We start from the raw sequence: 270,529 nt of genomic DNA, 5'->3' as shown, positions 1-270,529 counted from the left end.
TTCACAGAGCAGCTCGGATCCCAAGTTGCTGTGGCTGTGGCATAGGTCACTCCGATTCAGCTTCTAGCTTGGGAACTTCTGTATGCTATGGCTGTGGCCCTAAAAAGGCAAAAAAAAAAAAAAGGTAAATAAATAAAAATAAAATTAAAATCTAGATGCCAGACCAGCCCCAGGTTTGCAGATTCAGAACCTCTAGGAAGGGGCCATCCAGGCCTGGGAACCACTGCTGTGGGGGCCCAGAAGTGAGTTCATACCCACCCCGGCCCTCAGGACACACCCAGGGACCGTCAGGTTGTCTGCTGGCGATGGACCATGTGCCCAGCTAGGCTGTCACATGTCCCACTCCTGGCTAGGGAGCTGAGAGCAGGAGCAGGGTGCTCCCAGTAGTTTGTGGAAAGAGGGTGGGCATTGAGCAGGCAAACTGTCCACCTCTGTCAGCTGTCCCCAAGTTTAGCATCCCGGGCGGCTCCAGCACCATCACATATGGGACATCGCTCCCATACCTCTAAAAAGGCACCTCTTCGGTCAAGGACTGACCCTCCCCCAGCAGCACTGAGCATCTGGTCCCATCCTCCCAGCAATACCCAAGTCTGAGCTGCTTTTCTGTCACTTACAATCAAAGAGTTATAACAAATACTCATGTTATACATCAGTTTATCCAAAAGCAAGATAAGTAGGAGCCCAAGGAAATGCTCAGGCCAAGTCCTTGCCCAAAGCCAACAGATATCACCTACTCATGATCTATTTGTCAGCCAAATCCAGGTCAGTCATTGGAGAAATTCCATCAGAGAAGTCTGGTAAATCAAGATATGCTTCCCAGAGGAGGCGAGTTTAGGGCCAGAGTTTGAAAGGAGAGGCCACAGTGTGCTCTCAAAGCAACAATGTGGGCTGACAAGCTCTTTATTCCAGAAAGGGCTGTAAATGCTCCTGGCTCCATGGCCAGCTCTTCAGAGGTACACATACTGTACTCTCGCTATTCTTAGCTGCCTGCCATAGCTCAGAAAGGGCTCCGGATCTCTGCATTGCACGTCCGTCCGGGGGAAAGATGAGCTCGGCCTCAGCTGTGCTGCCCGCTCGGCCTGTGGGCTTAGCAGACTGAACTTGACACCCGCTGCAGTAGGGATGAGAGTCAAGGGGCTCCAGGAGGCCTCTCCTGCCAGTGCCTGTGTGAAAAGCACATCCCATAGGCAAGGCTTGCAGAGCCTCCAGCATGGATCTGATGCAGCCTGACAGCTTGGAGAGACCCCTGCCCCTGGCAGATCAACACAACCAGTTAATCTCATCACACCAAACTTAATCCTGTACTCTTTGCTCTTCTAGCCTGGGCTCCAGACCCACAAAGATTCTCAAATGTCTCTGCTGAAAGCTCTAGGAATTACAGGGTGACAGAGCACTCCATAAGGGAGGTGCTCCAGAGTGGCAAGTTTTCTCCTAAAACATTCATATGCATTTTTAACAGCTTCGTTAAGATATATATCCCATATAATTTACAGGATAGCTTTTATTGATTGTGCAACCATCACCACAATCAATTTTAGAACATTGTCATCATTCCCGAAAGCAACCTCTCACCTTTCAATTTATTATCCCACCAGCTGTCCCATCCCATTAGCCCTGAATTATTTTCTGTCTCTATAGGTTTGACTATTCTAGACATTTCATACAAATGGAATCATACAATGCATTTCTTTTTGTGACTGACTTCTTTCACTGAGAATGTTTTCAAGGTTCATCCATGTTGTACCATGAATCAGTACATTCGTATGCTGATGATATTCCATTGTATGAATATACCACTTTTGCTTTATCCATTCATCCATTGATGGATATTTGGGTTGTTTTGTTGCCAAAACTCAGCCTCTACCTACTGCTCCTTCATAGAAACACAGAGGCAGAGTTTTGCAAAGGAGAAATGAGTAGCTTTCACTGCTGTGCCAGGCAAAGCAGTCCACGGCAGGCTAGCACCTTAAAGACTGTGCCATCCTTTGGGAGAGAATAGGAGGTGGTCTTATAGTTTGGGAGTGGTAAATAGGACCACAGATAAGGATCAGGGTAGATGCAAGCTTGCATTCTTCTTCAGAGGTGGTGTCAGGCAGTCCTGGGGCGAGTTCTGGTGGTCCTTGGGATTAGCAAACTGTGACTTTCTTTCTCAGTGAAGAATGCTTCATCAAGTGGTTAATATCTTCTGCTTGCTGGGTGTTTTAGTTCTGCAGAAAAGTCAAAGGTATTGTTATGTATATCCCCTGAGGGGAAACCAGGACCCCCGCTCCAAGGCTACACTACTCTTTCTTGTCTCCCCCTCCCCAGTCTCGGCATCCCCTCCCTTCCCTGATCAGCAACTGTTTGAACCTGCCCTTTGGCACCCAGGGAAGGTCATGGAGGCTGAATGAAGCTTATTTCCTATAGACAAGAAATGGGGGACACAGAAAGGCTTTTGTGCCCAGGAGCCCATAGGCCCTGCTTGGTTTCAGTTTCTGCTTTGTAGCTATTATGAATAATGCTGCTCTGAACATTCACATAAAAGTCTTATCTGGATGTGAAACCAAAACACCTCTGACCCAAATGCAGCCTAAACCCAGATTGGGACTTGAACCCACAGTTTTTAAATTAGAATTACTCAACTGGTGTCTGGACTTTATGAAGCTCGGGTTCTTTGTTTCTCAGTGCAGAAGGAATTCAGCAAGAGACAAAATGATAGGCAAGAAATAGACTTATTAAGATAGGATGTGGAGTTCCTGTCGTGGCACAATGGAAACGAATCCAACTAGGAACCATGAGGTTGAGGGTTCAATCCCTGGCCTCGCTCATGGATCCAGCGTTGCCGTGAGTTGTGGTGTAGGTCACAGTTGTGACTTAGATCTGGTGTTGCTATGGCTCTGGTGTAGACCAGAAGCTGTAGCTCTGATTGGGGATTGGGTGGGCTACATTTTTGTAATCCAAGGAAAGTGGTGAGGGAGGAAAGACCACCTTCTTCCTTGTTGTTTGTCTAGTAGATGTCAGGCTTACATCACTAGCTCCTCCGTCGTATCCGGTAAGAGAGTATTTGACCCTATGAGGTCAAACTAGGACTGTCCTCCTGCTTATTCAGATCATCAGAAGGGTGGTAACATATGCTAAAATGTGCTGAATCATCTCAGGTTTCTGCATAATGAGGGTCTCCTATTTTGGAATCTCATCCTTCCTTTAAATTCCTGTCCTTAGTCCTGAGGATCATTATCATGCTGAACTTGATAGCAAGCCTCATTTTATCTTTCACTCAATGACCTGAGGCCTATCTCATGCTTTTATTTATGGTTTTTATAATTAAACAAGCCTGCTTTGTTCCATGATGTTCTGATGGCTTTCTTGAGTGATTATTAACTTACAGTGGTCTCCCAAAGTCCCCTAGGTTTCACTCTCTATCTATGGTCCTCTCCTGGGACTTCTTCAACTTCTTGTGTAACTATCTTACTCCTTCCCTATCAGATTTATGTTTTCATTTCTCTTGGATATATGCCTAGGAATGAAATTTGCTGAGTAAAACAGTAATCCAGTTGACTCTCCCAGGAATTATTATTATGAGCAGATTTAGCATCAAAGAATCCAGTAAGGTCCATGCAACAGGCATTATTTGTTTTTATGCCCAGTGCTGCTTCCATTCCTCCAAGGAAACATCTCTGAAGGGTCCACCCTTCCCCACCCCTCTCAGCCTCAGTGATTAGTTCAGAGAGGAGGCAGCCGTCTTGCATGCCCACCAGCAGTGTGTAAGTATCCCAATTTCTCCACATCTTCACCACACTGGGTATTATCTGTCTTTTTCATTATAACCATCCTAGCAGATATGAAGTGGTATCTCTTGGTGGTTTTGATTTGCAGTTCTCTGGTCACTAATGATGTTGACTATCTTTTCATGTGCTATTTGTCTACTTGATTATCTTCTTTGAAGAAATATCTATTCAGTTTCTTTATCCATTTTTCATTGGGCCATTTGTCTTTTTATTACTGAGTTGTAAGTCTTTCTATAATTCTCAAAACAAGTCCCTTGTGAGATACATAACTTTCAAGTACGTTCCCTATTCTGTCTGTTAGGCTTTACTTTCAAAGTGCCCTTTAAAGTACAAAAGTGTTTATTTATTTGTTTATTTATTTATTTATTTATTTATTATTTATTGGTCATACCTATGGCATTTTGAAGTTCCAGGCCATGGACTGAACTTGTGCCACTGAAGTGACAACACCAGATCCATAGCCCACTCCACCAGAGGAGAACTCCCTAAAGTGTTTAATTTTGCTGAAGTTCAATTTACTTACTTTTATTTTGTTTCTTGTGCTTTTGATGTCATACTTAAGAAAATATTATCAAATCCAGAGTTATAAAGGCCACCCCTATATTTTCTCCTGAAATTTGCATAGCATTACCTCTTACTTTAATCTTTAATCTATTTTGGGTTAAATTTTACACATAGTTCGAGGTAGGGATCCACCTTTTTTTCCTCCCTGTACCCCTATTTTATTTATCATTTTAATTATTGGCATCTCCTCTCTTCTTTCTTTGTCAGAGTAGTTTGATCTGTTCATTCTGATGATCTTTTTAAAGGACTAAATTTTGGATTTATTGATTTCTCTCTATTTTTCTGTTATCTATTTCACTGGCATTCATTTTAATATTTACTATACTCTTCCTTTTGCTTGCTTTAAGTTTAATTTATTCTTTTTCTAGCATCTTAAAGTGGAAGGTAAAGCTACTGATTTTTTCTTGTTTTTTGTTCATTTGTTTGTTTTTTCTTTTTACAGCCACACCTTTGGCCTGGGCCAGGGGTTGAATCAGAGCTGTAGCTGCAGGTCCACACCACAGCCATGGCAATACCAGATCTAAGCTGCATCTGTGGCCTACGCCACTGCTTGTGGAAATGCTGGATTCTTTTTTTTTTTTTTTTTTTTTCCATTTCTTGGGCTGCTCCCGTGGCATATGGAGGTTCCCAGGCTAGGGGTCGAATTGGAGCTGTAGCCACTGGCCTATGCCAGAGCCACAGCAACGCGGGATCCGAGCCGCGTCTGCAACCTACACTACAGCTCACAGCAACGCCGGATCCTTAACCCACTGAGCAAGGGCAGGGACCGAACCCGCAACCTCATGGTTCCTAGTCGGATTCGTTAACCACTGCGCCACGATGGGAACTCCAAATACTGGATTCTTAACCCACTGAGGAAGGCATGGATTGAACCCGAATCCTCATGGAGACAATGCTAGGTCCTTAACCTGCTGAGCCACAATGGGAACTCCAAGATTTTTCTTGTTTTTTAGCATAGATACTAAAGTCAATTTCTCCTAAACTCTGTTTTAGATGAATACTGTAACTTTGGCATATTATATCTTTTCTTTTATCTCAAAATTATTTTCTAATTTCCTTTGTGATGTCTTGTGTATTTAGAAGTATGTTGTTAATTTTCATATATTTGTGAGTTTCTCAAATTTCTGTTATTGATTTGTAATTTTATACCATGGTTGTCATAAAATATACTTTATATTGTTTCAATCTTTAAAATTTATTCACATTGAATAATAAAAAATAAATAATAAATAAATAAATAAATAAAATTTATTTAGCTTTGTTTTATGGCCTAGCACATGGTCTATTCTTCAGAATGTTACTTAAGAAGAATGTATATGCTACTGTGACTGTGTGGAAGTTCTATAGATATCTGTTAGTTCCAGTTGGTTTATAGCAACATTCAACTCTTCTATTTGTTGATTTTCTTATGTAGTTCTGTCCAGTATTGAAGATGACATATAAAGTCTCCAAATACTACTGTTGAATTGTCAATTCCTTCCTCTAAAAATATCATGCTTCATGTATTTGGAGGCTCTGCTGTTGCTTATACAGGGAAATCTTAATTTCTTCTTCATTCTTGAAGGATAGTTTTGCTGGATGTAGAATTCTTGAGTTCCCATTTTGGCTCAGAGGAAACAAACCTAACTAGCATCCATGAGGATGCAGGTTCAATCCCTGGCCCCGCTCAGTGAGGATCTATCATTGTTGCAAGCTGTGGTGTATGTGGCTAGCATTTCTGTGGCTGTGGTGTAGGCCAGCAGCTGTAGCTCTGATATGACCCCTAGCCTGGGAACTCCATACACTGCCGGTGTGGCACCCACCCCCCAAAAATGAATTCTTATCTTTGGGGTTTTTTTTTCATTACTTTAAATATATCGTCCCACTGCCTCCTGGACTCCCTTGTTTCTAATGGGGAATCAGCTTTTAATCTTACTGAGGATCACCACACCTGATGAATCACTTCTCTCTTATCACTTTCAAGATCCTGTCTTTGTTTTTTGAGAATATGATTATAATAGTCTAGGTGTGGATCTCTTTGAACTTACCCTACTTGATGTTTTTGTGGACTTGGAAGTTTGTTAGGCATATATGACTAAACAAACCAAATAAATTTTGGAAGTTTTCGTCCAGTATATCCTAAATATTTTTTCAGCCCCTTTCTCTCTCTCCCCACAGTCTAAGACTCCCATTATGCATATTCTGGCACATGTAATGATGGCTATAGGTCTCTGAGGCTCTGTTAATTTTTCTTTACTCTTTTTTCTTTCTGCTTAATTTCTTAATCTGCTTCTCAGAGTGGATAATCTCAATTGAGCTATCTTCAAATTCATTGACTTTTTTTTCTGTCTTCTCAAATATGCTGCTGAGCCCTTCTGATTAAATTTTCATATTAGTTATTATACACACACACACACACATACAATGCATATATATCTCCAAGCCATACTAAAGGAAAGCATGAGAGTAATGTCATAACAAATAGAGAACATCAATAAAGAAATATAAATTACATATAACTAATACACATGTTTTCTTTTAGTATGACATGGTTTTCTTTAGTTCTTTTAAAATATTTAAAATAGTTAATTTAGGAGTTCCCATCATGGCTTAGCAGAAGTGAATCTGACTTGCATCCATGAGGAGGCAGCTTCGATCCCTGGCCTTGCTCAGTGGGTTAAGAAGCCAGTGTTGCCATGAAATGTGGTGTAGGTTGCAGATGAAGCTGGGATCCCATGTTGCTGTGGCTGTGGCGTAAGCCAGCAGCTACAGCTCCACTTGGAACCCCAGCCTGGGAACTTCCATATGCTACAGGTGTGGCCCTAAAAAGACAAAATAATAATAATAACAATAATAGCTAATTTAAAGTTTTTGTCAGAAGTTCATTTGAGGCACAGCAGGTTAAAGATCTAGTGTTGCCACAGCTGTGGCACTAGCCACAACTGCAGTGTGAGTTCAATCCCTAGCCCAGGAACTCCCACATGCTATGGGCATGGACAAAAACTTTTTCAAAATTAAAAAAAATTAAAAATAGTCTTTGTCTAGTAAGTCCAGCAACTAAGTTTCCTCAGGGACAGTTTTCATTGAATGCGTTTCTCCTGTGAATGGGTTGTACTTTCTTATTTCTTTTCATGTCTCATAATTTTTTAATCAAAACTGGACATTTCAGATAATATGCTGCAGCAATTCTGAAAAACATGTTCTCCCTTTCCCCAGGGTTTGTTGTTTCTTCTGCATGTTGTAATTGGGTTTTTGTCTTGTTTGTTTAGTGCCTTTTTTGAACTAGTTATGCATAATAGGTATTCTTTACCATATATGGTCTCTGAAGTTTCTGCTCAGTTATCCTAGTGATCATTTAATGATTGGACAGATATTTCTTTAAACACCTGGAATTAATAAGTGTGCTGAGGGGCTGTGTGTGTGTGTGTGTGTGTGTGTGTGTGTGTTGGATATGTCTTCACACTTACAGCCTTTACTTCCTGCTTTCACTGGCCCTCAAGGTCAGCCAGAGGCAAGAGCTTAGAGCTTTCTCAGATTCTTCTTGAGTCTGCATTCAACCCTGAGCAGTTTCACAGCTGTACACATGAGTGTGCCCTTCTAGATTCCCAGGAATATTTTAGAGCTTTTCAATACCCCTAAAGGACATCTCATTACCCAGCATTTCTTCTTAAGCTTTTTGGTTAGGCTATTATTTAATCCAACTATTATCAATTGCCTATAATTATTTTCAGCAAATATCTCTTGGGAAAAGGCTTTTCACATCATGTGTGCTCAGAGTCTGGTCAAATAAAGACAGCCTTGTAAGAAGGGTCTTCCAAGGAACCACCAGTATCTCAATCAATAACTGTTCTCTGGTAAGGGAGGCTTTGAAAGAACTCCAGGCCAGTTCTGTTCTCTTAGGTGGCTGCCAGGCTGCTGATGTTCACTGCAAATGATGCTGTTATTTTTCAAGGCTATCATAGGGGATAAGACTGGGACTGAACAAAGTGCCATAAACTCCCTATTCTTACCAAGAGTCAGCCATTCAGCCATTTTTTCTTGAATAAGCATTTCCCAGACTTTTGCAAGCCTGTGGTTAATTTCCAGAGTTCTGAAAAAGTTGATTCTGGCATTTTTGCCAGTTTTCTCCTATTTTGGGGTTGGGGGGGGGTTGTTCTCAGGGGCAGCATATGAAAGTTCCCAGGCTAGGGATCTAATTAGAGCTATAGCTGTTGGCCCACACCAATGCGGGATCCAAGCCGTGCCTATGACCTACACCACAGCTCATGGCAACATCAGATCCTTAACCCACTGAGTGAGTCCAGAGATCAAACATGAATCCTCATGGATACTAGTCAGGTTCGTAACCCGCTGAGCCACAACAGGAATTCCCTTTGCCAGTTTTCTCATTGCTTTTATAGACAGAAATTTCACAAGTCCTACTCCACAATTTTCACTAATATCCACTTCATATTTTGTGTTCTACTCCATAATATATCCAAGTGGGTTTTTTCCCACACGTGTTTTTATTATATTTAATTATAAACTATTTAATTTTAAATTATTTCCTGTGGAATGAAATCAACTCTCTAGAAAGACACCCTGAGTCTATTCTGGGACTTCACACCCACCAGCACCTCCTAAGAAGTAAGCTCATCATAACATTCTAATTATGTATTGTCTCCTCCACCAGATTGTAACCTGCCTATGCAGAACCAAGTAGCCTTCATTTCTGTCAGCTGTGCCTAGCACAGAACTTAAAATAGGGTGACTGCACATGTGGAGCCCAAATGAATGGTCTGAGCCCTTATTTATCTGATTGTCCCAGCATTGGGACAAACCCCATTAGACGGAGCTCACGCTTATTCCAAGCTCTGACATAAACCTTGGTCATTCTCAAACTATGTATTCTCTTCAGTGGGTATGAAGAGCTTTCCCGGTGAGCATCACTATCTTGAAATCCAAGGTTAGAACTTCCGATGCCACCAGAAGATACATTTCTTTCAAAATGAATAAAATCAAGTAGATTTTTTTTTTTTTTTGCTTTTTAGGGCTGTACCCGCAGCATATGGAGTTTCCCATGCTAGGAGTCAAATCAGAGCTACAGCTGCTGGCCACAGCCACAGCCACAGAAATGCAGGACCTGAGCCACGTCTGCGACCTACACCACAACTCACAGCAACACCAGATCGTTAACCCACTGAGTGAGGCCAGGGATCAAACCCACAACTTCATGGTTCCTAGTCAGATTTGTTTCCACTGTGCCTCGACGGGAACTCCAAAATCAAGCAGATTTGAGAGTGACTGTTTCCACGGGTACTTCTACCACAGGTTCTTTCTCTGAACTCAGATAGCAAGAGCTCAAAAGAACAATATAAACAGTGAGCTCCAGGAATTCCCATTGTGGCACAGTGGGTTAATCTGACTGTGGGTCGCTATGGAGGGTTCGATACCAGGCCTGATGCAGTGGACTAAGGATCTGGCATTGCCACAATCCAGCAAACACTTGTGTTTTTAATAGATTATGATGCATTCCCGTCGTGGCTCAGCAGTAATGAACCCAACTAGTATCCACGAGGACTCAGATTGGATCCCTGGCCTCCCTCAGTGGATTAAGGACCCAGTGTTGCCGTGAGCAGTGGTATAGGTCAAAGACACAGCTGGGATCCCGAGTTGCTGTGGCTGTGGCATAGGCTGGCATCTGTAGTTCTGATTCAACTCCTAGCCTGGGGACTTCCACTTGTGGAGGACATGGCCCTAAAAATTAAAAAAAAGAATAAAAGACTATGAAGAGTAAAAATAATCTTTTATGTTCAGCTCTGAACAGTGTATATATTATGCACTATGTTATAACATGTATAGTAAATGCATTATATATGCTATATGTAATCATCAACAACATAGATACATAAACATACAGAGTTCTTTAACCAGTCATTTAAACTGGTTAAAATACCACAGTTTCCTGGCCATGGCAGAGGACACCAGCTTTTTGGCATTACCCAGCCCCAGGAGTGTTCTTTCTGTCTGGTGGGGGCCAGGCTCTGCCTCCCACTATGTTGAGGCAGAAGCCAAGCCTTGTCCTCCTCACTCCCTGGTAGCCAAGGGAGGTGACACAACTCAGGATTGGCTTAGCAGGTGTTTCTGCCAGAGTCACCAAGCCTATGAGACTATCTCTGCCAGCAGAGGAACTGAGGACCAGGGAAGGCAGCAGTGGGTGTCCATTGGCAGGGGTGCTAGGGAAATGCCCCTCCAGATGACTTCTGGGTCCAGGCCTGAGCAGTGAATGGGCCAGCTTTGTTCCTGCCCTGTTCTATCCATGTGGTCGGCAGTGCTCTCCAAACACACCCCTGCTCTACACCCACTCGGACTTTGGCTGGTCCCCATTTGTATCATAAATGGAACTGTACATTTTCTTTCTTTTTTTATTTTTAAAAAATGTCTTTTGTCTTTTTAGGGCTGCACCCTCAGCATATGGAAGTTCCCTGGCTGGGGTTGAATTGGAGCTGCAGATGCCAGCCTACACCACAGCTACCACCAGGGAATCTGAGCTGTGTCTGTGATCTACAGCTCACAGCAAGGGCTGGATCCTTTACCCACTGATTGAGGCCAGGGGTCAAACCCGCATCCTCATGGATACTAGTCAGGTTCATTACCGCTGAACCACAACAGGAACTCCCAGCACATTTTCTTAATGACTGGGAATCAAGGGCCCACAGTGTAGGATTGGTGACCCCAAGTTTCAGCCAGAGATTTTCAAGCTTCTGCATGTGCTCAATACACACATGCGCCCTAAGGATCTGAAAACTTCCTCAGGAACCCCAGGTGCTGGGTGACCGGCTCCTGCCTGTATTCACTGCCTATGGCTCTGGGTCCTCCTGCACAGCTCAGGTCTGGAAGTCCCGCCCACGGAGGCCTCGCAAACATAACCGCATCCATCCATGTGACAGTCCTGGTGCAGCTAAGGGGCTGGGAGGCTGGCGTGGAGGGATACGTGGTGGGTGGGAGGGCTCTGGATTGGGGCTGTTTTCCTGGGTAAAAGAAGCAGCAGCTCCCTGAGACCTGAGGGCTGGCCATGTGTCCATGAGTGGAAAGGAGCTGGTCACTGAACAGGTAAGGTGCCTGCTGCCCAGCCCCATCCCCAGGGTCCTGTCCAGGACTGAGCCAGGACTGGGCAAGAGTCTGGGAGCTGTGAGTTCTTGGAGGCCTTGCTGGGAACTGGGGGGACTCCCCCAAAAAAAACTGCTCCTGTGGAAGGAGGTTGGGAGGCTTTGGTCTTGGAGCAAAGGGTAAGCAACAGAGCCCAGGAGAGCTGGCTGTCCCCAAGTCCCCAGGTGGAGGGGCACATCCCTGCATATCCAGTGTCTTGGGGGCTCTCGGCCTCGACCCCTCGGCCTGGACAGCCTGCCCATGGGAACTTCCATATGCTGTGGGTGTGGCCCTAAAAAGAAAAAAAAGAAAAAGAATTTTATTTTATTTATTTATTTTGTTTGTTTGTCTTTTTACATTTTCTGGGGCCATTCCCGTGGCATATGGAGGTTCCCAGGCTAGGGGTCTAATAAGAGCTGTAGCTGCAGGCGTACACCACAGCCACAGCAACTCAGGATCCGAGCCACATCTGCAACCTACACCACAGCTCATGGCAACGCCAGATCCTTAACCCACTGAACAAGGCCAGGGATCAAACCCGCAACCTCCTGGTTCCTAGTCGGATTCGTTAACCACTGAGCCATGACGGGAACTCCAAAAAAGAATTTTAAAGAAAGATTATCCCTGATGAATCAGTAAAAAATACTAAGTATAAGGAACTCGGGCTGGCTAGGGCTCTTCTACAGCATAACCCAGGCCGATGATGCCCGGAGGGAACACCTATAGGGCTGTTTGCGGTGTGAGTTTTTTTCACAAAATAACGTTTTTACTTGAAAGAATGAAATCTCATTTAACTTAAAAGAATGACTGACAAACAAACAATGGATATTCAGACTTGAGTATCTGACAGACATTTCTTCGAAAAGGAACAAAGTGAGCTTGTTGTTTCAAGGGAAACAATGACTGTATTTGATACCAATGAAATAATCCAGCATTCAAGTAAAAATTAGAAATTTATAAAACTCTTCTCTGCCATCCTGAGCCTGACAGCCTCCAAATATTTGAGGAATTTTCTGTAAGATGGGAGGCAACGTCCTCAAATTTGTTTTTTTAAATATTGCAATGATGAAAAGTGTCAACATTGGGGAGCACTGCATAACTTGGTGAATCTTTGTGACATTATATGCATGAGTCAAAGACCTGTCCAAAGTGCAGTTTAGACCAGCGGTTTAAAGACAAACGGAGGATTAATAGTTTCAGATTCTGCGTTGAAATTAACCTTTAAGAAAACACTACCTGTCACTTTCTGGTGAGGCCAACAAGAAAGCAGGTGTACAACTGACAGAAAAGGCTATGAAAGGACGTATGCTCCTTATTCCAGATACTCATTTCTTCAAAGTCTTCAGCCCCAACAACCTAGGGCCACCCAGTGATGGCAGAGGCTGCAGGAAGACCCAGCCATCCTCCCTCAAGCCAGATACCAAAGAGATGCGCAGAAATGCAGACCGCCCCTCCTCACTGAACTGATTTTTTTTTTTTTGGCTTTTTGTCTTTTCAGGGCTGCACCTGCAGCAAATGGAGGTTCCCAGGCTAGGGGTCTAATCGGAGCTGTAGCCGCCAGCCTATACCACAGCCACACAATGCCAGATCCAAGCCACGTCTGTGAGCTACACCACAGCTCACAGCAATGCCGGATCCTTAACGGCCTGAGCAAGGCCAGGGATTGAACCCACCACCTCATGGTTCCTCGTTGGATTCGTTTCCACTGCGCCATGATGGGGACTCCTGAACTGATTTTTGAAATATATATTCTCTACCAAAAATATGTTGTCTATGTTTACATAGAATGGCCTTAGTTATAAATGAGTTAATAAAGATTTTAAACTTCCTCGGTTTCAAACAGGGAGAATAGGAAGATGTTTAATCCACATAAACAGAAGCTCCTTGGTCCTCAATAATGCTGAAGACTGAAAAGAGATCCTGAGACCAAATCTTGGAGCCTTGCAGCTTCAGTGCAAACCTAAATCCATCAAGGAGGGGTGAGGCCTGTCCAGCCCTCGCACACATCCTGCCCCCAGGTAGGCACTTGGCTCCTTTGCTCCGGGGCCGCAGGTCAAGTGCCAAGCCTGGCACCAGTTCTGCATATCCACTTAGTCTCGGTGGTGGGAGGGCACAGCCCCACAGACAGGAAACAGTGGTGCTAAGCTGTGGGGTTCTGGACACCAACAGTCCTCAAGTCTCACTTCCTGGGGTCCCTACACTCTCCCAGTGGAGGTGGGGGAGTCATTTTAAAGGCCTAGAAGCAGAAGAGGAGAAGCAGCTCCAAAGGGCAGAAAGAGTCCAGAAAGCTGTAGTCTAAGGACCTCAACAATCACTCCCACAGGTGGTAGAGTGTCCTTTCTAGTGTCACATGGCTAGAAAAGCAGACAGGGAGAGGAGTATTTGTATGAGCATGCATCCTCTTCTGATCAGGTTTTTCCTGGCAGCTATGGGGCTGGCAGTCATTTACACTTTAGTGAGACTCACTCAGGTGAATTCTTTTCAGCTATTTCTCACCGAGACCAGCTACATTTTGTTGCATGTACACATTCTTAGGCAGGTGAAGAGTCCTAAAGCCTGCAGCTTCTGGGAGGAGAAGTGACCAATAGCAGTGGACACACTTAAAAGCAGCAGAGGATTCTAAGGGCCAGAGAATAAAAGCACGATGTCTGAAGTTTGTCACTTGTAGACAGCATATATATGGGTCCTATTTCTGTGTCCACTCAGCCAGTCTGTGTCTTTTGGTTGGAGTATTTAATTTATTTACATTTAAGGTCATTATTAATATGTATGTTCTTATTACCATTTTGTTAATTGTTTTGGATTTGGTTTTGCAGTTCTTTTTTTTTTTTCCCCTTTCCTCTCTTGTTCTCTTCCTTTGTGATTTGATGGCTCTTTAGGGTTGGGTTGGGATTCCTTTTTCTTTTGGGTGTGTATCTATTATAGATTTTCAGTTTGTGGTTACCATGAGGTTTTGGTATAGCTCCCACTCTCTCTCTCTGTATATATATGTGTGTATGTATATGTATATATACACACACATGACTGTTTTCAGTTGATGATCACTCAGTGAAAGGAATGAATGTTTTTAAATTTTCTGTTTTCATTTCTAAGATGCTAAATATCTGTAGATGCAGTCCACATCAGCTAAAGGTTTTCTGGGCCTTTTAGAATCCTCAAGAGTTGACTGAGCTCCTGAGACTGAAAAGTTAGAGAATCAGTCCTCTGTGGCAGTGGCCAGGCAGGCAACCTTCAGTGTCACTTCAGCCCTGGGGTTACTCATCAGCTTCACCTTGAGCATGTGTGGAATGGAGGGCTGACACTCCCAGGTTCCAGCAGAGTTATCTGTCTGCCCCAGGAGTCTATCAGGGCCAGGCCCCCTGAGACATGGATGCAGACAAGGTTGTTACTGAATTCCCTCCTGGTGTGGCCCTGACACGTGGTGGGCAAAAGTGGGTGGTGGTGCGTTTGCAAAGAAATTAAGACTGGGGAGCTCCTGTTGTGGATCAGCCAAAATGAATCAAACTAGGATCCATGAGGACACAGGTTTGATCCCTGGCCTCACTTAGTGGAATAAAGATCTGGCATTACCTATAGTGGTGTAGGTTGCAGACATGGCTCAGATCTGGCATTGCCTTGGCTGTGGTGTAGGCCAGCAACTATAGCTCCGCCTCAACCCATAGCCTGGGAACATCCATATGCTGTGGGTACGGCCCTAAAATGACAAAAGAAAAGAAGAGAAAAGAAAAGAAAAAGGAAGAAGAAGAAATTAGGACTGTGCTGCAAAAGAAAGAAAGGTAACCAGCTGCCCCACATCCCTGGCTATATTTTAATTTTTTTTTGCTTTTTTTTTTAGGGCCGCACCCATGGAATATGGAGGGTCCCAGGCTAGGGGCCAGAACTATAGCCGCCAGCCTACACCACAGCCACAGCAGCACAGGATCTGAGCTGCATCTGTGGCCTATACTACAGCTCACGACAGCACGGGATCCTTAACCCACTGAGCAAAGCCAGGGATCGAACCTGCAACCTCATGGCTCCTAGTCGGGTTCGTTTCTGCTGCACCATAATGGGAATTCCCTCCCTGGCCATATTTTAGATAAAGGAATAACCCCCCGAAATAACCCTGCCTCAGGGCACAGAAGAAAAGGGCCCACCAGGAGGCATGGGCCTACAACTAACAGCTTCGCCCTAGAGAACGCAAAGGTGGCCCCTTCTCCCCTCACTCAGAGAGGAGACCAGCACAGGTCAGTTGGGGCACCTGAAGGGCTGTGGGATGGACCAGGTGCCACCAAATCCCCTTCTTAGTCAGTGCCAGGTGAAGACCCAATTCATTTGAATGAATTTCCGGAAGTTCTGTGCTGGCTGGGTGCAGGCCTGAGTGTATCTGTGTATCCTTTTTTTTTTTCCTAGAACTGTGTGTGTGTCTTCTTCTCCTGTGCAGCAAGGTCAGACTTAGCCAGGGTCTGCACTCAAATGTCACAAGTTCAGGAAATCAGGCTTGGTCTCGTATGTGATTGGGAAGGACTGACCAGGACAGGCTGGAGGGATGGAAATTCAGAGACTCCTTTCAGAGGTCACTGAAGGTGTAGGCAGCGACACAGGGTGGGTGGGGGTTGGGGGGCTAACTTCCCAAGGGCCCGCCTGTTCTCCACTGAGGCACCAGCTGTTGTAACACAGCCCCATGGCTGGGGAAATGGTGGGGTAGCTGCCCCTTAGAGGTTTCCACTCCAGCTGGCATCCACGTGTGCTAAATGGAAGTTTCTCTTTCCAGCAAAACAGCAGCTCCTCACCGCCCCTCCCGTGCAGCCAGCTGGAGCCTGGATTCTGGAACAGTGGGCCTCAGGCCAGCTCTGTGCCCTGCTTCCCCCATCTTCTCCACAAGGAAAATCTGCCTCCAAACCCCCTCTCCAGAGCTCCTGCTCCCTGCTTCCTTTAAGCAGGGGCAGTGCTCACCCTCAACGCTGACCACCAGCTTACACCTCAGCTCTTTGATACGGAAACAGACTTTCTCAGTGCTCTGCCCCAGCGACCATTTGCTCTAAGAATCACCCTCCCAGGCCTTTTGCCGGACTCCTGGGGGCAGCTGTGGGCAGTGCCCACGGTCAGAAGGTCCCAGGCACAAGTCTGGCGTCAGGCCAGCACAGAGCTGGGCCCCAGGGACTGTGCCTTCCATGAATCCACCCTGTGATGGTGGGCCAGACCCAGCCTGTCTGCAGGAACAGCCCACCTCCTCCCTCCAAGCCCAGGATGCCTCTCAGAGCAGGGGAAGGAAGGGGAATCTTTTAAACATGAGGCATCCTAATGTTTTCACTCCTGGCCATGAGACCTCCCTGGGGATTTTTCAAGGGTTTTGTTTTTATTTTTGGTTTGTTTGTTTTGTTTTTGTTTTTGTTTTTTTGTCTTTTCTGGGACTGCATCCATGGCATATGGAAGTTCCCAGGATAGGGATCTAATCAGAGCTGTAGCCGCCGGCCTACACAAGAGCCACAGCAATGTGGGGTCCGAGCTGCGTCTGTGATCTACACCACAGCTCGCTACAATGCCGGATCCCCAACCCACTGGGCAAGGCCAGGGATCAAACCCGCAACCTCATGGTTCCTAGCCAGATTTGTTTCCACTGCGCCACAATGGGAACTCCAGATTTTTCAAGTTTTAAGGCAGATACATTTTCCCTTCCTTTCTTTTCTTAAAAAGTAAAACCACAAGGAACAGCCTCATGGTCACATCAGGGACTGGCCTTGCTCTTAGGAAAGGTGTGTGCAGTGATGGGAGAAGTGTCCTGTCTGCAACTGACCTTGACAAGGCCCACCCACACACGCAAACATGTGCATACACATGCACACCTATGCGCACACAAGAAAAAGACAAGCAGGTGTGGCCACATGTCAAGTAGTGACCTAGGTGAGGTTGAAATGGATGTTTCTTGTAATGCTTTTTCAACTCTTTCATAAGTCTGAAATTTTTCAAAATTAAGTTTACAGGGAAAAAGCCCTAAAACTTAACCCCACACTTCCAAGATTATCTCCGTGGACCCCTCCCAGAAGCTGGTTTAGGGTCTGTCCTCCAGTGTCTTATTGGGCAGCCATCACCTTTCACTGCTCCAGCTTCTGAGAAACCAGAATGTAAGCTGGAAGCCAGGGAACCTCCAAGTCCCCTCAGGCTCCAGTGGTTTCCAAACACTAACTCCTCCCGGAGCTTCGGCGGCCTAAGGGGTTCTCCTGGTCCGGCCTGCCGCCCACTTCCAGGATAACTGGATCCAGCAGCTAGGGCCATACTGGGCGCGGCTCTCCAGTGCAGCCTGGGCGGGCGGCCGGCAGCGCCACCTCGTGGTAGGATGCGAATGTGCGCCTCCCAGGTCGGCGCCCACCTCTCCATCCCTGCCTGCCTCCCGCCTGACCTGCTGGGCAACAGTTTAGAAGCAACAGGCAGTGCAGAAAGTGTTGGCCTCTGGGGCAGACGGCGCACAGTAGAAGCTCTGCGAACCCCGGAACCTGAGAATCATCATCACTATGACGCCTGAGCGAGCAAAGCCACGTCTCTGAATCTCTGGTTTCTTATCTGAAGAGTCAGGTCAGAAGAGCAGCAGAGGCTGTGGTGGTGGTTGAGAGAGGAAAGCAAAGGAAGGCAAAGGTCCTGGGAAATCCTGTCCTCAACGGGTGCAGCCAGAAATGCCAGCAGGCATTCAAGGAGAAAGCTGTCAGGGGACCAAGAGACAGGATGGTGGGAAGTACCCAGCTGCCGAGACTCAAGGTGAGCGGACAGATGGGCTCAGGGTGGGGGAGGGGCCTCCTCCCCGATTCTACACCAACACCCCCAGAGGCTGCATGGGGCAGACCTGGGGCAGGGATGCAGAGGGTTTCAGGAGAGCAGAGCCAGAGAACTGTCTACAGGCACAAGTGCACCCCGTTCGTGGAGTATCTTCTTTAACCCCCACCCCTAACAATTCTGTGTGGGTGTGATTCCCCCCATTTCACAGAAGAGGAAATAGTGGCTCAGGAGGGCTGGTAACTGGCCAGATGGAGCTTGAGGCCTCGTGAAGATGGTTTTCCCCAGAGTTTTTCCCCCAGAGAAGAAAATACATTCATACAGACATATAACACCAAAGAAAAAAATATGTAATACATACAGTTTTTAAATATATTTAGGAGTTTCCCTTGTGGCGCAGTGGAAATGAATCTGGCTAGGAACCATGAGGTTGCGAGTTAAATCCCTGGCATTGCTCTATTGCTCAGTGGGTTAAGTGAGCTGTGGTGTAGGTCTCAGATGTAACTCAAATGTGGTGTTGCTGTGGCTGTGGCGTAGGCTGGCAGCTGTAGCTCCGATTAGACCCCTAGCCTGTGGACCTCCATATACCACAGGTGAAGCCCTAAAAAGCAAAAAAAAAAATTAAATATATAAAAAATTAAATATATAACTATACATATATAAACGTGTACCTGTGCTGTCCAAGATGGCAGAGGTGACTGAGCCCTTGGGTTGTGGCTGGTCCACACTGGCATGTGCCGAAGCACAAAACAGACACCAGGTCTGAACATTTGAAAAAAATGTAAAATATCACAGTAATAATTTTTATATTGGTTACATACTGAAATGGTAATAGTTTGGGTATACTGAGTTTAAAAAAATACATTATTTAAATTCATTTGGCCTGCTTCTCTTCACTTTTTCAGTGTGACAGCGAGAAAATTTTAAATTGCCCATGTGATTCACACTTTCTTTCCACTTGACAGCACTGTTTTGTTTTGGGAGGTTTTGTTTGTTTGGTTGGGGTTTTTTTTGTTTGTTTTTTTTTTTTTTTGGCTGCACTCACAGCATATGGAAGTTCCCGGGCCAGGAATCATATCTGAGCTACAGCTGCAACCTGAGCCACAGCTGTAGCAATGCCAGATCCTTAACCCACTGTACCACAGTGGGAACTCCATGTTCTGAAGCTTTATACACTCTCCCTCCTCACGAACTCTCACATAGTAGGTACTTCATAGGAGACATTGCTTTTGAGACAAACGGTGCTCCACCTCTTGATTTCTGAATACATTTGATCCAGGCTCTTCAGGCTCAGAGCCAGTGTCCTGCAGGCCAGGTTGTGTGCCAGAGCCTGAGCACACTGGGAAGAAGTTGACAAAAGGAGGAGAGAAGAGCAGACTCCCTTGGGAGGAAAGTGTGATGTCGCCCAAATGAAAACTGCCTCACCTGGTGCCTTATCCAGCTTCCCTCCCCTGAAGCAGCAGACGCACCCCCACAGGGGGTGGGGGGTGGGGGCATGGCTCCCAGAGCCCCGGTGAAGGCCAGTGCAGAGCTGTAGCAAAAGATGAAGGTTAGGGGTCAAGGTTCACATCCTGTGATCCCCCCTTTATGGTCTATCCCACCCCATCCCCCACTTAGAAGGGTGACCCCTGAACGGAGGCTTGCCACCAACCTGTGACCTTGCCTGAGGGAGAAAATAAGTCTGCCCTGCCCAGTGGGGAAGTTCAGAAGAGTGCAATGGGAGAGGGGGCGCCAATGTGGAGCTGAGTAACAGAGACTGACTGGCCTTCATCCCTGGTTCCTAGAATTCCAGAAAGCCCTTGGAATTTCCTGAGCTTCTCCATGACGGGTCCCCTGGACCATACCTGGTGGTCAGTGCTAACAAGGCCGTCACAAGCATGTGATGACAGTGTTGGGACTTGATATCAGCCTGACCTGGGGGTCAGAGTTGGGGATGGAGATGGAGTCACCTGGGCACCAGTTTAACTATCCTGACTACTTGAGGAAACCCAACAAGAAGTCTTCACGGAGGCCGGGGGAGATGCCCTGGGCGGCCGCACTGTGTTTATCACCTGAGAACATCTGGGGAGATACTGCGTCCTGGGACCTCACTCTAATGTCCCTCTCCTCTGACTCTGATTTGTGTCCCTGTGTCAATAAACTACAACTATCAGGACAGGGTTTCCTGAGTCCTGTTTGTAATCCCAGCAAACAGCCACACCCAAGGGACGAGGAGAGCCCACTTCGGTAGCAAGCTGGTTAGAAGTGAGGCTGCCAGGGACTCAGAGCTCTATCTGGTGCTGAGTGAGGACACTTGTGACCCATGAAGTACAATGTGGCTCAACTCTGGGTGGCTGGCCTCAGAAGGCACTGCGGCAGCGTTTGCTGGTTTCCAGCATGTAAGTACTGCCATGGCTGGTTTCAGAGGTAGCTTAAAACATTTGACCAGCTCCTGTGAGCTGGGTGGGGCAAATTAGCTCCTGGGCGTGACCAGAAATGCAGCCCCCTCAGAGTCTCCTTGGAGGGATGCCTGGCGGGCAGTGGCAGCATCAGAACAGAGGGGAGAGGGGTGCAGCGGAGGTGCTGCAGCTCAGGACCTGCCAGTCAAGGGAGGTCCTACAGTAGAGAAAAGATGCAGGGGGGGGGGGGGGTGGCAGGGAGAAGGAGTAAGGCAGACCCAGGAGCTGTGATAACACATTTATAACTTTCCCATGTACCAGACAGCAGCAGAGAACAGCTCCAGCAGGTCAGTGCTGTACCAGCTGGGGAGCCCAGGCCGGGGATCCTGTCACTCACATAGTTCTGCAGCTTGGCAGCAGGGCAGAGGCCAGACACCCAGCCCAAGCCCAACACTCGAGTGGTTTCCAGCACCACCACTGGATCTCATTTCCCATCTGGACCATGACTATGTGATGGCTCAGTCCCTGGGGACCACCCTTAATGATGCACACGCTTCCTGTCCTCAGCCCCTGTGCCCGCCTGAACTGGGACTCAGAACTCAGACTGCTTCGCACCTCATGTGCAATTAGCTGCAAATTGTATGGAGCAGGGATTTTGTGAGACCTCTTTGTTAAGCAGTGTGGGAAAGACACACAGAGTTAGCCTTTACTGCGTCCCAGCTCTGCGCCAAATGCTGTGTGAACATGATCTTATTTAATCCTTATCTGGCAAAGTAGTAATTCCTATCCCTGGTATGGATGGCAAGGTCAAGCACTGGGCAGCCCTGAGGTCTGGGCGGACCCAAGCCCACCTCAAATGGGTGGTGCCTCGGGGCCTTACTTCCCACCCCAGGAGCCTTGGGCAGGATGAGGATGGGAGCAGGGCTAGAGAACATGCATCTGGCAGATTAGGACACAGGTGAGAGGGGACTGGAGCAGATGCCACCTATTCCCCAGACGGTCACCTTCTTGGGCTCCCCACAGCCTCCCTCCCTGAGGCGGCCTTGTTTGTTCCGGGAGCCCTGTGCTTCTCCTTGGGAATTATCTATCTAAGGAAATGTTTTCACACCCTGGAGAAGGCGTTACTTCTCTCCATCTCTACCAAAAGCCAAAACACTGTTTCATTTCCTTTTTAAAAATATCGTTTTAAATGAAAAGTGTTCTGGCCCTACTTTCACACAGAAGGCAATTTCAAACACCCAGGAGGTAACATCACATCCCAGCAGGGGCCCCCTGAATGCTGCCTCTCTAGCCCCACTGAGGATCTGGGGAACCAGGAGGACCTCTGCAAACAATGCTGCCATCCCCTGAGGCTATAATTTAAAATCCACGTGTGGGAGCGTTAATAGAACCACACGCCTGACATTTTAAAATCCACGCTGGTACCAGGAGCACTCATGATTTTACCAGCCTCACAAAGTAACCTGCCCCAAGGGCCAGCACCCATCCCACTCTGCTCAGACTTCTGCTCCCTCTGTCCTATCCCACTGGATGGCCAAAGCAGAGCCAAATCCTCATAGTCCAAGGATGGAACAAACCAGAGAGTTCTAGAGACAGTTTCTATGATGCAAGAGCTCAGCAAGAGCCTTGATATAACACATGCATCAGGCCGTGATCACAGTCTTCCTCCCCTTCTAGGCCATCCCTTTAACAGGGCTGTCCTGTGTGACAGCAACCTTAGGACCCATCAAGGTCAAATTCATAGCCTCATTTTTTAGCCCTGTCTGTTCTAAAAGTTGCCCCATGCAGGAGAGTGGACTTGTCCTCATCTCCTCCTCCATCTTTATTTGTGGATCAAGGAAGAATACAATGCAGAGAGACCCAAACAAAAAGGGCCTAGGGATAAAGATAGAATGATTCTTTCAGGAGGGAAGGTAGGGGCTTCCGCATGTAAAGTGAAAACCCTGCTAGGCAATATCTAGAAATGCTTCATTCTAGAGGAGAGACCACTTCTGTAGCTCTTTCAGCTTCTAGAGGCCACCTGCATCCCTTGGCTCACATGGCCAGCAGCGTTGCCTCTCTCTGACCACTTTCTATGGTCACATCTCTATCTCTTCTGCCTCCCTTTCCACTTCTAAGGATCCTATGACCCCTTCTATCAGGCCCACCCAGATAGTGAGCAGCCTCAAGTCCCCCTTTGCCATAGAACCTAGTGTACTCCCAGGATGTGGAGAAAAGTCTACGAAAGAGTCTGTAGAAGATTGTCTTAAAATGTGCCTGTGACGGTATGTATAGGCTTTTGGCCTCATGCGCTGACTGTCCAGAAACCCGCTGCTGAGAAACAAGAAAATAGCATCTCTGTGCTATGAACACCCTCTGGGTATCAGGCAAAAGCAACTGTTGACTGCCTTTGTTGGAACCACTCAATCTGGGCTGCAGAGTCCTACAGCCAAAGCCCTACCCATGGCGACACACAGCCCAGACCCAAAAACAAGTGAGGAACAAGCTGTTGTGAGTGAGAGCCACAGGAGACAGTGAGCTGCTGAACCAGAATCTCAAGAGGTGTGATAAGAGAACAGGCAGATCCGAGTTGTAAAGAAATTACACTTCAGAAGATCCAAGAATAAAGGAAGGGATCAGCATGAGAAAGGAGCAAGGTACTATAAAAATATGTTACTAGGCATGCTCAAAAATGAGCCAGGAGTTCCCTTCATGGATCAGCAGTTAACAAATCCAACTAGGATCCTTAAGGATGTGGGTTCGATCTCTGACCTCGCTCAGAGGTTTAAGGATCCAGCGTTGCCATGAGCTGTGGTGTAGGTCCCAGCTGCAGCTCAGATCCCGCGTTGCTGTGGCTGTGGTGAAGGCTGGCAGCTGTAGTTCTAATTCGACCCCTAGCCTAGGAATCTCCATATGCCACAGGTTCGGCCCTAAAATAGCAAAAAAAAAAAAAAAAAAAAAAAGCCAAATAGTGGAGTTCCTTGGTGGCTCAGCAGATTAAGGATCCTGCATTGTCACTGCTCTGGCTCGGGTTCAATCCCTGGCCTACAAACTTCCACATGCTGTAGGTGTGGTCAAAAAAAAAAATCACACACGCAAACAAATAGCATTTATAGGATGGTTATTGAAATGGAAAACACAATGGGCAAGTCAGCTGCAGAGAGCAATAGTGAACTGGAAAATAAATCTGAAGAAATTCCCAAGAGTATCATTCAGGAGAGATGGAATTAGACATTTTACAAGAAACGACAAATATATTTAAAACAAATATACTAAAACAAATATATTTCTTGTTATACCACACAACCCAGCCCACACTCTGGTCATTGTGGCTGTTTGGACCTGGAAAGCAGACTGGGAGGTCCAGCTTCTGTTTAATAGAAGTTCCCGAAGGAGTGTGTGGAAAGAAGAAGAGAAATACTTTCAAGGAGGCAAAGGCTGAGAATTTTCCATAATTTATGAAGGACATGAATCTTCCAGTTTAGGGACTATACTAAGTTGTTAGTAAGAAAAATAAAAATAATGAAATTGGAGCACTCCAAGGGCAAAGATAGCCAGAAACACAAGATAAATTGCCACAAAGTATGAATAGACTGATTTCAGACTTCTCAATAGAAGTAACCAAATCAAAGCCTAAAGAAAACAGAATATTTTCAAAACGCTGAGAGAAAATAACCATCAACAGTTTTAGTTGTGAGATCTAGCTACCAATATACAGGAAAAACAGGGGCTAGAAGAACAGGTGAACTGACACCACAGGATGAGCTCAGAAGCACTCAGATTGTGAGGAATTACACAGGACAAACACCTTGGTTTCTTCAACAGATAAATTTCAAGGAAATGTTTAAAAAGGAAGAAGAGGAGGAAGAAAAAAAGAACCGTCAAAGGTACTTAAGAGACAAATCAGTCAGTTTCAATGACCGGATCTCATTTGAATGGATTCGAACTTTTTTTTTTTTTTTTTTTTTGGCCACACCCGTGGCATGTGGAAGCTCCCAGACCAGGACAGAACCCATGCCACAGCAGCAACCCGAGCTACTGCAGTGATAATGCCAGATCCTTTAATCCACTGAGCCACCAGAGAACTCCTGGGTTCCAACTATTTTTATTTGTATTTACTTTTTTATGTGGATATCATTTTATTTATTTTTGAAGATATTAAGTATTGCTTTATTTATTTTTGAGGTATAGTTGATGTACAATATTGTATGTTTCAGCTCTACATCATAGTGATTCACAATTTTTAAAACAAATATATTTCTTGTTATACCACACAACCCAGCCCACACTCTGCTCTTTGTGGGTCAGCTCCTCACCTGTTCATCAGGTTTGTAAAGAAGGAAAAAAGTAGTGGTTTGTCAGCATGCTTTTTGGCTAGAGATGAAAGAGAAGCATCTTAAATAATAAGGAAAATGTTGTTGTTAGGAGGAAAATGCTGCACCCATTTCTGTCACAAATGCCAGTATTTCGAGATTCAAACTATTTTTATTTTTGTTTTTATTTTTGTCTTTTGAAGGCTGCACCCACAGCATATGGAGGTTCCCAGGCAAGGGGTCAAATCGGAGCTACAGCTGCCAGCCTACACCACAGCCACAGCAACTTGGGATCCAAGCCACATCTGTGACCTACACCACAGCTCACAACAACACCAGATCCTTAACCCACTGAGTGAGGCCAGGGATCGAACCTGAGTCCTCATGGATACTAGCTGGGTTCATTAACTGCTGAGACAGGAACTCCAAACTATTTTTAAATTTATATTCATGAAACAACTGGAAGTTTGAACACTGACTGCATATTTAATGATAATAATGAGTCATTGCAAATTTTTAGGTGTTATTATGATATTTGGGGTTTTTTTTTTAATAATCATTATGACCTGTCAACACATGTAGTGACGTGTTGGGTTTTGTTTCAAAATAGCCTAGTGAGTGGAGACATGCTTACAATCAGATTGACTATAAGCTGACAGTTGGATACATCAGAGTTCATTGTGGTTGTTTGAAATTTTTACAGTAAATGTACAATAATAATCATTATAATACAATAGATTAGCTGAAATTCTTCTTCCAAGAAAACAGATAAATTGTGCTGTATTAATATAATGAAATACTATAAAGAGTTAAAATGAAGGAAAGAGCTACACATAACCCCCAAAAAAATATATTGAGAAAGCTCAGTGATAACCCATCATGTCTCAGTTTTAACGAACCCAACTAGGATCCATGAGGATGCAGGTTCCCTCCCTGGTCTCACTCAGTGGGTTAAGGTTCCAGCATTGCCATGAGCTGTGGTGTAGATTGCAGACATGGCTCAGATTTGGCTGTGGTGTAGGCCAGCAGCTGTAGCTCCAATTAGACTGACCCCTAGCCTGGGAACCTCCATATGCCTCAAGTGTAGCCCTAAAAGCAAAAACAAACAAACAAACAAATAACAACAACAACAAAAAAAACCCACAGGTTAAAGAATGATGTAGTGTGCACAATTTATATAGAGTTTGAAAACCTAACAAAAAATTAGCACAAAAAAAAGACATTTCCAGGCAATAGTTAAGTTTACCATCAAGAGATTTTTATTGCTAGAACTTCTAAGTGATGCACTTCAGGAAGGCAGAAACTGAAACCAGAAGAAAGAGCTGAGATGAAAGAAATAAATGAGTATTTACTATATAAAACCATAACTACAGGGAGGTTCCTGCTGTGAAACAGGTTAAGAATGCGACGGCACTGGCTCTGGTCTTGCGACAGCACTGGCTCTGGTCTCAGCAAAGGTGTGAGTTCCACCTCTGGCCCAGTACAGTGGGTTAAAGGAGCCAGTGTTGCTGCAGGTGTGGCTCAGATTTAATCCCTGGCCCAGGAACTTCCATATGCCATGGGTGCAACCATTCAAAAAAATAATAAAATTTTAAAAATAAAACATAAGAAGACATTGTGATTGAAAGTAAAAGATTGCAGGGAGAAGAGAATTAATAGGAATAGAAATGCCAGGCAAATAAAATGAAGTTGGGATAGCTAAGTCACTGTCAGATACAAATAGACTTTAGGGCCAAAGTACCTGGAGGCATCAGAGATGGTAAATAGAGTAGTTCACCAGGAGGACGTGATGGTGCTCAGAGCACCTAGTAATATGAACTCAAGCATATGGAGCAAAGACTGACAAAACCATAATTAGAGTGGAAACTCCTTGTTTTTTGTGGGTTTTGTTTTTTGTTGTTGTTGTTTGTTTTGTTTTGTTTTGTTTGTCTTTTTAGGGCTGCACTTGCAGCATTTGGAGGTCTCCAGGCAAGGTGTCGAATCCGAGCCATAGCCACTGGCCTATGCCACAGCCACAGCAACACTAGATCCAAGGTGCATCTTCAACCTACACCACAGCTCATGCCACACTGGATCCTTAACCCACTGGGCAAAGCCAGGGATTGAAGCTACATACTCATGGATACTAGTCAGGTTCTTTACTGCTGAGCCACAACAGGAACTCCTAGAGTGGGAATTTTTAAGACACCATCCTCAGTAATTGATAGGCAAGCCTTTGGAAGTATACAAGTGTTTTCAACAGCACAATAGCAAGTCTGGTACAATAAGAAAGATAGATGTGAGCCATGCACTCAGCAAACATTGTAAATTAACCCTGCATGAGGCCACAGAGTAAGATCATAGTACAATTAAATTAGCTCTTTGTGTATTTATTTTAATTTTTTTATGGCCATATCCGGGCAGGGATTGAATCCAAGCCTCCACAGTGACCCAAGCAGCTGCAGTTGGATCTTTACCCACTGCACCATGGCAGGAACTCCATCAATTTATTTATTTTTTATTTTTTGGCCGCACCCCCACAGGCATATGGAAATTCCCAGGCCAGAGAAGGAACCCAAACCAGAGCAGTGACAATGTCCTTAACCCCTGAGCCACCAGGGAGCTCCCTGAATAAGAATTTTGTGTAACTAGAAGACATGATGACAGGAGGCCCCCAGGCTGTCAGGACCTGCCCCCACAAGCCCACCCACATCCAGGAAGGCACAGGGCTCACCTGCCCCACGCTGCCCCTGGTCTGAAGCAGCCAGAGAGACCAGGTGTGGCCTCCACTTCAGCTGCTGGCACCCAGCATGGCCAGTCCTGTCCACGGTGTCAGCTCAGAGCCCTCCCCAGCTCCTAGGGCAGGGGCGGTGACCAAGGGACCAGGACCTCCACCTGGACTCTGTCTTATCAGGCAAGACTGTGAGGAGCAGTGGGTGGCAGAGGCCCCCAGTTCCACCCCCCCACTCCCACTCCCACCCCCACCGACTGAGGGGGGCCTCTGGAGCCACTCAGAGGGAGCTTGATCCTCTGTCCTGGAGCCGGTGGGGTCAGGAGACCAGAGCCAGATCAGGCCTAAAGAGTCCCCACCAGGACTGGACACACAGGGCGGGGACAACAGGAAGTCAGGAGGGATTAGATTCTGGCCACAGGAGAGCTGGGAGGGGTCAAGGGACCCAGGCAGAGACATGGACCCCAGGGGCCCAGGGATGAGAGACAGTCACGAAGCTGCATGGAGATGAGGCACTGTGGCCGGAGTCCTGGGTTTATTAAACCAGGGGAGGGCAGGTCAGTGCTCACACCTGCCCAGGTGCCCAGACCCAACAGCCAGAAGCCAGGTCCCTGCCTGACACGGGAGCCTTCCTGCCCTCCTCCTCCTGACCAGTCTCACAGGAGCCAGGCAGCCTGGGAACAGGGACAAGAGACAAGACAGAGAAGAGAGAGGGCGCCCATCACTCCCCCCACCCACCAGGCTCCTAGCAAAACAGCCCAGAGATGGGGACAGAGGTGCCAACTCTATGTGAAGTCCTGGGATGTTTGTTTGGACCGAGCTGGATGTTTTCACCAGTGATCGAGAGTGAGTAACTGGAGGTTTTTGAGGTTTTTCCTTTTCTGGAAGTGATCCAAGACTATTGCAGAGTTCCCTGGCAGTGCAGTGGGTTAAGGATCTAGAATTTTTACTGCTGTGGTGCAGGTTCAATCCCTAGCCCAGGAATTTCCACATGCCATGAGTGTAGCCAAAAAAAACCCAAACAAAGAAAATGATTGGAAACTGCCCAAGCTTTCAATAGGCTGGAAGTGACCACAGCACAGGATTGCAGGAACAGATTAGAGGATGGCCGTTTTCAGTCTCACCCTGGGAACTCGACATAGCCAGGAGCTGGGATGCTGGCTGGCTGGCAGCCCAGGTTTGGGGCATCCCCCCACCCCTTCCTGCAATGGTCAGGGAACCTGTCAACCATAAGCCAAGCCAGTCAAACGCCAGTCACCTTGGGGAAGGTGCCCCCCCCCCCCCAGCTGGGACACTGGTTACTCAGAGATCCAATGGCCACCCAGGCCTTGGATGTTCCTTCCTGGTTCCTGGCAGCTCAGCTCTTCCTTTGGTTTGGTGGCTGCCCACTGCCCCCACCCAGTCTATCTGTTGCCCATGCCCCACAGGCCCCATGGACATAGCTCCTTGGCCTCAGGAACTGAGGAGCAGCAGCCTGCTGGGAGTGTGCCAGGCCAGCTCTCACAGCAGGTACCCCACACCTTTTCTGTCAGCCCCGGGCCAGTGCTGACCCCTCCTGTTTGACAGCACATTTTCAGAAATGGAGTGTGAAAACCTCTAGCAGGGAGCACAGCCTGCAGGCCCCACCACTCCCTACTGTCTCCCACCTAGGGTTTTACCCACTCCTCCCCTCCTTGGAGACAGCGCCTCCCTGCTCCTCCTTTCCCTCCTGATGCCCCGATTTTTCCCCTGCCTTGGCTTCTCAGCTGCAAAGGCCAGCTGACCCCTAGCCTTCCAGAGCCACCCAAACCCAGCACACTGTAATTTAGTTAAATCAATAGTTTCCAACAATTATTGAAAGAGAAGGTAGCACTCCCTAAAGAAACTAATTTATGGTCAGTTTTGCTGGTTTGTAAACAGTATGAAAAAACAAAGGAACCATGAGAGTCTCACAGCATATGGAAGTTCTTAGGCTAGGGGTCGAATTGGAGCTGCAGCTACAGGCCTTCACCACAGCCACAGCAACACCAGGTCTGAGCCACATCTGCACATTTTGACAATGCCAGATCCTTAATCCACTGAGCAAGGGATCAAACCCGCATTCTCATGGATACTAGTCAGGTTCTTAGTCTGCTGAACACAAATGGAACTCTCAGCCTTTGGCTTTTGAAGACACTTTTTTATTACGGAAACATTCTCATGTACACAAAGCAGAGAGCAGGTGAACCCTCCATGGACTGTCACCAGCTCCCAGCTGTTAACATCCAGCTGGTCCTGATTCACATACCCAACACATACACATAACTAGCCCCCCATGGCAAGCTGGTTATCTTAAAGCAAATCCAAGATGTTGTAACATATTATCCATAAACATTACATATTTATATCTTTAAGGAATACCTCCAAGAGATAGAGTTCTTGTCATAGTGCAGCGGAAATGAATCTGACTAGGAACCATGAAGTTGTGGGTTTGATCCCTGGCCTTGCTTAACTCAGTGAGTTAAAGATCCAGCATTGCCGTGAGCTGTAGTGTAGGTTGCAGACAAGGCTCAGATCTGGCATTGCTGTGGCTGTGGCTATGGCCAACAGCTGTAGCTCCAATTAGACCCCTAGCCTGGGAACCTCCGCATGCTATAGGTGTGGCCCTTAAAAATTAAAAAGGTTTAAAAAAAAAAGGAATACCTCCAAGAGGTAAGATCACTTTTGTTAATGTGACAATATGTAACAATATTTCCTTAATGTAATCAAATACAAATTGTTCTAATTTCCCTAATTATCCTTTAAATCTCTTAACCTATGGCAGTTCCCCCTTTCTCTTCCCCCCACCCCCACCCCCACTCACATGGCACATGGAAGTTCCTTGCCAGGGATCAAGTCCGAACCACAGCTGCATCAACTCCAGATCCTTAACCCAATGTGCCACAGTGGGAACCCCCTTTTTCTTGTCACTTTCTTGTTGAAAAACAAATTATTTGTCCCGTAGACTTTGCTATACTCTGGATTTTGCTAATGGCATCCACATGGAATTTTAACATGTCCCCCATATCCTGTATTCCTATAAACGGGCAGTTGATGTACAGACTTAACCAATTGGATTTCAATTTCTTTGGCAGTATTGGTCTGGCTGCCTCTCTTTCTATCCATGGAGACTGAGGGGTGGGCCCAGGGGTGACCCCCCACTGTGCCCATCCATGAGAAGGGCCGTACCTCACTAGAGGGTCACCTTGTAGAATAAGAGGTTCACCTCAAGTTGCTTGGTTTGTCTAGATTTTTTTTAATTTTAAAATATATATATATTTTATTACTCAATGAATTGATTACATTTATAATTGTACAATGATCAACACAACCCAATTTTATAACATTCCATCCTAAATGCCCAGCATCCCACCACCCCTCAAACTCTCCCCTTAGGAAACCATAAGTTTTTCAAAGTCTGTGGGTCAGTATCTATTCTGCAAAGAAGTTCATTCTGTCCTTTTTTCAGATTCTACATGTAAGTGATAGCATTTGACGTTGGTATCTCATTGTCTGACTGACTTCACTTAGCATGATAGTTTCTAGGTCCATCCATGTTGCTAAAAATGCTAGTATTTCATTCCTTTTAATGGCTGAGTAATATTTCACTATGTATATGTACCACACCTTCTTCATCCATTCCTCTGTCGATAGACATTTAGGTTGTTTCCATGCCTTGGCTATTGGAAAGAGTGCTGCAGTGAACATTGCAGTATATGTGTCTTTTTGAGTCATGATTTACTCTGGATAGATGCCCAGGAGTGGGATTGCTGGATCAAATGGTAGTTCTATTTTTAGTTTTCTGAGGAATCTCCATACTGTTTTCCACAGTGGCTGTACCAATTTACAATCCCATCAACAGTGTAATAGGGTTCCTTCTTCTCCACACCCTCTCCAGAACTTATTGTTTGTAGACTTTTTGATGGTGACTATTCTGACTGGTATAAGGTGGTACCTCATAGTGGTTTTGATTTGCATTTCTCTAATGATGAGTGATTTTGAACATCTTTTCATGTGTTTTTTGGCCATCCATATGTCTTCTTTGGAGAATTGTCTGTTTACATCTTTTGCACATTTTTTGTTGCGGTTGTTTGTTTTTTGGTATTGAGCTGCAGATGTTTATATATTTTGGAGATTAATCCCTTGTCAGTTGCATCATCTGCAAAGATTTTCTCCCATTCTATGGGTTGCCTTTTCGTTTTGTTTAGGGTTTCCTTTGCTGTGCAAAAACTTTTCAGTTTAATTAGGTCCCATTTGTTTATTTTTGTTTTTACGGTTGTTACTCTAAGAGGTGGATTGCAGAAGATGATGCTGTTGTTTATGGCAGAGAGTGTTTGGCCTATATTTTCCTCTAAGAGTTTTATAGTATCTGGTCTTATATCTAGGTCTTTAATCCATTTTGAGTGTATTTTTGTGTATGGTGTTAGGAAGTGTTCTAATTTCATTCTTTTACATGTGGCTGTCCACTTTTCCCAGCACCATCTACTGAAGGGGCTGTCTTTACTCCATTGTATATTCTTACCTCCTTTGTCATAGATGAGTTGACTGTAGGTGCGTGGGTTTAATTCTGGGCTTTCTATCCTGTTCCACTGATCTATATTTCTGTCTTTGTACCAGTACCATTTGGTTTTGATGACTGTTGCTTTGTAGTATAGTCTGAAGTCAGGGAGCCTGACTCCTCCAGCTCCAGTTTTCTTTTTCAGCATGTCTTTGGCTATTCTGGGTCTTTTGTGCTTCCAAACAAATTTTAAAATGTTTTCTTTGAGTTCTATGAAAAATGTCCTTGGTAATTTGATAGGGATTGCATTGTATCTGTAGATTTCCTTTGGTAGTATAGTCATTTTGATAAATATTGACTCTTCCAATCCCATCTATTTGTGTCATCTTTGATTTCTTTCATCAGCATCCTATAGTTTTTTCAGACTACAGGTCTTTTGTCCCTTTAGGTGGGTTTACTCCTAGGTATTTTATCCTTTTGGATGTGATGGTAAACAGGATTGCTTCCCTAATTTCTCTTTCTGATCTTTCATTGTTAGTATATAGAAACGCAGTCAATTTCTGTGTGTTAATTTTGTATCCTGCGACTTTGCCATATTCATGGATGAGCTCTAAGAGTTTTCTGGTAGAGTCTTTAGGATTCTCTAGGAATAGAATAGAATAGAATGTCATCTGCAAATAGTGATAGTTTTACTTCTTCCTTTCCAATTTGGATTCCTTTTATCTCTTTTTCTTCTCTGATTGTTGTGGCTAGGACTTCCAGAACTATGTTGAAGAGTAGTGGCGAGAGCAGACATCCTTGTCTTGTTCCTGATCTCAGCGGGAATTCTTTCAGCTTTTCACCATTGAGAATGATGTTCGCTGTGGGTTTGTCATAGATGGCCTTTACCATGTTGAGGTAGGTTCCCGTCATGCCCACTTTCTGAAGGGTTTTTATCAGAAATGGGTGTTGGATTTTGTCAAAGGCTTTTTCCGCGTCTATTGAGAGGATCATATGGTTTTTATTCTTCAGTTGGTTAATGTGGTGTATCACACTGATGGATTTGCAGATATTGAAGAACCCTTGCATCCCTGGGATAAATCCCACTTGAACATGATATACAACCCTTTTAATATATGGTTGGATGTGGTTTGCTCGTATTTTGTTGAGGATTTTTGCATCGATGCTCATCAGTGAGATTGGCCTGTAGTTTTCTTTTTTTTGTGGAATCTTTGTCTGGTTTTGGTACCAGGGTGATGGTGGCCTCATAGAATGAGTTTGGGAGTATCCCTTCCTCTGCCATTTTTCAGAATAATTTCAGAAGGAGAGGTGTTAGCTCTTCTCTAAATGTTTGATGGAATTCTCCTGTGAAGCCATCTGGTCCTGGACTTTTGTTTGTTGGAAGTTTTTTAATCACAGTTTCAATTTCAGTTCTTGTGATGGGTCCATTCATCTTTTCTATTTCATCTTGGTTTAGTCTCGGAAGCTTGTACTTTTCTAAGAATTTGTCCATTTCTTCTAGGTTTTCCATTTTATTGGCATATAGTTGCATATAGTGGTCTCTTATGATACTTTGTATTTCTGTGATGTCCGTTGTTACTTCTCCTTTTTCATTTCTAATTTTATTGATTTGAGTCCTCTCTCTTTTTTGCTTGATAAGTCTGGCTAAGGGTTTATCCATTTTGTTGACCTTTTCAAAGAACAGGCATTTCCTTTCATTGATCTTTTCTATGGTTTTCTTCATTTCTGTTTCATTGATTTCTGTTCTCATCTTTATGATTTCTTTCCTTCTACTAACTTTAGGTCTTGTCTGTTCTTCTTTCTCGAGTTGCTTTAAATGTAAGGTTAGCCTGTTTATTTGAGCTTTTTCTTGTTTCCTGAGGTTGGCTTGTATTGCTGTAAACTTCCCTCTTAGAATGGCTTTTGCTGCATCCCATAGGTTTTGGAGTGTCATATCTTTGTTGTCATTTGCTTCTAGGTATTTATTAATTTCCTCTTTGATATCTTCAGTGATCCATTGGTTGTTTAGTAGCATATTGTTGAGTCTCCACGTGTTTGTGTTTTTTGCAGTTTTTTTCTTGTTGTTGATTTCCAGTCGTATAGCATTGTGGTCAGAAAAAATTCTTGATATGATTTCAGTTTTCTTAAAGTTACTGAGGCTTGATTTGTAGCCCAGGATGTAGTCAGTCTTAGAGAATGTTCCATATGCACTTGAGAAGAATGTGTATTCTGTTGCTTTTGGATGGAATGTCCTATAAATATCTATTAAGTCCATCTGGTGTACTGCTTCATTCAGGGCCTGTGTTTCCTTACTGATTGTCTGTCTGGATGATCTGTCCATTGCTGTAAGTGGGGTGTTAAAGTCCCCGACTACTATTGTGTTATTATTGATTTCTCCTTTTAAAGTTGTTAGCAGTTGCCTTATATGTTGTGGTGATCCTATGTTGGGTGTGTAGATATTTAAAATTGTCATATCTTCTTCTTGGATTGATCCTTTGATCATTATGTAGCGACCTTCCTTGTCTCTTAAAATATTCTTCAATTTAAGGTCTATTTTGTCTGATATGAGTATTGCTACTCCAGATTTTTTTTGATTCCCATTTGCATGGAATATTTTGTTCCATCCTCTTACTTTCAATTTGTATGTGTCCCTAGAAGTGAAGTGGGTCTCTTGAAGAGAGCATATATATCTGGGTCTTATTTTTGTATCCATTCAGCCAGTCTATGTCTTTTGGTTGGTTCATTTAGTCCATTAAAATTTAAGGTAATTATTGATATGTATGTTCTTATTGCCAATTTATTAATTGCTTTAGATTTGTTTTTGTTGCTCTTTTTTCTTCCCTTCTTCTCTTGTTCTCTCCTCTTGTGGTTTGATGACTATCTTTACTGTTGTATTTGAGTTGATTTTTTCTTATTTGTTTTTGTATCAATTGTTGATTTTTGGTTTGTAGTTTTTAAATGAGTCTATATATATATATATATAGATATGAGATTTTTTTAAGTTGTTGGTTTCTTAATTGCAAGTGCATCTCCATTGTCCTGAATTTGTACCCTCCTCTTCTCACAATTTCTGATTTTGGTGGCATAATTGTGCATGGATGATTTCATATCTTTACTGTAGATATACCTTTACTGGTGAGCCTTGTCATTTGTGGTATTGTTGTTTCCTGTTGTAGCCCTTTCTTTCCTGCCTAGAGAAGTTCCTTTAGTATTGTTGTAAAGCTGGTTTAGTGTTGCTGAATTCTCTTAGCTTTTGTTTCTCTGTGAAGCTTTTGATTTCTCCTTCAAATCTGAATGAGAGCCTTGCTGGGTAAAGTAATCTTGGTTGGAGGTTTTTTCCTTTCATCATGTTAAGTACATGATGCCGCTCCCTTCTGGCCTGCAGTGTTTCTGCTGAAAAATCTGCTGATAACCTTATTGGGGTTCCCTTGTATGATCTTTGTTTCTTTTCCCTAGCTGCTTTCAATATTTTCTCTGTGTCTTTAATTTTGGTTAGTTTGATAAATATGTGTCTCGGGGTGTTCCTCCTTGGATTCATTTTATATGGTACTCATTGCACTCCCTGGATTTGAGTGAGTGGTTGCTTTCACATGTTAGGGAAGTTTTTGGCTATTATCTCTTCGAATATTTTTTCTGTCCCTTTCTCTCTCTCTTCTCCTTTTGGCACCCCTATAATATGGATGTTGGTGTGTTTCACGTTGTCCAAGAGTTCTTGGAGACTCTCTTCATTTGTTTTCAATCTTTTTTCTCTTTTCTGTTCCACATCCATGATTTCCACTAATCTGTCCTCCACCTCGCTTATTCATTCTGCCTCCTGTATTCTGCTGTCGACTGCTTCTAATGAATTTTTTATTTCAGTTATTGTATTTTACATCTCTTCTTGCTTAAGTTTTATATCTTGTATTTCTTTGATCAGTGTTTCCTGTAAATTATCCATCTTTGCCTCTAGTTTATTGCCAATGTCTTGCATCATCTTCAGCATTAACAGTCTAAAGTCTTTTTCCTGGAGACTGAGAATCTCCTGATCACTTAGCTGTTTTTCTGTTCTTTTTTTTTTTTTCCTTTCTCCCTTATCTGAGTTATAGTTCTCTGTCTTTTCACTTTTATAGGTTTTTGGCATGGTGACCTTTTTACAGATAATAGAGTTGTAGCCTCTCTTACTTCTGGTGTCTGCCCCCCTTGTGGCTGAAGTTGGTATGAGGGCTTGGTGTAGGCTTCCTGATGGGAGGGACTGATGACTGAGCACTGGTAGGTGGAACTGATTCCTATACATCTGGTGGGTGGGGCTTTGTCTATGGGTGTGATTAGAAGCAGCTGCGTGCCTGGGGGGACTTTAGGCAGCCTGTTTACTGAGGGGCGGGGCTGTGATCCCACCTGGATTTCTGTTTGCCCTGGGGCTTCTCAGGTTGACTTACGGGTGGGGCCAGATTTTCCCAAAATGGCCACCTCCAGAGAAAGGCATGCTGATGAATATTCCCAAGAGTTTTGCCTCCAATGTCCTTCTCCCACAACAAGCCTCATTCACCCCTGTTTTCCCATGAGGTCCTCCAAGAACTGCAGTCAGGTTTAACCCAGATTCCTATGGAGACTTTGCTTTGCCCTGGGAGCTAGTGCACATGAAAGTCTGTGTGTGCCTTTTAGGAATGGGGTCTCCATTTCCCCCAGTCTCATGGAGCTCCTGTGCACAAGCCCCACTGGCCTTCAATGCCAGATGCTCTGGGGGCTCTTGCACCCAATGCCAGATCCCCGGTGTGGGGACTTTATGTGGGACTTAGAACCCTCACTCCTGTAGGTGAGTCTCTGTGAACCAGTTATTTTCCAGTCCGTGGGGCTTCCCACCTGGGATGTATGGGGTTGCTTATATTGTGTAATCTCCCCTCCTACCTCTTGATGTGACCTCCTCTTTTTCTTCTGGAGTAGGATATCTTTTTGAAAGTTTCCAGTCCATTTGATTGAAGATTGCTCAGCATTTGGTTGTGATGTTGTTGTTTTAGGAGAGAAGTTGAACTCCAGTCCTCTATACCATCATCTTAGTCTTGTCTCAGAAATGCAATATATTTGTAACATACTCATGTCCTGGCTTCTGGTGTTCTTCAGGAGTCTGCCATTTCACTCTTGCTTCAGAAGCAGATTAGAGCACTAGATGCTGCAGCAAACACCTTTCTCGATTTTTTAAAATTTCTGTCTCAAGCAAAAGAAAATTTTATCTAGTTTATAAAAGTTAGTATAGGAGTTTCCATTGTGGCTCAGGAGGCTAAGAACCCAACTAGTATCCATGAGGACACAGGTTCGATCCCTGGCCTCCTCAGTGGGTTAATGATACAGTGTTACAGCAAGCTGGGGTATAGGTCGCAGGCATAGCACAGATCCCAAATTGCTGTGGCTGTGGTGTAGGCCAGCAGCTACAGCTCTGATTCAACCCCTAGCCTGAAACTTCCATATGCTGTAGGTGTGGCTCTAAAAGCATTTTTTTTTTTATTTTTTAAGAAGTTAAAAAACAAAGTGAGTATAGATACTGCAACCTCAAAGTGATCCAACATTTTGTCAGATAACATGACACAATTTCATATGAGAGCTAACATCACACAGATTTCAATATTATTAATACTTGAACAGAATGGGTATGTGAAATAGATATTATTTACACTTTAAGGATTACTTTGCAGAATGACTAACTAAAGAGGGGAAGAAAGATTTGTAGTATATGTATTAATAGGAAAGTGATCTGTGGGTAAAGATTATGTAAAGAAGACTATGGAACCAGGAATAAGAGGTCTCAAGTATGATAGTACAGAGAGAATATTATAAAATCATGTTTTTTATTGGTGGTCAGTAAGTAGCATGAACAGCAACAGGACAAAAACACTTGGGTGCCCGAGGCATCCAGTCAGAGCCTTGTGTGGTCACCAATGGTCACATTTCCAGTTCAGATGTTTAAAATAAAACTATGAAGATAAAAGTATTATTTTTTTATCTATAGATGCCCACTTGGGTATTTATTTTTCCTTGAAATAAAAATGTTCTGGAGTTCCCATTGTGGCACAGCAGAAACAAATCTCACTAGGAACCATGAGGTTTCAGGTTCAATCCCTGGCCTTGCTCAGTGGGTTAAGGATCTGGCCTTGCCATGAGCTGTAGTGTACGTTGCAGATGCGGCTTGGATCCTGCGTAGCTGTAGCTGTAGTGTAGGCTTGCAGCTGCAGCTCCGATTAGCCCCCTAGCCTCCTAGCCCCCTAGGCTTCCATATGCCTCGGATGCAGCCCTAAAAAAAAAAAAACAAAAAAAACAAGAAGTTGGAACTAAATCCTGACATGGAGTCAGGATGTCACATTGCAGAAGGTGTATTAAAGCCCTGGATTTATAAGTACACCACACCTCCTGTGGCAAATGCATAGGAGATGGCAGGGAGCTGAATATTGAGTCCAAGGGTGAGACAGCATGTGAGGCATGAAAATTCCACGCCACTGGCTTCCAAACAGCTGTTTCTTCAAAGGAAAGGCAACTCAGGTGGGCAAAAGTGAAAATCTTCTCACATTACTCTGAATCAAGATTTCACAATATGAAATGCTATAAAATTGGGTTGTGATGATTGTTGTACAACTATAAATGTAATAAAATTCATTGAGTAATGAAAAAAAAGATTTCAAAGTATGGAGTTCTCTGGTGGCACAACGGGTTAAGGATCTGTCATCACTGCTGGCTCATGTCACTGCTGCAGCACTGGTTCTATTCCTGGCCCAGAAAATTTCACATTTTGCATGTTCAGCAAAAAAATAATAAATAAATAAATAAATACTTACATACATACAGGCACCCACGGAAGTGTCTTGAAAAAGAAAAAAAAAAAAAGGATTTCAATGTCTGCCAGAGCCCGAGAGGCTGGTTTATGAGCAAGAAAGCCTCAGAAGGGATCCTCTTCCTCGCCCGCTGCCACCAGGTCTGCATCAGTCCACTGATAGGTGAAAACTTCAGGCTACTTCCTGCTGATGAAACGCACATGGATGGGCTCCCCTGGCATCAGAAGCATGAATGGTTTTAGTCTAAGGAGATGTTTTGATCTCAAAATGTTGAAGCAACTAAGAAGAGAGAGAAGGGCTTCAAAATTGGGAGGCAGGAAATTGACAGTCCTGCCTGGGTCCCTGTCCTCCTCCCCCTAGGCCCTGGCCACAGGGAGCCAGGGAAACGAGATGTGGGCATTTGCTGCCCACGGAACCACTGTGTTAGCCAGAAACAGCTGGCAGGTCTGCTGAGCAACTGTGAGTCCCAGGGGACAAAGACGTGCAGGCAGAATGTTCACATGCTGACATTTTATCAGCTGGTTCAAATTTCTAACCCTACTGCTTCCACTGTAGGTCTAAATGAAGAAGGAATCAAAGGAGCAATGGAAAAGAGAGACATTCCAGGGCTCCCATTGGTTCGGAACCTTCAGCCACTGCCCTCAGGGTGCAGACATGGGGGCAGGGGGGTGGGTGTCAAAAGGTGGGGGCAAAGCATCCCACAGGCTTCATTTAATTTAACATTCTTAGTTTAAACATTCTTCATTCTACAGTTCTAAGGGAGGAGCAGCCAACCTCTGACAGTGAAAGTGGAAAGTACTGTGAATGAACAATGTCACTACCTAGCAGTAAACCAAGGATGTTGCAGCCATCAAGCCATCACATTACAGCCATCCCAGCAGTGAGCCCTGAGGGAACTCAGGATGGAGGCAGGAAGCCCACCATCACCTGCTGCACCTGCCCTGACAGTGCACCCAAAGGGACTCAGGATGAGAAAGCACAGGATGCTGGCCCCAGAGAGCTGACATGCACGTCAAAGGGGCGATTTCATTGAACCCAGATTCCTGCATATCCCATACACAGCAAAGCACTGAATTCCTTAACTTGAGATGTCTGGTTTTCTTTAATGAACAGTAATCTTTTGATGTTCCAACTACCTGGTCTTTGTCACTAAAGTTCCTACATATCCTGGCTCCTCCCTGGCCTCTTGGAAGCAGTTCCTCCAAGTGACCTGAGAGTCCTGACTCCTGGGCTTGACAGGGATGGAGGAGGCACAGGTAGCTAGGTCCCAATAAGGGACCATAGAGAGGGAAACCTAGGGAAATTTGGGAGATCACGGTAAGTTAATAACTGCTCGAGAGGACCATCAGAACGAGGCAGGCTTGCTAGACCGGTGGAGGCAAGAGATAGGCCTCAAGTCATTGGACGGGGGATGGGGTGAGGCCTGCATTCAGGTTCAGACCAAGGGCAGGAGTTTGGGGACCGCCCTTCTGCTGATTTGAATACACTCCTTACCGGATACTAAGGAGGAGCTACTACTACTCGAAGAAAGAGGAATAGGCGGTCTTTTCTGACCCCCACTCCCCGTGGATGATAAAACTGTAGCCCACCAGATCCTGGGGGCAGAGCCTCCCTGCCTGCCAGCTTGCATCTCTCACAAGGGTCCTATCTTAATAAATCTATTTATTGCCTATCACTTGCCTCTCACAGAATTCCTTCTGTGAAGAGGCATAAAGAAAAAGAACCTCAGTGATTCCAGATGCTGGGTGAGTGATTCTAATTTAAAATTCTGGGTTCAAGTCCCAATCTGGGTTTAGGCTGGGTTTGAGTCCTGGCACATGGGTTCAAGGCCCAGTCTGTGTTCTGACCAGGTTTAGGCTATTAGTGTTGTCAGTTTCAGGATTAAGTCCTCAGAATGTCTGCCAAATAAAACATAATTATCAACTTTTATGTTGTGCATTTTTTCAGTCATAGTACCAAAATGACCAGTTATTAAGAACCTCTAAGTACCAACCAGCCTAAAGCACTAACTTCTCCACCAACTGGCCATGGCCTGATGTTCAAAGTCATCTCTAGGTTTAGGGAATAAAAGGCAACCTGCTCTAAAGACCCCTGTCACAACCATGTAAGCTCCTGGGGGGAGGCGGGGCACAGAGCAGGCTGGCTGACCAGCCACTCTTCCCTCCCCTGCTCCAGCCTGCAAGAGAGCCAGTGCTGAACAGCATGTGGTGTCACAGGTCAGACAGCTTCCCCGTCCCAACTCCAGCCTGTCTCCCGGGCTGGACCCATGGATAAGTCTTCTGCTGAGTTGGGGCTCTGGGGTGGGGGGCAGGCGGGGGCAGGGCTCAGTGAAGCCCCGGGCTGAAGGCGTTACTTTGGCACTGTCAGAGAGCCAAGCTGAACAGCCTGTACTTAGGCAGCCCTATAACACTGTGGCATGGAGACACCATCACCTCAATGTCTAACCTCTGACCCTCTGCTCTTACCTCACAGGACTATTTGCACATCCCCACGTGGCAGAAGGAGGCTTCACGTGGGGGTCGTCCTGAAGCAGGGAACAGGTGGGTCCCAGGCTGAACAACTATAATCTGTTCCCAGTGGACAGATAACTTCAAGATAAAAGATGCATCCTGATTGGATAAAAGATAGAGTCAAAGAGACCTCCAGAACTACACATGCTCAGAAAGTTTCTCAGGGGTCAGAGAAAGGCGGGGCACCAGACCATATTACACCCTGTCAACTTCCCAGAGACTCTGGTGCTAAAATCCATCCTGGCTGAAGGATGCGAACAAGGGAGGCCCTGAGTCAGGCCAAAGCCAGAAGAAGCAAGATGATTGGGCAGGGGAAGCCTGGAAGGACTGGACACAAGTGATTTGAACCACCCCCAAGTGCATGGCGCTCTGTGTGTCTGTGTGTCTGTGTGTCTGTCCATCTCTCTGAGCCTGCTCAGGCTGTCTCCTTACATATCTTTTCTCCTAATAAACACTATACTTTCCTCACTACTCTCGGTCTCTTTGCAGAATTTTTTCTCCAAAGGGACAAGAATTGGGATCCTACATGAAGCCTGCTAGCCCTGATGGTCTAGTGGTCAGGGTTTAGCGCTCTTGCCTCTCAGCCACCCAAGAACACCCCCACTCCAAGGTCAACATCCCATATGGCCTTTTTACCTTTCTGAGTGGCAGTGTGTACTCACTGAAAATGTGAAACTATTCAGGAGACAAAAAAAAAAAAGCTCCTTCCCATGGGTAGGGGCGTCTCCTTCTCCTCCTTCCTCTTCCTCTTCTTCCTCCTCTTCCTCTCCTCCTCCTTCTTGTCCTTTTAGGGCCACACCCACAGCATATGCAGTTTCCCAGGCTAGGGATGGAATCAGAGCTACAGCTGCCGGCCTACACCACAACCACAGCAACTCAGGATCCAAGCTGCATCTGCAAACTACACCATAGCTTATGGCAACACCGGATCCTTAACCCAGTGAGCAAGGCCAGGGGTCGAACCTGCATCCTCATGGATACTAGTCGGGTTCATTTCTGCTGCGCCATGATGGGAACTCCTGGTAGGGGCATCTTCTAAACATTCTCTCTGCAGTATGAAGGTCTCGTTCCTGATTTTAAGGAAACACATTACTACTGCACCATCAAAGCCATCCCGTCCTTCCAGGAGGCCATGGGCATGCTTGCTGCACTGCTGGGACCAATGCTCTCTATTTGGCCAAGGAAGGCCCTCCCACATGGTTATGCTAAAAGACTTGCTTCATGAATGCGTGCTGAGTTTTAGCGATCATTTTGGGAGGTGGTCATATAATTTTTCTCTAATTTGTCATTGTGGTGAATTTGATCTTGAGGTGAATCCTTGCATTCCTGACCACACCTGATATGGTAACAGTGCATTTCTGTTTAATATGTTGCTGGATTTGTCCTGCCACTTTTTCATTTAAAGTATTTTTCATCTTTGTTAATAAGTCAGATCTGCCTGTGGTTTTCCTTTCTTTTTTTATCCATTCCAGGTCATGACTGTCATGGTTATACAAGTCTCATGAAAATGATGGTTATCCATTGAATTGGTATTTTGATAAAACTTGCCGATGAAACTCTCTAGGTTGGAAATATTTGGGGGGTAGATCTTTTTACTACTGAATCAAGGTATTTAATATTTGAGGTCTATATCTTCACACTGAGTCAGTTTGGGTAATGTACATTTTTCCTAGCAAATTGTCCATTTTATCTGTCTTAAAATTCATTGGTTACAAAGTTGTTTGCAGTGTTTTTTTGATTTAAAAAAAAAAAATCACCTGCTGCATTTATAGGTATGTCTCCTTTCTCATTCCTAGTACTGTTTATTTGTGCCTTCTCCTTTCTCTTTTCTCCTGGTAATTTCAAATGATGATATTCCCTTTCTATCCTTGCACAAGTAGAAATTAGGACTCATGGAGCAAGAATTTCATTTGCATGTTAATAGCAGCAAGCAAATAAAACCACCTTCACCACCACCCAGCATCTGGTTTCTGACCCCCTTCCCACCATCTGGGCTCTGGTAGAACGAGGGCTCTGCATGTTGGGCCGTGGCTTCGGGACACACAGCAGCACTTAATGGACCAGCACCTTCCTGAGCACGGTCGCTGTGAGCAGACAGAGCAGGTGTTCTCACTGCTCACACATCCCAGGGGTGTGTATTTGGCCCATCCTGTGGATGAGGCTCAGGGTGGCTTGGAGGCCATGAACTGGCACAGCCTGGAGCTGTCATCCTTTACACACCAAGCTGCCTCTCACCTCAGGCACCAGTGGGTCTGGCCAGTGTCTGCAGGGCCCACTTCTGCCAGCTTCAGCCACCCTAGAAGTGACACCACTCAGCCACCACGTGCCCAGAGGCTGGATGGCCACATGGTAGGCCACCCCCCTCACCCTGGCTGTGCCCCTCAACTTCTTTCCCTCCCAGCCTTCCCCCACGCTGACCATCCACAGCCCCCTGCAGGCCCCCTTATGTTCTCTGATGCCCTCAGCGCCCAGCCCCGGCTCTGCCAACCTGCAGGAGGGACTCCTGACATGTGGGAGGTTGGGACACCTGCCACACTGCAACCTGGCAAGTGCCTCCAACTCTCAGCCTCAGCTTCCTCATCAGTCAAAAGGGACACGGTTGCCAGGTCATCCTTCCTGCTTCCAAAGCAGCTCCCGATCCTGGGGCCAAGGTTCCCATGGCCAACAGGTCATGACAGGCTTCCCAAATCCACAGGGAAGGCTAAGGGGTGGAACGTCTTTTCTACACTAGGCGTTGCTTTCATAAAACTTCCTTCAGACACTGCTCAGTTCCTGCTGCAGCCTGAACTCAGATACTGTATAAGCAGAAAAGTCAATGCTTTGTGATAGGCGTGTAAGTATTCTCTAACAAAACCGAGCCTCCCAGTGTTTGAAAACCCAACCATGTAAAAGTCTGGTTCACATAAAAGGAGGTGCTGAGGGGGTCTAAGACAGCAGTTGTCACTTCCTCCATGGTAACCTGGTGACAGCACTGAGGGGGGACACCTGGGAGGCCAGGACTCAAAGCAGATGCAGCCGCCAGTTGGGTGGAGGCACTCCACACTTTCTTACACTTTCTGCATTTCTTACACCAAATGCAGCCCACAAACCACTGCTCTAGAATCTCCCAGAGCCCCAGAGTTCCCATCGTGGCGCAGTGGAAACGAATCCAACTTAGAACCATGAGGTTGCCAGTTCAACCCCTGGCCTCGCTCAGTGGGTTAACGATCTGGCATTGCCATTTGCTGTGGTGTAGGTTGCAGACTCGGCTCAGATCCCACATCACTGTGGCTGTGGCATAGGCCAGCAGCTGTAGCTGCAATTCAACCCCTAGCCTGGGAACCTCCATATGCCTTGGGTGAGGCCTTAAAAGGCAAAAAAAAAAAAAAAAAAAAAAAGAATCTCCCAGAGCCCAGCCCAGTCCCACAAAGTTACTCTCTCTGTGGCCAGGGCTCAGGAATCTGCATTCCAGGAGCTCTTAGTGATAGGAAGATCCATAATATTTGAGATCCACTCCCTGGATACTCCAACTCACCTCTTTGTAAGGCTCCCGTGTGAGTGCCTGGGTTCAAGAACCCCCCAACTACACACACACACACACACACACACACACACCAGTTCTGCCCACAGACTTCCAAGAGGAAAGAAACCAAGCAGGTGGCCATGGGGCTAAAGATGGCTATTTGGGGGAAGGGAAGGTATTTTAACATATAAAAGGGGGAGTTCCCCAGATGTGGCACAGTAAAAAGGAATCCAACTAATATCCATGAGGATGTGAGTTTGACCCCTGGTCTTGCTCATTGATTTAAGGATCTGGTGTTTGCCCTGAGCTGCGGTTTTGGTTGAAGACGAGGCTCCAACCTGACTTGCTATGGCTGTGGTGTAGGCCAGCAGCTGTAGTTCTGATTTGACCCCTAGCCTGGGAACTTCCATATGCCGTGGGTGCAGCCATGAAAAAAGCAAAAATAAAATAAATTTTAAAGTATATATATATAGAATTTATATAAATTTATGCATAAAATTTATATTTAAATATATATATATATATGGGATTTAATGTGAAGCTCTTATTTAAAGTTTTCAAAGTCATTTTTTCCCTTCTTTCTCCCCCCACCAAATGCATATAGAAGTTCCCAGGCCAGGGATGAACATCTGCTGCTGCAGTGAAAACGCTGCATCCTCAACCCATTGTGCCCCCAGAGAACTCCTCAGTCTGGATGCAGAGGAGCCCAGTAACCCAAACCACACCTGTAGGCTCACCTGGCCCCCTGCCCTACCTGGATCATGACCAGGTGGATCTCCAGTTCTGCAGTCCTCTGCTGGATGCAGCTTCGAGCCCCAGAGCCAAAGGGGATGGACCCAAAATTGCCCACCCTGTCACAGGTTTCCTACCCAAAGCCAGTGTTCAGACCGGAACTCCTTGGCCTGAGGGAAGGTTTCATTCATCCTAGAAGGACGTGGCACAGTGGCAGAGGGCCAGTTGGATCTGAGCAAGCTATTTCATCAGAAGGGAACAGAGAGCAGAATCAAGGGACACAGGGCAGAGGCCAGAGCCCCAGCTCCAGAGACACTTCAGGCCAGGGAGCCGTGTAAGGGCCCAAGAGGCCCCCAGACCCTGTGCGGCAGGGCCCCTTCAATTCACATCCTATCCTGAATGAACATCAATGCAGTCACAGAGAAGGCAACTCAGGTCCTTCAGAAATGCTTCCCCCAGGGACCTGAAGCTTCCAGGGGGCCTGGGGTGAGGACGGGGAAGAGGCCTGTGTGCTACAGAAACACCTGGCTTTGCTTTTGCCAGAGAAGTCACAAATACACCACTCCTTGCTCCTAAAGCCTCACCCTCATAAAAAAAAAAAAAAAAAAAAACATGCACGAGAAAAGGAGAAAAGGAAACCTATAGATACCCGCTTAGAGACAAGGATGTCCTAACCATGGAAGCAAATTTCCAATCCAGCCCCCCTGCTCAGCCCTGCCTGGCCAGGTCAGCCACACTCACGCTTCTGGGAATCAGATACCCGCCAACAAGCAGGTCCTCCTGGGTGACCTGGCCATTCCCTGGCAGCACTGGAAACAGCCTGGAAAAGTCAACTGGGACAGGAAGGGAGTAGTGACTTTCAAAATACTTTACTACATTGAAAACTGTGTATGGAATGGATGAGCAAGGAGGTCCTGCTCTACAGCACAGGGAACTCTATCCAGTCTCTTGGGATGGAACATGATGGAAGATAATATGAAAAAAGAATGTATAAACAGAACAAAGGGTGGGAAAAAAGTGTATACATGTAAGAATAACTTGATCCCCATGCTGTACAGCGGGAAAAAAATTAAAAAAATATCAAATAGAATGTATATATATTTATGACTGGGTCACTATGCTGTATGGCAGAAATTGACACAACATTGTAAATCAACTATACTTTAATTTAAAAAAAAAGAAAAGTCTGTATGTACTGACATTTTCATTTTCTAGAAAGAGTTTCAACCAGGAAATCTCCAAGGACCTCCATGGCTCCTTAGATTAGCCCAGTGCATATTCTGGGGAATGTGAAAAGAGGTTTCAGAGTCAAAAAAGTTTACAGAACATAAAGCAAACATGCTATTGTGCTCCCAAGAGGAATCATTACAAATTTATGCCATAAATTATGAAATTTATCAAGGACTAGTTCCTAGGACTTGGGCTCCAGGAAATACATTCTGAGAAAGCCGACTTCAATTTTGGATTGTGCTACAAAGACACTGAATATAACTTTGACAAATGCCAGTTAACACATAGCCGGCTTTTTTTCCTTTACTTTTTTTCTTTTTTTGAGTTTAAACAGCATGCTGAAGACTGAGGATGCAACACAACTTGCAATATCATTATCAAGTCAGGTTTCAAAGAATCTTTTTAGCGGGTACTCTGAATAAACTTTGCTGCTTGTCATGGAATTTCCCACAGAGGCTGCTACATTCAGGACCCTCAAGAGAGGAGGAAACTTCACTGCTCATCTAACCCCACCTCCCCCCTCAACCCTGCCCCAGACCACCTCTACCCCCAGGCCCCAGGTTCTCAGGGCCAGGATGCCCCATCCAGAAGAGCATGAGCCTCCCTACTTGGTATCTCTAGCACAACTAGGAGATTCACACTAGGACCACAGTGTTTTGTAAGCACGTCTGGTAACCAGCCAAACAGCTCAAAACAGTCTTAATCTGCTTTGTCTGCAGAGGAGCCCACTGAGAGAGACACTGGGTGATCCAAATGTCTGGAGTGGGTGCAAAGTTCAAGGGTGGCTCTGAAGGTCTTGATGAAGAAATTCGTGTTTCCAACCATAAAACAGAATAGCCTTTCTGCCACCCTGATGAGGCCAAGAGGAAATAAAGATGGTTATGAACACCTCCCTCCTAAAGCATGTGCTTAGGACCCATTTTTAGGTCAAAGCACGATCGTTACAATAAAGAATCAGAGTCACGGTCTGGGCATGAATTTCCATGAGACTTTTACTTCAAGTTCTCCTTAAGCAGAACTTGGATCAAAGGGACTTTAGAGACGTCTGCGGCTGTGGGGACCTGCCTTTCCCCCAGATTCTTCACTATCTCCTGATACACCGTCTGCTGCACATCCCGGTATCTTGCAAGGAGATACACCGCCCAGGCCAATGTCTGATAAAGCAACCGGCAGACATGGCACGTGGCGAGGAAAGCCAAGGATTGAGGTTGAGGCATAGGTAAGTCAGAAGCCAGGAGGTTGTGCCTAGAACTTTCTGTGACCCTCTTCCCAAGGGTCCCCTGGACCTTGTTAGAAAAGGTCTGAGACTTCATTCTGTGGCCCTGTGGCTGGTCTCAGACCACTCTGGCTGCGCTAATTAGCAGAGGTGGGGGAGTCAGGGGCACAGTACCAATGGTGAGCCAGTCATTGCTCTGTGAGCATTTCAAGCAAAGCAGCACGTAGCATTTGCACAAAGCAGAACCATCATTTATACCATTTCTTAGATTGAAGAATTACATTTCTGGTTATGGTGGCTAATTCTATATTACATCCTAAGTTCCATGACTTTCACTAAAAAATACTGTTACCTATACGACCATATTTTACTCTCTTGTAAACAAGGAAATTCCACAGTATCAATGCCCTTTCTTTCGTCTAAAAAAAAAAAATCTAACTTGGGAGTTCCCTGGTGGCCTAGTGGTTAAGGATCCAGCATTGTCACTGCTGTGGTGAGAGTTTGCTCTCTGGCCCAGGAATTTCTGCATGCTGGGGCATGCAGCCATAAATAAATAAATAAATCTAACTTAGGTTGGCCATATTGATATTATTTCCCTCTAAAAGATACTATGTATTTTCAGAGGGCAAGTGCTCCTTTACTATAATGGGCAGGTTCTTCCTTATAAATGATAAGTAAATACTTTAGATGTTTCTTATTAAGAGAACAGAACATTTCTGTTAAAATCACATTTTCATGGTAAAACCTGATGTGGTATATCCACACAATGGAATACTATCTAGTAACAAAAAAGAATAAACTATTTTTATACACAACAACATCCATGAATTTCAAAACCATTTTGCTGAGAGAAGGAAGCCAGACACAAAATACACACAAAATACATAGGGTTCTATTTATACAAAATTCTATAAAAATGCAAAACCAATGTACAGTGTCAGAAAGCAGATGAGTGGTGGCCGGGGGATGGGGGAAGGGGCTGAAATGAAGGGTGAGGAACTTGCAGAGATGGTAGAAATGTGGTGTTGATTTCAACATCCAGGTTAATTTTAATTATTTCACTCAGCTAACTTTTTTCCACCAAACATTGAAAGCCTGGCCCTGCTTTTTCCTAATTCACTATCTTTTAGCAAATATAAAAATTGCTCTGTGGAAGTCCCATTGTGGCTCAGCAGTAATGAGCCCAGCTAGTACCCATGAGGATGCAGTTTCAATCCCTGGCCTCGATCAGTGGGTTAAGGATCCGGTGTTGCCATGAGCTATAGTGCAGGTCACAGAACTAGCTTTGATCCCGTGTTGCTATGGTTCCCATGTTCTCGTACCACCCCTGCTCTGGCCCAGAAAACCATGTCAACCATTCAGGCTGCAAGGCTCCATACTCTCCTCCACACCCAGCAATCACTCAGACACATGTGCTCATGGTCTTGGGGGTTGTGGGGGGGGGGTTGTTTTGCTAATGGGAACACAGGATGTATGCTTTTATCACACTGCATTTTCATTTCTCATGTGGCAATAGGGTATGGAATTCCCTCAAAATCATCTGGCAGTGCTTCATTTTTATTCTGATACTGAGCCCTCCTTGGTCCAAGTACATTATTCACCCACTACACTAATTAAATCTATTCACCAGGAAGAGTTTATTTAAAATTGATACATATACATAAGTCAAAATTCTTTATTACTCAATGAATGTATTACATTTATAGTTGTACAATGATCATCACAATCCAATTTTATAGGATTTCCATCCCACAACCCCAGTGCATCCCCCCACCCCCTGAACTGTCTCTTTTGGAAACCATAAATTTTTCAATGTCTGTGAGTCAGCATCTGTTCTGCAAAGTTCAGTCTGTCCTTTTTTCAGATTCCACATGTCAGTGAAAGAATTTGATGTTGGTGTCTCATTGTCTGACTACTTCACTTAGCATGATAATTTCTAGGTCCACCCATGTTGCTAAAAATGCTGATATTTCATTCATTTTAATGGCTGAGTAATATTCCATTGTCTATATGTACCACATCTTCTTGATCCACTCCTCTGACAATGGACACAGGTTATTTCCAGGTCTTGGCTATTGTATATAGTGCTGCAATGAACATTGGAGTACATGTGTCTTTTTGAGCATAAGTCAAACTTCTTGTTAAACTTTTATTTATGCTTTCTTTAGCAGGTTTTGGCTTTAAGTCATTTATAAAATGTACTGGGAGGGAATTCCTGTTGTGGCTCAACATAAATGAACCCGACTAGTATCCATGAGGACTCGGGTTCAATCCCTGGCCTCGCTAAGTGGGTCAGGAATCCAGCGTTGCTGTGAGCTGTGGTATAGGTTGCAGGCATAGCTTGGATCCCCCATTGCTATGGCTGTGGTTAGGCCAGCAGCTGCAGCTCCAATTCAACCTCTAGACTGGGAACTTCCATATGCCATGGGTGCGGCCCCTAGAAAAAGCAAATAAAGAAATAACAAAAAAATAAAATAAAATACTGGGGTGTTCTCCATGGCCTGGAATCTTTGTTCTTTTTACAGCCACACCTGAGGTATACAGAAGTTACTGGGCCAGGGGTTGAATCGGAGCTGCAGTTGCTAGCCTACAGCACAGCCACAGCAATACCAGATCCTTAATCCATGGAGCTAGGCCAGGGGTCAAGCCCTCATCCTCACAGATACTATGTTGGGTTCTTAGCCCACTGAGCCCACTGAGGACCTCCTGGCCTGGAATATTTTAAATGGTAAGTAAGAGTGTTTTTAATGACTGTGCCCTCTACATTTCTGATATTATTAAACAATTGAGAAACGTTTGCAAATCTGGAATGACTTTAAACTTGAAAGTGTATTGTTACTTTGTGCACGTGATAGTGGAATTGGTTTATGCTGTTTACAGAATTCCCTGTGCCCCTTAGGTTTACATCTCAAACACACACACACACACACACATACACACACACGTATTTGCCATGCCCAAGGCATGTGGAAGTTCCCTGGCCAGGGAGTGAACCTGCACCACAACAGCAACCCAAGCCGCTGCAGTGACGAGGCTGGATCCTTAACCACTAGGCCACCAGGGAGCTCCTATATATATTTTATAAAGAAAAAAGGTCAAATCTTTTCCTGGACACCTTTAGCAGTGAAGCAGGTGTTCTGCTAGTATAAACACATGTGGTCCTCTTAAAGTATCTGTCACGCATTGGATTCCTCGGAAAGGTCATCAACTATAATTGCGCTCCGTTTATTAAGAAAAAGGCAACCCACAGCTCAACCCCAGGTCAATGCTGGCCAGCAGCATCTCGGTCATGTTAGCGTAGATCTCCTCCCGCATCAGCTCCTAGCTGAGGAAGAGGCATGTGAGAAGCCCAGCTCCAACTCTCTGCCCCTGGTCAGGCTGGCACAGTATGTCCCCCAGCCTGCTGTCAACATGAATTTGGCCTGTTGAGACATTGTTTCTTTGGAAAGAATTTTTGGTAAAGAATCATCTCTTCAGAAATGTGAATCAAAACTACAAGGTACCACCTCACAGGAGTCAAAATGGCCATCATTAATAAGTCTACAAATAACAAGTGATGGAAAGGGTGTGAGAAAAAGGGAACCGTCCTACACTGTTAGTGGGAATGTATATTAGTACAACCACAATAGAAAGTAGTATGGACATTCCTCAGAAAACTAAATACAGAACTAATATATGATCCAGCAGTCCCTCTCCTGGGCAAATATCCAGACCAAACTGCAGTTTGAAAAGATACATACACCCATATGTTTGTAATAGCACTTGGCTATTAACAATAGCCAAGACATGGAAACAACCTAAATGTCCATTGACAGATGAATGGATTAAGAAGACATGGTACATATATGCACAATGGAATACTACTCAGTCATAAAAAAGAACAAAATAATGGCATTTGCAACTACATGAATGCAACTAGAGATTCTCATATTAAGTGAATTAAGTCAGAAAGAGAAAGACAAATACCATATATATCACTTATATGCAGAATCTAAAATATGGTACAAATGAACTTATCTACAGAATAGAAACAGATTCTCAGATATAGAGAACAGACTGTGGTTACCAAAAAGAAAGAGAAAAAAAAAGAATCATGTCTTCAGCCTTCCAGCAACCCCATGTGTGGCAGGTTCAGAGGCTAAACAGGCCTCCGTTGATTTACTGTTGACGCTGGAACCTCATTCTTACATTTGTCTGTGTGAATGAAATGAAAGTAGGGAGCAACCTCCTACTTGCCAGGTGGGATGCTGCTGATTCACGAATCATTGAATAAAACCAACTGGATCCTCAAATTTACTCCCCACCAAAAGTTACACACAAGCTAAATATCTCTTCCTTTTGAAGAATAATCTATAGGATATTTGCAAATGTTTGCTTTACTAATGAAATAGCCAAAAAACACTTTGGAGTTACATGAATACAGATCCTTTTTTTTTTCCTACTGTGCTTCTAGAGGGGAAAATGAATTGAGGGAAAAGGCCATGTCACTACAAAAAAAAAAATTGCTAGTAAAGGGAGTTCCCATCGTGGCTCAGCAGTGATGAATCCAACTAGTATCCATGAGGATGTAGGTTTGATCCCTGGACTCACTTAGTGGGTTAAGGATCCAGTGTTGCTGTGGCTATGGCATAGGCCGGTGGCAACAGCTCCAATAGATTCCTAGCCTGGGAACCTCCATGTGCCATGGGTGCAGCCCTAAAGAAAAAAGACTAAAAGACAAAAAAAAAAAGTTGACCCCAAATAACATGTAACCCCATCAGGCATCTCCTGAAGGACATCCCTGTCTGCACGGGCATTCAGCACACAACTAGCATCAGACTCCATCTGCTCTTACTGAATTTGAAGAGTCCATCCCAGGACCTGCAGAACATCCCGGAGCCACTTGGGGATGGTGCCCGTGTACATGGAGGTCTTGAACAGGCTGAACAGAAGCCCCAGGGCCTCAAGGTAGTCCAGCGTGGGCTGCAGGCAGCATAGATGACTCTCATACAGGATGGTGGCCATTCCTGCATGGGAACACCAGATCCTTAACCCACTGAGTGAGGCCAGGGATCGAACCCTCAACCTCATGGATTCTAGTCAGATTTGTTTCCACTGAGCCACAACGGGAACTCCCTCATTTATTATTTTAGGTAGACATTGTGACTATTTCCTGATGGAGATATCTCTATACACAGATGACACAATCTTGCATATAGAAAACTCTAAGAATCAGCTAAAAAACTATCAGAACTAGAGTTCCTGTCATGGCTCAGTGGTTAACGAATTTGACTAGGAACCATGAGGTTGCGGGTTCGATTCCTGGCCTTGCGCAGTGGGTTAAGGATCCAGCGTTGCCATGAGCTATAGGTCGCAGACGCAGCTCAGATCCCAAGTTGCTGTGGCTCTGGTGTAGACCGGCAGCTGCAGCTCCTGGGAACCTCCATATACCACGGGTGCGGCCCTAAAAGGACAAAAAAAAAAAAATACTATCAGAACTAGTAAACATGTTCAATAAGCTTGCAGGATATAAGATCAATTTCCATACACTAGCAATGAACAATCCAAAAATAAAATTAAGAAAACAATTCCATTACAATAGCATAAAAAGGATGAAATATTTGGGAATACATTTAACAAAAGCAGTGAAAAATTTTTCTTTTTTTCTTTCTTCTTTTTTTTTTTTTAATGGCCATACCTGCGGCATGTGGAAGTTCCCAGGCTAGGGGCAGAATGAGAGCTACAGCTGCAGGCCTACACCACAGCCATGGCTATGTCAGATCCTTAACCCACTGAGCAAGGCCAGGGATTGAACCCCCATCCTCACAGAGACAATATCAGGTCCTTAACCCAGTTAGCCACAACAGCAGCTCCAAGAAGTGCAAAATTTACCCTCTGAAAACTAAAAGAGATCACTGAAAGAAACTAAAGACCTGAAAGACAACCCATGTTCATGGAACAGAAGACTTAATATTAAGATGGTGATACTCCTCAAACTGATCCATAGATGCAACATAATCTCTATCAGAATACCAGCAACTAAGAATAGCAAACACAACCTGGGATTTCACGAGGTAGCTCAGTGGTTAACAAATCTGACTGGCATCCATGAGGACAAAGGTTCAATCCCTGGCCTTGCTCAGTGTGTGAAGGATCTGGCATTGCTGTGGGCTGTGGCGTAGGTCCCAGATGCAGCTTGGATCCTGTGTTGCCGTGGCTGTGGCATAGGCTGGCAGCTACAGCTGCAACCTGACCCCTAGCCTAGGAACCTCCATATGCAGTGAGTGTGACCCAAAAAAAAGAATAGCAAATACAACCTTAAAAAAGGACTTGCCAAAAAAAAAAAAAATGAAGGACTTAACACTTCCCTATTTCAAAGGTTACTATATAGTAATGACAACAGCGTGGTGCTGGCATAAGGATGACATCTACATCATTGGAACAGAACTGAGAGCCCAGAAATAAACCCACACATCTATGGTCAACTGATTTTCAACAAGGTGCCACAAGAATTAAATGAAAAGTAATAGTCTCCTAAGAAATGGTGCTGGGAAAACTGGATAGCCACAAACAAAAAATAAATTTGTACCCTTACCTCACACTATATACAAAAATTACCTCAAATTGGACCAAAGACATGAATGTAACAGCTAAAAGCATAAAACTCTTAGAAGAAAACAGAGGTAAATCTTCATGACCTTGGGTTTGGTGATGGTGTCTTAAGATATGATACCGAAAGTACATCTTTTGTATGATAACAAAAGAAAAAATGGACTGGACGTCATCAAAATTTTAAAATGTGCTTCAAAGGACATTACCAAGAAAGTGAAAGACAATCCCTAGAATGGAGAAAGTATTTGCAAAGTACATATTTTATGAGAGATTTATATCTAGAATATATTTAAAAACTATTATAACACAAGAGTAAAAAAAAAATTTTTAATGGGGAAGGAGTTCCCCACTGTGGCACAGGGGGTTAAGGATCCAGCATTGCCACAGCTGTGCCATAGGTCACAGCTGTGATTTGGATTCAGTCCTCAGCCTGGAAACTTTCATATGCTGTGGGTTTGGCCAAAAACAAATAATAACAACAACAACTGGGCAATTTTTGAATGGACATTTCTCTAAAGAAGATATCCAAATGTCTAATAAGTACATGAAAAGAAGCCTAACATCATTAGTCATTAGAGAAATGCAAATCAAAACCACAATGAGGAATTCCTGTAGTGGCTCAGCGGAAACGAACCCAACTAGTATCCATGAGGACGCAGGTTCGATCCCTGGCCTCACTTAGTGGGTTAAGGATCCAGGGTTGCCATGAGCTGTGGTGATGGTCACAGATGTGTCTCTGATTACGTGTTGCTGTGGCTGTGGCATAGGCTGGCAGCTGCAGCTGCTATTTGACCCCTAGCCTGGGAACCTCCATATGCCAAGAGTGCAGCCCTAAAAAAACAAAACAACAAAAAAACCACAACAAGCTATCATTTCACATGCACTCAAGTGCTAACACTCATAAGAATAGGTAACAACAAGTATTGGGGAGGATGTGGAGAAACCAAAACCCTTTTGCAGTGCTGGGGGAATATAAAATAATGCTACCACTTTAAAACAGTCTAGCAGTTTCTCAAAAGGCTAAACACAGAATTGCAATTCCACTCCTGGATATATATCCAAAAGAAATGCAAACCTATATCTACACGAAAACTTACACTAAATATTCATAGCAGCATTATTCATAACAGCCAAAAGGTGGAAAGAATTCAGACGTCTAGCAACTGAAGGCGTGAGCAAAATGCAGTCAATCCGTACCCAGGAATATTACTTGTCCATAAACAGGAATGAGGCAATGATACACTTTATGACATGAGTGAACCTTGAAAACGTGATACTCGGTGAATGAAGCCAGATACAAAAGGCCACATAATATATGATTCCATTTATATGAAATGTCTAGAATAGGCCAATCTATAAAGACAGAAAGTTAATTATTACTGGTTACTTAAGGCTGGGGAAAGGGGAGGTCTGGGGAGTGACAGCTATAGGATAAAATATGTGGTTTCTCTTTAAGGTTATGAAAATGTTCTGAAGTTGATTGTGGGAGTTCCCAACCTTGGCTCAGTGGTATTGAACCCAACTAGTATCCATGAGGACTCCGGTTAGATCCCTGGCCTCGCTCAGTGGGTTAAGGATCTGGCATTGCCATGAGCTATAGTGTAGGTCACGGATGCAGCTCAGATCGGGCATTGCTGTGGCTGTGGTGTAGGCCAGCAGCTACAGTTCTGATTCAACCCCTAGCCTGGGAACTTCCATACACTGTGGGTACAGACCTAAAAAGACAACAAAATAAAAAATAAAGTTGATTGTGGTGATGGTTGTATACTGTGAGTGGGAGAACTGTGTGGCATGTGAATTATATCTCAATGAAGTTGTTACCAAAAAAAGAAATCACAATAAATGCAAATGGGTTAAACTGTCCAGTTAAATAATTAAGGTAGGAAGAAAGGAAAGTGCCATCCAGCATGACATAGGCAAGGTTGAATGTAGAGAAAATGACTATATCTCACTGTGGCATCTGCCAACATTTCTCATCACCCAGACTCCCACCCTGGGAAACAGCAGGTAAGGGTCTTTCTTCATTTCTGCCCTCAGGTGGAAGCTGTTGGCTTCTTTATGGACCTGATTGAAGTCCAGGAGATGAAGACACTCAGACTCAACTGGAATGTGTCTGGTACAAAGGGATCACTCTACCCAACAAAGAGGCAGCTCTAAAAGGGTGTTTCTCCAGGTGTCTGATAGGATGACAGTTACAGGAACTTCTGGGAGATGGGCCGCTCCTCAAATGGGCAGGAGCAGCACAAGGGAGCAACTAACCCAGGGGCAGAAAGAATGAGAGGAACGCACAGGTAGTTTATGGCCTTTTTGGGAGGTGGGCAGTGGAATGACAGTCAGCCACAAACTCAAGAGTTTGTCTAGACAGCCAGAGCCCAGGCTCTTGAGTGTGAATCTCAGTTTACTAGCTAGGTGACCCTGGGAAATTAGGTCCTGCTGTGCCTCAGTTACCTCATCTGCAAAATGGAGAAATAATAGAAATTTCCATGCCCAGCACTGCAGGGCAACAGGAGATCCTGGAAGAAGGATGGTGCAGCATAATAAAACACACAAGACTCTTTTACATCTAGAAAGTGGGGGACCAGGAGGCACTCTATTCTGCAGGACAAAGGCCCCTAGGCTTTAGCCCTCATGACCTTCATTAAGGAAGGTGATGTAGGTTAATGAGCAAAATCAGGTGCAGGTAATGATAAAGCTATCTCTTAGTGGTTGTGCTTTTGCACGTGTGCCAAATTTGTTTACTGCATCATTCAACAGTTTCGATGGTCTCCAACAAGAAATAACCTCATGAGGAGGAGTTAGAACTGTGTCTGGCACACAAAAGAGTTCTAGAAATGTTTCTTATTACCTTTTGGTTATTATCACAGCTTACAAAGCCCTTCCACAGCTCTGACTTCACAGCCTCACAATAACCCATGAGGTGGATTTGGGGTAGCTAGGCTTCTGCACAGAGGGGGAAACCAAGAGAGACTGACCAATTAGCCAGGACTCTGCAGGTACTTGTGGGGGCAGCTGCAGCTCTGATTCAACCCCTAATCTAGGAGTTCCTGTCGAAGCACAGCAGAAACAAATCTGACCAGGAACCATGAGGTTGCATGTTAGATCCCTGGCTTTGCTCAGGGGGTTATGGATCCAGTGTTGCCATGAGCTGTGGTGTAGGTCACAGATGCGGCTCAGATCTGGTGTTGCTTTGGTGTAGGCCGGCAGCTGTAGCTCCGATTAGACCCCTTGCCTGAGAACCTCCATATGCCTCGGGTGCAGCCCCCCAAAAAGCAAAAAAAAAAAACCAAAAACAAAAACCTAGTCTAGACCCTCCCGCTCTGTCATATCTGGACCCTGATCAGTGTCTGCTCTGCCACTAACCAGCTATGTGACAGCAGCAGGTCACTTGGCCAATGCTGTGGGCCTTTTCCACGTTTGCAGTGAAGGTCTGAATCCTGTAGGGGGGCGCTGTGACTCTTCTGAGCTAACACTCTGCAATTACATGTCCCAGAAAGTGAACCGGATTTGGGGTAACAGATTAATTCTCTTCTTCCCAGAAATGCCCCAGGGGTGACCTGGAGAGCATGGCAAGTGGGTTTTACTAGAACCTTATACAGTCCAGAGTGACCTGAGGACATGGGCGTCCAGGCCCTGGCGAGGTTCACTTAAGGCCATAAAGCACTGCCTGGGGTTCCTCAGAGGGCTTGGAGGAGAACGAGTGCTCTTACACACCTAGTACCATCTGGAGAGTAAAAGGGAAGCCAGAGGGGAATAAAAGGGACACTGGGCCTTCTGCTCTGTGGTGAGAAAGCACCGCAGGACTCCCGGGGCCAGTCAGAGCTGAGCTAGGCCGGTCAGGGTGGTGCAGGGAACACCCACCTGATGAGACAGGTCCTGAGGTGGCGGAGGTGGCAGTGGTCAGCCTCTCAGAGAACCCATGCTGGGGAACAAATAGGGCTTACGGTGTGAGGAGAAAAGCAGGTTGGTACACAATTATACCTCAAAAACAAACAGGCTAACAAACTCATAGCAAAAGAGAGTGGATTTGTGTTTACCAGAGGTGGATGGGGAGGGGAAATTGGAGGAGGTACAAAGTTCCAGTTATAAACCAATATATACTATGGATGTAATGCACAACATGATAAATATAATCAACACTGCTGAATGTTACATATGAAAGCTATTAAGAGTAAATCCTGAGTTCTCGTCACATTTTTCTATTTCTTTACTTTGTACCTATATGAGATGGATGTTCACTAACCATTGTGATAATCACTTCATGAGGTATGCAAATCAAATCATTACATTGCACACCATAAACTTAATGCAGTGCTGTCAATTATATCTCAATAAAACTGGGAGAAAAAAACAAAAATAGAAGCAGATGGATGTAGAGGTGGATAAAAGCAAAACAAAAACAAAAAATTACAGCGTATTGAACTTGTCAACAAATAACTACGTGTGTGTATATATATATGTACATATTTAACCATATTTGAAAACTATCATCCTTATAGCTTCTGTTCAGATTCTACATGGAACAGAATGTCATTTTGACCCCTAGAAACATGTCTGGGAAGAAATTGTGTAGTGTTCAGGTAGAGGATAGAAGGAGGGGGCCAAATGAAATTTTAGTCAAATTAAAACTGCTCCTCTTAGAGTATCCATTGTGGCTCATCACATGGAAGGACCTCACAGTTGTCTCTGTGAGAATGTGGGTTCCATCCCTGGCCTTGCTCAGTAGATTAAGGATCCAGTATGCAGTATGCTGTAGGCCGGCAGCTACAGCTGTTTCTTTTTTTGTTTGTTTGTTTCCCACTTAAACTTTTTTTTTTTCACATCTGTAGTTGTTTAATGATCATCACAATCCAATTTCACAGGATTTCCATCCCATAACCCAAGCACATCCTCCCACACCCCAAACTGTCTCCTCTGGAGACCATAAGTTTTTCAACGTCTGTGAGTCAGCATCTGTTCTGCAAAGTTCAGTCTGTCCTTTTTTCAGATTCCACATGTCAGTGAAAGAATTTGATGTTGGTGTCTCATTGTCTGACTGACTTCACTTAGCATGATAGTTTCTAGGTCCATCCATGTTGCTAAAAATGCTAGTATTTCATTCACTTTAATGGTTAATATTCCATTGTGTATATGTACAACATCTTCTTGATCCACTCCTCTGACAATGGACATTTAGGTTGTTTCCATGTCTTGGCTATTGTAAATAGTGCTGCAATGAACATCGGAGTACATGTGTCTTTTCGAGTCATAGTTTTCTCTAGATAGATGCCCTGGAGTGGGATTCCTGGATCAAATGGGAGTTCTATTTTTAGTGTTCTGAGGAATCTCCATACTGTTTTCCACAGTGGTTGCACCAATTTACAATCCCACCAACAGTGTAATAGGGTTCCTTTTTCTCCACACCCTTTCCAGCACTTATTGTTTGTAGACTTTTTGATGATGGCCATTCTGGCTGGTATAAGGTAGTACCTCATAGTGCTTTTGATTTGCATTTCTCTAGTAATGAGTGATGTTGAACATCTTTTCATGTGTTTTTTGGCCATCTGTATGTCTTCTTTGGAGAACTGTCTGTTTAGATCTTCTGCCCATTTTTTTATGGGGCTGTTTGTTTATTTGGTATGGAGCTAGCTGCAGCTGTTTCAACCCCTAGTCTGAGAACTTCCATATGCCGCAGGTGTGGCCCTAAAAAGAAAAAAAAAAAAACAAAACGGTTCCTCTTGTATGTAGAAATATGGTAAATTACTAGCTGTTTATTAAATAATCTACTAAATATACTAAATATACTAAATTACTAGCTGTTTATTAAATAATCTACCTTCAAAATGCACACACATACACACACACAAAACTGCTCCTCTTGCTCCACTGGGTTCTTTTTAAAATATATATTAATATGTATATTTTAAATATGGCCTTACCAGAGGCATATGGAAGTTCCCAGGCTAGGGACTGAATCCCAACCACAGCTGCCTCAACCCGGATCCTTTAACCCACTAGAACCTGTACCTCCACAACAACCCAAGTTGTTGCAGTTGGATCCTTAACCCACTGGGCCACAGCAGAAACTCCTTCCACTTTGTTTTCTATCAATAAAGTTTCTGCTTCTCCAACTGCAGCTGGCACCATGGTGTAGGTTAAGGGTTAGGGAAAGAATGAATGGCCTTAACTCAGGTGAGTGGTCAGAAAGGCATCCTGGGAGAAGAGCCCTGTAAGTGGAAGGGTAAGCTTTGAAGAAAAGGAAGTGAGCAGTGGGGAAGGAGGGTGTTCTTGCAGGAGGTCAAAGGGCCCATATTCCAGCCACATGTGCTGGGGGGGACTCAGACCAGGGGGACACAGCTGCTGCCGCAGCCAGGGAGCCACAGTGGGCTTGAGGATGCTTAAAGGTGTGGGTCACCTGGCAATGAAAGACGAGATTTGAGGTGGGCACAGAAGGGCAACACCTGACAGTGAGCTGGTTCCCTGACACTCCGGCCCTGCCCAGACGTGGCCCGACACTGAGGTTCACACATGTAGGTTCGTCCTGGCTCGTCTTCCCATCACTTAGAGGTTATATAACCCCGAGCCTCCCAACCTCCATTACTATTTTTGTTTCTTGTTTTTAATTATAAAACACAAACAAGGACACCTTCTCAAGACGGCGGAATAGAAGGACTAGAGCTCAACTTCTCTTCTAAAAACAACAAAATTCACAACAAAAGGCTGAGCAATTTCCACCCAAATGGACCGGAAACCTTAAAAAAAATACCCTACTCCAGAAGAAAAAGAGGAGGCCACATCAAGAGGTAGGAGGGGCGATTTCATGATATAAACAACCCTATACCTCCTGGGTGGGAAGCTCCACAGACTGAAAACTAACTGGTTCACAGAGACTCACCTACAGGAGTGAGAGTTCTGAGCCCCACATCAAACCCTCATGTGCAGGGATCTGGCACAGGGAGAAAGAGCCCCTGGAGCATCTGGCATTGAAGGCCAGTGGGGCTTGTGCACAGGAGCTCCACAGGACTGGGGGAAATGGAGCCCACATTCTTAAAAGGCACACACAGACTTTCACGTGCACTGAGTCCCAGGGCAAAGCAAAGTCTCCAAGGGAATCTGGGTCAAACCTGACTGCAGTTCTTGGAGGACATCCTGGGAAAAGAGGGGTGAATGTGGCTTGTTGTGAGGGAGGGACATTGAAGGCAAAGCTCTGGGGAATATTCAGCAGCAGTGCCTTTCTCTGGAGGTGGCCATTTTGGGAAAATCTGGCCCCACCCGTAAGTCAACCTGAGAAGCCCCAGGACAAACAACAATCCAGGTGGGAGCACAGCCCCGCCCCTCAGTAAACAGGCTACCTAAAGACCCCTCAGGCACACAGCTGCCTCTAATCCCATCCAAAGACTAAGCCCCACCCACAAGAGGGATTAGAATCAGCTCCTCCTACCAGGGGACAGGCACCAGCCCCTCCCATCAGGAAGCCTACAGCAAGCCCCCATACTGACTTCAGCCACAGGGGGGCAGACACCAGAAATAACAGAGGCTACAACTCTATTATCTGTAAAAAGGTCACCATGCCAAAAACCTATAAAAATGAAAAGACAGAGAACTACAACTCAGATGAGGGAGAAGGGGAAAAAACCCAGAAAATCAGCTAAGCAGTAAGGAGATTCTTAGCCTCCAGGAAAAAGACTTTAGACTGTTGATGCTGAAGATGATGCAAGACATTGGAAATAAACTGGAGGCAAAGATGGATAACTTACAGGAAACACTGAGCAAAGATATACAAGATATAAAACAAACAAGAAGAGATGCAAAATACAATAACTGAAATAAAAATTCACTAGAAGCAGCTAACAGCAGAATATAGGAGGCAGAAGAATGAATAAGCGAGGTGGAGGACAGATTAGTGGAAATTACAGATGCAGAACAGAAAAGAGAAAAAAGATTGAAAACAAATTAAGAGAGTCTCAGAGAACTCTGGGACAATATTAAACACACCAACATCCATATTATAGGGGTGCCAGAAGGAGAAGAGAGAGAAGGGGACAGAAAAAATGTTCCAAGAGATAATAGCCGAAAACTTCCCTAACACGGGGAAAGGAATCACTCACTCAAATCCAGGAAGCACAATGAGTACCATATAAAATAAACCCAAGGAGGAATACACTGAGACATATATTAATCAAACTGATCAAAATTAAAGACAAAGAGAAAATCTTGAAAGCAGCTAGGGAAAAGAAACAAAGAACATACAAGGGAACCCCAATAAGGTTATCAGCAGACTTTTCAGCAGAAACTCTGCAGGCTAGAAGGGAGTGGCATAACATACTTAACGTGATGAAAGGAAAAAACCTCCAGCCAAGATTATTTTACCCAGCAAGGCTCTTATTCAGATTTGAAGGAGAAATCAAAACCTTCACAGATAAGCAAAAGCTGAGAGAATTCAGCAACACTAAACCAGCCTTATGACAAATACTAAAGGAACTTCTCTATGCAGAAAAGAAAAGAGAGCAACAGGAAACAAAAATTCCACAAATTACAGGGCTCACCAGTAAAGGTATATATACAGTAAAGATACGAAATCATCCATGCACAATTATACAACCAAAATCAGAAATCATGAGAAGAGGTGGGTACAAATGCAGGACACTGGAGATGAACTTGCAATTAAGAGAGCAACAACTTAAAACAATCTCATATACATATAGACTCTTATATCAAAACTTCAGAATAACTGCAAACCAAAAATCTACAATTGATACACAAACAAGGAATCTCTGGAGAAGAAACATATCTCATAGAAAATAAGTGCACAATCCAGCATGAAGGGGGTCATTTGACATCATTCTTGGAAGGCTGAAGTCTTCTTAGATCTGATTCTGATTTCCTCTCCATCAAAGAATTTATGATAATTATAATTAAATAATGCAACTATACAAGTAAATAATACAGTTCTACAATTGTATTATTAATAACCATTTCTCTCCATGGTACAATGTAAGGTCTATAATGTCTTGTTTATCACATCACCTAGAATGGTGTAATGCCTATATTGAAGAATCAATAAGATGTAACAAATTGTGAGTATAGTTACACTGTTTTTTAACCAATTTATGCACTTTATATTTTACTTATTTTCAGAGTTTGTATTATTTTTGTTATTCTTAGCAGTTGTTAATCTTTTTATTATGCTATATAAAATATTTAATGGTATATACAGCTTTCTTTATAAATTTTAGTTGCATAATATACACAATTTTAGCATAATGCTAATTTTTAAAGAACAATTGAAATGCAATAGATAATACTAAATAGTAAAGATGAAAGCCATACAAAATGGGATAAAGTATAGAATAAATTTCCTATTTGTCAGCATATTTTCCATTCCACTTCCCCAGAGGGAGTCACTTAATCTGTTTCTTAAGATCCATGATATAATAATTTGTGTGAATGTAATTGTGTTTAAATATATGTATTTTATTCTGTAAAAAAAGGTAGAAAAAAATATATATGCAAAAAAAAAAAAAACACAAACAAAAAGGACTAGAAACATACCACGTCTGCGGCCACATAAAGATCCACAGGGTCCTCTCCTCGCCCACCACCCGCAGAGGCACTTCTCTCTGGCTTCCCTCCCACCGCCCGTATTTTGCAGGCCCGCGAGGCGAAGCGCAAGGAGCGGAGGCCCAGCAGCTCCGGGGAGCCCCCACGGTGACCCTCTCCCCGCTCCCCTCCTCTGGTCGCTCTGAGCCCTGTTCCCGGCGCACCCTCCACGTATCTCCCTCCCCAGAATTCTCTCCCCGGGCCCCCTTCCTGGCGTGCCCTCCCTGGGACCCTCTCCCGAGCCTGGTACCCGTCGCCCTCTTGCCCGAGCGAGCCCGCTCGCCTTCCTGGCACCTTCGCGCCGCTACCTGGATCTCCTAGACCCGGCTGAAGCCGTCCTCCCAGAACTCCACCAGGTTGGCGAGGGTCCCGGCATGGCGGCGAGGCTCCTGTGCCCCTCTGCCCAAGCCCTGGCCCGCTGTGCCCCCAGCCGCCCGGATCCTCTGTCCAGATTCCGCGCCCCCGTCGGAAGCCCCCCACCTAGGGCCACCGTCTCAGACCCGTTTTCAGGATCCCCGCCAGCAGGGTCATTGCGATCCTTTGCGTTGGTTGATTTGAACAGTTTTTTTGCTTCGAGGGCTGCCATTTGAGGTTGCTCCTCGCTTCGTTTTAACGTGTAGGAGCAGCGCTCCTTTGAACTCCTATGGCCTGGCAAACAGCTTACACAGACCGAACACTCCCTCCTCCAAGGCTGGGGAAACGGAGTGGTCTGTGATGAGACTCCAAGAGAAATGAGGCAATTATTATTTCTTCTTCACATCAGATTAGTTCAGCGTTGAGACCACAGAGTTTTAAGGTCAACCCCACTTCCAACCATGACCCCCGCCAAAAAAAGTCTCCTGGGGTTTTTAATTATTTCCTTCCTTGAAAATTACTATAGAGACTTATACTGGAGGAAGCTAATTTGCCCTTTTTGTATTTTAAAAAGAGTTCTTCGTGGTTTCAAGTAATACCATTCAATCACAAAAATGTGAATAAAAATGTAAAAAAAAAAAAAGGTAGTTGATCTTGCAGTAGTTCACAGTACTGTAAAATAACCACAGTATTATTTTAGCACAAGTTTCCATAATGAAAGTGATGCTGTCTCTACTGATGGTTTTTAATGGGTCTCCATTTTATCCCAGCACAAAGTAAGTACACTCTGGAAGTGCTAGTGAGGACATATGATGAGGGGTGAGTGACTTTTCTTTGAACGTTTGGCCTTTTTCTGGTTTCCTATGAGGCCTGGGCTTGCTGCACAGCGCTTACAGAAATGAACATACCTCCATGTGAAGGTGAGAAGAAAGGACTTTGCCAACACAGGTTCCCATCTCAGCGCCCAGCTCCAGAAGGAAAGTGGGCCACAAAGGGGGAACTTGGCATGGGAAGGGCAAGAAGTGTGTCATCTGGTTTCAGGAAGGAAGCCCAGATTCTGAGCTAGTAATTCAATCATTTACTCTGAAAACTGAGAACACTGTTGAAAGATTTCATGCAGTTTGTACTCCTGTATCTAAAAGTTAAAAAAGGAGTTCCCACTATGCACAACAGGTTAAGGATCCGGTGTTGTCTCTAGAGTGACTGAGATTCCATCTCTGGCTGGGGAACTTTTTTCCAGCAGGTGTGGCAGGAAAACAAACAAACAAACAACACCTCCTTATGCAGGTGCAACACATGGAAGTTTCCAGGCCAGGCATCGGATCCCAGTTGCAACCTACACCACAGGTATGCCAACACCAGATCCTTTAACCCACTGTGCCTGGCCAGTGACCAAACCTGTGTCCCTATGCTGGAGATACTGCCAACCCCATTTCTCCACAGCAGGAACTCCCTATTACTTTTTTTTTGATTAGTAGTTTATACCTTTATAACTCTGTTAAATGTACATGGCATTTCATTGAAATAATTCTACATATGTAAGTAAAGCAAAGAAGACCATAGTTATTCAATTTCTAAAATATGATTAATAAGTATTTCACAACTCTTATTTATAAGGCACTATAGCTGCAAAGGACTCAAGAGTAAGATATCAAACCAGGTTTTAAGAAGCTTGTAACCCATAAGAAGAATAAAACAGTATATGAATACAATGGATTAAGATGCGGTACATACACACAATGGAATACTACTCAGCCATAAAAAGAACAAAATAATGCCATTTGCAAGCAACATGGATGCAACTAGAAATTCTCATATTAAGTGAAGTCAGTCAGAAAGAGAAAGACAAATACAAATACGTGAAATCTAAAATATCACACAAATGAACCTATCTACAGAACAGAACATGGAGAGCAGACTTGTGGTTGCTAAGGAGGAAAGGTGAGGGGGTGGGATGGAGGGGGAGTTTGGGGTTGGTAGATGCAAACTATTCCATTTAGAATGGATAAGCAATGAGGTCCTACTGTACAGCACAGTGTCACTTTGCTATGCAGCAAAAATTGGCATATTTTAAGATAACTATATATATATTTTTTTAATTTTCTTTTTTCTTTTTCTTTTTTTTTTTGCTTCTCAGGGCCACACCCACAGCATATGGAGATTCCCAGGCTAGGGGTCTAATCAGAGATACAGCTGCCAGCCTATACCACAAACACAGCAATGCAGATCCAAACCGCGTGTGCAACCTACACCACAGCTCACGGCAATGCTGGATCCTTAACCCACTAAGCAAGGCCAGGGATTGAACCTGAAATCTTATGGTTCCTAGTTGGATTCATTTCTGCTGAGCCATGACAGGAATCCCAGGATAACTATATATTTTTTTTTTAAAGTATATGAATACAAACCAGATGAGCCTAAGTGCCAGGAAGTTGGTACAGAATACAACTGGAATTTGTGGGAAGGAGCAGTCACCCCTGATGGGGCGGGAGGGTGGTGGAGGAGAGAGTCCTCTTGAGGGAAGAAGCCTTTTGGGCAGAGTTTGAAGAGAGGACTCAGCTTCAGTTGGCAGAAGTGGGTGCAAAAAATGGCACTATAATACTGTTCCTAGAGATTTTTCTGAAGTATTCCTGATGGTTACTGTTCCTCAGGAACAAAGAATTCATTAGAGAACCATACCTGTAAAATGCAATCCAGTCCACTGTGGACAAGGAATGTTAACAACAGATTTACATACATAATGATTTAAAACGCAGCTACTTCTCTATTAGGGTTAGTTAAGATGAAGATGGTAGTAAAGAGAGTGAGAGGCTCTGAAGAAAGGTAACGGTAGAGACACAGATTTTCACAGAGGAGCCCTGTTCACACGTCTTCTAGAGCTGATTTCAAAACTGTGGATACAAATAAAGTTAGCTGTTCTTGATATTTGCCTCAAGCTTTATTGAAATTAAATTGGAGGCTATTTTGGCGTCTGGTATAAATTATCTGCCTAAAATTCTGCAATGGAATGTTATACTGCTAATTATTATTAATGGAAAACATACGAACACAGATATAGAATAAATCATTCAGATTGGAAGAATTTGTGTGTTAAAAAAAATTATAAAAGTAACAGTTACTTTGGTCTATCCAGGCTTTTCTTTTTTTTTTTTTTTTTTTTTTGGTCTTTTTAGGGCTGCACCAGGCCACACCTGTGGCATATAGAAGTGACCAGGCTAGGGGTCCAATCGGAGCTACAGCTACTGGCCTACAGGGGATCCGAGCTGCATCTGCGACCTATTCCACAGCTCAAAGCAGTGCCACATCCTTAACCCACTTAAATGAGGCCAGGGATCTAACCCGAAACCTCGTGGATCCTAGTCCGGTTCATTACCACTGAGCCACAATGGGAACTCCTATCCAGTATTTCTAATGAATAGTGCTTTATATTTTTTTAAAAAGGTTATTTAAAACAAATGATTCTCATAGTTGTGGGGAAGTCTAGTGGGGAGGAAATAAAGGATGGAATGTTTTAAGAATCTGAAATATAAGTGAAAAGTTAACTAAAATTTTTTTTTTCCAAAACAGGGAAATGATATCCATGTGTTTGCTCCCTTCTCCCCCAGGGAGCAAGACGAATGAGACTCTGACTTCAAGGAGACAAAAGAGCACCCTCTATCTCCATGTGACCTGAAACCAGACTTTGTACAGATGTTTCCCCTCAAGAAAGCCAGTGTGCTGGCAGAGCTCAGCAAAGCAGTGAGCCGCCCTTACCCGACAAAAAGGCAAATAAGATTTCTCTCAAAGCCAGATGAATAAACTTCCCTCAAATAACCAGTCATGTATGGACAGAAAACCAAGTAATCCTGGTTTAACATCTCTCCCTCAGACATATCTCAGGATGCGGAACTAGAACACGGGGCTGTTAGGTAAGCAGAGCTCAGTGACCAGAATGGGTGAGCAAGCTGGAGCTCAGGAAAAAAGAACTGTGTGCAAGCCACTCTAGGAAGCAAGGCTCTGAATCCCCAAAGCCAAAGCTACTGGTCATGGTGGGGCCAGAATAATTTACCAAGCTTCCTGGTCTGGGTGAAGTACCCCTCACCCATGCCAGCTTCCTGTGCTCTGACTCCTTGCCACCGATTGGCTTCATTTTCCATTTGAAGAATTAATGACGTTTGTTTAAAAAAGAATCAATCGGAGTTCCCGCTGTGATGCAATGTTAAGAATTCGGCTGCAGTGGCTCGGGTCACTGCAGAGATGCAGGTTCAAGATGCAATAACCTGCACCACAGCAGTGACCACATCCCATTCCTCACAGGTTGCCCTAGTGTTTTGTGAAGCAATGTGGTGTGGCTGGAAAAGAAACAACTGCAGGCATCTTCTAATGTCCCAGATCTTGGACCAGACCTTTGTTTTGGCCAGGCATGTACCTCACAATTTTACCTTGGGAACTCCCCAAACCTCTTTTACCTCCATCATGTATATGTGCATCTCATTTACTAGCAATAACATAAGATGGTCCTAATAACCTATTTAAATTCTAAAATGAGATCCTAGTATATATCTGGGAAAACCTGTAAGATGAGAAATTTGCAAGGGAGAAGTATTTATTCTTAATGAAGACCCATTGTGGAAATACTTAGCATCAACATATTACTTTCCTAGGAAACGCTTCACCTTGGACTCCCCAGGCCCCTGGATAGGAGGCAGGGACAGTGCAGGACCCACCGCAGATGGCAGTGAATGTTGCGAGTGTTCAATCAACAACAGCTGCTGATGGAAAAGCAGAGACGGCCACACGGTGAATGTGCTGTCTCAGAGTGGAAGGGGCATGGTGCTGGGAGGCACGGCCCCAAAGTCACTGCTACTGCAGAGAAAATCTATTCTAACTCGCCAAGCCCTACAGTCTCTCCCTGGCCTCTTCCCTTGTAGGCTATGTCCAGGAAAGGGGGTGGGGGTGGTGGCTACCTTTGGAGACAACCAAATGGGCTCAAATCCTCAGTTTTCTAGTTACCAGTCATGGGATCTGACAAGTCAGTCACACTCTCTAGGTTTCAATTTCCTTATCTGAAAAGTGGAGATGATAATAATCAGGTGCCTATAGAAGGCACTCCTTAAAACAATGGTTTCATATTTAATGAAGAAAGACTACAGCTTTTCTTTATAGTATCAAAAACAAGACAAGGACATCTGCCTTTGCTGTTTCTAGTCAACACTGTACTGGAGGTTCTAGTCAGAGCAATTAGACAAGAAAAAGAAATAAAAAGCATCCATATTGGAAAGAAAGTAAAACTAGCTCTGCTTACAAATGACATGATCTTATATATGGAAAAGTGTAAGAAAATCCTGCACACACAGGACAACTATTTACATTAATAAATAATGCAGCAAGGGGAGTTCCCGTCGTGGCGCAGTGGTTAACGAATCTGACTAGGAACCATGAGGTTGCGGGTTCGGTCCCTGCCCTTGCTCAGTGGGTTAACGATCCGGCGTTGCCGTGAGCTGTGGTGTAGGTTGCAGAAGCGGCTCGGATCCCGCGTTGCTGTGGCTCTGGTGTAGGCCGGTAGCTACAGCTCCGATTCAACCCCTAGCCCGGGAACCTCCATATGCCACGGGAGCGGCCCAAGAAATGGCAAGAAGACAAAAATAAATAAATAAATAAATAATGCAGCAAGGTTGCAGGATACAAGGTTAGTATACAAAATTGGTTGTGCTTCTACATATTAGCAGTGAAATATCCAAATACGAAATTTAAGAAAAAAATTCCACTTAAAATAGCATCAAATTAAATAAAATGCTTCAGAATTAATTTAACAAAAGAAGTATAAAACTTAGACACTGAAAACTATAAAACATTACTGAAAGATATTTTTAAAGACTTAAACAAATGGAAAAACATCCGTATATATGAGTTGGAAGACACTATTATTAAGATGACAATAATCCCCAAATTAATCTGATTCCATGTAATCCCTATCAATACCTCAGCTGTCTTTTTTTTTTTTTTTGCAGAAATTGGTAACATAAAGCTAAAATTTGTGTGTAAATGCAAGAAAAGCAAAGACAATCTTGAAAAGCAACAAAGTTGAACTCGCATTTCCTCATTTCAAAACTTACGTAGTTAAGATTAGTGTCATCAGGATGACGTAGTACTGGCATAATAATAGACATCTGCACCAATGGAACAGAATTGAGAGTCCAGAAATAAGCCCATTCATCTACAGTCAATTTGCTTTTTGTAAGAGTGCCAACACAGTTAAATAGGGAGCAAACAGTCCTTTCAACAAATGCTGCTGGACAACTGGATATTCACATGCAAAAGAATGAAGGTGCACTCCTACCGCACGCCATGTACAAAAATTAACTCAAAACAGACCAAACAGGAGTTCCCATTACGGCTCAGCAGTTAAAGATCTGACTAGCATCCATGAGGATCCCTGGCCTTGCTTCGTGGGTTAAGGATCCCGCATTGCCGTTAGCTGTGGTGTAGGTTGCACACATTGCTCGGATCCTGCGTTGCTGTGGCTGTGGTGTAGGCCAGCAGCTGCAGTTCCCATTCCACCCCTAGCCTGGGAACCTCCATATGCTGTGGGTGAGGCCCTAAAAAGCAAAAAACAAAAAACAGAAACAAAACAAAACAAAAAAGACCAAAACATCTAAACGTAATGTACTGTAACAGTAAGTTTTGTTTTGGAATGTGGTAAGTTACTTGCAAAGTTGCATTCTTTTGGGACTTGCTTCAAATTTTGTTAGGACTCATGCAACATTAGTTTAGGTCTAACCCAGGACTGAAGCAAAACCTTGCTCTGAACTGAGGATTTTCATTCTGCCTGGTGGGAAAAGGAACCATCCAGGCCCTTGGTGAGCTCCCCCAACCCTTTCATGCGGCTCCTTGCCAGTCTTGGGTAACTTTTTCATGTGCATATGCTGACCAGTGCTCAGTGGAAGCCTAAGCACATCTTTCTACATCTCTGTGCAGCTCTCCTATTTAGTATGAGAGCTTCCATACCATCCACTATGGGGTGTGAGGTCTGGCTCAGGGAAAAGACAGGAGGAAGGGAGAATAGGTAGATGGTTACCAGGGAGCAGTTCACTCACAACTTCCCTCCAGATGCAAGCAGGCAGTATTATTGTGTACCATTTAAGTCCATACTTTGAAAAGAGTCCAATTCAGTAGTAGCTCACTGGGTACCTGTGTCTGCTAGATACTGGGGTACAGAGAGATCAAACAGGATACAAATGCAAAAACCAAAAATGAAAAAAAAAAAAAAAAGTTCATGCTGTGGCACAGTGGGTTTAGAATCTGACTACAGCAGCTTGGGTGGCTATGGAGGCGCAGGTCCAATCCCTAGCCCAGGAACTTCCATATGCTGCAGGTGTGGCCATTAAAAAAGAAAAGAAAAAAAAGGGGGGTGGGGGACAACACAAAGGACACAGCACAGGAGAGGGAATACTGCTGCCAGCAGGAGCAAGAGCTAGGCTTCCTAGAGATGGTATCTCAGCTTACTTTCAGAGAATAAACAGGAATTTGTTACATGGTATCGAAAAACTAACACAGACTTAGTAAGGAGACTTTATTTGAAAGGGATACTGCAAAGGGGGGCACTGTTACACCAGGAGGACAGAGAAAAGTCTTCCTTTCATGGGGAGGAGGAAACCAGGAGGACCTGAGGACTGGGCGAATGGGAGTGGCCTGGTCGGACGGTGCATCAGACAGGGTCTGACTCTGCCCCTGCCTGTTCTCAGGGGGCTGCCAGCTGTGGGTGGGCCAAGATCGTAGGGTCTGTAGAAGGAGACAGTCTTCACCAGGATTTCGTTAACAAACATTTTGTAACTGATCCATGGGGACAAGCCATTGGGCTACTTGTGTGAGGCAAAGAGAGGGAGTTTGGAAGGGCTGTATCTGGCTTGTCACTGGCCAACAAGAAGGGTGCCTGTGAGTCCTCCCTAACATGTGGGGAAAGGTGGGTCTTTGCAGTAAGCACTTTCCAGAACACAAAAGATGAGGGATTTCTCTAACAGACCCTGCTTTCCAGGACCAACAGGCTTGGGTAAAATTTAGCCACTATCCATAGACAGGTAGAGAACAAGAAAACAGTGAGCAGAAGGACAGACATGAAAATACAGCAAGTGTTTGGTATTGCTTGAGTATTACAAAGCTCTGACAGTATACAGATCTGGAAATAATAATGGTTCTATCAAGTTTGAAACATCCAGATGCCACCCTGGGTGGGTGACGGGCAGGTCTGCAGGAGACTGCAGCACGGATGTGTCCAAGCACAGGCCTTGGGTCTGGCTGCCCAGGACCACTTCCAGGGTCTGCGAGACAGCAGCACCAACTGCTGGCTAGACTGTGACAGTGCACATCCCCAAAAGGCCAGCTCAGGGAAGGGGAATTCATGGAAGGAGGCTCTTGCCCTAAAACATCTGGACAAAATGAACATGGTCCTCTGCCCACTGGTGGGTGGCAGCCTCGAGAGTGGCACTGCTAACCTGGACTGACCTGGAATGCTGCTGTTGAGCTGCAGGCATGAGTGGCTCCAGGGTCAGGGGCCTCTGTCTCCTGAAAATAACAGGTGCCTCTCTGTGACCTACGACTCCTTGGCACTTGCCTTGTATGTCTTTTCTGTAACCACTTTTCTTTCATACCAGGAACAAGAGAAAAAAATCCCAGACATCTTTCAGAATAAAGGAGCCAACTGTCAAAATCCAAGGGTACTAAATTGCTGCTGGAAGAGGACGCTGGCCTCCCAGCAACATCAACAATGTTCTTGGGAAAGAAATAAGAGATCGTTGTCTCTCAGAAGATCAACCCCCAGGAGCTTGTGCACTGTGGCTCCCTAAGAAGGTGATGCCTTCAGGTCACTGAGGGGACCTGCAGTTGTGGGTACCTTCCACCGAGCCCTCCAGACAGCACTGCAAACTGCTGAGCTCCTTGCTCACCCCACCCAGCCACTCAGCCGCCCAGTTCCCCAGGGCCTGGCAACATTTCACACCTGAAGGCAAGTCTCTTCTCCTCTCTCTGCTCCCCACAGATGGCCCATCCTCCTCCTCTGGGCCTGCGCCAAACAGGACCTTGATGCCGTCCTCTAGCACCCTGTGACAAGGCAGAAGGACATCCATATGGAGGTTGGTTAAATGTCCGACTGCTGTTTATTCAGGAGAACATCAAGAAAAATACACTTAAGTATTACAAATTTTTATATACAGGAATGACCTCCCCAACAATTTTGAAAAGTAGTCTTAAAAAAACCCCCAAAAAAAAATATATATATATATAGTCCCACCAACTTCCACTTTTAAATCTAGATGACCCGTGAAGACAGACTCAAGCTCTTGATGCATTTTCTTCAACAGTCCATAGATACTGAGTCTAGACTGGTTAGCTGATGCTACTGACAGAGCCGAACGTCTAGCACATGACCCTGTGGGCGTCACTTCCTGAAGCGCTTGAAAAGCGGGTGCACGTGCTTGGTGGCTGCCTTGCTCCGGGCTGAGTGGTACTCCATGTACACCGTGTCATCGGCCCCAGACATGGAACTCATGGTGCCAAAGCGCCGAGAAACCTGCAGGGGACACAGCCCAGCATTAGTGTCCATGGGGAAAGACTCTCCCAAAACATTTATAATCACAGTATGTTTCATAAATGCATAAGCTTCATAGCTTTTATTGTTTTTACAGTAACATTTACTGACCACTTACTATGTCTCAGGCAGTGTTCTAAGCAGCTTATCCTTGTTTACATGTCTTAACTTACCAAGTCCTCCCAAGCATTATAATCTCCGTCTTACAGAGGAAGAAACTGAGGCACAGAGAAATTAAATAACTTGCCCAAGGTCACACAATTCTTAAAAAGACAGGACTTGAACCCAGGCTCTCAGCTCCAGCTTCCCTGTACACAGACAGCCCTGAAGCAGCACCTCACACAGCCTGACCTCAGGTGACCTATTGGAGGTGGAACTGATCACACATCACCTTGGGACACACTCAGAAAAAGCTTTCCCTGGGGCTCCTATGGAGACTGCCTGGGAGAGGCAGCCCCCAGGTTTGGGGACAGAAAGGTCTCACTGCAGCCTGAAGCTGCAGGGAGGGTGGCACCTCCCTGCTGACGCTACCTCTCTCTTGCCTGTTCCAGCCATTGCTCACCTTGTGCCTTTAAAATCAGCTCAGTTTCAAAAGCATCTGATTAAACTGTACTCTCTGGAGTTCCCATCGTGGCACAGCGGAAACAAATCTGACTAGGAACCATGAGGTTGCAGGTTCGATCCCTGGCCTCGCTCAGTGGGTTAAGGATCCAGCATTGCTGTATGCTGTGGTGTAGGCCACAGACATGGCTCAGATCTGGCATTGCTGTGGCTGTGGTGTAGGCTGGCGACTAGAGCTCTGATTGGACCCCTAGCTTGGGAACCTCTATATGCTGCTAGTGCGCCCCTAAAAAGACAAAAATAAATAAATAAATAAACTCTACTCTCCTTAGAGAGGCCTGGTAAGAATTCTTCATCAGTTACACTGTGTTACATTCGCCTGGCACAACAGCAGGCAACTAATCAGTATTTGCAGAATAGCTGAAGAGTTGAGCACTTTTAGAGAAGTCTAAATTTTTCAAAGTATGTGCTGAAACTACAACATGAACTGTCTCAGACCCATCCCGCAGGCAAGAAGGTGCAGTTTCATCACTGAGGAGGAAGTCAGAGATTAGGGGACTCGCCCAAGGCCAAGAGTGGCAGCCCTAGGTGCGTCACGCTCCTTCCCGCTAATACCCTAGCAAGTCTGGGTCACCTCTGGTACCCTGGGTTCTAACGTCAAAGTGCCAAACACTACGCCAGACTGTTGTGAATAAAGCACGGACTGACTACAGCCACCGCGGGGCTCACACACCTAAAGCCAGACAGACGCACAAAACAGCAACAGGTAGTTCCTACTATTCTCCGTGTTTTCCAGGTTATTAAAAATACCATACAGACGAAAATACACACACACACACGCAAACTGTGCATGTGTATGTGTGTCTATGTCCTTCGGGAGAAATGCCATCAAGAGCCTCACCCGCTCACTCACCTGGCTGGATCTGGAGCCAAATTCCCCTGCCACCACTTCCTCCTCAGCATCCAGGTCAGTGGCTGCCAGCACCTTCTGTAAGAGCTGCTGCTGCTCCTCTTTTGTCGAGAATGCCAACTCCTCCTCCTCCATGCCTGCAAGCTTTGTGATCACCTGCAGGCAGAACCCTCTTGTTCTCTCCCTCGGCCCTATCCCACCTTCTCCTAGGTTGACCTGGTCTGGTCACTTCCCTCCCAGGCCCAGTAGAGCAGGTGGTAACAATGGAGGCTCCTCTTTGGCAGTGCAGAGACAGCCCCAGGAGCTGCCACTAACCAGGGGCTCAACTAAGGACTGCATGGCAGGAGACTTAGGAATTCTAAAGAAATCTGCTCCCCATACAGCAAGATAACCACTGCTTACAGAAGAGCAAAAACAGGCACCTTGGCAACCTCAAGCCCACCATTTTGGCTGTTCCCCATCTTGCACAGGTAAAGGAGGGGACCTAGGCAAAGACAAGGCTTGCTGTCCCACAACGCCTTCACTTCCAGGCCTGACACCCAAGGCTTCCAGCAGGACAGAGCACTGACAAATGACAGCATCCTGAGAATGGATTTCAAAGATTTTTTTCCTAAAAGAACAAGTTAATAGCACAGTGGAGAGAGATTAGGTTTTCATTTCTTTGGAGATAACTTACTACAAGGCCTACCCATCCCTGAAGAAAGCTTGGATTGATTATGTAAAGGGAACGCTTTCTCTCGTTCTTCTCACCATTTTAATTAAAAGAAAGTCCTAAGAAGGAAGGATCCAAGCCCTTCAGGTGGCCACTGACGTGGACCAGACATGGGACAGCCTTGCCTTGGCTTCATCACCACTCCTGGAACTCCAAGGTGGTGACTCGGGGAACTCTAAGCTGGTGCTCCCAGCCAGGGGGGCCCGACTAGAACAGAAAGCCATGGGCTCAGGCACCCAGAGCACCTTCGGATCTGCTGCTTCTCTTACCCAGACAACTCTCCCAGGAATTGGAAGCTATGAATGCTGTTATCAGCACAGCATTTCACAGATGGACAGAAAGGTCACAATGAAAATCCTCCAAAAAACTGTCCCAAGTGTCCTGAGCTAGAGCTCACTCAGCACAAGAAGTCTGGAAAGCGTCACTGCCCCTGTTTTCTCCCTAAGGCTAATAAAGGGAACTCTATCAGCTCCCTAAACCGATGTGGAAAAGACACAATCTAAAGTATCCGAAAAGGCAGCCTATGATCCTTCACAAATCAAGAACCTGGGAACCTCCACGCTCTAAGATGTCCAGGTAGTCCCCTGTTTCCAACATCTCTGCACACCCCCACTAATAAAAACCTTCTGAGACATTGAATCCTGACATAATAAATAAATCCTATCTGTGTCAACAAAAGAAAGCAAATGGCTCAGCCAATGGAAGTTGGCCAGAGCTTCAGAATTTCCTGGTTGCTGGAAGACCAGACATATATACATGGTTCTGATGTTGGCAGCCCCCTGGGGCCAGGCTCAGCAGACAACTAAACGCAGAGCTCTGCCAGCTACCTGGAAGGGTTCCCCAAGAAAGTAAAACCCCAGGGCTCAGACTAGCACAGTGATGGCTACAGTACCTTGGCATCCCAAATCCTAGGCCAGCACATTTTCCCACCAACATCTAATGTTCTTTTTATAAGGCAACCATAAAGAGTTAACGACCTGATCTTGCATCAGAGGCCCCCTCCTCCACCTATCCACTGGGAGAAGCTGGAGGCAGGAGAGAGCAGCAGAAGGCCCCACGACTCACGCATTGACAGAGGGAGTCTGAGCAGGGCTGCTGGACCCCAGCTGCTGTGTGCCTGCCTGAGACTATTCTATGTTTATGATGACATGGCTCCTACTTCTCCAGAGGACTGGGTACAAAAAAAGCCGAGGTCCTACTCTGACCAGAGACCAACGGATACGTACCTTAAAGCTGTAACCTTGATCTACCAAGAACCTCTGGCGCTTGGTTGAGTAAGCCATCTCCTGTGTGTCCTGGGAGACCAGCGAGTAGAAGAAGGCATTGTACTCCTCTGCAACCATCCCTGGGGGAGGCAGGGAGGACAAACCAGCTTAGAATGCCAGGGACAAGGGCCAGAAAGCAACCACGCAGTGGGAGAGCTCTGCAATCAGAGGGTCACTGCCCTGATTCATCAAAATTAAAAACTTTTGTGTTTCAAAGGACATCATCAAGGAAGTGAAAAGACAACCCACAGAATTAGGTAAAATGTTTACAAAGCATATATCTGATAAGGGGTTTGTATTTAGGCCATGTAAAAAACTATTACAACCCAATATGAAAAAACAAGCCAATTATAAAAAGGATGAAGGCTCTGAAGAGACATTTCTCCTAACAAGATACAAAAAGTAGATTCACGTGCCAATGAGCACATGAAAAAAGCTCAATAACATTAGTCATCAGGTAAATGCAAATCAAAACCAGGACAAGGAGTTCCTATTGTGGGCTCTGAGGTAATGAACCCTACTAATAGCCATGAGGATGCAGGTTCAATCCCTACACTTGCTCAGTGGGTTAAGGATCTGGCATTACAGTGACCTGTGGTGTAGATCACAGATGCGGATCAGATCTGGTGTTGCTCTGGTGTAGGCCGGCAGCTATGGCTCCAATTCAACCCCTAGCCTGGGAACTTCCATATGATGTAGGTGTGGCCCTAAAAACACAAACAAACAAACAGAAAAACAACCCAGGACAAAGTACTACCTGGCACACACTAGGATGGCTAGAACCAAAGAAGATGGTTACATTGCTGGGGAGAACCGAAATCCTCTGTGGAAACAGTCTGGCAGTTTATTAAGATGTTAAACAGAGTTTACTGTAACAGAGTTTACTATAACAATTCCACTCCAATATACACCCAAGAAAATTAAAAACATATATTCAGGAGTTCCCGTCGTGGCTCAGTGGTTAACGAATCCAACTAGGAACCATGAGGTTGCGGGTTTGGTCCCTGCCCTTGCTCAGTGGGTTAACTATCCGGCGTTGCCGTTGCCGTGAGCTGTGGTGTAGGTTGCAGACGCGGCTCAGATCCCGCGTTGCTGTGGCTCTGGCATAGGCCGGTGGCTACAGCTCCGATTCAACCTCTAGCCTGAGAACCTCCATATGCCGAGGGAGCGGCCCAAGAAATAGCAACAACAACAACAACAAAAAAAGACAAAAGACAAAAAAAAACAAAAAACAAAAACATATATTCACACAAAATTTGCACATGAATTTCATAATAGCATTATTCTAAGAGCCAAAAAGTGGAAACAACCCAAATGTCCATAGTCAGACAAATGGATTTGAAAAAGTGGCATGCTGGAGATCCCACAGTGGTGCACAGGATTGGTGGTGTCTTGGGAGCCCTGGGACAGGGGTTTTAATCCCTGGCCCAGCACAGTCAGTTAAGAATCCAGTTTAGGTTTCGACTTCTGCTCGATCTGATCCCTGGCCCAGGAGCTCCATATGCCTCACAGCAGCCAAAAATAAAAAAAATAAAAATAAAAAGTCACATGCCCATACAGTGGGATATTATCCAGCAATACAAAAGGAAAAAGTACTAAAAGGATAAAACCCTTTTGAAAACATTATGTTAAAGATACTTAAAAAAAAAAAAAATAAAAAAAACGCTGAGAAAAAAAACCCGGTAACTAGAAAATTACCATTGAAACTAGGACAGAAAATATTGCAGCCTATAAAACCTGATCCTTAGGAAAATCTAAATATTTTTGCTTCACAGTAAGTATTTGTGTGCTACCTCTGAATTCAGTTGTTTCCTTGTCTAAAAAGAGCTCTTACATCAAGTATTTTCTCTTTCTTCTTCCTTTCAATTATACTGAGATAAAACTGATATATAGTGCCATCTAAGTTTAAGGTACACAGAATACCGATTTGTCTCACACATACTATGAAATGATTACCTCAGTAAGTCTAGTTAACATCCATCACTCCATATGAATACCCTATGGTGAGACTCTCCCAGACGTACTCTGAGCAAATGAGTCCACCCAACGGTGTTCCCTGCAGTCCTGTTGTACTCCCACCCCAGCACATTGCACCTTCCACTGCAAGTCTATACCTGATGAACACCTTTGCCCAACGCCTCCACTCCCAATGCCCCCATCCCTGGTAACCACAAATTTGTTACCTTTTTCTATTAGGTTATTGTTGTTGTTGTTGTTTTTTTTTGGTAGATTCCACATGAAAGCGCAATCATGACTTATCTGTCTCTCTCTGTCTCATAATGCCCTTAAGGTCCATCCATGCCGTCACCAATGGCAGGATGTCCTTTATGGCTGAGTATCACATAGAAACACATGTGCATGCATACCACACATTCTTCATTCACCTGCTGACAAGCACTCAGACTGCTACTGTGTCCTGGCTATTGTAGCACTGCCATCAACATGGGACATGGCCCTTTGGCATAGTGACTCCATTTCTGTCAGACACCCAGAAGTGGGATTGCTGGATCTTTTTTTTTTTTTTTTTTTGCTTTTTAGGGCCACACTCATGGCCTATGGAAGTTCCCAGGCTAGGGGTCGAATCAGAGCTGTAGCTACCAGCCTACACCACAGCCACAGCAATGCAGGATCCTTAACCCACTGAGCAAGGCCAGGGATTGAACCTGCATCCTCATGGATACTAGTCAGATTCATTTCTGCTGAGCCACAAAAGGAACTCCCATATGGCAATTCTATGTTTAATTTTTTGAGGCACCTCCATACTGTTTTCCACAGTGGCTGCAGCAATTTACCTTCCCACCAGAAGTACACAAGGGTACCTTTTCCTGCACATCCTTGCAGGCATTAGTTACCTAGACTTTTTGATAATAACCATTCTAATGGTGTGAAGTGATCTCACTGTGGTTCTGATTTGCATTTCTCTAATAATTAGTGATGTTAAGCACCTTTTCATGTACCTGTTGGCTACCTGTATATCTTCAGGTTTTTTGTTTTTCTGTTTAGCTGCACCTGAGGCATGCAGAAGTTTTGGGGCCAGGGATCTAACTGCACCGGAGCTGTAAGCGCAGCGACAACACCAGATCCTTAACCTGCTGAGCCACCAGCAAACTACTTGTATATCTTCTTTGGGAAAATGTCTGTTCAAGTCCTTTGCCCAGTTTTTAATTGGACTGTTTGTTTTTTTGTTACTGAGTGGTATATGAGGTCTTTATAAATTTTCGGTATTAACCAGATATAGGATTTGCAAATATTTTCTCCCATTCCATACGTTGCTTTTTCATTCTGTCAATCATTTCTTTTGCTGTGAAGCTTTTTAGCTTGATGTAGTCCACTTACCGTTTATTTTGTTGCTTATGGTTTAGGTTTAATATCCAAAAAAACATTGCCAAGATCCATGTCAAGGAGCACTTTTCCTATGCTTTCCTTTAGGAGTTTTTTTTAAGGTTTCCAGTCTTGCATTTAAGTCTATAACCCACTTTGGGTTAATTTTTGTAAGCGGTTTAAGATAGGGGTCTATTTTCCTTCTTTTACACGTGTGGATGTCCAGTTTTCCCAGCACCATTTATTAAAGAGACTGTCTTTTCTCCACTGGGTATTCTTGGCTTTCTTGTCAAATACTAGTTGACCTTACAAGCAGGGGTTTATCTCTGGGCTCTGGATTCTGTTCCATTGTTCTATGTCTGTTTGAATGCTGGTAACATACTTTTTGATGACCAGTTTAAAAATGCAACTTAGAAGTATGACACCTCTCTCTTTGCTGTTTCTCAGAATTGCTTTGGGCTATACGGGATCTTTCGCAGTTCCATATAAATTTTAGGACTATTATTTTTACTCCTCTAAAAAATGCCATTGTAGTCTTGATATGGACTGCCTTGAATCTATAGATGGCTTTGGGAAGTATGGATATTTTAAATATTAATTCTTCCAATCCACAAACACAGGATATTTCCCATTTGTGTCTTCAGTTCCTTTCAACAGTCTTATAGTTTTCAGTGTAGAGTGCTTTTACCTCCTTGGTTAAATTTATTCCTAAGTATTTTATAGCTTTTGATGCTACTACAAATGGGATCATTTTATTTCTTTTTTTAAAAGATAATTTGTTGTTAGCATATAGAAATACTACTGATTTTTGTATGTTAATTTCGTATCCTAGAACTTTATTGAATTCACTGAATATATATATGTTTTTCTGTGAAGTCTTTAGGATTTTCTTTGTATAAACTCATGTCATCTACAAATAGAGAAATTTTTACTTCTTTCCTAATTCTTTTTTTTTTTTTGTCTTTTTGCCATTTCTTGGGCTGCTCCCGCAGCATATGGGGGTTCCCAGGCTAGGGGAACAATCAGAGATGTAGCCACCGGCCTACGCCAGAGCCACAGCAACGCGGGATCCGAGCTGCGTCTGCAACCTACACCACAGCTCACGGCAACGCCGGATCGTTAACCCACTGAGCAAGGGCCGGGACCGAACCCGCAACCTCATGGTTCCTAGTGGGATTCGTTAACCACTGCGCCACGACAGGAACTGCAACCTCATGGTTCCTAGTCGGATTTGTTAACCACTGCACCACGACGGGAACTCCCTCTTTCCTAATTCTGATGCCTTTTATCTTCTTACCTACCTGCTTTTGTTAGGATCTCTAGTACCATGTTGAATAGAAGTGGTAAGAGTGATCTTAGGGGACGTGCTTTCAATTTCACCATTAAATATGATGGGCATGAAGTCTTTCTGTGTGTGTGTGTGTTTTTAGGGCCACACCCTTGTCATAGGGAGTTCCCAGGCTAGGGGTTGAATCTAAGCTACAGCCGCCAGCCTATGCCACAGCCACAGCAACACCATACCCGAGCCGCATCTGCAACCCACACTGAAGCTCACAGGTCCTTAACCCACTGAGCAAAGGTAGGGTTTGAACCTTCATCCTCATGGATACTAGTCGGTTTCGTTACCGCTGAGCCACAGCGGGAACTCCAAGGTCTTTATCTTATTTTATTCTTTTCATTTTTGGCCACCCTGCAGCATATGGAGTTCCTGAGCCAGGGATCAGATCTGAACCACAGGCATGAACTAAGCTGCAGCTGTAGCAATGCCAGATCCTTAATCCACCGTGCCAGGCCAGGGAGCAGACCTGTGACCCAGCACTCCCAAGACACCGCCAATCCCACTGAACTCCCGTATAAGGTCTTTATTACGTTGAGGCACATTCCTTCTATATCTAATTTTTAAATCTTTTGTTCTGCTTTTTAGGGCCATATCTGCGGCATATGGAAGTTCCTAGGCTAGAGATCAAATGAGAGCAGCAGCTGCCGGCCTACGCCACAGCTACAGCAACATGGGATCCAAGGTGTGTCTGCGACCTACACTATAGCTCACGTTGGATCCTTAACTCATGGAGTAAGGCCAGGAATTCGAACCCACATGCTCATGGATACTAGTCACAAGAGGAACTGAGCCATACCTAATTTTTAAAGAGTTTTTATCATGAACAGATGTTGGATTTTGTTAAATGCTTTTTCTGCATCTATTAAAATGACCATAAGATTTTTTTCTTTAATTATATCAATGTGATGTATCACATTTATTGATTTGCATGTGCTGAACCACCCTTGCATCCCAGGGATAAATCTCACTTGATCACGATGAATGATCCTTTTAATGTCCTATTAAATGTGGTTTGCTAGTATTTCATGGGGGATTTTTGCATCTGTAGTCATTGGATATTGCCCTGTCATTTTCTTCTCTGCAGAAAACTTTTCTGACTCTGGTATCAGGGTAATACTAGCCTTGTAAGATGAGTCAAATAGTATTTTAAGAAATAAAATTCCAATCAAATTCAAAGGAGTTTTCAAATTAGGTTTGGTTTTCCTGTGTGTGATGAAGAATAAAGATAAGCAATGGATCACTTCTACACACACCAGTCAGCTCTATCCAGCAGCCTACCATACTCTGTTAGGTAGTCTCATTCCTCAAAATTGTCCAGCAAGATAAGGACTGTCACTATGACTCTGGATAGGAAACTGAGGCTTAAAGGGCAGATTATGTGCCCAAAGTTGCAGCACTGAGCTGCAGCCCAAGTCCATGTTTGCTATTCCTACTAACTTGCCCTGTCTCCATTTTAAACACAATCAATTAGCTGCTTCCTAAACATTCTCTCATACAGTATAATTCTCACTCGTACCTACTAACCTCATCATCTTCAAACATCCTAGCAGTCCAGGTTCTTCCTACGTTAAGTGACTTTCCTGAGGACAGGAGGGTGTGTGTTCTGGTCCCCAGAGGACATCTCTTAGCAGCAACATCACCCCTGCTCTCACCACAGTTAACAAGCAGGGACCCCTGCCTCCCGCTTCCTTACTCACTGAGCTCCTGATGCCCCTGCTCCCCCTGAGGTGACCACCCCTCCAGACTGAGTGGGTTGAGCACCTGTGGCTGCCCAAGCTGCTCCTGAACTCCTGCTGGAGCCTAAGTTCTGCTCTTCCTCCCAGGTCTACACTACTAAGCACAGCTTCCCTGGCCCCTCTACCTCCCAACACAAGCACGCAGCTTAGAGTGTGAGTTCCTGACAGCTGCCCTGGAGTACACCTGCATGCCGATCCGCAGTGCAGGTAGAGACCTTGGGCCTTGCTCCTCCCTTCAGAGCGCAGGAGCCCACGAGCCCCAGCTTGCCCTCCTGGACACAGGCAGCTTGGCCAGACCCTCTTCCTGACCAAGGTGGTTGGAAAGAAGAGGCTTTGGGAGCAGAAGGTACCTTTCTTTGCCCGGAGCACCCGCCCAAGCCTCTGGGCCTCTTGCCGCCGGGAGCCACCATGAGACGAGATCTGAATGAGGACATTTGCCTCTGGCAGATCAAATGATGTGTCACCCACCTGCAGAAATGAAACAGCTGTGACTTTGGGAAGGGTTTTATTTATTTATTTATTTATTTATTGGCCTCACCCATGGCATGCAGAAGTTCCCAGGTCAGGGACTGAACCTGTGCCACAGCTATAACCAGAGCCACAGCAGTGACAACACAAGACCCTTAACCCACTGAGCCACCAGGGAACTCCGGGAAGGTTTTTATGTAATGAGACAAAAAGGATGAAAAAAAAAAACTGGCCTCAAATTTAAACATGCTCTTTAGGTAAGTTAGACAAACAATCACTATCCTCCTCGGCATGTACCAGGGTCCTTCAGATGCAGGCAGGCCCCTAGGATCTGGTGCTCTCCTGAGAGCTGTCCTGAAGCGTCCCAACCCCCATTTCTGCCACAGGCCTGATGGGTCCCTGGGGGCCCAGACAAGAAAGCCTTGGCAACAAAGACTCTGGGAGTAAGTCTTAGTTTCTGCTGCAGAAACAGGTCTGCACAAACCCAACCATAATCTTATCTGGAGGCACTGAGGCCAATAGCACATGTCAGACATGTGACCAGTTTGGGGCCACTGCCTGCACAGGCTAGATTCTGACTCAGGGCGGCTTCCTGAGCTTGGGGGTGGGAACGACCCATTAAGGTTTCCACACACAGACATCAAAGCTTGGTACTTACTGACCCAGCCATGATTACTTTATAGGCAAATCTCATTTCTCTAGGGCTTTGGGTCTTTTCTAATCTGAATGACTACCCTGAACTGCTGGGCCACCACCTCTAACTGCAAATTAAAGCCATCACAAGCTAGGCCTGCATAAGCATGCATTGTGCCAACATTCACCACCCATAATGAAGCACACTGGGAGCCAGGACAAAGGCTGCCCACGACCCCCAGGAATCAGTAATGCCCCAAGGAGAACCTCACCAAGGTGCCCAGCTTTGCAAGAGCAGGTAAAAAAAATACAACCTAAAATTCCTGTATCCCAGAAAGACATGGGAAAACTCAAGTCAAGCAAGATGACTACAGATCACATACTCCCTGAGATAGGGGCAAAGATAAGCTACATTTAAGCCCTAAACCTGCTTCTCCTGAGCTATCCAAGGCAACACTCCTGCCCCCAGAGCCTGGACACATGGGAATGAAAAGTGACACAGGACATTCCTTCAACAAACAGTGGTTCACAGCATAGAAATCATGAGAGCCCCAGGCTCTGGGCTGCCACTGCCCCACAGACCTTGGATATGAAGATGGTGTTGATTTTGGGGTTGTGCTTGAAATTCTGGAGAATCTGCATCCTTTCTCCCTGGGATGTAGGACCATAGATGTAGGGCCTAGAGAGGAACAAAGTTGTGTTAGAAGACCACAGACTCTCCCAAGCTACCCTGAAAGCATGTCAGAGGGAAAGGGACCCTGCCAGACGTCTATCCTAGGAAGGCTCCATCGTGCAGAAACACTACGGAGAGACCCATACAAAGGAGCGGCAACAGACCCTCACCATGACCTCACACGTCCAAACAACCCAGAGTCTGTTCTGCAAGGTATTATAGTGACCCTGTTCCCTTCTTATTAAGGTCAAGACTGACCAGAAGCTCAGCGACTTCCCGCCACACACTAGGGCCACTTTACAAAAGGGAGCACATGGAGTTTCCATCACAGCTCAACAAAAATAAATCTGATTAGCATCCATGAGGTCGCAGGTTCCATCCCTGGCCTCGCCTAGTGGCTTAAGGATCCAGCATTGCCATGAGCTGTGGTATAGGTTGCAGACGTGACTCAGATCTGGTGTTGATGTGGCTGTGGGTGTAGGCCATCAGCTACAACTCCGATTCGACCCCTAGCCTGGAAACTTCCATGTGCCACAGGTACAGCCCTAAAAAGACAAACAAACAAAGGCTTTCGGGCTCCTGGATCATGGTCTGAAGGGCCAGGTGCATGAGCTCTCCATTGGGTGCCCATGAGCCAGTGAGACTAGACTCAGCACAGAGGACAAGAAACAAACAGGGAAGGAAGAACAGTTTACTGGTCACTAATTCAGAGCCAGCAACAGCATCCTGCGAAAGACCATCCCGACTTTGTTACATGTGGACAGGACTGCAAGGGAACATGGGAAACTGAACATAATTGACAGAGACAAGACTCCAGAGTAGAAGGACTCAAGATCACCTCCTCTAACAAAAACACCAAAATTACAACTAACTGTTGAACAACCATCAACAAAATAGACTGGAAGCTACCAAAAAAGATATCCTATATCCAAAGACAAAGACGAAGTCACATCAAGAAGGTAGGAGAGGAGTTCCCGTCGTGGCGCAGCGGTTAACGAATCCAACTAGGAACCATGAGATTGCAGGTTCAATCCCTGCCCTTGCTCAGTGGGTCAAGGTTCCGGCATTGCCGTGAGCTATGGTGTAGGTCGCAGATGCGGCTCAGATCCTGCGTTGCTGTGGCTCTGGCGTAGGCTGGCAGCTACAGCTCCTATTTGACCCCTAGCCCGGGAACCTCCATATGCCACAGGAGCGGCCCAAGAAATGGCAAAAAGACAAAAAAAAAAAAAAGAAGAAGAAGGAAGGAGGGGTGCTTTCATGATATAAGCAATCCCATAACTGCCCGGTAGGTGACCCACAGACTGAAAAATAACTACATTGCAGAGGCTCTCCCACAGGAGTGAGAGTTTGGAGCTCCACATTGGGTTCCCACGCCTGGGGGTCTGGCATTGGGAGGAGGACCCCCCGGATCATTTGCAATGAAGGCCAGGGAGGCTTAAGCACAGGCTCCACAGGACCCAGGGAGACAGAGACTTCACTCTAGGAGGGTACACAGAGTTTCATGTGCACTGGATCACAGGGCAAAGCAGGGACCCTATAAGAATCTGGATCAAGCCCACTGGGAGGTCTTGGAGGGTCTCCTAGGACAGCAGGGGTGGCCATGGCTCACTGTGGGGACAGGACATTGCAGGAGGGAGTCCTGGGAATAATCATCTGTGTGACCTCCCCTGAGGCTGCCATTTTGGAAAAGCCCATCAGGGCTGAGAAGCCCCAGGACAGACAACAAACAGGGCGGGAACACAGCTCCACACATCAGCAAATAGGCTGCCCCTAATCACACCCAGAGACAAAGCCCCACCCACCAGAGAGATAAGAATCAGCTCCACCTACCAGTGGGCAGGCACCAGTCCCTCCCACCAGGAAGCCCCTATATCAATCAACTTCACCCACAAAGAGGCATACACCAGAAGAAAGAGAGGCTACAACCCTCTAATCTGCAGAAAGGAGACCACACAAAAAGTTCTACAAAATGAAAAGTCAGAGAAACATGAGCCAGATGAAGGAACAAGACAAAACCTCAGAAGAAAAGCTAAGTGAAGTGGAGATAGGAAACCGGTCTGAAAAATACTTTAGAGTAATGCTAGTAAGGATGATACAAGATTTTGGGGAAAAAATAGAGGCAAGGATTGATGAATTAGAAGAAACGTTTAACAAAGGAATAGAAGATTTAAAGATTCAACAAGCAGAGATGATCAACACAATAGCTGAAATAAAAAATTCACTAAAAGAAAACAATAGCATAATACAGGAGGCAGAAGAACAAAAAAGCCAGGTGGAAGACAGACTGGTGGAAATCACTGATGTGGAACAAAATAAAGAAAAAAGAATGAAAAGAATTGAGGACAGTCTAAAAGAACTCTGGGACAACTTTAAACGCCCCAACATTTGCATTATAGGGGTGCCAGAAGGAGAAGAGAGAGAGAGAAAGGGCCAGAGGAAATATTTGAAGAACTAATAGCTGTAAACTTCCCTAACAGAGGAAAGGAATCACTCACTCAAATCCAAGAAACACAACGAATACCATATAGAATAAACCCAAGGAGAAACACACCAAGACATGTATTAATCAAATTGACCAACGTTAAAGTCAAAGAGCAAATATTGAAAGCAGCTAGGGAAAAGCAACAAATAACATACAAGGAAATCCCAGTAAGGTTATCAGCTGATTTTTCAGCAGAAACTCTGCGGGCCATAAGGGAGTGACATGATATATTTAAAGTGATGAAAGGAAAAAAAATGCAACCAAGATTACTCTACCCAGCAAGGCTTTCTTGAAGGAGAAGTCAAAACCTTTATAGACAAGCAAAAGCTAAGAGAATTCAGAGCCACCAAACCAGCTTTACAACAAATATTAAAGGAACTTCTCTAGGCAGAAAGAAAAGGCCACAACTAGAAAGAAGAAAATTACAAATGAGGAGGCTCACCAGTAAAGGCAAACATCAGTAAAGGTAGGAAATCATCCTCACACAAATATGCCACCAAAAGCAGCAATTGTGAGAAGAGGAGGGTACAAATGCAGGATCCTGGAAAGGCATTTGCAATTAAGAGACCAGCAACTTAAAGCAATCTTGTGTGTATATATAGACTCCTATATCAAAGCCTCATGGTTACCATAAATCAAAAATCTACAATAGATGCAATTCAAACACAACACTAAAGATAGTCATCAAACCACAAGAGAAGAGAACAAAAGGGAAGAAAAAAGGCCAAGAGATAAAGGGCCAGAGAAAATCAACAAAAACAAATCCAAAACAATTAACAAAAGGGCAATAAGAACATACATATCAATAATTACCTTAAATGTAAATGGACTAAATGCTCCAACCAAAAGACACAGACTGGCTGAATGGATACAAAAACAAGACCCATATATATGCTGTATAAAGAAGATGTGGTATACACGCACACCCACAATGGAACATTACTCAGCCATAAAGAGGAATAAAATAATGCCATCTGCAGCAACATGGATGGGACCTAGAGATACTAAGTGAAGTTAGACAGTGAAAAACAAACATCACATGATATTACTTATATGTGGAATCTAAAAAAAGGATACATAATTATTGCATCATTTAAGAGAAAAAAAAACATGTGAACTGAAAATAGAAATACAAATATATGAGTAAAGTTAACTTTTGTTTCCCTCTTTATTGTTTTTCCCTGATTAATCTGTCCTTTAATAAATTTATGTCTCTCTTTTCTGCTAAGGAGAGGTACACTGACAATCTACTCAATAAAGAAAAATCTTAATACAAAAAAAATAAAAAATAAAAAAAGGATACAAATGAACTTAATGCAGAACAGAAACAGACTCACAGACTTTAAACAAACTTATGGTTACCAAAAGAGACAGGTGGGGTGGGGGAAAGGGTGAACTGGGGATTTGAGATTGGCACAGGCACACTGTATATTGAATGCCTGGCCAATGGGGACCTGCTGTACAGCACAGGGAACTCTATGCAATCAATATTCTGTGATAATCTATATGGGAAAAGAATCTGGAAAAGAATGGATGTGTGTATATGTGTAGCTGAATCCCTTTGTCATACAGGAGAAATGATCATAACTTGTAAATCAACTCTATTTCAATAAAATTTTTTAGCATGGGGGAAAAACAAAACAAAACAAACAAACAAAACAACCAGAAAGGAGCACAGCCCAAAGGCCACAGGATCATTTTAAAGCAAGAAGATAAGACAGACAACAACACTCCATTCATTTAAAGGCCAAGGAAAGAAAATAGTAAGTAAAAGCTGTAATTATCATTCCGATACCCATGAGAATACACAGCCTGCTGCCCTTCACTGTGCAGACCGGTTCAGTGCAGGCAAATGAACGCCCCTGCTGAGGAAGCTCCAGGGAGAATGTGGACAGAGTGCTGGAGTGGGGACAGGAAGAGGAGGGAAGACGGCTCTTAACTGTGACACATTAAAGAAAGGCAGTGCCTTGTTGCCCCCTCAGACACTGATGTGACAGGAAGGATGAAAAACACCATGCCAGAAGGGCAAAGAGAACAGGAGAGTGTCAGCAGAACAGTGGAAGCTGACAAGCAGGCACATACAGACTTGGTAAATGAATGCAGACCAAAGAAAGCAGAAGCCCAAACCAGCAGGAAGGAAAGCCAAATAAAACAAGCCAATTTGCTATGCAGAACACAGAAGCTTTGGGATCTAATCACCAGATGCCTCTGGAGGCGGGTGGTGGGGCAGGACTACAGACAGAAAGACAGACAGTACACGTGAGGAACAGAGTCAGACCCCATCCCCAGCAATCAGGCATGCCCCCGCCCACCTGCAGAAAACTGGAGGCTTACTTTCTAGATTCTCAACGGGAGGATCTACACTTAGGAACCTCAGGCAGAGCTGAAGGCAAAGCAAGACTAAAAGAGAAGAATGAAGGGGAATCCCTTTTCCCTCCCCGCCACATGCTGGTATCTGGGAGACCAGAAGATTCCTCTCTGGAGAAACCTTCCAGCACAAGAGAAAAGATTCAGATTATGGGCATCTGGCAATCTCTCAACAAGCTAGCCTGGTCTCTGCCTGAACATGCTATGGAGAGGCCCACAGGTCAGCTAAAAAGGCCAATTCGCTTTTTAGTGATTGACTCTTAAATAAATAAACAAAGACTACCAAAAATCAGAAGACAGGCTCTAATGACAGGTGAAATAATCAAAACACTTGAAGAAAGGAGAGTGCAGGGAATAAAAGAAAGTCTCAGAGAAGACAATGTACTTACTCAAAAAACAAGAACAGTCTGCAATAAAGAAACCTTGGGAATGAACAAAAGTTTCTTTCAACAAAAGTTGAAAGACACAGGGATTAAAAAATAAGAGAAAAAAGATAGGAAAGTTGGAGAAGCTGTGGAGAAAATTGGAGAAGATCTACCATCTGACCAGCAGGAATTCAAAAGAGAACAGAGAAGGTGAGTACCAAAGAAAAAATAGAAAGTCTCAGAATTGATGGGCAGGGGTTTGCAGACTGAGTGTCTATCACGATGAAAGAAAATAGTTCACGCTAGACATACTGCTTTGGAATTTCAAAAAAAGAGGAGTTCTCGTTGTGGCTCAGTGGTTAACAAACCTGACTAGTATTCATGAGGATTCGGGTTCAATCCCTGCCCTCAATGGGTTAAGGATCTGGCATTGCCATGAGCTGTGGTGTAAGTCGCAGACGTGGCTCGGATCCCACGTTGCTGTGGCTGTGGCACAGGCTGGTGGCTATAGCTCTGATTTGACCCCTAGCCTGGGAACCGCCATATGTCTCGGATGCATCCCTAAAAAGACAAAGAAAGAAAGAGAGAGAGAGGGAGGGAGGGAGGGAGGGAGGGGAAGGAAGGAAGGAAGGAAGGAAGGAAAGAAGGAGAGAGAGAGAAGGAAGGAAGGAAGGAAAGAGAGAGAGAGAAGGAAGGAAGGAAGGAAGGAAAAGGAAAGGAAAGGAAGAAAAAGAAAGAAAAGAAAGAAAGAAAGAAAGAAAGAAAAAGAAAGAAAGAAATTTCCAAAAATGAAAATAACAGCCCTGCCTGTGACATTCTGAGGCCCAGCTAAACACTAGCCAACAGTGAGACTGACTAATGACATCTGCAAGCAAAGTCTTAAAGTGTCTCCTTCATACCTTCTCTCAGGAACCTGTGAAGACAAGCTCCACCACAATGAGAGACCAAGAAAGGAGATTCGAAGTTCCTGTTGTGGCTCAGCGATAATGAACCTGACTAGTATCCCCAAGGATGTGGGTTCAATCCCAGGCCTTGTTCAGTGGGTTAAGGATCCCCCATTGCTGTGGCTGTGGTGTAGGCTGGCAGCTGCAGCTCTGATTCGGCCCCTAGCCTGAGAACTTCCATATGTCTCAAGTGCGGCCCTAAAAAAAAGACAGAAAAAAAAAAGAAAGATTTGGCGACAGGGCTCCAACACAGGAAAACACAGGCACTTCACAGGTGATGTCACAGGGCCCAGGGGTGACACAGGCAGCATCTCTAGTCATATAAACAGGGCAGGAGAAGGTGCTGGAAAGGCACCAGGGAACGTGACAAGGAACCAAAGATTGCCTGATGGAACTGACCCTTTTGAGTGGGAGTTTATGACTGCATGAAAAGTCTGAAAAGGAATAATTATCAAATACATGGAAAACCAATAAAAGTAATGACAAGGCAATTATTACCTCCAGGAAAACAAACATTAACGAAAAAGAAAATGTAATCATAGCATAATACATGCCTTGGCTTGAACGATATTATACAGTCAAAATAGTGTAACACTGAATATTAACTTAACCCCAAACACACTGGGAGATGGAGTGGGGAGGGGAGGGGAGGGACACGGTGCATTGCTGTTAGGAAACCAGCAATTCCTTGCACCTAAATTCCTACCCACAATTCCTCTTCCCCAAAGATAGCCACTTTCAATTTTGTTCTCTGTTTACTTTTGTATTTCTTTCTCTCTCTCTCTCTTTTTTTTTTTTTTTGGTCTTTTCTAGGGCTGCACCCGAAGCACATGGAGGTTCACAAGCTAGGGGTCCAAACAGAGCTGTAGCCACCAGCCTACACCAGAGCCACAGCAACATGGGATCCGAGCCACGTCTGCAACCTATACCACAGCTCACAGCAACGCCAGATCCTTAACCCACTAGCAAGGCCAGGGATCGAACCCGCATCCTCATGGTTCCTGGTCGGACTCGCCAACCACTGAGCCACGATGGGAACTCCCCTAGCTTCATATTTCTAACTTATAATCTGTATAACCACTTCTTGATTACATATTTTTTTAGGGCCACATCAGTGGCATATGGAAATTCCTGGGCTAGGGGGTGTATCAGAGCTGCAGTTGCTGACCTACACCATAGCCACCTCAATGCCAGGCCCTAAACCCACTAGGTGAGGTTAGGGATCAAACCCACATCCTCATGGAGACTATGTCAGCTTCTTAACCCGCTGAGCCACACTGGGAACTCCCTAAGAAGCCCTTCCTAGACGCCAGACCACAGCTGGGATCTGTGTCCCTGTCCACTTTGCCTTCCTGATCCCTATGGTCTGATGGCCTACCCGGCCAGAGCACCCACCCAGCCTAGAGCTCCAGAAGCCAACTTGTGCCCACCTTTGTAGACCAGCTGCAGAGCAGCACCCCTCCAGCCCCTGCTCTTGTCTCACCTGGTCCCTGGGGCTCCAAAACTAGGTCTCTAGATCCTAAGAAGTCCCTGGGAGCTTCAAGAAAAAAACAGGCACCTTCTGCAGGCTCACACAGGGAAGATAAACTGGCTTTGGAGGCAACGCTAACTTTTCAGTTCTTACTTGTTCAGTCGAATGGCATATTCCTTCAGAGCAAACACATTGTCAGCAAAGACAATAATCTTGTCGTTCCTCCTCTCATGAAACTTGATCAGAAACTGGCACGCTCTGAATTTGTTGGGGTTCATGGTGTACAGCAAGATTCGTTTCTTGGTTTTGATTGCCACATATTCCCGGTAAAACTCAGGAGACATCGGGCACCAAACCTGGAGTACAGTAAGAGTCAGGGTCAACGTGCAAGTCTAAGGATCAGACGACAGGAAACCTGAGCAAATTAGCTTTAAAACAATCAGGGCAAAACCAACAGTATATGAATTATATCTCAGTAATGCTGTGAACACACACACCAAAGAACAAAACCTAATAGCCAATGTTGAACATAGATACTCTCACATGTTAATTATTTAACAAAGATTTTAAAATGTATTGATATCCAGGGAATTATTTTCATACCAGAGCCAAGTGAGGAAAACCAGATTCCCAATCAGAGGTGCAAGCAAACCCTCCTCCCTACTGAGATCACAGCTGCACACACAGCCCATGCAGCACCACTAGACACACAGTCTGCACAGTCTGTGTGCCAGTGCTGTCTGTGGGCTTAGCCTAGCAATGCCATCCCAGGAGAACGGAACACATCCAGCACCCAGACCTAAGTTTTTAAGTTACATTCTCTACTAAAACGGCTCCATGGAGAAATGGCCGAGCCAGGGCCAGGGCAGGGAAAGTATCAGATGAGCCAAAAACCAAGGAAGCATTCAAACAATGGTGGGAACATGTCAAATGGTCATCCCTGACCCAATCTGAGCATCCAAATAAGAGTGACAGTAACACCCCAAGAGCCCTCCATGCCAAGCCCTGTGCTTGGGCTGCTTACAAACCACAGGAAGCTCGGGTAGGAGTTTTAAAGGTCTCAAGTCTATGTACAGATAAAAACGTCCCTCCAGGAGCTGTGCTGAACAAGCCACACTGCCCACTGGCAGACTAAGCTTTTGGTTGTGACCAGTGCCGCCTCTTTGTGACCATCACAGACCACTTCTTTCTGCTGCCACCACTGCAGAACTCTGCCATCGCTATGTGCCAAACTCTGCTCAGCTCATCCATATGTCGTGCTGCTGCTGCTGTTTTCTGGTCCTCTCTGGGACATACCTTGTTATGACTAGTTCATTACAGCCAAAACAATTCTTTTTTCAGAATAAAATCTTTTTTTTCTTTTTAGGGCCACACCTGCTGCATACGGAAGTTCCTAGGCTAGAAGTCAAATTGGAGCTGCAGGTGCCGGCCTATGCCACAGCCACGGCAATACTGGATCTGAGCCGCGTCTGTAACCTATGCTGCAGTTTGCAGTAACACTGGATCCTTAACCCACTGAACCAGGGACTGAACCTGCATCCTCATGGGTACTACTCAGATTCTTAACCCGGTGAGCCATGAATAAGATCTCCCACAGTAAAATCGTTCCAATCCTGCATTTCACAGAATATGAGACACAAATGGCCAATAAACATATGAAAAGATACTTAACATCATTAAGTAAACAGGAAAATACAAACTAAAGCCACAAAAAAAATACCATTTCACACCTGTCAGGTTGACAAAAATTAAAAGAAAAAATTTCCATCCTAAGTGTTAAAGATGTGGAGCAAGCACACTACCCATGATGAGAGTGTTAATCAGTACAGCCACTGTGGAGAACAGGGTTTTCCAGGACATGACTAGTAAAGTGAGCATCTGGGAAGCCTTCACCGAGCAATGCTATTTCTCGGTGCACAAGCAAGAGCAGTGGCCTTCAAACTTGGATCACTTTGTCATAAACTAAACATTCCCACACACGGCCTTAGGAAATAAGATACACCCTTAACAGACACGTAATCTGGTGGATTCTAGTCTATCCTGGCTGTGACCGTGATGGCACCACCTACCAGGTCACAGTCCACAGTGTGAACAATACTACTATAGAAAAATCTTTGACACAAGGGACCAGGAAACAGGTACAAAATGTATCTGCGGCAATACTGTCATACAGCAAAAAAACTAAGCAACAAACTTACAGACAGAAGAGAAACAAGTGCTGCCTAGGGCTGGGAGCAGACATTGCAAATGGCCACAGAGGAAATTTTGTGAGGTGGGAGAAATGTTTAAAACTGGATTGGGGGCATAGCTGCACAAATCTTACATTTACTGAAATCACAAAATTTACTTACAACAGATGGATGTTATAGAACATAAATTAGATCTTGATAAAGCTGTTAAAAAACTTAGTAATCCAGGCAGTTCCCGTTGTAGTGCAATGGTTAACGAATCCGACTAGGAACCATGAGGTTGTGGGTTCGATCCCTGGCCTTGCTCAGTGGGTTAAGGATCCGGCGCTGCCGTGAGTTGTGGTGTAGGCTGCAGACGTGGCTTGGATCCCGAGTTGCTGTGGCTCTGGCGTAGGCTGGTGGCTACAGCTCCGATTGGACCCCTAGCCTGGGAACATCCATATGCTGTGGGAGTGGCCCAAGAAAATGGCAAAAAGACCAAAAAAAAAAAAACCTTAGTAATCCAATGTCTGTCAATATTAGAAAAGGTTTTGTTTTTACTGCTGCATTATATTCCACTAGCTACCAAATTGTGTTTTATCTGTACAGTGGAATGCTACACATGAAGTCAAAGGAATGAACTATAGCCACATGCATCATCAAAAAATAACATTATGCAAGGAATAAAAATACTAAGCAAAAGACAGAAGTCATACAAGAACTATACAGCATGGTTCTATTTGCACATTGCACAAACATTTTTTACCAGGTAAAGCTAAACAACAAATGTTTAGGGAATTATATGTAGGAAGTGAAATAATAAAGAAAAGCAAGAAAATGACAAAGACGGAGGTTGCCTTGGTGGGAGGAGGGGAGGTGTAGCTAGAGAGCAACAGATGCCTCAGAGGCTCTGGCAACATTATTCACAGGTGGATGCTGGTTATGAGGTTGCCGCTCAAGGATAAGGAAGTTCTTAACAGAGCACTGACATCACATCCTCACACTTGCCTTTACCCAAGACACCCATTCAGAATAGAGCCCACTCTACCCTAGCCACTGGGTGAGAGTCATTTTAAGGTGCCAGAAAGGATTTCTGCTGCTGTTCCTTCTGAGAAGACATACCTTTGAACATGTTTTTTTTAAATGTAGCTGTGCAGGTATTTATTTTAGAGCAATACTAGGAAAACGTGTTCTTAGATATAAAATGATCAAGGCCACATGTGCCTTCTGGAAGCATCAAATCGATAGGCTTTGGAAGGTCCCTGGTGGCTCAGCAGGTTAAGGATATGGCATTGTCTCTGCTGTGGCTCTGGTCATTGTTGCGGCACAGGTTCAACCCCTGGCCCAGGAACTTCTGCATGCTGTGAAGGTTTGGGGAAAAAAATAGAAAAAAGCAAACCCAACAGTGCTTTGGCACTGGGGGTGGCCTGAGGGCTGCCCATACAGGGTCACTGAAGACTCCTGCAGGGGTGAGAGTAGGCAGAAATAACCTGAGGTGCGCACTTGCAGAAAGGAGGGAGAGGCGTGGGCTTTGGCACCAAGCCAGCCTGGACCAGCCTCCTGACTTCAGTTTTCCTGTGCGCCCCTGGAACTCATCTTATGCACACACCTGTGCCATGGCAGAACCTGCCCACCCCACAGGGGCTGAGGGTGCCGCTCACGTCAGTAGCATGTCTGCACAGGTCCTAACTGTATATCTGCCCACAAGGAATGGACCTGATCCATCCCTTCACTCAGGGACGGAGCCAGGAAGGGCAGCTACCTCGGCACACTGGACCTTGGCGATGTAGCCGTTGTTCTGCAGCTCCATCCAGTTGGCCTCATAGAGCTTGGGCCCGATCAGAAAGTTCAAGTCGACGATCTTGTCATCTTCCCGGACAAGGGTTGCAGTCAAACCCAGTTTGCAGTGGGCCTGCACGATGGTGAGCACTCGTCGGAACATCTTGGCTGGGGAGACAAGCGCACTTGTGCTGTCACTTCTTACATGCTCAGAGTACCACGGTCACGGCCCTGACACAACACGCACTAAGTCCTGGTTTCTGGATCCCAGGGCTTTGGCTCTAAACAAGAACTGGTGGGAACTCCTGACCACCACTTTCAGTTCTGTTCAAGAAAAGGGTGAACAGGAGAACAAAAGGGAGAGGGGGCTTGGAGGGAGCCCCAAGCTAGGAAATTCCAGCACCCTCCTCACAATGGCTCCACTCTTGCCACAAACATAAACGGCAGTTAAAACCCACCACTGAGCTCTGAACTATGAAAGGAACTTGTCCCTGAAGCCTTTTACCTTGGTTTCCAGGAGTATGGCTGGGCAGCTGGAGAATCAGAGGAAAGGAAGGAGCCAGATATGCTCCATTCCCCCATCCTCCCAGAGACCAGAAATGAAACGTCCTTCTCCACACTCTTCTAGCCATATTCATCCTGCTTAGCCAGCAACTCCCTTTGCCTTCGCTTCATTTGAACATTTTAATTCTTTGCGATGTATCAAAAATTAAACATATAAATGTGTATGAGATACTCATTTTAAAAAACTCAATTTAGGAGTTCTCCTGTGGCACAGCAGGTTAAAAGATGGGGTGTTGTCATTGCAAAAAAACAAAAAACAAACCCAACAAACCAAAACTTCCTATAGCTTCACTTTTTAAAATTCTAATACTTTAAAGGAAGGTGGAAATGTTTGTCATGCTTATCTTATGTAAAATTAAAGACAAAGGTGAATGATACTTCAGAGATAGACATAACAATACAAGGGAAAAGAAGGTAGATTTCATCAAAACTCAAACCAAAAATAGGGAACAGTGGAGTTCCTATAGCACAACAGGATCAGCCTTATCTCTGCAAACCAGGATGCAGGTTCAGATAGCAGCCCAGCACAGTAGGTTAAAGATCTGGCATAGAGGAGTTCCCGTCGTGGCTCAGTGGTTAACGAATCTAACTAGGAACCATGAGGTTGTGGGTTTGATCCCTGCCCTTGCTCACTGGGCTAAGGATCCGGCGTTGCCGTGAGCTGTGGTGTAGGTCGCAGACATGGCTCGAATCCCGAGTTGCTGTGGCTCTGGCGTAGGCCGGTGACTACAGTTTCGATTGGACCCCTAGCCTGGGAACCTCCATATGCCGCAGGAGCAGCTCAAGAAAAAGCAAAAAGACAAAAAAAAAAAAAAAAGATCTGGCATAGGTTCAACTGCAGCTCAGATCTGATCCCTGGCCTGGGAACTCCATATGCCTGGAGGTGGCCAAAAAAGAAAAAATATATATACTACCATCTGAAATAACAAAGGGCTGTCTAACCCCAAACATCCATGTCTTCTAGAGCTTCTCACACTGAAGCCTAACATGGCTACACACACACTTGGAAAAAAAACAGGGGGAGTTCTCTGATGGCCTAGAGGGTTGAGGCTCCTGCGTTCTCACCACCGTGGCTCTGGTTGCTGCTGTGCGGCGTAGGTTCAATTCCTGGCCCAGGAATTCCCACATACTGCCTGTGTGGCAAAAAAGAAAAAAAAAACAAAAAAAAACAAGAGAGAACCTGAAATAAACGTTGCAACTCTCATTTTAAAAAAAGCAACGACAACAACAAAAAAAAAAACAGGGCTAGGGTTATCTCCAAGGACTGTGCCAGCTCCAAAAAAGGGCAGCCCAGGACCCCAGCCCAGGTTCCCACATCAGAAAGACATGGCAGCCCAGGCAACGGAGACACCAAACTAATGTGGGCTCCAGGGAGGTGGCACTGGGGGATTTTACCCACCAGGAAGGCAGGACCTGACTGTAGGCTCTGCAGTAAGAAAGCAGCCCTCCCTGAAGTATCTATACAACAGCCCCATCCTGCTGCTGCATCCTTACAGCTCTAACGGCTGACACAGGGAAGGATGCACGTACTAAGCAAACCAGACCCCAAAAGCTCCCAGGTTCTCCCTTACAGGCAACACCCCCCCAGCCCACCCCCAGCCCCCTGACCTGTTGTCATCACTATAGTTCTGCCTTTTCAACGTTAGACCAAAGGAGTCACCCTGTAACCACTCAGGCCTGCCTGCCGTAATACAGCACCCACACCGCAGGCAGCAGGGCATCCCTTTTCCGGCAGAGCAGCATCCCAGTGGACAGTGCCCCAGCTGCCCCACCAGCCTCTCACTGACAGGAGTTTCCCTTGTTTCTAGGTTCTGGAGATTATGACCAGAACTACTTTAAACACTCATGCACAGCTTTTTGTGTGACCCTGTTTTCACATCTCTGGGAGAGACACCCAGGCTAGAACCACCCAGTCACGTGGTACTTTTCTAATGAAGCCCCAGTGACTGTATTTTCCAATTCCTCTGGCCTCATCTGATAGGTTCATTTGCTCTGCACTCTTCTCAGTACCTGTACAGTCAATACTTTTATTTCTGCCACTCCAACAGGTATGCAGTGGCAATCTACCAAGGGGACCAAAGTAGCTGTACACCTTTCAAATGCTCACTGACATCTGTATACTCTCTTGGGTGACAAGTCTACTCAGGTCTTTTGCCCATTTTCTAATATTTTGGCCACTGCCTGATGGTCTAACAGGCAATCAAATAAACGTGTCTAAAACATGACTCCTGATCATGTTTCTCCAGAGGAGAAGGCTTCCCCATCCCCATGAACGTCTACTCCTTCCAACGGCTCCAGCCCAAACCTTATGGCAGCCTTGCCCTCTCCCTCCTTCAGAGCCACATCCAGCCTGTCAGCTTAGCCTTCACCACAGAATCAGAATCAGACTGATTCGAGCCTTGGGCTGGGCTTCCACAAGCTCAACTGCCTGGCTGCTTTCCACCCACTTCCTGGGTCTCTTCCCAACCCAGAAGCCATTAACTCAGATCACCCTCTGCTCAAACCCCTCAAGCAGCCTCTCACCCAGAGTCCAAGCCAAACGCCTGCTTTCAGGTCCTACAGGAAGTCCAACACTCTCAACCTCAGCATGACTACTGCCCTTGTTCCTCTAGCTCCAGAGCTGTACTATTACCCCTGCAGGACCACTTCCTTCTACCTGAAAGATCTCCCTACCGGGTGTACCAGCACCTCCGGGTCTCTGCAGACACCCACAGTTCCAGGAGGAGCTCTTGTTTCACAAGAAAAAACAGATGGAAAGGCCATTTTGACCATATTTTGAATGCTCTATGTGAAAATGCCTCCGATTTCACTGAATTCAGAGTAAACTCTAATTTACACTGCTTAATTGATCAGGGCTACCCCTTAATTTGTTATGCCTGGAATATCATTTAGTAATAAAAGGAACACATTACAATGTGGACAAACAATTATGTGAAGCCAGGTACAGGAAAATACCTATTATATGATTCTGTTAGTATGTTTCCAGAAAAGGCATGTCTCTACAAAGAGAAAGCAATTCACCAGTTGCCTGGGGCTAAGGATGATAACACTGCAAGTAAGTGAGTATGAGGAAGATGCTCTAAAACTGGATCATGGTGATGGCCGCACAAACTCCATCCCACTAAAACTCTTAGATTGTATACTTATAATGGGTGGATTTTATAAATTATATCAATATGGCTGTTTAAAAGAAGGATCACCTGCAATATTGGACAAGTAAGGCTTCTATAACATATTAAGGATCAATGCTTTAGTCTTCAAATAAAACAAGCAGTACTGTAAGTACCTTCTTCTCCTAGTCTGGTTTTTTCTGGACCATTAAAAAAAAGGGCAGGGGGTTAAGGGTAAGTTGAAACAGAAGAAGGAAGAAAATTTCACTTTCTAAATGACTACTCTGGGGCCAGTGGTTAAGGAAGGAAGTGTTCAGTGTGCACCCCCCACCCCGTGCTTATGACTTATTCAGAAGCCTCATTTCGCAAGTATTTCCAGCAAGATGGATGCATTGCACAGCCAATCCTCCCTCAACCCAAGAACTGGAAATCAGTCTGTCCACACGCTGAGTGGGCATCTCTGCTCTCAGCCTGCTCACCAGGTATGGTGTGGACTTCATCCAGGATCATGAGGCCCCACTCTTGAGTCTTCAGCCATTCCATCACCCGCTCAGCCTCCCAGGACCTTTTGGTGGTGTGGCCCAGCATGGAGTAAGTGCTGATGGCGATGGAACAGCCTATGGGCTTGTCCTTGGCATCGGAGGTGAAGCGGCAGATCTGGCTGTCATCAATGGTGGACCACATCTTGAACTGGGCTTTCCACTGCTCCACAGATACAGCTGAGTTGCCCAGGACCAGACAGCGTTTTCTGACAGTGCACGCAGCTGTCACTCCAACCAGGGATTTCCCAGCGCCTAGGAGAAACCAAAGGGCAATCCTACCCAAGGCCCAGTCAAGATGAAGGGGAAGGACAGAGAGGACTCAGCACATGCATCTGGCCAAAATTATTTGTAATCATCCTAACAGCTAGCACTGCTGAGGTGCTTGCTGCTCTGAACCTGTTTCCTTCTTTAGAAAAAGGAGATATGTCTTTTCACACACAGATGTGAGCATTAGGAGAGACAAGTACCAGGCAGGCCCTACTAGAGCACTGTACATGCATCTTGTTTAAATACTGAAACACACCATTTGTCAAAACCAACCACAGGTGAAAGGCCATCTGAGACATGGGAAGACAGCAGCCAAGGTGTCACGTGCCCCAGGCCCGGGAAGGGTGCTGCTGGGGTACAGTGCACCCAGGAGACCACCTCAGGGGGGACTTGGTAAAGATGCCTATGAGGACTGAGCAGTTGACTGGGCCAAGCACCCGGGAATGTGGGAGCAGGCAGCTGATGGCAAAGACAGAAGAAGGAGAGTCCAGGGCTTCCCAGGCTACTGCTATCTACCACTGGAAGATCAAGATTAAAGTTCTTCTGAAAGCTCCCTTTGTGGCTCAGTGGTAATGAACCTGACTAGCATCCATGAGGACGCAGGTTCGTTCCCTGGCCTCCGCTCAGTGGGGATTAAAGATCCAGCATTGCCATGAGCTGTGGCTCGGATCCCATGTTGCTGTGGCATAGGCTGGTGATTATAGTTCTGATTCGACCCCAGCCTGTGAACTTCCATATGCCATGGGTGCACCCTTAAAAAGACAGGGGAAAAAAAAAAGCTACTCCTTTAAATAGCAATCATTCCTTTACTGGGGATGTGCCTCGAAACAGCCCACAGAGCTTTAAAAAAAAAAATCTGAAGATGTAGGCCCCTTCGCTAGAGTCTGCCTTCTTGAGTATGGGGTAGGGTCCCAGCAGAGTCTGCTGTGACCTCTGGCCAAGAATCTAGGCCAGACCTGACATGACCAAGAAAAATGGTAGCAGTCAGGTGCCAGCAGGCTGCTACTGCCCTTTCTTGGAAAAATGGTAGCAGTCAGGTGCCAGGGGGCTGCTACTGCCCTTTCGTGCTACTGCCCTGTAATAAGCAGTCCAGGAACAAAGTTGCTGGGCTCGGAAGCCTGCAAATACACATAACTCAAAAGAGAGACTGCAAAGAATATGACCCTAACCCCAGTATATAACATCCCACAACACCTGGTTCCTCTCAGTCCAAGGTCTCATACTGTTTGGGTGACACATCGCATCTGTCCCAACCCTACCACATGAGCTTCCCGAAGCCAGGGGTATTGCTCCACCCCGATCACATCCCAAGCTGAGGCCAGGGCCCTGCAGAATAAGCTCTCAAATACCTGTCTAGTCATGGCCTTAACTGTTCCCTGACCAGGTATGATTTAGAGAAAGGCGCCTGGGTGGGGGGGGAGCCTAAAGCAAATTCAGACTGAGCAGCCTAGCCATCTCCTTCACCCAGGCATGACTTACCACAGGGCAGAACAATGACCCCTGAACGGGCACGGCCATTCCCAAACATCTTCCGCAAGCTCTTCTCCTGGTAAGGTCTAAGCACAGCGGTGGGTTTCAGGTCAATGTTGATATCAGGGTTGACAGTGTCATTCCGGAAGTCATATTCTGCCAACAGAGGGTACTCCAGATGGATGCAACGTTTCTGGAGTTCCTCAATCATTTCCTAGAGTGAGTATGAAGGAGGTTTGATAATCTTAACTCCAAAGCGTGCTCACAAAAGGCAGGACATATTCTAAGAAGCCTAATGATAAAAAATAAATAAATAAGTAAACAAAAATTTACCTAGACTCAATTTCAGATCCTGCTTCATAAGACCAGGGTTAAAGCACAGAAATGCACCCCAAAGTAAAGGACATGGACAAAATTAAATCTAATCAGACACCAAAAATGCCCTGCAGGCACTGTTTCTGACATCTCCCCAGGAACCTGTGAACACTGGTCCAGCAGCCTGAGGAACAGGACACTATGGGGAAGAGTGGTGCTGCAGTGCCCAGACACCAAAAGACAGGGACATGTGGGGCTTCCCTTCTCTCACAACACTAGCTGTCCATGCAGCACCGGCTTCTGACACAGCGCAAAGAGCCTACTAGGAGGGCATCTGTTCCTAACCTGTTTGACTTCAAAAGATACTGTCTGTGTCTCTTCTTCCTCCTCCTCATCCTTGTCCATTTGCTCGTAAAAGTCAAACAGGTCCGTAGGGATATCTGATTTACCCTGTGGATCTGTCACCCGGGAGGTAGAGGGCCCACCACTGCCCTCAGCAGTCTTAGCAATCTGAAAGAGAAAGGCAAGACCTGGCCTTGCACAAAACACTTAACCTTATTGTTAGCAAGCAACAAAGTCCGAGAAAACTGCAGGACTGCTAGGTTGCAGCTGTCAGACTCAAAGCACCTGAGGGAACTCAAGTCCTTAACGTGCCCACCCCTGACCCAACCCAGCCCCAGGGCCAGAGCCCACATACAGCTGACTTGCTCGTGAAGGTCTCTGTGATGAGCTCGGTGGCCTCCCCCTCGGAGTTCCTCAGGCGGCATTCTCGGATGACCGGGTCCTGTAGAAGATGCTGGATGACATCAGGGTGAGAGCTTTCAACGAAGTACCTGTATGAGGGGGGGAAGGAGGGCCCGTGCTCATGTAACAAGGTGGCTGGACATAGTGGCCTCGCACCTTTCTCCCCCTCGCTCTCCACAGCCCTCTGCCAAATCCAAACTCTGTGCTACGGGCCATGATATAATGCATGAGAGGTATAGGCAAAGCCCCACTGTGACGACAAACTGGCAGTGATCTGAACCCCAGCTCCACTGCTCAGGGGAATACAGGGGGACACAGCAGTCAGCGAATGAATTTACAGTTTTGATCATGTCACTTTGCTTACTCCTTTTACCCTCTAACTCAGGGAAAGGTGCTAGTGCAAAGCACAGTCCACAAAACATTAGCTCCCTGCCACTGGACATGCAGAGAGTGAAAGTGCCTTGGATGGGCCGTCACAGAACCCCTTACCTGTTGTGCTTCAAGACCAGCTTGACTTTTCCATAGCTGACAGTACACAACTGCAAGGAGCAATGACATATACAGGTGAAATAGCAAAATGCAGCTCACTCAGAACACATTCCTCACTGGGCCCATCTTACTACCTATCAACTATGTAGAGAGTTCCTTTTACTTTCAGAAAACACAATGTACAATCCTAAAGGGGTAAGATCTTCTAAATTGAGCTTTTCCTACTAGCTTCTTTTTGAGAGCAAAATCTTCTTCTTGCCTGGCTAATTCTTTTTTTCTCCTCCAGTGAGAGCAGGTTTATTTTGAGGTACACACTCCAGAGTGTGGGTGATAAACATTTTAGAGACAGAATACAGACCATCTCAAAAGACTCTCTCACCTTTGAGACAGTCTGCATTCTATGGAATGTGTATCTATAAAATGCTGGTTAAAATCTTTCTTTGATTTTTCCCTTTCTCTCTCTTCACCACACACACAGGCCCCATCTATATCCAGAGTTCATCCTCCCAGCACAAAGATGGCACACGTGTGTGTTCATTAGTTGTTTGCTGTGTAAATTAAATGCAGAGCCTCTGGCCTCCTCATCAATGTTCCTAATTTCCCCAACTACAAGTAGTCCTTTTTTTTTTTTTCTTTTTATGGCCACATGTACAGCATATGGAAGTTCCCAGGCTAGGGGCTGAATTGGAGCTACAGCTGCCAGCCCATGCCACAGCCACAACAACACGAGATCCAAGCCACATCTGCGAACTTCGCCACTGCTTGCACCCACACCAGATCCTTTAAACCACTGAGCAAGGTCACTGATCAAACCCACATCCTCAGAGAGACAATGTCAGGCCCTTAACTGGCTGAGCTACAACAGGAACTCCATACACGTAAACTTCTTGATGGTAGAAAATCTTTAGGATGGAATGCAACAGAGGTTTGGAAGTGGCCAAGAACATTTGCAACTCAGATCCTGGGCTGCTGCCTGTCTCTATTGCTGCCCTTCTGGATCCACCAAGCCACATTCATGCAGGCAGCTCCCAGCCAAGCCTGAGAACAGCCAGGGTACTAAAGCAGGCTCACTTCAGCAAAGTGCCCGCCCTTCTCCCTGGGTACTCTCTCATATCACAAGAAGAGAACTCTCTCCAGAGCTCCCACCAGCCTCCTGAGATTGGATTCAGGACGACTGGACACCTGGGGCACTCATCTTCTACCACTCCAGGTGTGGGAGTCTGAATCCAATTCCCTAAAGACCAGAGGAGGACAACAAAAGCCACTGCCCGTCTCTTTTGAATGCTACTATCTCTCAGAACAAACCCAGGCAAAATCAAGTGCTCCTCCCAGAAAACCCTATCCACTTCAACACCTAAAGTCCTTTTTGACTTTTCCTAATGAAAGCTGTTGACTATTAGTCTCATGCAGGTATTCAGATTCAGATGGAGTTTACAATGTGTACCAGTCTGCTCAGGCTGCCAGATAGAACACCACAAACTTGAGTTGTTTAACAAAAGAAACTGATCTCTAGGAGTCCACGATCATGATGCCAGCAATTTCGTTCCAGTAAAGGTTCTCTTCCTGGCTGGTAGATGACTGACTACCTTCTCGCTTTGTGCTCACTTACCTCTTCCTTGAGCAAACGCAGAGAAAGAGCGAATACAAGCCTTCTACTATCTTGTCTTTTAAGGACTCTAAGCCTACTGGCCCCACTCTTATAACCACATTGAATTTTAATTATTCCCTACAAATACAATCACATGAGGGGTTAGGTCCCCAACACATGAATCCGGGAGGGGGCACAATTCAGTCCACAACACCATTCCCTTTGGGCTGAATTCCTACATTACCTAGAGCAGAAGGGGCCTGAATTAGTAACCGCACTGTGTCAGTACCACTGGCTAAGAGCCGCTCATGGGAAGTGTGGCCTCAGTAAGACACCGTGTTAAACCTGGAGCACAGCAGCTGAGCAGTCAGTTATCATGCTGCCCACATTGGATCTGACCACATGGGCTAACAACATACAGCTCCTGCCCCCCTACTTCCACACTAAGGGGGAGGGCAAAAGAGACAGCTACAGCCCCCACTTGCCTTAATAAACTGAATGATCCCCTCGGGGACGCCCGTCTTGCTGAGCTTCCTGAGGTACTCAGTAATGTCACTGGTTTGCAGACCCACGCTGACGGCCGCATACAGCGAGTAGGCAGTCAGCTTGTACTCGTGCACATGGGTAGGTCGGCACACCGGCTCTGCAATGGCCACCAGGAAGTCTTGGGCATATTTGTAAACTGGAGAAAAGGCTTCTAAGAAGATGTGCCCATCAGGAGCCTGAAAAATACCAAATGGACACAAAAGACAAACTATGAGTGGCAGAGACAATCAGACTCTTTCCCACATCATTATCTAGAAAGGATAAGTTGCCCAGAAAGCGATGTCTTTTTTTTTCTTTTCTTTTCTTTTTTTTGGCTTTTTAGGGCTGTACATGGCATATGGAAGTTCTCAGACTAGGGGTCAAATTGGCGCTAAAGCTGCCAGCCACAGCCACAGCCACAGCAACCTGGGAGCCAAGCTATGTCTGCAACCTACAACACAGCTCACGGCAATGCCAGATCCCCAACTCACTGAGCAAGACCAAGGATCAAACCTGGATCCTCGGATACTAGTGGGATTCGTTTCCACTGCGCACAATGGGAACTCCAGAAAGTGATCTTTACACTAGCCAATACCAGAGTATTTCTGTAAGCACGCTGCCAGCCAGCTATAGGGCCAGTTACTTTAACCAGATACAACAGGAATAAAGAGAAGAGAAGAAAAGGTTTCCAAAGTCACTATTCTTCAAAGGAAAAGCTCACCTTATTGGCTATCTTTCTGGCTAGATTTAAAATTAATGGAGAACATTAATCACTTCAAGCTAACCAAAAAAGCTGCCTAGCAAATATGTCTCATTAATTTTTTAAGATGAATTAAAATATTAGATAATAACTGACACTTATTCTTTAGATAAAAGTTACTTTCAAACATGTGGCTGAATTAGAGGGGAAGGGAGGGTAAAACGAAGGGGTTAGAGAGGCAGGAAGCTCAAGACTAGCCAAGTGTGGCCAACACACGAGTGCGAACACGCTTGTTCCCTGGGCTGTTTCAGATGGTATCTGTGAAAGCTCACAGTCGGATCTGGGCTCCACCAAGCCTCAAGTCCCACCCACCCTGGCTGAGGGCGCACTTACCACCCAGAGGGGCCTGGAGGCGTGGTCGTCCTTCAGCGGCATCTGCAGCCGGTAGTCCTTGGCTCCATACTCATCCACTTTGGTGCCAGACTCATCAACCTGTTTCCCGGCCGCCGATGGAACCGCTTCCTGAGAGTCGTTCCCAGGGGCGTCTTCTTCATCATCTTCCTCATCCTCGTAGTGCCGCTTCTTAGACTTCTTCTTATCTGCAGGTACGGACATGGACACACAAGTGAGCCCGCAGGAGCCCTGGGTTCCCCCGCACTGACCCGCCGCACTTTGGGGGCACCTAGCTGCAGCCCGCGGCAGCCCAGAAGTCAGGGTCGCCCCCACCTAGCCCGGGGCACCCAGAGGTCAGGGTCGTCCCCTACCCAGCGCGGGACGCCCGGAGGTCAAGGTCGCCCCCCAGCCTGGGCGCCGGGAAGTCAGTGTCGCCCCCAACCAGAGGCCTGTGTGCCTGCGGCGAGGGACTGCGGACTCGACCGCTGTCAAGAAGCCATGCGCAGCTCACACGGGACGACGGGACTGCGGGTGCAGGCAGCCCCACCCGCGCCCGCGCACGACTCACCTCGGTCTCCCCGGTCTCTTTTGCCCATGGCGATAAACACAGCACCTGCCCGTGGGCCTCCGCGGTAGCAGCTCTCTACAGCGTTTCCGGTCCACACCGGAAGTTATTTCTGAACTGCACCGGAAGTCCCGCCTCCTAGGCGCTGGGTAGCTGTGCGGGTGGTGAAGGCCAGCGCGGAGTCGGGGCTTTTTCTCAGTGCTGCTGCGGCAGCTTCTCCGCATTTTTTTCCTCCTGATCATTGAAATCCTTTTTGAGTTATGGCCGTCCTTTTGTCATCGTTCAGGCACTGTTGTTTTAACTGCTGGTGCAGGATAGTGAACAAAGGCCTTGCGTATATATCCAAAGGAAATGAAAACAAGGTCTCAAAGAAATGTCTGTACTCCCCTGTTTTTTGTTTGTTGTTTTGGTCTGCAAGATAGACATCTGCACTCCCATTCTTTTTTTTTTTTTTTTTTTTTTTTTTTTTGCCTAGGGCCGCACCTAAGGTATATGGAGATTCGCAGGCTAGGGGTTGAATCAGAGTTGTAAGCTGCCGGCCTATGCCAAGCCACAGCAATGCTAGAAATGAGCCATATGTGCAATCTACACCACAGCTCACAGGCAAGGCCAGATCCTTAACCCACTGAGCAAGGCCAGGAATCAAACCAGCATCCTCATGGGTACTAGTCGAGTTTATCAACCACTGAGACATGACTGGAGTTGCTGCACACCCATGTTTATTGCAGCATTATTCACTATAGGCAACCTGTGGAAACGACCTCAGTATCTGTCAATGGGCCAATGGATAAGGATATTTGATGATATTCTGATGTATATATATATATAATATATATAATATTATTCAGCCACAAAAAAAAAATCTTGTACTCCCATTTATGTGTGTGTGTATATATATATATATACACATACACACACATATGTATATATATAAATCTTTGCACTCCCATTTTTTTTAGGGCTGCACCCAAGGCATACATAATATATATAATATATTTATTATATACATAATATGTATAAATTATATGTATGTAATATTATTCAAACACAAGAAAAAAGGAAATCTTGTCATTTATGACAAATACTGTATGATATTACATATAGAATCTAAAAAAAACTCTGAACTCAGAGTTCCCTGGTGGCCTAGTGGTTAAGGATTCCACATTGTCACTATTGTGGTGCAGGTTGGATTTTTGGCCCAGGAGCTAAATAAAACTATGAACTCATAGAAACAGACAGTAGAATGGTGGTTACCAGAGGCTGGGGAATGAGAAAAATGGAAAGATGTTGGTCAAAGAGTAAAACTTCCAGTTAGAAGATGACTAAGTTTTGGGGATCCTATGGACAGGATGGTGATTATAGGTTTTTTTTGTTTTTGTTTTTTTCTTTTTGCTATTTCTAGGGCCACTCCCGCAGCATATGGAGGTTCCCAGGCTAGGGGTCTAATTGGAGCTGTAGCTGGTGGCCTACGCCAGAGCCACAGCAAAGCCAAATCCGAGCCACATCTCAACCTACACCACAGCTCATGGCAATGCTGGATCCTTAACCCACTGAGCAAGGCCAGGGATTGAACCCGCAACCTCATGGTTCCTAGTCGGATTTGTTAACCACTGAGCCACGACGGGAACTCCTGATTATAGTTATTAACACTGTATTAAATACATAAAAGTTGCTAAGAGGGTAGATCATAATCTCCTCAGCACAAGAAAGAAACAGTAATTATGTGGTGGATAATGCTGTGGTAGTTATTGCAATATGTAATTATATCAAATCAACACTATACATTTGAAACTTATACAATGTTTCATGTTTACTATATCTCAATAAATCTGAGGGAAAGAAAGGATTGTGTACAAAGCAAAAACATTTATCATAAGAATTTTTTAAATTACAAATGAGCAAAATTAATAACCACATCTTGAGTGACATATATACTCTCCCAATGTTTTTTCTATTTTTAAACAAAAAATGGGATTATTTATACATCTCATGTAACTTGCTTTTGTGAAATAAAATTCATATTTTATGGCAAGATGAGAAAAATTTACATATGAAAATCCCTTCCTGCCCTTTAGCCTCCTCTCTCCCCCACTGTGCATGTGTATCTGCATTTTGCATAGACCAGACCTCCCCCATCGGCAGGAACACCTGCTCTGCCATAAAAAGCAACATTCTCCCAGCAGCAAGTCAACTCCTTAAAGATCACACTCCATCTTGATCTTGTAAGTAGGGTCACATGACCCACATAATGGCACTTAGATCTGGATTACATAAACTGTCAATAGTATGTCATTTAATGTACAGCACTCTGTCTCAAAAAGCTTATATAAGCTGTGTCTTGACTCCTAATGGGCAGAACAGTTCTCACAACTTTCTGAGATGGTCTTCCTGGGTTATCATTTTCAAATTTGGCTCAAAATTTTCCAATTATTTCTTAGATCAACTGATTTTTTGTCGACAATTTCTTTCAGTCAATAATACATGACCGAGAGTTCCATTGTATGGATATACTACAATTTATTCGCTCATTCCCCGTTGTGGTTAATATTATGTGTCAGTTAGCAAGGCTATAGCGTCCAGTCGTTTGGTCAAACATGGTCTAGATATTGCTGCTGAAGTATTTTTTAGATATAATTAACATTTACACTCAGTAGACTAAGTAAAGCAGGATTCCCTCAGTGTGGACAGGCCTCATCCAATCAGTAGAAGGCCTTAAGAGCACAGGCAATTTGCAAAGGATAAAGGAATTCTGGGAGTTCCCATCGTGGCTCAGCTGAACGAATCTGGCCTCGCTCAGCAGGTTAAGGATCTGGCGTTGCCACGAGCTGTGGTATATAGGTTGCACACACAGCTCAAATCCCGTGTTGCTGTGGCTGTGGTATAGGCCGTCGGCTATAGTTCCAATTCAACCCCTAGCCTGGGAACCTCCATATCCTGTAAGTGCAGCCCTAAAAATACAAAAAAAAAAAAAAAAATTCTGCTTCCAGACTGCCACACAGAAGTTCTGCCTCTCTGCAGAACCCTGGCTGGTAGAGAGTGCTGTAACAAATACTGCAAAATGTGGAAGTTTTTTTGAAATTGGGTGATGAGTAGAGGCTGGAAAAATTTTGCCATGAGTGATAGAGAAAGCCTAGTTTACCTTGAGGAGACTGTTGGTAGAAACATGGACATTAAAGGTGATTGTGCTGAGTGCTCAGATGGAAATTCCAATGTAATTGGAAACTAGAGGAAAGATGATCCTTGTTATAAAACAGCAGAGAATTTGGCTGAACTGTTTCTGTTGGGTGGAAAGTGGAACTTGCAAGTGATGAACTTGAATATTTAGAAGATTTGTAAGCAAAGGTTGATGGTGTGGCCTGGTATCTCCTTGTTGCTAATAATAACACGTGAGAGGAAAGAGATAAATCAAAGAAGGAATTTTTAAGCAAAAAGGAGCCAGAATTTGAAGACTTGCAAAGTTCGCAGCCTATCCATATTGCAAATAACTAGAAAATATGCTCTGTTTGGTTTTGTTTTGTCTTGGGGCCACACCTGGGACATGCAGAAATTCCCGGGCTAGGGATGGAAGGAACCTCCTTAACCCTTCCTGCTGGGTGACTGCACCCAGAGGGAACTCCTAGAAAGTATGCTCTGGAGAAAACACCAAGGGTGTGGCTGGACAGCCAAGATAAATAGATTAGGCTTGTCATCTGTGGATCCAATCAACTGTCTCAGCAGAGAGCCTGACAGCTCGGGAGGGACAGAGATGGGACAAAATAAAGAAAGGCTGGTAGAAGTCAGGTAGCCTACAGGCAGGAAAAGAACTGATAGAGCTTTTCAGCTGCAAATGTGTTATCCTTCAAGCGAAGGGAAGAACAGCTTGAGGGCAATTCAGATGCCAGCAGGGCTGCTGCCAGGGCTACCTGCCTGGAAGAGGCCCAGGTACAGGTCTGCTGACATAGGGCCACCTTGGTTCTGAGGGTACAGTGTAACTACCGCAGTGGGCTCTTTAGGACAGGGCATGGAGCCAATGAAGAATATTCTGAAATTTTAAAGTATAATGCAATGTGCTCTGCTAGATTTCAGATCTGCTTGGGACTCATGCCCTTTCCCCTCCTGATCCTCCCTCCTCCTACCCCACCTTTGTACTTTGGAAGCTGGTAACCAGTCTGGTTTTACAGGTTCACAGGTGGAAAGGAATTCTGCTCCAGCATGAATCATACCTCTTACTCATAATTGATTTGGATCATTTAAATGATGAGATCTGAGTTGATGATGTTTAGATATTTTGATGCTGCAATGATTCAGACTTTGGCAAAGTTGGGATGGGGTGAAAGTTTTTTGTATATGGGAAATTATGAATTTTTTAGAGGCCATGTGGCAGACTGGAATGAATTCGTGTTCCCTACAAAAAGATATTTTAGTTAAAAAAATTTTTTTTTGTCTTTCCTAGTACAGCACCCACAGCATGTGGAGGTTCCCAAGCTAGGGGTCTAATCAGAGCTATAGCCACCAGCCTACCCCACAACTCACAGCAATGCCGGAGCCTTAACCCACTGAGTGAGGCCAGGGATTGAACCGGCAACCTCATGGTTCCCAGTCGGATTTGTAACCACTGAGCCATGATGGGAACTCCCAAAAAGATATTTTGAAGTCCTAACCCCCAGTACCTCAGAATGTGAATTTCTTTGGAAATACAGCAGTAATGGTTGAAATGAGGTCATTAGGGTGGGCCCTAACCCAATGACTGGTGTCCTTATAAAAAAGGGAAGGAAACACACAGAGGAAGACCCCCACCTGTAGATGGGAGGCAGAGGGTGGAATTAGAGCCATGTGCCAAGGAATGCCTGTGGCAACCAGAAAAGGAAAAGGCAGGGAAAGACCCTCTCTAGGCTTCAGAAGGAGCACAGTCCTGGTGACACCTTCATTTTTGTCCTGTAGCCTCTAGAGCTGAGACAAGTCCTGGTTTGTATTATTCTGTCACAATACCCCCATTGAGTGACACATAGAACCTCAATTTGGGGCTTTTATGGCTATATTTTGGCACATCTGCAATCATACACCTGCATGCAAAACTGTTGGGTCTGAGGTTTTTGATTTGCATTGCTAAGGGAGCACCCATCCCTTACCCTCTGACAGTAAGTTTTTTGTTGTTAATCATTGTTAATTTGTGATTTGGGTAATCAAAGTGTCCAGAGAAATCTGCCAAAGCATGCTGGGAACACGATGGACTTACATCCTGGAAGATTTAGTAGCAATGTTTCTAGTTGGTCTGTTTGTTGTGGGTCTCCTTGAAAGTGGACAACTCAGGCAAAGGACAAACAATTGAGCACGCGTGACCAAGAACATGTGGACACAGCCATCACAGTGGAAATAAATATCAGCTTTATTAACGCTCAAAGTGCCATTCATTTATATTCATTCCATAGTCCAGAAGGTTACTCAGAGTAAGCCTTTGCACCACAATCTTTCAAAAAATGAACATGTAAGAAAAAGCAGTTTTTGTTGTGCTAATTATTGCAGGCCTTCATGCACGATAAATCTAAACAGAGATGTGTGCCAACAATATACAAATTTCCATATAAACAAAGTCATTGGTCACTAACAAAATATAAACATGGTCTCTTTCACATTGGTTTAAAAAAAAAAGCTATTTACCAGCAAGAAAAAACAAGTACATAAAAACTTGTAAAACTCAGAAATTTTATACATTTTTACAAGCACAATTGTGAAAGAACACAAAGTCAAAATGTGCATGAAATGTGGCACATACCACACTGTATCTGGCTTCTGGTAGGTTTTTCTAATCATACCGCCTCCTTATAACACAATAAGCTTAGTGACATTCGACTTCAACAGTGGACTTTATTCCTAACATTAAGTCATTTCACGTGGTACCGCATATTAAAAACAAAAGATTTTTCTTATTTTTTTCTCACATTGTCTGACTGGAAATTTAATTCCCAATTCTTTTTCTGCCAGTTACTTAAAACACACAGTACAGTATAAAGACACAACAATGTATGTTTGGACATTTTTAAACTGATTTATAGTCAATTACAGAGAATCACAATATGTCGATATATTTTATAAATGAGGTATGGCCTTGCCCAGTGAGAGAACTAAATGTTGAAATCTTTGGGGTAGAATAAAGGAAATATTAAAAAACAACGTAGGACAGGCCAACAGCAACTGGTGATATAAAAACCTTGACATCTCTTCAAGATAATTTAATTTCTCATTTTTTCATAGCTCTGAGAATTCAAAGGCTGTTTTAGTGAACAGTGTTTTTGCTTCTGCTTAAAACCTTTTTTCCCCTCTTAATTTGCATTTTGCAGAATTCTCAAAGAGAATTCAATGTTCTTCTTTGCAAGAGTGTTTTTATTGGTAGATATTTAAGTAAATCTGCATCCAATTGTGGAAATACAAATACATTTTGAATGGTTAAAAACAAAATTAAAAAAATACTTTTGATCAGCCAGCTGAAAATATATTCATATAGTAAATAATCTCTCAGAAAGCTTTATATATATTTAATTATTCTAACTAAACAGTACCTTTATAAAACAAGTTCATAAAAATGTAGAAATGAAAATAAGAAATTACTGGGATATATACATGTGCCTACAGACAGAAAAAGACATTTCCACACACACACATCCCCTGACACACAGAGTACAAGCATACTTTCAACTTAGTCATGGATTTTAGAAAGCATACAAAATCAGAAAGTGATGTTGAACTCCTGAGTTCTTCAACAAAGATAGAACCATAGATAAGTATACTTTGTAAAAGCAAGAGTGTCCATTTAAGTCAGTAATAGCAGTGCAGTTACTGACGGTTACATCTTAAAAGAAGTTTAAACACAGAGACAGACAGTAGTTCAATGCACGCATCCGCATTCACGATGCTCACACACCCATCAACGATGACTGTCAGAGTAGTAAATCAGTGTACAAATAAACATTTCCAAAAATGTGCAAAAAAGTCAACCTGGATAGGAAAAGAACACCTTTGTACATAATTATAAACTGCCCAGCATTCAAATGAGATTAAAAACGTTTACAGAGAGAAACTAACAGATTAAATATAGAGAATTTAATGGCTACATTAAAAATGTACATTAGGTCAAAGGGTAAATTTACAAATTGATAATCATAGTTTGCAACATTAAAAGTTTATTCTCAGATTTATCCAAGTTTACTTTTATTTACAGTGATGTTTGAATAAAAAGAACCATGTGAAATGTAAGAGATGTCAGACATTAAAAGTATTTTTTGGTATTAACTTTTATAATATTTCAGAATGTAGGGTAGCAAATTTTAAAACCAATAGCAATAGAAAAAATGTAAACCTTTACTTACTAATTAAGATTGTATTAAAACCACTTGTTTTTAAAGAAGTATTCTTATTCTCAGACACTGTACTTTAACTTGAACAGGGTATATTGCAAGGGTTTGGCCTATTTTCTTTTGCCCATAAATCTTTCCAGCTCAAATGTTTCCACCAGTTTTTTCTTATTCCAGGTGGAAAAAAATCTTTGGAAAAAATGAGAATATGACAAGTCCATTTTGGAGCCTAAGGATCTAATAGAGTTAAGATATAATTTTGTTACTTATCTCTCCTCTCCAAGTAATACTAATGCTAAAATCACCAATAGTTATGTAAGAGAACACAAAAGTGCTTTTCAGTATAGTCACAAACTTTACTGGCTTTAAAAGGACTCAGAAATCCTAATGGGGAACAAATTCTGTACTCTTCCTTATGTTCCAAAATTTCTATGGTACAAAAAAATCCATAACCTACTTTTCTTCACAGCTTTCCTGAAGTGACCCTCAAGTCAAACACAAGTTCATAAATGTTAAGACACCAGGAAGAAAGACTGCCACCAACCTGAGGCATGCCATGTGGATGTATATGTGTATGCCTCTGTGGTCAAGTGGCATTAGTAAGATTGGCACATGTACAAGCTCAAGTTTGCAATGTCCACATAGTTCCATAATAGTCGAAGTAAATTCTGCATGTCTTAATGCAAACACTGAGCACCTGTCCTTTAACTTGAAGGCTAGACTGATACACAAATTCTACTAGTACCTGCTTTATCATTTTTATACTACTAGCTTACAGGTGGGCAGAAGTAACAGTGCTAATCATTTTGGCTATGTGTGCAGACAATATAAAGCTTTGGTTTAAGGTGATTCTGATAATACAAATTGTAAATACAAACAAGACATCATCAGGCATAGAGAATAATAGTACTCATTGATTTAATGCCTTTGCTGTTAACAAAAATATCATTACTGTCAATTAAAATGCACAGTTATGAAAAACATGAGGAATTACATAAGAGACTGTATACAGGCAACAGATAACATTTATTCTTTTCTTGACTATAGCTCTGACTCCTCCCTCCACTCTCTGAAACTGGACCATGTCCTCACTATAACCAAGAAGATTCTCTGGACCCACCTGAGGGCTCACTGTGCCCTCAGCTCTGACAGATGAGTGCAGAGAGATGGTTGGCCCAGGTACTTCCATACCTGCCACAGCATCCTGTCCAGACTGTGGCAGAAGTCAAAGCAGAGCTAAAGACGACTGTAAAGGAGGAACACTGGCTTCACAGCACGCCTTCCCTAGCCAACAAAAAGAGGTATGAAACAATTTCCTTTTAAACGCCTGTTAAGCTAAGGAAGCTTATTTTGATAATGTCTGGCAGAATTTCTATTCCAAAAGAGCTCATGAAGAACTATGCAAAACCAATTACTTTCTATTTAAGAATTATATATAAGCTATTATACACACATACAAATTCAACTTTAATCTACTTTAGCAACCAAGAGCTTGGCAATTTACAACAAATACCTTTACTGAACAATCGTCTGTACTAGCTATTTGTGGAAAATGTGCTGGTGCTCCTACCTGAGGACGATTACACTCGCCTGTCACCAGGAGGTCACCTATTTTTGAGTTGTTCTTCCAAGAGCAGACTAATCTAACTGGACAGTCATACCTTTCCTTCCTTCCCACCCCTGCCCCAACTCCACATACACACACTTCACAGAAAAGGAAACTAGGTTTTAGTCAAAATGTTAGTTAAAAGTAAGGATTAGAATTTGCTATCCCTGGATTTCTTGCTCATTGCCCTAGGTCTCATTGCCTTAACATTTGTAAACCATTCAAACGGGACCTCTTTAGGGCAAAACCCACCATTCTTGCTCTGCTTTGAAAATTATAACTGAATCATGATATATACTTTATATATACATAATATATAAAGAATTTGGACAGTGCCAATGTGATTGAAAATCAAGTAATCAACCTGGAAAACAATTCACTACGTCACATTAGAATTAGAATACCTCTTTCTCTCCTTGTCTTAGGAATTCGCATCAAGTAAAACTGCAGTGTGACTATCACAGACTAATGCTAATGTTTCTAACATATTAAAAAAAAAAAAAAAAGAGGTAGAAAGGGGTAGGTGGAAGAAGCAGGCATTAAGAAATGTTTAAGGGCCAAAACACAGTCTAAGGCTAAATGACTCTTGAAGCCTACTGATTTTGGAAAAACCTTCATTTCGGTGGGTAACTTGAATTATTATTGATATAAAACAAAATTAAGGCATACAGAGAAAAAGGCACTACCAAAAATTAACAATTAAATTGCTTTTCATTGACATTTTAACCAATCTTAAAATCCAAATAAATATGAACATTACATTTGTAACAAAGGCCAAACTTCATATAAAGTAGTAAGGTCTCAAGATATTTTCCTGATCTTAGTATAAATAATACTGTTGAAAGAATTCAATTTCTATCAAATGTTTTGGGTATTTTAACAACTTAGCCCGAAAGAAAAAACAAGAAAAAATATTACGTTATGGAATAAATGCTCCCCATCACTGGAACTACTTGAGCACAGGCTGGGTTTTGAAGAGGGGTCCTGAGAGAGAGGCTGCCTGACCTATGGGGATCCCTCCAATTTGGGGATATTTTCAATCTCTGTTGTTCATGATATTTTAGTTTACAATAGCCAATGGTTACCCAACATTGTTTTCCTCTCTCTTCATAAGAAATAACATTTTAAAATATTATGGCTGAACTTTCAAGGTTAGAATGTGCCATAAAAACAAGTTAACTATCTGTTTGCCCATTTTTCCTCCTAGATTGTGATATCATTAAGGATAAGTTAATTTAGAAATGGACACAGTAAGCCACAATATTGAATGAGCAAATGAAAAAAATTCATCTTATTAAAAAAAAATTGATAGATCCCTATACTTGGTTAACACCAGGTGATTTTATATCAAGCTCTTGGTCACTAGACCCCAAATGAAATCATTGACAAAGAACTCTGCTGTAGGCCAAGGAGTTTGCATCTGGTGAACATGTTTGGCTTTGGCACTCAAGCTTGGTCATTCCTATAAATGATTCAGATTTGACTTTCTTAGTGATTTCATGTATCTTAGAACTACAAACCAACCTGATATACCTAAGAGCTGAAGTAGCAAAGAAAGCTACTCTAAAGAAATAATTTCACCTTTTTAATGTAGCTCTATTAAGAATAAGACTCCCTCAAGTGAAAGCCAATTCAATTTACTATGAAATAAGTTTTAATTTTTCTTTTACAGTTCAGCCTGTGCACTAACATTTCAATCTCTATTTATATAAATTATGTAAGATGGACTGTGCCTTTGAAAACTTTCTAAGGCAGTGGTCTTTAACCATTTTTCAGGTTAGAAACATGTTTTGTAAATGAGGAAAATTGAAAAAACCTTCAAGATAGTCATACTGAAAATTTCAAAGTCTGTATACTTTTAAATGCATCTTAAAGAATTACCATCGAAATTTCCATTAGTCAATATGATGGTATCTTTCAACCCTTTTATTCAACATACCATGTCTGCAATGTTAAAAGATCTTAAATTTGGTCCAAGCCTAAGTCATGCCATTTTGAATCTCTCAAGGCCTAAGTAGAAAGCTATTTCCTGAAAAGCACATAAGACTGCTAGTGAATCTTCTCCAGCACCAAAAAGTCTGCCACTATCAAAGCAGAATGCATTTTAAAGGCACAAAGTTAGCAGTCTGGCCATTTTTCAGCCTCGGCAAAGAAACATTACAATATAGAAGAATCAGTTGTGCATTTAAAAAACAAAACACATTTAGAGTCATCTTAAAAAGTTCAAATTTCTTTTGTTGATCCACACATTAGGAAGAAAAAATTGGAGTGTTACATTTAACTGCCCCTGATAGAGGTGTTTCCTTTCAAATTTTTCTTTTAAATTTACTTTTGGTCTTCCATACCTCACCTCACTTTAAGCTTTTTTGTTCTAGTAGTTTATATATATATACATATATATATATGTATATAAACTTTTATTGTGGTTTTTGGTACCTTTATAACTTGTCTGAAATAAATTCACATCACATTTTTATATAACTCTATAAACTATTAGTCTATTTTTAAATCTTTACAGAAAGAAATACTTTCCCATAGCTAATAATATTTTTCTTATAAAACAGAGGTCTTGCGCAGCAGTGTTAAAGTAGTAGTTTCCTTTCAGGTGATTTTATTTTCTTTATCATTTTGAAAAGAAAAAAAAGACTGAAAAGAGCAAACGATTTTGCTTTGGGTTTCACAGCCTCCCAAGATTTCTCTCTAAAGAGCATCTGTCTCATATTCTGCACTGCTGATTACCCTGACAGACCAAAAATGAGCCAAAAGGAAATCACAACCACACAATACAAGGGAACAAAGGGAAAGCCCACTGGTCCAGATACCATGATCTTGCTCAAGTAGAAGAGATGCCTTCACTCATAAAAGATCAAGAAATTATAATAGATCCACATCCTTGGGGACTATGTTTACAACACAAGATCTGGCAGTTGATTTTCCAGGGGGAGGAGGCCATTAATTCATATTCTTACTGGCAAGCTGCTCCTTTCATTACAAGGGTATGAGAGAAGCTGTACAAGTCTATTGTGCTTTCACTTCTTCTCTGATATTCTTGCAGGAAATGCCAGATAGGACGTTGATACAGTAAGCCAAGATCTACCTAACTTCAGAAACAAGATATTTTTAAAAAGTTCCTAAACAAGCATAACTTTTGGCAGAAAATAAAACATCCGCGTCCCTTATGAATTTCATAAAAGGCATCACATTTACGGCCTCCAGTTAGAGTATTACTTTCTAGATCTTTAAAATTAAAGTACTCAGCACTTGCTGTAATACAATGAAAAAATTGCAAGAGGCCAAATTACTGTTATCAGTCATATTTTTTCTGCTTAATGTCTTTGCTCTTGGTGGACACATTATATTAGAAATACCCGCTATTTTTAACCTCTTATAAAGTAGTTAATACTTTGTTTTGATATGCTTTTCTTTTCCCATAATTATGAATTGACTTTCGAGGAAAGAATACATACAGATGGCTGAGTTCAATAGGCTCCATGTTGAAGTTCCTTTTGCTTCTAAAATGGAAGTTACTGATTTGGGTGCAATATGCAGCTGGTAAGGAAAGGATTGCTACTTGCTGTCTGTGGAGATAACTCACCCTTGACTTCAAGTAGTGGTATCTGCTCCCGTAAAGCCCTCATTATGCATTGTATCACTTTCACTCTGAAATTTATCTTGCAAGGGACCTGCTTTGTAAATGGGTGTTTTTTCAGATTATAACTGGGAATGGTATTTATATCAGGGTTTCTCAACCTTGACACTTTTAACATTTGGGGCAGGATCATTCTTTGTTGTGGGGGGGAGAGGTGCTATCCTTGTACATTGCAGTTTGTTCAGCAGCATCCCTGGCCTCTACCCACTAGATGCCTCTAGCAGCCTCCTAGCTGTGACAACCAAAAAATGCCTCCAGGCCTTGTCAAACGCCAAGCAAAATTATCTGCAAGTGGTAACCGTTTTTTGAGGTGCTTCAGTATTCTGCGATCCCAAGAACAAGGGTTTTATCTCATGACACTAGCTTTAACACATGGATACTCCAGGTAAAACTCTTAGTTCCTAAAGAACATTGCCTATGGGAAATCAGGAGCTAGAAACAGGAAGATATAGTATACATGATTTTGACTATTTCTCCTTTCCTTTACTTTTGAGACTTCCCCTTCAGGTAAAAAGCATAGTTTAAAATATACTAAAAACAACATTTAGTTCTTCTTTTCATTATTTCTGTTGACTGGCAAATGTGGTCTCTTCTACTACTAAAACATTTAATTAGAGCAATCTTCTTTTGTCTTTTAATTTGGATTTGCTTACTGACTTCCCATATCTGCTTTAAAATAAAACACAGTATCTTTTTTTTTTTTTTTAAAGCAGAAAGCTATCCCTCAAGGTTTATAGATTCCAGTAACATGGATCTATTATAGTGTATTTGCTTATTATACTGGTTAGGATTAACAAATAAACACACCTCCTAGAGATTCATATTTTCTATCAAGATTCCTACTGAGCAAAAAGTCTGGTAGACAGAGGTTAGGATCTAAAGAATACAGACATAGAAGGAACCTATATTCTTTAAGTTGAGTACCTATCCTAAACTCAAGTTTAGGGCTCAACCCCACAAACAAGAATCTATTTTAAATACTATCACTAAAAACTACAAATTATACATCACTTTCTTCTCCTTGTTTTCCATGTCTCCCCATTACCACCAATCTGTCAGTGACACAGGGAAAGACTCTACAATCTTTAGATATTCTGAATGATTTTTTGTACTAAAAAGAGTGACTATGTACTAAAGTGCTTTTATCTCTCTGAACCACATCAGTACATTATAAAAATTAAAAAAAAAAAGAAGTTTCAAGTTCTTGTAAGGGAAAAAAAAGATTAAATATAAAAAATTTAGGTTAACCAGGAATCAAGAGAAACACTTTCCCTCTTGTCTTTTTTTTTCCCCATCTCTCTTTTTTGTAAAAAAAGAAAAGTGCAGTCAGAGAGAAGGTGAATGAATAGATGGGAGCTGGGTAGAGGCACAGGAAGGTTACTGGCTGCTAGTGATAGTGCACAAACATGTGCCTTAGAAGTTCATCAGCTGAGGGTCTCAGTTTGGCCTCTACAAAGATCCGTTTGAGGAAATCTCGAGTATAGTCTGAGACGTGAGGTGGCAGCTTTGGGTTCGTTGGCTGAGTGGCAATTTTAAAGATGGCAGCCATTGCTTCAAATTCTGCCCAAGGAGGTTTTTCAGTTAGCATTTCCACCACAGTGCAGCCCACGCTCCTGAGAAGAAATAAAATAAACCTTACACAAATGGTATCACTGTGAAAGAAAGTCAGTTAACTAACTGCAGAATAGAAACAGGTGTGAAGTCCATGTATATCTAAATAAGACTTGATTTCAAAGGTAAAGTTTCATTACAAAGCTTCTGCTGCTTGGCTTTGCAACTTTCTGCTGCATCCTGGGCAGCCCTGCAAAGGTGCAAACTCAAGGCAGGGGCTGTGGCTGCACCATAATGGGTTGGAAGCCTCCCTGGTCTGCGGACATTGAAGGCGACCTGACAGTAGGGGCTGAAGAAATGAGGTTTTCTGAATTGGAGGAGACATTTTGAAGTGAATTCATTTATTCTTAAGGAAAAGTGCTATTTTCCATACCTGATAGGATATCATCCCCCAACCTGAAAAGTGAGGAAAAGCTGTTTTAAAGATGCCACTGTCGATACTGAGCCCCCAATAGCTACAGGGGAGCATCTTACATAGGCATTCTTAAAGAAAAAGCTATGTTTAGATTCTAAATCTGAATGACTTCTGACAGTTGTAAAAATAGAAAACACTCAAATATTCCTCTTTTGTTGCACCAAAAGGTTAATTTGTGGTACATGAAATGAATATTGTTTTATAACATAACTTATTTTTTTGCATTTTAGGGCCACACCCACGGCATATGGAGGTTCCCAGGCTAGAGGTCCAATTGGAGCTACAGCCACCGGGCCCACCAAAGCAGCGAAAGCAACACCAGATCCGAGCTGCATCTGCAACCTACACCACAGCTCACAGCAGTGCTGGATCTTTAACCCACTGAGCAAACTCATGGTTCCTAGTTGGATTCGTTTCTGCTGAGCCACGACAAGAACTCCTATAACATAACTTTTATTAATAAAATGCCTTTTTTTTTTTTAAGGGCCACACCTGTAGCATATGCAAGTTTCCAGGATAGGGGTTGAATTGGAGCAACAGCTGCTGGCCTAACAGCTACAGCAATAGCAATGCAGGATCTGAGCCACGTCTGTGACCTACCCCACAGCTCACGGCAACACTAGATCCCCAACCCACTGAGTGAGGCCAGGGATCGAACCTGCATCCTCACGGATACTGCTCGGATTGTTTCTGCTGTGCCACAACAGGGACTCCTTGCCTAACCTTCAATATTTGACGTTTGTTAAGCTCAACTTTGGGCAATAAAATATGGACAAAAAAATGAGAATGAATAGGTGCTTCTCTCCTCCTTTTCCCAGGATAAGAGGAAAGAAATTTATTATATTTCTTTTTTTAACTTTTTGCTTTCAAATTGCTTTGAAGGCATGGTTTTTATTGCTCATTACTTTAGACTTGTAGTTCTCAACAATGACATCAGAAATCTCTGCCTGGGCCTCACTCCTGAGTGACTGTCATATAACTATTCTGAGATGGGCTTTGTTTATGACTAATTTTGAAGTACCAAACGTCCTCTTTCCCTCCATTCCTCAAATGTGTGGACATATTTGAGAACCACTAGACCAACAGTAGTTTTTCCTGTTTAAAGGAAATAGGAGGAATTCCTGTTGTGGCTCAGTGGTAAACAAATCTGGCTAGCATCCATGAGGACGCAGGTTTACTCTCTGGCCTTGCTCAGTGGGTTAAGGATCTGGCATTGCCATGAGTTGTGGTGTAGCTTGCAGAGGTAGCTCAGACCCTGCACAGCTGTGGCTGTGGCACAGGCCAGCAGCTGTAGCTAAGATCTGACCCCTCGCCTGGGAACCTCCATATGCCACAGATGCGGCCCTAAAAAGCAAAAACACAAAAAAAAGGAAATAGGAAATAACCAATTTGAGCTGAAGTAATGCCTTCTAATTAGTTTTGTCTTAATTTTGATCTGTTGATGGCTTTGTTACAACTAAATTACTGTGTTATTACTACTTCATTGTTAAATAAATAAAGCAGTTTGTGTTGAGTAAAAAAAAAAAGGAGTTCGTCCCCATTGTGGCTCAGCAGTTAGGAACTGGACTAGTATCCATGAGGATGCAGGTTTGATCCCTGGCCCCGCTCAGTGAGTTAAGGATCTGGTGTTGCTGTGAACTGCAGTATAGGTGGCAGATGTGGCTTGGATCTAGTGTTGCTATGGCTATAGGGTAGGCCGGTAGCCGCAGGTCCAATTCGATCCCTACCCTGGGAACTTCCATATGCCTTCCACAGAGCGGGTGTGGACTTAATAAGAAAAAAAAAAGAAAAAACTTTCCTTAGTAGGAAGTAGTAAATGGCCACTTTATGTTCTAACTTAAAATTATTAAGCAATTAGGAGTTCCCGTCGTGGCGCAGTGGTTAACGAATCCGACTACGAACCATGAGGTTGCGGGTTCGGTCCCTGCCCTTGCTCAGTGGGTTAACGATCCGGCGTTGCCATGAGCTGTGGTGTAGGTTGCAGACACGGCTCGGATCCTGCATTGCTGTGGCTCTGGCGTAGGCCGGTGGCTACAGCTCTGATTAGACCCCTAGCCTGGGAACCTCCATATGCCGCGGGAGCGGCCCAAGAAATAGCAAAAAGACAAAAAAAATAAAAATAAAAATAAATAAATAAAATTATTAAGCAATTAAAGATTAGCTGAAACAGGAGTTCCCATCGTGGCTCAGAGGAAATAAAACTGACTAGTATCCATGAGGACAAGGTTCAATCCCTGGCCTCGCTCAGTGGGTTGGGGATCCGGCATTGCCATGACCTGTGGTGTAGGTCGCAGACACAGCTTGGATCTGGTGTTGCTGTGGTGTAGGCCAGCGGCTACAGCTCTGGTTCGATCCCTAGCCTGGGAACTTCCATTATGCCTCCGGTACAGCCCTACAAAGACAAAAAAAAAAAAAAAAAAGATTAGCTGAATTATAAGACTAATAATAAAGATCAATTTCTTTTAAAGTTTTCAGGGAAATAAATAAAGATAGCTTTCTAATGCTGAAATTTGCTTAAGATTAAATTCTTCCTAAAGAATGAATGGAAGACAGACAGGTTCAAGAGCTCTATTTAGTAAATTACTAAGCCTCAAAGAGGCATAATTAAAATGATATTAATCCTTGTAATCCTGATACCCTATTTAAAAAGTACAAAAGACAATTTAAATCCAGCTCAGTAATGTCCATCCTGGGTGGAAATACATAAGAAGTCATGTGTTTTCAGACAAATCCCCAATCAAAACCTACCAGATATCTGCTTTTCTGCCATAACCTTCTCCACTAATCACTTCAGGGCTCATCCAATATGGTGTGCCTGTGACAGACTTCATTCCTGTCCCCGAAAGACAGATGGTTTGAAGCCGTTTGCTGGCCCCAAAATCTCCTAGTTTGACGTTGCCTGTTGAATCTCGCAGAATATTTGCGCCTACAACAAGAAATATCTTCTTTTCATTATTTTTACTGGCAGTTTGGAATGTAACATAAAAGAACAATGGCAGAGAAATACTTAGTAGACTGTGTAGAATTCACTTAGTAATCTGTTTCTAAAATCAGACTGCTTTTCATCTTCCAAGCAGTACCTGGCATAATGCCAGTCAGTCAGTGTGCATTAATGACATCATATAAACCCTGAATATTAGTCACCTGTGTGTGCTTCAGGACCTAAGAAGGTCCTCCCACTGAACAGAACTGGTCCAAGTGGGAGGTTAAGATGAAAAAGAAAAGGGGAAAAGGACTAAGAATGAGAAGTTCAGAGAAAATGAATAAACAGCAGGCTCTTGGCCCGTTTCTCTGTCATAAAGCAAGCAGGCCCATGTTTAAAGATTATTTCCCTGAGAACCTAGCATCTCCTCAGGTACTTCCAAGGGAAATTCTCAATAAAATTCTTCATTCTTCATCTTCTTGTCTATATGGTACTTGTTGGTTTTTTTTTTTTCTTCAGGGCCGCACTTGCAGCATATGCAAGTTCCCGGGCCAGGGGTTGAACTGGAGCCACTTCCTCTTCCCCTCTCATATTATTTGAATCAAATTAAAGATATGATCAATCATTTAGTACATATCCCACAGCTTTAAAAATGCTCTCAACATAAAGTACGTCATGATTGTAACTAACTTTTGAGTGCTTTCTAGATACCAGGCATGGTATTAAGCATACTATATGCATTAACTCATTTAATTTTTTTTTTTTTAAGGCTGTACCTGCGGCATATGGAAATTCCTGGGCTAAGGGTTAAATCGGAGTTGCAGCTGCCAGCCTACACCACAGACACAGCCACAGAGCCTCATCTGCAACCTATGTCACAGCCTGCGGCAAGGCCAGATCCTTAACCCACTGAGTGAGGCCAGGGATTTAACCCTCATTATCACAGACACTATGTCAAGAAGTCCTTAACCTGCTGAGCCACAACGGGAACTCCAACTCATTTAATTCTTACAGGAATCCTCTGAGCTGTACACTGTTATTTCCCTCCTTAAAAATGAGGAACTGAGGCACAGAAGATGTCTCACAGTTAGGGAGAGATAAAGCCTGAATTTAAACCAGGCTATGTGGTATCAGAGACCCTACTTTTTTTTCTCCCCATTTTTGGCTGCCCTGTGGCATATGGAGCTCTCAGGCCAGGTCTGAGTCACAGCTGTGACCCAAACCACAGCTACAGAAATGCCAGATCCTTAACCCACTGTGCCGGACCCAGAGCTCCCAAGATGCCTCCAATCCCACTGTGCCACAGCAGGAGCTCCTCAGGGGCCCTATTCTTAAGCATTATATGCTAATACCTGTGCTCTCTGGATCAAAACATGTCTCTTTGTTATCATCATTTGAACTTTACTAAACCTGTGAACCCCACATGGAAGTTTCCCTCCTGTGGAACCCTGATCATCAGGACTAGTTGGAACTGTCTTCCTACAGTATTTTAAAGGTAGATGTATTAATTCAAATGTCCAATTTCTTAACCATGTTTCATTAAAAAAAAAAAAAAAAGAGGGAGTTCCCTTCGTGGCTCAGAGTTTAACAAAGCCGACTAGGATCCATGAGGACATAGGTTTGATCCCTAGCCTCACTCAGTGGGCTAAGGATCCCGCACTGCTGTGAGCCGTGGTATCAATCGCACACGTGGCTTGGATCCCGCATTGCTATGGCTGTGGTGTAGGCTGGCAGCTGCAGCTCCAATTCAACCCCTAGCCTGAGAACTCCCATATGCTACAGGTGCAGCACTAAAAAAGCAAAAAAAAAAAAAAAAGAGAGAGAGAGCGAGCTGCTGGAGTTCCCTCCAGCAGCTCAAGGATCCAGTATTGTCTTTATGGATTTGATCCCCAACCTGGCGCAGTGGGTTAAGTATCTGGTGTAGTCATAGCTGTGGTGTAGGGCACAGCTGTGGCTCAGATATAATCCCTGGCCCAAGAATTTCCATATGCTGTGGATGCAGCCATTTTAAAAAAAGAGAGAGATAGAGAATGCTGTATATTTTTTAAAAAATAGCTCATTAAAAAAAATAGTTCATTACTTACCTTTTATATCTCTATGAACAATCATATTACTGTGCAAATAATGGACACCCTCCAGAATCTGACGGGTGTATTTCCTAGTCACGTTCTCAGTAAGAGCTCCATATGCCTTTAATTGGTCCTTAATTGAACCCTGGATAAAAGAAAACAAAAAACTATAGTATGGTTTGAAATGAAAACTACCAGTAAATTTTTATTTTTAAAGACTTGTGTGTGTTTATTTATTTCTCTCACTGACTAAATAAACTTATGCCACAGCTGGGCAATGCTGGATCCGTAACCCACTGTGACGGGCTGGGGACTGAACCTGTGCTGCCACAGAGATAATGCCGGGCCCTTAACCCACCACACCACAGTAGGAGCTATTTTATTTATTTGTTTATTTATTTACTTATTTTTGTCTTTTTGCCTTTTCTAGGGCTGCACCTGTGGAATATGGAGGTTCCCCAGCTAGGGGTTTAATCGGAGCTGTAGCTGCCAGCCACAGCCACAGCCACAGCCACAGCCACAGCCACAGCCACACAGGATCCGAGCTGCGTCTGCAACCTACACCACAGCTCACAGCAATGCCAGATACTTAACCCACTGAGCAAGACCAGGGATCGAACCGCAACCTCATGGCTCCTAGTCGGATTCACTAGCCACTGAGCCATGACGGGAACTCCCTATTTTATTTATTTTTAATTGAAGTTTAGTTGACGTACAATGTCATGTCAGTTTCAGGTGTATACCAGTCATATGACATTTAAATACATTACACAATTATCACCATGATGAGTCTAATAACCTCCTACCTCTGTACAAATTTATTACAGTATTTTTTATTATATTCATTATGGTGTATGTTACACTCTCATGATTTATTTTATAATTAGACATTTTAATTTGGGGAATCCTAGTTCATGACTGGGAGGCTTTAGCTGGACAGCACAGGAACTCTTAGTAAAGAAATGACATGCATTAATTTAACATAAAACCCTACTATAATCCCTGACTAGAACTGCAGAAGAGTAGAGCTGGAGGAAGCCTTTAAAATTATTTTTTGGGAGCTTCATGGTGGCTCAGTGGGTTAAGAATCTGGAATTGTCACTGCTGTGGCCTGGTTTCAATCCCTGAAATTCCACATACTATGGGCATGGCCAAAAATTATTATTTTTTGACTGACACTCTGTTGTTTCTATGACTACGTCAGCTCTATCTTCTCTTCCTTGCAACATATTTTTAAAAATCTCCAGTACTTTTGTCTTACTCTTTTTTGCCCTACTTGCTATTCTATGTATGACCTACTTTATTTTTTGGGGGGGGGGGGGGTTGTCTTTTTGCCCTTTCTTGGGCCGCTCCCTCGGCATATGGAGGTTCCCAGGCTAGGGGTCGAATTGGAGCTGTAGCCGCCGGCCTATGCAAGAGCCACAGCAATGAGGGATTCCAGCCGCGTCTACGACCTACACCATAGCTCACGGCAACACCAGATCCTTAGCCCACTGAGCAAGGCCAGGGATCAAACCCGCAACCTCATGGTTCCTAGTCGGATTTGTTAACCGCAGCACCACAACGGGGACTCCTGTATGACCTACTTTAATTTTATTTGTTTTGTTCTGTTTTTTTAAAGCACTGTTTTATTGATATTTACAAACTTCTCAGGAGAAAGAGTGGGTATGATTAAAAGATCAGAACACGTGAGATTTTTAAGTTTTTCTTTTATACTCACCATTCTAGTTCAAACCATGAGAAAATATATGAAAAAGGAATTTCTAATTTTCTTTTCTTGCCTTTTTTTTTAGGGCCACACTCAAGATATATGGAAGTTCCCAGGCTAGGGGTCGAATCAGGGCCACAGCTGCCAGCCTACATCACAGCCACAGCAACGTGGGATCCAAGCCGTGTCTGCGACTTACACCACAGCTCATGGCAATGCTGGATCCTTAACCCACTGAGCAAGGCCAGGGATTGAACCAAAAACCTCATAGATCCTAGTCAGATTCGTTAACCACTGAGCCATGACGGGAACTCCCTCTAATTTTCTTGAGTACTTTTCTAAGGCAGGATAAGGTGCCAGGTCTGAGAAAAGGGAAACAGTCTGATACACAGGTCTTTGAATTTTGAAACAGCTTCCTTGCTGATTCCAATGTGCAAATTTAATACATAACCACTACTTTATTTTTGTTTATTTAATGGCTGCACCCATGGCGTATGGAAGTTTCTGGGCTAGGTAATGAATCCTCTAGATCCTTTAAGTCCCTGTGTCAGGCCAGGGATTGAACTGTGCCCTTTCAGTAACTGGACCCGCTGTGGTCGGATTCTTAATCCGATCACTGTGGCCACTGCGCCAGAGCAGGTACTTCAATAATCACTGCTATAAAAGATAAAAATAAATGCTTCTTGAGGGACAAAAAAATCCCTCCTTTTTTTCTTTTAGACTGGTGCAACACAAGGCCAAAGAATGGAGAAGCGGGAACCTAGTTGGCAAATCAACTTGTCTCATAATCTTTGTTTAAAGAGCTAATATACATCCAAGTGTTCCTGCCTTTCCCTGAATTTTAGTAAACTGTGTACTTCGTCATATAAAAGTGGATCCTTGGACTTTAGAGATTTAACCATTTGCTGTTTCTACTGTTCATGATCAATCCCTGAATGGACAGCAAGATGCAATTCTGCTGACTCAAACTTGCAAATATGTGTGGAAAGCCTTAGGCAGTAAGTGAACCCAGACAACCATGCATACTTTTAACTCAATGTGGCTTATTCCTTCAGTCAACTTATTGTGTTTCTACTTGAAGTAATGAAGCCAAAACTGAGCTTTCCAAACAATAAGTGCCAAAGACTTACAGGCTGCAAATGAGTGACAGACTTATGGATCCTCTGGGCCATGGCACCTGGGCCAGTGGCTTAGGATGCTAACAGCTCCATCAGTGTAGTATGTTTTCTGCTGTGCACCATGAAAATATTATTTTCTTCTGTATGAACAAGTGGAATGGGTTAGAAAGTACTGTGTCAGATAAAAGCAGAGTGTGTGTGTATATAATAGCAACAGAAAGAAATAAACTGTGCTGTACTGAAAATAAAAGGTTCTAGTCTGAAAGTAGTTCTAGATAAACTAAAGAATGGAATGCTATGTCTGGGAAAACTGAAGAATAGAATGACAATTCTGGTAAAGCTTGAATCTATAGCATAAAGGTGTATCTCCTGATAAATCTAATGAGAGAAATTATATAGCATCATTCAGACTTGGAGGTTCAGGATAGTCTAGGAACATCTATATCTAACCCATATAAGCCATGGGCTTGCCATATGTGTAATTCATTCAGATCGTCAGTGAACTATTATTAATTTAGTAACATGCTTTACAAATTCAAGGTGTGATAATCTATATTCTGAAGAGATAGCTGCCTTTATAAAGGTAATGAGAACAGTGCTCTAACACCTCTTTCTGAATAGTCCTAGTTTAGTCTTTTTTTTTTTTTTTTTTTTTTTGGTCTTTTAGGGCCATACCTGCAGCATATGGATGTTTCCAGGCTAGGGGTAGAATTGGAGCTGTAGCTGTTGGCCTATACCAGAGCCACAGCAATGCAGGATCAGAGCCACATCTGTGACCTACACCACAGCTCACGGCAACATCAGATCTTTAACTAGGGATTAAAGAGCAAAGCCAGGGATCGAATGCACAGCCTCATGGTTACTAGTCAGATTCGATTCCACTATGCCACAACGGGGACTCCCAGTTTAATCTTAAGATTGCTAAACATATACAGAATACCATGTCTCTATTTGTGATGTGAATTGGTTCTATCCAATGAACCATTTTAATTAATTTTATCTCTAACAATGTGGGTCTCTATTCACATTTATTCAGAATTATTTTTTATTCCTTTTTTTTTTGTCTTTTTGCCTTTTCTAGGGCCACACCCACGGCACATGGAGGTTCCCAGGCTAGGGGTCTAATCGGATCTATAGCTGCCGGCCTATGCCAGAGCCACAGCAAGGCAGGATCCGAGCCGAGTCAGCAACCTACACAACAGGTCACAGCAATGCCGGATTCTTAACCCACTGAGCAAGGCCAGGGATCAAACCTGCATCCTCATGGTTCCTAGTCAGATTTGTTAACCACTGAGCCATGATGGGAACTCCTATTTTTTATTCTTAATTTAAATATTTATTCCACAAACAGTAATGGAAATCTGAATAAGAGAAAAATCAATTATAATCCCAAAATAATTCATTTTCATTTTTCTAAATTTCTGTTCTTTTCCAAAGAGATACTTTAAAATATAGCTATTAGAAAGCATTTTATTTAAAAATTTTTATTATAGTTGATTTACAGTGTTCTGTCAAATTCTGCTGTACAGCAAAGTGACCTAGCCATAAACACATACGTTCTTCTTCTCATATTATCTTCTGTCATGGTCTATCACAAGCCACGTGATTAGATATAGGTCTCTGTGCTTAAAAAGCATTTTATATTCTTTTCTCTCTCTTATTATAAGTACTTTCTCCAACTTTGCTATATGCCTTCACAACTTTTTTAATATATATTCTCTTGGATAATGCCATCATAATTTACTTCCACCGGGGGCACTGATATTTCCACTTTTTCCACCACAGATAATCCTAAAATAAAGGAAAACAGTTTTTTCCTTCTTCTGGATTACTTTTATAGACTAAATTTCTGTAAGATTATTAGGTCAAAAGCTTTCAATACATACTACCATTAATACATACTACCATTTTATTTTCCAAAGGGGATTTTTAAAAAACTCAATTTACACTGCCAATGGAATCTTTGAAAACAAAAAAGTAGCAATGATGAGTAACAATGATGTCACTATAAACAATTATCCATGAGGATAAAAGACAAAGTACAGTTTGGTGTTACTCTCCTAAGACTAAGAAAATTGGTCATTAAAATCATTTAAAAATCATTAAAATTGGCCCTCTGTGTTTGCCAGTTCCACATCCTTAGATTCAACCAAGTGCTGATTGAAAATACTTGAAAAAAAAATTCCAAGAAGTTCCAAAAAGCACAACATGAATTTGCTGTATCGGCAACAATTTACATAGCATTTACATTGTAGTTACAACTATTTACATAGCATTTATAGCGTATTAGGTATTATAAGGAATCTAGAGATGACAACATACACGAGAGCATATGAGCAGGTAATACGCAAATATTGTATCATTATGTAAGGGATTTGAGCATCTTCAGATTTTGATATCTGTGGGAGGTCCTAGAACCAATTCCCTGGAGATACTGAGGGACAACTGCACTATCAGATACTGATCCACGGTTTTATTGATCCAGAAGCTTAATCTGCATCCTGTACATTCTACATACAATTCTAGTAAGCTGTTCTCTTAACGACCCATAAGTTAAACGTTTTTTAACGTATATACGGCCTATTATGACAATGAATAAGGTTTTTTATTGGCTACACCTCCGGCAGGTGGAAGTTCCCAGGCCAGGTATCAAACCAGAGCTGCAGCTGTGACAAAGCTGGATCCTTAACCTGTGTCACAAGTGAACTTCCAAGAGTGAATGTATTTTTAAGTGAATAAATATACCACTGTCTTGAAAAACATTTAGTATTAGAATGTATTCTACAAGACTAAAAATAAGAAGGAATGACAGTTTTGAACAAATCACATTTTTAATCTCCTAATGAAATTAATGACTCAGGCAACAGTTATTAATCCGTGTTAAGAACGTGAAGTGGATGGCTGAAAAAGACCCAGATATTCCCATGTGCCACTGCTGTAGTTCAGATTACTTTCTGGTCTTCAGGAAAAACAAAACTTTACAATGGAGGAATCAGGATGTCAATCACCTCAATCTAACAGTCAATCTTAGCATTACCACTAGTGGAACAACCAGAAACTGTATGTCTCCTAATGAGATGCAACATGAAGTGGACAGCATCATTTAGGATGCAGCTAATAAATGCTAAATTTGAATCTAATTTAGATTTTAGATCTAACTTGGAGTTTACAGGAAATCTGGGGATAAAGGAATAAACCAAACACCACCACAAGGATGCAGTGAGAGAAATCTATGAGATAAGGCTCTCAACAGAACAACTAGCCTGATCTCTTTGTCAAATATGTGTCACCTACAAATTGTTCTAGATTTTTTTTTGGCCACACCCATGGCATGTGGAAGTTCTTGGGCTAAGGACTGAACCACAGCAACGCCACATCACAGCCACAGCAACGCCAGATCCTTAACCTGCTGAACCAAAAGAGAATTCCCCAAATTATTCTAGATTAAAAGAGGAGTAAGAGACAAACAAAATATAATGTGTGGTTCTGGACTGAATCCTGGTGTGGATGAACTAGCTATTACTACAGCATTTAGGAAAATCTGAGTATAGACTGCTATGAGGTCTGTAAATGATTTTAGTATTCTTTAGCATTAAAAAAAAAAGAGTTAAAAAATATAAAGATCAATGAAGAAGATAGAAAATAAAAGTATATTACCCAGCTTTAATTTAAAACTTCCAAAATGTCCTTAACATTTTATAATCAAAAATTGCTGTTTTTCCTTCTTCCGCCAAGACTTTAAACAGAGTATCTCTTGGGTCTGACATTGCTGTGGCTGTGATGTAGGCTGGCAGCTGCAGCTCCAATTCGACCCCCTAGCCCCCTAGTCTGGAAAATTGCATATGCTACAGGTATAGCCCTAAAAAGCAAAAAAACAAAACAAAACAAAACAAACAAAACAAAACAAAAAACCTCCATTTGCAAAGGATATACTAACTTACCCCTGGCATATATTCCATAAATATGGAAAGTGTTTTTTCTTGGGGATCCCTCAAACAGCCATAATACTGAACAATTCGCTCATGCAGCAAGTTTTTCAACAACTGAATTTCACACTCAAGTGCGTTTACTTCCTGAAAGACAGAACTCACCGTTAAGTCTTTACAGTATTGCTAGTAAAAGCAAAAACAATTCAAACTTCATAAACCATCAAGGTGATTTCATCCTGAAATTTTCACTTTCCAAGGAATAAATATTTTTAAGTCTCTACACAATAGCTTTTGTAACAGTCCTTGATGGTTAGCTAACACTAGATCACATTAAGAAGCATAACTGAGTACTAAAAGAGAAAAATCCATAGTATGAAGTAAATAAACATATCTATCTGTTTTAATAATCTGTATTAAGAAAAAATCTATTTTGTGCTGCATTTATTTTAGTAAAAATCCTTCTTTTTTAAAAAAAAATCATGTGACAGAGTAGCTTGTTTACTGATTCTTACCTTGCTGGTTTCAGGGCTATCTGGGTCAAACTGAACTTGCTTAACAGCCAATTCTCTTCCTGTATCAACATCATAACAGAGGTAGACTCTGCCAAAAGCTCCCTGGCCAAGCAGTTTGCCCAATCTCCAGTTGGTTGGAGCACGAGGTGCTAAAAAAGGAATATTTTTAAAGATGGAATAGCCAGGTGGCACCCAATGGTTAGGGACTAAATGAGTATACTGCATTAATGACATCTTTAACTGAATATGCTTGGATATTAAGGGAAATTCATGATCACCCAAATTCATAATGATCATCGTCTTTGAAATTTTTTCACTTTAGTCATATAAGAATTCTAAACCAAACAAGTTTCACAGCCCTATGACTCATTTTTTCTAATGAGATTATTTTTTTTTACCTGATTACAAATGTAATAGCATCTTTCACTCAATTTAAGATGTATAAGACACACTATTTCTAATCTTTATTGCAGTAATATTTGTGATTAGTTTTCTATCTGCCTATCATGTAGGGAACTGGGAAGACAATCACTCTCAGACCAACAAGAGGAAAACCTGAACGCAGTCAGAGGGAAAAAAGCACACTAAAGACAGAGGAACAAAGATAAGAAATACAGTAGATAAAAACACAGTACTTCTCAGGAGGTACACAAGCCAGAAGACAATGGAGAGACAACTTTAAAGTGCTGAAAGAAAAAAACTGCTCAGAAATGTATGCCCAGAAAAAAAAAGAATCTTTCAAAAAATAAAAGAGAAATAGTTTTTCAAACAAATAAGAGCTCAAAGAATTTATTACCAGTAGATCTGTATTACAAGAAAAGGTCAAAAACAATTCTTCGGGCAAAAGGAATTTGATATTTGACAGAATCTTGGATCTATAGAAATAAAAATCTACAGAAATAGATAAACTAGAGGTATATATAAAAGACATTCTTCTCTTATTTTAAATCACTATATAGTTGTCTAAAGCAAAAATAGCAATGTTGTGAAAGTCATAGATGTAAAAATAAAATAAGACAACAGCACAAAAGGGAGGAATTCAGAGTATTGCTGCAGCAAATGTCTTTGAGCATGAATCTTTGAATATACACTACTTACAAAATCCAAATACTTCACAATCTGCCCTTAGTTTCCATCCTAGTCCTACATCTATTGTTTCAAGTGAGATAGCCTTCACTTCAGCTGAATATAAACTATTCCCCATTTTCAGAATATGTCCTTGGCCTCTTGCACGTGAAACCTCCTTCCTTAGCTAGTGAATTCCTATTCACATTAAAGATCTAGATTAAATGCTATTATTTTACAACACAGCATTCTTTCCATTAGACTAGATCTTAGAGGTCACGTTTGAAATCTCAGAGTTAAGCACTCAACTAGATTATGTGAAATGAATGAATGGCTAATTGGTAACAATTTTTCCAATAAAAGCAAAGGACGGAATCACTTAAAGTAATGAGCAGTAATGTTATATTTATACCTGACCTTACAACCACTTTTACAAATAACCATTTTCATCTGTTTCTGAGAAGTTGGTTTCAGTCTGAGGACTGGCTTAGTATGTATTCCTTCTAATCCTATCAAAGTCTGCAAAAGTTCTGCTATACATTTCACTCTGACAATTTCTATTACTTACAGCGGCTGGGTGGGCTGATGTCCATGACAGTCAGAGTAGGATTGTCTATATCACTTCCCCTTCTTCTTAATCGATTCTCATCATACTCTGGGGTAAAGATGCTGCTTCCACTACTAGTGCTTAAGGAGTGGTCAGTAGGACTGAAACTCACAGGAGACCGGAAGCTGGTTCCCTGGGTCCTTCTAGCTCTTGGGAAAGTTTTACGCCCTACAAAATGAAAACAGAATTACTTTGCAACTTTTTATTAATATATTGGAACTGAAAGTATTTAAAAATTATAACATAAGGAATAGAAATTTGTTCTGTGACTATGCTAAGAAATGGAAAGAGCAATGATTATTTGATTATATGTTTTAAATTTATGAATAGTTGAATAGTATTTTTTTTCCTTTTTTGTTTTTTTAGGGATGGGGTCTAATTGGAGCTACAGCTGGCGGCCTACACCACAGCCACAGCAATGCAGGATCCGAGCTGCATCTCCGACCTATACCACAGCTCACAGCAATGCCAAATCCTTAACCCACTACTCAAGGCCAGGGACCAAACCCTCATCCTCATGGTTACTAGTCAGGCTCATTACTACTGAGCTACAATGGGAGCTTCCCTGAACAGTATTTTTTAAAAGTTCAAGGACATACCCTTATTAATAGTGAATCATAGTCAAAAATCAAAAACAAAGAGAAAGGTGAAGGAAGAAATGAAAAGTGGGGCAAAAAAACCAGAATCTGAATACAAATTCAAATAACCTCTTATGTTACACACACATTCATAAAAGCATAGACTAGAACTCCCTCATTTGTGGATAAAAAGGAAAAAAATATATTTCAGCCTCATTTCCAATAATGATTTAAAATATAAAACAAAAATTGGAAAGTTTATAGGTAGTAATATTTTTTTTTTCTTAGAAGGACAATGCAAGCTGAATGAATTTCATCATCAAGGAGTAATTTTCTAATGAATGCTATTTTTTTTGGCTGTGCCCATGGCATATGGAAGGAAGTTCTCAGGCCAAGGATCAAACCTGAACCACAGCAGTAACCAGAGCCATAACAGTGACAATACCAGATTCTTAACCCACTGAGTCATCTGAGAACTTTTTATTTTTTCCCCTAATTAATACCATTTTTAACTACCCCTTTTCTTCTAAGGGAAAGATAAGTATTATAAGGTAAGTTGGCATGAAGCTAAGATGTTATTACAGTTTCGTTAAGATCCAAATTCTTTCTCTTTAGGATGAGCTTACAGCATATGCAAGTTCCTGTACCATGGATAGAATCTGCACCACAGCAGTGACCTGAGCCACAGAAGTGACAATGTTGGATCCTTAACTGCTAGGCCACAAGGGAACTTCTCTTTAAATAACTTTTTAAGCAGAAAACTAAGTGGTATAGGAACAAATTTATTTTTATTATTTTTGAGATTTTTAATAAACTTTTTTTATCTAATTGCCAAAAACTTACCATCATTATAGTCTTGATGGTGATATGAAACATGATACCTTCTTGGATATGTTCCTCCTTTTCCAAATTTCTCAAAGATAGGGTTATCGTAGTCTATTAAGACACATAAAAAACTTATGTTATTTTAAAAAGTCAGATTATTTCTAATGATGTAAGATACATTTACCCATTTTTATTTGATTTTTCTAAAAAAAATTTTTCCCTCTCCCTCCCAGCCAAAATGTTATTTAATGACGTAAACATTTAGAATGTGGACAGTCTAACCTGAAAATTCCTGATGATTATCTGGGTAGCTCTGTGCCCTAGGCATTCGTGATTTTGGATAGCTCTCTCTGAAAGTAAAACATGTCTCATTAAATTAAGAGAAAATATTTAAGATATTTTAGAAAATCTTTATGCAATATCAATTTCAGTATGTATGTGTGGATATATGTACAAACATATATAAATTATATATATTAAAATTTTAAAAACAAATAAAAGTGCTCACTCTCAAGTGTTAACTAAAAAAGGGAAATCTCTTTTTAAACACTTATTTGACACATGAATGCCCTGGGCTTTTAATATCAACCTGCAGGAGTTCCTGTCGTGGCTCAGCGGAAACAAATCTGACTAGCATCCATGAGGACGCAGGTTTGATCCCTGGCCCTGCTCAGTGAGTTAAGGATCTGATTATGCCATGAGTTGTGGTGTAAGTTGCAGATGTGGCTTGGATCCCATGTTGCTGTGGCATAGGCCAGCAACTACAGCTACGATCTGACCCCTAGCCTGGGAACCTCCATATGCCGCAGGTGCGGCCCTAAAAAGACAAAAAAAAAAAAAAAACCATTAAAATCAACCTGCAGAATACAGTAGTAAAAACAATACATTTTGGAATTATAGATGCACAGAAACACTTGTGTTTCAATCCTAGCTCTGCCACTTAAACTAGCTATTGCAACTTTGGCAAATCATCTTTCTGAGACTATGCCCACATCTATAACAAGGAGATAATGATATCTAACTCACTAATTTTATACCTATCTACCTCAGGAAGCATCTTTCAAATATTAAATACTCAATGCACAGCATTTACATTACTATCTCCCTGAATTCCTTAAATATTTTAGATACCTATCTTGAGGTAAATGTGGGCACTGACAAAGTGAACCATGTATATGGGTAACAGAAAATTCAATGTGTATTTCCATACAATATTAGTTATATTTTCAGAATTTGCTTTCATAAAGCAATCCCAGAGATTAAACAGGTAACAATCTTAACAAAGATACTAGCTTTTTTTTGCATGCTACAGGTAAACACTATCCTACTGAGAAGAGGAGAAAGGGAGCACTTATAACAAAAAAATTAACAGATGCAACTTGACCCAGCTTATATTCCTCAACAGCTATCTTACGAAACCAAAAAAGTACTTAACATTTAAATGACAACCAACATACTGGGACATAATTACCGAGAATGTACGTTATTTATAATTTGGTGCCAGAATGAACATAATCCCAAAAGGTGAAACAACCTTAAGAATCTCCAAAACCAAACCTATTATGAAAAATTTGATTGCAGCTTCACCAACACAGGTTTAAAAGTAAACATACATATATTCTAAGTTCACATTTATTTTCACATATAACTTCAGCAAGCAGGAAACTCAAAATACTATAATCAGATATAATTTTAACTAATAAAGACACTGAGCACCATGAGGTAAAGGGGTTTGCCCAAAATGTGAAAACAATCAATATACTGTAAGAACAGGTCAGTATTAACTATATTCCTCTGAATGGAGCACAAAAGAGTTGATAATTCAACATGCTACATGTATGCATATTTACCCACATATACTAAAAAACAAAAACCACAATCAACATTACCCATCCAAAGGGCTATCAAGTGATGGACAACTTCCTGAGCCAGAATTTTCAGGGCTGCTTAAAGATAATGGGTCCAACATCTAGAAAAATATGGAGTCCACACTCAGTCGACATGATTATAACCAGAGTTGCCATTTAAAAAAAAAAAAAAAGCTTTATTAAGATGTAACTCATGTGTCATAAACTTCACCCGTTTAAAGCATTCAATGGTTGCTTTAAATCAGGTGGTTGATACTGAGCATGCACAACTCTCACCATAATCTCAGAACACTTTCAGTACCCAAAAAAGAAACTCCCTATCTAACAGCAATCATCCCCAGAGTTACTCATTTTTAAATGTTTTAGAAGTACTTGTCCCCCGTAGGTAGGCTACAATTTCAAAATTCCCAATAGAAAAATACTCTTTCTCTCTGGATTATTAGGTAAATAATTAAAAGCTAAAAGACTTCACATAATTTTCTTTACTGAACACTGAACAATGGCCCCATCCAAACTGAAACTAACGACACCATGACAGATACATTATTAGAAAATATAAACTCTAATGATGTAAGCATCCAAGGTAATGCTAAGGAAACAACAGCAACTCAATGAAAATACTTTAATATTACAAAACTTTCAAAAACATTTAAAAAAGATTTTGAAAGTAGACAAACCTCAGCTTCATAAAGTTAAATATTTGTAGTTTTACTGTATCCTTCAAACGTCAATTTAAAAAACCTGAATGTTAATCCCAGGATTATAAACAAATGCATTCATTCATTTATGGATGAGCAACATAAGAAAATCAGCCTTATTCTTTCTTTATATATGAATGCCCACAGGCATATGTAAATTAGTGGGTATTTCCCTACACCTTTACTATTTTGTTCACTTAAAAAGGAAGAGATGTGATTGGAGAAGATGTAAAATAAATACCATACACCTGCCAGACTATGTTATCCCCTGACTACATCCCTTTACATGAAATTAAAAACTACAACCAAATTTTGCTTACTTGGTCCATGCTCTCTGGAATGAACTCTCCTTCACTGTTGATACTGGTGAACGACCCATTCCGGGCAACCTGGTGCAATTCATCTGGAATGTATCCAGGGGGAGGGGAGCTTCTATCTCTACTAGTGGGACCTCAAAGGAGAAAAATCATTTGATTTTATAAATTCCATCAGGGAACCAATTCTTGTTTTAAGTAAATATACACTCAATTTCTGGACTATGGTACTGATGCTTTTAGCAACTGAAACCTAGTTTTATAAAAACTTAACCAAGCATTCATGTCTCTAAAACTTCCAATGTTTTTATTCCTTTCTAAACTTCCACCCTACTGTAATTATTAACCTTATTGCAATATCCATTTATACTTATTAGGTGGTATTCTTCTAACTGCTGACAACCACATTGTGAGGCTAACAAAACAACACAGTATTTTAGATAAACGCAGTGCTTCTGCACTTTCAAAGGTCACTTCTGCCCTGATATGTGTTACCCCGTAAAGTAATTTATGGAAAGCATCATTATGGAGTGGAAAGATGGGCTTTATAGTCCAACCTCAGTTTAAATTCTAGTTCTAGTTCTTTACCTCTGTTTCTTTGAGAAAGTTATTCAATCACCATGAACCTCTTCCTTATCTGTAAACATGAGACTAAATCTCTCCTTTGCAAGGGTTATGATGGCAAATTTATTCACAATAAACATATGCTCTGCACATTTGTCTCCATGATGTTCTTTCCATTCCCTCTCTTTCATCGTTAGAAACCTAAAGTGAGATTAATTCTCAGTCATTCAGCCCATATTACAGTGTTTCCAATCTGGAATTCTGGATTTTACTCTTGGATACTTAAAATTAGGGTTTTTGGAGTTCCCGTCGTGGCACAGTGGTTAATGAATCTGACTAGGAACCATGAGGTTGCGGGTTTGGTCCCTGCCCTTGCTCAGTGGGTTAACGATCCGGCGTTGCCATGAGCTGTGGTGTAGGTTGCAGACGCGGCTCGGATCCCGCGTTGCTGTGGCTCTGGCGTAGGCTGGTGGCTGCAGCTCCGATTAGACCCCTAGCCTAGGAACCTCCATATGCCGTGGGAGCAGCCCAAGAAATAGCAAAAAGACCAAAAAAAAAAAAATTAGTTTTTTTCGTGGCAAGTCATAGTCCTAGAATTTAAATTTCTTCATAGTTCAGAAAATCAGAAAATCTACTTTGGTTCATTTAATTATGCTATGATTATAATAGTTTCCCTGCTTTCCTCCAAATTTTTGAATTAAACTATAAAAAAGATATAAGGAAGTTATGTGAGCATTTAGGTTCTGGCCAGATTTAAAGCAAAAAAGGCTTTTGCTTTAAGTATGGGGGTCACTGTAAATGTATATTTGCATTTGTTAGTGATGAGATAGGGTGAAAGAGAACAAAATGATTACCAAGAGATGTGCATTAAAACGATAATTTTCTAAACTCAATTCCAAAATTATTACGGACTCAACTTGGAGCCAGGGGTTGGGGGCTGATTTAGGCTTTGTAACAACTATGATCACAACAATGTCCCTAAAATTTTTATTCCTTTCATATGACATTATTTATAAAAGAAGATAACAGGAGTTCCCGTTGTAGCACAGTGGAAATGAATCTGACCAGGAACATGAGGTTGCAAGTTTGATCCCTGGCCTTGCTCAGTGGGCTGGGATGTGGCTTTGCTGTGAGCTGTGATGTAGGTCGCAGACATGGCTCAGATCTGGCATTGCTGTGGCTGTGGTGTAGGCTGGCAAATGTAACTCTGATTAAACCCTTAGCCTGGGAACCTCCATATGCTGTGGGTGTGACCCTTAAAAAAAAAAAAAGATAAACATATTCATTATCCTAAAGGAGACAGGGAAGGAAAAAGGTTCTGAAACTTTCTTCAACTCCTTACTTGATAACCTATTTCTGGAACTTTTCTTAGTAATGGGTGTGCCAATACACACTTGGTTGAGACTTCCACACAAGCATATATTCCCAGCCCAAAGAAAGTTCTTCCTCTCTCTTTCGTGAAAATAATTAAAGGAAAGAATGGTCAATAAATAAGGAAAAAAGATAACGGTCATATTTATCAAAGCTATTTCAATTTTAAAGAGGTGCCAAGACTAGTAATTTTATACTTTACAATTTTTGCTTTCCTCTTATGTTATTAGCACTGAAGTTAAGAATATTAGTAGAACAAGAATGAGGTATTCAGTACAGTTTTAATTCAAAATAAATTTAAAATGTTAATTTAATGTATTTAGCTTGTTCTGTCTAATGTAACTAAGATGAATTGGCAATTTTTAACTTTAAAATGAATAAGTACTATAATGATAAGAAAAGGGAAAAAAATAAAAGAATGTACTCATACTTCCTAGTTTGAAAAACAAAATGTACATTAACAGTGTACTCTAGATTGACTGCCACAACAATCCCATCATCTAGAGATGAGGACAATGTTTTTGGTCTCATGTTAACTAGAGAGCTGGAATTTGAATTTAGGTATCCCTAAAGTTCTGTCATCAAAATATTAATTCATTTCAAAATATATCCAAATGAAGACAAGCAATTTTTATTTTACTTCTGAAACTCAAAGTAAGACTCACATAAGACATTTAGGAGGAAGTAATCATAAAATAGCTTCTGGGGACCAAAGCAGAAGATGAATAGCAGATTTTCTGGTTGGTTCACACAGCCAATTCAATCTTTTCTTTCATTATTAACACCCTCTTCTATGGCTAGTCTTAGATCCTACCTTCCTGCTTCCTCCCTTCATCTGTTTCATCTCTTCTACTTCTTCATTCAACCCACCCTCACACGTTTCCATGCTATCTTTAATGACCATATTCACTGCCCTGTTAATAACAACTTTTTTTTTTTTTGTAATGTAATTTTTTTAAATTTATTTTCTGCTTTTTAGGGCCACACCTATGGCATTTGGAAGTTCCCAGGCTAGGGGTCTAATCGGAGCTACAGCTGCCAGCCTATACCACAGCCACAGCAACATGGGATCCGAGCTGCATCTGCAACCTACACCGCAGCTCACGGCAATGCTGGATCCTTAATACACTGAGCAAGGCCAGGGATTGAACCTGCATCCTCATGGATACTAGTAGGGATTGTAACCCACTAAACCAAAACAGGAACTCCCAGTGTAGTGTTTTTATCATATAAAATTATATATTATCAATTTTTTATACAAACTGAAAAAGATACAAAGAACTGGGGCGCTCAGAGCTCCTGGGCCCAGCTGATGCCTAATAGCCCTTGTTTAAAAAAAATAGCTCATATGATCCATTCTTCTTTTTACCATAAGCTTAATTATAACAGTATATTATTAATGACTAATTAATTATAAAGCATAATCTGGAAATTCTTAGCAATCTTTACTTTGATAGCATTTTTGGCAATAATTAAAACTTAGAGAAAGACTCATGAACTTAGTCCATCCATAAATATTAATATATTAGAATTACTTTTAATTTTTTCCCTTCAGTTTATTTGTAGAATTAAAACTTTTTTTAAGGTTTTATTTTAATTTTTTAAACATCAAAATACCCTGGATATATAAAGAAAGAAAATAGGAGTTCCCGTTGTGGCACAGTGGTTAACGAATCTGACTAGGAACCATGAGGTTGCGGGTTCGGTCCCTGCCCTTGCTCAGCGGGTTAACAATCCGGTGTTGCCGTGAGCTGTGGTGTAGGTTGCAGACGCGGCTCGGATCCCGCGTTGCTGTGGCTCTGGCGTAGGCTGGCAGCTACAGCTCCGATTAGACCCCTAGCCTGGGAACCTCCATATGCCACAGGAGCAGCCCAAGAAATAGCAAAAAAAAAAGAAAGAAAGAAAATAAACTGCAGACTGCTAACCCTGCATGACTTGACATAACTTTTCAAGGGCCACTAGAAACTGGAGGTAGTTAAGTGAAGCAAATTAGAGGATAGAGCTGGGCTGCTATTTATCAGGATTCTGTTCAGGTGCTGCTGTACAGTAAAGTATGAAACTGAGAAATCACCCATTTCATGATTCAGACCCCTAGCTTTCTTACCTACTATAGAAAGTCTTTTTTTCCTCTCTGCTCCAAATACTGTGTTATCCAAATCTTCTAGTGATGGCAATGGCTCTAAATTAGTAGCCTACAAAGAAAAAAGTAAGATTAATGTCATACGCTTCCCCTTCAGGGCTTTAAACAGAATCCTTTCCCCTACCAAATAACATCTAAGTATTCTATATTGTTTGTGGGTCTTAGCAAATCTACTCTCTGAAATTTTAACTCTAACATAATTCTTCCCAAGTTCTCAGTTTCTGTTAGTTTCATATGCACAGCATATTATACTTATTTGTAATTTTTGTTACACAGTTTTGAGGAGCAAGGATATTAAGCTATAGCAATAACAATGTGTAAGTTTGAATTTAATCATATTGAAAATATATCAATGATTATAGAAATAACTATTTTATATATTGACTTTTATAGGCATAAATCCTATAATCTTCACTGAAAAAAAATCCCAATTCATACCTGTGTACTTCCATTCATTACAAGTAGTATCTTGAGACTCTTCATGTGAATACTGCGATCAAGCAGTTCCACAGCTTTGTCCAAGTCATCTTGGGTAGTTAATGGGATTACCAACTAAACAAAAAGGAACAAAAGGAATCATGTAGCCCTCTGACCAGACAAGTCATTTGAGGAGTATCTCCATTACTATGGAATTATAAATCTCAAAATACCCTGCTCTTTGATTTGTTAGTACAGTGAAATTCTGAATGAATACAGGTACCTAGGCTGTTTTCCTCTTCCCATCCTACCATCACTAGAATGAGTATGGACAAATTTTTTGCTTTATTAAAAATTAAATTCTGGAGTTCCCATTGTAGCGCAGTAGTTAACGGATCCGACTAGGAACCACGAGGTTGCAGGTTCGATCCCTGACCTTGCTCAGTGGGTTAAGGATTCGGCGTTGCTGTGAGCTATGGTATAGGCTGCAGACGTGGCTCGGATCCTGCGTTGCTGTGGCTGTGGTATAGGCCGGCAGCTACAGCTCCGATTTGACCCCTAGCCTGGAACCTCCATATGCCACAGGAGCGGCCCAAGAAATGGCAAAAAGACAAAAAAAAAAACAAAAAAAAATTAAATTCTTCTATGGAGTTCCCATTGTGGCACAGCAGAAACGAATCTGACTAGGAACCATGAGGTTGTAGGTTCGATTTCTGGCCTTGTTCAGTGAGTTAAGGATCTGGCATTGCCATGAGCTGTGGTGTAGGCTGAAGACACAGCTTGGATCCTGCGTTGCTGTGGCTGCGGTGTAGACCAGTAGCTGTAGCTCCGATTTGACCCCTAGCCTGGGAACCTCCATATACAGCAGGTACATCCCTAAAAAGCAAGAAAAAAAAAAAAATTAAATTCTTCCAGAAAACACATTTAAAGGGAGTTCCTGTCGTGGTGCAGTGGTTAACAAATCCGACTAGGAACGATGAGGTTGCGGGTTCAAACCCTGGCCTCGCTCAGTGAGTCAAGGATCCAGCGTTGACACGAGCTGTGGTATAGGTCGCAGACGCGGCTTGGATCCTGTGTTGCTTTGGCTCTGGCGTAGGCCAGTGGCTACACCTCCGATTAGACCCCTAGCCTGGGAACCTCCATATGCCATGGGAGCGGCTCTAGAAAAGACAAAAAAAAAAAAAAAAGAAAAGAAAAGAAAACACAGTTAAAGATTAAAAGATCAATTTTCTAAGATGTTGCCATAATACTGCTAACTTAAGTTATAGTATGCTTACCATAAAACAAGAAGTATACACAAAAACTACATAAAAGTACTATCTTTCATCTGCATCAATGAAACTTATTTTCTACAGTAACCACAGATTTGCATTCTTACCTGGTGTGCTTACCAACATACAAAACACAAGGAACATCAGTGATGGATGCCCTGAAAAGGTGCCCCCAGTAATGTACCTGCAATCTATGGCCCACCTGAGGCTCTGAGCTCTGACCCTGGTGACTTGACTACTCCTGTCTAAAACAAATCAGCTAAATAGGTTAACCACCCCACAGTAAACCCTGGAAGTTGAAATCTGCTTTCATTAGTCCTCTCATGGATCATATGTCATAAGGGTCAAAAACACCTGAACAGCCCATAAGGAAAAAGCATGGTTCAAACTACTTAACGAAATACTTTTTTTTTTTTTGTCTTTTTGCCTTTTCTAGGGCCACTCCCATGGCATATGGAGGTTCCCAGGCTAGGGGTCGAATCCGAGCTGTAGCCACCGGCCTACACCGGAGCCACAGCAACACGGGATCCGAGCCTCCTCTGCAACCTACACCACAGCTCACGGCAACGCCGGATCATTAACCCACTGAGCAAGGCCAGGGATCGAACCTGTAACCTCATGGTTCCTAGTCAGATTCGTTAACCACTGTGCCACGACGGAAATTTCCTGAAATACTTCTTTTTTAATGTAAACTTGGTAGCTTATGACAACTCTGTCAGTAATCTTCAAAGTATATTTCCACTTCATTGAAAGGATAGAATATAAAACAAGTAAACATATTCCACACATGTTAGCCTGTAACACAGTATTTAAGCCATTCAAATGTAAAGGCCTAATTCGTTAAGAGTCCTCTACCATAAAAATACCTTGCAGATAAGGACCCTCCACTCCTAACCACAGAACACAGCAAAAAAAGAAACACTTGGTAAATTTTGTTTAGTAAATATCATACAGTGAAAACTTCATTGGCAGTCAAAATCACTAGTTGACATGGTGTTCACTCATTCTCTGTAATTTCTTTTTCTTTTCTTTTGCTTTTTAGGGCCACACCCGTGGCATATGGAGAGTCCCAGGCTAGGGGTAAAATTGGAGCTGTAGCTGCTGGCCTATGCCACAGCAACGCAGGATCTGAGCCGCATCAGATCCTTAACCCACTGAGCAAGGGTAGGGATCGAACCTGCGTCCTCAATGATGCTAGTCAGATTTGTTAACCGCTGAGCCACGACGGGAACTCCTGTAATTTCTTTATGAAAACAATTCCTTGTTTTAAAAAAGTCTGCCAGACGCAAATATAAAGCAGGACTAATATGAATTACATGATACAATCTGCTTACATTTACTTACTCTGTACTTAAAATTATATTCCCCATTTCTGTTCGTAGCTAATTTTATACTACTACAACTTATCTAATACTAGACCCTTTTTCCTTTGTGAGAATATTTTCCTTTTTTTTTCCTTTTTTTCTTTTTTTTTTTTTTTTTTGGTCTTTTTGCCATTTCTTGGGCCACTCCCGTGGCATATGGAGGTTCCCAGGCTAGGAGGTGAATTGGAGCTGTAGCCGCTGGCCTGTGCCAGAGCCACAGCAACGTGGGATCCAGCCGCATCTGCAATCTACACCATAGCTCACGGCAACGCCAGATCCTTAACCCACTGAGCGAGGCCAGGGATGGAACCTGCAACGTCGTGGTTCCTAGTCAGATTCGTTTACCACTGAGCCATGATGGGAACTCCGAGAATTTTTTAATTAAAAAAATATTAACCGTTTGGTATCACAGAACAAATCTGATCTACTTAATTAAATTCTTTTCATTTTCCTATCAATTATTAACCATACTGGTACATCTTGTTCCCACCTTTAATAGTTTTTAAATTACACTTTAGGTACTAGAAAACATTTTAAAGCAATGATGAGGGTTGTTTTTGCGTTTTTCATTTGAGAGGAAATGGAATATTATTTTAACTACACATTACTTATAATTGGATTGTTTACTTCTTTAAGAATCTGCTGCTTTTGGAGGAAAAGATACTAGTTTAATCACAGTAACAGAATACTGACATAAATGACTCTGTTCCTCTTCAGTTTGCTAACATGAAAGCTGGAAGTTCCCTGGAGCAGCAGTTTTATTGGACTGCTATTACGGTGTGATGTAATCCTTCACATGTGAACAAGTTTTAAAATGAGGATTAAGAGTCAAGAACAAGTCTAACCTTCTCTAAATTATACTAAATAAATCACCCAATATTTTCCTGTCTGGTGAATTCACTTTGGCCTTATTCATAAAATCTATTTGCCACTAGCTTATTACTGATAATCAGTTTTACGTTAATAAAAATCATTTCAGGAAAGGAAAGTAAAAATTAAGTCAAAACTCCATCAAATAGAAACTAAATCTGAATTATCTTCCTGACTTTACATAGTGAAACATAAAAACAGTGAATTATTTTCTTGACTTTACATAGTAAAACATGAAAACAGTCCATAAAAAGTTCCTCCTCCTCTACTCATCTAAAATGGGAAAGGTCGGAGTTCCCATTGTGGTTCAGTGGTAACAAACCCAACTAGGATCCATGAAGAAGCGAGTTCGATCCCTGGCCTCACACAGTGGGTTAAAGATCCGGCACTGCTGTGAGCTATGTTATAGGTGGCAGATGTGGCTTGGATCCCATGTTGCTGTGGCTGGGGTGTAGCCTGGTAGTTGCAGCTCTGACTTGACCACCAGGCCAGGAACTTCCAGATGCTGCAGGGGCAGCTATTAAAAGTGAAAAAAAGAAAGAAAGAAAAGAAAAGGGAAAAGTATGGGTTTCTCTTGTGGTGATGGGTTAATCCGCGTTGTCACTGATATGGTGTGCGTTTGATCTCTGGTTTGAGAATTTCCACTGGCCACAGGTACGACCAAAAAATTAAATTACAAGACACTGCTTTGGGAATGATCCCAATGTTCTCTTTACCTGCTGCAATTAATAATAAATCCTTCCTTCTCCCATCCCCCCCCCAATTAAATTAAATTAAAAACTGGGAAAGGTCTCTGAAAATCCACTAATTTTGCCTGCACACTCCCACGTACCCCATGTGACAACACACCCAACACTTTATTAGAAAAAGAGTGCCCTAACTCACACATCCAATCAATCGCAGCTTAAATTCAATTCTGGCAAACCAGAAGTTTACAAAATAATAATTCTTTTAGAATAGACCTTATGTTACACAGAAAAAAGGTTTTACAGGACTCACTAACAAGCAGTAAGAATGGCTTTTTTGCTTGTCTATAGGTCCACAAAACTAACACCTCTTCTAAGTCTTTCCCTAGAACCTTGAATGTCCAAGGACACGCAGTGGTCTTGCCATGACGTGAATCAGGACATAGCTAACTCACAGATCACAGATTCCCACAGAAACTCTAAGCTACAGAAAATTTTAAATAATGTCATGTTACCCTAGGGCCTCCATTACCACATTTCTGCCAAGTGGCCACCCAGATATAATGGCAAAACCACTCTCAGAAAACTTTCAGAAAGTATGAGAAAAAGAAACTGAAAATAGAGAAATTTTCCAGTTTTTACAAAATGACAGAGGGTTTCTAGAATTACAGATTCTGGGCTAGGGATCAACTCATGCCATAGCAGTGACTTGGGTTTCATGCTCACCTGAAAAAGCAGTGACCCAAGCCATAGCAGTGAAAACACCAGATCCTTAACCCGCTAGGCCACCAGAGAATTCCAACAAAGTATTTTTAAAGTAAGGTATATATGTTGTTTTCTTAAGACATAATGCTACTGCACACTTAACAGACAACAGCACAGTGTAAGCACAACTTTTTAATTTTTTTTTGTCTTTTAGGGGCCGCACCCGTGGCACTTGGAAGTTCCTAGGCTAGGTGTCAAATCAGAGCTGCACCTGTCAGCTTATGCCACAGCAACACACCTAGCAAGGCCAGGGATTAAACCCGTGCCCTTGTGGATACTAGTTGGGTTTGTTACTGCTGAGCCATGATGGGAACGCCTGTACAACTTTTTTTTTTTTTTTGTCTTTTTGCTATTTCTTGGGCCGCTCTCGAGGCATATGGAGGTTCCCAGGCTAGGGGTCTAATCGGAGCTGTAGCCACCGGCCTACGCCAGAGCCACAGCAACTTGGGATCCAAGCCGCGTCTGCAACCTACACCACAGCTCACAGCAATGCCGGATCCTTAACCCACTGAGCAAGGGCAGGGACCGAACCCGCAACCTCATGGTTCCTAGTCGGATTCGTTAACCACTGCGCCACGACGGGAACTCCCCCCTTTTTTTTCTTTTTTGCTTTTTAGGGTCACACCTGTGGCATATAGAAGTTCCCAGGCTAGGGGTTTAATGAGAGCCACAGTTAATGACCTATACCACAGCTCACGGGAATGCCAGATCCTTAACCCACTGAGTGAGGCCAGGGATCAAGCCCACATCCTCATGAATACTAGTTGGATTTGTTTCCACTGCACCATGAAGGGAACTCCCCAGCACAACTTTTATATGCACTGAAAAACAGATAATTCATGCCTGTGACTCATTTGGTTGCAATATCTGCTTTTATCACAGTTGTCAGGAACCCAACTCAAAATATTTCCTTAGTATACCTGGACAAGTCATGGTAACTTTGATCTCTTGGTTAAAGTGATGTCTCCCTGAGGTTTCTCCCCTATAAAGTCAGTTTTCCTTTGTAATTAATAAACATCCCGTGGGGAGTAGCTTTATGACTAGATAAATAGCCTGTTTTTCACCTGACTTTTTCCCTCTAACTTTAGAATCCATCAACAATTCTTGTTCACAACAGTTATTACTATGTTTTTTACCAAATGGTGATTTTTCTATTACCACTGTTCTTTCTACATTTGTCAACTGGAATTCTGCTGTACAAAAGAGCTATAATCCAAATTTTACAGAAGGTTCAAAAGGGAATTCCCTGGAACACAGAGTTCTTCACCATTCCAGTGACCTCAAGATTGCATGTGCGAGAGTTCCCGTCATAGCACAGTGGTTAACGAGTCCAACTAGGAACCATGAGGTTGTGGGTTTGATCCCTGGCCTTGCTCAGTGGGTTAACGATCCGGCGTTGCTGTGAGCTGTGGTGTAGGTTGCAGACGCGGCTCGGATCCCGAGTTGCTGTGGCTCTGGCGTAGGCCGGTGGCTACAGCTCCGATTAGACCCCTGGCCTGGGAACCTCCATATGCCACGGGAGTGGCCCTAGAAAAGGCAAAAAGACAGAAAAAAAAAAAAAAAGATTGCATGTGCTGACTCTCAAACACAAACATAATCATCTAATCACATCCTTACCAACACAAGGTAATCCACTAAATTTTAACTACATTGTCTGGCTACCAACACTCTGTTGTTTCTGTAGACAAGTATACAATACGAGAAGAAAAGAGTTCATCAGTAAAGAACAGAGAGTAAAATAAAACATAAATAAACAATAAACTTCTAAGTAATACATAAATTTCCTCCTTTAATAGATTTTCAATTATTTGCACAGTAGCACCTTTCAATACCCTCCAAAATGAAAAAGTTTCCTTTTAGTAAGTTAAAATTTACTTCTGCTATCTTATTCCTCTAACTTACCATATGCTTAGCAATCCCTAGATAAAAGCATAACCATCCTAAAAAAATCTCCAAATAAACACTACTTTTCCAAAATAAGAACTAATGAAAGTTAAACTGTACATATTTACCTCATTATTGGTATAATGTAGATCCATAGACTGTCCAAAGGCAATTTTAGCTTTAGACCTCAGATCTTCCAGTTTAACTGGTCTGGGGAACTGAAGGATTCTATACAGACAGAATTTTAATATATTTTATTTTCTTAGGCATAGTTAAATAACATACTTGCAACGGTTATCTTTTGGATAGAGAAATATAATAAAATTAACTTAAAATGTAAACATTCATTTTACTTGAACATTACAATGGCTCGATTTTGATCAAGTGCACTAAGTTTCAACACAAAGCTGAAAAACTAAGTTTATTCTACCTTAATAAAAGAATATGAAAAGGAAATTCTCAAAATGTTCTGCAGTTTATAATGTGCACTGCAAGTGTTATAGTGAATACTAAAGAGCAATGTAAAATGTGCACTGAGGAAAGTGACTGAACTATGTGACATCCATAAAATAAAATGCAATGAAACTGTTAAAAAGAATAAAGTTGTTCTCTGGGGATCCAAATTTTGATTTCTATACCCTTATCAACTCAACATTTTTGAGTACATATATATTATGCAAGCCTATCTCCCCAAAATAAATATTTTTTAGAAGTTTAATTTTTTAAATTCTAGAATTGTCTTCTTATATTGCAAAGGATTGACTTGTCTTGCCCCGGGGACCAAGCACCTAAGAGTGGAGACTACTCTACTAGAGTATTAAGTTATGTAGAGAGAGGAACCATGTCTATTCCATTCACTTTATTCACTTCAAAGCCCAGCAATACAGTAAGTATTCAACAAACAGTGCTCAATGAATGAAAAAAACTGAGAAAATATCCATAAAAAATTGTAAACAGGGAAAAAGTAGACTAGACAATACTTGTATGGTATATCTGGTGGGTCTCTTTTTTTTAACATCTCTATGTAAAACATTTTTACATCTTCAGGTTATATTTGTGAGCCTTTTTAAATCCCTTAAAATTGATAGATTTTTCATTAAATTAATGAGACACTAATAGTAGAAAGAAAATCCTATCTTCTCTAACTCCTATCAGGTCTCGTGAGTATTTCTAATGTCACCATCACTACTACCTTGAGATACAGAACCCAGTTGAGGGCTAGGCTTCCACCTACCTAAATAATTTATAGCCACCATTCCAACTCATCTTCTTCAATGTTATTAATTAAATGCAGGCCATATGATTAAAGTCTCTTGCGAATAATCAAAACTGTGATTGTTAAGTCCACATACATAAATTCTGTATAGTATCTGAAGGGATGATACAATTATGATAAGAGAAATATATTTAAACTCCACTGTGTACAAATAAAGGGATAGTGGAGTTCTTGCTGTGGTGCAATGGAATAAGTGGCACCTGGGGAGCACTGGAATGCAGATTCAATCCCCCACCCAGCATAGTGGGTTAAGGATGCGGCACTGCCTGTAACTGTGGCTTAGGTTGAAACTGTGGTTCGGATTTGATCCCTGATCCAGGAACTTCATATGCTGTGGGGTGGCCAAAAATGAAAAAAAAAGTAATATTTAAAACTCTATTATTCAATGACCTTATTTATTTCCCAATATTTCAAAGTAAAAATATTATTTATGATGTTTAGCCTGAATTTTGACAGTTTTTTTTTTTTTTTTTTTTGCTTTTTAGGGCAGCACTCGCAGCATGTGGAGGTTCCCAGGCTAGGGGCCCAATCGGAGTGGCAGCTGCCAGCCTACGACGCAACCACAGCAACATGGGACCCGAGCCACGTCTACGACCTACACCACAGCTCACAGCAACGCCAGATCCTTAACCCACTGAGCAAGGCCAGGGATCGAACCCACAACCTCATGGTTCCTAGTCAGATTCGTTTCTGCTGTGCCATGACAGAAACTCCTGACAGATTTTTATCTTGTGCCCAAGTACATGTTACCAAGGACTACTCCATTCTCAGTTTGTAAGCCATAAACCTGCACTAAAATCTAAACAAAATCTCTAGTGGTCTTAACTAGGATATGTATTTGATTAAATCAATAAACTGACAAGTGATGTTTCTTTCCTTACCTTTTTTCTCCTCTGTGTTCAAATTTGACTCGGACATCATTCTGTAATGAAATGATAAATCCTTAATGAAATGATAAATCCTTTCAGAGACTATACCAAATTTCCAAATCACTTTTTTCTTAGTCACTCATTTGAAATATAGCAGAGGATGAAGGAGGTTTCAATTTCAGTGTTAAGGCCAATCAACTGACAGTGTCTACCAGAGAACTGAGTTGATAATTAGGTTGCTGGGTCTGGGCTCCACAGGAGAGCACCAAAGTCTACAGTGACGGCACAGGTGAGGGTCAGTTGCTAACTGTGCACAGGACAGAAGAGAGTATGGCATGTCCACTCTTTACCTCCCAAACAGTTTATTTATACGACCCCAAGTGATCTTCACCTGAAAATATACATATAAAGAACAGACTATTTTAAATAAAAACAATGTGCTTAGCTTATGTGCCTTAAGAATAGATAAAATATCAAGTGTAAAGAAAAGTCACTACACTAAATGAAACTACCATTTTGGTTTTTTAAAAAACAGACACCCTTATGGAAAAATATATCACAAACAAAATATTTGATTCAAAAGTATAAAAGGTAATCAGTTTAAACAAAACACTCTATACGATTAGGACAGTCAAAGAAAATAATGCAAAGAACAACAATAGATATTTATTAAAATATTGAGACAAATACCTGCTTTTTTGGTGAGGAAGATTTTGTTTTTCTGGTTTCCTGTAAGGATAATGCTGGTCGACTGGCCTTATGAAGAACAGCCAAATCTTGCATGATTGAGTTCAAAGCCTGCTGATCATCTAGGTATTTTTTAAAATAACATATACACAGAAATGTAATTTTAATATGTATTTATTATAGATATCAAACAAAATTTATAATGAAATGTAATGCAAATACACATTAATTTAATACAAAAATTAATCTGGAGCATTTTCAATAACCACATTTCTGTTATTTTGGTAAAATAAAAATTTACTTAAAAACTGGAGACAAGCAAAATTAAAATGGCACTAGACTCAAGCACTTGCATCATACTAGGTGTTCACACATGAGACATAGACAAGGCAAGTAAAGTCATTCTGGCTCTTCTAATGATGTAACATCCTAGGATATGGGTCAAAACAGCCCTGTCATGACAAAATTCTTTTCTATGACTCCTAAACAAACATTAACAAGACATCTCAGATCTGAATTAAAATAAGTGGGGATAAATAAACAACTTTTTTTTTCTTTTTGCTTCTTTTTAGGGCCATACCTGCAGCATAAGGAAGTGCCCAGGATAGGGGTCGAATCAGAATACACGTGCGGGCCTACACCACAGCCATAGCAACCCGGAATTCAAGCCTCATCTGTGACATACACCACAGCTGACCACAACACCAGATCCTTAACCCACTGAGTGAGGCCAGAGACTGAACCCACGTCCTCATGGATACTAGTTGGGTTTGTTCCTGCTGCGTCATAACAGGAACTCTGGGAACTCTCGACAACTTTCTATAAATACCATCATTATTTAGCATTTCAGTTTAAAGCACAGAATTTCTTTATAGAGTTTTTCTCTTTCATCAGTATTTCAAGTCAGAAACAAAGAAAACCTTTATCTGTGAATAATGGCCTACTGATATTTGGAAGTGTATTTCTGAACTTCTTTACCATAAGGTTTAACAAGACTAAATTTACCAGACTAATGATCTCAGCCACTGACAAGGTATCAATGCAAGAAAAATTTATTCCTTAAAAAAATACTGAATTCATGAAACTGAATGAAAGAATCATGAACCATGAACTTTTAATTTCTTCGAAATATATCAAAGATTTCTTTCTAAGACTAGAGCCTCCTAGTAATGCCAATTATATGACCTCTAGAAAAACTTCAGAGACAATTTAATTGATTTTCACTGGTAAATCAAGTCTATTAATGATAATCAACAGTTTGTAAATAAAGGAACTGAAGGACCTCACAGCTTACATTTTAAAATGTAACCACTTTGGTGAACAATAATTTATGTTCCAGAGCAGTGGCACCTAAAACATGCAAACTGGGAGTTCCCATTGTGGCTCAGCACAGGTTAAGGACCTGGTGTAGCCTCAGTGAGGATTTGGGTTCAATCCTGGACTCACTCAGTGGGTTAAGGACGCAGTGATGTTGCATGCTACAGTGTGGATCACAGATTCGACTCAGATCTGGTGTTGCCATGGCTGTGGCCCAGGCTGGCAGCTGTAGCTCAATTTGACACCTAGCTTGGGAATTTCCATATGCTGCAGGTGCAGCCATAAAAAGGAAACAAAAACAAACAAAAAACCCATGAAAATTGGTACAACCACTATAGAGAACAGTATGGAGATTACTTAAAAGACTAAAAATAGAGTTGTCATATGATCTAGCAATATCACTCATAGCCATGTATCCACAGAAAATCATAATTCAAAAAGATGTATGCATCCCAATGTTCACTGCAGTACTATTCATAATAGCCAAGACATTGAGGTAACCTAAACATCCACAAATAGAGTAATGGATAAAGAGGATGTGGTACATGTACACAATGGAATATTACTCAGCCATAAAAAGGAATGAAATAAAGGCACTGCAACAACATGGATGGACACAGAGATTATCAATACTAAGTGAAGTAAGTCAGACAGTATCATATGATATCACTTATATGTGGACTCTAAAAAAATCATACAACTAAACTTATTTACAAAACAGAAACAGACACACAGACTTTGAAAACTTAGAGATATCAAAGGGGAAAGGTGGGGGGTGATAAATTAAGAATCTGAGATTAACATATGTACACTACTATATATACTATATATATAAAATATATAGTATATATAAAATATATCATCAAACCACAAATCTACAATTGAAACAAAAACAAATAAGAAAAATCAACTCAAATACAACACTAAAGATAGTCATCAAACCACAAGAGGAGAGAACAAGAGAAGAAGGGAAGAAAAGGCAACAAAAACAAATCCAAAGCAACTAATAATATGGCAACAGGTACATACATATCAATAATTTTCTTAAATGTAATAGAATAGACGCCCCAACCAAAAGACATAGACTGGCTGAATGGATACAAAAACAAGACCCACATATATATGCTCTCTTCAAGAGACCCACTTCACTTCTAGGGACACATACAAATTGAAAGTAAGAGGATGGAACAAAATATTCCATGCAAATGGGAATCAAAAAAAATCTGGAGTAGCAATACTCATATCAGACAAAATAGACCTTAAATTGAAGAATATTTTAAGAGACAAGGAAGGTCGCTACATAATGATCAAAGGATCAATCCAAGAAGAAGATATGACAATTTTAAATATCTACACACCCAACATAGGATCACCACAACATATAAGGCAACTGCTAACAACTTTAAAAGGAGAAATCAATAATAACACAATAGTAGTCGGGGACTTTAACACCCCACTTACAGCAATGGACAGATCATCCAGACAGACAATCAGTAAGGAAACACAGGCCCTGAATGAAGCAGTACACCAGATGGACTTAATAGATATTTATAGGACATTCCATCCAAAAGCAACAGAATACACATTCTTCTCAAGTGCACATGGAACATTCTCTAAGACTGACTACATCCTGGGCTACAAATCAAGCCTCAGTAACTTTAAGAAAACTGAAATCATATCAAGAATTTTTTCTGACCACAAAGCTATATGACTGGAAATCAACAACAAGAAAAAAACTGCAAAAAACACAAACACGTGGAGACTCAACAATATGCTACTAAACAACCAATGGATCACTGAAGATATCAAAGAGGAAATTAATAAATACCTAGAAGCAAATGACAACAAAGATATGATACTCCAAAACCTATGGGATGCAGCAAAAGCCATTCTAAGAGGGAAGTTTATAGCAATACAAGCCGACCTCAGGAAACTAGAAAAAGCTCAAATAAATAAGCTAACTTTACATTTAAAGCAGCTCAAGAGAGAAGAACAGACAAGACCTAAAGTTAGTAGAAGGAAAAAAATCATAAAGATGAGAGCAGAAATCAATGAAACAGAAATGAAGAAAGCCATAGAAAAGATCAATGAAACGAAAAGCTTGTTCTTTGAAAAGATCAACAAAATGGATAAACCCTTAGCAAGACTTATCAAGCAAAAAAGAGAGGACTCAAATCAATAAAATTAGAAATGAAAAAGGAGACATAACAAAGAACATCACAGAAATACAAAGAATCATAAGAGACCACTATATGCAACTATATGCCAATGAAACAAAACCTAGAAGAAATGGACAATGAAAAAGAAAACCTAGAAGAAATTCTTAGAAAAGTACAATCTTCCAAGACTAAACCAACACGAAATAGAAAAGATGAATGGACCCATCACAAGAACTGAAATTGAAACTGTGATTAAAAAACTTCCAACAAACAAAAGTCCAGGACCAGATGGCTTCACAGGAGAATTCCATCAAACATTTAGAGAAGAGCTAACACCTAACCTTCTGAAACTATTCCGAAAAATGGCAGAGGAAGGAACACTCCCAAACTCATTCTATGAGGCCACCATCACCCTGATACCAAAACCAGACAAAGATTCCACAAAAAAAGAAAACTATAGGCCAATCTCACTGATGAACATCGATGCAAAAATCCTCAACAAAATACGAGCAAACCACATCCAACCATATATTAAAAGGGTTGTATATCATGTTCAAGTGGGATTTATCCCAGGGATGCAAGGGTTCTTCAATATCTGCAGATCCATCAGTGTGATACACCACATTAACCAACTGAAGAATAAAAACCATATGATCCTCTCAATAGATGCGGAAAAAGCCTTTGACAAAATCCAACACCCATTTCTGATAAAAACCCTTCAGAAAGTGGGCATGACGGGAACCTACCTCAACATGGTAAAGGCCATCTATGACAAACCCACAGCGAACATCATTCTCAATGGTGAAAAGCTGAAAGAATTCCCGCTGAGATCAGGAACAAGACAAGGATGTCTGCTCTCACCACTACTCTTCAACATAGTTCTGGAAGTCCTAGCCACAACAATCAGAGAAGAAAAAGAGATAAAAGGAATCCAAATTGGAAAGGAAGAAGTAAAACTATCACTATTTGCAGATGACATTCTATTCTATTCTATTCCTAGAGAATCCTAAAGACTCTACCAGAAAACTCTTAGAGCTCATCCATGAATATGGCAAAGTCGCAGGATACAAAATTAACACACAGAAATTGACTGCGTTTCTATATACTAACAATGAAAGATCAGAAAGAGAAATTAGGGAAGCAATCCTGTTTACCATCACATCCAAAAGGATAAAATACCTAGGAGTAAACCCACCTAAAGGGACAAAAGACCTGTAGTCTGAAAAAACTATAGGATGCTGATGAAAGAAATCAAAGATGACACAAATAGATGGGATTGGAAGAGTCAATATTTATCAAAATGACTATACTACCAAAGGAAATCTACAGATACAATGCAATCCCTATCAAATTACCAAGGACATTTTTCATAGAACTCAAAGAAAACATTTTAAAATTTGTTTGGAAGCACAAAAGACCCAGAATAGCCAAAGACATGCTGAAAAAGAAAACTGGAGCTGGAGGAGTCAGGCTCCCTGACTTCAGACTATACTACAAAGCAACAGTCATCAAAACCAAATGGTACTGGTACAAAGACAGAAATATAGATCAGTGGAACAGGATAGAAAGCCCAGAATTAAACCCACGCACCTACAGTCAACTCATCTATGACAAAGGAGGTAAGAATATACAATGGAGTAAAGACAGCCCCTTCAGTAGATGGTGCTGGGAAAAGTGGACAGCCACATGTAAAAGAATGAAATTAGAACACTTCCTAACACCATACACAAAAATACACTCAAAATGGATTAAAGACCTAGATATAAGACCAGATACTATAAAACTCTTAGAGGAAAATATAGGCCAAACACTCTCTGCCATAAACAACAGCAGCATCTTCTGCAATCCACCTCTTAGAGTAACAACCGTAAAAACAAAAATAAACAAATGGGACCTAATTAAACTGAAAAGTTTTTGCACAGCAAAGGAAACCCTAAACAAAACGAAAAGGCAACCCATAGAATGGGAGAAAATCTTTGCAGATGATGCAACTGACAAGGGATTAACCTCCAAAATATATAAACATCTGCAGCTCAATACCAAAAAAACAAACAACCGCAACAAAAAATGTGCAAAAGATGTAAACACACAATTCTCCAAAGAAGACATATGGATGGCCAAAAAACACATGAAAAGATGTTCAAAATCACTCATCATGGAGTTCCCGTCGTGGCGCAGTGGTTAACGAATCCGACTAGGGACCATGAGGTTGCGGGTTCGGTCCCTGCGCTTGCTCAGTGGCTTAAGGATCCGGCGTTGCTGTGAGCTGTGGTGTAGGTTGCAGACACGGCTCGGATCCCACGTTGCTGTGGCTCTGGCGTAGGCTGGTGGCTACAGCTCGGATTCGACCCCTAGCCTGGGAACCTCTATATGCCGAGGGAGCGGCCCAAGAAATAGCAAAAAGACAAAAAAAAAAAAAAACAAACACTCATCATTAGAGAAATGCAAATCAAAACCACTATGAGGTACCATCTTATTCCAGTCAGAATGGCCACCGTCAAAAAGTCTACAAACAGGAGTTCCCGTCGTGGCACAGTGGTTAAGGTATCCAACTAGGAACCATGAGGTTGAGGGTTCGATCCCTGGCCTTGCTCAGTGGATTAAGGATCCGGCATTGCCGTGAGCTGTGACATAGGTTGCAAATGTGGCTCAGATCCCATGTTGCTGTGGCTCTGGCATAGGCCAGTGGCTACAGCTCTGATTAGACCCCTAGGCTGGGAACATCCATATATCGCGGGAGTGGCCCTAGAAAAAGGCAAAAAGACAAAAAAAAAAGTCTACAAACAATAAGTTCTGGAGAAAATGGAACCCTATTACACTGTTGGTGGGATTGTAAATTGATACAGCCACTGTGGAAAACAGGATGGAGATTCCTCAGAAAACTAAAAATAGAACTACCATTTGATCCAGCAATCCCACTTCAGGGCATCTATTCAGAGTAAACCATGACTCAAAAACACACATGTACTCCAATGTTCATTGCAGCACTCTTTTCCTTTTTTTTTTTTTTGTTTGTTTGTTTGTTTGTTTTTGGTATTTCATCTTTTTACGGCCACACCCACAGCACGTGGAGGTTCCCAGGCTAGGGGTCTAATAGGAGCTACAGCTGCTGGCCTATGCCAGAGCCACAGCAAAGCCAAATCCGAGCCGCATCTTCAACCTACACCACAGCCCATGGCAACACCGGATCCTTAACCCACTGAGCGAGGCCAGGGATGGAACCTGCAACCTCACAGTTCCTGGTCAGATTCATTTCTGCTGTGCCACAATGGGAACTCCCCACACATACTCTTAAATAATCTCTTCTACAGTACAGTTAATGTGATTTTGTGTGTGTGTGTGTGTGTGTGTGTGTCTTTTTGCCATTTCTTGGGCCGCTCCTGCAGCATATGGAGATTCCCAGGTTAGGGGTCTAATCAGAGCTGTAGCCACCAGCCTACGCCAGAGCCACGGCAACGCGGGATCCGAGCCGTGTCTGCAACCTACACCACAGCTCACAGCAATGCCGGACCGTTAACCCACTGAGCAAGGGCAGGGACCGAACCCGAAACCTCATGGTTCCTAGTCGGATTCATTAACCACTGCGCCACGACGGGAACTCCAGCACTCTTTTCAATAGCCAAGACATGGAAACAACCTAAATGTCCATCGACAGAAGAGTGAATCAAGAAGATGTCGCACATATACACAATGGAGTATTACTCAGCCATTAAAAGGAACGAAATAACAGCATTTTTTTTTTTTTTGGTCTTTTTAGGGCCACACCCATGGCATATGGAGGTTCCCTGGCTAGCGGTCTATTCGGAGCTGTTCCTGCAGGGCTAGGCCAGAGCCACAGCAATGCCAGATCTGGGCCGTGTCTGCGATCTACACCATAGCTCACGGCAATGCCAGATCCTTTACCTATTGAGTGAGGCCAGGGATCTAACCCACAACCTCATGGTTCCTAGTCAGATTGTTTCCACTGCGCCATGATGGGAACTCCAATAATGGCATTTTTAACAACATGGATGGACCTAGAAATTATCGTGCTAAGTGAAGTCAGACAATGAAACACCAACATCAAATGCTATCACTTACATGTGGAATCTGAAAAAAGGACACAATGAATTTCTTTGCAGAACAGATACTGACAGACTTTGAAAAACATATGGTTTCCAAATGAGGAGGTTGGGGAGTGAGGGGATAAGCTGGGGGTTTGGGATGGAAATGCTATAAAACTGGGTTGTGATCATCATTGTACAACTATAAATATAATAAATTCATTGAGTAATATAAAAAAAAGAACCTACTGTAGAACACATGAAATTCTACTCAATATTCTGTAATAACCTATATGGGAAAAGAATCTGAAAAAGAATGGATGTATTTATATGTGTAACTGAATCACTTTGCTGTATAGATCACATTAATACAATATTACAAATCAACTATATAATATAAAATAAAAATTAAATTAAAAACTAAATTTTATATAAAACATTTTATTCTGTAAGGGAAGATCATTAAAAAGAATTTGGAAATTCAATGGCTTCATTAATCTTTTAAACACACAAAGAACTGACTTCTCTGTGTTAATTTTTTATAGTGATACATTGTGTTCTATAGTGAAACTACTTGTATATTAAAATTAAAATAACAACTCAAAAGGTTGTGTTAATAAATTCCAGGTCTAGGAGTTCCTTTCCCGTCGTGGCACAGTGGTTAACCAATCCGACTAGGAACCATGAGGTTGCGGGTTCGATCCTTGGCCTTGCTCAGTGGGTTAAGGATCCGGCATTGCCATGAGCTGTGGTGTAGGTTGCAAATGTGGCTCGAATCCCACATTGCTGTGGCTCTGGCATAGGCAGGTGGCTACAGCTTCGATTAGACCCCTAGCCTGGGAACCTCCGTATGCTGCAGGAGCGGCCCTAGAAAAGGCAAAAAGACAAAAAAAAGATAAAAATGAAAAAAAATAATAAATTCCAGGTCTAGAGAAAAACTTAATCTTTCAGAAAGTACCCTTTGTAAAGTAAAATTTCGATACAAGATTAGCTTAGCCAAAAAGAAACTGAGCCTGATTGGTATAATATATTACAGCATGTGTACTGTACATGGGTCCAACCCAGACTATGCCACTTATCAATAAAAATAAATCTTTCCTTAGGAAAATAGTAAGCCGAGAATGATCTGAACTGGAATATAATTAACTGATGTAATCTTCTAAAGAAAAGTAAGATCTTTAATTCTGCACTGGGGAGAGGGGAACTTTATTACCTAAACTTATCTATGTTCTAATTGTTTTCTTCATTAAACATGAATTTAGGCATTTTCACAATATTTAATGTTTAACATTTCATGTTTATTATTATATATAACTCCAAAATAAATAAAAGCCTGGGTCTATCATGTTTACATACACCAATTTCCTCATTTTAAAAATGAACAATACCATTTTCCGTTTTCTTCTGAGCCATGCCCATGCCATGTGGAAATCTGAACCCATGCCACAGCAGCAACCAGACCTACAGCAGTGACAACACCAGATCCTTAACCTGCTGTGCCACTAGGCAACTCCTGAATCCTGTTTTCTTTTCTTTTTCCTTCTTACAGCCACACCTGCGACATATGGAAGTTCCTGGACTAGGGGTCAAACTGGAGCTGCAGCTTTAGGCCAAAGCCACAGCAACATGGGATCTGAGCCCCATCAGCAACCTGCGCCACAGGTTAACCTGCTTAACCTACTGAGTAACTTCTTTGGTAGACGACATACACCTGAAGGGCTATTTAATTGAGTTTCTTCTGTTCCTGGATTAGGGAAGAATCAGATGATAAAAAATTACCCTTGACAAGATGTAAGCTAACAAATCCCCAAAAGATCAAGCAACAGAACAAGCACTGTTCTAACAACTGTTAGACTACTTTACTCTATTAAGAATCTCTACTGCGGTTAGAGTTTCTAGGAAGATTAGACAGGTTATAAATGTCATAAGGACCATGGGTTGATCCAAATAGCAGAAAGGATGAATGGAGGATCCCAGAGTCTGACCAACAGTCACAGAGAAGAAGCAGTGGATTTCTGACACAAATTTAAAGGATATTTAGTTGAGCACAAAACCAGAAGATATTTGGGAAATTTCAAATAAAAAATTTATCAGAAATGTTTAATTTGATATCTTATATACTTACTTAATAAACTTAAAATGTACTTAAAGATGAAAATCCCTAATAAAAAAATTCAAATAGGAGTTCCCGTCATGGCTCAGTGGTTAACGAATCCGACTAGGAACCATGAGGTTGTGGATTCAGTCCCTGGCCTCGCTCAATGGGTCGGGGATCCGGTGTTGCAGTGAGCTGTGGTGTAGGCTCGCGGCTACAGCTCCAATTAGACCCCTAGCCTGGGAACCTCCATGTGCCGCAGGTGCAGCCCCAGAAAAAGCAAAATTCAAAAAAATTCACACTTTTAAATATTCATGGTTTTTTGTGACTACCTTTGTGCATGTTTTTAAGCAATGACCCTGCTTTGTTGCATACTATAGTGAAGTATTTGAAAAGTACAGTGGAAACCAATTTAATACAAAGTTCAGACTGCAAGTGAGAGTAACAAAAATGAAAAGTTAAATTCAGTAAAAGATATCCAATTTGGAACTAGAGGTGAAGCTGATGATAGTGGAGAATATAGACCACATGATGGCACTGCACTCATCTTTACAAAAACAGAAAGTGGAAAAGAAACTTAGAAAGTAGGAAGGTGAAGGTATGGCTTATACACTTGCCACAAGCAGACACACTGAAAGTAGTATGCTAGCCCTTCCATTAAAGAACATGGACAAGAGCTCCCATCATGGCTCAGCGGAAATGAATCTGACTAATATCCATGAGGAAGCAGGTTTGATCCCTGGTTTCGATCAGTAGGTGAAGGATCCGGCACTGCCATGAGCTGTGGTGTAGGTCAGACACAGCTAGGAACCTGTGTTGCTGTGGCTTCGGTGTAGGCCAGCAGCTAGAGTTCCGATTTGACCCCTAAGCTGGAAACTTCCATATGCTGCAGGTTCGGCCCTAAAAGGACGAAAAAAAAAAAAATCCATAAGAACATGGACAGATTTAAGCTCACTGGCTTTAATGCCATGCATACACATATAAGAGTGAATATTACATCTGTTAGGCAAGTAGTAAGAACAGTGTGACAAAGACAAACATTGGCAAATACATATCAGGATTAAGATATTGGTCTAATTTTAAAAACTTAGATTCTAACTACCCATTCCATGTTCTCCTGTTTAGGGTGGGGAGGGCCATTTGCTCCATTTCTTTCTAGTGTTTCCCTGTCTGATCCCTGATTCACACTGGAACCTCTACTCCAAGGGGAAAAGAAGGAAAAAAAAAAATAGTACAGAAGAAAACAAAATGACATATAAACTGAACACCCACAATCCATTCCCATACTTTAGTCTCCCTTTCTATTAACATTATGACACCACAGGAAATTCATAAGAGTTGTAAAACATACCCTCCTTGAGCAACAATGATTTACTGCTCCGTTCTGTTATAAAGTTTTATGATTTATTATTTTTAGCTGCTAATTTTTTAATCTATATTATTACACTGCTGGGTAGTTATAACAATCCATTCTTCACCATTTATTCAATTTTTAAAAGTCAGGTTTTGTGATCAAGTACTTTCTCTGGCCATCAGATGCTAAGAAAATCAAGCCATCTTAACAGTTTATTTTGAATGTCTACACTACGCCCTGAATTAACTGGTTATTCCAAAAATGTAAGTCAACAAAAAATTTACTTTAATTGAAAATCTAGGTGTTTCCGTTGTGGTTCAGCAGTTAGCAAACCCAACTAGCATCCATGAGGACAGGGGTTACATCCCTGGCCTCGCTCAATGGGTTGGGGATCCCGTGTTGCCATGAGCTGTGGTGTAGGTTCACAAACATGGCTTGGATCCTGCATTGCTGTGGCCCTGGCAGCTACAGCTCCCATTTCACCCCTAGCCTGGGAACCTCCATATGCTGTGGGTGCAGCCCTAAAATAGGCAAAAAAAAAAAAAAAAAGGAAAAAAAAAGAAAAAGAAAATCTGCTAAATAAATAAAACATTACATAAATTTCTAAATCACAAATTTCTTCATAAAAAAGCTTATCATACATAGAAAAAAAGTTTTATCCCTCATTTTACCATTTAATTATAGATAAAAAATGCTTTTAGTTGGAACTCACCCATCATGGCAACCAGTTCAACTCTCTGAAAATTAGGGAAATGGTTCTCCCATCAGCATTCTTTATTGCCTAAGGAGGTAAAAAGATGAATATGTTAATCATAAGAAGAGAAGAGTCAGCCATAAAAAAGAAAAATGTCAGTATAAGTAACACTAATGATAAATGTAAAATATTCACATTTTCACATTTTGCTTGGGAAAAGTGTTTTTATTTTTCCCAGATACTCCATTATTAAGAAAGAGCAAAAAAATCATTATTATGATTTAAATTTAAAATTATATTAAATTTACTTCGGTATTTTTCAGGTTCCTATCCATCTAAGATAAAACAATTTTTTTTTTCTTTTTAGGGCCACACCCATGGCATATGGAAGTTCCCAGACTAAGGGTCAAAATCAGAGTTGACAGCCTATGCCACAGCCACAGCCACAGCCATGCAGGATCAGAGCTGCGTCTGTGACTTACACCACAGCTCACAGCAATCGCCTGATCCCCAACCCAAGGAGCAAGGCCAGGGATTGAACCCACATCCTCTTGTACATAAAAGTCAGATTCCTTTCTGCTGTGCCACAATGGGACCTCTAACAAAACAATTTTTGACAGTCAAAAAGCTTAAGAGACAATCTAATTAAATTCAAGTTCCAGGGCAATGGAAGGTACAAAGATGAGTGGAAAAAGTCATGTTAAGAGACAAAAAAGAGGACATCAGCAGAGTAGTAAAGACCTACATAAATTATCTCTTTCATAAAAGAAAAAATTATCAGAATCAGGAGTTCCTGTCACGGCTCAGCGGTTAACAAACCCGACTAGCATCCATGAGGACACGGTACGATCCCTGGCCTCACTCAGTGAGCTAAGGATCTGGCGTTGCCGTGAGCTGTGGCGTAGGAAGCAGATGCGGCTCAGATCCCGAGCTGCTGTGGCTCTGGCATAGGCTGGTGGCTACAGCTTCGATTCGACCCCTAGCCTGGGAACCTCCATATGCTGCAGGTGTGGCCCTAAAAAGACTATATATATATGAATCACAAAATGGAATAAACCAAATGCTTACAGCAATCTGGCCAGCATTTAGGAGTCTGGGGTAAAAGAGGAAGCCTTGTGATGTCCTGACTTTCCTATTCCTATCTTCTAACCTCTTACTCCCAGCACCCAAGGATCGATGTAAACCAATAAGCCCACAGTCAACACGAAAATGAGCAGCCTGGCAGCAAAATGGAGATGGAATGCCTTCAAAGCTTGATTCCTTAAAAACTGACATTATTTGACCTATCTAATGACTGGCTGACAGATTCTATTTGAAAGGCTGCTTTTATTTAATCTGACTCAAAGTTCTTCCAGCGCAATGTGCTTGAAGTGTTGAAATCAATCAGGGACAATTGCTGCTTGATGATGGAGAAAACAGTTGGGACAAATAATAGGTTAAGAAAAAAAATTTTTTTTTTTAAATCTGAGGAATGAGATGTCAGTCGGGAACTTTGAAAAGCTCCAACAGATTCCTGGGAACCTAGAAGTCACATAAAGGCCCAGGGCTGCTGCGTACACAAGAAAGGTCAACGAAGGCCCTAAACTTTCAGCTCTGGCTAACATTAAGGCTCTATGCAGCAGTAAGTGAAGAATAAAATGGAGCTGTAAATTGTGAGAATGTTAAAGGCCAGCCCCAACACATACAGAGAAAAACTCTCAAAAGAGACTGAGACTTGCTGGTTCCAAGCATCTAAGGAAATCTCTGTCTAATCATTAGCTAATAACAAACTAACTGAGCAGTCTTCAGTGACCACACACAACAACTGCAAGACTTTAGAAAACGAGTTCCAGAAATTGGCACAACATAGTAAATCAACTTTAATTTTTTTTTTTTTTGGTCTTTTTGCCTTTTCTAGGGCTGCTCCCGTGGCATGTGGAGGTTCCCAGGCTAGGGGTCTAATTGGAGCTGTAGCTGCCAGCCTACACCAACGCTCACAGCAACATCAGATCCTTCACCAAGTGAGCAAGGCCAGGGATTGAACCCGCAACCTCATGGTTCCTAGTCGGATTCGTTAACCACTGAGCCGCAACGGGAACTCCCAACTTTAATTTTAAAAATGTAAAGCAAACAAACAAAAAATGAGTCCCCCCACAAAAAAGTGAGAGCTCCAGGAGTTCCCTTGTGACATAGCAGGTTAAGGGTCAGTGCTGTCACTGCAGCAACCCAGGTCAATACTGTACTGCAGGGTCAATTCCTGGCCCAGGAATTCCCACATGCTGTGGGCTCAGCAAAAAAAATAAAAATAAAAAAGATTTCCAAGAAGTCACTAAAGGAATTCAGTTGTGATACAGTGGGTTAAGAATCTGACTGTGGCATCTAGGGGCCACTTCAGAGGCTCGGGTTTGATTCCTGGCTCAGCACAGTATGTTAAAAGGATCTGGTGTTGGAATTTCTGTTGTGGCTCAGCAAGTTAAGAATCCAAGCAGTATCTGTGAGGATGTGGGTTCAACCCCTGGCCTCACTCAGCAGGTTGAGGATCCAGCACTGCTGAAAGCTCTGGCTGCAAGCATAGGTTGCAGATGTGGCTCGGATCCCACACTACTGTGGCTGTGGTGTAGGCCAGCAGCTGCAGCTCCGATTTGACCCCTAGCCTGGGAACTTCCATATATGCTGCATATGCAGTGATAAAAAAGGAAAAAAAAAAAAAAAAAAGATCCAGAGTTGCTGCAGCCGTGGCTCAGATTCAATCCCTGACCCAGGAACTTCCGTATACCACGAGTTCAGCCATTAAAAAAAAAAAAAAAAAATCAATAAACAAAAAACACTGGCAAGAGAGAATCTGATTCTAGAGGTGACACATTATTTTAAATGCCCAGTTTTCAAGAAAAAAATGAGACACAGGAAGCATAGGAAGACATTAGTTCATACACCAAGAAAAACCAATCAACAAAAACTGAGGAAGTCCAAATGTCAGACCAATTAGACGAAGACATTAAATCAGCTCTTTCTGAGTGAGTGTGTGTGAGTGTGTGTGTGTGTGTGTGTGTGTGTGTGTGTGTGTCTTTTTAGGGCCACACTTGCAGCATAAGGAGGTTCCCAGGCTAGGGGTCGAATCAGAGCTGTAGCCACTAGCCTACACCACAGCCACAGCAATACCACTGTGGCTGATCAAGGCCAGAGATCAAACCTGGGTCCTCATGGATGTTAGATTTGTTTCTGTTGAGCCACAATGGGAATTCCTTATCCCCTCCGGCCCCCATTTTTGGCCATCCCAAGGCATATGCAGTTCCCAGGCCAGGGATCAGATCTGAGCCGCAGTCACAACCTAAGCTGCAGCTGCAACACAGATCCTCAACCTATTGTGCCAGACCAGTGATCAAACCCGAATCCCAAGGTTCCCAAGACACCAGTGATCCCATTGTGCCACAATGGGAACTCTAAATCAGCGCATTTTAAATATGTTCAAAGAATTAATGAAGCCATGTCTAAAGAACTAAAACATAGAAGAATGTCTCGTGAAACAATACCAATAACAATAAGTAAACAAAAATTATAAAAAGAAACAACACAGGAGTTCCCATTATGACTCAGTGGTAACAGACCTGATAGTACCCATGAAGATGCAGGTTCAATCCCTGACCCTGCTCAGTGGGATAAGGACCCAGCATTGCCACAAACTGCAGTATAGGTTGCAGATATGGCTTGGACCTGGCATTGCTGTGGACAGCAGCTGTAGTTCTGATTCAGCCCCTAGCCTGGGAACTTCCATATGTCATGGGAGAGGAAAAAAAGAGAGAAAAAAAAAAAGGGAACAAAATACAAATTCTGAAGCTAGAAAGTATAATAACTGAACTATCAGGCACACCAACAAATAAATAGGAGTTTCAGAAGGAGAGAAAAAAAGGGGGGCAAAAAGAACCTTTCAAGAAATTATAGCCCAAAACTCCTTAAATTTGATGAGAAAACAAGCTACACATCCAAGAAGCTCAACCTCCTAAAGTAAGATAAAATCAAAGTGATCTACTTTAGGAAACATCAGAATAAAACTGTTAAGAGACAGAGAATCTTGAGAGCAGCAAGAGAAGGAATTCATCATGTGCAAAGGATACTCAACTGTCTGCTCACTGGTAACCTAGGAGGCCAGAAGACAATGATACGGCATATTCAAAGTGCTGAAAGTAAGATTCGCAACTAAGAATTCAATATCCAGCGAAACTATCCTGCAAAACTGAAGACAAAATTAAGACATTCCTAGATAAACAGAGAATTCATCACAACAGGACTTGCCCTATAAGAAACATAAAAGGAGTCCTTCAGGCTGAAATGGACAGTATATCCAATCCACATGCAGAAAGAACACCAGTAAGGATGATTACACAAGTAAAAATAAAAAACAGTATAAATGTAATTTTGTTTCTAACTCTTTATTTCTCCTGACTACGTAGGTCTACCCCAAAGATGTCTACATCCTAATTCCTAGGCCCTTTGAATATATATGTATTACCTTACATGGCAAAAGGGACTTTGCAGATACTAGTTAAGAAATTTAAGTAGTTCCCATCGTGGCTCAGTGGTTAACGAATCCAACTAGAAACCATGAGGTTTCGGGTTTGATCCCTGGCCTTGCTCAGTGGGTTAAGGATCTGGCATTGCCATGAGCTGTGGTGTAGGTTGCAGATGCAGCCTGGATCCCACATTGCTGTGGCTGTGGCATAGGCTGGTGGCTACAGCTCCGATTAGACCCCTAGCATGGGAACCTCCATATGCTGCAGGAAGCGGCCCTAGAAAAGACAAAAAGACAAAAAAAAAAAAAAGAAAGAAAGAAATTTAAGATGGGATGGTTATCTTGGATTAAACACAGGGGTCCTATTTATTTCTCTGTTTTTTAGGGCTGCACCCAAGGCATGCAGAAGTTCCCAGGCTAAGGGTTGAATCAGAGTTATGGCTGCCAGCCTTTGTCACAGCCACAGCAATGCCACATTCAAGCAATGTCTGTGACCTACACCACAGGTCACGGCAACACCGAATCCTTAACCCACCAAATGCGACCAGGGATTGAACCCACGTCCTCATGGATACTAGCCGGGTTTGTTACTGCTGAGCCACAACAGGAACTCCAGGGGTCATTATAAAAGAAAGGTGCAAGATGGAAAGTGTCAGGACAACACTGTACAAGAAAAACTCGACCAGTCATTGTTGGCTTTGAAGATGGGGTGGCCATGAGCCAATGAATGAAGGCAGCTGCAAGAAGGTGGAAAATGTAAGAAAACAGATTTTCCCTTAGAGCCTCAGGAAGGGACAGAAATGATGACACCTTGATTTTAGTCCAGAGAGACTCATTTGAGACTTCTGACTTCCAAAACTGTAATAAACTTATGCTGTTTTGACACCAAATTTTTGGTAATTGTTACATCAGTATGTACGTAGGAAGTAATCAAGACCACGCCCAGTTTCAATGACTTGCCAGAGTACTCATAGGACACACCAATATAGTCGTACTGAGAGCTAAAATTTATTATGACAAAAGGTTACAAAGCAAAATCAGCAAAGGCAAAAGGGTACATGGGACAAAGTCCAGGGCAATCTCCTAAAGATCCTTTTTCAGTAGAGTCATATAGGACATGACTGATGAGTTATGACAACACATGTAAAATGTCATCAACCAGGAAATATTTTGAGACTGGGCACCCAGGATTTTTATTAGTGGCTGATCATATAGATATCCTCTCTCTAACACATACCATAATTCCAGATTCCCAGATGAAAAGCAAGTGTTTGACATAAACTAAATTGTTTGTATAGGCAGCTTAGGCACAACAAGCCACTCTTATCAATTAGGTAGGTGGAAGCCCTCCTGGAATCCAAGTTCTCAGATGCCAGCCAAGAGCAGACCTCATAAGCAGTTCATTCTAAGGATAAGCAGTGAGGCCTACATTAAGTCTTTTCTACACAAGCAGCAGCAGGAAACTAACACATGTTTAAAGAAACTGAATTAAGGAGTTCCCGTTGTAGCGCAGTGGTTAACGAATCTGACTAGGAGCCATGAGGTTTCGGGTTCGATCCCTGCCCTTGCTCAATGTGTTAATGATCCGGCGTTGCTGTGAGCTATGGTGCAGGTTGCAGACTCGGCTCAGATCCCACATTGCTGTAGCTGTGGTGTAGGCTGGCAGCTACAGCTCCGATTAGACCCCTAGCCTGGGAAACTCCATATGCCAAGGAAGCGGCCCTAGAAAAGGCAAAAAAAAAAAAAGAAAAGAAACTGAATTAAGCATGTTGTTGGGTATACAATATATAGATACAATTTATATAATAACAATAGCACAAAGGAAAGGAGGGGGTGAAGTTAAACAAAAGAAAAGGTTTCTGTATCACTATACTTAAGTGGGTATTAACTCAGATTACACTGTTTTAAATTGAGATGTTAATTTTAGTCCCCAGGTCAATAACTGAAGTATAAATTTTTTTAAATGGAAAAAGAAACAAGAAAATTAAAATAGCATACTAGAGGAGTTCCTGTTGTGGCTCAGTGGAAATGAATCCGACTAGTATCTATGAGGATGTGTGTTCAATCCCTGTCCTCGGCCAGTGGGTCAGAGATCTGGCATTGCTGTGGCTGTGGTGTAGGCCGGCAGCTGTAGCTCCGACTCGAGCCCTAGCCTGGAAACTTCCATATGCCATGGCTGTGGCCCTAAAAAGCAAAAAAATAAAATAAAATAGCACACCAGAAAATGCCTATTTAACACAAAAGAAGGCAGTAATGAAGGAATGAGGAACAAAAAAAATATAACACATAGAACACAAATATAAAATGGCAGATGTAATCCATATTTCTATATACTAGCAGTGAGTAAGACAAATAAAATTTAGAAATAAATTCCATTAATAACAGCATCAAAGGAATAAAGTACTTAAGAACATATTTAACAAACAAAAACGTCTTGTACATTGCAAACTATAAGACATCATCGAAAGAAACTGAAATAGATCTAAGTATAAGGAAAGACATCGCACGTTAATGGATTGGAAGAAAGTATTCTTAAGAAAGCAAAACTCGGGAGTTCCCGTCGTGGCGCAGTGGTTAACGAATCCGACTAGGAACCATGAGGTTGCGGGTTCGGTCCCTGCCCTTGCTCAGTGGGTTAACGATCTGGCGTTGCCGTGAGCTGTGGTGTAGATTGCATACGCGGCTCGGATCCCGAGTTGCTGTGGCTCTGGCATAGGCCGGTGGCTACAGCTCCGATTCAACCCCTAGCCTGGGAACCTCCATATGCCGCGGGAGCGGCCCAAGAAATAGCAACAACAACAACAAAAAAAAAAAAAAAGAAAGCGAAACTCTTAAAGTGAACTACAGATTCAGTGTAATCTCTATCAAAAGTCCAATGGTCTTTCTTCGCAGAAATGAAAAAGCTAATCTTTAAATTCATATGTAACTATAAGGGACCCCTAATAGCTGAAACACTGAAAAAGAAAAATAAAGCTGTAGGGTTCATAATTCCTGATTTTAAAAATTACTACAAAGTTATAGCAATCAAAGCAGTGGAGGTACTGACATAAAGATAGAGACTGGTGGAACAAAATTGAGAGTTGAGAAATAAACCCAGGAGTTCCTGCTGTGGTGCAGTGGCTTAAGGATCTGGTGTTGCTGCAGCTATGGCATAAATTGCAACTGCAACTTGGATTCAACACCAGCCCAGGAGCTTCCATACGCCGTGAATGCAGCCGAGAGAGCGAGCTAGAGAGAGAGAGAGAGATAAACCCAAATATATATAGTCACATGATTTTAAACAAGATGCCAAGACAATGGGGGAAATTATAGTCTTCAATAAATGCAGCTGGACAACTAGAATCCACATGCCAAAGCAAGAAGTTGGATCCCTACCTCATACAATATACAAAAAAAAAATTCAAAATAGCTTGAAAACTAAATAGAAAAGCTAAATCTATAAAACACTTATAAGGGAACAGAGGTATAAACATCATTTTCTACCCATCACCCTGAGTTTCTCAATGTAGAACTCACCTAAAATGCACAAGTTTTAAATATACATTTTACATATGTATTCACCCAAATAACCACCAGATACATAGATATTTCCAAGACTCATGAAGGCTTCTTGGAAAGCTTTCATGGGTCTTGGAAATGTACCCATTCCCAGTCACCCTTTCTTTATAAGAGTAATCATCATCTTGACATTTATTGGCATAGGTTAGTTTTGCTCTTTAAAACTTCATGTTAATTGAATTATACAATATATACTTAATACTTATATTCACTTGGTATCTTTTATATCTCTGAAATTATTCCACATTGCCTATCTGAGTATTCTGTTTACTTTCATTGCTGTGTAATATTCCACTATAGGCCTCAATTACCTCAATCAATCTACTAATTCTATTACTGATGGACATAAGGCTTGACATTACTGGTTATTACAAATAAAGCTTCTACGAACCTCCTTAAACAAATCTTTTGGTAAAAATAAACCTATATTCCTGTTGAATATATACCCAGAGAGGGAACTGCTAGATCTTTAAGACATACACATAGTTAATAGCTTTAGCAGTTGTGGCCTAACATTTCTTCAAAGTGGCTATGTTAAATACATATACTCTCATCAGCAGTGTAACAGCATTCCAATTCTTCCACATCCTCATCAACTCTACTGGTCATTCTAGCAGATGTGTTCTATCTTACTATAGTTCTAATTTACATTTATCTGATGATTAGTGACGGTGAATACCATTTTCTTTGGTTTACTGGCCTTTTTTTTTTTTTTTAATTTTCCCACTGTACAGCAAGGGGGTCAGGTTATCCTTTCATGTATACATTACAATTACATTTTTCCCCCACCCTTTGTTCTGTTGCAACATGAGTATCTAGACAAAGTTCTCAATGCTATTCAGCAGGATCTCCTTGTAAATCTATTCTAAGTTGTGATGGCCATTTCTTGATATCTTTTGTAAAGTTACCATTTTACAGCGTGCAGAAGTCTTTTTAGATCCAAGAATTTTACTACATATGCTCACTATGGTCTATATCTTAGCCTTACACTTTGTTTACAGTACCTTGAACAAATTTAACATAGTAAGTTTACAGTGGAGAATTTGGGCAACTCCTTAATTAGGTGATCAAAATTAATATCACATATGATAGATAGATGGATATCCTGTGTCTTTAGGTGTGATATTCTGAGAAGGGCACAACATAAACTAAGCAGTTTTCTGAGAATGTATAACCTAATAAAGAAAATTCAAGAAAACATAGAATGAAAAACACTATATTTAAACAAAAGGGAGACTGCATTCCTCAAAAATATCCTTGAGGAGTTCCTGTCGTGGTTCAGCAGAAACAAATCTAACTAGCATCCATGAGGACACGGGTTCTATCCCTGGCCTCCCTCAGTGGGTTAATGATCCGGCATTGCCATGAGCTGTGGTGTTTTGCTGTGGGCTGTGGTGTAGGTTGCAGATGAAGCTTGGATTTGGTGTTGCTGTGGCTGTGGTGCAACCCCTAACCTGGGAACCTCCATATGCTGTGGGTTCGGCCCTAAAAAAAAATCCTTGAGATAAATGTCAAAAAAGGGCTATGAAATTGTTGCAGATTCAAGGAGAGTAAAGAAACATGGCAACTGGTTGAATCCTGACCCTGGACTGGATCCTGTACTAGAGGAAAACAATGCCATAAAGGTCATAATTAAGTCAAAAAACAAAATTGGAATATGCAGTTATTTTTATTCAGAAAGGCTACATTCCAGTTACTACTGTCTCTTCTTTGTTCTTTTGTCTTTTTGTCTTTTCCAGGGCCACACCTGCGGCATATGGAGGTTCCGAGGCTAGGGGTCTAATCAGAGCTATAGCCGCTGGCCTATGCCAGAGCCACAGCAATGCCAGATCTGAGCAGCATCTTCGACCTACACCACAGGTCACGGCAACGCCGGATCCTTAACCCACAGAGCAAAGCCAGGGAACAAAGCTGCAACCTCATGATTCCTAGTCAGATTTGATAACCACTGAGCCAAGACAGGAACTCCTATCTTTGTTCTTTTTATTCTCACTATTAGAGAGCCTTTAATATTTGCATATGAATCATAAAAATGTGCATGTGTGTTTGGTGGTTATTAATTAGCATGAAAGATATGAGAAATGAATTTTCATTCAACAAATTGGTAGGATTCAAATATATGGACTGCCTAAAATACCACTAAAACACTGCTCTACTGCATAAACAGGTTATAAAAGCCAATATTCTTCACTTCTTTATTTTTATTTTTTTGTCTTTTTAAGGCCACACCTGCGGCATATGGAAGTTCCCAGGCTAGGAGTTGAATCAGAGCTGCAGCTGCCAGCCTACACCACAGCCACAGCAACTCTGGATTAGAGCCACATGTGCAACCTACACCACAGCTCACAGCAATGCCAAATCCTTAACCCACTGAGCAAGGCCGGGGGACTGAAACTGCATCCTCATAGATACTAGTCAGATTGGTTTCTGCTGAACCACAACAGGAACTCCTGTTTTTTAAATTTTTTAAAAAATTGAAGTATTTACAATGCTGTGTTAGTTTCTGGTTTACACCAAAGTGAGTCAGTTATACACACACATACACATTTTTAATATATTCTTTTCCATATGGCTTATCTCAGGATACTGAATATAGTTCCTTGTGCTACGCAGTAGGACCTCACTGTTAATTTATCCTATATATAATAGTTTGCATCTGCGATCTCTCTACTCCCACCCCATCCCTCTCCCTATGTTGGCGACCACAAGTCTGTTCTCTAAGTCTGTGAGTCTATTTTTGTTTTGTAGATATATTCATTTATATCAATTTTTTTAGATTCCACATATAAGTGATATCACATGGTATTTGTCTTTCACTTTCTGACTTCACTTAGTATGAGAATCTCTAGTTGCATTCATGTTGCAGCAAATGGCATTATTTCATTCTTTTTATGGCTGAGTAGTATTCCACTGTATGTAGCACATCTTTTTTTTTTTTTTTGGTCTTTTGACTTTTTTAGGGCCACACCCAAGGCATATGGAGGTTCCCAGGCTAGGGTCCAGTCAGAGCTGTTGCTGCTGGCCTATGCCAGAGCCACAGCAACACCAGATCCGAGCGACTTCTGCAACCTAGACCACAGCTCATGGCAACACTGGATCCCCAACCCACTGAGAGAGACCAGGGATGGAACCTGCAACCTCGTGGTTCCTAGCTGGATTCATTTCTGCTGTGCCACATCTTGTTTTTGCTTGTTTGTTTGTTTCCTTTTTTCCATTTCTTGGGCCGCTCCTACGGCATATGGAGGTTCCCAGGGTAGGGGTCTAATTGGAGCTGTAGCTGCCGGCCTACACCACAGCCACAGCAACGCGGGATCCGAGCCGCGTCTGCGACCTACACCACAGCTCACGGCAACGCCGGATCCTTAACTCACTGACCAAGGCCAGAAATCGAACCTGCAACCTAGTTGGAGGTTCCTAGTTGGAGTCGTTAACCACTGCGCCATGACGGGAACTCGTGCGCCACATCTTCTTAATCCATCCATCTGCTGATGAACATTCAGGTTTGTTTCTATGTCTTGGCTACTGTGAACAGTGCTGCTATTAACAGAGGTTCACGTATGTTTTTGAATTACAGTTTTGTTTGGATATATGCCCAGGAGTGGGATTGCTAGATGGTAACTTGATTTTTAGTTTTCAGAGGAGCCTTCACACTGTTTTCCACAGTGGCTGCACCGACTTATATTCCCACCGTATCCCTTTTCTTCATAACCTCTCTAGCATTTGTAATTTATAGACTTTTTTTTTGGCTGCACCTGCAGTATGTGGGAGTTCCTGGGCCAGGGATCAAACCTGTGCCATAGCAGCAACCTGAGCCACAGCAGTGACGACAGATCTTTAACCGGCTGAGCCACATGGGAACTGCTGTTATTTGTAGACTTTTTAATGATGGCCATTCTGACCAGTGTGAGATGGTACTTCACTGTAGTTCTGATTTGCATTCCTTTAATAATTAGTGATGCTGAGCATCTTTTCACGTCCCTACTGGCCATCTGTATGTCATCTTCAGTGAGTCTTCGCCCTGTTTTCTGTCTTCTTTCTTTTTGGCTATACCCTCAGCATATGGAAGTTCCCAGGCCAAGGACTTAATCAGAGCTGCAGCTTCAACCCACACCATAGCCATGGCAACACCAGATCTTTAACCCATGCACCACAGAGGTAATTCCTAGTGTCATGCCTTATATTTAAGTGTTTAAAACCATTTTAAGTTTATTTTTGTGTACGGTATGTTCTAATTTCACTGATTTACATGTGTCTGGTCAGCTTTTCTAACACCAACTGCTGAAGAGGTTATCTTTTCTCCACTGCCTCTTTGCTCAATTTTTTTTTTTCTTTTTTAGGGGCACACTTGTGGCATAATGGAAGTTTCCAGGCTAGGTGCTGAATTGGAGCTTCAGTCGCCAGCCCACATCACAGCCATAGCAATGCCAGATCTGAGCCACATCTGCAACCTATACCACAGCTCACAGCAACACTGGATCCTTAACCCACTGAGCAAGGCCAGGGATCAAACCTGCATCCTCATGGTTACCAAATTTGTTTCCTCTGAGCCACGACAGGAACTCCATTTTGTGGCATTTTTATTTGACCTTGCTCCACTCCCTCCCTACACAGTTTTGGAGCCAACATCAGCCAGGTTCCCAAATCCCTCCCTCAAACCAGAAGGAACAAAGCAAACTTATCTTCAACATTCTCAGCTGCTGGAGGCTGCCTGAAGAACTGCTCTCTGTTCTACCTCTCAGAGCTCAGGTGGGGAAGATGCCAGTACTACTTGGGTAAACTGCAGAAGGCCTATAGACCTGCAGATGCCTGGAACAAGAGATTATAGTAGAAATACATATAAAAGATCAGCTGAGGTCCTGAGGAGAAGATTCTGGGGTAAGATTTTTTAGGAATTTAAAAGCAACTGTATATATGAGGGAACCGAAAAAGTCATATGGAGATTTGGCAAGTGGAATGCCCAGAAAAGGCCTAACACCAAAAGCCCTCACACTGTGCTGATCCAAAGCTCCAGAGCACACTCAGCTTATTAGTTAAGGACTGGTCTGATAGACACAAAATCAGTCTGCCAACAGGGAGAAGTGATAGCTTTATCAATTTTCAATGAAAAATTACAGAGCATAAAAAAGCAAAAAGTAAGAGAACATGACCCATTCAAAGGAAAGAAATAAAGTGGTAGAAACCAGCCCTAGAGAAGCACAGGCGATGGACTTACTAAAGACTAAAACCAACTGTCCTAAATATGTTTCAAGAGCTCAAAGAAAATACAAAGAGGAAAAAAAAAGGGAAACATAAACAAAATTAGAGTATCAACAATAAGAAATTATAAAAAGGAACTGAACAATTTCCAGAGCTGAAAAATAAAGGGGTTCAACAGAAGACTTGAGCAAAAAGACAAATCAGCAAACTTAAATATAGAACATTTGAAATTATGAAGGCTGAAGAACAAAAATAAAATATAATGAAGAAAAGTAAACAGACCCTAAGGAACTCATGGGACACCATCAAGCAGACTGACAGATCATTATAAACATTACAGGAATCTGAGAAGAGGAGGGAGTAAAAGGGACACAGGTTATCTGAAGAACTAATGGCTCCGAACTTTCCAAATGTGATAAAAGATGAATCTACAAATCCAAGGAGTTCAATAAATTACAAGTAGGATACACCCAGGCAGATCTACACCAAGACAGAGTATAATCAAACTGTTGAAAGACAGAATCTTGAAAGCAGCTAAAGAAATATCAATCACAGAGATCCTCAAAAAGATTATCAATAGGAACTATGGAGGACACAAGGCAGTGGGATAAAATATTAAAAGTGCTAAAAGAAAAAGATAATAACCAAGAATTCTATATCCACCAAGAGCTAAGGAAGTTCATTACAATTAGTATTGCCCTAAAAGAAATGCTAAAAAGAAGTTCTTCAGGTTGAAACAAAACAAAACAAAAAAAAACACTAGACAGTCTATGATATAAAGATGTAAAGATCTTCAGTAAAGGTAAATACATAGGCAAATATAAAAACCTATATTACTACAAGATTACTCTGTTCATTTTCTAAAGAATATAAAATACAAATTCACAAAAAAATTATAAATTTATATTAAAGGGAACACAAGGTTCAAAAATGTAATTTGTGACACTGGCAATAAACAGGGATGAATAGAGCTGTAGAGGCGTAGTTTTTGTATGTGAATGAAGTTAAGTTGGTTCCAGTTCAAAACAAACTTATTACTTTAGGATGTTAAATGAAACTTCATGGTACACACACACACACACACACACACACACTCTCAACAGACAGAAAACAGATAAAAAGAAGTGATGGAGGAGTGGCGTTGTCTCTGTGGCAGTATGGGTTTGATCCCCAGCCTGGCCCAGTGGGTTAAGGATCTGGCAGTGCCACAACTGTGGCATAGGTTGCAGCTGTGGCTTGGATTCGATCCCTGGCCTGGGAACTTCCATATGCTGTGGGTGCAGCCATATGAAAAAAAGTGATAGAGTTGGAGTTCCCTTGTGGCTCATTGGGTTAAGGATCCAGCACTGTCACTGCTGTGGCTCAAGTGCTTGCTGTGGTGCAGGTTGGGGCAAAACAAGCAAACAAACTATTAAACATAAAAAGAGTAATGGACAAAATGAGGGACAAAAAAATACAAAAATACAAAAAATAAAATCCATCCTTTCACTACCAGCAATTATTTATTTAGTTAGTTTTCTTTGGCCACACCTGCAGCATGCAGAAGTTCCTGGGCCAGGGATCGAATCCAAGCCAAGCAGTAACCCAAGCCATTGGAGTGACAATGTCAAGTTCTTAACCACTAGGCCACTAGGGAAATCCTATCAGTAATTATTTTATATACAAAGTAATTAAATGTTACAATCAACAGGTGTAGACTGGCAGAAAGGATTAAAAGAGCATGATCCTCCCTTATGCTGCTACAAGAGATACATTTTAGATCTAAGGACACAACAAGTTGAATGTGAAGGGACAGAAAAAGATACTCCATGCAAACAGTAACTGGTAGAGAACTAGAGTGCCTATGTTAATATCACACAGAATAGACTGTTGTAAGAAACAAAGAAGAAAATTATATACTGAGGAAACGGTCACTTCATGAAAAAGATATAACAATTACAAATATACATACACCAAACATCAGAGCCCAAAAATATATGAAGCAAACTCATAGAACTGAAGAAAGAGACATATTTTAGGAGTCCCCGTCGTGGCTCAGCGGTTAACAAATCCAACTAGGACCATGAGGTCGCGGGTTCAATCCCTGACCTTGCTCAGTGGGTTAAGGATCCAGCATTGCCATGAGCTATGGTGTAGGTTGCAGACGAGGCTCAGATCCTGCGTTGCTGTGGCTCTGGCACAGGCTGGTGGCTACAGCTCCGATTAGACCCTTAGCCTAGGAACCTCCATATGCTGCAGGTACAGCCCTAGAAAAGGCAAAAAGAAAGAAAGAAAGAAATAGACATACTTTAAATAATAACAATAGATTCAATACTCTACTTTCAATAATGGATAGTAGAGGACTTGAACAACATTATGATGAATTAGACCTAAAAGATGTATACAGAATGCTGCACCCCAAAACATAATACATAGCCTCAAGTTCACATGGAATATTCTCCAGGACAGACCCTATGTTAGGCCACCAAAAATAGTCTTAATAAACTTAATAGGATTGAAATCAAAAGCAGAAATGAAATCTAGAAAAGTCACAAATATGTAGAAACTACAAAGCAAACGCTTAAAAAACCGATGAGTCAAAGAAGAAATCATAAGGGAAATTAGAAAATAGCCCAACAGGATCAGCAGCATCTCTGCAATGCTGGGACACAGGTTCAATCCCAGGCCTTGCTCAGTGGATTAAGGATCCATGAGCTGTAGTGTAGGTTGCATATGTGGCTCGGATCCGGTGTTGCCGTGGCTGTGGCATAGGCCAGCACCTGCAGCTCTGATTTGACCCTTAGCCTGAGAACTTCTATATGCCACAGGTGCATCCCTAAAATGCAAAAAAGAAAGTACAGATATAATGTATATGTATATGTATATACTGCGCTGTACACTTGACAGTAACACAACTTTCTAAGTCAAATACACACCAATAAAACTTATTTAAAAAAAATTAAAACATCTTGGAGTTCCTTGGTGGCTCAGTATGTTAATATCCAGTGTTGTCTCTGCAGCAGCTCTGGTTACAGCTGTGCCTTGGTTTTGATCCCTGGCCCAGGAACTTCCACATGCCGAGAGCATGGCTAAAAAATTTTCTTTTCTTGGAGTTTCTGACATGGTGCAGCAGAAACGAAATCTGACTAGGAACCATGAGGTTGCAGGCTCAATCCCTGGCCTCGCTCAGTGGGTTAAGGATCTGGTGTTGCTGTGAGCTGTGGTGTGTAGGCTGGCAGCTATAGCTCTGATTGGACCCCTAGCCTGGGAACCTCCATATGCCATGGGTGCGGCCCTGAAGGGCCTAAAGGCTTATGGAGGTTCCCAGGCTAGGGGTCCAATCAGAGCTACAGCTGCCACCCTACACCATAGCCATGGATACGGTCAGATTCATAACTTCCTGAGCCACAATGGAAACTCCCTCCCAAATTTTTTCAAACATCTCATGGATGAAACTGGAGGATGTTATGTTAGTTGAAATGATCCATAGAAAACATAAATAATGCAAAAAAGAAAAAAATAATGCATGATTTTACCTGTATGAGGTATCTAAAATAGCAAAATTCATAAGCAGATAATAAAATAGAGGTTGCAGGGTGGGGGGACTGGCAGGTGGCAAAAAAGGAGCATTATTATTCAATGGATATAAAGTTTCAGTTATGCTAGATGATTAAACTCTAGAGAGCTGCTGTACAGCATAGTGCCTATATTTATTAATATGATATTATGTACTTATAATTTTGTTAAGAAGGTGGGTATCATGTTAAGTATTCATACCACCACCAAAAAAAAAAAAAACAAGAGAGAGAGGGAGAGAGGGGGACACAAGGAATTGGGGAGGTGTTGGCTATGTCTATTATCTATTGTGGTGATGGTACCATCAATCCTTGCATTATGGCCAAACTCATAAAATTGTACATATTAAATATGAGCAGTTTTTTAAAAATCAACTATACCTCAATAAAACTATTAATTTTTTTTGGTCTTTTTGCCTTTTCTAGGGCTGCTCCCACAGCACATGGACGTTCCCAGGCTAGGGGTCTAATCGGAGTTGTAGCTGCAGGCCTACACCACAGCTCACAGCAATGCCAGATCCTTAACCCACTGAGCAAGACCAGGGATCAAACCCACAACCTCATGGTAGGTTGCAGACGTGGCTCGGATCCCGTGTTACTGTGGCTGTGGTGTAGGCCAGTGGTTACAGCTCCGATTCGATGCCTAGCCTGGGAACCTCCATATGCTGCAGGAGCGGCCCTAGAAAAGACAAAAAAACACCAAAAAAACAAAAATAAAAATAAACTATAAAAAAAAAAGGCGTTCCCTTCGTGGCTCAGTGGAAAACCTATCTGACTATCATCCATGAGGACTCAGGTTTGATCACTGGTCCTGCTCAGTAGGTTAAGGATCTAGCATTGCCGTGAGCTGTGATGTAGGTCGCCAGATGCGGCTTGGATCTGTCATTGCCATGGCTGTGGTGTAGGCCAGCGGCTACAGCTCTGATCCGGCCTCTAGCCTGAGAACCCTCATGTGCTGTAGGTGCAGCCCTTAAAAAAAAATGAAAATCTTGATTTCATAATGGTACTCTCAATCCCAGTTCCACACCAGAGGCTTCATTCTTGACTTAGCCCTTTCTATATTTGCAGGAGCCCAAAGTACATTACATGGGGCAGTTGTTGGTGGAGGGAGGCACGTCTAACAGCAGCTCAGCATGGTGTTATAATTTTTCCTTCACCACTGCTTTACCTTTGTTTTACATAGTTTTACGTGTTGTATTCCCATTTAGTTCTTTATACTTAAAAAAAATGTGTTGAAACTTTCCCTTTTGCAGATTATTTTTAAAGTATGTTGTTTCACCTCCAAATGTTTGGAGATTTTTCTGTTGTCTTTCTGTTATTACTTTCTAAGTTGCTTCCATTATGGCAAAGAACATATAGTTTATATGATTTTAATTCTTTTAAATGTGTAGAGATTTATTTTGTGGCCCAGGATATGGCCTATGTCTATCTTGGTGAATATTCCCTGAGTGCTTGGAAAAAATGTGTAATCTGCGTTAATGGGTGGGAATCGTGTGTGTGTGAATTAACTTTGAACAATCACATGTTTTTTAAGGAGTTTAAGAGAAGGAAAAAATAGTCTTTTTTTTGAGTAGTCTTTTAAACTTGCTCATATTTAACTCTTTCTAGTGTTCATCTTCTTGTTCTTAGTCTACTGGGTTCAAGTTACCTCATCTGATGTCACTTCTCAGTCTGAACAACTCTCCTTAGTATTTCTTATAAGGTAATTCTTGGGATGAATTCACTCAGTCTCTTTTTATCTAGAAATGTCTTATTTCACCTCTTATTTTACTTTATTTTGTTTTTGTTTTTTGGCTGCCCAGCAGCATATGGAGTTTCTGGCCAAGGATCAGATCCAAGCCTAAGTTGCGACCTACACCACAGCTGTAGCAGTGCTGGATCCTTAACCCACCGCCCTGAGTCAAGGATCGAATCTGTGTCCCAGTACTCCAGAGACACTGCTGATTTGAACACCTCACCTTTTCTTTTTTTCTTTTTATGGCCATACCTGCAGCATGTGGAAGTTCCTGGGCCAAGGGTCTAATTGAAGCTGCAGCTGCCTGCCTACTCAATGCCGGATCCAAGTGGCATCTACAGTCTGTACTGCAGCTTCCAGTAATGCAGAGTCCTTAACCCACTGTCTTTTTGCCTTTTCTAGGGCCACTCCCAGGCTAGGTGTCTAACTGGAGCTGTAGCCACCAGCCTATGGCAGAGCCACAGCAACGCGGGATCTGAGCTGCACCTGCAACCTATACCACAGCCCACAGCAACACCAGATCCTTAACCCACTGAACAAGGCCAGGGATCGAACCCACAACCTCATGGTTCCTAGTCAGATTCGTTAACCACTGTTGCTCAACTTTTTTGTTTTGTTTTATGTTTTTCATTACACATACCATTCCACTTTCTTCTTTTTTTCTTTTTTGGCTGCACCTGTGGCAGCATATGGAAGTTCCCAGGCCAGGGATAGAATCTGAGCCACTGCTGCGACCTATGCTACAGCTGCAGCCACAGCAATGCCAGATCATTAATCTACTGTGCCAGGCCAGGGATCAAACTGGTGCCTCCACAGAGATAAGGTGGCTCATTAAACTTCACCACTGTACCTCCACTGCCTCACAGCTAGAATTCCCATTCTTCCCATACTTTCTCTGACTCTGTTATTTATGGTAGAAGTCAGTAGTTAATTGTATTTTTCCCCTCTAAGAAATGAATTATTTTTCTCTTTCTGCTTTTACGATTTTATCTTTGGTTTTTTGCATTTGACTGTGTGTCTAGGTGTCGATCTCTTGATGTTTATTGTGTTTAGAGATAATTAAACTTCTTGGGTGTGCAGAGTCCTGTTTTTCATGAAATTTGGGAACGTTTCAGCCATTGTTTCTTCAAATATTTTCTATGTCCACTTTTTCCTTCTCCTTTCTTATGTGATACATGGCCTGCTTAATGTCTTATAAGTCTCTGAAACTTTGTTCATTTTCCTTCAATCTTTTTTCTCTCTGTTCTTCAGATTAGATGATTACTGTTGATCTTTTTGTAGAATTTAATTCTTTTTTTGTTACCTCAGATTTACTGTTAAGTCCATCTGATACATTTTACATTTGGATATGGTATTTTTCAACTCTAGAATTTCCATTTTAGTTCTCTTTTTATAGTTTGTTTCTTTTTTGATATTTCCTATTGTGGAATAATTTTCGTTAGACTTTCCTTTAATTCTTTTAAATATATTTACAATAGTTGCTTTGAAGTCTATTCCAACATCTTGACCTACCCAGAGTTACTTTCTATTGACAGCTTTTTTTTTATTCTTGAGTACAGGTCACAATTTACTCTTTGCTTGTTTGGGTCACTTTTTTTTTTCTTTTTTTCAAGAACTAGACTATTAGAAAATGCATTGTAGGAACTCAAAATTGGGTTTTTTTTTAAACCAACTTGCTCTACTTGATCTGCGGAATACATTATTTCCATGCTTGTTTGGCTGCTATCGTATTTGCTTTGTTTTTTTTTTTTTTTTTTTGCTTTTTATAGCCACACCCTCAACATATGGTGCTTTCCCAGGCTAGGGGTCCAATCAGAGCTACAGCTGCCGGCCACAGCCACAGCAGTACCAGATTTGAGCCACATCTGCCACCTATACCACAGCTCATGGCAATGCCAGATCCTTAACCCACTGAGCAAGGCCATGGATCGAACCTGCAACCACGATGGGAACTCCTTTCTGTTTGTATTTTTAAACCAGGCTTCCTGGGCGTTGCCCTTTGGCCATATAGTTTGGTAGTCAGTTAGTGATTGGGCAGAGTTGCCCTCAAATACCTCAAGCCCATAAGGCTTTGACCATCTTCTGGTGGATGTATGTGAATTAGAGAGCACAAATTTAAGGCAATATCCAAATATACCTTAAATTTTACTTTGTACCTGGCCCTCTTGGGTTTCTTCCATCTGCACATGCCCACAGTTTCCTAGTCAGCCAGGAATTGTCAAGAGTCCATCTAGCACTTCTGCAGCTCTCATTTTAAAGATCTTCCCTAAGAAGTTCCTACTGTGGCACAACAGTATTGACAGCGTCTTGGGAGCAGTGGGATCATAGGTTTGATCCCTGGCCTAGCACAGTGGGTTAAGGATCTGGCATTACGAAAGCTGTGGTTTAGGTTGCAACTGCAACTCAGATCTGATCCCTGGCCTGGGAATTCCGTATGCTCTGGGGCAGCCAAAAATGAAAACAAAAAACAAAAAACAAGATCTTCCCTAAATTTTTAGCTGGTCTGCCCCCAAATGAGATACTTTCCTCTTCCTCCTAGCAAAGCTACTGGTTTTCCTCATTCTTTTTTTTTTAAATTAAAAAAGTTTTTTGGCTACACCCATGGCATGTGGAAGTTCCCAGGCCAGGTATTGGACCTGCACCACAGTAGCAACCCAAGCCCCGGCAGTGACAATGCCAGATCCTTAACTCGCTGTGCCACAAAAAAAACCTCCTTTCCCATTGATTTTTACCCTATGTTTTTCCTTTTATTGACGGTGTCATTCAATGTGGGCTTTTTATCTTTTATACTAAATGAAGTTAGCCCCTCTAACAGAGTTGGTGTATTTATTTCAAGGCCAGTTCTGCTCTGTTGAATGTTCTTAGGCAGCCCAAGCTGGCCTAGTGTTGGGAATTTGCTGACTCTCATTGCTTTACCTGAAGTTCTGGTAGTTTTCCATGAATAAGTACTTCTCAATTTGTTGTTTATCTTTTGGCAACTTCCAAATCCCTGAAATAGTTATTTTTGGCAATTCATCCAGTTTTATTCATATTTTTGGGAGAAAGGATTTGCTGACTTCTTTATTCTGCATTAGTTGGAAGTCCAAGTTCTCTTTATTCTGTCTTCAGAATGTACCTTGAATCCATCTTTTTTCTTCTCCATCTTCCCTGCTACCATATTATTCTAAATGCTTTTATATATCATTATCTCCTGGACTTTAAGTAATTTTATGACTAGTTTTTGCTCCATCCGTTCCTTTTACAGTTCATTCTTTTCTTTAATTACTTTTTAGACTTACAGGGAACTTTTAGGTAGTTTAGAGGGTTCTTGTACTCTCCCCAGTTTCCTGTTGTTAATGTCTTATATATTTGTCACAAGTAAGGAATCAATATTGATACATCATTACTGACTTAATTGTATACTTTATTCAGATTTCATTGCCCTTTCTCTTTTCCGGGATTCCATATAGGATGCTATATGTTATTACATTTGGGTTTTGATTGGTTTGGTTTGTTCTTTTTTTGGGGCTGCACATGTGGCATATGATTGTGTCCTTTGGTGCACAGAAGTTTAAAAAAAAATTTTAGTCAGATTCGTTAACCACTGAGCCACGATGGGAACTCAGGGAACACCTTTTTAAAAAATGTTTATTTGTTTTGCTTTTTAGGGCTGCACACAAGGCATATATGAAGGTTCCCAGGCTAGGGGTCAAACCAGAGTTACAGCTGCCGACCTACGCCACAGCCATAGCAACTTGGGATCCAAGCCGCGTCTGTGACCTACACCACAGCTCACGACAATGCTGGATCCTTAACCCACTGAGCAAGGCCAGGGATCAAGCCCTGAACCTCATGGACCCTAGTCAGATTAGTTTCCACCGTGCCCCAACAGGAACTCTGAAATTCATGATTTTCAAATATGCAAAGAAACAAAGAGATGTACACAAAAAACACATTTATACCTATGTGTGTTTTACAGCTTTGTCTACAGACACCTAGAAGTTGGGACATTTTACAATGAGTATACCTGCTGGATGTTGGTTTCTAAATACCCATCTCCACTAGAAGAAACAAGGATTCCTTGAAAATATGGGTTTATCACCATGTATGAATCAGGTAACACCAAGGTGAGCCTGGAACATCTAACTGTGCCCAAAAAAAAGTATACAAAGAAACACGGAACATGTCAAAAGGTCACAGGATCCACCTTGAAGGTGCTCCTGCTAGCCAAATATGGGACAATTTGAGCTTCATAATAAATAATGATAGATTACAACCCACTGAAAAAAAGAGGAATCCATAAGTCCACAGAGACGACATTAAAAACTGAATCAATAAATGGGAGAGGAGTTCCCGTTGTGGCGCAGTGGTTAACAAATCTGACTAGGAACCATGAGGTTGTGGGTTCGGTCCCTGCCCTTGCTCAGTGGGTTAACGATCCGGCGTTGCCGTGAGCTGTGGTGTAGGTCGCAGACGCGGCTCGGATCCCGCGTTGCTGTGGCTCTGGCGTAGGCCGGTGGCTGCAGCTCTGATTAGATCCCTAGCCTGGGAACCTCCATATGCCGCGGGAGCGGCCCAAGAAATAGCAACAACAACAACAACAACAACAACAACAACAACAAAAAATAAATAAATAAAATAAAAATAAATGGGAGAAAAGGAAGAAGCCTTTTCTTTGACATTCAAAGCATGGGTATTTGAATATAAACTAATAACTAATAATATAATAAAGTTATAAGATCATTATTTGCAAATCATCAATAGTAATAACTTAGCCAAGAAAATTCAATGAATGCTAAAGCTGGTATGGTAAAGTAATGAAGAATTGAAATGCTTGGTCTCAAAATACCTTCCCCCTAAATTTTCACTAATTATAAAGGAAAAACGTGCTTTTCTTTCTTTTTTTTGTCTTTTTGCCTTTTCTAGTGCCACTCCTGCGGCATATGGAGGTTCCCAGGCTAGGGGTCCAATCGGAGCTGCAGCTGCCAGCCTACCACCAGAGCCACAGCAATGCAGGATCAGAGCCGCGTCTGCGACCTACACCACAGCTCACGGTAACGCCGGATCCTTATCCCACTGAGCAAGGCCAGGGATCAAACCCGCAACCTCATGGTTCCTAGTCGATTCATTAACCACTGAGCCACAAAGGTAACTCTCTTCTTTTCTTTCTTTTTAAATTTTTTTTAATGGCTGCACTCTCAGCATATGGAAGTTCCCAGACCAGGGACTGAATCCAAGTCACAGCTGTGACCTGTGGCAATGCTGGATCCTTTAACCCATTGCATTGGGCAGGGGAATCAAACACTCGGCTCCACAGCGACCCAAGCTGTTATAGTCGGATTCTTAACCTGCTGAACCACAGCAGGAACTCCGAAAAGTACCTTTCTAAGTGTAGAAATTCAGCAGAAAGCTCAGTTAAGTGATCAATATTAAGATCACCAGTAATGGGCAAATTAAAATAATTTATAACTGAAAGGATATGTTGAGAAGACCTTATCACTTCTGTCATATTCCTGACAAAAATATACAACCTACATTGAACCATAAGGAAGCATCACACAAACCTCAACTGAGGAATTTTTAAAAGTTAACTACTCCATAAAACTTCAAAACTGTCAAGATTGGAGTTCCCGTTGTGGCTCAGCAGTAACAAACCCTAGTAGTATCCATGAGGACGCAGGTTTGATCCCTGGCCTTGCTCAGGGTGTTAAGGATCCAGTGTTACCATGAGCTGTGGTGTAGGTCACCAGATGCAGATCCGATCCTGCCCTTGCTGCAGCTCTGGTGTAAGCCGGCAACTGTAGCTCTGATTCGACCCCTGGCTTGGGAACCTCCATATGCCGCGGGTGTGGCCCTAAAAAGACCAAAAAGCAAAAGAAGAGTTTGGTAATTCTTGGTAACCCCCAGCATATGGAGGTTCCCAGGCCAGGGGTCTAATTGGAGCTACAGCTGCCAGCCTACCCCACAGCCACAGGAACGCCGGGATGCGAGCCGCGTCTGCGACTTACACCACAGCTCATGGCAATGCCAGATCCTTAACCCACTGAGCAAGGCCAGGGATCAAACCCACAACTCCGTGGTTCCTAGTCGGGACTTGATTCTGCTAAGCCACGACGGGAACTCTCTCGTACCAACTTTTAAGAGTAATAGCCCCAAACCTGAAACTCAAATGTCCATCACTAGGTGAACAGTTAATTTATGGTGATAAAAAAGCAGAAAAGCAGATCATTTGGTTGCCTAGGGTCAATGAAATGAGGCACGATAGTGATGGGACAACAAAAGGGTATGAAGAAGCTTCTGAGAATAGTGCATAAGTTCACTACCTTGACAGAAGATGGTTTCACAGTTATACACATAGATCACATTTTACCATATCACATACTTCAAACGCATGAGTCTCACTACCTTATAGATACTCCTTGGGGTTTGGGGGGTTTGTTTGGTCTTTTTAGGGCCAAACCAGCGGCATATGAAGGCTCCCAGACTAGGGGTTGGATCAGAGCCACAGCTGCCGGCCTGCACCACAGCCACAGCAATGCCCCGAGCTATGTCTGCAACCTACACAACTCACAGCAACACCAGACTCTTAACCCACTAAGCGAGGCCAGGGATCGAACCCATGTCCTCATGGGTTCATTAACCACTGAGCCAGGATGGGAACTCCCTCCTTGGTTTTTTGTTTTTTGCAGCATATGGAAGTTCCCAAGCTAGGGACTGAATAGGAGCTGTAGCTACAGGCCATGGCAACTCAGGATCCGAGCCATATCTGTGACTTACACTACAGCTTGTTCATGGAAATGCCAGATCCCCGACCCAATGAGCAGGGCCAGGGACTGAACTGGTACTCTCATGGATACTAGTCGAGTTCTTAACCCACTAGTTGAGTTCTTAACCCACTAAGCCACAACTGGAACTCCAGATACTCCTTGCTTTTGATTTTTAAAATTGTTACACAAGGCTAGTAGCCCTTTCTCTATCAGACGTCAAAGGAATTCTGACTCTAAAAAATAAAATAAGCAAGTTCACATTGTGGTCAGTAGGTTACACACCCCACTAGTATCCATGAGGATTTGGGTTTGATGCCTGGCCTCACTCAATGAATTAAGGATCCGGTGTTGCCAAGAGCTGTGGTGTAGGTTGCAGATGCAGCTCAGATCTGACCTCTAGCCTGGGAACGTAGGTGCGGGCCTAAAAAAAAGGATAAAAAATTAAATCTGCCATCACCTGACAGATACAACCCAATTTCAGATATTTGAAAATTCTGAAGACAATTTGAAAGGAGTATTTCCCTAATAATATTGGTTCCTTCTGGTAAGAAGAACTGGGCAGCAGGGGTGGGAGACTTTCACTGTGTTATCTTTCATAGTTTCTGAACTTTGTACTATATTATGTTCTCATAACCAAAAGAAATTCAAATCTAAAGAGAACTTTAAAAGTGTTCCCCACACATCTTAAGTATTGATATAAGTAATAAAAACAATAGCCTCTTAGAATGATTAAAGAATACACTTGTAGGGAGTGTCCGTCGTGGCGAAGTGGTTAACGAATCCGACTAGGAACCATGAGGTTGCGGGTTCGGTCCCTGCCCTTGCTCAGTGGGTTAACGATCCGGCATTGCTGTGAGCTGTGGTGTAGGTTGCAGACGCGGCTCGGATCCCGCGTTGCTGTGGCTCTGGCGTAGGCCGGTGGCTGCAGCTCTGATTAGATCCCTAGCCTGGGAACCTCCATATGCCTCGGGAGCGGCCCAAGAAATAGCAACAACAACAACAAAAAGACAAAAGACAAAAAAAAAAAAAAAGAATACACTTGCAGCTTGGTTAATTCTTTTTTTTTTTGTCTTTTGTTGTTGTTATTGTTGTTGTTGTTGTCTTTTTTTGCTATTTCTCGGTCCTGCTGTATAGCACAGGGAACTATATCCATTCTCTTGTGATAGAACATGATGGAAGATAATATGAGAAAAAGAATGTATATATTATATATAATATATAAAAAATATATATGTATAGTACATATGTCTGACTGGATCACTTTGCTATACAGCAGAAATTGACAAAACACTGTAAATTAACTATACTTTAATAAAAAAATTACAAACAGATTCTGGCCATTCTGAATACAACCAGAGTATCCAAGTAATTGTTTATGAAATTAATATATCAGAGATCATATTCCTGGTTTGCTTTACACACTGAATAAGACATAGGTATAGTGCCTAACACAAATGCTTGTCATAGAGATTCTAACTTAATAGGTGCTGGTTGCCTTCTCTTCCTCTAAACAGCTCAGAGCTAAAGGCAAACTAAACTCTAAAAAGACAATTCTATTTTATTTATTTTTTATTTTTTATCTTTTTAGGGCCACACCCATGGCATATGGAGCTTCTCAGGCTAGGGGTCTAATATTCTTCTCCTTTTTAAAGTATTGCACAGAAACAGCATATTTGTGATCTATAACATTACTTCTTACTCACCCACATTTTAACTCTCAATGGGTCATGCTCCCTATAAAAATTAAAATAGCAGGAGTTCCCGTCATGGCGCAGTGGTTAACGAATCCGACTAGGAACCATGAGGTTGTGGGTTCGGTCCCTGCCCTTGCTCAGTGGGTTAACGATCCGGCGTTGCCGTGAGCTGTGGTGTAGGTCGCAGACGCGGCTCGGATCCCGCGTTGCTGTGGCTCTGGCGTAGGCCGGTGGTTGCAGCTCCGATTCAACCCCTAGCCTGGGAACCTCCATATGCCTCGGGAGCGGCCCAAGAAATAGCAACAACAACAAAAAAAAAAAAGACAAAAAAAATTAAAATAGCAAGCACAGTAGATAAGACGTCAGACTGTGGAGCCAAACCACCTGGGTATGAGATCCGCACATGCCATTCACTAGCTGTGTGATCTCAGGCAAATGACTCAACCTCTCTTTGCCTTACTTTCCTTATCTGTAATAGGAAAATGTGTATAGGTACAATAATCACCAGATTGCAATGGAAATTAAACAAGTTAATGTTTGTAAAGTGCTTATAATGAGCCTGGAATATTATAATAAGTACGTAAATGTTTGTTAAAATTAAATTGGTATATAAAGATTTGGGGTTTTTTTCTTTCTTTCTTAGGTCTTAAATCATATTGAGACTGTTGGGAAATTCATTTTATATGCCTGTAAATCTTAAATATCTTATTAAACAGATCTCAAAGGAGAACAGGGTAGCTATTAAATCAATACTCTATAACAAATTTAGGCTTTTAAAAACTCTCAAATCACTGTTGGCTGATGTAGATAAGATATTTGTACCCTGGCTGCCATTCCCTATTTCTATCAGGCACTACGGAGAAAGTCCTCATAATTGGTTTACCAAAAATGTCACTCAAAATTCATTGACAATAATGATAATAACGGCTCTCAGTGCTTATTTCCTCATCTATAAAATGGGGACAGTAACTGTACCTATTTCATGTGATTATTATAAGGTTCAAATGAAGTACTGTTGTAAGGCACTTAAAATACCAGAGCATAGTGAACACTCGAAAGGAAAATAGTAAGAGCTAAGTTTATTTAAGTTCAGCTTTGGAACTGAGACAATCTTGCTCAGGATCCACTCTTACATGCTGCATTATATTGCCTTTCATTTGTTTATTTGTTCAACCAACATTTACCACATGCCTACTGTGTACTAACATGCTCACCTCATCAATGTATGGATTTTAAAAATGACAAAATGCCAAATTCTCAAATAATAATGTCTTGGAGTTCTCCTCATGACACAATGGTTAACGAATCCGACTAGGAACCACGAGGTTGCGGGTTCCATCCCTGGCCTAGCTCAGGGGGTTAAAGGATCTGGCGTTGCCGTGAGCTGTGGTGTAGGTCGCAGACAAGGCTTGGATCTGGGGTTGCTGTGGCTCTGGCATAGGCCAGCAGCTACAGCTCTGATTAGACCCCTAGCCTGGGAAACTCCATATGCCGTGGGTGTGGCCCTAAAAAGACAAAAGACAAAATTAAATTAAATTAAATTAACATAACATAAAATAAAATATTAATGTCTTTTTAAAATTCTAAAATCTATCCAAAGCTTAAAAAGTAAGCAAATTCATATACCTTATACTGGTATAATACAATCACAGCTAGGCAAAATAGGATTATGTTGGACATACTTTTTTGTGCTGCTAGGATTCAAACACCTACTGCCTATCATATAAATCAAAACTGCCAAATAATATCAAACACAGTATTTCTCAGTCAGAACTCTGAAGTCAGTATATACTGCCAAAATCTCAAACTTCAATATAAAACCCCAAGGCCAGTGAATTTTCATCAAATCAATTACCATAATCCCTTTCTTTTCATGCTTTGTAAAAAAGGTTCTATGTATACTTGGTTGTGTTCTAATTATACAGTAAGCTCCTGGAGGGCAAGAAATATTACTTACATATCTTTATATCTCCCACAGAACCTAAAAGCATTTTGTAAATAGCTAGGCCATTAACAAATATCTTAAACCTCCAATTTGAATTTCCTTACAACCATGACATCACACAGCTGTTTTAGTCAACCCAATCTACCTCCACCTTCCTGGGTTTTGGCTTCTGTCCCATCCCCTGAACGCCCATTTCTCCCTCCTCTTTGGGGACTTTCACTCCTAACTCCATCTCAAAACAACCTATTCATGAACCTTTTCCAATAAACTTAATTGCCACTCCAAGCACTTTGCATCCTATTTCTCTCATTTCTGGGCAAGATCTCCTACACATCCAATTTGAAATGTCTTGGGAGTTCCCACTGTGGTGCAGGAAGGTTGGTTAAGAATCCAGCATTACTGCAGCTGTGGCCAGGAACTTCCATGTGCTGTGGGTGCAACCATAAGAAAAATTTTAAAAAAAAGAAAAGAAAACGACATTTCTTAAAGTTTTTTTGTCACCTGTGGCATTTATGAGGTTTTCATTAGGTTAAGCTGAATTCTTCATTCCTGTAAGATCAAAAGCACTACTGCTTTCATTACTTAATTAAATATACCTTCAGGTTTTTTGTTTTTGTTTTTTTTTTGTCTTTTGGCCTTTTCTAGGGCTGCTCCCTCGGCATATGGGGATTCCCAGGCTAGGGGTCCAATCAGAGCTGTAGCTGACGGCCTACACCACAGCCACAGCAATGCAGGATCAGAGCCGCATCTTCGACCTACACCACAGCTCATGGCAACGCCAGATCCTTAACCCACCGAGCAAGGCCAGGGATCAAACCCGCAACCTCATGGTTCCTAGTCGGATTCGTTAACCACTGCACCACGACGGGAACTCCTACCTTCAGGTTTTGAATGTCACTACTACTTACACTTTCACATTTAGTATTATTTTACATGTTATAACGTATCATATTCCTATGGTACTTTGTACATATTTCACTGTATCATACTCATTTCACATATGTAGGATAAATCATACATCCCAGTTTGCTAAGGAGAGTCCCAGTTTATTTTTATTTATTTATTAATTTTTTGTCTTTCTGCCATTTCTTGGGCTGCTCCCATAGCATATGGAAGTTCCCAGGGCAAGGGTCGAATCGGAGCTGTAACCACTGGCCTACACCAGAGCCACAGCAACCCGGGATCCAAGTCTGCAACCTACACCACAGCTCACGGTGATGCTGGATCCCCAACCCAATGAGCAAGGCCGGAGATCGAACCCACAACCCCATGATTCCTTGTCAGATTCGTTAACCACTGAGCCACGACGGGAACTCTAGTCCCAGTTTATTTTTGATGCTCCGAGATTTTTTTTTTTTTTTTTTGTCTTTTCAGGGCCACACCCGCGGCATATGGAGGTTCCCATGTTAGGAGTTGAACTGGAGCTGTAGCTGCCAGCCTACACCACAGCCACAGCAACGCCAGATCCAAGCCACATCTATGACCTATACCACAGCTCAGGGCAACTCTGGATCCTTAACCAATTGAGCTAGGCCAGGGATCAAACCTGTGTCCTCATGGATGCTAGTCAGATTCGTTTCCACTGAGCCATGATGGAACTCCCAAGATAATTATTAAAACAGCTTCTTCTTACTTTCAAAAGCAGCCCAGTCTGTATAACAAATTATGAGGTCACCCTAATATGTCTGTCTCCCCCGACCAGAATGGAGCATTATGATTACAGCAACAATAATTAATTTATTTATCTTCAGTGGTGATACAGAGAAGGTAATCAAATATTTTAGTAATAATTATAGACACAAAAAACTAAAAGAAATTTATTAAAGGCTTATTTTACTGATCCCTTTGACATTCCTAAGATCTTCATTAATCATTCAGTGAATACAAAAATTAAAATAGATGGGAGTTCCTGTTGTGGCTCAGTGTAACAAACCCCTCTAGTATCCATGAGGATGCAGGTTCCATCCCTGGCCTCACTCAGTGGGTTAAAGACCTGTCTTTCCCACAAGCTGTAGGTTGAAGATGAGGCTCAGATCCTACGTTGCTATGGCTTGGTACAGGCTGGCAGCTGCAACTCTTCCAATTCGACCCCTAGCCTGGGAACCTCCATATGCTGTGGGTGCAGCCCTAAAAAAGGCAAAAAAAAAAAACCCAGAAATAAAAAGAAAAGCTACTGTGAATACCTCCATCCAAAAGACAATTTTATACTAACAACAAAACTAAAATATTACTATAATAAAACATCCGTACAATCTTTTAGGTCTGATTATATGGCAGAAAACAGAATGGAATAACATCTTAAAATTGCTGAGGAGGGAGTTCACTTGTGGTGCAGCAGGTTAAGGATTCGGCATTGTCACTGCAGTGGCTCAGGTCACTGCTGTGGCATGGGTTCAGTCCCTGGCCTGTGAACCGCCACATGCCACAGGTGTGGCCAAAGAAAAAAAAAAAAACAATGCTTAGAGGGAAGTAAGTGCTAATCCAGATTTTCATTCACAACTAAAACATCAATCAAGAACAAGAGCTAGGAGTTCCTGCTCTGGTGCAGCGGGTTAAGAATCCATCTGCAGCAGTTCAGGTTGCTAAAAAGGCATGGGTTCAATCTTTGGCCTGGCACAGTGGGTTAAAGAATCCAGCATTGCTGCAGCTGTGGTGTGGGTCACAGCTGCAGCCTGAATTCAGTCTCTGGCCTGGGAACTTCCATATGCTACAAGTGCAGCCATTTAAAAAAAAAAAAAAAAGGGCTAAATATTTTCAACAAACATCCTAATTTACCACCAACAGACCCTTAGTCAAGGAACTATATACTTCATGAAGAAGGAACGTGATTTCAGAACAAAAGCTAACAAGAAATTGGTAAATGTGGTGAAGTTAAATAAATACGAATTGTATAAAAAAAATAAAATGCTTAATAATGTCCTGAAAAGAACAAGGTAGAATTATAATACTGAACGACCATAACAAAAGGAGTGATTCATCCATAGTGGCCTTCTTCTGGAAACTTGTCTCTTCCACCACCACACCTCCAACCACCCACTTGATTACTAACTGTTATCAAATTAGCTCAGTGTTGTCCCACACCATAAATGATAGTCCAGAGGTGGGCAACCAGTCCAAGCAGGAACAAACACAATCTTTAGAAACTACAAATAGATTACAAAAGCAAAGAGCAGGAGTCAACAGGTATACAGTTGTGTTCATGAAGCACCACATGCCTTGTTGATGCCTCCTACTATTGTCTGAAATGCTGCCTTCCGCTTTTCTACTTGTCTAAACCATCTTTGAAGGACCCAGCTTAAGCCTTCCCATCCCCCTCACCTGGCCATCCTTCCTTCTATAAATGAAACGAAGTGGAAAATAATTAACCTCTGTGGACTCTCAGTGTACCAGGAATTTCACATACACTACCACTTAACCTTAACTACACTGGAATGACAGCACTTGCGGTCTCTACACTCAGCACAGCAGTTATTTTCTTTTTTTTTTTTTGTCTTTTTTGTTGTTGTTATTGTTGTTGTTGTTGCTATTTCTTGGGCCGCTCCCGGGGCATGTGGAGGTTCCCAGGCTAGGGGTTGAATCGGAGCTGTAGCCACCGGCCTACGCCAGAGCCACAGCAACGCGGGATCCGAGCCGCGTCTGCGACCTACACCACAGCTCACGGCAACGCCGGATCGTTAACCCACTGAGCAAGGGCAGGGACCGAACCCACAACCTCATGGTTCCTAGTCGGATTCATTAACCACTGCGCCACAACGGGAACTCAGCAGTTATTTTCTTAAAGGATACTGCCCTACTTAACAGCTTCCTAAACATTCTATATGTTTACATGTGTTCTCTGTCACCAGAATATAACATTGTCAAATATAAGAACTATGTCTTCCATGTCATTCTTACTCCCATTCATCTTCTCTACTCCTCCCCTCTCATTTCGAAATATTTCTCAATCCCTTCTATCACTACCACAACTACTACTATTAATAGAAGCTACTCTTTTATAATAGTTTGCATTGTGCTGACACTCTGCTAAATGCTTTGCAAACATTTCCCTTAATCCTTACAATAATCACATAAAGATTATCTCCCCATTTCACAGAGGAAGAAAAAGTCTCGTAGAATGTAAAGAACTTGCTCTCTCACAGTAAAATGAACCTAGATCTATAAAATACCACTGTGGACTCCCACACTATCACATCCCCACTTTGGTTCCCCACTCCCACTCTCACCTGCTTTGGCAGCTAGGTTAAGCGCAGCTGGGCTAAGCTCAAAATACACTTCCCAGAATCCTCTTCTCATATGATTTCAGGTTAGTCAAACTGAAGATGCCAGAGGATTTCACCGTGTCTCTGCTCTCCCCCATACTGTGTGTAGCTCTTCTTCCTGATTGCCAACCCTGCCAACCAAACAGCAACCTCAGGTCTACCACCAAAAGCTCGAATGAAGACCACAGAAGAGGTAGCAGCTTTCCATACACTTTCCACCAGCTCTACTGCGTGGTCCCACTCCAGCAGCTGGGCATAACTGGTTCCTCAGATTCACCTGCTCCTCAGAGGCAATTCACCTTCTCTGACTTGCCTACTACACCCCGGCTTCAGGGAGGCTGATTAGGGACTTCTCTGATCTCCCAACTGCCCCTTACAGACTCTGATTTCTGAGTTTCCCCCACAACTCTGTAAGGCCTTCCTCCTTTCATAAACGCTTAATTCCATAACACCATAGCAGTTCCGCTTCTGTGACTAAACTCTAACGAATGCAACTACCCAAGCCTCCCCCCAGTCTACTGACGAAGAAATCTCTGCAACTTTCCCTTCTCAGATCTTCCTGCACAACCAAATCTAGACCACTCAGTCCTTTCATTACCTCCAACCAAGCCTTCTTTTATCAGTTCTGAGCTGCCCATCTTTGGAAACAAGCTGAAGTGTCCTTCATTCTATAAAGAAGCCATATCTCCCAACTGATCTTCCCATTTGCAAAAGAGAAAGATTTAAATGAGAGAAAACACTAGAGTGGGTATCAGATTAACAAATGCTAACACTAATTTAACTAAGAACAAAATAAGCTAAGAACATTTAAGTATTTCTGTGCTTTGGTTACAGATGTGAAGATGGAGAAAGAAAGAATAAGAATACAGAAAGATTCTGAGAAAAGATTTTGCTGATGCATGGTTTGTCCTAAATGTTTTTTCCATTGGGAAGCGGGAAGCTTCATTTTTTTTTCTTATCCAAATATATCTATAAATTATTTTTAAATTTCTAGTGGGCATAAAAAACTGCATGTACAATTTTTCCAATACTATTTTTTTTTCTTTTTCAAAAAAGATCTTTCACACCTTTTTGGCTAAAGTAGTTTCAAAAATGAATTTCACTGGTCTTGGTTACCCATTCATAATATAATAATTTAGTTCTTCTCTATTATTTTCCAGCATTTAATGCTTGATTTCTATCACATATGTCCTGAATTTACTCATTAACTCTTTCCTTCCTCCTTCCTTCCTTTCTTATCTTTTAGGGCCACACCCTTGGCATATGGAGGTTCCCAGGCTAGGGGCTGAATCGGAGCTGTAGTTGCCAGCCTACACCACAGCCACGACAATGACAGATCCAAGCCGCATCTGCGACCTACACCACAGCTCACAGCAACATCGGATATTTAACCCACTGAGCGAGGCCAGGGATCAAAGCTGCATCCTCATGGTCACTAGTAAGATTCATTTCCGCTGAGCCATGACAGGAACTCCTTACTCATTAAGTCTTTCAACAAGTATTTACTGAAATCAAGCGCAGTTCAACACAAGATATCTGGCTATAAAATATCTTTAAGTAGAAGATCTCACTCTAATAAATTAATCACATTTAAAAAGAGCTATTTATCTTCCAAAATGCTGCCCTATTTAACAAATCTTCCCTGGACTGTTGTTATCTTAACAACCTTCGAATCAAGAAAACTTAAATCTCTTTTGACTCTTCACTATTTTCTATTATGTGGTGGGTCTCACAGAATCACACAGCCTATGTCCTTAAGAAATTAACTAGGGCAACTTACCAAATTCAAAAATGTTGAAGTCACTTTATCACCGTCTATTTCTAATGAATGGCATATTTAAGTCTGAACTCAGCTTCCTAGTTACCACCAGTGTTCAACAAACAGTATGGAATACATTTTGGAGTTTGTGGTGCTCACTTAAGGAACAGTCTTAACAAACTCCTTAGGTACATCCCTAAATAAACTCTAACCCTAACTAATCTACTCTTTCTCCAATCATAGAGCAAGATTTAAGCAGCTACCTGGTGTTTGGAGGTGAAATCAACAGAATGGAGCCAGATACTGCTCACAGACTTGATGGTTAATCTTGCACCACCTCTTTATCAACACTAAAGCTGAGCTACCTTCTACTTCTTTCCTTTTATTATAATGCATAAACAAATCAGAAAATGTGTAAATATTTGTTTGACTTATTGTTCTTATACACTATGTGATACCATAAAATAGAACTAATTTTAAGAAGGAGTCAAAAGGGTACTTAAAAATGTCTAAACTGGTTTAAAAATACAGTAAAGCCATCACACATATCATGATATTAATCCCTCCTTAAACTGAATCAAGGATATCAGTCTCATTCCTTTATCATATTCAAACAAACAAAATATGTTGGGTTAAAACTCCACAAATATCTTTAACTTGTAGCCAAGTCAGTCAAATTTGGAGTAATCACTAACTTACCAAATAAAGATAATGAAGCATCTTCAAGTCACAAATCTAAAACAAAATGAGTTGTGAACATTTAACTATCATTAAATAGAAACAATTAAAAACTGACTTCACCTTAGACTTCAGATCTGCTCTCAGGCTGACAAAAATAGTAAGTATTCTCTCACATTTTCCCACTGGCTCCTATTAATAATTTTCAAAAACCTTTCCACGCCTTGCCTCTGTGGTAGAGCTGTTCACAAATACTTGATTTTTCTCCTGAGCATTTGGAAATATTGAACTTGCCCACCCTGTTCAACTCAGGTAGGCATCAACCATCTTTTAGGAAACTTAGGATACTTTAAAAGGAGGTCAATTCCCATAAACACTTGGAAACAGGCATTGTGCTAGGTGTTGCGGCACCAATATCAAAAAACACTGCCGCTATCCTTGCAGAGCTAACTTCCCAGTGGAGGACACAGAGATGAGAGCAGTGCAGGGTGATGAGTGGGTGGTAGTAGAGGCAGGTCCTGAGTGCTCGAGGGAGCCCAATTTGCAAATTATCAAAAGAATATGGATAAAATCATATCTTAAACTATTATTTTAATTTGTCATTATTAATTGTTAAAGTCCACAATAAACAACTAAATGCACAAGTAAGGGAAAAATTACCTCTAGGAAAACCCCCCAAGGTTTATAGACTACACGGTGCTTTCAAAATTTATGGCACTATGAATCTCAAGCAAAACACTCTTGAGTACATATAAGAAAGGCAGGGAGCTAGTTACAGGAGGAACTCCAAAGAATTCTATCACCATCCTCCTGACAAAGTATGTATAACAACAACAACAAAAAAGCAAGCAATAAGAGTTAAGTAACAACAAAGGTGACAATACAAGAGATGTTAAAAGCAAATATGTGATTAACACAGAAATGCAGTCAGCCAATGTTCCCAATAAATTAATTCCAGGGATATCCTAAAGACAAACTATAGACATGTTTCTTATAAACGTCTGTGTGTATGGAGAGATACACGTCACACAAATAAGGGGGAAAAAAAGTTTTTTAATTTCCATATATACAGTTCATTCTGATTTAATTTAATTTATTTATTTGGTCTTTTTAGGGCTGCACCGGAGGCATATGGAAGTTCCCAGGCTAGGGGTGGAATTGGAGCTGTAGCTACTGGCCTATACCACAGCCACAGCAATGCTGGATCTAGCCTCCTCGTCTGTGACCTATGCCACAGTTCATGGCAACATGGAATCCCTAACCCACTGATCGAGGCCAGGGATCGAACTAGCCTCTTCATGGGTATTAGTTGGGTTCGTTATAATAAAATCACATTCTGATTTTATAAAAGAGATGTGTAAAAAAACTTTAAATTTGTTTCGTGAATTAAATCATATTTTTAATAAGACAATGTGCTACTTAAGTCAGTCCTACTATGAACCCTTCTTTAAAACAATCACCTACTAAATGTCAGTTAATTCAATGGGAAATATATTCAATTTTACATTATACATATCTGATTTACTTCTGTTTGGCTTAATTAAAATGATTTGTCTTTTTTTTTCTTTTTTTTTTTTTGGTCTTTCCTAGGGCTGCTCCCGCAGCATATGGAGGTTCCCAGGCTAGGGGTCTAACCAGAGCTGTAGCCACCGGCCTACGCCAGAGCCACAGCAACATGGGATCCGAGCCGCGTCTGTGAACTACACCACAGCTCACGGCAACACTAAATCCTTAACCCACTGAGCAAGCCAGGGATCGAACCCAAAACCTCATGGTTCCTAGTTGGATTCATTAACCACTATGCCACCAAGGGAACTCCAAAATGATTTGTCTTTAAATTTAACTGACACACCCCATTATCAGAAATTCACAGATATTTACTAACTTAATCATGCTATAAGAACCCAGAATGAAATTAAAAATCTTTTTTTTTTTTTTTGGTCTTTTTAGGGCTGCACCCGCAGCACAGAAGGCTCCCAGGCTAGGGGGTCTAATCGCAGCTGTTGTTGCCAGGCTACGCCAGGGCCACAGCAACTCAGGATCAAGCCGCGTCTGCGACCTACACCACAGCTCACCACAGCTCACCACAGCTCACAGCAACGCAGGATCCTGAACCCACTGAGTGAGGCCAGGGGTCGAACCCGAAACCTCATGGTTCCCAGTCAGATTCATTAACCACTGCGCCATGAGGGGAACTCCAAAAAAATCATAATTCTTGAACTTCACAGAATGGAAGAATCAGTACTAGTGTTCAGATCTTCTGACACTCAGTCAAGTGCTCCTTTGCATAACGCCAGGAAATAAAGTTTCCTCAAAACAGTTTTTAGTAAAGCCACTCTTCTATTATATTTCTGGATATTCTGGTACAACAAATATTGGCTAAGAAAACTGACAAGAAACATATTCCTTAAGAGAGAGTACAGGAAAAGACAGGCATTGAATTTTTCCCATTTTTTTCAAGACAGGTTTCTTTTTATTCATAACAGGAGATACCCTGAATTCATAATTTAAAATCTTTAAAATCTTCAAAATCAGAACCTAGATCCAAAGAATATTTTTACAACTCCTGTGTTTTGTTACTATCTATACACCAACAAATGACTGTTAAAGTTGAAATCCAAAAGTTAGCTTGACAAAGGTCCGAACAAGATGCAGAAATAGATACAACTATTAGGTGAAAGATTTCTGGTGAACAGGCTAGCACTACAGTGCTAATTTATCATGCCAGACGACTTACCAATTACAGTGGGGAAAATATACCTTACCCCCATAACCAAATGATCAAACTCAATATCACAGATAATAGGACTTGATAACACATGTCCACTGATAGGAAGCAATATAAAGTACATAGCAACACTCACTAGTTATTCTTGCCCAAAATATTTAATTTGAAATTAATCAATCCTCTAAACCTTAGCTTACAGTTAGCTAATACAGGTGGAAATATGTGAATTTGCTAAATGATACATGAGGGGGAAAAAAATCAGACAAATTAAGAACATGACTCATTTTGAAAGACAACTGGCTTGATTTAAAAAAAATCAATACCATTTTAAAAGGAGATGAGGCTGTTCTGATTAGAAGAGATCAAAGAGACTTAACCACCAAACGCAGTGAATAAACCTCGATGGGATCCTGGTTTGATGGAGTTGGGTATAAGAAGTCATAAAAGACCTTTCAGGACAAATGGGAGCTTTAAACATGGATGGATATTAGATTATATTAAGAAATTATCGGAGTTCCCGTCGTGGCGCAGTGGTTAACGAATCCGACTAGGAACCATGAGGTTGCGGGTTCGGTCCCTGCCCTTGCTCAGTGGGTTAACGATCCAGCGTTGCCGTGAGCTGTGGTGTAGGTTGCAGACGCGGCTCGGATCCCGCGTTGCTGTGGCTCTGGCGTAGGCCAGTGGCTACAGCTCCAATTCAACCCCTAGCCTGGGAACCTCCATATGCCCCGGGAGCGGCCCAAGAAATAGCAACAACAATAACAACAACAACAAACAAAAGACAAAAAAATAAAAATAAAAATAAAAAAAAGAAAGAAATTATCAATAAGAAACTGTTAACTAATTATCAATTTAAAAAAAACATTAACTAGGGAGTTCCTGTCATGGCTCAGTAGAAACGAATCTGACTAGTATCCATGAGGACACAGAGTTCGATCCCTGGCCTTGCTCAGTAGGTTAAGGATCTGGCATTGCTGTGAGCTGTGGTGCAGGTCACAGAGGCAGCTCAGATGGGGCACTGCTATGGCTGTGGCATAGGCCAGTGACTGTAGCTCCAATTCAACCGCTAGCCTGGGAACCTCCATGTGCTGCTGGTGGGGCCCTAAACACACACACACATATACACACACACAAGAAAATTAACTAAAGAAGTTAATAATAGTATTCTGTCTATATAAGAAAATGTCCTTATTTTGGAGATGCAAGCTGACATTTTTAGGGGTAATGTCTACAGCTTAGTTTCAAGTGGTATGGCCAAAAATAACATACACATATTTACAGATAAAGCAAATATGGCAAGATGTCAACAAATGAATCTAGAGGATTATTATATGGATGCTCACTATCACCAACTTCCTGTGTGCTTGAGACTGTTTCATAACAAAAAGTTGGGGCTGGGTTCGGGGGTGGGGGGTGGTGCAGTGGGGGAAGCCTAGAAAGTACCAATACTACAAGGAAAAAAAAAAATCAACCTGAAACCAAAGCATAGGAATTGAGAATCAAACACGGTTTCATTTTAATACAGCATCTATTACTACCCCTTTGGTAGTAATCAGGTAAACCAGGAATGAAAGCTCCAACTAAAACACTGCTTAAAAGACTGAATCTAGAATGTAATCCAATTATTTAATATAAATCTTTAATAACTAGTTTTCTCAAGAGACACGTATGGGGAGCATGACTAGGTAAGTATCCTATAATGATATGATATTCAGCAAAACTCAACATACGTTTATATTTTAACCAAACAACAAATCAATCTGTGAAACATCCATTTAAGTCTATAATTCAACCTTTTTTCTACAACGTTATAAAGACACTCAACCACAAGTTTTCTTAAACCTGTTAATGTACTGAAGAAAATGATCAAGTACTACAATTGGGCATCAACAGATTTCTTAAACACAACCATGCATGAAGCTTAAATACTCAAAGTAATTTATCAACACTTTCTCCTGTAAAGAGAAATGTAAAGGTTCTTTACTTTTTCACTAACCATAATCAAAGAAACAGTACAAGCCAATGCTAAAAATGAGAATTTCAGCTAGTTCATAAACACTGATTAGTTGTTTATGAAAGGAAAAAAAAACATTAAAACATAACTTTTTACGATATTCCACACATTAAATTTTGACATTCCACTCAGAAATATTGCATAAGTTAATGCACAAATTACTAAGCGTGTGGCCATTGCCACATAATCCAGCAACAAATTATGCAATAAGGAAATCTCAAGCAAATAACCCAACTGTGAGTTCCTTGTATGCATCAAGAATAAATTGCACAAATAAAATTGCAACTTTTCAAGAAACCGGAGTTTTACCAAATATATTTCTTTTTTTTTTTTGATAAAAGGAGGAATATTTTCTATTCAGTCAGTCCTACTGCAAAAAAAAGATAAAAGTATATGGAGTCACCTTTTAAAAGTAATTTTAAAAAAGAGCCAAGAAAAATCATTTCGCTAGGTTGCAGCAAAACACATCGAACAGCACACATTGGGGGCAAGTAAATTATGTCTACCTATGCATCTAGAATTTACTGCCAAGAAGAAACTTTCCAGCGATTCTCACTTCCCTCACATGTTTATTTTCTCAAAACCCAGAAATACAGTTCTACAAAAGAGACAACATATTCAAATCTAGGCCATCCCAGATTACCAAGGTGCACGATCTTGGGCAAGTTGCTGAAACTGAGCCTCATCAATTCTTTTGATCTGTAAAATGGGCAGACGGTGAGGCGAGACAATAAACAAGTGAATCGGTCCGCAGAGAGAAAAGGGATTCAACCCTAACCACCAGTCCACCGCACCATAGCAGCGCAAAGACAGGCACCTTCTCCCTCACTGCGCGGAAACCTTCTGCTTTCCCGGAGACCAGAGGCAGTCTTCCTCCTGAACCCCTGCAGAGTTCGAGTCTGACAGCTCCGCGCAGACCTGGACTTCGGGACCAGCAGCCGGCGGCGCACGCCCGCCCACCCGGGAGAGTAGAGCACCTAGCGAAGTCTCCGCCCGCGAGCTGCGCACTGGCCGGCGGCGGCCCCCTCCCCACGTCCGCCCGCGGCCCCCGCCCCCCCCCCCCATCCACTCATAGGCACGTACCGGCCGCTCCACCGAGACGCAGCGAGCCGCAGGCCCACCCCTCCGCCCCCGCGCGGCCTGTCACCGCGCCCCCCGGTCCGAGAGGCCGCGGGGCGCCGGGGGCCGGAGGGGCGCACGAGGAGTCGGGTGCGGGCCGGGGGCAGGCCCGGCCCTCCCTCACATGGAGCCCGCGCCGGGCGCGGTGGCAGGCACGGGGACCGTCGCGGCCGGCGGAGCTTCTCGGTGGCCCTCGGTTCTTCTCGCCGCCGAGGCCCGCGGGAAGCTGGGCTGCGAAGGAGGAAGCCGCGGGCCCGGTACCGCCAGAGGCCGGAGAAGGGGCGCGCGCGGCGACTCCGCGGCTGGGAGTGCGGGTCCTCCTGATCGTCGCCGCCGCCGCCGCCGCCGCCACGGGCCGCAGGACCCCCAAACGCCGCGCCCAGCGGCCGCACCACCCTCGTCAGGAGCCGCTGCTGAGGGCTGCCCAGCCGCCACTACACACGGGCCCGTGACGTCGGGCGTACAGCGGCGCACGTCACGGCCCGTCGCTCGTGCGCGCGCAGCCCTCCTCCAGACTGGAGCGGAACCGCCGCGGGCGCGCGCTCGCCTGGAGCGTCGCGCCGAGGCCGAGGGGCGTGTCCGCGCCTGCGCATTGGCTAGCTGCTCACAACCGCGTACCCCTGGCGCTGCTACCTCGCTGGGTTCGGTGTCTGTGCCGCTTGGACCTTGACCTCGAGTGCACGCGCGGGCACCTTGGTTCCTTAGGTCTGCGGGAGTCCTCGGCGGAGAGTCCAAAGCAAACCTCGAAGAGGGACTCCTCAATGGGCTTCGGGCTGAGCGGGGCAGCAGAAGAGGCCGCAACCTCCTCCGAGTCCATGGCAAGTCGTTTGCTGGCGAAAAGCCATCTATTTTCCTCTTCATTTGTGGATCTCGTGTGTTGAATTTTTATCCAAAGTACTTAAATTCTTGTCGGCTTGTCACCTGACTATAAACCACCCCCCTGGAGACCACCTTTCTCAGTTTTACAGTTCTCTGTTTAGTTCTTGTAGGAATTACTTTTCGAGTTTAGCGAATGTAGAAGCCGCTAGAGGCTTCTACACCTGGAGAGCTAGCGACACAGTCTAAAACACAGACACAGACAGACAGAGTCGCTGTCACCGAGTCCTTTCTTCACTCCCGTCGCTCGCGGGATAGCATTGGAGGCCTCAGTGATATGACTGACTTGCATTTCAGCTGTTTTTAGCCCACACTACACTGACCCAGAGAATATCTTTAACACCCCATCACTTTCCTCAAATGCCCCTTTCAATTTCCTGTGCCGTTTCTTCCCTCTTTCAGCGTCTGCCTGGTTTCGCAGTACGTTATGGATCCCACCCTCTTGCGGTCTTTTCCAGACCACTCAGCAGTTAAAATGAGAGGGAAGGGAGCAGCATTCACCAGGCTCAGAGGTAAGCACCTGGCCAACTCAGGACCATAGACGGGTTAAGGGAGCTGGCATCTGTGGGGCAAGGACTAGGGGAGATGGTGTTATGGAATAATAAAATATCTGGGTCCCTTTCCAGGAATTCTTATTACAGACGCGTTAGTGGAGTTGTTAGAGGAGCAGGAACAAAGATATTCATTGGCAGGTTTTTATAATAGTGGAAGCCTGAAAACCTAAACGACTTTAAGACTGAGCTTGATAAATAATGGTTCATCTGTTCTGCAGAGAATTAGGCAGCCAACACCAAGAAAAGCTAATACTGTAGGACCTCAAGAATACAAAGCTAAATAGAAAATAAGTTTGTTTCTACTTATTTTAAAAAATGGAGGACTTTTAAGATTATGTACGCATAAAATCAGTCTTTACCATTGCTTTCGGTTCTAACATTCTAAAGCCTGGTATGCCACAAGGGGAAAAAAAGGATATTTTTCTAAGCTTGGACAAGATTTAAATTTTATTTTATTTTATTTTATTTTATTGTCTCTTTAGGGCCACACCCACGGCATATCAATGTTCCCAGGCATGGGGTTGAATCGGAGTTGTAGCTGGAGGCCTACACCACAGCCACAGCTGCGTGGGATCCGAGCCACATCTGAGACCTACACCACAGCTCACGGCAATGCCAGATACTTAACCCACTGAGCAGTGCCAGGGATCAAACCCACGTCCTCATGAATACCATTCGGATATGTTTACCACCGAGCCACGACAGGAACACCAAGATTTAAATTTTAAAGTCTATATTGTTTTCCACAGTTCCTGGCCTGACCATATAGCAGGCACTCAGTATTTGTTTAAGTTGTCTAGATATAGAGATGAATTTTACCTCACACCTCTGCTCACTCCTTCACTCCCTACCGTACCTGGGGACTTCATCTACCACTGGCTCCTTAGAAACACCCCATATGTATATTAATAACATGTTCTTTTTTCTTTTTTTTTCTTGTAAAAATCTCTTTTTACATTACTGAGACTCTTGCTTAGACACTAAATCTCTGGCACCCTGGATCATTTTAGTATATATTACTAGAAATTAGTGATCTTGGGGGTTTTTTTCCTGGATGAAAACTTCGATATATTTTTTTTCTTTTTTTGCTTTTTAGGGCCACAACTGCAGCATTTGGAAGTTCCCAGGCTGGGGGTCTAATTGGAGCTGTAGCTACCCTCCTACACCACAGCAATGCTGGATCCTTAACCCACTGAACAAGTCCAGGAATCGAACCCGCATCTTCATGGATACTAGTTGGATTTGTTTTCGTTGCACCACACAGAACTCCTCAATATATTTTTTGCTTTTGCCTCTCTGCTCTGTGCCTGGGATTATAGAAATAAAGGGGTAGTCTCGATCACCTCCCAGGAACTCAGAGTTTGTGAGGAGAGCAGACTGGTAAATGAATCATTATAATACCAAGTGACTTGCCCTGTGGCAGGGATGGTTATGAGGTGCCAAGGCAGCAGAAAGGAAAATGGCACAGGTATGCCCAAGGATTGAAGGAAAACCTCCAAGGGGCGTATTTATGTTCTTTTGCTGCATAACAAACACCACAGACTTAGTGGCTTCAAATAACGCTTGTTTATTAGCTCACAGTTCTGTAGGTCAGCATCAGCATCATGGCTGGGTTCTCTGGTCAGTATCACAGGCTGAAAGCAAGATGTCAGCTGGCCTGAGTTCTCATCTAGAGGTCCTGGGAAACATGTGCTTTCCAACCTCACTCTTGGCAAAATTCAGTTTCCTGTAGAGTTGTGGGTTGTTGTACAGGTGAGGTTCCCATTTCCTTGCAGGCAGTCAGCCAGAGCTTGCTATCAGCTGCTAGAACCCACTGGCATTCCTTGCCATGTGACTTCCTCCATCCTTAAAGCCAGCAACCAAGGATTTCTTACACACTGGACCCCCCTTACATGTTGAATATCTGACCTCTTTTTCTTTTTTAAATTGGAGTATAGTTGCTTTACAATGTTGTGTTGGTTTCAGGTGTATAGCACGTGATTTAGTTATACATATACATAATTCTTTTTCAGCTTTTTTTCCCATGTAGGTTATTTACAAAATATTGAGTAGTTTCCTGTGTTATACAGTTGGTCCTCGTTGACCTATTTTATATATAGTAGTGTGTATATGTTAATACCAATCTCTTAACTTATCCCTCCCCCGCCACATTTTCACTTTGGTCGCCACAAGTTTGGTTTCAAAGCCTGTGAATCTTTTTCTGTTTTGTAAATAAGTTCATTTGTATCATTTTTTATTAGTTTCCACATGTAAGAGATGCCATATGATATTTGTTTTTCTCTGACTTACTTAGTATGATAATCTCTAAGTCCATCCAGGTTACTGCAAATGGCATTATTTCATTCTTTTTTATGGCTGAGTAATATTAATTGTACATGTGTACCACATCTTCTTTATTCATTCATCTCTTAATGGACATTTAGCATAGGAGGGTTCCCTTTTCTCTACACGCTCTCCAGCATTTATTGTTTGTAGACTTCTCGATGATGGCCATTCTGACTGGTGTGAGGTGATACCTTACTGTAATTTTGATTTGCATTTTTCTAATTAGCAATGTTGAGCACCTTTTCATGTGTGTTTTTGGCCATCTATATGTCTTCTTTGGAGAAATGTCTATTTAGGTCTTCTGCCAACTTTTTTTGACTGCTTCTTGTTTTTGCAGCAAGGCCTCTAATGGTGCCCCCAATTCATGCTTTCCTTTCCAAAGTCATCAGATTTTAGCTGAGTACATAGGCCCACATAATAAAGAGTTCATGTCCCAGTCTCCCTTGCAGCTGAATGTGGCCATGTGACTAAGTACCAGCTAAAGGGAAATCAGTGGAAGTGTCCAGTCCAAATACCTTCCTTGAGAGACCCTTCCTCAAGAGACTATTCCTTTGCCCCTCTGTCTTCCCCCCTCCCTCCATCCTAGAATACCTCCCTGCTGTCTTAGGGAGTGAGGACGAGGAGCTACACAGCAGTGGTGGATGGGGCTGGAGGCAGAGCTCCCTCCCAGGCTGGACCACAGGGCTCTTTCACATGAGCAGAGGGTAAACATCTGTCACCAGGAGCATCTCACTGGCGGGAGCTGGGCCACATGCCTGTGCCTGCAAAGCATCATCATGATGGTCCAGCCCCCGCAAGCCTCACCTTGGGGCTGGGCAGAAACCCAGAGGAGTTGAGGCATGGGGGGCCATTTTGTAGCAGTCAGCAGTGTCTGCCAGAGAAACAGGAGGAGAGCCAGGACTTGGGGAGCCCAAGTGGAACCCTTTAAGCATATCTTGTACTGTCTGCATTGTCATCCTCAGGGCAGTTGGGTAGAAACTCGATTCACTCCTTTTTTTTTTTTTTTTTGTATTTTTAGGGCAGCACTTGCAGGATATGAAGGTTCCCAGGCTAGGGGTAGAATCAGAGCTGCAGCTGCTGGCCTCTGCCACAGCCACAGCCACAGCAACTGCCATATCCTAGCTGCATCTGTGACCTACACCACAGCTCATGGCAACGCCAGATCCCTAATCCACTGAGCAAGGCCAGGGATTGAAACTGAGCCCCTGTAGATACAAGTCGGATTCGGTAACCAGTGAGCCACAAGGGAATGCCTCACTTCACTCTTTAAAGCAAAACGTACTAAGGTACTAAGGTAAGTCCCCTGATTAAAAGTTCACAGTGCTTCCACAACCAAAGAAGAGTAATTTCTACTGTTTGGGATTGCACAAGAAATTTTCTGAGTTTGGAGAAAGACCATTTGAAGTATTTCTAATAGATTATCTTGAATTTTCTATAAACTTGATCTCCTCTAATTCTTTTATCAGCTTCTAATACATACATTTCTATTTTTTTTGTCTTTTTTTTTTGCGGGGGGCGGGCAGCTACCCCCATGGCATATGGAGGTTCCCAGCCTAGGGGTCGAATCAAACCTGTAGCTGTTGGCTTACACCATTAGCCACAGCAATGCCAGATCTGGGACATATCTGCAACCTATACCACAGCCCACAGCAATGCCAGAACCTTAACTCACTGAGCAAGGCCAGGGATCAAACCTGCGTCCTCATGGATACTAGTCAGATTCGTTTCTGCTGAACTCCCCCATACACTTCTTTAAAATTATATTTGTTACCTATTTTCTGTTATGTTATACATATTAATAGAAAACGTGGAGAGCTCCCCATTTGGTGCAATGGGATCAGCAGCATCTTGGGAGAGCTGGGACATGGGTTTGATCCCTAGTCTGGCACAGTGGATTAAAGATCACACATTGCTGCAGCTGCAGCTTAGGTTGCAACTGCGGCTTGTATCTGATTCCTGATCTGGGAGCTCCATACGCTGCAGGGCAGCAAAAAATGAAGAGGGAAAAAAAAATGGAAAACACAAGGGGAAAAAAACCTCCAATTCCTTCTGTAGCTTTTTTATCCAGTCTTTTATCTATAGGTAGATTTTTGTTGTTGGAAGTTTTTTTTTTTTTAATTTTTAGATACATTTATTAGGTGGTTGTACATGTAATTTTATATTCTACTTTTTTCACTTACATAGCATAAGTAGTTTCACTTCATTTCACCTTATACTTGCAAACATAAATTTGAATAGCTATATATATACTAAAATTTTTACCTTTGTTCTTTTTAATGAGAAATGTTCATAAAATAGATATATGTAGAACCAATGAGCATATTAGAGAAACTTCTCTCTGTCCTCAGCCTTTGAGACAAAGTGAGAGCGACTGCGTGAGATCCTGGTGCTAACTTAGATCCAAGAAGTAAAACTGAATGTGACTGTCCCTTTCACATTCCCTTAGGCCTGTGCCAGCGTGAGCTCATTATACTTACAACACAAAAGGAATATTACAGATTTCTATTGGGGGAGAACCTCCTATTTTGGAAAAGCACCCAGAGGTACTTAAATCAAATGGTTTATCTGAGTTAGTGCATTCTAAGACTGTATACTAAAAGATATACTTTTGAAACGTCAAATTATATTGGAGTTTCCCAGTGGCTTAGTGATTAGGGATTTGGTGGTGTCACTGCTGTGGCCTGGGTTCAGTCCTGGCCCCAGGAACTTCCTTATGCCTTGAGTGTGGCCAATACAAAAAACATCAGATTGTAAGCAGTAATAACTGGTTTATGTAGAAGGTGGCTCTTTGCTTGGGGTCTCCTGGTGGTCTCCACCACTGCAGCCACCCTCTAATATCCCCTCCTCACTTCTGACATCTGTCAACAAAATGAGGACTAGCTATTTGTTCTCTTTCTCCTGTTTATATTGTCTTCTTCTTCTGGTCCTGTTCCTCTTTTTCCTTCTCTCTCTGCCTCTTCCCCACTTTCTTTTAATTCACCAAGTTTTATTAGCTATTTTTCACAAACACCCTGAGAAGTAGGTCAGCAGAATTTGCCGAAGAGGAAGCAGTGGCAGAAGGTTGGGTTGCTGTCTCCGGGTCCATGGGACACCCAGTGGAGTAGCACTGTCCTGGAGCACGCCTCTTCAGCCCTCCCACTCCATGCCTGTTTCACTTCTCTGCCTAAGGCCAGGTCCCTACCAGCCTCCTCTCAGAGCTGCTTTGCAGGACCCCCATCCCCACCTACATCACCAAGGAGGTTGACATCAGCAGAGGTGAGTAAGTAGTCATCTTCATCCTCAGGGCTCACCATACCTGTCACCCAGTATGACGTAAGTCCTCCTGCAAATGGTTTCTGCACATCCAGTCATAAGGCTTGGGATCCTTTCTGCACTAGTTCTTCATCATAGGCCAGCTTGGCTGAAGCTGAGCAGGGCAGGGTTCAGGGTCCCAAGAGGCAGCAATGTCACTGACCCTTTAGGCGCACCATACTGCTCAAACCAGTCTCAGTGGGGTTCCCTGTGCCCTCAAACGGTGGCTGCCATCCCCATGGCCAGCCTGGTGGCTGTGGCCAGGCTGAACCACAGAGCACACTGGTGTTGATAAGACACTGGTGCTTGCCTTCCTCAGCCTGGCTCACTCAGCATTCTCATCTGAAGACAAGAAGGCATCCAGCCCCAGGATTGGGCATCGGTGGGGTAAGGCATGTAAAAGCCATTGGAAACAGCATCTGTCCCCACCTGCTGCCCACAAAAACCCAGCACTGCTCCTGCCCCACTAGGTCACAGAGCCAGCAGGCCCTTCAGAGTGGTGGGTACCCAGCATAACCAAAAGGCACAGGTATTTTCAAGGAGACCAGCTCTGAGACCATGGCTCCACATTGTGAGTCACCACCTAGAGAGTGAGTGGAGTTCACTCCGATGACCAGGCTGCCATGAGCCAGCTGGCCATTCAGCCTTAAGCACAGCACAGGTCTGTGCCAGGAGAAATCTCTGTGGTTTTCTGTCACCGTGGAAGACACGGTCTACCATTGGGAGCCCCTGAGACCACCCTCCCTCCACCAAACCTGGGCCCACTCTCCCTGACCCTCCACCACCCTTGAGAACGTCCTCTGCCTTGGAAGTAACTCACACTGAAGCAAGAAGAGCTAAAAGATCTTCCTCAGAGGTTTATAAAGTTTGTAGAGAGATTTCTGAGCAGAGAAACTGCACTGTGTGATTGGCCTGGCTTGGGTTTCCCTCACCTGGTGAACCCAGCTTTTACTATAGATTCCCTTGTAGGCTGATGTCTGGCTTTGCTGAGCCCTTACATACAACCAGTCTCAGGGCCCTGCCTCTCACCTAACCCTGCTTCCCTATGACCCCATAGCCTGAGGGGACCTATAACTCAGACGTGTCAGAGACAATGAGTATATCTCGTGCCCCAGTCTTGGTTCTGAATGACATGCTTCATTAAAGAGATCAGGGCTGGTGCAGAAATGCGACAGCCTGGGACATCTCACACCACGGAGTACGGAAGGGCTCTGCATGTTAAAAAGACACAGCCTAAAGGGACTGCTTCTGGCTAAATATGGGACACGTTGAACATTAAAAAGTGTTAGTAATGAATTCTCCCCCATATGGTGATAACCCTTGAGGCACACTGACAGACATAAATGAGGAAGAAGGATAAGCACTCTAGCACAAGAGTATCCACTAACAAGTGTAAAAGGAGTGGTGGAGTTAGGAAATGCACAATGGATATTCACACAGGTGGGTGAAAGCTTGATATTTCAAGATACTTTGAAAGTAAAAAAAAAACACATCCTGCAGTACTGCCATTTAGGTTGTTAGAAGTCACCTCCTAAAGTGCTGAGTGACCTATGTCCCTGTGCACCCACTGTGCTCAGTGTCAGTGTACTTAACACAGGCTAGGAACATGAATGCAGCTAATTCAGCCCATGTACACGTTACTGCAGTGATTGCGGACCGAAGAAGTATTTTCAACTCAAAAAATACCCGTCTTTGGAGTTGTTGCTCAGTCGTAACAAACCCAACTCATATCCATGAGGATGCAGGTTCTGTCCATGGCCTTGCTCAGTGGGTTAAGGATCTGGCGTTGCCACAAGCTGTAGTGTAGGACCCAGACAAGTTTTGGATCCTGTGTGGCTGTGGCTGTGGCATAGTCTGGCAGCTGCAGCTCCAGTTTGAGCCCTTGTCTAGGAACTTCCATGGACCTCATGTGCGACCCTTAAAAAAAAACAAAAAATTGCTGCTTCTGTTCCCTTGTGGTGCAGGATCTAGCATTGTCACTGCAGTGGCCAAGATGGATGCTGTGGATTGGGTTCAATCCCTACCCGGGGAACTTCCACATGCCATAGGTAGAGAAAAAAAAAAAAATCTGTGGGTGGCCACTTTCACACAGATTAGACCTGGCTTTGGATTTCTGCCAAGCTGTATAAGCTCAGGCAAGCTGCTTAACCTCTCTGAGCTTCAATCTTTCATCTATGTAATGGAGGTAATTAATACCTGTAGAATGAACCAGCAATTCCACCCCTAGTATTTCCTCAAGGGAAATGAAAACATGTCCACACAAAGATTTGTACATGTCTGATCACAGTGGTTTTTTTCATGACAGCCCCAAACTGGATACAACCCAAGGCAAAGAAAGGAACAAACCAGTGCTAGTATGGATGAATTTCAGAAGCATAATGCTAAGTGAAAGAAGCCACACGAAAGGCTGTAGATTACATGATTCCGTTTATAGGAAAGTCTAGAAAAGGTAAAGCTGGTGCAGTCAGTGGTTGCCAGGGGCCAAGAGGGAGGATTGTCTGCAGAGGGGTGATGGGAAGGTTCTACAAACGCTGCGGTGATAGTTACAAGATTGTATACTTTTGTCAAAATTCACTGAATTGTATACGTAAAATTGGTGAACTTTGTTGTGTGTGAGTTAAGCCTAATAAAGCAAATTAAAAACCTACGTTACAATGTCATTGTGAGGGTTAATGGAAAGATACATATATGCAGCCCCAAGTTCAGTGCCTGAGTAGGACACGAGTCCTAAAATCAAGCTGTTAACTGCGCTCTCAGTCTTGGGCCCAGCAGGCAAGTGTGGGGCCCAGGGGATCCCACTCAAGCAAGACGTCCGCGGCTCAAGCAAATAACCAGGTTGATGCGGCGGTGCATCAAGGAAAGCGCGGTTCCAGGAGAGGGGCCATGCAGGCCTGAAGACCCAAGCAGGATGCTCGCGGCCCCAAGGGCAGCAGAAGCCCCTCGTGCTCCAGGGAAATGGTCCGCACTCCCATGGCAAGAACCTTCCTGCTGTCCTGGACCGGGTCTCACCAAACCCAGGGGAGCGGTGAAAGTCAGCGCTGCCCTTGCCTCTGGCGGCCTCTCCTCTTCCTTCTCTAGCAGCCTCGCCCCTCCTGTCGCTGTCGCCGGGGCAGAGCTCCACCCCAGGGAGTCCACCTTCGCCCTCAGCGGGAACCCCAAACCAGGAGAAGCCGTGGGAAGGCTGAGGGGCGGGGAAAGTACAGCTTCACGGGTACCGCAGGGATCGTGTGTTTACGTCTGTTGTGTCTTGTTGCTTGGCAACCAGGTCTGGGCAGCTGGGGAGGGGGTTCTCCTCACAGGCGTGGGGGCGGTGACTCACCGCTGCACAAGCGATGGGGGACTAGGGGTAAAGGACCACGTCGTTCCTGGCTGGGGGCAGCCCCAGGCTCTTGTGGAAGCGAGGCCTGGCGTGGCAGCAGCTCGGGAATAAACGTGGGCTGCGTGGTCAGACCACCGCCTGGCTCCTGGTTCTGCCTGTCCTGCAGCCTTGGGCAAGTACCTTAACCTCTCTGACCTCAGCCATCTCATCTATAAAAGAAGACCATGCGATCACATTAAGAGTGACTTATTACTGGGGACTTACAGCAGACTTTAAACACGTTAACTCCTTCATGCTCTCCACTCCCTGCATTTAACAGTGAGGAAACTGCAGGCCAGGCCAGAGTTAACTGACTTTGCTAAAGTCACCTAATATGTAGGTAGAAGAGGAAGGATTCCAGCTTGGACCTGTGTGTCTCTGTATGGTGACATCCACCTTGCTTGCTTGAATACCTGGCCCCCATGAGGGTTCAGGGCCCAAAAGTCCTGGGTCCATGTGAAGCGATTCTCCAGGGCAGACCTGCAGAGGCTGACCTCAGGGCCAGGTCTCAAGAGCCTGGACAGCCCTGGACTTGGCTGCCTTCATGCCTCAGCCTGCCTGCTTTCCCTGTCAGGCCTTCACTGGAAACCCCAGCTTCCCTTTTCTATCCCTGAGTCACCTCACAGGATGTCTTCCAAGCGCCTAGTGTCAGATTTTGACCAGTTTCATTGTGGCTGAAGGAATCTCTTGAGTCAGTGTAAAGGATACAGATCTGGCCATGGCACTCCCCTTCATGGAGCACTTCACTGGCCTCCTTGCCCATAGGATGAAGTTTAAATTCTGTTATGTGACCTCCAGTTGTGAGGCCTCTGCACCTCTAGTCCCTCATAGTCATTCTCATAAATCCCTGCTCCCCAGACCCAAAACCTCAACCAGCCCCACCTCTAAGGCTTGCAGTTCTGCTGACGGATCCCTTCTCCTTTCCTGCTCCCTCCACAGACCTCCCCAGCCTCCCATATGCTGACGACCCAGGGGAGCAGGTCTTAGCTGCTCCATTTTCTGGGGGAGGAAACCGAGACTCAGAAAGAAGAGTTTCCTATAGTCACACTCCCATCCTGCCAGGCTGCCAGCCCTCACTCCCACTCTGCTCATCTCTGTCATTACAAGGGCCTCTACAGCTGCTTATAGGCTGCTTTCCAAGGAGGCAGAAAGCACTCCTACCTTCATCTTGTTTGCCTGCTTCTGAATAGGACCAGCTGTGCATGTTTGCTGAGTAACTGGTTGCATAGGCAGATGAAGGACAAAACATTTATGTTATTTTAAACAGCCTAAGGACACCAACATTAGAAATTTCAGACTATAGAATAAGGGTAGGAAATCTCTTTATGACCCTTAGCCTAATTTCATCCAGCTCTTGACACTAAAAAAAAAAATCTAGAGTTCCCTTTCTGGCTCAGGAGTTAATGAACCTGACTAGGACCCATGAGGATGCTGATTTGATCCCTGGCCTTGCTCAGTGGGTTAAGGATCCAGCATTGCCATGAGCTGTAGTGTAGGTTGCAGATGGGGCTCAACCCCCGTTGCTGTGGCTGTGGTGTAAGCCAGGAGCTGTAGCTCCGATTCAACCCCTAGTCTGGGAACCTCTGTATGCCACTAATGCAGCCCTAAAAAGAAAAAAAAAAAAAAAGTCTTTATTGAAGTATAGTTGGTTTACAAGGTTGTGTTAATTTCTGCTGTCCAGCAAAGTGGTTTATACATATATATATTTTTCATATTCTTTTCCATCATGGTTTATCACAGGATATTGAATATACTTTCCTGCTCTATACAGTAGGACTTTGTTGTTTATCCATTCTGTATATAATAGTCTGCTCACCCCAAAGCCCTCCATCCCTACCCCTTGAGAGCCACAAGTCAATTCTCTATGTTTGTGACTCCATTTGTTTCACAGATAAATTCATTATTTATTTATTTATTTATTTATTAATCTTTTTAGGGCCACACTCATGGCAAGTGGAGGTTCCCAGGCTAGAGGTCAAATCGGAATTGTAGCCACTGGCCTATACCACAGCCACAGCAACATGGGATCTGAATTGAATCTGAGCCCTACACCACAGCTCACAGGAACGCCAGATCCTTAAACCACTGAGCGAGGCCAGAGATTGAATCTGTGTCCTCATGGATGCTAGTCAGATTTGTTTCCACTGAGCCACAATGGAAACACAGAACTCCATCTGTGTTATAGTTTAGATTCCACATATGAGTGATATGGTATTTGTCTTCCTCTTTCTGACTGACTTCATTTAGTATGATAATCTCTAGGTCCATCCATGTTGCTGCAGATGGCATTTCATTCTTTTTTTATGGAGTAATATTCTATTGTGTATATGTAGCATGTCTTCTTTATCCATTCATCTGTCAATGGACATTTAGTTTGCTTCCAGGTCTTGGCTATTGTGAATAGTGCTGCCATGAACATAGGAGTGCATGTATCTTTTCAAATTAGAATTTTCTCTGGATATAAGCCCAGGAGTGGGATTGCTGGATCATATGGCAACTCCATTTTTATCTTTTTGAGGAACCTCAATACTGTTTTCCATAATAGCTTTACCAGTTTATATTTCACCAACAGTGTAGGAGGGTTCCCTTTTCTCCACACCCTCTCCAGCATTTTTTCTTCAAGTGGCAATCAGGAGAGTTTGGAAGCCCCTATCTCTCTGAGGCCTGAGGATTTCATCACTGGGAACTGGAGTGCAGGTGGACTCCCACACAATCATTTTGTGGTGGTTGAGCCCCTCTGTAAGAATCCACCTATGTCCCCTCCACTGTTCTTCAGATTGAGGAAAGGAAGTAATACAGACATTGTTAAAGAAAAAACAGAATAATAGATCTTTTCTGTACAGTTTTCAAAATAATAGATGCTGTGGTTTAAAAAAAAATCAGGGAGTTCCCATCATGGCACAGCAGAAACGAATCTGACTAGGAACCATAAGGTTGCGGGTTTGATCCCTGGCCTTGCTCATTGGGTTAGGATCTTGCCATGAGCTGTGGTGTAAGTCGCAGATGGGCCTCGGATCTGGTGTTGCTGTGGCTGTGGCATAGGCTGGCAGCTGTAGCTCTGGTTGGACCCCTAGCCTGCTAACCTCCATATGCTGTGGGTGTGGCCCTAAAATACAAAAATAAATTAATAAAATAAAATAAAATCACACAATACTAATGCAAAGAAAATAAAAATTATCCTCTCCCTTTCAACTCCAGCCCCAGGTGTACCCCCCAGGGGTAAGCTTTGCAAGGAGCACAGTGGACTGGGTGGGGGCACTGCTGCTCTGAATCCCACCTTTCATTTGCAGGGAGGCCATGCTCCCCAAGGAGCCCCAGCCAAGGATTGAGTACCAGGCTGCCCTCCCTGCCTAGGCTCGCTCTGGCTCACCTGTCTCACCATCCATTTGTCTCCCTGCCTCTCTTCTTGGCCCTGCATAGCTGCCCTTCTCCTTCCCAAGCTGCCTCAGTGCCAGCTCAGGTCTGCATTTTCATTTAAGCCAGTTTAATCTGACTCATGCCCAGATCTTACTTTCTAAACACTGTTCTCCAATAAAACAAACTAGGGCTCCTAGAAAAAGGGTTGATTCTGAGCTGGAGCAGGGAAAGTATGAGGTGAGCCTGGAACACCTTGTGTCAGACAGTAAGGCTGATGGGGGCCATGAAGACACAGGGACCACCTGGAAGGAGCTCCCAGTAGTCAAATGTGGTACCATTTGAGAAAAATATAGAAGTAATAGTAATGGGTTATAACCCATAGAATGAAACAAACCTCCAAAAGTCCAGTTATAAAATAATGGAATAAATAAATACATAGAGGGAAGACAGCTCTTTTGTACAACAGAATTCAAGTTAACAAATGTAGAAAGAGCAATGGTTATGGAAAAATCACCATTTGGTAAAAACCATAGTAATAACTGTTGTGAACAATAATTGTTGATGGATTCTAAAATTAGAGGGAAAATGTCGGAAATAAACAGGATATTTACCTAATCATAAAGCTACTCCCCATGGGATGTTTGTTAATTACAAAGGAAAATAGTGACTTTACAGAGGAAAAACCTCAGGGAGACATCACTTTAACCAAGAGATCAAAGTTACCACAACTAGTCCAGTTGTACCTAGGAGATATTTTGGGTTGGGTTCCTGACAACTGCAATAAAGCAAATATCGAAACTAAATGAGTCACAGGCATGAACTGCCTGTTTTTCAGAGCATATAAAAGTTGTGCTTACACTGTACTGTAGTTTGTTAAGTGTGCAATAGCATTATGTCTGAAAAAAATGTACATACCTTAATTTAAAAATACTTTATTGGGGAGTTCCCATCGTGGCGCAGTGGTTAACGAATCCGACTAGGAACCATGAGGTTGCGGGTTCGGTCCCTGCCCTTGCTCAGTGGGTTAACGATCCGGCATTGCTGTGAGCTGTGGTGTAGGTTGCAGACGTGGCTCGGATCCCGAGTTGCTGTGGCTCTGGCGTAGGCCGGTGGCTACAGCTCCGATTCAACCCCTAGCCTGGGAACCTCCATATGCCGAGGGAGCGGCCCAAGAAATAGCAACAACAACAACAACAAAGACAAAAAGACAAAAAAAAAAAAAACTTTATTGGGAGTTCCTGTCATGGCTCAGTGGTTAACCAACCCAGGTAGCATCCATGAGGACAAGGGTTTGATCCCTGGCCTTGCTCAGCGGGTTAAGGATCCGGCGTTTCTGTGAGCTGTGGTGTAGGTCGAAGATTCAGCTTGGATCCCGCGTTGCTGTGGCTCTGGCGTAGGCTCCATTTGGACCCCTAGCCTGGGAACCTCCATATGCCGAGGGCGCAGCCCTAAAAAGACAAAAGAATTTTAAAAAATAAAAATACTTAGTCAGCTAAAAAGTGCTGACTATCTTCTGGGCCTTCAGTGAGTCATAGTAGGGACACCAAAGATCACTGGTCATAGACCAGCATAAAAATAAGGAAAATTCTGAAATACTGTGAGAACAGCCAAAATGTGACACAGTGACACAAAGTGAGCAAATGCTGTTGGGAAGATGGTGTTGATAGACTTACTTGACACAGTGTAGCCACAAACTTCAATTTGTAAAAAAAAAAAAAAAAAAAAAAAAACCAACATCAGTGAAGTGCAGTTAAGCAAAGAGCAATAAAATGAGATATCCCTGTAATGAGGCACATCAGCAACCCCTGATGTGGTGTCCTGACAGGCACAACATCACTTCCGTGGTGTTCTCGCCCTGGTGCATAACCTCAATCTAGTAATGAAAAGACATCAGATAAACCCAAAGTGAGGGAGTTCCCCTTGTGGCTCAGCGGGTTAAGAACCCAACACAGTCTCTGTGAGGATTTGGGTTTGATCCCTGGCCTTGCTCAGTGGTTTAAGGATCAGGTGTTATTGCAAGCTGCGGGGCAGGTCGCAAATGCAGCTCAGATCTGGTGTTGCTGTGGCTGTGGTATAGGCCTGTAGCTGCAGTTCCAATTCAACCCCTAGCCTGGGAACTTCCACATGCAGCAGGTGTGCCCCCCCTCCAAAAACAAAACAAAACAAAACAAAAACAAAAAAAAATGAGGAATGTCTTACAATATAACTGGCCAAAATGTCGAAGTGATGTGGAAAGGCTGAGGAACTGGCCCAGATGGGAGGAGACAAAGGTGACATGACAACTAAATGATGTATGGGATTCTGAATGGAATCCTGGACCAAAAACAGGACTTTAGTGGGACATTTGGCAAAATTCAAATAAGTTCAATAAATGAGTTAATAGTATTATGTCATTGTATATTTCCTGGCTTTGATCCTTATACTGTGGTCACAAGAGACATTAACGTTAGGGTGATCTGAGTGAAGGGTGTCACATTGGCAACTTTGTGGTAATTCCAGATTTTGAAAATAAAAAGACTGGGTGGGAGTTCCCACTGTGGTACAACGGTGTCAGGGGTATCTCTAGAACCCTGGGGCACAAGTTCAATGTCTGGCCTGGCACAGCGGGTTAAGGAACTGGAGTTGACAGTGCTGCTAAGTAGGTTGCTGTGGTGCAGGAACTGCACATGCTGAAAAGCAGCCAAAAAAAAAAAAAAAGACTGGGTGCTGGTAGATAGGGTCAGGAGGGGACAGTCTACAGAATGGCAAATAAATTTCAACTCAAGTTTTGATGGGATCAGTTGTCACTGCTGCTTGAAATGCTAGTTCTTTGGCTTTGTCCACTCCCCAGGCAGTGCTGAGCTGGTTGGAGCTATGGGGGGCGGGGGAGTGGGACAAAGTCAGAGGGCATGAACTTGGTGACAGGTACAGGACTGTTACATTTGTTCCTGAGATCTTTGTGTACCTCTGAAAAGTTCTTTTTTTATATATAATTTTTTTATTTTCCCACTGTACAGCAAGGGGGTCAGGTTATCCTTACATGTATACATTACAATTACATTTTTCCCCCACCCTTTGTTCTGTTGCAACATGAGTATCTAGACAAAGTTCTCAATGCTATTCAGCAGGATCTCCTTGTAAATCTATTCTAAGTTGTGTCTGATAAGCCCAAGCTCCCAATCCCTCCCACTCCCTCCCCCTCCCCCTCCCATCAGGCAGCCACAAGTCTCTTCTCCAAGTCCATGATTTTCTTTTCTGAGATGTTCATTTGTGCTGGATATTAGATTCCAGTTATAAGTGATATCATATGGTATTTGTCTTTGTCTTTCTGGCTCATTTCACTCAGGATGAGAGTCTCTAGTTCCATCCATGTTGCTGCAAATGGCATGATGTCATTCTTTTTATGGCTGAGTAGTATTCCATTGTGTATATATACCACCTCTTCTGAATCCAATCCTCTGTCAATGGACATTTGGGTTGTTTCCATGTCCTGGCTATTGTCAATAGTGCTGCAATGAACGTGCGGGTGCACGTGTCTCTTTTAAGTAGAGTTTTGTCCGGATAGATGCCCAAGAGTGGGATTGCGGGGTCATATGGAAGTTCTATGTATTGATTTCTAAGGTATCTCCAAACTGTTCTCCATCGTGTCTGTACCAGTTGACATTCCCACCAACAGTGCAGGAGGGTTCCCTTTTCTCCACAGCCCCTCCAGCACTTGTTATTTGTGGATTTATTAATGATGGCCATTCTGACTGGTGTGAGGTGGTATCTCATGGTAGTTTTGTGAAAAGTTCTTTAAATGTTTAAAGTACTATACAGAGTTCCCGTTGTGGCTCAGTGGTAACGAACCCGACTAGTATCCATGAAGATGAGGGTTCGATTCCAGGCCTTGCTCAGTGGGTTAAGGATCCAGCATTGCCCTGAGCTGTGGTGTAGGTCCAAGACATGGCTCAAGATCCTGCGTTGCTATGGCTATGGCATAGGCAGGCAGCTGCAGCTCCAATTCGACTCCTAGCCTGGGAACTTCCACATGTTGCAGGTACGTCTATTGAAAAAAAAAAAAAAAAATTCAAACGGTACACTGAAAAGTCAGTCCTTCCTATCTCCTGTTTCTCCCCTCCCCCCATCCATGTTATCACAGTTCCCTGGGGAGTCAATACATATCAGGTATAAACAAACAGCTAAGCGTATTAATTACCCATGGAAGTTGGGGGCTCCGAATTAGGTCAAAAGAAGTCAAGAAGTATCATGGTGACTGAGAGCTAGGAAGTCTCTGCCAAAAGGAAGTCTCTCCTTTCTTGCTGCTGTGCTTTGTATTGAAAAGAGACAAGACATCTGTCTGGATGCCACCAAACACATTTGTGTTGCATTAAGTAAGTCATAAAATCAATTTAGTGTTTCATGGTTATCATTTTTTAAAAAACAGAAAGTTGTTCAAGGAAAAAGGGAGGAGAATAGATGAAATGAGATGGACAAAACGTTCATTGCTGAAGCTAAGGGACTGGTGTGTGGAATTTGATTACACTACTTGACTTTTCTGTGTTTGACACTTTCCACAACAGTCTCTATAAAAATATATCTTCTAGGAAGCTTTTCTTTCAAAGAGAGAGAGAAAAAGGAATAGACAATAGCTATAGAGTGCCTCATTGTAATAGGGGTAGTTTTGTGAAACTTTCTTACCATGCAAAACTTATTTCTTACTGAGGATTGTGGAGGTTCTTTTCTTTCTTTCTTTTCTTTCTCTTTCTTTTCTTTTCTTTCCTTCCTTCCTTCTTTCTTTCTTTCCTTTCTTTTTTCCTTCCTTCCTTCTTTCTTTCTTTCCTTCCTTTTTTCCTTCCTTCCTTCCTTCCTTCTTTCCTTCCTTCCTTCCTTCCTTCCTTCCTTCCTTCCTTCTCTTTGAAAAACACTGCCTTAAACCACAGCTGTCATAAGGCCAGAACCTGGGTCACCAAGACAGTTTGCTCCAGGCTGCAGGTGATAAGGCATGTCACATTTCTCGGATCCACTAGGCAATAAATGTGCAGGCCTGACTTCCTTGAAACTTTATGAGAGGACTAGCTGGTTAATGGGTAACCGGGAGCAACACCCACGCAGCTGGGAGTATGTGGCCCCATGGGGGACCTTGCGACACCGCAGAGTACAGGGATTCCAGAAATGGGGAGGAACAAAACCTTGCCACGCAGCAGAGTACAGGGGTTCCAGAAATGGGGAGGAACACAACTCCCAGGCAGTACCGGGGAGCCCTCTGCCCCAGAGCCCGACAAGTTCAGCCCTCACGGAGGGAGACTGGGGGCGCCTGTGCTGAGGGCTCTCCTGCCGGTTGACAAAACCTGGGCTAGCTTAGCTGGGCTGGAATTATTGCCTGGGTCGGAATCCGCCTCAGGACAGTGTCCCCGGCCGCCACCACCCCAGAACGCACTGTCCACAGACTGAGTTGTCTCCTTAGCAGCAGGGCTGAGCGCCCTCCAGAATGCAGACAGCAAGCCTCCTGGGAAGGTACGGAGCTTGGAGTCTAGGCTCAAGGGGCCACACAACTGCCCAGCTCCGCACCTGGCGTGCAAATCAGCCATGGGCAATACAGAAACAAATTAGCACCACTGTTCCAATAAAAGTTTTCAAGGACACTGAAATACGAATTTTGTATAATTTTCCTGATACGAAATAAATCATTTTTTTGGTATTTCTCAAACATTAAAAAAAAATAAAAATAGAAACCATTTTTAGCTCCCAGGCTGAACAAATGACCCGCAGGCCATAGGTGGCAAACCCTGGGTTTGGAAAGGGCCCTCCCTCCCTCCCTCTACCCTCCCCCATCCTCCCCTCCCTGCCCCCTGTCGCCTCCCCGCGCCAGTCCCGGCTGCATCCCAGACGCGGCGGCCAGCGGTCGGGAGCGCTGACTCACAGGCTGACTCAGCTGCAGGCGCGCAGCCAGCACACGCCCGGGCGAGGCGGCGGGGCGCAGGGCGCCGGGCGGGCTCGGGGCTGGCGGGATGGCCGAGGGGCTGGCGGAGGTGGGGGTGTGACGGCGGCCGCGCGGGGCCTAAGGGGCTCGGATCACCGCGCACCCGCAGCCCTCGCAGCCCCGACCTCTGCGGAGCCGGGAGACCGGCGCTGCTGGCGTGATGCCTCGCCGAAGGATGGGCCGGGGCGCGGGGGATCGGGGTCCAGGAGGGAGACGTGGGTCCTTGGGAGCCAGTCCTCCGGTGAGCGGCTGGGCGCAGGCCTGGCTTTTCACTTCATACGCCCCTTGGGATTCCAGCCCCGCCCCCGCCCTCGCGATCCTGTTCGAGCTGACCTTCTCCGGGAAGCCTTCCCCGGGGGCCTCCTCAGGGCCAGGTAGGGCCCGCCCCAGGGTTGCTTGGAGAACCTCCCTCCCGCGCCCTCCACGTGGCTCTGTTGCCAGTTTTGTATCTGGTTTTTTCACTCAACTGAGAGTCCCTAGAGGGCAGCAACCACGTCTCAGTTGGCTCTGCATCCCTGGGACTTAAACGCAGCGCCAGAGGCAGAGTAGACCTGTATTCCAGTGACAGGTCTACTGCGGCTGTGGCAAAGGAAGGCAGCTGTAGCTCCGATCTGCCCCTAGACTGGGAACTTCCACATGACGTGGGTGCGGCCCTAAAAAGCACAAGGCTAGAGGTCGAATTAGAGCTAAAGCTGCCAGTTTACACAAGAGCCACAGCAACACCGGATCCAAGCCGCGTCTGTGAGGTACACGGCAGCTCAGGGTAAGGCCGGATCCTTAATCTACTGAGCAAGACTAAGGGTCCATCCTGCGTTTTCATGGATCCTAGTCAGGTTGGTTACCACTGAGCCAAGATGGGAATTCCCAATGTCCCTTTTAAAATAAGTATCATTAAAAAAAAAAATGACATTTCTGTCCTACGGTACAGAGTCTCTTTTACCTCCTTCCATCTCCTTGCCTGCAGTCTTTAGGAAATCTTTCTTCTAGGTAGTGATCAAGCAGAATGTGGTCAAACATAAAATTCTTTGACTTGGAATTTTGCTGTTATTCAACCCTCGTTACACTGATTCTGGCTGTCAGGCCAGCGTGATGGCATCAAGGAAACAATCCCTCAATAAAATCATCTGAGCATGGAATCCTTAGGGTCATAAAGCAGCAGGTTTTTAGATCATAAGAATTAGTGTCCAGCTCTCCAGAAATGTCCACGTGCTTTGTACCACCAGACTGGTTTTGGTAGCTCCTTTGCATCTGGTAATTCATTAGGTAAGATATCCCTGTTTAAAAATGTCCTTTCTTTTAAACATGTTGAAGCTCACTGGATATCATAAGTTAAACCTCTCTTTTGGGGAAAATAGTGTTAAAACACAGTGCTGTTTGAACTTATGAAATTACAAATAACTTCCAATTTTAGAAAAGATATAATAAAATCCTACTTAAATTGGTTGTCCTTTTCTGGTGACATTTTGTTTTGTTTTGCGTTTTCTTGGGCCGCTCCCATGGCATATGGAGGTTCCCAGGCTAGGGGTCTAATTGGAGCTGTAGCCACCTGCCTACGCCAGATCCACAGCAACGCGGTATCCGAGTCACGTCTGCGACCCTCACCACAGCTCACGGCAATGCCAGATCCTTAACCCACTGAGCAAGGCTAGGGACCGAACCCGCAACCTCATGGTTCCTAGTCGGATTCGTTAACCACTGTGCCACGACAGGAACTCGTTTTGTTTTCCCGGCCATACCTGCTTCATATGGAAGTTCCTGGGCCAGGGATTGAATCTAAGCCACAGCCATGACCTATGCCATAGCTGTGGCAATGCTGGATACATAACCCACTATGCTGGGCCGATGATCAAACCTGCACTGCCACAGAGACAAGGCCAGATCCCCTTACCCGCTGTACCACACCAAGAACTCCCAGGCAACTTTTTAACATCTTTTCTGACAACAATGACAACCATCATGTCTAATGGAGACCCTCTCCTTCCATCTAGAATGTTACTTAGCTCATTAAGTGCTTTTGCATGTTTTGAGGAGGTGGAAGTCACCAAACCTTTCATCGTGAGAGCTTTGGTATCCCACGAAGTAGCCCTCACCCCCATAGCCACACTGTGTACGAGTTGCAAAAGACAGTTAGCAGGTAAGGCCTTTGAATTTTCTCTGTTGGAGTTTGTAGGCTGAATGGAGTTCACAGAACTACACTTGCCCTGTCTGCCAAATATGTAGACAGATGAGCAAAATCGCCTTTGTATTTGGATAAGATATCAAAACCAAAAAATATTTGTTTTTTCTGGTTTCATTAAAATCTTAATAAAAATCTAAAAGACAATGTGAAACCCCATTTTTCAAATTAAGTACTTAAGAAGGAGGCAAAAAAGTTTTTAAAAATTTTTCGTTATAGTTGATTTATAATGTTGTGCCAATTTCTGCTGTAGAGCAAAGTGACCCAATGATAAAAATATATGCATTTCCTTTCAGTAGGACCTCATTGCTTATCCATTCTAAATGTAATAGTTTGGATCTACTAACCCCAAACTCACAGTCTATCCCACTCTCTCCTGCACTCCACCTTGGCAACCACAAGTCTGTTCTCTGTGTCTGGGAGTCTGTTTCTGTTTTGTAGATACATTCATTTGTGCCATATTTATGATTCCACATATAAGCGATACCACATGTTATTTGTCTTTCTCTTTCTGACTGACTTCACTTAGTATGAGAATCACTAGTTCCATCCATGTTGCTGCAAATGGCAATATTTCATTCTTTTTATAGCTAAGTAATATTCCATTGTATGCATGTACCACATCTTTACCCATTCATCTGTTGATGGACATTTAGGTTGTTTCCATGTCTTGGCTATTGTTAATAGTGCTGCAATGAACATAGGGGTGCACATATCTTCTTTTTTTTTGGTCTTTTTAGGGCCACACCTGTGGCATATGGAAGTTCCCAGGCTAGGGGTTGAATTGGAGCTTCAGCTGCCAGCCTACACCACAGCCACAGCAACTCGGGATATGAGCCACGTCTGTGACCTACACCACAGCTCAGGGCAATGCCGGAGTCTTAATCCATTGAGCAAGGCCAGGGATCAAACTTGCATCCTCATGGATGCTAGTCAGATTCGTTTCTGCTGAGCCATGATGGGAACTCCCACATATCTTTTTGAATTATAATTTTGTCCAGATATATGCCCAGGAATGGGATTGCTGGATCATATGTTAGTTCCATATTTAGTTTTCTGAGGTACCTCCATACCGTTTTCCATAGTGGTTGTACCAGTTTACATTCCTACGAATAGCGTTGGAGGATTCCGTTTTCCTCACACCCTCTCCAGCATTTTTTTTTTAAGATTTTTATTTTTTCTATTATAGTTGATTTACAATGTTCTGTCAATTTCTATTGTACAGCAAAGTGACCCAGTCTCTCTCTCTCCCTCTCTCTCTCTCACACACACACACATATACACATATATACACATTCTTTTTCCATAATTTTTTATTTGTAGACTTATTACTGATGGCCATTCTGACTTGTGTGAGGTGATGTGTCATTGTATTTTTTTTTGTCTTTTGTATTTTTAGCACCATACCTGTGGCATATGGAGGTTCCCAGGCCAGGGTTCAAATCAGAGCTGTAGCTACCAGCCTATACTGCAGCCACAGCAACACCAATTCCGAGCTTCATCTGCAGCCTACACCATAGCTCATGGCAGTGCCAAATACTTAACCCATTGAGTGAGGCCAGGGATCAAACCCACATCCTTATGGATACTAGTTGGGTTCATTAACCACTGAGCCACGATGGGAACTCCATAATTCACAACTTTTAAAAGTTATGTTCCATTTATAGTTATCATAAAATATTGGCTGTATTTCCCTGTGCTGTACAATACATCCTTGAAGCTTATTTATTTTATACATAATAGTTTGTACCTTTTAACCCCCCACCCCTATCTTGCTCCTCCCCTCTTCCTTCTCCCCAATGGTAACCACTAGTTTTTTCTCTATACCTGTGAGTCTCTTTCATTTTTGTTATATTCACTAGTTTTGTTGTGTTTTTTAGTTTCCACATATAAGTGATGTCATATAGTATTTGTCTTTGTCAGACATTTCACTTATCATAATGCCCTCCAAGTCCATCCATGTTGCTGCAAATGGCATTATTTCATTCTTTTTTATGGCTAATATTACATTGTATATATGTACCACATCTTCTTTATCTATTCATCTGTTGATGGACACTTAGGATTCTTCCACATCTTGGTAGTTGTGAATAATGCTGCTATGAACATTGGGGTGCATGTATCTTTTTGAATTAGTGCTTTTGTTTTCTTCATATATATACCCAGGAGTGGAATTTCTGGGTCATATGGTAACTCTGTCTTTAGCCTTTTGAGAAAATTCCATACTGGTTTCCATAGTGGCTGCATGAATTTATGTCCCCACCAACAGTGTACAAGAGTTCCCTTCTCGCTATATCCTCACTGCTCATTGTTGTGTTCTCATTGATGACAGCCATTCTGAAGGTTTAAGATAACATCTCATTGTGGTTTTAATTCACATTTCTCTGATTATTAATGATGTTGAGCACTTTTTCATGTGCCTGTTGGCCATCTGAATGTCTTATTTGGAAAAAGGTCTATTCAATTCTTCTGCCCTTTTCTTTCTTTCGTCTTCTTCTTCTTCTTCTTCTTTTTTTTGCTTTTTAGGGCTGCACCAGCGGCATATGGAAATTCCCACGTTAGGGGTTGAAGGAGCTACAGCTGCTGGCCTACACCACAGCCACAGCAACTCGGGATCCAAGCTGCATCTTCAACCTACACAACAGCTCACAGCAATGCCGGATCCCCAACCCACTGAGCGAGGCCAGGGATCAAACCCAGATCCTCATAGACACTAGTTGGATTTGTTTCCACTGTGCCACAGCGTGAAATCCATGCCCATTTATTAATCAGGTTGTTTTTTCAGTGTTGAGTTGTATGAAGTATGCATATATTTTTTGATATTAACCCCTATTTGTCATATTGTTTGTGAATATTTTCTCCCATTCAGTAGGTTGTCTTTTTGTTTTGTTAAAAGTTTCCTTTGCTGTGCAAAGCTTTTAGTTTCATTAGGTCTCATTTGTTTATTTTTGCTTTTATTTCCTTTGCTTTAAGAGACAGCTTAAAAAAAAAAAACATTGCTATGATTCATGCAAAATGTGTTGTGGGAGCTCCCACTGTGGGACAGTGGGATCAGTGGCCCCTTGGGAGCACTGGGATGTGGGTTCAATCCCCAGCCTGGTGCAATGAGTTAAGGATTTGGCATTTCCACAGCTTGGGTCATTGCTGTGGCTCAGATCTGATCCCTGGCCTGGGAGCCCCATGTGTTCCCAGAGAGTGTTCTACCTATGTTTTCTTCTAGGAGTTGTATGATTTCCAGCCTTACATTTAGGTCTTTGAGTTTATTTTTGTGTATGGTGTTAGAGAGTGTTCTAATTTCATTCTTTTCTATGGAGCTGTTCAGTTTTCCCAGCACCACTTATTAAAGAGAATTTTTTTCTCCATTATATATTCTTGCCTCCTTTGTCATAGACTAATTAATCATAAATGAATGGGTTTATTTCTAGGTCTCTATTCTGTTCCACTGATCTATGTGTGTGTGTTTGTACCAGTATCATGCTGTTTTGATGACTGTAGCTTTTTGGTATAGTCTGAAGTCTGAGAGCCTGATTCCTCCAATGGCCACTCTTTTCAACTGCAAATTGGTGTCTTTGAGGGAGACCAAAAAAACCTCTTTTGATTACTTTAGAAGCACTTGCCTGTCTCATTGGGGACTTGTATCAGTTTCTACATGAGCTTTCACATTCCTTTCTCCACCATGCCCAATCCCAAATTCCTCTCTCCATGTTGTGCATATGCTCTTTTTGATTTTTTTTAACCTCTCTAACCCAGCTGTATATGTTATGTCAGCTGTCTTTAAAATAACACAGTCATTTAGTCTTCTAAATGGCCATCTTTGGAGTTCCCATCTTGACTTAGCGGTTAATGAACCTGACTAATATCCATGAGGGTGTGAGTTCAACCCCTGGGCTTGCTCATTGGGTTAAGGATCCAGTGTTGCTGTGAGCTGTGGTGTAGGTTGCAGACGTGGCTCAGATCCCAAATTGCTGTGGCTGTGGCATAGGCTGGTGGCTACAGCTCCAATTAGACCTCTGGCCTGGGAACCTCCATAATGCTGAGAGTTCGGCCCTAAAAAAAAAGAAAAAAAAAAAAAGATCATGGAGTTCCCATCGTGGCGCAGTGGTTAACGAATCCAACTAGGAACCATGAGGTTGCGGGTTCGGTCCCTGCCCTTGCTCAGTGGGTTAACGATCCGGCGTTGCCGTGAGCTGTGGTGTAGGTTGCAGACGCGGCTTGGATTCCGAGTTGCTGTGGCTCTGGCATAGGCCGGTGGCTGCAGCTCCGATTCAACCCCTGGCCTGGGAACCTCCATATGCCGCGGGAGCGGCCCAAAGAAATAGCAAAACAAAAAGACAAAAAAAAAAAAGATCATTATGTCTGTTTTCTGACAACATTGATTGGTATTGTTATCATTCTCATTTTCATTATCTGAACTCTTAAACATGGGCACATCATTCACCGTGTTGAAAATTCTACTAGCTCTGTCTCTATAGATCACAACAACCATACAAAGGCAAAGTGGGGGTTCACACTCCAGACTACAGTGCACTTAAGTTGCATCACCAGTTGAGGGGTAAGAATGGATAATCCATTACTGTGAACTGCAAATTGTGGTTCCCAGCAGCAGCAGGAACTAGGGAAAGTGCTACGTCCACTTGGCTCTAAAGCCGGTTGCTTTCAGCCCCTCTTTGTGGGGGTGGGCCACCTTTAGGTTTTGTGCCTTTCTGCTAACCTTCTGTGCTTGTCAATAAAAACTGGGAGTTTCTTGTTCCAGGGAAGAGTTTTCCAAATGTAGGGCTTTTAGTGCTAAAATCAGGACATCCTAGACAAACTGGGATGGTTGGTCACTCTTGCAAATGTTTGCAGGATTGAGAACTCAGTCTCAAGGTAAGTATTGTATGATCTCATTCATATGTGAAATTTAAAAAAACTTAGGTCAAAGCTTAAGGAACCAGATTGGTGCTTGACAGAAGGGGAGTGGAGGAAATGGGTGAAGGTGGTCAGTTACAAGATAAATAACTCTGGGGATGTTATGGTAACTATAGTTAACAATAGTGTATGCATATGGTAACTATAGTTAACAATACTGTATGCGTATATGAAAATTGCAATGAGAGTAAATCTCATTTATTCATCACAAGAAAAAAATTGTAACTAGATGAGGTGATAGATGTTAACTAAACTTATTGTGGTGATGATCATCTTGCAATATATACATATATCAAATCATTATGTTACATAATTTAAACAAATGCAATGTTATGTGTTGTTTCTCCATAAAATTGAAAAGTCTCTATATCAAAACAGTTGTATTTGTATACACTAGCAACAAACAATTGTAAATTGTAATGTTTAAAGTGCCATTTACAGGAGTTCCCTTTGTGGCTCAGCAGGTTAAGAACCTGACATAGTATCTGTGAGAATGCGGATTCCATCCCTGGCCTCACTCGGTGGGTTAAGGACCTGGCGTTGCTGCAAGCTGTGGTTGCAGATACTGCTCAGGCCTGGTGTTGCCATGGCTGTGGTGTAGGCCATCAGCCGCAGCTCCAGTTCCACCCCTAGCCTGGGAACTTCCATATGCCATAGGTTTGGCCCAGAAAGAAAGAAAGAAAAAAAAAAAAAGAGAGAAAGGAAGAAGAATGCCATTTACAATATAGCATTTTAAAAACATTAATTAAATAGTGATAATTGAACAGAATATATTCGAAGCCTGTATGCTGAAAACTATCAGACTTTGGTGAGAGAAGTTAATAAAGACCTAAAAAATATGGAGAGAAATATCATGCTAATAGATCAGAAGATTCAATATTAAGATGTCTTTCCCCCCAGATTTTTCTATAAAGTCAACTCAATCCCAGTCAAAATTCCAGCAAGCATTGTTTTGGTAGAAATTGACAAGCTGATTCTAAAATGTGTGTAGAAGTGCAAAGGACCTAGAATAGCCAGAACAATTTGGAAAATGAACGAAGCTGGAGGACTTAGACTACCTGATTTCATGACTTACTTGAGTTTTGTAGCAGCCATCAAGCAATTAGGATAGTGTGATACAGGCATAAGGAGGAATGGATAGATTAATAGAATAAAGTAGAATGTAGATGTTGATATGTGCCTATATGATCAATTGCTTTTTGGCAAAATACCAAGACATCTCAGTTTGGAGAGTGATAGTGTTTGCTACAAGTGTGCTAAAACAACTAGATAGACATATAGAAAAAGAACCAAACCCTGCCTCACACCATATATAAAAATTAATATATTCAGGAGTTCCCATAGTGGCGCAGTGAAAATGAATCTGACTAGGAATCATGAGGTTGCGGGTTCGATCCCTGGCCTCACTCAGTGGGTTGAGGATGTGGCGTTGCTGTGAGCTGTGGTGTAGGCTGGTAGCTGTAGTTCCGATTCAACTCCTAGCCTGGGAATCTCCATATGCTGCAGGTGTGGCCCTAAAAAGAAAAAAATGAAAAATTAACATGTTCAAATTGGGTTGGAGATCCAAATGTAAAATCTAAAACCATAAAGCTTCTAGAAGAAACATGAGGGAAAACCTTTGCGATGTTTGTGACCTAAAGCAAAGATTGCTTAGATAGGACATAGTGACACAAACCATAAAAACACTGATAATTTGATTTCATCAAAGTTAAAAAAAAATTGCTCATTATGGAGTTCCCTGGTGGCCTAGCAGTTAAGGATTTGGCATTGTCACTGCTGTGGCTCAGGTTTGATTCCTGGCCCGGGAACATCCACATGCTGTGGGGCAGCCAAAAACCCCCCAAAACCAAAAATTATTTGCTTATCAAATATACTGTTAAGTGATAAAAGACAAACCATAGACTGAAAGAAAATTTTATTTACGTGACAAAGGACTTGTTGCCAGAATATATACGAATTTTCAAAACTCAATTTTAAAAAATAGGCCAAAGATTGAAATAGTTACATAGCCAAAGAAGATATATGAGTGGCAAGTAAGCACATGAAGAGATGCTTCACATATTAATGATGAGGAAAATGAAAATTAAAGCTACAGTGTGATGCTACAACACACCTATTAGAATAGCTAAAAACTAAAAAACAAAACCAAAACAACTGGCCACACCAAATCTCGGAAGATGCAGAGCCACTAGAACACTCATATGTTGCTGGTGGCAGTGCCAAATGGTATAAGCCACTTTTGGTAACATTTTTTCGGCGGTCTTTTTAGGGCCACACTCTCGGCATATGAAGGTTCCCAGGCTAGGGGTCGAATCAGAGCTGTAGTTGCTGGCCTACACCACAGCCACAGCAATGCCAGATCTGTAACCCACTGAGCAAGACCAGGGATCAAACCAGTGTCCTCATGAATACCAGTCAGATTCGTTTCTGCTGAGCCACGATGGGAACTCTGACTTTCAATAACATTTTTTATCTTTTTTAACAAAAGTGAACATATTTACCACATGACTCAGCAATCCCATTCCTAGATGTTTGCCCAAGAGAAATGAAAACCTATACCCACACAAAGGCCTGTAGGTGGATTTCTAGCAGTTTTATTTACTAACAGCCAAGAAGAGGCAAATGGATAACCAATTGTGGTATGTCTATATAATAGAAACTTCTCAGCGATAGAAATAAACTACTGATGCGGACATCAACATGGATGAATCCTGAAAAGCTCTATGTTGAATGAGAGAAACCAGTTTTAAAAGGATTCCATTTAGGAGTTCCGGTCGTGGCTCAGTGGTTAATGAATCCAACTAGGAACAGTGAGGTTGCGGGTTCGATCCCTGGTCTTGCTGGGTGGGTTAAGGATCCGACATTGCCGTGAACTGTGGTGTGGGTTGCAGACGCGGCTCGGATCCCGCGTTGCTGTGGCTCTGGTGTAGGCAGGTGGCTACAGCTCCGTTTCAACCCCTGGCCTGGGAACCTCCATATGCTGTGGGAGCAACTCCAGAAAAGGCAAAAAGACAAAAAATAAATAAACTAAACTAAAATAAAAAGATTCCATTTAGGAGTTCTCCTGTGGCACAGTGGGCTAAAAATCCGGCCTTGCCACTGCTGTGGCTCAGGTCACTGCTGTGGCATGTGTTCCATCCCTGGCCTGGGAATTTCCACATGCCACAGGTGGGGCCAAAAACAAAAACAAAAACCTGCCTTCTTTGGGTGGCCACTTGGCATACAGATTGGACTAGGCTTTGAATTTCTGCCAAGCTGTGTGTGTTCAGGTAAGCTGCTTAATAAACTCTCTGAGCTTCAATCTTTTATCCATATAAAGATTCCATTTATATGCCATTCCAGAAAAGCAACAGAAATCAGGTCAGTGGTTGCCAGGGGCTGGGGGTGAAACACAGGGGAACATTGAGGGGTGTTAGAAATGTCCCATTTAATGATCATGGTAGTGGGGTTATACTATTACATACATTTGTCAAAACAAACAGAACTGTTCATTTAAGAAGAGTGAATTTTATTGTATGTAAATTATACTGCAAGATTTTTTTTTTTGCTTTTTAGGGCTGAACCCGAGGCATATGGAAGTTCCCAAGCTAAGGGTCTGTAAGGTCCCAGGCTAGGAGCTGCAGCTGCAGGTCTCCGCCACAGCCACACAGAACCTGAGCCAAGTCTGGGACTTACACCACAGCTCACAGCAATGCTAGGTCCTTAACCCATTGAGCGAGGCCAGGGATTGAACCTGCATCTTCATGGATACTAGTTGGGTTGGTAACCCAAGGAGCCACACAGGAACTCCCAAACCTATTTTTTTAAAAAAAAGAATCAATGTGTCAATGTGATGTTGACCTTGGACTGCACCCATTCGTCTCCATTTCTTCACCCCTAGGGTGAGTCCCGCATAGCCTGGCTTCCGAACCTGAGGGAATGGACTACAGGCACGGGGAATGGCAGGGGTCAGCCTCAGCCCCAGTCCACTCTAACCACTCTGCTCCGTGAAGTCGCTAACGCTGGGTTAGGTAGGCACACGCCCCTGACCCCAGGGATCTGGGTGACTCTCAGAGTTCAGAGCTGACTGCTGCTGTCCTTCCTCACCGCCCTCCTGGTCGACCCCCTCCTCACCTTCTCAAGCAGTTTTGAAAGGGGACACCAATTAACCACTCCCCACCCCCGCCCCCACACACACCTCGCCTTCCTCCATCCTCCCGAGGCGTCTCTGCGGTATCCTAGCACCCTGGAGACAGAATTGTCATTGACTGATGGATCACTTGTTAAATCCCCGCCCTGTCCACCTTCACGATTCACTTCTCATAACAACCACCCGAGGGGGGCGCTATTTTGGCCTCCCTTACAGAGGTGTAAATTGAAGCCCAGGGAAGTTAACCCATCCAGGAGGGGGCCAAGCTGAGGTTTAAACTCGGGGGAGCCTGACCCCAAAGATGAGGTTTTTGTATATCCCACTACTGGATGCCTGACCCCAAAGATGAGGTTTTTGTATATCCCACTACTGATAGTTTTAGCTTTCTGTCTCTCCGCTCCCTCCCACCCCGCGCGCCCTTCTTGTTCCTTTGCATGAGTGCTCACAAAGGGAATTCCCTGCACACAAAGGTCCTTCCCGGCTCTAAATCACTGCTGGCCGGGATGCCCAAGTTCTGCTCTAGCGTCTGGGGTCCACCTGACCGAATGCGGGCCCCTGTGGGGTGACTCACACCTGGGAAGAAAAACTCCGGCCACCAACAAGGTCAGTCAGCACCGTGGACCCAGTGAAGTGAGACCGCACTTTGGAGCAGCGTCCTGGACCCTCCTGCCGGAGCCGGGCGGCGCCCTCTGCTGGAAGGTTGCTGCAAGTGAGCAGAGACTCGGGATTCCTGGCTGCACTCCAGGTGGTGCCACCACTCAGAGCCAGCAGAACTTGGGGGAAAGCTGGTGACGGGGACATTTCCTGCTTCAGGGATGTGGCCCGGGTCTCCTGCGTTGGCAGTCAATGAGAAGGCCATGAAACAGGCACCCTCACTGCAGCGCCGCAGCAGGCAGACAGGTGTGAAGAGCAAGAGAAACGCTCCCCAACTCCTCTGGGACCCCAGCACTGGTCGCTTTTTCCACGGCAGATGCCTTCGCTCTTCTGGGTGCTGGTGCTTTGAGCATCTGGTCTGGTTTGGAGGTGGGCATCTCAGGCAGAGCTTATTCGTGGTCGAGGTCTGTGCGTGGTCCCTAGCTGACTTCACATGGAGCTGAGCTGTGCTGGGCTGGGGGCCAAGTGGGAGGTGAGAAGATGGTGGGGAATGGATGATGGGCAGGCATTCCCTTGCACTTGGCAGGTGAGGTGAGGGATGGCAGGCAGAGGAGTGGAGGTGACCCCTGGAACAAGAACAGGGTTGCAGGAGGCATTGTCATAAGGTTTTCGTGTGGTCAGGCACATGGTCTCTATGCTTCCTGCCCAAGCTGTTAGCACCACGGCTTCCCTTCTCCAGGGAGCTGCCTCAGACAGCCACTGGCTCCCCACTTCCCAGAGGCTCCAAACTCTACCCCCTCTGACTCTTCCACCCTCCCCTTTCCCACCTCTCTTACCTGGCTTCTGCCTGCCCTCTGAGGTCCAGCTAAAGCCCTGCCTCCTCCAGGCAGGCTTCCCTGGCTGCCACACTTGTGCTGATTTCCCTGTTCTCGGAATTCGGTAAGCATTGCCATCTGTCCCCACCACCTGGCCTCTACCCGGTGGGCCTTGTGGGCAGCACAGCTGAACATGGTGCTGTACCCTGTAGGAGGCATCTGTTTGCAAGGAACACCAGTTGCTCCAGCCAGCTAAAGGAAACTTAAGGAAAGAGGGGGTTTCCCAGGAGGGCAGGGACCCCCATAAACCCAAAGTCAGGCTGTACCCACCCCAACTCTCTCAGGCTCCCCAGGTCCCTGAGGTCTCAACCTCTCTCGGTGTATCTACATCTTCCTCCTCTTCAGCTTTCTCTGATTGAGCCCAAATGTGAGTGCCCAGCCTCTGGCTTCAAAGTCTGTGTCCAGGGTTCACAGTGGAATAAGGCTCCAGGGCCCTGTTTCTGGTCCTGGGAGAATCTGATTGACTCCTGGGTCAGGTGACTTCCTGACACAGTCACCAGAGGCCAGCAGGGCAAGGTTACATGATTCGTGCAGGGGCTGGGACTTGGCAGAGGGTAGTCAAGTCCTTCCGGGGGGCGTAAGGTAGGGAAGAGGTGGGGGCGTCTCTGGTTCAGAAAGGAAGATACTGAGGGACCACAGCGCCAGGGCAAAGTTCCAGGTCAAACCCTTTATTTCTGCACCTGTCCTTTCTGGCACTCCAGTCGTGAACTGAGTGCAGCCTTTGCAGAACCCTGTTTATTCTTTTCACTTGCTCACAAAAGCAGCCTGAGGTCTAATCCAGGTCTGCTACTTATCGATTCCATGAATTTGGGCAAGTGACAAATGGTGTTATGGGAATAGTCTTGTGCAGTTGTGTGTTGAGGGGGCAGTTACAGTAATGGCTGGTACCAAGTGCCCAGTACCCAAGCGGTAGGGAGTCTGAGGCATATTTTTTCACCTTTTACATCATGAAGGCGTAAAAATCTTCATGGCATAATCAGGATGGTGTGCCATTGAGTAATTGACAATGTTTCTTTTCTTTTATGCTGGCACGTAAAATAGGTGCATCTTTTAATTAAAGGCATCCCAGATTTGGTGAGATATCCTTACCAGTTGTGCCGATATGAGACAAATTGCAGTGTCTTTGGGTAAAAACATCCCATCTGCAAAAGGGGGACAATGTCCCTCCTTCAGCCAGCCTCTGTGAGGCCAAAATGAGGCCACGTCTGCAGGTGGTTTTGACAGTGCCTGCCCTTCACCTCCCTCCCTCCTGGGTGGCACCGCTGGTGGGCAGAGGTGGGCTTTGAGCAAACAGAGCTGTCCTGAGCTGGGAACTTGTTTGTTTGTCTGTGGAGAGGGAGGCCTGACACTGAGGCCAAGCAAACATTTGGTTATGGATTAACTTGGGTTCCAGTCTATCATGGCGGTGAGAGGGCAGCCTTGCAGTTTCTCCGCGGCCCACCCCAGTAAGTCCCCTTCGAGGCAGGTCTGTGAGGGGGGCTGGAGGAGGGTGCCTAAGATGGAATCTTCTAGCCAGGGTTCAAGAGGCTGGCTAGAGCCTGGGGTGAAGGAATTCTGGGCTCTGACACTGGTCAGGCCAAGGCCCTTGCTGGCATTTCTCAGGCCATGGTTCCCATGGGCCTTTTTCCCAGACTCTGAGGGAAGTGGAGGTTGGATGAGGGCCTCCGGAGCCCAAGGCCACCACCAGAGGCTGCGTGGAGCCTCGGGCCCTCCATGCTTCCCACCTTACCCTCTTCTACATCTGACTCAAACAACTGTCAGAGCCAGCCTTAGAGGGAGTCAGTGAAGCTGGAGAATGAGGTCAGCTGGGGAGGGGGTGCGGGGGGGGGGCAGTGGAGGGCTCCTAGGTTTCTGCCAGCAGGGCCTTGTGGTATGTCTGGTGGCTTGTGGGGCAGGGGTGAAGGTTGCAGGTCTGGAGCCACACAGGCCTGGGCTTGAGTTTTAGCTCTGCCACTTCCTGGTTGTGGGTATTTAATGAGCTACCTCACTCCTATGATTCTCAACTTCCCCCTCTACCTACCTCTTGGGTGGTGGTGAACTTTAGCTGAGATAGTAATGCTAAGGTTTACTGAGCATTTGCTATATACAAATCTATTTAACTGCTTTATGTAGCTTAGCTCATTTAATTCTCACAGTAACCCTTGAGGCAGAAATATAGTTTTTCCATCGATTTTACAAGTGAGGACACCAAGGAGCAGTTAGATATCTTCCACCATTGCTGTCCTGGAGCTGGGTTTGCACCAGGTGGTCTAACTACCCTCAGAACCATGTACAAATTGCTTGAGAGACATTGTGAGTATCCAGTAAACATTAGTTATTACTCTTATCTTGGCCTTTAGGTCAGCAATGGTGTTGTCCCCAGCCCTCATCAGGGGAGGGCGTGAGCATTCTGGGCTGAGCTCTTTTGATCTACATGTGCCCTCTTCACCCTGCAGACTCAGGTTGTGTGATCTGAGCTATGTGGAGGAGGGGCCTGCCAACCGGCTGTCTGAATAGTGAACAGTCCACATCCCCTACCCCCACCCCCACTCCAGCTTCTGCTGGGCATTAGCATACACAGGAGCCCCCTTCATCCAGCTCCATGGGTGGGGGCAGGTGGGCCTGCTCGAAGCTCAGAAGTCCTCCTCAGACAGGTGGCAGCAACTCCAGAATGTGGCAACTTGCAAGCCTCTTACTGCTCCTGATCATCTGGGCAGTTTCCAGCACACCGACTCCTCCTGGTAAGGCCCCCTCCTGCCCCATTACCTCTGGGACCCTTGGGGCCCTCATCCCTTCACCATCTCCTCTGAGCTCAGGGTGAGATGAGAGGCAGGCGGACACGGCAGGCCTCCCAGGGGCATTGTACTGTGGTAATGGCAGGGAGCCCCGGGCTCAGTCCTTACTCTTCCCCAGGGGTGGGCTATGTCATAGAGTTCCCAGGGCCTGCCCACTCCACCACTTACTCCCTCAGCTATGCCCAGGGCAGCTTCTTCCTATCTGCTGGTCCTAACAGTCCTCTGGTCCCCAGGTCAGGTACTGTACTAAGTGTTTTACATGATCATCTCATCTTCCTTTTTTTTTGATAAATAAACCCAAGTTTGGAGAGGTGAAGACACTGGCTCAGGGTTGCATGGAAGTTGGGTTAGATTCAAAGGGAGGTCTGCTGGTCTCAGCACACACACTCTGAATGTCAAGTGTCCCATCCTCCAGGAGAGGAGAAGGAAGAGAGTAGAGGAGGAGGGGAGGGTATCTGTGCCTGGAATGATGATCCTGAGGGGCCCCAGACCACCCTAGGCTCTCCCCAGCTAGGCCCCCTCACTGCAGACCCCCCACCAAAGTGAGCCCCCCGCCCCCCAGACTCAGTGTTCTCCAGCAGCCAGCGGGCCCACCAGGTGCTGCGCAGCAAACGCGCCAACTCCTTCCTGGAGGAGCTGCGGCCCAGCAGCCTGGAGCGCGAGTGCAAGGAGGAGACCTGTGATTTCGAGGAGGCTCGGGAGATTTTCCAAAACACGGAAAACACAGTAAGGCTGCCTGACTGGGTCCAGAGAATTAGGCTTGGGGTGGGCCCTGGGCAGTAGGCTGGGGCCCCTTGGGGGTCCTGGGAGGCAGTGAGCACCATCCCCTCATCTGCCCAGCTTGCTGCAGTGCATCTGTGGATTGAATGGCCCTGGGGTCTTGGTCAGGGCACATGTGACCGCAAGAAAGAGGCTCTGCAATTATGTGGAAAAATTTTGGGGAATTCCCACCCAGTCCCACTGAAGGTAGTTCAGGCCCCCTCCACCTGAAGCTGGCCCCCACTGCCTCCGCTTTCTCTCTCTTTGTGACCCAAAGGCCACTGCATCTGGTTCCATCCTGCACTGGCCAATCAGGGTGCGTGTGACCAAGATGGCCTGGCGTTTGTGCACACACTCACTCTGCCCTTCAGTTCAGATTCTCAAGGGACAAAACCTGACTGCTCAGAGAATGTGGAGAAAGGGTCTATGTCCTCTGGGCCCCAGGGCTGCGTGGTGGTGGCTCTGAGGCAGGGGGATGCCCTTGGTAAGGGAGGGGGCTTCCTGATACAAGACTCAGACCCTCTCCAGCTCCAAGATCTCACTCCAGCTACTAGGACCTGGGGTGGTGAGGCCACCTGGGGCTCCCTTTAAGCTGTCTGTAGGAATGTCCTTCCCACCAAGGGCTTTTGGTGCTGGAGGGGGCACTCTGGGCAGCTCCCTATCTTGCCCTCAGCCACCACCTCCTTGACTACATCCCCAGCACCTCTCTCCCCAGATAGCCTACTCAGCAGATGGAGATGATCTTGTGCAGGAACAGCCAGGGGCACATCACACCCCTCCCGTAGCAGCCCCACCTCACCCCAGGTTCCTCTGGCCAGCAGTGAGGCCTAGGTATCCAGCAGTGGCTCCCAGGGACCAGCAGTAGAAGTGCCACCAGGGACCCAGTTAGAAAAGCAGACTTTCTGAACCCTCACCCATGCTCCCCTGCTCCTCCTTTGACTCTGAGGACGCTGGCTCAGGGAAAGACCAGATGCCTGGTGCTGGAAGGAGACAAATTGCCCTGGTGGGTGACAGGGATTTGGGTCCCCTCCATTACAGAGGCTGCCTGGGTAGCAGCTGCATGGAGGAGGGCATGGCGAATGGGATGTGGGAGGAGGAGGAGCCTGGCCTTACTCAGGATGCAGCTATCCCAGAGGCTGGGGTTGACCCCTCTTAGTGTGGAAACCCTTCTGTCCCCTGCCTGCTTAGATGCTGCCCTGCTAGACTTGGGCCAGACCTGGGAGGGGCGCCACGGGCTCTCCATTCACCCAGGTGGGCCAACAGCCCCTAACACCGCCCCTTCTCTCTCCGCAGATGGCCTTCTGGTCCAAGTACCACGGTGAGTGCAGTCCAGACCCCTGGCCGCGGTGCCCCTGCTCCTCCGGGTCCCTGGGCCACTGCGGGTACGGGGAGGGACCCGGCGGCACCAGTGACACCCTCCTCACCCCACGTGGCAGACGGGGACCAGTGCGCGGTGTCGCCCCCGGAGCACCGGTGCGACAGCCCGTGCTGCGGGCGTGGCACCTGTATCGACGGCCTGGGCGGCTTCCGCTGCGACTGCGCTCAGGGCTGGGAGGGCCGCTTCTGCCTGCACGGTGAGAGGGCGGCGGCGGCTGGCGGGCTGCTCCCCGGGGCGGGGCGGGGACAGGGCGCGCAGAGCCACCGCGCCTTCTCGGCGCCCTCTTCCCTGTCCCCTCAGAGGTGCGCTTCTCCAACTGCTCTACGGAAAACGGTGGCTGTGCTCACTACTGCCTGGAGGAGGAGGGCGGGCGCCGCTGCCGCTGCGCGCCAGGCTACCGGCTGGGGGACGACCACCTGCATTGCGAGCCAAAGGGTGAGCCCCGATGTGGGGGGGGGGCATGGGGCCCCGGGCGATGGGCCATCCACCGGCTGGGTCCCAGTTAGTGGAGACTGGCCGTCAGCCCACGGAGAGGGAGAGTGCTCTCCGCTCTTTCCCGAGATCCCTCCCCATCCAGGTGCCGCTGCTCACCTTGGGGATGCCTCCTGGAGCAGGAGCGCTGGGGTGGGTTCTCTCCCAGAGGGAGGAGCGGGTGTGCAGGGCACTCCAGCGTCCTCCTCCACCGACCTTGGATGGCTCTATTTCTCCTTTACCTCTGGCTTCTCTGAGGAGAGACAGGAACCGTTCCTTCTTTTCTGTTTTCCTTTTTATACATTTAAATTTCTGTCAAGTTTACAGATACACAGGACCGGCAGACCTTCAGCAGGTTGTCCCCAATGTGGATCCTCTTTCATCTGCTGTGCAGTGACCTTTTAATGTGGAGATTCATATCTTCTACCTCTGGGAACACTTCTTTATTTCTCTGAGGACCTGCTTCTGCTTTCTCTGCTCTCTTTCTGCACTTCCTCATCAAATTTCTTTCCCCTGGATCGGTCTTCAAGTTTTATTATCTCTTCTATTTTCCATCTCTTTGACTTTGTAGTCTTCTTTGGAGGAAATTTCCACAACTTTATATTCCAATCCTTTTCCTTTTGAGGTAATTAGAGGTTCTCAGAAAGTTGCAAAGAAATGCCTGGTGGACCTTTTGCCTGATGGGCTTTCCTGTGAGACCATCTGAGGACCCAGGTCACTGGCAGAACCCCTACTGCTGGATTCTTAGGACTTTCAGGCCATTTTCTGAGAGGACTCCCCCAGGCTCATGCCTGGAGGTCCCAGCCTGACTTCCAGCCCCTTGGTGGGGTGGGGTGGGGAGAGTAGCCGGCACCTGCCAGGTCTACAAATGTCTACATTGCTCCCTCTGGTCAGACTTGTATGTCACTCTGTGCTGTGGCAGTACCCGCAGTCCCTGGGTCGTGGTGTCTGGGGTTGCCCTCTGCAGACAATACACTTATGGTATTCTGCAGGGGTCAGAGAGAAGAGTGGAGCCACTGGGGAGAGGCTGGGACAGAAGCCTGGGACTCTAGCAGTTCTTTTACAAGCTCTCAACACACCTGTTGTGGCCCCACCTGCATCACTTCCTCAGACACACACTGAGCTTTCTGGGCATCTGCTACTGGCATCTCCTACCATTGGCTGAGGCTTCTGCTTTCTTAGTTGGAAAAGTCAGTTGGCATGTCTGTCTGCTGTCCAGCTTCTGGTCACTGTTGTCTCATCTCCATTTTCTGTCACTGTGCAATCCCTCTGCTGATGGTTTCCCATTGCTCCTGCAAGTCTAAGTCTGTCAGCCCAGCATGAATGGCCCCGGCTCACCTCCTGGCCCTCAGTTCTGTTCTATGCTGTCTCCTCCAGGGAGAGACCCTCACAACTGTGCTCAGAGCTACTTTGTGTCTCTCCAGGAGTGCCCACCTCCTCCTCCTCATAAGTTCTCACCTCTCTTAGGAGCTTGGCAGAATCCCTTGCTTGTGGTTTCAGGCATTACTCCCAACAGCCCTGGGGCATACTGAACTCAGAGGACTTTAACCACTGGCCCAAGGACACAAGGCTAGGTAGAGATGCTGCTTGGTCTGACTCTTGCCATTAAGCAGCACTGTTTGTTGATTGGCTGACTAGCACAAGGGGATTTGCAGGTTGATATAACTGAGTGCCTAAGCATCATTTATCCTAAAAGGCAGCCAGTGAGGCTGCTGGCCAGAGGTGGACAGAGGTGGGAGGGGAGTCTTGGGAGCAGTGCCTGGCAGACACTCAGCAGCCTCCCCCTACCTTCAGTGAAGTTCCCTTGCGGGAGGCTAGGGAATCGCATGGAGAAGAAACGCAAGAACTTGAAACGTGATACCGACCAAGTTGACAAAAAAGAAGACCAAATAGATCCGAGGCTCGTCAATGGGAAGCAGTCCCCATGGGGAGAGAGCCCCTGGCAGGTGAGCACTAGCTCCGGAGTCACTGAGCCCCCAGGGATTTCCCACTCAGGAGGCGTGATGGGGAGGGGAGTACTGCCTTTGCTGGGGTGTGGGGGTTCCAGGGCAAGGTGGCACTTTACCCTGGAGGGGGAGGGGCAGCCAGTGGGGTGGTGCTGGAGGGTGCACACAGGAAGAAGGGGTATAGTTTTAAAAAGAGCTGCAGAGATACTCCCCTGCTGGTGGTGTTTTAGGCAGAGGCTGGGCTGAGGGGAGCATTGTTTTGTGTGGGAGAGGGCTGGGAGGGAAGGTTGACCCCTGAGAACCCCTGCAGCTTCCCTGTGGGAACTAATTTGGTTCCTATCTCTGCCAGGCACCAGGCCAGGGGTCCTGAGTTCATAGGCAGGATGTTGGCAGGCCTTGGGGAGCTCGCAGCCCCTGGGACAGTCAGGCCCCTAAATACATGGCAATCTGATGGGACCAGAGCCAGGATGGCTGGCAGGACAGGAGCTGAGAGAACCTGGAAGAGGCCTCCCAAGGCAGCCCGGGGGCCTCAAAGGCTTCCCAGAGGACTCAGCCCAAGCCCCTGAGGGCGAGACCTCTCTCGGTGCTGCTGAGGATGATTACAGGAACAGCAGGGGCTGAAGAGGAGAGGTACTCTGGAACTGGTGAACCCCATCAAATGTGCAGAAAGGAAAATGCCATAATAGGGCCATGAGTCTATGCCTGAGTGGAACCCAGGGAAGACCAATTTGTGCAGCTGGTGCCACCAGCTTGAGAATTATGCCTGGGCTGTCCTAGACCCAGGGCCCCAGTGTGGGAGTGTCAGAAGGCAGTGTGGTGACGGCACTACCCACCCCCTTGCAGGTGATCCTGCTGGACTCAAAGAAGAAGCTGGCCTGTGGGGCAGTGCTCATCCATGTCTCCTGGGTGCTGACAGCGGCCCACTGCTTGGACGACTACAAGAAGCTCACTGTCAGGCTCGGTAAGGGCAGGAAGCAGGCAAGAAGGGTGGGGAGCATGGTCTCTGGGGAGCTTGAGCAAGAAGTAGCTGGGGTGAAGAGGCCTGTGTCCTTCCACCCACCACTCCCATGGTGGAACATTAGATACAACAACACCAGGTATTTTGCATGAAAGGGATTCTCTTCAAATCTGGTACCAAGGGAGCTCCTTGGTGGTCTAGGGGTTAAGGATCAGGCATTGTCACTGCTGTGCTTTGGCTTGGGTTCGATCCCTAGCCCGGGAAATTCCACATGCCGTGAGTGCAGCCCCCCCCCCCCCCAAAAAAGTTTGGTGCTTACACACATGTGTGCGCAGGTGAGGGTTTTACACTTTCTCTGTGTGAAGCAGGCTATAAATGGCCCTGCAGCACCATTGGGCATGGAAACCAGAGGGCATATACATGGCCTGGCATCAGGGCCACACTTGACACAGACTGACAGGGGTGGACTGTGCAACAGGGCCCTGGCATCTGCCATAGTAGCCAGCTGCTTCCTGCAACAGCCCAGGTCCCCAAGCCCAGGCCCACGGAGGGGGAGCCTCTCACTCTGCTCTATGCAAAAAAGAAGGAAGAGACATGTATTGAGAATGAATGACCACCGTCACACTCCCTCCAGTTACACCCACACAACCAAAGCCCAGTGGCTCCAAGTAGGGCTCAGCTTGGGGCCAGCAGCCCCATACCCCACCACTTTCCAGGAAACATCAGCCTTGCCCCGAGGAGACCTTGTGTCTTGTGTGTGATCTAGACATTTCTTCCCAGGTGGAGCCTGTGTCTGGCTAGCTCTCCTCTCTGGGTCCTGCTGTTCCTGCTCTGCCCCCATCACCATGTCCCTGCCTTGAGCTCAGGCAGGCCCTGATGAGGCATGGCAGGAGAGCCTGTCTCCAGCAGCAGGCACCCCAATTTCTTTTTTTTTTCTTGTTTTATTATTTTAATTTTTTTCTGCTGTACAGCATGGGGACCAAGTTACTCTTACATGTATATGTTTTTTCCCCCACCCTTTGTTCTGTTGCAATATAAGTATCTAGACGTAGTTCTGGATGCTACTCAGCAGGATCGCCTTGTAAATCCATTCCAAGTTGTATCCAATAACCCCAAGCTCCCAATCCCTCCCACACCCTCCCACTCCCTCGCTTTCCCCCCCGGGCAGCCACAAGTCTCTTCTCCAAGTCCATGATTTTCTTTTCTGTGGAAAGTTTCATTTGTGCCATATATTAGATTCCAGATATAAGTGATATCAGATGGTATTTGTCTTTGTCTTTCTGACTCATTTCACTCAGTATAAGATTCTCTAGTTCCACCCGTGTTGCTGCAAATGGTATTATGTCATTCTTTTTTTTATGGCTGAATAGTATTCCATTGTGTATATATACCACATCTTCCTAATTCAATCATCTGTCGATGGACATTTGGGTTGTTTCCACGTCTTGGCTATTGTGAATAGTGCTGCAATGAACATGCGGGTGCATGTGTCTCTTTTAAGTAGAGTTTTGTCCAAATATATGCCCAAGAGTGGGATTGCAGGGTCATACAAAAGTTCTATGTATAGATTTCTTTTTTTTTTTCTGCTACATAACTTTAATATGCATCTCTAGACAGTGTTAATATTTGGCTTCCATAAACATAAGTGTATTATTATATCTTTCGAAGTTAATTACTTGGTATTCTCTAATACCCAAATCATAATCAGATTTCCCAAAATAGTGTTAAATATTCTATTTAAGTTGGTTTGTCTGAATCAGTGTCTCAGCAAAGTCCATGTATTACATTTGGTTGTCAAGTCTTACATCTGTTAATCTAGGGAGCATTTCTCCTCCCCTCCTTCCTTTTTTTTTTTTTTTCTCCTTGTAAATCTATTCCAAGTTGTGTCTGATAAGCCCAAGCTCCCGATCCCTCCCACTCCCTCCCCCTCCCTCTCCCATCAGGCAGCCACAAGTCTATTTTCCAAGTCCATGGTTTTCTTTTCTGTGGAGATGTTCATTTATGCTGGATATTAGATTCCAGTTATAAGTGATATCATATGGTATTTGTCTTTGTCTTTCTGGCTCATTTCACTCAGTATAAGATTCTCTAGTTCCATCCATGTTGCTGCAGATGGCATTATGTCATTCTTTTTTATGGCTGAGTAGTATTCCATTGTGTATATATACCACATCTTCCGAATCCAATCATCTGTTGATGGACATTTGGGTTATTTCCATGTCCTGGCTATTGTGAATAGTGCTGCAATGAACATGCGAGTACATGTGTCTCTTTTAAGTAGAGTTTTGTCCGAATATATGCCCAAGAGTGGGATTGCGGGGTCATATGGAAGTTCTATGTATAGATTTCCAAGGTATCTCCAAACTGTTCTCCATAGTGGCTGTACCAGTTTACATTCCCACCAGCAGTGCAGGAGGGTTCCATTTTCACCACAACCCCTCCAGCACTTGTTATTTGTGGACTTATTATTGATGGCCATTCTGACTGGTGTGAGGTGGTATCTCATGGTAGTTTTGATTTTCATTTCTCTTATAATCAGCGATGTTGAGCATTTTTTCATGTGTTTGTTGGCCATCTGTATATCTTCCTTGGATAACAGTCTATTCAGATCTTTTGCCCATTTTTCCATTGATTGATTGGCTCTTTTGCTGTTGAGTTGTATAAGTTGCTTATATATTCTAGAGATTAAGCCCTTGTATGTTGCATCATTTGAAACTATTTTCTCCCATTCTGTAAGTTGTCTTCAATTCCTCATTATGGCTCTGGTCTGTGTCCCAGGTTTCCCGGGAACTTCAGCCTTCCCTGCTGATTGCCCACTGTGGGTCACTTCCCAGTCCTCATTCTCCATCCATAAGCCAGTCCTGAATTCAGACCAGCATACTGCCCCTTCAGGATGGACACTCACGGGTGTTACCTGTAATAAGTGTCTGAGGCACAGCCCTGTGGCGCAGGACATGCCAGGGAGGCTGGGTGACTACTCCCAGCTCCTGTAGGAGCACAGCAGTCGACCTCAGGGGACCCTTGAGGAGGGAGGCTCCCTCAAGCTCCCTCTCACAGCCCCTCTGCCCTGCAGGCGAATATGATCTGAGGCGCCGGGAAAAATGGGAGGTAGACCTGGACATCAAGGAGTTCCTCATCCACCCTAACTACACCAGGAGCACCAGTGACAATGACATCGCCCTGCTCCGCCTGGCCGAACCGGCCACTTTCTCGCAGACCATCGTGCCCATCTGCCTCCCAGACAGTGGCCTCTCTGAGCGTGAGCTCACCCGGGTTGGCCAAGAGACCGTGGTGACCGGCTGGGGCTACCGCAGCGAGGCCAAGACAAACCGCAGCTTCATCCTCAACTTCATCAAGGTCCCTGTGGCCCCGCACAATGAGTGCGTCCAGGCCATGCACAACAAGATCTCTGAGAACATGCTGTGTGCAGGCATCCTGGGGGACTCTCGTGATGCCTGCGAGGGCGACAGCGGGGGGCCTATGGTGGCCTCCTTCCGCGGCACTTGGTTCCTGGTGGGCCTGGTGAGCTGGGGTGAGGGCTGTGGGCGCCTCCACAACTATGGCGTTTACACCAAAGTCAGCCGTTACCTCGACTGGATCCATGGCCACATCAGAATGGAGGAGGCCTTTCACAAGAGCCAGGTGCCTTAGTGTCTCCCTACCCCACTGCTTGGGCCCCAGAGGCCACCCTCGGGTGGGGGCTGGTTTGTTGAATGGCAACAGTAGGACATTAAAGGGGCATGCAGTAAGCACACCAGCTGTGGCTCTGTCTGTCTTTCCATCACTTTTCTGGGCCATTTTGGAGGGAAGTAACCTTTACTGAGAATCTACCATGTGCCCCTCACTTTATGAACAGAATCTTATTTAATTCCCACAGCAACTCTGGAGTAGGAAGAACCAGATCCATGTTTTGTGGCATCTGAAGCTGATAACATTTGGGGAAGCTTTCTTTAAGAAAAAGCATAAAAACTGGGCTACAAGACCTGTGGCCTTGGAAGTAGATCGTGTGAGTCAGGGATCCTGAAGCTGAGGCTCGACTATAGGCCCAGCTCCAAAGGCGGAGATTGCAGCTAATACCATGGGGCCAGGGGTGGGGTGGTGGTGGTGGTGGTATAGAACTGAGGTGCAGGAAGGTTTGCATTGTGGAGCCAAGTCAAACCTTGGACTGAGTCCAGGCCTGGGCGCTTCTTTCTGTCTTCTACTCTTCCCGCTGGCCCCATGTGGGGAGGAGCCAGAGACCCAGAAGGGGTTGGTTTAGTTGAGTGAGCTCACACTGTAGGTGAGGAGTTGGTTAAGAAAAAAGTTACAGGACCATGAATAGCAGGAAGCAAGAGGCTCTGTCTTTTTTTTTTCCCCCCAACACCTGTGGCATGCAGAAGTTCCCTGGCCAGGGATCATACCACAGCAGTGACCCAAGCCGCTGCAGTGACTATGCCAATCCTTAACTTGCTGCACCATAAAAGAACTCCAAGAGGCTCTTTTTTATTTCTCATATCTTTTTTTTTAAACTCAATGAATTTTATTAGCTTTGTAGTTTTACAGCTATCATCACAACCTGATTTTACATTTCCATCCCAAACTGCCAGCCCATCGTGCCCCCACAACCTGTCTCCTTTAGTAATCATAAGTTTTCATAGTCTATAAGCCAGTTTCTGTTCTGCAAATAAGTTTATTGTATCCATTTTTTAGATTCCACATATAAGCGATAGCCTATGATATTTATAATCTCACTGTCTGACTAACTTCACTTAGCATTATAATTTCTAGATCCACCCATGTTGCTAAAAATGCCATTACTTCATTCCTTTTTATAGCTGAGTAGTATTCCATTGTGTATATGTACCACATCTCCTCTATCCACTCCTTTGTCAATGGACATTTAGGTTGCTTTCATGTCTTGGCTATTGTATCTAGTGCTGCAATGAACATTGAGGTACACGCATATTTTCAAGTCATGGTTGTAGTATAGTCTGAAGTCAGGGAGTCTGATTCCTCCAGCTCCACTTTTCTTTTTAGAATGGCTTTGGCTATTCTGGGTCTTTTGTGCTTCCAAACTAACTTTAACATATTTTGTTCTAGTTCTGTGAAAAATGCTACTGGTAATTTGGCAGTGACTGCATTAAATCTGCAGATTGGGTAGTATGATCATTTTGACAATATTGAGTCTCGCGATTCAAGAGCATGGTATATCTTTCCATCTGTTTATGTCATCTTTGGTTTTTCTCACCAGCATCTTATAATTTTCAGTGTACAGGTCTTTTGTCTCTTTAGGTAGCTTTATTCCTATTTATTTTATTCTTTTTAATGTGATGGTGAATGGGATTGTTTCCCTAATTTCTCTTCCGATCTTTCATTGTAAGTATATAGAAATAAAGTAGATTTCTGCATATTAATTTTTTATCCTGAAACTTTATGAAATTCATCGATGGGCTCCAACAGTTTTCTGGTAGTATCTTTAGGATTTTCTAGGTATAGTATCATGTCATCTGAAAACAGTGATAGTTTTACTTCTTCCTTTTTTTTTTTTTTTTGGCTTTTTGCTATTTCTTGGGCCGCTCCTGCGGCATATGGAAGTTCCCAGGCTAGGGGTCGAATCGGAGCTGTAACCACTGGCCTATGCCAGAGCCACAGCAACACGGGATCCGAGCCGTGTCTGCAACCTACACCACAGCTCATGGCAACGCCAGATTGTTAACCCACTGAGCAAGGGCAGGGACCGAACCCGCAACCTCATGGTTCCTAGTCAGATTCATTAACCACTGCGCCACGATGGGAACTCCTACTTCTTCCTTTCTGATTTGGGTTCCTTTTATTTCTTTTTCTTCTCTGATTGTTGTGGCTAGGACTTACAAAACTATGTTACATAGTAGTGGTGAGAGTGGACTTCCTTGTCTTGTTCCTAATCTTAGTGGGAATTCTTCAACATTTCACCATTGAGAATGATGTTAGCTGTGGGTCTGTTACGTATGACCTTTGTTATGTTGAGGTATGTTCCTTCTACGCCCACTTTCTTGAGAGTTTTTATCAGAGATGGGTGTTGGATTTTGTCAAAAGCTTTTTCTGCATCTGTTGAAAGGATCATATGGTTTTTGTTCATCAGTTTGTTAATGTGGTGTATCACATTGATCGATTTACGGATATTGAAAAACCTTAGGAAAAATCCCACTTGATTATGGTGTACAATCCTTTTAATGTATTGCTGGATTTAGTTTGCTAGTATCTTGTTGAGGATTTTTGCATCTATGTTCATCAGTGATGTTGGCCTGTAATTTTCTTTTTTTGTGGAGTCTTTGTCTGGTTTTGGTATAAGGGTGATGGTGGCCTCATAGAATGTGTTTAGGAATGTTTCTTCCTCTGTAATTTTTTGGAATAGTTTCAGAAGGATAGGTGTTAGATCTTCTCTAAATGTTTGATAGAATTCACCTGTGGGAGTTCCTGTCATGACTCAGTGGTTAACGAATCTGACCACGAGGTTGCGGGTTTGATCCCTAGCCTTGCTCAGTGGGTTAAGGATTCAGCATTGCTGTGAGCTGTGGTGTAGTCTGCAGACGTGGCTCAGATCTGGCATTGCTATGGCTGTGGTGTAGGCCAGCAACTATAGCTCTGATTAGACCCCTGGCCTGGGAACCTCCATATGCCGCGGGTGCAGCCCCAGAAAAAACAAAAACAACAACAACAACAAAAAAAGGAATTCGCTTGTGAAGCCATCTGGTCCTAGACTTTTGATGGAAGTTTTTAAATCACAGTTTCAATTTCAGTACTTGTCATTGGTCTGTTCATCTTTTCTATTTCATCTTGGTTTAGTCTTGGAAGCTTGTACTTTTCTAAGAATTTGTTCATTTCTTTTAGGTTGTCCATTTTATTGGCATATAACTGCTTGTAGTAGTCTCTTATGATCCTTTGTATTTCTGTGATGTCTGTTGTAACCTCCTTTTTCATTTCTCATTTTATTGATTTGAGTCCTCTCTTTTTTTCTTGATAAGTCTGGTTAAGGGTTTATCCACTTTGTTGATCTTTTCAATGAACCAGGTTTTAGTTTCACTGATCTCTTCTATAGTTTTCTCCATTTCTATTTCTGCTCTGATTTTTATGATTTCTTTCCTTCTGCTAACCTTGGGTTTTGTCTGTTCATCTTTCTCTAGTTGCTTTTGTTTATTTGAGCTTTTTCTTATTTCCTGAGGTAGGCTTGTAACTTCCCTCTTAGAACTGCTTTTGCTGCATCCCATAGGTTTGGGATTGCTGTGTATTTGTTGTCATTTGCCTCTAGGTATTTTTTAATTTCCCCTTTGATTTCTTCAGTGATCCATTGGTTGTTCAGTAGCATGTTGCTGAGTCTCCACGTGTGCCGTTTTTTTTGCAGTTTTTTTCTCGTTATTTATTTCTGGTCATATAGCATTGTGGTCAAAAAACATACCTGATATGATTTCAGTTTTCTTAAATTTACTGAGGCTTGATTTGTGGCCCAGCATGTGATCTATTCTAGAGAATGTTCTGGGTACACTTGAGAAGAATGCATATTGCTGCTTTGGGATGGAATGGTCTACAAATACCTATTAAGTCCATCTGGTTTAGTGCATCATTTAAGGCCTGTGTTTCCTTGTTGATTTTCTGACTAGATGATCTATCCATTGTTGTAATCGAGGTGTTAAAGTCCCCTGCTATTATCATGCTATTGTCATTTTCTCCTTTTAAGGTTGTTAGCAGTTGCCTTATGTATTGAGATGATCCTAATTGTTACAATTAACAATTGTAATTAATATTAATATTACAATTGTTATATCCTCTTCTTGGATTGATCCTTTGATCATTATGAAAAGTCTTTGTCTCTTATAATATTCTTTATTTTAATTCTACCCTTAGCCTAGGAACTTCCATATGCTACAGGTGCAGCTGTAAAAAGACAAAGGAAGAATAAATTTAATCCAGGAAGTGAAAGACTTGTATACTGAAAACTATAAGACAGTGATGAAAGAAACTGAAGACCGAAAAAATGAAAAGATATTCTGTGCTTATGGATTGGAAGAATTAATATTGTTAAAATGTTCATACCACCCAAAGCAATCTACAAATTCCTATCAAAAAATAAATTCCTATTGAAATTATAATGGTATTTTTCACAGAAGTAGGAAAAAAGCTTCTAAAATTTGTACAGAACCACAAAAGAGCCCAAATAGGCAAAGCAATCCTAAGAAGGAAGAACAAAGCTGAAGGCACCATGCTTCCTGATTCCAAACAGGTCTTGGCATAAAAAGAGACACAAGATCAATTGAACAGAATAGAAAGCCCAGATATAGACTCACAAATAAATAGTTAATTAATTTATGACAAAGGAGCCAACGATATACAATGTGGAAAGGACAGTATCCTCAATAAATTGTGCTGGGAAAATGACAAAAGTATGAAACTGGATCACTATCTTACACCATACACAAATATAAATTCAAAACAGATTAAAGACTTTAACATAAGACCTGAAACCATAAAACTCTTAGAAGAAATCATAGGCAGTAAGCCCCTTCATGTGAGTCTTGGTGATGATTGTTTGGATTTGATACCAAAAACAAAAGCAACAAAAATCAAAAATATGCAAGTGATGCTACATCAAACTAAAATGCATTTGCACAGCAAGGAAATAATTAACAAAGTGAAAAGACAACCTACCCAATAAGACAAAATATTTATAGATCATATAGCTGATAAGAAGCTAATATCTAAAATATATAAAGAGCTCATACAGATGAATAGAAAAAAAAAAAAAACCCAACCAAACACTCTAATTTTAAAATGGGCAGAGGGAGATCCTGATATGGCACAATGAGTTAATTATCCTATTCTATCCTTGTGGGTTAAGGATGTGGCATTGCTGTAGCTGCAGTGTAGGTTGTGGCTTCTGCTCAGATTCAGTCCCTGGCCTGGGAACTTCTGTATGCTGCTGGGGAGACCAAAAATGAAAAAAAAAAAAAAGAGGATCTGAATAGACATTTTTCCACAGAATCAAACAGGTATATGAAAAGATGCCCAACATTACTAACCATCAGGGAAATTCAAATCAAAATCACAATGAGATATCACCTCCTACCTGTTAGAATGTCTATTATCAAAAAGACAAGAAACTGGAGTTCCCGTCATGGCACAGTGGTTATCGAATTCTACTAGGAACCATGAGGTTGCAGGTTCAATCCCTGGCCTCTCTCAGTGGGTTAAGGATCTGGTGTTGCCATGAGCTGTGGTGTAGGTCGCAGACGAGGCTCAGATCCTGAGTTGCTGTGCTGTGGTGTAGGCCAGTAGCTGCAGCTCTGATTAGATCTCTAGCCTTCGAACCTCCATATGCCATGGGTTTGGCCCTAGAAAAGACAAAAAACAAAACAAAACAAAAAAAGCAGAAATAACATGTGTTGGCAAGGATGTGGAGAAAAGGGAACACTTGTGCACTGTTGGTGGGAATGTAAATTGCTGCAACTGCTATGGAAAAACCATACGGAGGCTATTCAAAAAATTAAACCTAGAGCTATCCTTTGAGCTAGTAATCTCATTTCTTTCTTTCTTTCTTTTTTTTTGTCTTTTTTTGCCTTTTCTAGGGCTGCTCCCCTGGCACATGGAGGTTCCCAAGGTAGGGGTCTAATCAGAGCTGTAGCCGCCAGCCTACACCAGAGCCACAGCAACGTGGGATCCGAGCCATCTCTGTGACCTACACCACAGCTCACGGCAATACCGGGTCCTTAACCCACTGAGCAAGGGCAAGGATCGAACCCGCAACCTCATGGTTTCTAGTCAGATTCGTTAACCACTGCAACACGACGGGAACTCCTAGCAATCTCATTTCTGGGGATTTATCCAAAGGAGGTAAAAACACTAACCTGAAAAGATTCATGCACCTCTGTGTTCATTACAGCAGTATTTATAATAGCCAAAACATGGAAGCAACCAAAGTGTCCATCAGTGGATGAATGGATAAAGAAAATATGAGATAGATGACAGATAGATAGCTATGTGTAAGATAGAAGTGTAAAATATGATGTGCACACACACACACTTCATGTGGATATGACGTCCGGCATGGTGACTATAGTTAATAATACTGTATTGTGTATTTGGAAGATGCTAGGAGAGTTGCTATATATATATATATATATATATATATATATTTTTTTTTTTTTTTTTTTAAAGAGAGTAGATCTTCAGTGTGCTCATTGCAAAAAAGAATGATGTGTGTTGGTATTGACTAGATATTGACTAGACTTACTGTGGTGACCTTTGCAAAATATATACAAATATCAAATCATTATTTCGAATACCTGAAACTAATATAGTATTCTATGTCTATTATATCTCAATAAAAAAATAAAAAGAGGGAATAAGGAACTATTTAATTTTAATCTAATAAATTTGAAAACCTAGATGAAATAGATACAATCCTGAAGAAATACAAAATACCCACAGTGGTTCCAGAAGAAACTTGAAGTGGTGGTGAAAGCCATTTCTGCCTTCCTCAAAGGCTTCAGTCACATGTTGTTTTGTGCATGTGAGTTCTACCAAACTTTCATTTTATTTGTTTTTGATAGGCAAGAAATAGATTTATTAGGATAGGAAGTTTGTGAGAGACGCAAGCAGGCAGGTAATGAAGCTCTACCTCTACCAAACTTTTAAAGAACAGAAAGCTTCCATCTTAAACAATTAGCAATGAACAAAAGGAACGGCACAGTACAACAGGTGCCCAGCTTATACAAAATAAAATAAAATGGTCATTTTCTACTTGGTGTCCTAAGGCTCGCTGCCTGACCTCCGTAAACTTTCATTTCCTTATCTAAGGACTTGGGTTCATATCTGCTACATCCCAAGTGGTATGAAGATCAAAGAAGATAAAAATGTGCAATGCTTGGTGCCCAGAGGTAAGCTCCTCCCTCCTTTCCTTTCCTTTCCTCTGCGCAAATCCAGGACTGTGGTTTTAAGAAGTCAAGACTCTTCAGAGAAGGGAGAAGTCATCCCAGGCTGAAATCATCTGTGAAAGTGTTAGAGTTCAGTTTTCCAGGGAAGCTGGCAATGCAGAGAGCTATGCTGGGTCTGCTGGGGCGAAAGGCAGGGGTTCTGCCTCCTGAGGACCTCTCTGCTTGGCTGAACCTGGAAGGACAGATGGGAAAATGCCAACTAAACTGAGCTCCTGCAGGGTGAGTTGGTAGGCAGAGGTCCAGGAACAGGTGGGCCAAGTCTCAGGGGAGGCCAGGAGAGGCTGGACAGGGAGATGTGCCCAGAGAAGAACAGCTGGCCAGCGCCCGGGCTGTCCTAAGAGAGGCCATAAACTAAGGTGACAGTGGCCACATTGTAACCTTCCCTGCAGCTGACCATGTGATGGAAATCTTCTGACAGCAAGCAAAGGGTTAAACTGCTTACCCTCCCCATTTTGTTGAGGAGGAAAGAGGCTAGAGGGGATTCCTAAGCTGTCTCTCCTGGGGGAGTCTGGGTAGGGGTGTGCTTTGCTTCAAAGTCCCTCTTTTGCGACATGGAGCCAGGTCTCGGGTGAAAGAGGAGTTATTTACAGTTGTGCAGTGGCCGGACCTGGGCCCTGTCAATATTTGGGATGGTTCAATCATTAACTAACCTCAGCCTTGTCCCTTGGTAGGTGCTGGGCCTGGGCTTGGCCACAGTCCTTGGGAACTGGAGCCTTGAGCCCCTCGCACTGCCTGCCTGCTGGGGGCTCTGTGGGGCTTCACCAGAGGGCAGGCGGGTGGCCGCGCCTGCCCTCCACTCAGGGAATCTTTCCAGGGTAGGTGTCCCCACCCACAGGGCTGCAGAGCTGTCTTAGGACCAAGTAAGCAAGTGCTTAGGGTGATAAAACAATTGGAGAAATGGGTTTCAGAAGAATCTGTCAAGAGAGAAAAAAGGCATTGAAAGTAGTCATCATGAGGAAGTCAAACTTTTTTTTTTTGCTTTTTAGGGCCATATTCGCAGCATATGGGGGTTCCCAGGCTATGGATCCAGTCAGAGCTGCAGCTGCTGGCCTACACCACAGCCACAGCAACACCAGATCTGAGCCGTGTCTGCGACCTACACCACAGCTCATGGCAACACTGGATCTTTAACCCACTGAGCGAGGCTGGGGATCGAACATGCATCCTCATGGATACTAGTCAAATTCGTTTCCTCTGAGCCATGATGGGAACTCCGGGAAAGTCAAAGTTTTGATGAACTTTATTGCACTTATTTTGTGGTTTGGCATTATTTTCATTTTAAATTATGTATGTAGTTCTTTGGTGGCACAGCGGGTTAGGGATCCAATATTTTCCCCGCAGCAGCTCGGGTTTGATCTCTGGCCCAGAAACTTCCACATACCAAGGGCAAGGCCAAAAATAAATAAATGAAATAAATTACGTATGTGCGGAAAGAAAACACATGATAATCTTTCTAGTGCTCCGATCACCTGGACCTATGCTATGGGCCAAGGACTGTTTCAGGCCCTTTATGTGCACTGTTTGATTAATTCTCTAAGCCATCCTTAGAGATACAGGCTCTTGTTCCCTCGTTTCACTTCTAGTAGGAAACTGAGGCTTGGCAAGTCAAAGTACTTTCTAAATGCACACAGTGAGTATGGACAGAATGGGAGAACTGCCCCCAAGTTTGTCTGACCCCAAGCGAGGACTGTTTAGTTATATCCATCCTGGAAAAAAGACATCAGCAGGAACTGGGGAGGGTTACTGGGGGCAGGTGGGGGTGACCTCCAGGTTCTGGCAGAGACTGGTGCTGAATGGGGCCAGCCCTGGAGATATGGGGTCCTGATGGCTGACACATCCCTGCTGTGTGGTCTCCAAGGATGCAGTTCTGGTCTTCTAATAAGTGACACAAAGGAGGCAGGGACAACATTTCGCTTGAGATAAGGTAAGATAAGCTGTGTGCTGGAACTGGGTGGCAGCAACTGGGCAGTAAGAAGGCCAGGTTGGCTCCAGGGAATCTATGTTGCCTGGGGGTCACCTCACCCTATGGGACACAGTTCTCAGTCTGGAGGGCAAGAAAACAGCTCACACGGCAAGCTGGTGGTAGATCTAGACCTGAAACACAGGTCCCCTGGTTTCTAGCTCATGTTCTGCACCCACTCACCACCTTCTATAATGAGTATAAGGGGTGGCCAAGGCTGTGGGAGCTGAGGTCCCATGGGACCCTCCATCAGGCGGGAACATGTCATACATATATATTGTTTTAAATCAGGATATTCATGTACATAGTTAAACAACCAAATAGTAGAGTCATTATCTGCCATCTGAGCTCTCCTCATTTACTCCTTTTTTCCTCTCTGTGCTGATTTAAGTCATTTTATTATTATTATTATTATTCCTTCAAGTTCACTAATTCTGTCTTCTCTTGTGTCCAATCCCCGTGAAATCTGTCTGATATTAATTTCAGATATTAAAGTTTTCAGTTCTAGAATGTCCATGTGATTTTCTTTGCATAATCCATCGCTCTGAAAAATTCTCCATTTTTTCACTCATTTTTTTCTCTATCTTATATTGTTATCGTTATTTTATTTATTTATTTATTATTTTTTTGTCTTTTTGTTGTTGTTGTTGTTATTGTTGTTGTTGTTGCTATTTCTTGGGCCGCGCCCGCGGCATATGGAGGTTCCCAGGCTAGGGTTGAATCGGAGCTGTAGCCACCGGCCTACGCCAGAGCCACAGCAACGCAGGATCTGAGCCGCGTCTGCAACCTATACCACAGCTCATGGCAACGCCGGATCGTTAACCCACTGAGCAAGGGCAGGGACCGAACCCGCAACCTCATGGTTCCTAGTCGGATTCGTCAACCACTGCGCCATGACAGGAACTCCGTTATCGTTATTTTAAATCATTGTCATCTTATGCCAACATCTGGATCTTCTATAGGGCTACATATATTGGCTTTTTCTATCTTGATTATTGGTTACATTTTCCTGTTTCTTCATCTATCTTATAGTTTTTACAGCATGCTGAACACTGTTTATAAAGTAACCAGTAACTGAAGAATACATATTTCTCCTACCAGAAAATGTTTCCGGAATTCCCGTCACAATTCAGCGGTTAACGAACCTGACTAGCATCCATGAAGACATGGGTTTCATTCCTGGCCTCGCTCAGAGGGTTAAGGATCCAGTGTTGCTGTGAGCTGTGGTATAGGTCACAGATGTGGCTCAGGGCTACAGCTCTGATTTGACCCCTAGCCTGGGAAACTCCATATGCTGTGGGTATGGCCCTAAAAGACAAAAAAAAAAAAAAAAAAAAAAGAAGGAAAAGACGTCCCCTCTCTGGTTAAATAAAGGTGAAGCTGGATGGCAATTTTAGTTAGAATCAGCATCCATCTGGTTTCAAATGCTTCCTGAGGAGGCTCTCTCAGCCTTGGACTGAAAGCCAGACAGGTCTGTCTTGCCTTCCCCAAAGATGCAGGAAGTTGTTCTTCTCTGCACAGTTTTAAACTCTGCTCCTGGGAGTTCCCATTGTGGCTCAGTGGTAAAGAATCTGACTAGTATCCACGAGGATTCAGGTTTGATCCCTGGCCTTGCTCAGTGGGTTAAGTATCCAGCATTGCCGTGAGTTGGTGTAGATCACAGACATGGCTCAGATCTGGCGTTGCTGTGGCTGTGGCAGGCAGCTACAGCTCTGATTTGACCTCTGACCTGGGAAATTCCATATGCTGCAGGTGCAGCTCTAAAAGGCAAATAAATAAATAAATAAGAAAAAACCCTCTGTTCTTCAGTTCCTCTGCCCTGCCCTGCCCTACCAATGCTCCTTCCAAATTCATCAATTTCTCCTTGCTTTTCTATCAGTTTTTGCCTCACATATTTTGACACTGTTTTTAGATGTATACATGTTAAATATCATTTTTATAAAAAGAATTGACACCTTTATCATTATGTAATATATTTTTTACACCTGATATTTTTTCTTGGTCTAAAGTCTGCTTTTTCTTTTTCTTTTTTTTTTTTTTAATTTTTTTGTCTTTTTGCTATTTCTTTGGGCCGCTCCCGCGGCATATGGAGGCTCCCAGGCCAAGGGTCGAATCGGAACTGTAGCCACCGGCCTACACCAGAGCCACAGCAACTCGGGATCCAAGCCGCGTCTGCAACCTACACCACAGCTCACAGCAACGCCGGATCGTTAACCCACTGAGCAAGGGCAGGGACCGAACCCACAACCTCATGGTTCCTAGTCGGATTCGTTAACCACTGCGCCATGACAGGAACTCCTGCTTTTTCTAAAATTAATATAGCTACTCCAGCTTTCTTTTGATTAGTGTTAGCCTGGTGTATCTTTCTCCAACCCTTTACTTTTAATCTATCTGTGTCTTAATATTTAAAGTAGACTTCCTCTGTTTTCTACTCATAGCCCTTGTTCTTCGTTTCTCTCTCTCTCTCTTTTTTGCCACACCCATGGCATGCAGAAGTTCCTGGGCCAGAGATTAAACCTGTGCCACAGCAGCGAGGTGAGCTGGTACAGCGACACCACCAGATCCTTAACCCATTGTGCTACAAAGGAACATCCTTTGTTTCTTTTTTCCTTCCAATATTTTTCTTTTTTCTCTGATTTTAATTGAGCATTTTATATTCTCTTTTTCTCCTCTCTTAGCATATCAAAAAGCAAAATTTTAGTTTCCCTTGAATCTGCAATATACATTTGCATTCAACCTAAGTCTTCTTTCGAATAACACATCAGTTCATAGTGCAAAAAACTTATAATAGATTGTTCCCAATTTATCTCTCCCAACTTTTATAACATTGTAGTCATTTCCCTTAACCATAATCTGTAACCACTATTATTATTTGCAACAAAATGTTACCTGTTAGATCAATTAAAAATAAGAAAATTTGAAGATTTTATTTTACCTTCATTTTTATTTCTTCTCTTCCTTTCTTTATGTACATCTGAGTTTTTGACCTATATACTTTTCCTTCTCTTTGAAAAATTTCTTCTAACATTTCTTTCTTTCTTTTTTTTAACAGCTGAGTATCAATTTATTAAAAAGTTGGGCTTAAGCATCCTCAGTGATGACTTCAACCTCGACTCCTGGTTCAATACTGATGGATGTGATCGGCTTAACAATCTCAGAAGGGCTGTGCAGGCCTATGAGTCGCTTGTGGATCCTCATCTGTAAACGATCCCAAGTCTTAGAACCTTCACCATAAGGGGTTTTTCTTGTAGTTATTCTCAGAGTCTTGGTGGGCATCCGCACTGGGCCCTTCACTTCGAGATTATTCTCCTTCACTCCTCTGATCAGGTCAGCACACACCTTCTCCAAAGACTTCACGTTGTGGCTGGTGAGGGTGATCCGAATCCGGTGAATCGCGACCTGGCTCCACTGGAGTCTTGCCGGTGTCCTTAAAGGCCATGTCTGCAGCATGGCTTCCTGACCGACTTGTTCCTCTGGGAGGGTGAACAGCGGGGAGCCAGGAGCGGACGCAGACGGCCCAGGGCTCTGCGACAGCGCGGGCTGCGTCTTCCTCAAAGAGTTTTCTAATATTTCTTGCAAGGCAAGTCTGAAGACAACTTCCCTCCATTTCTCTCCTGAGAAAGTCTTTATTTCTCCTTCACTTTTCAAGGATAAATTTCTGGATACAGAATTCTAGTTGGTGGAGATTTTGTTGTTGTTTTACAACTTTAAATATTTTGTATCACTCTTCTTGTTTGCATGATCTCTGAAGTTTGATGTAATTCTTTTCCACGTTTCTCTATAAGTTATTTTCCCCTTTAGCTTCTTCCAAATGCTTTGTCTTTGATGTCTGCAGTTTGAATATTAGTATGCCTAGATGTAGATTATTTTTTTAACTACTTACTCTCTGCTTATACTGCATTTCTGTTCTTGCATGTTGTCCACTTTTTCATTAGCGCCCATAGGATACACATATGACGTAGCATATACATATGCCACACCTGTGGTGTATGGAAGTTCCCAGGGCAGGGACTGAATTCAAGCTGCAGCTGTGACCTATGCCTTAGCTGCGGCAATGCCAGATCCTCAAATCCACTGAGCCAGGCTGGGCATTGATCCTGAGCCTCTGCAATTTAGGTCACAAGAAAACCCAGGCATACAACCCTGTCTTGAGCTTTCAAATCCTAAGATGCTTGCTCTGACTTGACCTATATTACTATTAGGAAAGTTCCTAAGCCACAGTTAATGGGGAAATTGGATGAACCAGCTGTTGGTTTCTCCAACCAGGGTGAAAGTAAATAGCAAAAAGCAAAACTGACCATGCCCATGCTCTCAGGCTAAATATTTGGCCTAATTTGGATGAATACTAGTTATGAACTCCTCCCTCACAGGCATGGTAACAACTCAGGGTGGTCTTAGCATCTAGAAGTCTATTTCCTTTGCCCCCACAGCTCCATTCGAGGTAATAGCAAAGGAAATGATAAAGGATCAGATTAATCAAGCCCTTTAAAGGACCCCTAAGGAGAGCAAGCATCACTTGATGAGAAGACTATAACAATGACTGAGCCCAGCATAGGGAACAAGGCTGAAGTGGTATAAGAGGTAACATCAATTGGCTTAAAGTCCAAGGGATGCTGAACTGGCTAAAAATAGTGAGGAGTAGAAGACCAGAGGTATGATATAATGGGATGGATTTATAATTCAAGGGGAACTCCCTAAGCTTACAGAACTGGATTATGAGGACTTTTGTCCATATAGCCCTTAACATTTTTCTTTTTTTTCCCACAGTGCAAGGGATCTCCTTTCGTCTTGTCCTCCTAGGGACGCTATTAAAAGATAGTTTCCATCAAAATTTGGATTCTGGCCACTTAACTAGCATCACTTACTGTAAAATGCTGGCTCCTAACATACCGTAGGAAGCAGGGAAGGTGGAGATGAGAGTCTCATAAGGGGTTAAGGAACAGCTACTTTAAACCCTTCATTAACCTTCAAGAATTCACAAAAACAACATTTTTGTTCCTCACATGCCTTTCAACAACTGCTGGCCTTCAGAAACTTAGTAACCTATGATTTCCCAAAGGCTTTACAAAGACTAGAGTACATAGAGAGAGCAGATTTTGGGGTGGAGGGAATGGGAAGGAAAGTTTGCCTCGTGACTTGCTTTCTCTGTCTCTGGCCATCTCCCTCTCAGAACACTCTATTTGGTGCCTCTTGGCATATGGCAGGACGGTATAAACCCCGGACTGGACTCTTGGCCCTATTAGACTCAGGAGGGCTGACTTTGAGCCACATGAGGTTGCTCAGGAGCTTAAATGGAATAACAGATGGGGAATCCTCCCTCACTTCATGTCCAGGATGCGTCTCAGGCTTGCACGCTCATTCACACACCCACGCTCCTTTCTGAGGCAAAGGAAACTGAATGAATTAGAAAGTGTAAGCTTGTTGCCACTTACCTTGTGAGTGCTGGTGTATTAGATTGGATCTCAGATGAGCCCCCAAAAGATGATGCTGGAAAGATGTTACCAGAATCTGGGTTCTTGTTCATGCGGTCAAAGAATGAACTCCGAGAACACACAGGCAGCAAGCAAGCAAAGTCTTGACTACAGGAAAGCAAATAGCTCCCAGGGTTGCTGGGAGAGGAGAGAAGAGCCCTCCTTCTCTATTGTTCTATAGGGATTTTTATCCCTTAAAGATGAGGGGGGGTACCTACATGGGGTCCAGAAAGATATGGTTTTCTCCCATTGGCCTTGCTCAATTACCTAGATGGGTCCTTGTCCTGTAGGAGAAAATGTCCCAATAAAATGTAGAAAGGAGAGACCCCGGCCATGATGACTAAGCAAAGTCTAGCCAACTGCCCCAACCAGTCCTCCCCCATGCATCTGCTTCTGTAAATTTGTTTCTGCATCTACTACCTTGCCTGATGTCACTCCAGTCCAACCAGCCAAGCTTGGACCCGGAAGACGTAGCCCATAAAAGCCTTGTGAAACCCTTCTTCAGGGCTCAGACTCTGGAGAGCGATCTCGTCTGAGCCTGCCGGCGTAATAAACCTGAGTTCTCCAACTCTCCAAGTGCTCGCTTGGTTTCTCACTGGGTAAAAGAGCTGATCCACTACAGCCACAGAGCTGCTGGAGCTGGTACCGCTACAGCCACGGGGCTGTCGCTAGAGCTGATACGCTGCAGCACAGGGCTGCTGGGTATCTGCCATAACAGTACAACAGGGTATTTAGGGGTGGAAATGTCCTGTAAATCTCAAGGTTTCTTTGCCCCTTTCTTCCCATAAACTGAGTCACAGGAGATTAGGGCTTAATGTCCGTCTGGGCATAGGTACATTCCCCATAGTAAACAAGGCCTGTGGGGCTGTTACTCCCTGGAGCCTTTAAGCCACAAATGTTAATCAATAGCCATATCAAAGAATGCATCAAAGCCCTTGCTCCTACACTGATTTATTATTCTGCCTCAGTTGGGTTCTGCTGCATAAGGATCCCCAACTGTGGTTTAATTACTAAATCCTCATTATGAACAATGAAAAGGAAAGGGACTTGACCCTCGCTAGTGCATTCCTCCATTGTGACCAGGCTTTTGCGGACTAAAAAAATACAACCTGAAAGTTGAGAGTTAAGTTTTACTTAGGGTGAAGTTAGAACTGGAGTCAAGCCCTGGAGACAGCATCTCAGGGGGCCCTGAAAAACCATTGAGCAGGTAAGGTGGAGGTGCCAGGATGTATGAGTTTTGCAACAAAAGGAAGGTAGTAGGAACAAAAGATTTACAGATAACCAGATTAACAGAAAATTAGTTTCTATGGGAAGATGTAAATGTATGGGTTTACTGGAGTCACTCCTTTGATATGCACCTCAGCTGTGGGCCAGTCTCCTTTGTTTCTTCCCAGAGTTCCCTCAGGGCTCACTGGCCCACCCTTGGGAGTGGTTGTTGTCACAGATGACCTTGACATCTTTTGTTTTGTCTGCTAACTACCGCCCAAGAGGCAGTATTTCAGATAGCTCTGAAATACTGTCCTCAAGAGGAAAGGGGGAAATATCAAGAATAAATCACACAGGTGAAGGGGGAGGTGCATGCAGCCATGCACACATTTTACAGCAGTTTGTTTCTGGTCTTGTGAAGATTGCTAACAGTCATAGACATCAGTCATCATTAAAGGATTTTAGTGATTTTTCTAGATATGAGGAGATGCAAGAATTGGGCTCATAAAATCTTCTCCCCAAAAATATCTAACTATCTGAAGGCCAGTTCTTCCAGTGTTCCCAGAGCACAGGGTGCCTCACTCCTGGTCTCCACTCTGAGTTCCACTGAGGGTGTGCTGCAGGTTGGCAGCTGCAGTGGCTCATGTTTTAACTCCATGTAGAGGCTGATGGCAAGTGCCAAATTTCAGTTCATACTTTTCTTGAATTTAAAAACCATCCCATGAAGGCCCCTACATTAGCTTTACCTGAACTGAGCCTGTTTCCACCACCTATATGTACATTAGAAGGGAGGAACTATCCTAGGGATGCTTACACAAAAACTCAGACCTCTGACTCAGTTTATAGCTGATTTTTTTTTTTTAAGGGCCTTACCTGTGGCATATGGAGGTTCCCAGGCTAGGGGTCAAATTAGAACTATGGCTGCCAGCCACAGCCACAGCCACAGCAATGCCAGATCTGAGCCATATCTGTGACCTACACCACAGCTCACAGCAACACTGGATCCTTAACCCACTGAGGAAGGCCAGGGATCAAACCCGCAACCTCATGGTTCTAAAACTGACAGTACTAACAGGCCTGACCCTAGCCAGAACATGAACTGAGACTTGAACCCAAGTGCTGGGACTCCAACCCAGGCAGAATCCAGATTGTGACTTGAACCCAGCCTAAACCCAGATTGGGACTTAAACCCATTGTTTTAAATTAGAATGACTCACCCTGTATCTGATGTTCAGGTTTTTCATGTCTCTGTGCAGAAGGAATTCAGTGAGAGACAAAGTAATAGGCAAGAAATAGATTTATTAGGATAGGAAGCTTGTCAGAGATGCAAGTGGACAGGCAAGGAGGCTCAGCTCCAAGGATTCAGTGGGCTACAGTTCTATCATCCAAAGGAAGTGGGGTCAGAAAAGACCACCTCTTCTTTTCTGGGAGTAGTAGCTCCTCCTTGGTATCCCGTAAGGTGTGTATTCAAATCAGCAGAAGAGTGGTCCTCAAACTCTTGTCCTTGGTCTGAATCTGATTGCAGGCCTCACCCCATCCCCCACCCAACGAGTTGAGGCAATTCTCTCAAATCCACTAGTA

The 270,529-nt window shown here is 43.3% G+C and overlaps 4 protein-coding genes and 1 pseudogene across 7 annotated transcripts; 1 reads left to right on the top strand and 4 right to left on the bottom strand.

The window, feature by feature from the left end:
- Nucleotides 1-39,012: 39,012 nt before the first annotated feature.
- Nucleotides 39,013-53,030, bottom strand: LOC125121929 (cytochrome P450 27C1). Its single transcript, XM_053743489.1, is given in 11 exon segments — nucleotides 39,013-39,064; nucleotides 39,066-39,115; nucleotides 45,603-45,704; nucleotides 45,706-45,768; nucleotides 45,770-45,811; nucleotides 46,322-46,400; nucleotides 47,807-47,964; nucleotides 49,406-49,479; nucleotides 51,275-51,448; nucleotides 52,861-52,895; nucleotides 52,897-53,030. Coding segments are annotated over 11 exon segments (963 nt in total).
- A 19,055-nt stretch (nucleotides 53,031-72,085) lies between these two features.
- ERCC3 (ERCC excision repair 3, TFIIH core complex helicase subunit) lies at nucleotides 72,086-108,686 on the bottom strand. 2 transcript variants are annotated; one of them, XM_047772125.1, is made up of 15 exons: nucleotides 108,579-108,686; nucleotides 108,011-108,216; nucleotides 106,878-107,114; nucleotides 104,805-104,854; nucleotides 104,269-104,404; nucleotides 103,917-104,081; nucleotides 103,266-103,470; nucleotides 101,457-101,771; nucleotides 97,287-97,471; nucleotides 93,510-93,712; nucleotides 85,637-85,733; nucleotides 84,304-84,421; nucleotides 77,519-77,637; nucleotides 75,584-75,736; nucleotides 72,086-74,091 (listed from the first exon to the last, which is right to left on the bottom strand). In XM_047772125.1, exons 1-15 carry the CDS (start codon nucleotides 108,604-108,606, stop codon nucleotides 73,960-73,962), a joined length of 2,349 nt encoding a protein of 782 aa, XP_047628081.1. In that variant the 5' UTR covers nucleotides 108,607-108,686; the 3' UTR covers nucleotides 72,086-73,959. The 2 variants fall into 2 exon arrangements, with proteins under 2 accessions (XP_047628081.1, XP_047628082.1); XM_047772126.1 differs by lacking the exon at nucleotides 103,917-104,081.
- Nucleotides 108,687-113,916: 5,230 nt separating this feature from the next.
- Nucleotides 113,917-209,134, bottom strand: MAP3K2 (mitogen-activated protein kinase kinase kinase 2). 2 transcript variants are annotated; one of them, XM_047772121.1, is made up of 17 exons: nucleotides 208,660-209,134; nucleotides 167,243-167,311; nucleotides 155,566-155,684; nucleotides 154,888-154,928; nucleotides 152,859-152,958; nucleotides 145,912-146,025; nucleotides 145,438-145,525; nucleotides 141,405-141,535; nucleotides 140,408-140,487; nucleotides 138,801-138,868; nucleotides 138,537-138,629; nucleotides 137,077-137,283; nucleotides 135,444-135,592; nucleotides 134,944-135,075; nucleotides 128,192-128,321; nucleotides 125,933-126,110; nucleotides 113,917-122,771 (listed from the first exon to the last, which is right to left on the bottom strand). In XM_047772121.1, exons 2-17 carry the CDS (start codon nucleotides 167,247-167,249, stop codon nucleotides 122,546-122,548), a joined length of 1,863 nt encoding a protein of 620 aa, XP_047628077.1. In that variant the 5' UTR covers nucleotides 167,250-167,311; nucleotides 208,660-209,134; the 3' UTR covers nucleotides 113,917-122,545. The 2 variants fall into 2 exon arrangements, with proteins under 2 accessions (XP_047628077.1, XP_047628080.1); XM_047772124.1 differs by lacking the exon at nucleotides 125,933-126,110 and having other exon boundaries at nucleotides 122,598-122,771.
- Nucleotides 209,135-243,694: 34,560 nt separating this feature from the next.
- On the top strand, nucleotides 243,695-253,117 carry PROC (protein C, inactivator of coagulation factors Va and VIIIa). 2 transcript variants are annotated; one of them, XM_047772119.1, is made up of 8 exons: nucleotides 243,695-243,799; nucleotides 244,416-244,579; nucleotides 245,906-245,930; nucleotides 246,049-246,186; nucleotides 246,291-246,425; nucleotides 248,256-248,407; nucleotides 249,251-249,368; nucleotides 252,439-253,117. In XM_047772119.1, the coding sequence occupies exons 1-8, from the start codon at nucleotides 243,730-243,732 to the stop codon at nucleotides 253,014-253,016; spliced, it is 1,380 nt and encodes a 459-aa protein (XP_047628075.1). In that variant the 5' UTR covers nucleotides 243,695-243,729; the 3' UTR covers nucleotides 253,017-253,117. The 2 variants fall into 2 exon arrangements, with proteins under 2 accessions (XP_047628075.1, XP_047628076.1); XM_047772120.1 differs by having other exon boundaries at nucleotides 243,710-243,799; nucleotides 245,906-245,987; nucleotides 246,023-246,211.
- A 12,235-nt stretch (nucleotides 253,118-265,352) lies between these two features.
- On the bottom strand, nucleotides 265,353-265,710 carry LOC125122159 (40S ribosomal protein S20-like; annotated as a pseudogene).
- Nucleotides 265,711-270,529: the final 4,819 nt, after the last annotated feature.

The sequence above is a fragment of the Phacochoerus africanus genome, chromosome 3 (genome assembly GCF_016906955.1).
Source record: "Phacochoerus africanus isolate WHEZ1 chromosome 3, ROS_Pafr_v1, whole genome shotgun sequence".
NCBI classification, from domain to species: Eukaryota; Metazoa; Chordata; class Mammalia; order Artiodactyla; family Suidae; genus Phacochoerus; species Phacochoerus africanus.
This window is presented reverse-complemented; position numbering and strand designations above follow the sequence as displayed.

Bases quoted from the DNA above. Each gene is read 5' to 3' on its own strand.
- MAP3K2 (XM_047772121.1), bottom strand. The intron at 146,026-152,858 runs GTAAATATGTAC...CTTTTTGTTTAG, and splicing joins TACATTATACCAATAATGAG to TTGGTAATCCCATTAACTAC. The intron at 138,869-140,407 runs GTAATGTTGATT...TTTTACTTTCAG, and splicing joins CTTGATAGCCCTTTGGATGG to AGAGAGCTATCCAAAATCAC.
- PROC (XM_047772120.1), top strand. From the start codon at position 243,730: ATGTGGCAACTTGCAAGCCTCTTACTGCTCCTGATCATCTGGGCAGTT. The intron at 243,800-244,415 runs GTAAGGCCCCCT...CCCGCCCCCCAG, and splicing joins CAGCACACCGACTCCTCCTG to ACTCAGTGTTCTCCAGCAGC. The intron at 244,580-245,905 runs GTAAGGCTGCCT...CTCTCTCCGCAG, and splicing joins TCCAAAACACGGAAAACACA to ATGGCCTTCTGGTCCAAGTA.
- ERCC3 (XM_047772125.1), bottom strand. From the start codon at position 108,606: ATGGGCAAAAGAGACCGGGGAGACCGAG. The intron at 93,713-97,286 runs GTAGCTGCCCTT...ACTGTACTCCAG, and splicing joins CCAAGGTCCAGTGTGCCGAG to GTTTGGTGCCCGATGTCTCC. The intron at 85,734-93,509 runs GTAAGAACTGAA...GTTCCTCTCTAG, and splicing joins TATGCCATTCGACTGAACAA to GCCCTACATCTATGGTCCTA.